This window comes from Myotis daubentonii, chromosome 1 (genome assembly GCF_963259705.1).
Source record: "Myotis daubentonii chromosome 1, mMyoDau2.1, whole genome shotgun sequence".
Taxonomy (NCBI): Eukaryota; Metazoa; Chordata; class Mammalia; order Chiroptera; family Vespertilionidae; genus Myotis; species Myotis daubentonii.
Window position 1 is genome coordinate 9,111,673 of NC_081840.1, and position 283,803 is coordinate 9,395,475.

Here is a 283,803-nt window from a genome sequence, read left to right on the forward strand (position 1 = left end):
GCAAACCTGGTGATTTCAGCCCCCAGACAATGACTAAGTTTCCCTTCAGCCAAGCAGACAGCCTCAACGCTGAAATTTGGGTAATTAATGTAATTCGGGTAATTAATTGGCCTGATTCGGTCTCATTTGGACTATACAGGTCTTGCTAACATTTGAGATACGATTAGAGGTTGTAATATGTTTCCCTGTTGACGCGCCCACTTGCGGGAAACTCCTTCTGAGTTTACCTGGCGGGATGTGAATGACTTCATCTGGTTTCTAGAGTAAAACACAGTGTCTACATGTTCAGCCCTGTGCTGTGCGGGGAAGAGTAGATGGTAGACAGGAAGCCACGAGACTGGCTTGTGGTAATCCCAAGGCAATTTATATAGGGGGCAGGCAGTCAGGCTAGATGATCTCCCAAACCCCAGCTGTATTAGTCAGTGAGAGCTGCCATAACAAAGAACCACAGGACGGGCGACTTAAACAACAGAAATGCATTGTCTCCTAGTCCTGGAGACCAGAAGTCCAAGATGAAGGTGTTGGTATGGCTTCTTCTGAGGTCTCTTTCCTTGACTTGTAGACGGCTGCCTTCTTGTGTCCTCACATGTTCTTCCCGCTGTGTGTGTCTGTGTCTTAGTCCCCTCTCTTGTAGGGACACCAGTCGTTTTGGATGAGGGCCCTAACCCAAATGAGGTCATTTTCACTTAATCACCTCTTTAATATATTTTATTGATTTTTTTTTTACAGAGAGGAAGGGAGAGGGATAGATTGTTAGAAACATCGATGAGAGAGAAACATCGATCAGCTGCCTCCTGCACACCTCCTACTGGGGATATGCCCACAACCAAGGTACATGCCCTTAACCGGAATCGAACCCGGGACCCCCCCCCCCAGTCCGCAGGCTGACGCTCTATCCACTGAGCCAAACCGGTTAGGGCTTAATCACCTCTTTAAAGATCCCATCTCCAAATACGGTCACATTCTGAAATACAGAGGGTTGTGGGGACACAGTTCAGCCCATGAGTCCATCCAATCCCAAGATTCAGAGGTTCTGAATCCCCTCTGCTGCTAACCCCCCATGAACCTGGGCATGACATTCTCTCTGGGCCTCAGTTTTCCCATCTACTCTGCCCCCCACAATTGGGAGGCGCAGTCAGTTAATGTACAAGAAAGTGCTTTGCCAGCTGCCCAGCAGTGGTCCTAGGAGGGACAGCACCATCGCTGGAAGGTGTTTTGGAGATCTGTGGCGCATGCTTTGGGTTGTCACCATAGTTGGGGGACCCCATGGCATTGAGTGGGCAGGAACCGGGGAGAAGTCCTGCTTTGGGAGGGACGGTCCCACACCATCAGCAGTCCTCTGTCACTCATGACTTTCCCAACATCCTCCATGCTTTCAATTAGGTGGAAAAAAATGACCCAACATCATCCAAACCTCGCACCGAATTCTGTTTTACATATAGACTCAAAATACTGCCTTTTGCAACATTTAAATGTATGCTTTTTACCAAGGTACTGCCAGGCAAATCGAGGGAAGGTTGTACCTTATTTTGTTTGGAACCTTATATAGTAAAATTACTTACCGCCCAGCTGGCATGGCTCAGTGGTTGAGCGTTGACCTATGAACCAGGAGGTCACAGTTCAATTCCTGGTCAGGGCACATGCCTGGGTTGTGGGCTTGATCCCCCCATGCAGGAGGGAGCCAATCAATGATTCTCTCTCATCATTGATGTTTCTATCTCTGTCTCCCTCTCCCCTCCTTTTCAAAATCAATAAAAAATATATTAAAAAAATAAAAATATTCACCAGTGTAGAAAACTTAGGTTTTCTACAACACACATTTCGAAAACAGGTCTCTTCTGCAACACTGTTCACAGCAGCACTTTCGTCATCGATACAACATACACCAGTTTGCACATGTAGCTGTCTCTCTATTCTAGTCAGAGGTGCAGGTGTCTGCCTCGTGTCTCCTCGCACAGCCAGAGTATCATATATTATCTTGAAATGAGTAATTGGGTGGCTATACTACCTCTGAATTTCATTTAAAGATATTAAAGGGAGTGATAAATATTTGGAAGTGGGGCTAAAACATAGGGGTTGAGAAATTCTGTAAGGCACCATTTGAGTGCCACCTTTTGCTGGGCTGGTTAGCAGTGGCAGTTTGGGGATGTCCTCTCAGCCTCCTGGCACGGTGGCCCCTGACACAGCTCAGGGGGGTCCGATGGCTGTGGCACACCCTTAGGAGGAAGGGAGCTTCTTGGCTTTTGTCACTTCTCCTGCCTCTCACATCAGCCGTGGGCCACAACTCATTACTTTACCAGTGGTTCTCAACCTTCCTAATGCCACGACCCTTTAATACAGTTCCTTATGTGGTGGTGACCCCAAACCATAAAATTATTTTCGTTGCTACTTCATAACTGTAATTTTGCTACTGTTATGAATCGTAATATAAATATCTGATATGCTATATGTGTTTTCCGATGGTCGGGACCCACAGGTTGAGAACTGCTGCTTTAGACAATAGTGATGGCTGAGACCTCTGGACTGCTGCCTGGCACAGGGAGCCGGTAGGTGTAGGGGGGCATGGCTGAAAGAACAACCCCTCTGAGCCAGGCCACATGTGCCAAGCAGATGGCAACAGCCCAAGAAGCTGGTCACCGGAGGCCCAGGCTGGGACAGAACTGGGTACTGGGCTGTCACTTGCGATGTCACGGTGCGGGGTGGGGCCTCAGTGCAGTGTGCACCCTGGGGCAGGCCCACTTGCTGCCTTGCCACTTGTTTGTGTTCAGGTTTATTCCAAGCCTGGGTACCAGCTCCTCCCCAGGCTTGGGGCCTCGGGCTTAATTAGTAGCTCAACATAAATGAGGTCTGTCCCCCCTGGGACGGCCACCCTCCCCCAGGCGCTGCCGCAGAGCAGGCAGATCTTGCCCAACCTCCCTTCCTGGCCCGGGTGACGTTTTCCTGGCCTCATGCTCCAGGTGACACGGAACGCCCACTGGAGAGGGGCCTCCCGGGCACGATGCCGGAAGCGGTCCTGTGGGCATCCCGAGGCAGCTCTGCGGGGCCTGTATCTCCGTGACCATCCATCGTCCACTCCTTCCTCCTCCAGGTCGGGTTCCGCAGGCCTCCAGCTGAGGATCCCCAAACACAAAGCCATGCTCCTCCTTGCCACCCACCCACCCACAGCAGCTCCTCAGCATCTGCAGGGAGAGTCCTCCACGTGTGGACCACCTGCACAGTCCATGTCAATGCAGGTTCCCAGGTCCCCCTGGGCCTACAGAATCACAATTTCTTGAGGTATGGCCCTGGAATCAGTGTCTTCATTCCAGCTCCTTCAATGGTTCTGTGCCCTTTACACTTGGGAACCTCTGATAAAGGCCAAATGTCTTTACAGCCTCCATGGCCTTCACAGCTGGGCTCTGGTCTACCTATCCAGCCTCATTTTTCACAACCAGACTCACATTGAACTTGTCATTGTTCACACGCATTTCCCAGTGCCGTTCCTCTACGCTGCTCTTCCTCCTGCCTTGAAGAACTCTCCCTCCATTCTCCCTTGCAAGCTCCTACACATCTTCTAAGATAAGATCAAACAGCAACCCCTCTGGAAGCCTCCTCCTGATAAACTATTTGTTTCCAATGCAGAACATCATACTGCAGTTACAGCGCTTCTGCTGTAACCCTGTTCTGGCTCCTTCCCTTTAACCCCACTGGCAACCCTACTCCCCACCCCACATTGTCAGCCCCTGGAGGCAGGGGAAGTGTCTTCTGGATCTTTAAAACCCCTCCCCCCTGGCAAGGAACACCATTCCTGGTCCATCGTGGGTGCTCAGCAACTCTGTATGTAACTTTAAGTGGTCTCTTGGACTAATTTCCCATCTCTTCTTAATTGGGCTTCTGCCTCGGGCTGCTGGGCTTCATTTAAACCGTGGTCATTAGAAAGCAGTTCCTTTGTTTCCTCTGCGTGGCTCATATTTAGCCAAAGAGATTTATTTCTCCAATAAACCCTGCTCTCCAGACAGCCACATGCATCTGCTGCTCCTGCTGGGAAATGAGCGGGCGTGGCAGGGTGCCCCGGAACCCCTGTGCTGGCGATGCAGGAACAAGGACGTGGGTGGGGGGTTGGGGTGGGGGGTGGGGGGTGGGGACAACTTGCAGGCCACTGCAGGCTCTTGCTCAAGGTCGCTTCCCCGGCTTTTGTCTCCTGTGTTGGCAGGGTTCAATGAGATGCTTGAGAGGGAAGCAAACCTCCAAATTCTTTCCTGTGATCTATTGACTGCTTTAATTTTTAGTATGAACAACAGTCGATCGCAGGTTTGAGTGCTGTGAAAGGGTGGCTAAGACATCAGGGAATGGAGAGATGGCGGGTGTGGTTGTTAGCAAGCACAGTAGATTCCAAACTCCGGAAACACAGGCTGGGGCATTTCTGGTGGCTCAAGACTGCTAGGGGGTTTCTGCCTGACATTGTGAATTTGGTACAAATTCAGTCTTAAGAGGCGAGGTTGAAACCCACCTGCTGTCTCCGGCAGAGACCTCTTCCCTTCTTTTTTCCTGGTGGAGAATTGTGTCTCTCTAAGGATTCCTGTTGCTGAACTGTTTTCATAGACGCACAGCAGCTGACCTGGTGAAGAGGCTGTTGTAGTCTCTGCCAATCTTCGGTAGAAGTAAGAGCCTTTGAGGAGGGAAGGATGGCCAACACTAAATGGACAGATGGCGGCCGAGCTGGACACCAGCAGTAAGGTCTTGTTCCTTGAATTCTGCCACTTTTGGTGGAAAAGGAACTTGAAGGTCATCTTGTTTGTCCACCTCCTACTCTGCAGGCTTGCGTTTCCTTTGTGACATTCTCAGCAAATGATGATCATCTAGCCCTAGTACAATTGCTCCCAGCACCGGAGAACTCATTACCTTCCCAGGCAGCCCACTCCATTTTCAGATTGCTCCGCTAGCCAGCTTTCTCGTAGGTCAAGCTGACCTCCCCATCTTGGCAACTAGGGGATGGCCCTGCTTGTGCCTGCTTGTGTCATGCAGAGAGAGTCTTCAAAGATTTGAGGCTTTTCCTGGTTCAGGCTAACCATTCCTGGTTCCCGTACACTGTCTCTGTGGGGGATGGGACCCACACCTTTTCCACATCATGGGGGTATTCTGATAATGAACCATTTGGGGAGAGCTCCCCAGTGGCACAGTTCACTTACTTCTCCCCAAGATGGGCACGCAATGGCCACCCACAGCCATCTACACTGAAGTGATGCCTGTCACTACCTCGCTAACTTGGCATAATGCTGGGCACGTAGGGGGACTCAATATAATATTTATTGGGTGGATACTAGGATAGGTGGATAAATGATGGGTTAACAGGTGGGTGGTTGAAAAAAATAAATAGATCAATGGATGAATGAAATGATGGCTCAATAAGTAGAGGAAGCCAACTTGGAAATATTTAGACCAATCAATCAATGCTATGGAACCTCTTCTATACCAGTATTGTGCTGGGTAGTGGGAAACAGTGCTGGAGCAAAAATGTGTTTATAAAAAAGTATAGTTATAATCTTCATGCTAATGTGGAAACAAGCTGGACTCAAGTCCATGAAAATAGTTTCTCTCCTCTCTCAATATGATGTTTGTTGGCATCTGTTATATAGCAAGTCACCAGCAGCATAAACTTGGTTCTTAGAAATTTCATCTTGTGGTTGAGGATTAAAAGAAGTTAGAGCAAGAAGAGAGATTAGTGATTAATTGGTCAAACCCACTCTTTTATACTGAGGGCCTGGAGTTGAAATGTCTTATCAAAGTCACACAAGGAGGTGGTACCATAGCCAATTCTGAAAGCCCTGTCTTTTCACCCCCAGTCCAGAACCTCTCTCCAATATGCTCTCTTTGCTCAGAGATTGTTTTAATCCTCATTTCTTGTGTATTTACTGCTTTGCATTAACCTTGCAAACTCGGTGGCTTTGGATTTCATAGACATCATTCACTCACTCACTCTGCATCCAGCCACACTTGGGGAATATTTTTTGTACATCAAGCCCTATGCTAGGCTTTTGGGGTAGATGAATGAGATATGGCCCCTACCATGGAACAATGTAGCAGAGGAGAAAGACCCACAAACAAACAACAGACAGTGTACTCAAGCTATAAAATGGGCAAGAGTGCCTAGAGGAGGGAATGGGTCTTGAAGGATCAGTGGGAATTTGCCGATGGCTAAGTAGAGGAAGGCATTTGAAAGAGAGAAAAGCCGTTCAGGTAAGAAGCTTGAAAAGACCCAGCATCAGCCACAGCTCAGGGTGGGAGAAGCAGTGTGGAATGCAATCCACCTTTGGACCAGGGCCACGGCTCTCAGGGTCCCCCAGGGCCCAAGGGCAGTGTAGGATGGCTTTAGCTGTTCCATGATGATTTGTTCTTGTGTCCTGATAAAATGCTGCTCAGCGAGAGCCAAAAAATGAGTCCATCTGAGGGAAAGTTCCTTGAAAAGCTCATTATCACATAGTAGTTAGGGGGAGTGAACCACAGGTCTTCTGCCTAGTTGTGGGAAATGCAATGTTGTGCAGAGATTATTTAGATTGTTTGGCGTTGACTTTGACCGTTAGTGTTGAGGATAAGCAATGCTTGGTGTGTATACTATAAATAACTGTGAAGACCGTCCCCTGGGTTTTTCTGTAAGGTCCACCACAGTCTCCATGGGAAGCCTGAATCGAGGTGGAGAGCATGTATGATTCAAACGTAAAGACGGGCCACGTCTGACCTGTGATCCCCTCTCAGTGTCTGTTGTGCACTTGGGTTGCAGAGACATCAAGGAAAGCTTGTAAGCTACCTAACAGAGCACTTAAAAATCGAATACATATGAAATGCAATCCCACTGTCAGAAGCCTTGATGGAGGTGGGAGGGAGCCAGAGAAGTAATTTGTGTAATAAACCCTGTGAATTCCCATTCCTTTTTTTTTTCCAGACAGGCTAAAAATAGAAGCCCCGAATAAATATTATATCAGAGGTAGAAAAGAGAAAATGATTTGGAATGAATTGCTTGATGGCCGAAACGGACAATACAGAAATTAGAATCAGAGGTTCCATGGGGGATATCGCCATGTTTCCTAGGGAGCCGTGTTGGATTTGACAAAACTTCCCAAAGGGGTAGCTGGGGAGAGAAATGTTGCTGTGTCCCCTAGAAACAAATCGAAGTACACATGGTAAAGGCCCACGGAAGTATGAATTTAGTCCCTACTTGGATAATGTCTCCTGGATATTCCTGGTCTGACCTCTCTATGATCATTGATGACCATGACTGAAAGTGTCTCTGGGTTCCTCTCCCATCATGCATCTACTCTTCTGATGACCACCAATGACCTCCTTGTTGGTTCTGCCAATGAACACGTGTCTTATTTTATCTCCTGCTGCATATGGTACTGTTATGGACCCCTCCACCCTTGAAATGAGCCCCTCTTAGCTTTCAGGATACCTGCGCCCCATGCTTTTGTTCACTTCTCATCCCCATGTCCTCAGCCTCCTTCGCTGGCTCGTTCTTTCCCCTTGTCCTTGAATGTTGATGTCCCTCAAGGCTGACCTTCACTCTCTTGTCTTCTCACTCCACATACTCGGAGCAATTTTGGGAGCCCCACATTTCTGCCTTCACCCAATCTGTCTTAGCTCCACGTTTTCAAGTTCTTTCTAGAACTGTGCTGTCCAACATAGTCGTCACGAGCCACACATGGCTATTTAAATTAAAAATCTTAAAATAAAATGTAACATTTGGTTCTTCATTTACATAAGCCACACTTTAAGGGCTTGAGAGCTGGGCGTGGCTACGTGTTGGACAGTGCAGCTGGAGAATACGGCCATCATTGCAGAAGGTTCTATTGAACAGTGCCATTCTAGATATGGCTGCCTGAGTATTCCACTAGCATCTCATCAGGCCTCAAACAGATTATCAGAAGGATAGTGGTGTGCCTGGCAAGGGTGACAAAGAGAAATAAGGGAGAGAAAAAAAGGAACCTTTCAGGCATAAGTAACATAAAACCCATTGCTTTTTAGATAGAGTAGAAGGGAGGGAAGGAGAAGGAGAGACAGAGAGAGAGAGAGAGTGAGAGAGAGAGAGAAACATCAGTGTGAGAGAGACATATCAATTGGTTGTCTTCCATACATGCCTCAACCGGGGCCCTTGACTGGAAATTCAATCTAAGAGCCTTTGGTGTGCGGGCCAACTCTCTAACCTCTGAGCAACACTGGCCAGGGCTGTAATGAGCATCTTAAGTGTGGAGTGAGTGCAGCCCCACTAATTCCATTAAAAAATGGTGACTTGATGTAGAAAGCCTTATAAACCCCACTTATGTCTAAGTAGTTGCCACACCTGGAGGGGCTCCCCTGGGGCTCCCCTGTTTTCTTTAGGTCACGTGGTACTGGGAAAAATTGGTTAGCACATGTTGAAATTCCCTCTTTGCACAAATGCACAGATACATTTTTCTTTGAAGCTGCTCAAGATATTTTTCAAAACCAAAACATCCGAAATGTGTCCGCTGTGGGAAGCCCTCCTGACAACTGTTGATGAAACTCTGAGAAGTGGTGGAAGAGGGGACTGCTACTGTTATGGGTTAAATTGTATTCCCCAAAAAGATATGTTGAAGTCCAAACCCTCAGAACTTGTGAATGAGACCTAATTTGCAAATTAGGTGTTTGCAGATGTCATCAAGTTCAGATGCAGTCATGCCAACGGGGGTGGGGCCCTCATCCCACTGGTGTCTTTAGAAGGAGAGATCCTTTGGACCCAGAGACAGACCCAGAGAGAGAACATGGATGACAGAGGCAGAGATGGCAGTGGTGCAGCCAAAAAACACCAAGGGTTGCCTGCAACCATCCAGAAGCTAGAAAGAGGCAGGAAGGACTCTTCCTAGACCCTTCTGATGGCACATGTTCCTACTAGCAGCTTGATCTTGGACTTCTGGCCTCCGAAGCCATGAGAGAATCAGTTTGTGTTGTTTCAAGCGCCCAGTTTGCGGTACTTTGTATGGTAGCCCAAGAAAACTCATATCGCCACGTGGGCGGTAAAGTCTTCTCTCAGACAGAGCAAGACCCAATTCCCTTCCCTCCCTGGCTCTGCAGAGAAACACAGGTCCTAAATCGTCAGAGTGACTCAAAGTGACTTCACAGATACCCTGCTCTGCTGCTACGGCTGCCTGCCAGAGTCACCATGTTACTTTTCTGACCTCAACACTGAAGAACCTCCAACCTTCCGAGTCAAGTCTCACCAACCAGACAACACAACTTAGAAAAGGGCTATTTGGATAGAGAAACAATATAGGAGTTGATTTTTCTGGACATGAATTAACTCCTGAGCCCTCCCCCCAAATCTGCATGTTCTGGTAGAAGCGCATTGACTCCCAAGACTTGCTTCTGAAATACAATGCACACTGAAGCTCTGTGAACCTCAGGCTCCTCATCTGTCAAATGGGTCTACAATTCCTGCCCTACCAATTTCTTAGGGTTGTTTGGAGATCCAGTGAGAGAGAATGTGAGCACATCAGTCTGAAATAGAAATTGCCTACAGATCTAAGGTGCTGGTGTTACCAGGGTGGCCACAGAACCCATTGCGGAGGGAAGGAGAGAGAGGCTACTGGGATCTGATACCAGCGTGTTTCTCAGGCGGAGCTCGGAATGAAGGGATCTGCTCAGGATCAACCAGTACAGCCAGAGACCCAGAACTAGAACCGGTGTCTCTAAAACAGAACGCTCTGCCCTATTCCTGTCTTCTCACTGCAATACCGCCCCCCACTCCCCCCCAACCGGCCCTACACATGTCTTCTCTAAATTACATTTATAATTTAGGAAATTTCTGCTTCTACTTCTCCCTCTCTCAATGCCTGTCCCTTTCTCTGTCCTTCCCTTCCCCCACCCTCTCTCTTGCTTTCAAACCCCATCTTTCCTTTGAAAAGTCTCAAGCAGAATGAGTGCAGTGTTCTCAGACAAGCCTGCACATAAAGAGCTTACTATGCACTTCAACAGAAATTATCTCCTTTGAAGAATCTCTACTTTAATCTCCTCCACGGCAGGTTTCTGTGGCATTAGAGCAAAATGACACGGTACCCTTCAAACTAAAAGCCTTCTTAAGTAGCACTGAGAAAATCTTGCAAGTGCCTCTCTTTACCGTCTTCATAATTGGAGGCTTAATTAATTGGGCGAATTTAAATAAATTTTTTAATAGCATTTGGCTATTAGGACGGATCAAATATTCCAGAATAATTGTCTCAATGTTTGGAGGGGGGCAATTATCATCTCTAATATTGTTGTGATTTAGAAAAGACATCTTGGCTGAGTTAAAACATTTTCCTATACAATGCATGTCTCGGTGGGTTTGTAACCAGCATACGCATGAGCCAACAGCCCTTCGTGGTAGATATGGTCACAGCAGGTACCCCAACCTAGGAGAGCATCTCTTTCATCTGAGGCCTCTTGTAATGCAATGACAAGCTTGATTGTCTCTGGGGGACCTGTTTCAAGACCTGATTACAGGTATCAGGCAGAGACAATTGGATCAGATCATGTCATATTATCTCCATGGAGATAATAACCATCATCTCAGGCTGGAAACCCTCCGTCCTTTACAAACGGTGGGACTTCAGAAAAGTGTGAGGGTCACTGGGGAAGAGAGAAGTAATTCCTGCCCTTGCCTGTGCCATCCATGTAGGAAAATGAGTGTGAACAACCTTGAACTCAAATTGCAAAGCTCTATAGAAATAGGAAGGGCTGTTCTCAGTGCAGTATCTGAGAGAGAACGGAATGGAGTGAGGGACATCCTTGCAATATTGCTTTTTTGAGTCAAACTTCAAATGAGCCCCCAGCTCAAGCCTTTGTCAGGAGCTGGCCTTGACATTCGGATCCAGTGGGACCTTTCCATCCTCCTGACATGCCCTCCCCCTTTGATTGACACCACCCACAAAGAAAGTGAGGGTCTCCCCCAGCAAACCTAGTCCTTCCATCTTCCCCGGGGGTCTGCTGCTCCCATGGCATCTCTGGTCTTGCTCGCTGAAGACAAAGCCTTAGAGGACCAGGTGAGGCGTAGCGTGCCCTTACCTCTGGCACCGTTGGCACTTGGCACTCTGTCGCTACTCCAGCCATGAATGGAAACTCACCTGCACCCAAGCCACTCCCACCAACTGCACTGTGATTTCTCAGGGACGGTGGTGGCTCCTCTTCTCCATCTCCACCTTGCACCAGGAAGGTCAGGACTAAACAAAGCTCAGCCCCCTGGGCACACACTTCACTCTTGTCAAATGGATGCTCTTTTTTAAGGGCCAAGGAGACAAAGGGGATCGTGCCTGGCTCTGGGAGGGAGGACGCTCTGGGCTTGGGCACGACCTTCCCTGGAAGGATGAATGGAAGGAGCACTCCTCATGGTGCTCTGCCCACCAATGGAAGCCCTCCCTCTCTTTTGTTGGCACCCTGATTCTTGGAGCTGGTGGGTGAGAAGCGAGGGGGACACGGTGACCCTGGGGAGGTTTGGGGTGACTATTCCACAGGCAGCCCTTCAGAAGGAGAGTGAGCATCTTCACTCCTGCATCCACCTGCACCCTTCCAGGTTCAGTTACCCTTCCAGCAAAAGGGAGAACCCTTCCCCTCTATGGGCAGCTCTGGTCCAGTCTTCTCTGCCCCCACCTCCACCCCGTGCAGTTCTAGACTGTGAGTTACTATTACTAAATTCATCAAGTCAAGACAAGGCATATGTGCCCTGGATGGCTTGGCTCAGTGGTTAGAGTGTTGGCCTGCTGACCAAAGGGCCGCGAGTTTGATTCCGTCAAGGACACATACCTGTATCTTGGTTGCAGGTTCTCCAGCCCCAATAGGTGTGTGTGGGAGGCAAGCAGTTGATGTGTCTTTCTCACATCAATGTTTCTCTCTCTCTTCCCCCTACTCTTCCCTTCCTTCTACTCTCTCTGAAATCAATGGAAAAAATGTCCTCGGTGAGGATTTAAAAAAAAGATAAAGCATATGAGTCACGCTGGAACCTGTTCAAGGGATCAGGCATTGAACCTGAACTTAAGGATCCAGGAAATAGGTTTCCCTTGGGCTCCTCCCTCAGAGCGCATCCCCATTCTTCCAGATTCCCAAGACAGAAGTCTGGGTGGTCCTGACTCCGCCCTCTTCTCCCACTGACCTCGGCCTCTTCAGTCAGCAACTCCAGTCAACTCGTCTCTGAAATTTCTCCTGAGCCCATGCCCTGGGGTCTGTCCCCACTCTCAGAGCTCAGTCCACCCCTGGCTTCCTTTGTCTCATTGTTGTTCCTAGCCGGCCCTCTTCAATCCATCTTTCCATGCAGGCTCCACAGTGGTTTCTTTAAAAGCAAATCTGACCATGTCTCACCCCCTGCAGACTCCCTGAGGAGCCTGTGATTGTCTCCAGGAAAAGCCCAAACCTGGTTGCCACGTGGCTGGCTCCTCCAGGAGCACTCGACCCCCCCACCTCCCCACCCCCCACATTGCCTTCTGCCATGGAGCTGTCGTTCCTCAATCAGGGGTCACCTCGTTGCTTCTCTGTGTAGCATTTCTGAAAGTCAGACATGTCTAACACTGACATATAGGCTTAGTGTTTTGTTTTTTCCCCTGAGAAAGTGTTAGTAAATCATTGGTACGTCATATAATCAATCACATATATGATCAGAGGAATAGCAGTGGCAGAGGCAACAATCCGTTTGGCGATTCCGGCAGGAAATGGAGGGAGATGTACTCTGGATTTCGGACTTCACTGGAGCCCCCTAAAGCAGATGGGAAGATTCAAATGGGCATTGTGGCAAGATCTTTCTGGAAGGCCTGTGAAGAAGGGATTGGAAAACAATGAGAAGGTAAGGGGATAGGAGGGAGAAATCTGTAGGAGGCGCTTCACAGATGGATGTTAAAATGATGACCAGTTTATGAATAGTTAGTGCAGGACAAGGGTGGGCAACCTTTTTCCACATGGGCCAGAGAGTACCGATAAGTATTCTGGGCTCTTCAGGCCTTTCTCTCTCTGTCATGATTACGCAACTTGGCCAGTACAACTGTGTGAAAGCAGCCGGAGACAATTTCTAAATGAAAGGGTATGGCTGTGTTCTAATAGAACTTTATCAAAATAGATGGTGTTCCTATAAGTAACAAATGTGTTCTAATAAAACTTTATTTATAAGCAATATGGCCTGTGGGTTGTGCTTTGCCGGCCCTGGTTATAGCAGAGTGGTACCCAGCATTTTCTTCACCAGAATTCTGAGCAGCTCGGATCCAGGGTTTGTGCAGTGACTCTCAGTCAGGGTCCTCAACTGACATTTTGAAGATAAAGGGACTGTTAATAAAGGTCTGAGTGGCGTAAAGGAGCTGACAAGGAATGTTGAGCCTCCCCGGGGACCCACAGCAGCACGAAGCCATCACCATCCCAGGGCCTGAAGGGGTGAGGGGAGGAAGTGGTGTTTCTGGAGCCCAAGTAAGAGCCATGGCCTTGGGACACGAGCACCAAGTGAGGACGAGAGGAAGGAGGGGCACAGGCACTCTGACCTGTCTCCACCGTTTGTTTTCTCCAGAGTTGGTATGTGCCCTGTCGCCCATCCTCACCCCTGGTTTGGCTCATCCTTCTGCCTCCAGATATGGATGGATCTCAGACTAAGGAATGTCTTCGAGATTTTCCCAAAAGGCTGTTCCATAATCCTGCTTGAGTCATCAATGCAATGGTCAGTCCTTTCTACCCAACAAGCATTTCCCCAACCTAAACCTCACTTCCAACTGGTATTTACTAGTATATCCTCCTGCTATAACGTTCATGGATGCCAGACACGGTTTTAGAGACCATGGATAATTTGGTAGGTAAGGTAATAAAGACCCCAGGAACTCAAAACGTAGTAGAAGAGATCGACTTGCTAACTAGCCAGACAGGGACTCAAACATGCTACACGAGAAGCATGAACCAAGGGCCTGATGAACACAGAGGAAGGGGCGCCCTGTTCTGACGGGTCGAAAGGAAGGCTTTGCAGAGGGGGTGACATTTGAATAGGACCTTGAAGGATGGAGTAGGGTTTCCCCAGGAAGAGGAAACAGTTGTGTGTTCGAGAAGAGCAAGGGGCTGGGTGAGGGAGAGCTGGAGCCGCCTGAGTGAGGGCCTGGTGGACCGTAGCTGGGATGAGATGAGAAAGGCAAGTGGGGCTAGACCGTGAAGGGCTTTACATCCCCTGCCAAGACCACCGAGTCTGATTCTGAAGGCACAGAGGCCTGGACAGAGGCAAATAACCATTGATCTCTAGACCTGGAACACTAAGCTCTCATTTGAGAAAATTTAAAAATATTTATCTCGCCGAAACCGGTTTGGCTCAGTGGATAGAGCGTCGGCCTGTGGACTGAAAGGTCCCAGGTTCGATTCCGGTCAAGGGCATGTACCTGGGTTGCGGGCATATCCCCAGTAGGAGATGTGCAGGAGGCAGCTGATCGATGTTTCTCTCTCATCGATGTTTCTAACTCTCTATCTCTCTCCCTTCCTCTCTGTAAAAATCAATAAAATATATTTAAAAAAAAAAAAAAATATTTATCTAAAACTTGGTCCTCTTGACTCCTCTGCTCGGACATGTACCTCGGCTTCAGCTCCGGCTTTATCTCAGAAACAGGCCCTCCCCGCACCAGCCCCCTGTTCTGTTCAGCTGCCTTTTCAACTAAAACTGTTGCTCCAAACAGTTAACTGTGAATTTTGGGTCTCATTGATCTATGTCTGCTTATTACCAACTGCAGTTGGAAGATTTGCATGATGAAAAGTGGGAAGATGAAATTGTCTTCTCCTTGGAGAAATAATCTGTGCACCTGCCTTTCAGATATTATTCCAAGTTCATGCTTCGTGAGAAAAGTTACAAATTGCTCCCTGGAACGGAGCTAATGTACCATCCGCAAGCGACCTGCCCTGCGTCTGGGCCTGCTCTTACCTGGAGCACGCCCTTGGTGTGGCCTTGGGAAAACAAACGAAGAATCATGGATCAAGGTCACTGTTAGGACATTCGTTCATGCACCTATTAACCGCTTATTAACAACAAATTAAGCGCTCAGCACCAGGTAACATGTCCGAGGAAATATACTCAAGTGTATTGAAAAACACATCTTCCCCCGCTAGAATGCAAGCTCCGTGGGCAGGGACTTTGCTTATCGGAGTCACAGCTCTATGGCCAGTCCCTGTAACAGTACCCTGCATATAGTGTCGGGGGTCCCCAGTATTTACCAAATGATTGAATAAAGGAGTGAAAGCATTAGGTTGCAATGGAAAGAAACCTGGGTTTGAATCCTAGCATCTGGTTAGGAGCAAACCAGTTTCTTTATCTGTAACAAAGACTTGCTTTACCTATTAAAAGTGAAGGGTTTGAGCCTAATACTATTGAGAGCGTGCAATTCCGTGCCATGTCCTCATGTATCGTTATCTTTCCAAATGGGAGAAACTAATCTAACAAAATATCATAAACGTCGTGCTTTCTAAAATGTCACCATCCACCCTGTGGGCCCAGATAGTACTAATTGATGCTAGAAACAGGGAAATTGGGAATCCAATAGAACAGACAGTAAACTGTAGAATGAGTAATTGCTTTTTTTTTTTTTTTTTCATTGTTGGCATGGTTTTCAAGAGCCAGAGGGAGAACAGAAGCCCTACCAGCTCTCGCTCTGCCACAGATGTCCTGTGCCAGTCGACGGACTTTCTCGAGGCTCCTCATATCACAATCAGCAGAGCCCTGGGCTCACCATGCTTTCTCCCCTTTGCCTTTTGGTCAGGTGAATCCTGACCATGGTCAGCAAGCCTGCTCTTCCTGGCAGTGGAACAGTTCGGGTAACAGGCCCACACACGTCAGCCCGGCATTTGCCCACTGACAACGGCTCCGTGCTGCCCCGTAGCATCGCTCAAAGCCCATCTGAAACAGACGCACCTGGACGCACATACTAATGTGTCCTCCCAGCCCCAGCCCCGCGGGAGACTTGGAAAGATAAGTGGAACCAAGCTGGGCTGTAATGAGAAGGGGCTTTTCCTGAGCACGAGCCAGAGGCCAGCAGAATCTCAATCCATCAACCCGAATGCCAGGTGAGTTTCAGATTCAGGGGCAGAGCCTGGAGGCCACGTCCCGCGGTCTTGCAAGCGTTTCAACAGGAAGGGTTTCTCCCAGGCTTGGTCGCAAATGTAGGCGTGCGACCTGAGATGTTTCACAATGTCATGTTTAGATGAAAGTACCGTCTTCCTTCCCCCGACAATCCTCTTTCATGCCTGGAGTGTTCAACGGAGAGAGTGGCCACTCTTTAAGATTATTAGAGGCCCTGAGTCCCTAAAATTTCTCTGAAACTTACAGAAGTAGTAGATATGCTTGCCCTCCTCCTCCTCCTCCTCCTCATCATCATTATCAGGTGTGCCTTTGACTACGATTTATCGTCACAAGGGGTTTTGCTATTTTGTCACTTGACGCTTGCAATACCTCTATTGAGGTACATGAGGCAGAGACTCCCACGGTTATGCATAAGGAAACAGACTTAGATGGGTTAAGTGACTAGCTGAGGGTCATCCGTAAACACGTTTTGGAACCAAAGACTTTATAAAAATTTTTATTTATTGATGAGAGAGAGAGAGAGAGAGAGAGAGAGAGAGAGAGAGAGTTGTTGTTTCACGTATTTACGCATTCATTGGTTCCTGTATGTACCCTGACCAGAGATCAAACCCACAACCTTGGTGTATTGTGATGACATTCCAACCAACTGACCTACCTGGCCGGGGCCCAAAGACTCTTATGGCTGAGACTGACTCAAAGTCCGTCTAGTGCCAGGTACTTCTTGCACAGTGTCCTAGAGAGACAGCTGCTTGCCTGTCTAGCCAGATACTTCCAGCAATGAGGCTACTCCTTCACGGGACAACTGCTCCATCCCACTGTTTGTTCTTTCTATCACAGAACCCACATCTTGCTCCCTGTAGCTTACATCCAGTGCTCTGATCCTCTTTGGCGACATGGAAGGGGTTGTTGAGTCCTTCTGTATGACCATCTTTCATAGGTTTGAGGAGAATTTCTATACCTTTTACTTCCAGGTCTTCTTCTTCAAGCCAAATAATTCCCCCAAATTTTGAGATTCCAACACTGTCATTGTTACCCTCCTTTGAATATGTTTTAAGTTGTTAGCACTCCTTTTACAACAGGACCTTGAGAACTTAATGCGATATTCTGCCCGTGGCCTGAGCAACAGAACTGGTCCTATCACCACTTGGATTAGCACCTGTGCTTGTATTAATGCCACCAGGCCCTGCTTAAATTCTTTTCTCTAGCTTTTGCCTAGAACAGTGGTCGGCAAACTGCGGCTCGCGAGCCACGTGCAGCTCTTTGGCCCCTTGAGTGTGGCCACGAAGTTTCAATCGCACTGTACGTGCGCGCCCGCACGTGGTATTTTGTGGAAGAGCCACACTCAAGGGGCCGCAGTTTGCCGACCACTAACCTAGAATAACGGGCTATAAGGCAGGGAAGGCTTGATAAAAAGGATCCTGCAATAATGAGACACACACAAGGCAGGTGAGTTTTGATAGGAGGAAATCAAGAAAGCACGGAATGCCACGGTGGAGAGGTTACACTGGGGACAGTATGGTGAGGACCTTGGGGGCTGGGGCTGCTAAAAAGGGCAATCGGAGCTAGACTAAGAAAAGAGGGCCCTGGATCAGCCACGCGGCGGCCTCTTGCTCTGCACTCCCTTGCAAGGCCCCAAGTTCAGAAACCGCATTGGTTGACTAAGCTGTTTCAATCCCTCATTTTGTGGTTGCCAAGGTGACTGAGGACCTGTACAGCGGAGATTGCTAGTGGTCCCAACCCTGTCCTCCCTGCCATTAGCTACCGAGTCTCTGTTGGCCAGGTGGCCGCATACTAGAGATGATACCTCCCAGCCCTCCTGGCAGAGAAGTGTGACCGTGTGATGTTCTCACCAGTGGGTTGTGAGCCACTTGCTGGTCTGGGCCTCAGAAAACTGTTCAGGGATCCTCCATCCCTTCCCCTCCCTTCCCCTCCCCTCCCCTCCCCTCCCCTCCCCTCCCCTCCCCTCCCCTCCCCTCCCCACCCCCACCATCTGGGATACAGGATGCGGCAGGGGCCCGACTTCAGTAGAACCTAGGGCCATGGTGCTCACACTTGAGCTCCTCAGAATCGCCCAGGGAGCGTGTTAAGTCGCAGGTGGCTGCCCCCCCCCCCCCGCCCCCCCCCACAGGGCTTCTGGAGGAGACCTGAGGATTGCAGGTCTGAGTGCTGCTGCTGCTGCTGGGTGCCTGTGGACCACACCTGAAGGCAGCGGTTCTCAACCTGTGGGTCGCGACCCCTTTGGGAGGTCAAACGACCCTTTCACAGGGGTCGCCTAAAACCATCGGAAAACACATATATAATTACATATTGTTTTTGTGACTAATCACTATGCTTTAATTATGTTCAATTTGTAACAATGAAAATACACCCTGCATATCAGATATTTACATGACGATTCATAACAGTAGCAAAATCACAGTTATGAAGTAGCAATGAAAATAATTTTATGGTTGGGGGTCACCACAACATGAGGACCTGTATTAAAGGGTCGCGGCACTAGGAAGGTTGAGAACCACTGCCTTAAGGATTTCTGCCTTGAGGGTTGTGCCCGAGTTAGGGGTGGGAGGTGGAGACAGCCAGACTGGACCTCAGGCCTGGGGACATGGAAGCCCCTCTGAGAAACCCCTGAACCTGGCAGAGTGGGGCTCCGAGGGCCGAGGCCTGGGCGCCTTGTCAGGTTGGCATGGGATGCTGGGAGCTGTGGAGAGATGCTGTGTGCACCCCTGAGCCCATGAAGCAGGATCTGCTAATGACTCGAGATTTTGTGCCTTTTAATTATTTGAAGCTCGGCTCTGCTCATTTGATGGGACGAAGGGGAATCTCACCTTGGAGTTGGGGTGCTGGCCACCCTGATCTGGAGTGGGGAGCTGCTGGTCCTCGGTCCGCCCAGCAGAACCTCAGCACCCGGGGTGTCTCATGCTCGGCCGATCCCCATGCTGGCTGGCTGGGGGGCCGTCGGGAGCCGCCGGGAGCGGGGGCCCATGGAACGCCTCCTCTGTCCCCGGGCATCGAGCCAGCTGTTCTCTGCACTTCCTCCTGTTTTGATCCAGTCATTTGTTTTATTCATATCTGCATTCACCTCAAAAGGATTTTAAGGTAAATTTGTTTTTCAACCCTCACAAAAACCCCGTGAGTAAGGATTAGTATTTCCATTTTAGAGACCTTGAACTGCCGTGTAGAGAGGGAACGCGGCACAGCCAGTGGGCCCAGCGCGGGGCAGCGCTGGGATTGGGAAGGGGGTCCTTTGGACCCCAATTCGTGGCCTCCTTTTCTCCCTAACAGACTTTTTAGAGAAAACTCTGCAGCATTTGTTCCATATGAAAGGGCGCACGTAACGTGCACGCAGGTGACAGTGGGGGCAGTGAATGCCCCTGGGAACCCGCCCTCTCGGGCCCTCCGCGGGCCACACTTCAGGGACCTGCCAGGAACCAAGCTGAGCTGGGAGCTTTAGAGTTTTGTCCCATGACTCCCACATCCCCAGGCGGCGGGCATGTCCTCCTCAGCACACGGGTGGAGAAACTGAGGCCAAGGAAGGCGTGGCGACTGAAGTTCCCAGAGCCCGGGGCGCCCACCCCTGGCCCTGTCACAGCCTCTGAGGACACTTGAAGATGTGGGTCCCTGAGCTCTACCCCTGACCTTGCAGATCAGCATTTTCAGAGCTGGGGCCCAGGGGGATATTTTTTCAAAACTCTCCAGGTGACTGATGGAGCTGGCCCACAGACCCAGGTCAGGGGCTAGAACTTTCCAGCACTTCGCCACCCCGAGTGGCTGGGGGGCAGGGGGCGAAACTGCAGAACTACAGGCGAACCTTCCTCCTGGACTTGACCCACGCATGATTCTCAGCGACCTGCAGCCCCTGGGAGGGCCTCGGGGACCCTCCTGACACGAACATGTAAACCCTTCCCCCAGGAGGGCCACACCATCTCGAAGGTTGTCATGGTCACATGGGACCAAGGTTAGTCAGTAAATGAGTACTGAGGGTTTCCCGTATTTGGCGTTTATAGGATAAAATGAGCCTATCGCTGGAGAGTCCTGAGGACTCGAATTCAGCATCCTGCTGAGAAATCTGCCCGCCTCCTGGCTCCTGGCAGCAGAGCTGGTGGGGGTCCTGCGACGTTGGCGGCGGCACTGCCAGCGCCCCATCCGCAAGGCCTCCAGTTGGCTGTGGTGCTTTTCGGCTTCACCGGGACCCAGGGAGCTGGGGCAGCGGTTTGGTTAGCCCTGCAGGGTGCAGCGACGCCTCTTTACATCGGCCGCCTGGGGGGGGGGGGGTGTGTAAGTTTCCAATAACCGGACGTTAGGATTCGCTTGCAAACCATCCACACCCCCGTTGCAAAGGCAGATTTGAACACGTACCTCTGACCCCCTCACATTGGCCCGGATGGCAGCATTGCCCGTGTCACACAGTCCTTCTCCATCGGTAACTGGGACGGGTCGGGGCAGGTGGGCCGTGGGATCTTTTACCCAGTGGGTCACCGGGAACAAAGTTTGAGCACCATGAGCCTGAAGGCATCAGCTCTCAGAGCTGGGAGGGACCTGGGCCCCAAAGTCAGGGGCACCTGAGTGTGGCCACCCAGGTGACCCACGGTCTCTCCACCAACCTGGAGCCAAGAGGCAGCTTCTCTAGTTTCTAGAAGGAAGGGTAGGCACGTGGGCAGTGGCTGCCGGCCCGATAACGTGATCTCTCCTTTACAGCAGCCCAAGAGCGTAGCTTGTGCGTGTTAATATTGGATTATTCCTCTTCGTAGTTAGCTGCCTCCTCACTTCACTGTTTCCATGGCGACGCTTCTCAAACACCACTTCATACTCTGCATACACAATGTAAACAATCTGCAGTTGAACATTTCCCAATTTAGGGGTTTGAAGCCAGAGCCAGCAGGCCTGCCATTAGGGATAAAAGCGAGACTCCAATCCCAGGAAGCTGCCAGAGGGGAGGCTGGGGGGACGCGGTCTGAGGGATGCCAGAGCCAGGTCAGAGGGACTGGGGGTCAGAAGGCCACTCACTAAGTACTCTGCCCCTTCGTTAGCGGGCATTTAGCATAGGAGGGGCTCTGGGTGACTTATGGAACTGGCAGGGACTCCTCCATCACTTAGAGACGAGGAAACTAGGGCTCTGGATGGTGAAGTGGCTTTCCTATTGTCACCGTGTGTGACAGAGTCAAGGCCAGAACTGGGACATGTGCAGAGATTGCACGTGCTCACCCAGCACATGGTCCCTCAGCACCCCGTGCTCATGGCAGACCTTGTGGGTCCACCCTGGTACTCTTTCCCATTGGCCTAGACTCGCGTTTCTTAATTTCAGCACCAGGCTCTGGGACATCACTGCCAGTTGAGCAGAAAGACACATGAGATGATGTTCAGTTGTTCTTCTGGCATAACCAGCACCAGGTCCAGTATGCAAAGGGAATGGCATTGGTATGGATCTCTCACAGGTGCCCTGAGCCCGGAGGTCAAAGAAGTAGGAAGATAGAGCATGAGGCAAGCAGCTCATTGGGCATCCTCTGTGTGCCAGACACCGACTGAGGTTGGTACTCCCATATGCATGGTCTGGTCTCACCTGTGAAACTCATCAACTCCCATTCAACCAGAGCCAAGGCTGGGCTCAGTCTGCATGACAACCAAACAGAGGGGCAGAGCCCGGTGGAGGACGTTAGAGAGAAACTCAGCGTGGACACAGCCAGAGGCGTAAGACAAAGCAAGTTCATGAGGAGCTCTGAGGCATGCGTGGGGCAACCAGGACCAGCAGACAAACCCAAAGGCCAGCAGTGAGGCCAGAACTGGGAGGCCAACCTGGGCTGGGTGCTGAGCGGATGAGAGAGGGAAACCAGGGCTGCACATGGGCCCCGGGAGTGCATCCTGCAGTGAGAGTGTCCATGGCTCCCCTTCGTGCGCTTTGGGGCACGTGATACACGAGAGAGGTTCCTGTAGGCGCTCAGGGCTCGGTGGACAGCGACCGACCTTTAAGCCAAGATCATCCCTGTGTTCACAGCCAGGAAACAGAGGCTCCAAGAAATTAAATGACAGTCTCAGGGCCACCAAACCTGTGAGCTGGAAGTTCAAGTCTGTAGACGCCAGCCCGGCTCTCGGCTCTGCATCGCTGCCTCTCGGCAGGTGGCAGGTTTTCCTCCCCTGCTTCCCAGTTGGAGAGAAATAGGTGGAGGGGCAGCATGGAGGCCCGGTGTCTGCGGAGAAGGACGGCTGATGGACAGAAGTGGGGAGAGGTGGAGGGAGCAGAGGGACCCCAGGGAGACAGGCACCCAGTGAGGGTGTGTTCTTTTCTCCACGGGTCTAGTGCCGGGTGACACTTACTGTCCAGAGCCCCCTGATTTGGGGTTTCTTGTGGCGACAGTCTGTGTGCCTCTTGTCTCGAGAATTGCCTCTTCTAGGCTTGCTAGCCGCAGGAATGTTACCTGAGGCGGCACAGACCGGTACCCGGCCTCCTCCTCGGGGAAAGGCCCTGGTGCATCCAGGCAGGGTGCCCAGAGGAAAGAGACAGCCCTGACGGGCATCTGAGGGCCTCAGTGTCTCTACTGGAGCGGTTTCTCTGCTAAAGGAAACGGGAGGACCCGAATAGACACTCCTCCAAAGAGGACCTGCAGCTGTCCAACAGACCCGTGCAAAGATGCCCAACGTCACTAATCACCAGGGAAAAGCCAATCTAAACCACAGTGAGATGCCACCTCATAGCTGGCAAAATGGCACCGTCAACAACTCAACGGATAACAAGTGCTGGCGAGGGTGTGGACAAAAGGGAACCCTCTTGCACTGCTGATGGGATTGCAAATGGGTGCAGCCACTGTGGAAAGCAGTATGGAGATGCCTCAAAAATTTAAAAATGGGGCTGCCATAAGACCCAGCAGTTCCACTTCTGAGTATTTTATCAAAACAAAACAAAAACACCAGTTCTAAAAGATATGCACCCTGTGTCCATGGCAGCCTTATTTATAATAGCCCAAATATGGAAGCAGCCTGGGTGTCCATCAATAGATGAATGGGTAAAGAAGCTGTGATGCACAGACACACACCAGGATAGCACTGAATAAAAAATAACAAAATCTTGCCAATAACAAAATCTTGTGACACCATGGATGGACCTAACGGGTATTAGGTTAAGTAAAAGAAGCCAGAAAGAGAGAGACAAATCCCATATAATGCTGCTTATATGTGGAACCCAAAAGCAACACCAAATGAATAGATCAGACGAAACAGAGATAAAGAGAACAAGCCGATGGTTGCCGGAGGGAAGGGGTGGGGGTGGGGGATGGGTAAAATCTTGAAAAAGTATTACCCTTGACTACTTGAAAAACAAAACAAAACAAAGCACGGAGTACATAGACTGGTGGCCTAGGCACAACAGGAACGCTTTCCTTGTAGGCCGTAGCTCTGGAGGATGAGGTCTGAGAGCCGGGTGGCCGAACCCTGGTGAGGGCCTCGTCAGGGTGCAGACTGCGGGCTCCTCGTTGCACCCTCACGTGGTGGACCACAGGGAGGAAGCGAGCTCGCTTGTGACTCTTATCAGGGCACCAATCCCACGCATGAGGGTTCTACCCTCATGACCTCATTTAACTCTTCTCAGAGCCTTACCTCCTAATACAATGAGGGCAGGGTTTCAACATCTACACTTGAGGGGTGGGAACACAAACTGTGCAAAAAAAATTTTTTAAAGGAAGGCAGAAAAATTTTAAAAAACAAAAAACAGGGACTCAGCCTGCTGTTTGGGGGAAAGTGCACTAAAGGCATGGGTTTTTTTTTTTGGTGGTTTTTTTTTTTTTTTTTTTTTTTTATCAAAGGAGCTGTTTTTATTTCGTCTTTACGCACACATAGTAATGTGCATGTTTTCCACGCAGTGAAAGCATGCAGGGAGGATTGTTGGTGTTTTTTTTTAATAGAAAAACCTCAGACTTTTGCTTTCAACTTCTTAGCAACCCCAGCAGCCTTTGATTTCTGAGCAAATGATCCCACGATTGCTGTGTCTTCAGCAATGAGCCAAATGTCTTGGGAAGTTGAAGAGAAGCTCAGATAGCTCGATGGCGTTCAGGGCAGTGGGACAGGGAACAGAAATGGCAGGAGAGTGGACAGGAGACGGGGAAACCAGAGAGGCCGGTAGCACCCCCATCGTGGGCAGGCCACGGCCTCCCTCATTTCTTCCCTGGTTCTGCTGTGAATGCTTCTAAAAATCATCACACGGGCCCTAGCTGGTTTGGCTCAGTGGATAGAGCGTGGGCTGCGGACTGAAGGGTCCGGGGTTCGATTCCGGTCAAGGGCACATGCCCAGGTTGTGGGCTCGATCCCCCGTAGGGAGCGTGCAGGAGGCAGCTGATCCATGATTCTCTCTCATCATTGATGTTTCCATCTCTTCCTCTCTGAACTCAATAAAAATGTATTTTTTTAAAATCATCACGCAGTTCTTAGTTATAGAACTTTGCAGGTTGATGCTCTGTGGCAGGGAGAAAATGACTGCTGTCACGACAAGGCTCATCTCTTACAGGTCTGGGGGCTCCATTCATTAACTTGTTGCCCAAGGGCACAAAGTGTCCTGACTGTGTGTCTCCTTAAGGCCAGACACTTCCTCTCTCCCTCAGAGACACCAGGGCTCCACCTTGGACTGCCTCCGTGCAAACCAGAGAGTGACGCTGAGACATGGGTGCAGGAGCCCCTCCCCAGTTTATGAGGTGACCTAGAGAAGGTGGAACGGCCAGGCGAGACGTCCCGGGCTACAGAGGCAGCCTATGGAGGGTGAATTCAGAAGCAGGGTTATGAAGCTGACCAGGCTGGCTGGCTGCTCACTGTCTTTTGATCACTGGCCTTTGAAACAGAATCCTAATCATAAGTTTATACATTATTATTTACCAGCGGCCCGAGAGATTAGAATTCTCTCGGCTTGAACGCCCCTACTGTTCCCAGGCTCGGCCCGCGTGCGTGCGTGCGGGGCGGTTTCAGCAGCTGGTGGAGGGCAGGACGGTGCTGTGTGCTGATCACAAAAGCTCTTCTCTTTCTTTCCTTGGTTATCTGCTGAAGTATCTGCGTTTTCCTACCCAAAATATCTCCACCCTGCAGGTACGAATTTGCGGGAGCGTTGGCTTTCAGAACCTGGTTAAAAGCGGGGAGAGAGAAAGGAGAGCAAGGCCCCAAAGCTAAGCAGCGACATTCACCAGAAATCCTTTAAATTAATTTCAAACACTGAGTCATACAGACCCATCAACATTGCATAACAGCCATTAAAGCATTAGTGTGACTTTGGGGGACACTTTATTATGCAACTCAGTGGCAAATTTCCTCTGGGGCCTTTTTTTTTTTTTTTTTTTTTAATTCCCAAAAAGAGTTGCAGTTCGCCAATTTATTTTCAAATGGGCCGAGTCTGGGTGGATCCAGGCCTCCTATTCAGCCTTTTGCCTCAGCGCAAGGACGGTGCGCCATGTGAGTTTGGTATCTACATGAGAGCCGCGCTTGGTATTTTAAAAACACTCTCAATTGTACGCAAAGGCAGAGGCAACTGTACATTCATTTAGCAAGTGTTCACCTGCGTGTGCAGGAGGCTGGGCTCTGCACCTGGAACGGAGCTCTGAGCTCCAGTCTCGCTTTGTCCTTTCTGAGCCCCAGTTTCCTCATCTATGAAAGGAAGGCTCATTCTTGAGGCAGGACAGGTAAGAGCAGGGATCCTGGACCCAGACGGCCTAGCTTTGAATCCCTGCTTTGTCGCTTATTTGCTGTGTGGCGTTGGGCAAGTTACTTAACCACTCAGAGCCTGTGAACTGATGGTTATATTGGTACTTAGCTGACAGAGTTGTTGGGAGGATTAAATGGGTCAATAGTTATAAAGTGCTTTGAACACTGGCTGGCCCAGATCGAGGATAGATAAATATGATCTGTAGTTATGATTGCTCTTGTTGAGGCCCTGGCAAGACTCAGCAGGCCATTTCCCGGCTCTCTGGGCACAGGGCTGGCCCTCATTTCCAGTCTCCCGTGCGGCCATGGTCACGTGGCTGAGTTCTGACCCATGGAATGTGGATGGAAGTGAAGTGACCATGTCCAGGTCTGAGCCATGAAAACCTTCCATCTGAGGTGCTCCATGTCTGCCCCCCTCTGTAGTTCCAGCGCAGATGAGCTTGGCATCCCCGAAGCCAGGTGCTGAAGATGGCACAGCTATGAGATGGAGGCAAATGAAAAATTACCTTCACGAAGCCAGTGAGACCTGGGAGCAGCTAGAGCTACTACAGCAAGGCCCTGGGCTAGTACAGAGTTGGATAGGGACTAAGACATCTTTCCCGAGGGGCTGAGTCAGGCTGTGATTGTTCACCTGCTTGGCTCTGAGCTTCTGATATCTGGGTCACTGAACCCAAGGACGCCCTGTTCTCAGGCTGGAGACACGAGCTTGTATGTCTAGCAGGTGCTGGCCGGGGGTCTGGCGAGTCCCGCAGACAGCTGCCCAAGCTGGCCACGCCCGCTGTCGGGACATTGGGGCCACATTTCTGCCCAGATGCCACAGGGAGCTGCTCAGATTCCCCAAGCAGTTACCCATGTTCACAGGATGGCATGTAGTCCTCAGGCCTTGGTCCTTGGCCGTCTCCCCAGTTGTGGCTGCCCCTTGAATGGGAATTGGCAGGAATGTGTGTGTAGGAGCCATCAAAATGGGCAACATGAAACTTCCCCTCAGCAAAACTCAAAACATAATCCATGCCTCGATGCAGCCCAGGGTGCAGGGGAGGCTCACCTTCCGGCACTGGCTCCTGGTGTGGGTGGTTTGCTGAGCGTGCACCTGGGTGGGAGACGCGTGTCCCAGCAGTCTCGGCCGCATTTACCATTCCCCTTGTGCCAGGCTCACGCCCCCTTTGATGGCAATCTCTCTCCTCCAACACCCTATCTGCCCTTTCTCCCAGCACTTGTCGTTTTTCTCCTGATATGATGGTCATTTCTACCCATGGCTCCAGAGCCTGCCAAAGATGCAGGGCGGCTGGGGCTTTTGAAAGGAATAAAGAAATGTGAAAACATTAGAAAGAAATAAAGAAACGTGAAAACAAAGTAGAACGCTTTCACAGAAAAACAAAAGCGCAGGCTGCTGTAGCCTTTGGCTGTGCGTACACCGATCATAAAGGCAAACCTAGCTTTTGTGCCATGTCGTGGCTCACAGCATGAAACAGTGGAAAATGAGCAAGGGTGGAAATGGGAGGCACCTTTGAGCCATGTCCTTTGCCAAATAGCCCTTTGTACTGTCCCCGTGGTCAGCTCAACCTGCCTTTATTCTTGAAGTGCAATAGCTGAATGAGTAGAGGGGCAGTGGGATGCTAATTCTGCCTCTGTCTACTCCGCAGGGCTACTATGGGAATGAAAAGACGCATAAGGATGAAAACACTGCTCATGACAGATGCCAGTGGGAGAAACACGCTGGGCCAAGCTACATTTGCCAAAGGGCCAGGTATGCTTGTCTCCTTTTTCCCTGAGGATTTATTGAGCACCTACCAAGTCCAGGTAGTTAGTATCGTAGCTGTGGTTCTTGTCCGCATAGGACTTAGAATCTGGTGGAAACTATACATAAGCAAATTATAATTATAACACAGCATGATGAATTCTGATAGCAGAACAAGGCACCATAAAAACACAAAAGACGGGGCCCTTCACTCAGACGTCAATAGTCCTGGAAGGCTTCTCAGAGGAAATGATAGCTCCTCTAAGACTGGAAGCAAAAGGAAGATTTAGGTATCTTAGTCCGTTCTGGCTGCTGTAACAAAAACACCACAAATGGGGTGGCTTATAAAAAACAACAACAAATTTATTTCTCACAGTTCTGGAGGCTGGGGAGTCTAAGATCAAGGTGCTGGAAGATTTGGGGTGTGGTGAGACCCCTCTCTCACTGTGTCCTCACGTGAGAGAGCTCTCTGGGGCCTCTTTTAGCAGCAGGGCACTCATCCCATTCATGAGGCTCCACCCTCATGACCTAATCACCTTGCAAATGCCCCACCTCCTAACACCATCACCTGGGCAACAGATTTCAACCAATGAATGGGGAAAGGGAGGGTCACAAACATTCAGTCCATACCACCAGGCACAAGGGGGCTTGGAGGTGGGAAGGGATGCTCCAGGAAAATGAAACAAGGCTTACCTCTGAAGAACAAGACAACTGAAGGGAAAGGAAGGTCATGATGAAAGATTGGGGTAGGAAGGGCCAAGATGGTCTGGAGCAGTGTTTCGCCAACCTGGCTGCAGCTTGGAGAAAATGCTAATGCCCAGTTCCCACCCCAGTTGGTTTAAAAGCTCCCAGGGGGAACATGCCACCTGCAGGATCTTGTACACCAAGCTAAAGAGCTGCAAGTCCATCTTGAGAGCCACGGGGAGTCTCTGCAGGTTATGGAAGGAATGGGCATAACTGGATTTTTGTTTCTTCAGGAAGATTACTCCAGCTGCTGGGTGGCCGAAGGAAAGGGCTGAAAAGGCTGGGGTTAGGGTACTGGTTAAGAAGGTTACTGCGGGGTCCAGGTGAGGAACAGAGCCCAAGGTGCCAATGGTGATGGCAGGAAGTGGGCCAATCTGAGGTCCAGGTGATGATGGACTAGAAGGGCGGGATGATGAGGTTAAGACCCTGGTTCCTGACTTGGACAATCCTCTGAAAAGGCTCCAGCTCCAGCTCTGGCTCCAGACTTGAGTCAATACCAGAGAGCAAGTAATTTCAGCCCGAGAATTGATTAGCTCTCTGGGAAGAGGGGTAGAGAGTGAGAAGAAAAGATGGTCTAGGACAGAGGCCCAGGGGGCCCGGGGAAGAGCTGGTCAGAGAAGGGAGAGGGATGCCATAAGCGTGCACCATCACGAAAGCTAAGGATGCGGCTTTTGTAAGAAGGGTGCATCCCAGAGCATCAGATTCTGCGGAGTTGTACCCACAGGCCACTGCTGACCTTGACAGTGAAGATGAGTGGAAACTTGGGGTGGTGCTGAAGTGATGGTGAGAGCTGGCGCCACCTAACAGGGGCAGCGCTTCTTTATCTTTTTCACATTGTAGCCAGAATGTGTTTACTTATTCATTCCATAAGTACTTTCTTTATTAAGCGCTGGGCACTGTGTTCAGAGCTGTGGATAAGACAAGTCCTTGACGCAGAAGACAAGCGAGGAGACAGATACTCTCATTCATGTCAGAAAGCCGCGTGATGTGAGTGCGATCACAGAGATGCACGCCAGGGGCTTTGAAAAAAGCAGGATCAACTGTGCGAGGGCGGAGGAAAGGGGCAGGCAGGAAAGGTCCTGGACAGCAAGGAAGAGGAACAAGGCTTGCACGGGCATGGCTGTCAGTGGCTGTCCACTGCCGAGTTCAGGTCTCAACTAGCAGGGGAGGAACAGCATTTCCAGACCTTCTAGCGGTTGGAAGGGACCATGTGACTGAATTTGGGCAACGAGCGGTGAGGAGTGATGAACACATCACTTCCAGGCCAGAGCACTCATTTGCCAGTGCAAGATCCTCTGGAGGTCTCTTAAACCCCGGCAGGGTGAGCAGCAATGTTCAAGACTGTGGCTGCTTCTAGGTCTCTGAGTAACTACCTTCAAGACACACTTCTCTTGATAGACAAGGATAAGGGAGAAAATACTATTTTCCCTCCACCCACCCATCTTAGGTTCATTGTCTAGGGCAGTGGTTCCCAGCCTTTTTTGGCCATGCCCCACCTAAGCATCTCTAAAATCCTGATACCGCCCTCTGACATATAATTCTTATTATTCAAAAAGTGAACTCCTATTCACATGGAGGAGCCCTAAAAGGCCATTCGCTTGGTCTGAACAAGCTTCCAAAGAACATGGCATCCATGAAAGAGAAAAATAAAAGAACGAAAGGACAGTTGTAGTACTGAGGAAGAAATTGCTAAAAAATAATAAAATGAAGTGCTACGAAAAAACAGCCAATAAAGTTTCAAAACACATAATAGAGAACTGAAATGCATAAATATGTCACAATATATATTTATATACTGTAGATGAGGCCCCTGGAACCATAAGAAATGCAAAAAATTCACTGTTCATAACTCATTCTCGAATTGCCCCCCTTAAAAATCAAATTGCCACCCTGACCGGTTTGGCTCAGTGGATAGAGCGTCGGCCTGTGGACTCAAGGGTCCCAGGTTCGATTCTGATCAAGGGCATGTATGTACCTTGGTTGCGGGCACATCCCCAGTGGGGAGTGTGCAGGAGGCAGCTGATCAATGTTTCTCTCTCATTGATGTTTCTAACTCTCTATCCCTCTCCCTTCCTCTCTGTAAAAAATCAATAAAATATATTTTTAAAAAATCAATTTGCCCCCTCCTGTGGGACGTGTGCCCCATGTTGGGAACCACTGGTCTAGTGCCCAGTAAATTAGACCAGCAACAGACAGGCTAACAAGAGAAAATCAGAAGTTTATTAACACGTGCAACGTGCATACACATAGGAGCACCCAGTGATGAGTAGCTCAAAGAGGTGGTTAGAACTTGGGCTGATAAAGCATCTTAAAGTCAACACATTTTTAGAGAACTGACAACAAAGGAAAAAGACTTTGGACTTTTAGGGGTAGCCAATTGTGGAAGGCAAATATTTGGGGAAACTATTGGTAGATGAGGGCTAGTTTCAGCAAGGTTTGTTAGATTCCTCTGGTGCTGTCTCTGGGCCGATACGGATCCAGAGTTGTCACCAGTGATTGACTTATGTCCTCCCCGGTGGAGGCATCTCTACAAATTCATGTCCTGCTTTTAGGCAAATAGAGGAAGAGCAGAGAGCTTTTCTTGAAACTGTTTCTTCTCATTTGCCTTCAGCTCAAAATAATCCTTATACCAAAGTGGCATATTTGGAGGTGGCATATTCAGCTACCCCGGAGCAAACTTTTGCTGTTTTGCTGTCACTATAGCATAACCTAGCCCAGTGTGGTCCCTGGACCACTAGCGTCAGCTCCACCTGGGAACTTGTTAGAAATACCGATTCTCAGGCCCCACCCCGGACTTACTAAAGCTAAAACCCTGGGGGCTCAGCCTTCTGAGTTTAAAGAACACCCCCCACCCCAGGGAATTTTGATTCTCGCTCAAGTTTGAGAACTGCTGCCCTGGCAGGTGCAGGCTGATCTGGTTGTCTGGAAGGCCGAGAAGGAGGAATTAGAGTTCATAGAGAAGGTCATCCCAGTAAACTTGGAAACATGGATTAAGAAGACTTAATCCATGGTGAGGCATTCATATCAGAGAAAATCGTTTTTATGTTGTTATTATTTGCTTTTTCTTTTTTAGAGAGAGAGAAAAGGAGAGGAATAGAGACATCAATAATGACAGAGAATCATTGATTGGCTGCCTCCTGCACGCCCCACACTAGGGATCGAGCCCACAACCTGGGCATGTGCCCTGATCAGAATCAAACCATGACTTCCTGATTCATAGGTCGACACTCAACCACTGAGCTATGCTGGCCGGGCAAGAAAATATATATTTTTAAAATATATTTTTTTATTGATTTCAGAGAGGAAAGGAGAGGGAGAGAGAGATAGAAACATCAATGACAAGAGAGAATCATTGATTGGCTGCCTCCTGCACATCCTCCACTGGGGATTGAGCCCACAACCCAGCATGTGCCCCTGACTGGAATCAAACCCGGGACCTTGCAGTCCGTAGGCCAATGCTCTATCCACTGAGCCAAACCAGCTAGGGCAAGAAAATATTTTTTAACAAAAAATTATTGTACCCATCCCCGAGATGGCGAAAACGGGCTGTGTGAGCAGTCTCCTCCTCTGTTGCAGCAGAAGAAAATGCTGCTGCAGAAGAAATACTCCGAACCCAGTGCCACAGAAGCCAGACCCCGGGCCTAAGAGAAGCCCAGGACCTGCTTGCCATGTGTCCCGACGGCCTTGCTGACTTAGAAAACACTCCTGACCGTTTTGAATCCGAAAAGCACAGACACCCCAATTCTCCCCTCTGCCGGGTGAGCCATGAGAGCTTCGGCAGAGGCTGGGTGGTCATGGGCACTGTTTAAATGAAGCAAAAAGTACAATTTCAAAGCAATTGCTTCTTAAACTGTCAAATAAAAGGAATCCATCTGTGCATGTGAAATTATTCCAAGGGCTCTAGCTATTAGCTGAAAGCGGGTGAGAGATGTCAACGAAAAGAAATGTCCCAGAAAGAGCTAGCGAATGTTTAAAGCCAGGCGCCCGAGGACTCCTTTGGCCTGTTTCGGATGAAAACACGTCTATTTTCACCAGCCCTACGTGAGCTCCATGGAAAAGGTTTTCAGAAAAATTTAAATCCTAGTAACCAGATGCCACTCTGTTCATTGGAGTTGCTTTAAGCAGTATGACTCTGACCCTCACGCTGTCTTACGGGTAGGCTAACTGCATATGACCACTTTAACTTTTTCCTTTGCCTTAAATTTGATGCCAAGAGGCCTTGGCTGGCTTTCTGAGTGATATATTTCACACTGTTCTATTGGCCTTCTATTTGCTGTTGATAAATGCATCCTTGCACAGCCTCGTCCACGAGAAGGATATTCGGCAAAAGTATGAGAAGTGTCTTGTCCGTCCCTGGCGGGCATGCTTGGTTCAGGGCACCCACGCGGAGGGTGCGCCTCGGTGGTAAGGCATCGCTACAGTCAACACAGAGCCCCGGGCTGTTCTCTGCGAGGCCAACGCCAGCCAGCCTTTTCCATTGCATTTCCTCTAGGGGTTTGCGCTGCAATTAGACGTGTTCATGCCTTCAGTATCTTTGTAGGCACGGAAACTGGGCTGCTGAAAATAAATAATTAGTGAGCCTTCTGCCTCCCCTGGCCCTTCAGGTACCTCTTACCCGTGCCACTCTGCCAGGCTTACCCGGGCAAAAGGATCCTGCTTGCTCAGCCCACGAGGAGCCACGCAGACGGTGATGGGCTAGAGACGCCGGGACAGACTCAGAAGGGCCATGCTTCTGGCACGTGAATGCGGGGCTTGTTAAACAGGCACATTCTGACTCAGCTGGCTGGAACCTCAGAGCCTGAATTTCTTGCAAGCTCCCCGGCAAGGCCCATGCTGCCGCGGCCCACACTGTGGGCAAGGAAGGGAGAAGCACACTCTGCAAAACCGTGACTTCTAGAACAGACGCTACTCAACAGGCATTGATCGAAGGGCCTGGCTCCATTTTGATTTAGGATTCCTTAAAAGCAGGGACTGGCTCTTACACTTTTTTTTTTTTGGTTGTTTTGTTTTGTTCTCTAGCTGGCACTTGGCACAGGTCCCGCACACGGTGGGTGTGTATTTATTTAATTAAACAGCTGGCCTCGTTCCAAAAGGGATTTCAAGCGGACTTAACCGCCAGCAGGCTCTAGCCAGGTGCCTGATGCACTGGCCAGCACTGGCCAGCGAAGGAAGTCAGTCCCCGGGGTGGTCTCCAAGCCCCCGGGCTGAGGCTCTTCCCCCAAACGTCCCCATCACCGACTAGTACCTGGGTTACACCTCGGCTGCTGCTCTTCTGAAATTCTCCCTCCTGCCCCATTTTTAAATCGGTTTACACTAGAGAGCCAGTCAGAGGAGGAAAACAAAACAAAACAAAACCCAGAAAGCCCTGCGGAGCAGCAGGCTCAGCACATCAAAAGCTCCGCTCTATGCAGAACTCTCAGGTTGCCCTCTGCCTGGTCTGCAGGTCGGCCCTGCGCCCCCACTGCCGGCTCCCCGCCCCCAGAGCCCCTCAGGAGTCGTCCCAGCGGGCACAGGAGCTCGTGGGCTTGCTGCAAGCCTGGTTGTTAGCTCTGCTTGAGTAATTAATCTTCTCGAGCATCTCTTGCACCCCCGGGAGGGGGGTGTCGAGTCACCCCGGAGGTCGCGGGAGCTCGGACAAGAGCGACTGCTCTATGGAAACCCTTGTTCCAAGAGTCCCTGCGGAGCCATAACCTGTTCCTCTGGGCAGCAGCCTCCCAGGGCTCTAGAGGCAGGGCTCGGTGCGGCTCCATGGGGAGGGGGTGGGGGGGAGGAAAAGGGAGGAGGAGGGTGATGATATTGGTCAGTAGTTGAGCCTCCCCAGGGAAGGGAGGAGCGCGCGGACGAGTGCGCCCTGGAGGAGGAGTACACGTGCTGCTAGGGGGGTGAGAGGCGGGCGGGAGGGAGGAGAAGGGAGGCGTGAGCTGCAGGCGGGAGGCGCCACGGCCTCGAGACGCAGGCGCCAGCAGCCGGAGAGAAAGTTCCCGTGGAGAGCTCGCCCCGGGGAGGGCCGGCGTCGAGGCCGCTCGCAGCGAGGGTCGCAGGTCCCGCGCGCCCGGCCTGCCTGCCTGCCTCCTGCGCGCCCTGGGCCACCCGGCTCGGCTCCTCGGGAAGCTGCCGCTGCCAAACTTGGAGGAGGCGGAGGAGGAGGATGCTGCGAGCGCGAGCGGCGGCGCGGGGCGCGGGGGCGCACTGAGTGCTCCCCGGGGGCGGCCCCAGGTGAGGCTGCCAGAGCTGCGGCCCCGCGAGCCCGCCGAGCCCGAGCGGCCAGGTAGCGGCTCCAGCGCCGGGACTGCGCCAGCCCTGCCAGCCAGGGCCGCCAGCGCCACCGCGCCCGCGGCGCCTTCTCGCCACAGAGCCATGGTGCGCGGTGCGCGCACGCCGCGAGCGGGACTCTGAGCTCCGCCGCGCCGCGCGCCCCCACCTCCGCTCCCTGGGCTTCCCCGCCGACCTTCCCCGCGGGCCATGAAGCTGGGGTCCGGAGACCCTCGCCTCTGAGCGGCGCGGCGCCCGCTCCGACCCCTGCGCCGCTGGACCCCAGATAGCGCTCCGGCGGCTGAGCCTCCCCATCTCCCGGCACCGGCACCCAGGCGCTCCGGGATGGCGCTTCCAGGCCCCCTCCGGCCGCGCAAAGTTCGCAGGAGGCGAGAGATGCTGCTGCAGCAGATTGGCTTCGTGTGCGCGGTGCTGGCGCTGGCGTGCTGCGCGCCCGGCCTCTTCGGCAGCCCGGGTAGGTGCCGGTGCGGGCCGACCCGGGAGTTGGGGGGCTTGGGCTGGGAAGCCGCGGGCAGCTCCGAGATGTCTCCCCCCCTCCTTCCCCGTCAGGTGGGTCCCAAGGGCTCATTCAGTCCCCTCCCCGCGGGGCAGGGAGCGCACCCCCCGGGAGGGCTGGTGTGGACGCTCTGAGCCCCGGCGCCGATTCCCCCGAGCCGCGCGCCGCCCCTGGGGGCTCGGGACGCGGCTGCAGGCTGCGTTACTAGGACGGAAGCCAGCGCCGCGGCCCCTGGGTGCCGGAGTCAGTCTCCCGAGGGTGCGGGGGAGGGGCAGCGCAGCAGGGGGTCCAGACGTGGATTCCCTCGACCTGAGGGGTCCGCCTCCCTAGTCGGCGGAGCGGAGAAGGTTGTGCTCCGCGTCCCTGGAAAACCCACCTTCGGAGGCCGGCCGTGAACTCCGTCTTCCCTCCCCGGGAGGTTGCTGCCATGTTTCAGCATCGTTCTCTCAACTCCCCTTATCCCCAGGGTGGGAGCGCTGGCGTCTGGGGCACAGCCCACACTCCTTCACCCAAGAGGAGGCCCAGGGAGTGGAGAGTCGCCTAGGATATGCAAAGCCGAGGCGGAGAGCAGGAGAAACTTAAAAAAAAAAAAAATCTGGTGGGGGTGGTGGTGGTGGGCACGCGAGCCCTGTGGAGTCTTCAGAAGACGTTCACTTGGCCGGCATTGCCATTTTGAATGGGATGCTGTGGACCTTGTGTTTTTGTTTTTCACATTTTAAAAATACGAAAAACGCAGGTGATTTAGCAACTTGGACATGAGATAAAGAGGCAGTACCTTCTGAAGCAGTGGGAAAGGTTTATAGTGAGTGACAGGTAAAATTTAGCTGGAACTTGATTAAACTTAAAGAAAAACAACAACAGAAGAATACTGCCTTTCAAAACCCGTACTTGGTGACTGAGGATGTAAGGTTAAAACAGTGGCCATTTCCAACAGAAAACCTGAATGGTTATTTGCACATTTTAATATCTGGTGCTTTGCAATGGGGCAAGGCGATGCGTTTTTTCCCTCAATTACACACCAGAAATAACAAAACACCGAGAGGCTCTTAGACGTCAGCATTAGAAAAGGGTTATCACCCAGCTGAGGCCATGTGCGCATCAGGAGAGGTAAGTAAGTGAATGCTTTAAAGGTCCCGTAGTGAGAATCGCCCGTGTTTGCTGGATCAGGAATTGCCTTTAGGAGTTTAACTGCGTTCAGTCCCTGCCATCCACGCCTGTGATCTCACGTGTTCCTCCGTGTGGCCCTTGGACCAACAGGGTCAGCATCACCTGGGAGCTGGTCAGTTTCCAGACCCACCGAGTCAGAATCTGCATTTTAACGTGGTCCCCAAGTCATTTGCACGTTCAAGGGTGAGAAGCCCTGGGCCAGACCCTGTCGATCTTCTCCGCCTGCTCGCTGGCTAACTGTCCATCCGTAGGCCCTGCAGAGCTGGGACACCTGAGCATCGTCACCAGCGGAGAACTTCCTGGTCACTTTTCTAAACCCTTTGCTGCCCTTGCGAGGGGCGGGGAACGGAGAGATCTTGGCCAAAGTCAGAGCACATGCTGACGCACCTGGGAGTGGAAACAAGGAACTCCATCTAGGAAACAGATGGCTGTAGGTGATACCTCTTGTGCTTCCAATCACTGTACCACTCCGTACAGGTGGCTCTAAGTAGTCAAATAGGGCTGTTGCGGCGAGATTACAGAGAGGTGAGGTCATGGCGAGAATGCAGGTGCCACCTTGACCTAATGGTGTCTGTGACTTCACTTCCCATCCAGGACACAAGACAGCTGCCAGCAAGCAGGTTCTACCAGACACGTGGAGAAACAGAAAGCTGATGGCACCGCTGAATGGGACTCAGACAGCTAAGAACTGCACAGATCCTGGTAAGAAATAGCTTCTTCACCCTCCTCCGGTCCCCCCTCCCCACTCCCGGCATTTGGCTGGGCCTGGAGATGGGGCCTTATGTGGACGCTGATAGCCAGAGGTGAGAAAGGTGTTTTATGCACCTGGGTGGAAGGCTAGCGGTAAGGCATTTAAAGGTAATGTACACATGTTAATCAATTGTGCTGCTAAGCAACTCAAGTACTTTCTTTATCCAACAACTGAAAAAGGTCACATTCAAGAGTTTTAAATTTTCATTTTCTCACAAAGCTCGGAAGGCTCAGAGTTCCCCACTCTCTTGATTTTGTTGGCCTGCCCGCCCCCCTTTTCTTGTTGTGCCCACTTGCTGGAGCCCTAGGGGCAGCAAGCCCGGCTGCTCTGACAGATGGCACGTGGGGAAGACCTGTCGGCCAGGGCAGCTGCAGGGGTAGGACGTGCGGTCCTGGGCCCCTTCTCTGGAGTGGCAGTTCCTGGGGTGTCATCCCAGCTCAGGGATGAGTCCCGCCTGCCCTGGAGGCAGTTTCCGTTTCCTTCTGAGACGGGGTTGGAGGCTGTGGGGACCCAGGGAGGACAACCTGTCCTTGTCCTTCCGCAGGCAGGCTTTGCTAGAAGCGGGGAGGCTCCGGGAGAGGACAGTGCTCCCGGCAGGCAGCGGGCGAAGGGAGACCGCCCAGGCTCTGCAGGGCATCCTGGGCTGTGTCTCTGGCGCCGGCACGGCGTGGTCTCTGACAGAAGGACCAGGGGGTGATGTATTTGGAAGCTTGGAGAACAGTGAGGCTTTAGTATAGGTGGATACCGCTTGGCTTTTCCACGGACTTGTTGGTGAGTCACATGATCTGATAAGGCCTCTGCTTTCTCGCCTGTGAAGTGGGCTTGCCTGCTCCGGGGTTGTTGGGAGAATCCGGCAAGGCTCTGGGTGGGGCTGTGTGTGAGAGGAAGTGGAGCCCCAGGGCAAAGGAGCAGGTTGGAAGGGCATCGTCCTGCGGCTCATTTTCACAGGCAGGTCTTACCGGCGATTCACAGGTCAGGGAAGAGCACACGAGTTGCTTAAGTCACGGAACGTGTAGTGTGAAGCTGCCTCAGAGCCTAGGCCTGTGCGATTAGCATGTTTGGTTGGTTCCATGTGCATAGGGAGGCTGGGGCCTTTCCTCAAAGCCTGCTTTCTACACCATCTACTTCCCTTCTCCCAGGATTCTTCTGAGAAGTATGGGTGGGCACGGAGGAGGTGAGCGCAGGCTTGCGGAGAAGCAACTAGAATTCCCTTTGAACTTTGAACTCTCACCTGTCCTGGTGACTCAGCAGCAGCGGTACCCGCCCTGTCATTTAACCGCCCCCAGTGCACCTTTCATCAGCCAGAAGTGGGGGGTGTGTGTGCCCAACTGACATGGGCGCATGTATAAGGCCGTCCTCGCACTCCAGCGACCTGAGATGCTAATTAGCACCAGCCACGCGGGGAACGCAGGGCTTTTCTGGGCAAAGAATTGGGGTTGGTGCCCTAGCTGGTTTGGCTCAGTGGGTAGAGCGTGGGCTGTGGACAGAAGGGTCCCAGGTTCAATTCCGGTCAAGGGCACATGTCCGGATTGTGGGCTTGATCCCCAGTGTGGGGGTGTGCAGGAGGCAGCCAATCAATGATTCGCTCTCATCATTGATGTTTCTAACTCTCCCTCTCCCTCCCTCTCTGAAATCAATACAAATATGTAAAAAAAAAAAAAAAAAAAAGAATTGGGGTTGGTGCAGTTTTGACTGGTTTCTAGCTCATGGTGCCCTGGTCTTGGACTGGGCACACTGGCTTAGACAAGCTCCCCTTTCTTAGCGTCTCCTACGCCTGATTGTTTCCCGAATCTTCAGTGAATTCTCTGATGAAAAATGATCCCACTAGCCTGGCCGGTGTGGCTCAGTGGTTGAGCGTTGACCTAGGAACCAGGAGGTCATGGTTGGATTCCCAGTCAGGGCACATGCCCGGGTTGTGCAGGAGGCAGCTGGTCAGTGATTCTCTGTCATCACTGATGTTTCTTTCTCTCCCTTCCTCTCTGAAATCAATAAAAGTATATATTTTTAAAAAATGACCCCACTAACTATGGAGCAGGCAGTCCTGCCCGGCAGAGGACCCGGACTTGTGCCCCTTTCGGAGAGGAAATGGAGGAGAATCAGCAGTCTTTTTTGCAATAATTGACATTTGCATTGTGCTTGTGTTGGCTGTTTCTGGAATAGGGCCCTGCACACAGAAGGGACTCAGTAAATATTGGTAAAATGACGGAATGAAAGTGTATTTTGAATATTAAGCACTTTAATCCTTAGAGTGTTTCTGCAAAGATGAGGAAGAAGAGGCTCAGAAGGTTAGTGACTTTCCAAGATCTCTCGGCAGGCGGGAGCATCCCTGGTGTTCTGGCTCCAGATCCCATTCTCCTTTCCCCCTCCACTGCATTGCATCTGCCCCCGGCCCCACTGCACATGCCCCAGCTCTCCTCCCAGCCCAGGTAGGCTGAGGCCTGGCTTCCCTGCCAGCCCCTGGTCTCTGGGCCGGGGGAAGATCCAACCTCCTTCCCAGTTCACAATCATGTATGTAGCACGCGCCTGCTGCTGTGTGTCCAGCCTGTGGGGCACTGGGTGGGGAGTATAAGCAAGTGTGAGAGGCAGCTCTTATCCTCAAGTAGCTCACGCTGTGGGGAGAGGGCCTGAGCTCTGGTGTTTCCTCCTCTTCTTAGAAGGGCACTAATCCCATCATGGGGCCCCCACCCACCTTCATGACCTCATCTAACCCTAATTACCTCCAGCTACCATCACATTAGGGGATCAGGGCTTCAACATAGGAATTTGGGGAAGACCCAGACCTTCAGTCCAGTTCAGGAACCAAAGAGTTGCCACTCATCTCACAGGGGTGGCACCTGGCGTGTTGGAGGACAGCTTCTCACACCTGGCCTGCAGGTGAGAAACACCTGTGGGCTCTGAAAAATACAGATGCCTGGCCCTGGCCCCAATTCGTGACATCAGAACCAGAGATGGACCCGTTCTGTGGCCAATTTTGAGAGCTGCTGGGAAACTGGCTCATCCCCCCCAGGTCCTCCACGGTGGGCTTCCCCTTGTCATCACAGCATCCCAGGCCTGCCCTGGCCAACCCAAGTCGCCTCCAGTCACTGCCTCTCTTGGTTTAGCTCTTTGCAGGCAAGAATCCTATCCATTGTTTTATCGTTGGTTGGCTTCCCCCAAGTGGAACATAGGAGGTGAGAGCCTTGTTTGCTTTCTACAACCACAGTATGTGCGTCAGTTTTTCCTTCTGTAAAAGGCGGTGATCATTAAATCCACCTCCTGGAGTTGTCAGAATTAAATGAGTTCCCTTCCACCAAGTGATACACACCCATGCTCAGACTTCAGCCTCCCTTTCTGTGACTCTCTTCCCGGCTTACTCCAGAGATGACACCATGTCTGTGTACATAGGTGCTGGACAAACTACTGTCAATCACCTGCCAGAGGACAAGTTAACTACGAGGTAAACGTCCTGCCAAACGCTGTTTCTTCTCTTCTGGAAACACATGTCTTGTTTTGATTTGATTTTTTTAAAAATCTTTTGAGGATTTGGGATGCGGGAGGGTGGCAGACCTTGTAGAACTTGCCTCTGAAAGGAATTTGTCCCTTGGCTGGGGTTATGTTACATGTTGGCGTTTAGCTGGGGTGGGTGGGCCTGGCTTCCCCCATTCTTACAGCTTTCCCCCCACGTCTGAGACTGGGTCAGCGATCCCTCCTCCCCTGGGTCACCTGTTCATCTGGGTCTCCATCCTCTGCCCCATGTTTAAAAGCAGCAGCGACAGAGGGTGGCTTGGTTCCCCTGTTGTCGTTGGGGTGGCGGTGGGGGTCTGTTTTATCTTGTTTGGTTTTCCACTTGTCTGTTGGGATGCCTGGTGGCTGTGTGTCTTAGCTCGGGCTGCCGTGGACGATACCATGGCCTAGATGCATTAACAACAGTATTTTGTTTATGCAAAAACAATGCATTTCCTCACAGTTCTGGAGGCTGGAAGTCCGAGGTCAGGGCTCCAGCGTTTCCGGGTTCTGGTAGGGACCGTCTTCCTGGCTTGCAGACTGTGCCTTTTGCTGTGTCCTCATGGAGGCGAGACCCAGCGCGAGGTCTCTGGAGTCTCTTCGGGAGCTGCGAAGAGTCCATCAGAAGGCTGCTGATGCCATCCGACCGGGGCGCCTCCCTCGGGACCCATACACCCACATTACCTTCCAAAGGCCCCATCTTTAATACATTGCTTTGGGGTTAGGGCTTCAACATGAGAATTTGGGGGGCCAGGGGCAGGGGCACACAAACATTTGGTCTATCACAGTGTCCATAGAAGGGAGGCTGGGAAAAGAGGCCTGAGGGCCCAGTGGACATGGCTCAGTGGTTGAGCGTTGATCTATGAACCAGGAGATGACGGTTCGATTCCCGGTCAGGGCACATACCTGGATTGCGGGCTCGATCCCCAGCAGGGGGGGTGTGCAGGAGGCAGCTGATCAATGATTCTCTCATCATTGATGTTTCTAGTCTCTCCCTCTCCCTCTCTGAAGTCAATAAAAATATATGTACCAAAAAATAAATAAATAAAGAGGGCTGAGGGAGGGGTGCCCGAGAGAGAACTGAAGACGAAGATGGTTCCTAGCATTTCAGGAGACCAGCGGAGTAGGAGGCAGGTGCTAGACGGAGGATCTTGCCTGGTCAACCTGGTTCTGATCCATCCTGACTTTGCATCCTGCACCAGGGCTGATGTGAAGCCACCTGGTGGGTCTGGTGGGGGTGGAGCCTGTGTTGGGACTGGGCTAGGAGGAGGCGATGAGATCCTGGCACAGGTACCCGCTGCAGCAGCGGATCCCTGTAGGCGCCCCTGCTTGGGGAGCGGAGGTGCAGAAAGGAGGAGGAGGGGACCTAGAGCTGCAAACAGTACATCCGGGCCTGTGGGCGTGGAGGTGAGGCTGAGCCAAGGTCTGTGGGAACGCACCTTCAGCAGCTTGGGAGACAAGCCCCACGCCCCAAGCGGCAGAGTTATGTAACCGCAAATCCTGAGCTGGAAAGGCAAGGATTGAACTCACTGCTGCTCTATAGGGGTGGGCGGGGGGAGGGGCAGGGAGATCACAGTTCGGTTACTATCCCAGCCGGTAGATGGCAGACGCAGGATCCAGCCTGGGGAGGGGGATCCCTGGCAGGACGACCTCCCGGGATCCGGGGGGCTTCTTAGGAAAGTGCCACCACCCCCTTTGTGATGGTGATAGACTGGCCAAGCCCCCCTGGTCACACACGGAGGCTGATGAATGCAGCCCATCATGGGTGGGGTCACTGCTTTTGGGGTGGGCATGCTGTGCGTTGGGTCAGGTGGTTTGACCAAAAGGTCTGGTTTCTAGTTCCGGTTCCGCCAAGATACCGCCTGACGTTTGGGGAATCCCTCCCCCTCTTTCTCCCTGTTGCTCCCAACAAAAACGAGATGGCGCTGGGTGCGCCCACAATGTCCAGGAGCCAGAAAAAGCGCCTGCCCCGGCAAGCACGGCTCTTCTTGGAGATGGCAGCTGGGTGTGCTGCAGGCAGAGGTGTCAGCTGGCTGTGTGACCTTGAGCAAGGTCATGATCCCTCTAAGCTTCAGGTCTTCTCTTTTTTAAAATATATATTTTATTGATTTTTTACAGAGAGGAAGGGAGAGAGATAGAGAGTTAGAAACATCGATGAGAGAGAAACATCGATCAGCTGCCTCCTGCACATCTCCTACTGGGGATATGCCCGCAACCCAGGTACATGCCCTTGACCGGAATCGAACCTGGGACCTTTCAGTCTGCAGACCGATGCTCTATCCACTGAGCCAAACCGGCTTCGGCTAGGTCTTCTCTTTTATGAAGTGAGCAAGACAGCAGTTCCTGCCTGCCCGTCGGGCTGCTGCCAGCCTTAGCCCACACGGCAGCTAGAAGTAGCTAAGGTGGACCGAGCCCACGGTGGCTGCCATCCTGGCTAACACCAGTGCACTACATACTGGGGCTGTTCTGAGGGCTTCCCATGAATTCACTCACTTCTCACTAATACACCTTTAGGTAGATGTGATTCGTGTCCTCATGTTACAGGCAAGGAAAAGAAGACCAAAGAGATGAAGCAGGTAGTTCAAGGTCAGCCAGCCAAACCAGAAGCAGGGCCAGGTGTGGGTGTGTGTCTTTTAAAAAATTAATAGACTTTATTTTTCTTACAGCAGTTTTAGGTTTACAGAAAGATTGAGCAGAAAATTCAGAGTTCCCGTATTCCTCCCTGGCCCCAGTTCCCTCTGCCCTTCACATCTTGTTAGTGTGGCAACAGCTGTTGCAATTGATGACCCGATAATTGACACATTATTATTAACTAAAGTCCATAGATTCCATCGGTTCACTCTTTGTATTGTACATTCTATCCGTTTCGGTAGATGTATAACAACATGTATCCACCGTGGCAGTAGTATGCAGAGTAGTTCCTGTGCCCTAACCGTGGCAGTGGAGACATTGAATTGGAATGTGAGCCTGTGCCCTTACATAATTACTAATAAATGGTGTAGAAAAGACAGATTAGAGACGAGGACGGCCACTGCGTCTCCCGGCTCCCGTCACTGCCTGGGCGCCCCTCTGAGAAACGGGATGTCTGTCTGTCCGTCGCAGCAGCAAACATCTGTGTGGGCCTGCGTCTTGGTATGTTTCTGATTTGTTTGCAATCAAAAGTTATTTTTTCCCCCTTATCCAAACTATCGGGCCATCTGCTAGCAATCCCTCCTCCTTCCCGGCCATCTGCTACCCCTGACTTCAGATTCTCTGCTCGTGACGAGATGCGGGCCTCGCGCAGCCCAGAAAGCACCCACCGGCTTCCTCGTGAACTCCGAGGGCCGCTCCTCCCCGTGTTAAAAATGGAAATTATGAAGCGTTGCCATGTGTCGCCTGGGGCTGCAGGAATCCAGCCGTTGGACTCACCAGAAACGTCAAATGCTTGGCAAAGCTTTTATTTTATTAAACAGCAGTGAAGAGGTCATTGGGGCATAACATTTTACTTTAAAAAAAAATAAGAAAGAAAATGTGTTGGAAGAATTTGCAGTGTCTCCTGAAAGGACAGTGGCCGTCCCCCGTGGGGCAAGGACAGGAAGTCACTGCCCAGGGGGTCGTCCCGCCGCCGATGGTCTGCGAGCCTACAGCCCCCTTTGCTGATGCGGCTGCAGCCCTGGAGCTCGAGGTAATGGCCCGAGACACGCAACGCAACCGAGTGCTGCCTCGAGCGTCTGCGCACCCGCGCTGTGCGAGGCACCGAAGCTGGAGGGGACACAGGCAAGGGTGTATATAGCAGACAGAGCGGCCTGTGGCAGGGACCTCTGGAGCGGCAGCGACGTTCAACCCTGCACCACAAGAGTGTTTAAAACATGCAGCACCTGACTGATCAGCCAGGGGCACTGACCTCTTTCCCTTAGATCAGTGGTTCTCAACCTTCTGGCCCTTTAAATACAGTTCCTCATGTTGTGACCCAACCATAAAATTATTTTCGTTGCTACTTCATGACTGTAAGGTTGCTACTGTTATGAATCGTCATGTAAATATCTGATAGGCAGGATGGTCTTAGGCGACCCCTGTGAAAGGGTCGTTCGACCGCCAAAGGGGTCGCGACCCACAGGTTGAGAACTGCTGCCTTAGATCAGTGGTTCTCAACCTTGGCTGCACATTAGAATCACCTGGGAATCTTTTTAAAATCCTGATTTCTGGGCCTCATCCTCCGGAAATTCTGTTTCTTTGTGATGGGGTGGGGCCACAACATTAGTAACAAAGAAACAGAATTTCCAGAGGATGAGGCCCAGACATCAGGATTTTAAAAAGATTCCCGGGTGATTCTAATGTGCGGCCAAGTTTGAGAACCGCTGCCTTAGATGGAGAAATAAAAAAATGACAACAGCCAACGCAACAATAGCCATTTGGTGTGAATGAATCAAAATTATACATTTTTTTGGGGGGGGGTCAGATCAGCAAAAAAAATCTATTTTTTTGCATGCCACAGAGTTTTGGTAACTAGTTTATGTGCCGTGAGATGAAAGAGGTTGGACACCGCTGCTCTGGAGGAAAGAGCTTGGTGGTTCGGGGCAAGGGTGCCCGCCCCGGAGGAGATGCCGGGGAGGGGGCACAGGAAAGACGTTCGGAGCAGCCGCCCAGCACAGGGCGCCGGAACGTGCCCTCTGAGCCACCGGAGCAGCACCTCCCCACCTGGGCAGTGCCTACTGGCAGCCACCGCGTCTCGCTCATTGGCTGTCGGAGGGGCGAGAACACAAACACCTCCTGAGATGGCCAGGCACAATGTACGTAATTAGGCTTTGGGGATTTAGCACGGAGGGTGGGGCTGAATCAGATGACTTTGCTGTTTTTTAAGTCGAAGGAGCGGGTCTGGGACATGGGGGATGCTGACCCAGGATGAAGTTGGAAAACTGGCTCACAGTGGTCCCGCGAAGCCACAGGCGGGGCCGTCACCCCAATTCACAGGAGACGCTGGGCACAGCGATGGCTCAGGGCAGATGGCAGCTGTCCTGATGGAGGTATGTGCCGGCCTTTCCCCACTGGCCTGTCAGCTCCCGGGGGGGCAGGGCTGTGTCCCAGGCGTATACTCAGCTTGTAACAAATGGTGACTGGATGGATAGGTCCCTCATTCCACCTGTCAGGGAGCCGTGTCCCACAATAGCAGCTCCTGTGTCCCTGGCTGTCCAGTCTAGCCTGTTGATGCCTTGGGACAGATCAGGACACCCAGCCAGGAGGAAGCAGGGGTGAAGAGCTCCAGGGGTTAAGAATATGGACTCTGGAGCCAAGCTGCCTGCCCGGGCTCCGGTCCTGCCTCTCCCTTAATTCCCTGACGCTGAACTAGTTACGTTACCTTCTGACAGCAGGGCAAGGGCAGGGGCAGGGTTTGTTTTGTTCACTGGTGTCTCTAAGCTCTAGAACAGTGAGTGGTGTGTGTGCCTGCACGTGTGTGCATGAGCCCATACAGTCCCTTCCTCACGGGGCTGTGAGCGCTACATCTGCTCATCTGTGTCAAGTGCTTACCAGAGTGCCCGGCACAGAGCAAGCGCTCTACGCATTTTTTTTTTTTTTGCTGCTGCTGAAATGGTCTCTGAAAGAACTTGAACCGTAACGTTAGAGGGTACATTCTTGGGTCTGACCTCTGCTGAAGGATTGAGGGTGAGCTTTGCTAAGTGCAGGACTTGCTTTATGTTGAGTTAAAGTTAAAAAGGAATATCTGGTCTTACGTTTGCTTGTTATCAATTCTTTGAGGACAAGAAGTTGTTGACTTTTTGCATGACTGATGCTGAGAGTGTCCAGACCATGCAGGCGGGGGGCAGGGGCTGGGGGGGGGGGAGAGAGAGAGAGAAAGACAAAATGTTCTACATCTGCTCTTTCTGTTGGTCATGTGGGACCTGGTGAATGAGATCTTGAATTCGGAGGCCAGAGTTTGTGTTCTGGCCCCGACACAGTCTGTGCAATTTTTCGCAAGTCACTCTGCCTATCGCAGCCTTAGTTTTCTACCTGTGAAATGGGCCCAATGATGGTGCTGTTTATCACACAGGCTTTTAAGGGTTCAGTGCAAAGTGCTGTGCAAAATATTATTGTTGTTGTTCGCGTAACTGTAGTGGATGCTTAACCCCTTGAAGAACACGCCTTCCTTGTGAAACAGAGAAAATCAGTTATCTGGGGCTTTTCAGAATTGATCATAAAACCACAAATGGGATTGGGCAGAGGCATTGTGCGTGGCTCGCGTGCGGCAAAGGGCCTGTTGGCGGTGTCTCTGGCTAGAACAGAGAGATGAAAGTCCTCCAGCGGTTCTCAGCCTTCCTGACGCCGCGACCCTTTCATACAGCTCCTCATGCGGTGACCCCCAACCATAAAGTTATTTTCGTTGCTACTTCATCACTGTGATGTTGCGAGTTATGAATCGTCATGTAAATATCTGATAGGCAGGATGCATTTTCAGTGTTCGCGACCCACAGGTTGAGAACCGCTGAGACCGTCTTTCCTGGGGCCTCCCCATCAGTTTACTTCATTGCACACTATCGACATCCGACGTTGACTCCGCTGCACATGCCACGTTCAGGGACCAACCTTTTAGCGGGGCTGGCCCCACACCGGCTGGCTCGGCCCTGTGCCTGAGTTTTATTTTTAATGAAGTAAGCACACGCGTGTGAACAAACGACCCTGGTCAGGAGGCCGCCTGGGAGCCGTGTCTCTGCGCTCGGGGAGGAAGGCATTCTTGGGTTTATGGCTTGGTTTCTGGACGACGGCTGGTTGAGCAGCCCTGTCTGCTGGGCGTGTAGGGAAACGCAAACTGGATGTGGATGGAGCCTGCCTCCAGGGAGCCCCCGTTCCGGTCAAGAGGATCTAAATCTACAGAGCGAACCTGTCATCCAGGGGAGAGGGCGACGTGCTGTAATCCCGGGCGTAAGAACAGAAGGGGACCGAGAAGTGCTCAAGGTCAGCGTCACAGTGGAGGGGCCCCCGAGGCGGGGCAAGTGCGACTTCCAGGGGAAAATAATGGAGCGGACACGTGGGCAGCCCTCGCACTGCCTCCGGAGCCTGTGCCAGTCCCGTGAGCGGAGGGTAGAGGCATTGCGGTTGTGATTACGTCCCATCGGCACAGGATGCGAGTCAGGCACAGAGGGGTTGAGGGGCTTGCCCTGGTTCTCCTGGCTGGGGCTGGGCAGAGCAGGGATTTGAGCTGGGGCAGCCTGGCCCCGGAGCCTGTGCTCTTTGGGGGAAGAAGATGGAGGGTCCCCGGCCGCTGGGTGAGCGTGGGCACAGGTGGGTGGGTAAGGCAGGCGGGTCATCCTGTCGTGAGTGTGTGTGGGCCCGAGAGCCTTCACCCCAGAGGCTTTGGGACTTTACCCCGAAGGGTGGAGGTCGTGGCTGGTCGCCGGGCAGGTCTGCGTCTGAGGAAGGTGACTGCTGGCAGCGCGGGGGTCACTTCAGTTGAGATACGTGAAAAGTTTTAGCATAAACTCTATAAGGCCACCACAAAGTGAGCACAGAACCATTGGGGATTATCGATGTAGCCCAAAGTGACAGTCGTGTGCGAGATGTCGAGGGATAGATCGAGAGGGGCAGCTGCAGGTGTCGGCAGGTGTCGGATGTGCGAGCTGAGGTGGGAGGCTCGGCTCTGCTCACAGGTGCAGGTAAACCGTCCACATTATCCAAGAGGGGCGTACCGGGAGCACCCCTTCTTTCCTTTAGATTCAGACCCTCTGCGGGGACCTTCATCCAGGAAAGCCTGCACCAGGCACAGGGGTTGGCTTCTACCCTATATTTCATTCTCCAAAGTGCACATCCAACATCCTCCTGGGGCATCCGCAGGTGGGACACTGGAGGGACGTCGGGACCAGGGAGAAACCCCGGCCCCAGAGAGCCTGCAGGTTGGAGGGAGGGGCAGGTGGACTCGGGGTCCCCCGGGTGACCGGGATGGCACACTGTGGCCCAGCATGCGGGCGGCGTCGCGGAGCATGCAGCATCGGAGCTGCTTGGGTATTTGCTGGACTGATGGGGCGCGTGAGGCATTCCTGGCAGCGGATTTGGTGATGGCAGGAGCAGGGTGGAAAGAGCGAGCCTGGCCGGATCATGGGCGAGGCCGGTGTTTTCAGCTGGCGGAGGTCGGGGCCGCGGGCAGGCTCTGCCGCTGCATCGCGCCGGGCGCCAGGCGCCCCCCTCCAGGGCCGGGCCTCCATCAGGCTCGTGTGGGACTTGAGGCGCAGGAGCGATTGCTCTCCCCTCTCCGGGAGCTGCTTACCTTTCCGCCCACACAGGAGGCCTGTGGCCCCGGCGGGGCAGGGAGCTGAGGGGATGACAGACGAGTTTTTGTCCTGTGGTGGGGGGAGGGCACTGTGTTCCTGGTGCCCCCTCTGCACGTTGCCCGGCATGTTGAGACGCCCTGTTTATTGCACTTGCTCTCAGCAGGGCCCAACCCCACAGGATTGTGCAGAGGCTTTGGCCATCAGCAGCGCGTGGGCATTCTAACAAAACCCTGGGGAAGAGTTATGAAATGTGGAGCGTTGCTCGTGCAGACAGAAGCAAGTCTGTGGGCCTCTCTCTGGGGGCAGCCGGCACCCTGCGCCTCCTCCTGCTTCTCGCTCTGTGTCTCCCCCCCCCCCCCCCCGCAATGGGTATACGAGGGGGTGGCTGAGTCCTCATCCTGAGAGAGGATTTATGTCGCCACCTGGGCACCTTCTTTGGAGATGAGCATCGAGACGGGTGGCAAGTCATGCTCCCCGGAGATGGCAGGTGCCCTGGCCTGGCCCGGGGTGCGGGCAGAGCGGCGGGCGGCACTTGGCAATGTAGGACACAATCCACAAGACGTGGATGGCAGCCAGAAGTGGGAGTCCCTGCCGGAGAGGCTGGCCTGCGGCCTGAAGAAACCAGTGCCAGAAAGAGGTGGAAACTCCCAGGGGCCCCGCAGGAGCGCCGATAAAGGCGATTAATGGAGCAGATAGAATGGCTTCTGAGCAAAGATTAGAGACGCTCAGTTGCTCTGGCTTCTCAGCTGAGCCTCTGTGAAGGGGGCTGTGTGGGGACGGGGTACCTGAGACGGGTCTGCACTGACTCACCTGGTTGCCAAGGTGGCACCGGCAGAGCCCTCAGGCCCCGGAGAGAAAGAGCCAGGGGCAGGTCCCCTCCCCTACGTGCCTCTTAAAGGAAACCCTGGCTTCTCAAACAGCCTCCGCAGGACAATGGAGCGACATCCCCTCACCTGGGATATTCCCATTAGGCCCGGCCACGCAAGGGAGGGTCTGAAGCCAGAGGCCCTGTGCCCGCAGCCTAGGACCGGCTGGGCTGTTGCAGCTTTTCTCTGATTTCTAGATAAGTCTTCCGTGGGCTTCGGAGGCAGCGAGCCCCTGAAAGAATTGCTCTCAGATGGCTTTGATCGTTTAAGCCGCACTTGTTTTCCCTGAGCTGGCGAAAACCCCAATGTAGTGTAGGGTGACAAGTAGCTAATGACTTGCGGGCTTCAGCGTCAGGAGGAGGAATGAAAGAAGGGGAGGAGGGGGCTGTATCTGATTTGCAGACCGCAGGCAGGCGCTGGGAGGGTGTTCACAAGGCTCACACAGTCAAGTCAGGAGGGGCCCGAGAGATCATGGGGGAAGGTCCGCGTGTTGTCGGAGCTCCCAGCTGTGCGTCTCAATCTCCAGGGCCCCGGGTCACCCGGGAGCGGGTTAAATGCAGCTGCGGTGGGGCCGGGGGAGGGGCCTGGGCTCTACATCTCCCACCAGCTCCTGGTGGCCTCTTCTCATTTCTCTGCAGACCACACGTTGAGAGGTGAGAGTATAGAGTCTGCCTGACCTGGTTTGGGTCCCAGCCCTGCCAAGGGGCTGTGTGGCCTTGGGGAAGTGACTGTCTCTTTGAGCCTCAGGGGGTCATAGGACTCAGCTGGCAGGAGTCTTGGCAGAATGAAATGAGGCCTGTGAGCTGCTTTGCTTAGTGCTGTGACGGTGACATAACCGGAGCTCGTGTGTTTACGGCGAGATCAGGCGTCCCCAGGCTGCTCTGAGGAGGACTGGGCCGCCAGGTGGCCGGCCCCTCTCCCCATCTCCTGCTCGGAAAAGCTTCCAGGGTCAAATGAGTTTGGGAAACACTCAAGTCTGCCTCTAGTGGACACAGATTGGGCCACAACAGCATGGTCAAGGTTTTGAGGTCGGCTGCAGTAAAAGTAAAGAAATATTTACACTTAAGAACCATTTTATTGTGGAAAAATACACATAAAGTTTTCTGTTTTAACCCTTTAAAAGTTAAACGCCACTGCAGTTCTGTGGCATTAAGTACACTCACATTGTTATGCAACCACCACCACCATCCATCTCCAGCATTCTCTTCATCTTGTTACAATGAAGCCCTGTACCCATTACACAATAATGTCCTATTCTCCCCTCCGCACGACCCCTAGTGATCTCCATTCTGCTTTCTGTCTTTGTTACTTTGACTACGCTAGGTCCCTCACCCGTGCACAAATATTCTATATATATGTATATAGACTAGAGGCGTGGTACATGAAATTGGTGCATGGGGGGGTGGTGTTCTCCTCAACCCAGCCTGCATGCACCCTCTCCAATCTGGGACCCCTAGGGATCAGGCCTAAACCGGCAGTCAGACATCCCTCTCACAATTCTGGACTGCTGGCTCTTAATCGCTCACCTGCCTGCCTGTCTGGTCGCCCCTAACTGCCCCCCCGGCTGTCAGCCAGGTTATCTCCAACTGCCCCCTCCTTGCCAGCCTGGTCGCTCCTAACTGCCCCCCCCCCCACTGGCCTGGTCACCCCTTACTGCCCCCCCTGCTGGCCTGGTTGCCCTCAACTGCCCCCCCCGCCAGCCTAGTCGCCTCCAACTGCACCCCCCGCCCCCCCCGGACTGGTCACCTCTTACTGCCCCCCCACCGACTTGGTCGCCCCATGCAGCCTGCTGTTCAGTTGTTTGCTCATCCCTCATTAACTTCCTGCCGGCCTGGTTGTAGTCGGCCATCTCTGAGGGCATGAGGGTTAATTTGCATATTACCTCTTTATTATAGGATAAAAGGCTAATATGCAAAGTGTCCCCTCGAGAGTTCAACAGGGAGAACGGGAGTTGATTATTCACTGTGACGTGTGCTGACCACCAGGGGGCAGCGCGGAACATGGCGGGTAACCAGTGGCAATGGTGGGGCACTGCGGGAGTGAGGGAAGGAGGAGGTGGGGAGGCGGGGGAGCCTGATAGGCCCTTATCACCAGCCAGGCCTTAGGGACCTAGTATCAGTAGAATCACACAATATTTGTTCTTTTGTGACTGGCTTATTTCACTCAGCATAATGTCTTCTAGGTTCATCCATGTTGGAGCATGTGCCAGAACTTCACTCCTTTTTAAGGCTGAGTAATATTCCACCGTGTGGATAGACCACAACATCTTTGTCCATTTATCTATTGATGGACACTTATTTCCACCTTTTAACTATGGTGGATGATGTTGCTATGAATATGCGAGGGCAAGTATCTGAGCTTTCAGCATTCTTAAACCTAGTGTTTCCCAAATATTGGGGGTGGATGTGTGGATGGAGAAATGCCGAACAGTCCAACCCACTATCCCCAGTGCTGTATGGCACAGTACTTGGTGGGACGCTCGGGTCTGTAGCTGAGGTTTCAACCCTCATCGTGCTTTAGACTTGCCCAGAGAGCTTTACAAAAAACACCCATGCCCAGGCCCCACCTGGACTACTATCTCAGAATCTCTAAGGTCAGGACCTGGGCCGAGGTATTCCGAAAGCTCCCAGGTGATGCTAGTGAGCGGCCAGGGTCGGAGACTTGCAGACCGTCACCCAGCGGCAGTGCCAGGCCAGGACGGGAACTGCGGCCGTCATGTGCTGCAGCCCCTCCCCCAGCCTCCCCCACCCAATCAGACTCCTACTCTGGAACTCCTGCCAGCCTGTGGGGCACAGGGTGGGAGAATGGAGTACCTGGAGCAAGAGGGGGACCTTGTGACTGGCAGCCCCTTGGCCTTGGGTTTCCCTACCTCCAGCCCACGCTGACAAGTGTGCTGTTGCCCATCTCTGCGAGGGAGGCTGGCAAAGTTCCTGTCCTCCAGGGTGGGGCCTGGGCAGGAGGCAGACCACCTCACCGTAGGGCAGGGTCAGTGCAGGCTGGATGGAGCGTTCCTGAGTGGGAGGACAGTGTGTGTGTGCAGGGGGCAGTCTGAGCACCGTGTTCAGATATTTCTCATCCAGGGAGATCCGTTGATCCTTCTCGTCGCTTGATTGAGAGGTGGACTTTCTGGCCTTCATGCTGTCAGTCAGCGGCCGGGGCTGAGGAACGCTGCCCCTCCCAGCCAGGGGTTTGCCTGGGCAGGGCTTGACCTCAGCAGCCACTGTGTAGTGGTCTGCTGCCCCTGTTTAATTCCCAGGGTCTGGCCGTCTTGACTGCCCAATCTCACTTTGGATGCGTAATTGTGTGGAGGAAAGACTTAGAGGCATTTAAATGATTATTTTTTAAATCATAGTGTGGGCCTGGGAAAACAAGCCCAAACTCTGTTTTTACTCCAAGGTGAGTGTTCTGCGTTCCCAGGAGTGTGTGTGATCCTGGGGCCGTAGGGTGCTTGGTAGGGTTTGTGCGGGTGCACCTGTTCATTCACCTCATTTTCTGTTTTCACGTCTTAGGAGTTGTCTTTTGGACACAATCCATGTCTTAAATGGTAGTGCCCAGTGGTCTCTTTCCAGGAGTAGTTGGCAGACAAAGTGAGAAGCAGTCTGCAGACTTCAGAGTCGCTGTCACTCTCCATGGGATCGAATAATCATTACTTGGAGCCTAGCTGCTCCTCGAGGCCAGATACTCCAGCCAGCTTCTCCCACCCCGCAGGCTGCTTGGTTTCCCCACTCAACCTCTTCTGCCGCCTCTGGGTCAAAGTCTGCTCAGCCTCTCTGCGCTCTCGTTTATTTACTCATTTGTTTATTTATCCAGGCAACTCAAGAGCTCAGATGTGGGCCAAGAGGAGATGCATCGAACTAAGGCTCACCCTCACATGCAGGGCGGGAGGGAAGAGGAAATATGAATCCAGAAATTAGCAAGGCATAATGAGGAAAGTCACCCTGTTTTCTCTACTCCATAGACTCATCCACTCCCTGAATCAACATTGCCAAACTGCCCGCCAGGTGCAGAATCCCACAGGCAGGAGGACCGACTCCACTGTGAAGTATCCTAACCTTTAATCCGACAGGAAAGTGAACCGTGAAATGCTAATAATTAAAATACTCTCTGGGGGTTGAGGGACATTGCAATCGACATACCTTCAGAGCCATGTCAGGGCTCAGGGAAGCAGCCATGCTTCCTCAGGGCCTTCATGGAGGAATTGGTGCAGGTATGGACAGCCTTGACCCTGCAGATCAGGGCGCCACATGGCCCTGGGCCCTGAGGCAGGACTTCCTGTGACCACTCAGGTTACTGTCTGCATTTACCCACCTCCAGACCGTCCTGAGAGGTGGGGACGTGACTTGCCTTTTAGGGTATTCTGTCCATTGACATTGGACATGGACATGTGACTTGCCTTGGCCAATGGCGTGGGGGCAGGCGTGACTTGCACTGAGAGCAGAAGCGTTAAAAGCTGATGCATTTGTGCCAGCTCTGGTTCTTGCCCCTTTCCTGTGAGGATGGCTTCTCTTTCTGCCTGGCTTCTAGAATGGGAAGTCGGGAGAAGCACCCATGACTGCCAGGATGTGAGGAGAATAAGGAATACATGTGTGTACGCCACTGATGTTTTGGGGGTAGTTTTGGAGGTTGTGTTATGCACCACAGCAAACAGCCGGTGGGAGCTGACGGGCCCCACCGGGTGGGAGCAGGGGAGCAGTGTGGTTTGTGCGTGTGCAGTATCAAGTGAGGGGGAGACTTGAGGAAGAGAGGGGGCCCTGGAGTCAGATGACAGCAGGCTGTTGTCCAGCTCACGTTTGCATTCTCACTGGGAGTTGGGGAGGCTCTTGAGACAAGGATTGATTTGCTAGGGGGTGTGCTTTGGGAAGGTGACTCCAGCCTCAGGCCGAGGATGGAACTGGTAAGGGACAGGAGGGCAGCAACAGCGGAGTGGAGAGAGGGTCCGATTTCAGAGACTGGGATGTGCTCAGATCAAAGGACGGGCAGCTGCCCGAAGGTGAGGGAGGGAGAGAGGCCCACCGGCCAGGGTCTTGCCGGGGAGGAACCTGTGTCTTGCTGGGCCCTTCCCAGGCAGGAGGACCAGGATGACCTGGTGCGCGCTGTCTGGCCAGCTCCCCTGTGTCCCAGCTCTGCCTGCTTCCGAAGGGCCGTGATTTGCTGTGTGAAGACGTGCCATCTGGGGAGACATGCCAGGCGTTGGGTGCATTTCGAGTTCCTTCCGGCTTGGACACGTCCTAGAATTCTGCTGCTGCCCAAACTGTTGTGCTGTTACAGGGTGAATGGAAGGTGTGATGGGGCCTGACCGGGGAGGCAGACAGAATGCCTGGGGGAAGGGGTCCAGGAGGGGTGCGTTGTGCTCCAGGGCGGAATTCAGGGGGACCCCACCCATGGATGAGCGTAATAGCATCGCTCATTCATTGGTCACTCATTCAACAAGGTGGTTAAGGATGCATTTCTGGGGCTGGTCTGCTTGGGTTGAATCCTGGCCCTGCCCCTCACCAGCACCCTCCTGTGCCCCAGAAGGTGATGACAATGGGGAGGCCAGTGGTCTTAGTGAGCATTCAGTGCACTAACATAAGCACGGCCCTTGGAACAGGGTTTGGTACATGATAAAGGCCGCTGTGGGGGTCTTTACTGAACACCTGCTGGGCGCCAGGCACCGGGATGCAGCAGGAGCCCGAGGTCCCTGCCCCAGGGCGGCGGGGGAGCTTGCTTTAGTGGAGGAGGCAAAACACAGATTTGCAAGTAAGCAGATGCATCTTGTCAGGTGGTAAATATCATGAGGAAAAATAAACTGGACAGTGACCGGGCTGGTTTGGGGACCGAACATAGGGTGTTCGGGGGGGTCTCTTAGTGGACAGGGCCTGGATGGGGTGAGGATGGACGTGCCACAGCAGGGGTGGGGGGCTTTATTCTGCCAAGGGCCATTTGGATATTTATAACACTGTTCGCGGGCCATACAAAATTTAAACTTGAAATTAGTCTGCTATGGGAGAGAGCGCGGAACCACGAGGGAAGGGGTGGGGAGGGAGGTAATCAACCAAAGACCTTGTCTGCATATATGCATAACCCATGGACACAGAGAGTGGGGTGGTGAAGGCCTGGGGCAGGCGGCGGGGGCAGGCAGGAGGGGGTCAATGGGGATAATACTTTCAACAGTAAAGATTTTAAAAAATTAGCCTGCTATAGTTGGCCAGACATTTAATGAACTCACTCTTAACACCTTGGCAGAGCCAGACCACATGATGTCACCGGCCTTCTACAGCCTGCGGCCGGAGGTTCCCACCCCTAGCTGGAGGAAAGGGGCGGGTAGGGAGCTGTGTTTCTAGACAAGGAAACAGGAAGTGCAAAGGCCCCGGGGAAGCTGTTTCTGGACCAGCAAGGAAGCTGGTGTGGCCAGAACGGCATGAACTCACTGAAATATTTCCGTTTCTTTTTAAGGGAATTGAAGCGTTCTGCTTCTATTCCACGTTCAGGTTTCAGAGCAGTGGTTCTCAACCTTCCTAATGCCGAGACCCTTTAATACAGTTCCTCATGTTGTGACCCAACCATAAAATTATTTTCGTTGCTACTTCATAACTGTAATTTTGCTGCTGTTATGAATCGTCATGTAAATATCTGATATGCAGGATGTATTTTCATTGTTACAAATCGAACATAATTAAAGCATAGTGATTAATCACAAAAACAATATGTAATTATATCTGTGTTTTCCGATGGTCTTAGGCGACCCCTGTGAAAGGGTCGTTCGACCGCCAAAGGGGTCGCGACCCACAGGTTGAGAAGCGCTGTTTTAGAGCAAACAGTGGGGTAGAAAACAGCGCAGGAATAGGAAGGTCTGTCATTCTCAAACCTCACATTGTTTTTGGAGCCTCTGTTTTCCCATCTGTCAAATGGGAATGGGCTTCCATACCTCCCAGGATGGCTGTGGGGATCCCTGAGGTCACCAGTCCTCTGTCTCTGCACACAGGGGCTGTTCAGGAAACATCCATCACTAGGAGCCGCGGGAGAGAGGGATCTGAGGGCACGGGTGCAAGTGTCTCTCCAACATAACATGTTGGGCCGAAGCCTGAGGTCATAGGGAGCGAGGGATCATTATTGTAGCCCTCCACGTTAAGAACTAGATGGACCTTATAGTCAAGTCCTCATTTGTGTCGTCGTAACAGCTGCTTGCGGTGGTCATTTTACTTGTGAAAGGGGAGAGCGACCGTGACGTCTGCGGGTGGGCGGTGGAGCGAGGCTGTGGTCCTCCCCTGGCCACGCATTCGCGTCACCTGGGGAGATGCATGCGGAACCTCCTGGTGCCGAGGCCGTACCCCCGACGAATGCAGCAGCATCGTGGGTGTGGGCCGTCGGCAGTGGGTTTGCAGGCTCTCCCGGTGATTCCCAGGTGCAGCCGCAGTTAAAAACCAGGGAGCGGGGTGGGGCGGGGGTGTGCCTCTCTTGCTCTGGAAGATTCTGCAGGGAGACTTGGGAGCGTGTATGCAAGATCCATGATCACTCCTCTGTGATCGGGCCAGGGGAAGGGACGGGAGGGGGTGTGGTGGTTCTGGGGTGAGAACGACCTCTCGAGCCAGGGCTCCACTCAGCTTCTTCCTGTGCCATCCCCGCTGCCAGTGTGGTTCATTTATGCAGCTGGGCATAACTTTATTTCTTAACTATGTTCTTATTGATTTCAGAGAGCGGAAGGGAGAGGGAGAGAGGGATAGAAACATCAGTGATGAGAGAGCATCATCAATCAGCTGACTCCTGCACGCCCACCCCCTGTTGAGGATGGAGTCTGCAACCTGTGCATGTGCCCCGACCGACCGGGAATCGAACCGTGACCTCCTGGTTCATAGGTTGACACTCAACCACTGAGCCACATGGCTGGGCCATAACTTTCTTTTTAACCTTCTTAAAAATGGTCATAAAAATGTGTGTGTGTGTTTTTTTTTTTTTTTTTACAACTGACTATATTTTTACTAAAAAAAAATCTACAGACTCGTCAGTGGGTTCTGATATCAATCTCCTATTTCTTCCTCCTGGGGAGTTAGACGTAACCCGTAGCCAGTGTGCGGACGGCCCTTGATGTGATGCACTCTTGGTCCCATTCAGTGTCCCACACTGGGCTCCTGCCACCTGGTTTATGCTGGGATGGACCAGAGCTTCCGAGGAGCCACCGCACTGGGATCCCAGTGTCTCTCTTTGTGGCATCAGCCCCCCACTCAGGCAGGAGGCAGGATCGGGAACTCTGAGGCTGCAATGTGACCTGGCAGGGTGATTCTCATGGTTTACATTTTCCCTTATTGCTTTGGCTGCCGGGAAGCTCCAAAATATTTATGCTCATTTTGGAAAAAAAAAAAAAGTCATTATTCACTCCTTCTTTATCATCTTTCCACAGTGTGACTTGGCTTTCAGCTTTTCGCTCTGGTGTCAAACGTCTTTGGAAGTATGTTGGGTTATAAAAATAATTTGAAGTAAAATTATTTTAAGGGCTGGGCATCCAGGGCCTCACCCTCTGCCTTGCTATCGGATTGGGAAAGAGTTGCTCTCATCGTATTCAGAGGAGTAGCTGGGACGGTAGAGCGTCTCTTGCAGCCCGACCTCCTCGCTGATGAGGCGCCAGACCAGGGAGAGGAAAGACTCACTCGCTTGTCAGACTCTATGTCGGAAGGAGCTGGGCGCCCAGCATGGGATGCGCGGGGGTTTGAATCCCGGCTTCGGCATTTGCTGGGTGCGTGGACTCGGGGGTTTGATCTCCGGGAGCCTCGCTCCCTTGTTTACGAGATGCAGAGCGGCCCAGCTTTGCAGGTTTGCTGCGTGGGTTGCGTGAGCTAAGGTGTTAAAAGCACTTGGCAGGGTGCCTGGCACTGAAACACTGCCAGTGGCATTTTTACCACGAGTACCGCTCTGAGTCAGGGGTCAGCAGACTCTTTCTGTGCGGGGCCAGTCAATGTGTTGGGCTCTGAGGGCCAGCGGTGTCTGTGGCAGCTGCGGAGCCCCCTGCCGTTGCAGGCGTAACCTGTGCCATGAACCCAGCTTTTGGGTTTGGGTTTTTTTTTTCTAAGTTTCCCACTAAGGCAGCGTTTCATCTCGAGATCTGAAACAGGATCGGCGTGCCCATGTGTCCGCTCAGGGCCTCACCTCTGATGTGCGTGGGAAAAGCCTTTTGAAGAGCAGTGTTCTGAGGGCCTCCTCCGGTGAAGGCTTGTTGGGGCCCAGGGCACCAAGGGGAGGAGCCGGGGTCCTGTGAATTGAGGGCATCGTGACAGCACATGTCATAGTATTTGCTGGAGATTGAGCTGCGGCCCGTGGCTCAGGATCTGGAGTTCCCAGCACTCAGGGCTGCAGCGAATTCTGCTGCTGGCTCCCAAAACAGAGGGAGAGGAGGGGAACGCCCCCAGTTCCAGGTAAGAAGGGTGATGTGCCCGTGTGGCTCAGTTGGTTGAGCAGTGTCCCCTGCACTGAAAGGTTGCTGGTTCGATTCCCCATCAGGGCACATGCCTGTGTTGTGGGTTTGGTCCCAGCAACCAATCAATGTTTATCTCCCTCTCTCTCTCCCTTCCTCACTCTCTAAAATCAATTAAAAAGAAAAAAAGAAGAAAGCTGATACAATGATTGCTGTGAATCCCAGCCCCCGGACTTTCAATGTCCTAAATAATAAAAGCAATTGGAAGATGTTTCCTAGGATATAGAAATCATTCACTTTTATTTTGTTTTTTAAACCTTTTATTTTGAGATCATTATAAAGTTAGGCTCAGTTGTGAGAAATAGTACAGGGAGACTCCACGGACGCTTTATCTTGCTTTTCCCCCAAATGGAACTGTTTTGAGAGACTGTAGTACACTGTCAGAATCAGGATAGTGCTATCGATAGAATCAAGACGCAGAGTGTCTCCATCAAGGGCATTTTAAAATCCAAACGTTTATTGAATCGTGGGGCCTTCCAACAGGGTGTCCTGCCAGCCCGCGATCCCATCGTTCTAATGATCGTTTTTTCAAACACTCTCTGTGGCCGAGGTTCCTGTTTCCCGTAGCAGAACGCCTCCTTTCTGAATTATGGATAAAGGGGCTGCGTAATTGATTGCCTTCCTAAGAGGCACTTCTTGTGGGTTTGAGGACCTGCCACTGCCCTGGTCCCAGGGGACAGACACTCCCCACTCAGCCCGGCAGACATTTGACCAAAAGGAATCATTTAGGGCTGATCCCCCAGGGGAAGTGTGTCCAAGCTCAGAATAATGCATGTGTGAACCACAGCTACAAGCTTCTGCATGCACTGGGCCTTGTGAAAGCCTCTTTATGTAGGAAGTGTAGCTACAGTGACTTTTCCACAGAGCTGCTAACTGTGGTGGGTGAGAGCCCATCAGAGCCCATCAGATCCCGCCACCCCAGAAGTACAACCTCCGGTAAGATAAATGGGTCCCCACAGCCCATCCTCGCAGGTATTCTGAGCACAACTTGCAGGAAAGGTGGACTCCACATAGAATCGATAATACTCGGGTGTCAGGATTCAGTTAACCTTGTTGTCAGGATCAGGCACCAGAACCCACCCAAGCCACTGGCCAGACTCGGGACCGTTTGGGGCTGGGGCCTTGGCGCTATCCCTAAGGACGCAGGATACAGGCTCTGTCCCTCGTCCCCCCGGTGGCAGGGCCTCTGACGTCAGCCTGTCCACTCGTCTCAAATGCCGTTGCGTCCAGCGACGAGCGTCCACGTCCATCACCCATATGCCAACTACCAAGTTCACGGGTTACCAGTGAACCCCACTCAGTACGCAGATTAGCGGAGTCCCGGATGTTGGTGGGAAACAAAGACAGCTGAAAAGTTCGGAATTCGGCCAGGCGTCATGCTAACTCATCAGCCCTGGGGTGGGAATTCCTGATGAGGGCAACTGACCACCCAGAGTTTAGCTGAACACACACACACACACACACACACACACACACACACTCACTGTCTGTGCCTGAAGCTCAGAGTAAGTCATGGCACCCTAAAAGTGGTCAGGACAGGCTGGGCTCAGGGTGCCGTCTCTCACACAAGCTGGGGGACTCTGGGATGTTTTGTTTTTAACTGCTCTGTTTCCCCGTCCACGAAATGGGGATAATAAGACCTGCCCAGAGGGTAGCTGTGAAAGCTCATTAAATGTGAGCTACTACTGTTACCTGGAAAAGAAAAGAAAAGAAAAAAAAATGCTGCTCCGCGTCCTTCTGCTTCTGTATGAGCGAGACGTGTGCCCATCGAAATCATCCTTCAGGGCCCCTCTCCTACGGGGAAGTTGCCGGCTCGGTATTGGTTGGAGTGACGTGGGTAAGAATGGCAAGTGTTGGGATTAAAGAAAGGAGGAAGGGAGCTCGCATTTGAGCTCTTGCATTCGATCAGCAGGTGGCAATGGACAAGAGCCCTGACCCCCAGGGAGAAGTGGAGGCTCTTCCAGGGACGAGAAACCTTGAACAAGGGGGCGAGGGTGAAATATAAACACGTGCAAGAGGCCGTAGAGCATGTCTTGGGGGTCTGACCTACCAGCAGAAAGCGACCCCAAAGCAGGGATGTTAAGTTATAGCTTGAGACACACTAGACAGGTCGGAGTTACTTAGGCGGAGAGAGATGGAAGGGGTGAATGGCAGGTACGAAGGCCCCGGGGCAGGGAGGGGGGGTGTGTTCCTGCGACACAGACATATCTGGAGTGTTTGGAGGGAGTGACGGGGTAAGATGAGGCCACAGGCTGCAGAGACTTTGTTGAGCAGGACCTTAGGCCAGGGCTGGCATTTGGATGCAGATGGAGGCTCTCTCTGACCTTCTAGGGCTCTGCATTGCCACTGGCATCGGCTCTGGGTTCAGAAGATGCTCGTCAGGCGTGTGGCATTCATTTTGCCGGCGAGGACTTGAGCTGTCGACATAAGGAAAGGCCAAACCTGGAGAGCAGTGGTTCTCCACCTTCTGGCCCTTTAAATACAGTTCCTCCTGTGGTGACCCAACCATAAAATGATTTTCGTGGCTCCTTCATCACTGTCATGCTGCTACTGTTGTGAATCGTCATGTAAATATCTGATATGCAGGATGGTCTTAGGCGACCCCTGTGAAAGGGATGTGCAACCGCCAAAGGGGTCGCAACCCACAGGTTGAGAACCGCTGCTGTAGAGCCTTTTTGTGAGTGTATTTGAGCCAAACTGACGACAGTTGCCGGGAAGCAAAACCTCATGGATTGAGAACGTGCTCCGGAGACTGGCAGTTGGCAGTTTATTTTATACATTAGACTAAAAGGAGGAGACGAAGGACAACAGGAGATCCTCATTGGTGGTAGATGAAGCGGGCGGCAGAAAGGAAAGCAGGGCAATCTCTGAGGTGGACTGCATTGCTGGTTACAGGGTAGTGACCAGTGAGCATCCACAGCACACGGGGGTTTGCGGGGAACAGGGTGACAGTGGGTCCTGGGATCTGCCCTGGTGCTGGCGGTATCTGAAGGGTCTGGAAAAGAGCATCACCCTGACATTTCAAAGGTATGTTATCGTAGATGCACAAAGACAGCAGACAGGTACAGACTGACCTTGGCAAGGAAGCTGCAGGCCTAGGAGGTGGCCACCTGCCGGGACTTGCTTTTTAGTGGGAGTTTGTATGTTCAGACCATCCTGTGTGGTTACTCCCGGTCTCTGTGTTTGGAAGGCCCCACGCAGGGCTTCCCTGAGTTTGTCCGGTTGAGTAGGTGGTCCCTTTTCTGTCCACAGGCCCTGGGAGGCTAAGTACTTTGGAAACAAACCTACAAGCAGCCCCAAGACTCATTCATTCCCTGGGCCTTGTTTCTCCATCTGCCCGGAGGGGAGGATACAGCTGGGGCCTGAGGTCCATTCCAGCTAAATCCGAGTGAGTGAGCATTTCAAGGGGCCTTGCTCGGGGGTGAGACCAAGGTGCCTCCTTGAGAACATGCAAGGAAGGACTGGGGGTTGCGGGCTAAGTTAAAAATGAAATCCACACCTAAGGAATGCCATCGGCCACCTGTGGAAATAAGTCCATTTGACTGCTGTACCAGAAGGCCATGGACTGGTGACTAGAGACAGCAGAAGTTTAGTTCTCATGGTCCTGGAGGCTGGAGGTCAGAGGTCAGGTGCCAGCATGGTCGGGTTCTGGTGAGGGCCCTCCTCTGGGTGGCAGGTTGCGGACTTCTCATTGTGTCCTCACGTGGCAGAAGGAGGGCAAGAGAGCTCTCTGGGGTCCCTTTTATGAGGCTGCCAATCCACCTGGGGGGACTTCACCCTCATGACCTAATCACCTCCCAGAGGCCCCACTTCCTAGCACCGTCACCTTAGAGTTTCTGCTCTGAATTTTGGGGGGGAAACACAGGCATTCAGCCCATAACAGTCCCGTGGTCTGAGGATGAAGTTCTGGAGCAGGGGTCCTCAAACTTTTTAAACGGGGGGGGGGGGGCAGTTCACTGTCCCTCAGACTGTTGGAGGGCTGGACTATAGTTTAAAAAAAAACTATGAACAAATTCCTATGCACACTGCACATATCTTATTTTGAAGTAAAAAAACAAAAATGGGAACAAATACAATATTTGTATTTGCATGTGGCCCGCGGGCCGTAGTTTGAGGACCCCTGTTCTGGAGGGTTTGGGGAAGCCCAGCTTCTGCTGAGGATTTCCTGGGGGGTGCCTTTAAGAGGACCCTGAAGAGTAACGGTGGTTCAGTTGATTTTTAAAAATGTGCAAGTCATGTGACCCTTCCATGCCTTAGTTCCTCTAAGTGTAAAGGGACAACGATGATACCACCCGGGCTGTCGTGAGGACTAAAGGAATTAATAGATGCACCTCACACAGCACAGTGCCAGGAAGGTAGGACATGCTCAGTGAATGCCTGACGACGCTTCTGTGGGCCCCAGGGACACCGGGTGAAGTCTGTGCTCTGAGATCTGGCTCCTGCTCCCCTCTCTGGCTCCTCTGCTACCCGTCACCTGCCTGATACCCAGCTGTATCACACATAGCTCTCGGCTACACATCCCTGAAGACCTGTCCCTAAGCTGAAACCCTTCACGCCCTGCTCCGTACAGAAAAAGCACGTTCCGTGCTGAATGAGTTGGAGGTGCTCTGCTGGGAGTATCATTTCATGGAGGTGGCCTGATGTTATTTCAGGTTTCCAAGGTAACCAACTGGAGGAGGGACATTTGCTTGTGTTGGGGCTGAGTGGAGTTGTTCCCTTTGTATTTCACTCGGATTTCTAGCTTTGAGGAGGAGTGGTTGGATACGTGTGTTCTCCCTTCAGTATTAGAACCACATCTCTCAGTTTCTTGAGACACACTCAGACGATTTCAACAGTGAAGGTTAAGTTGGAACTATGGCCTTTCTTCAAGGATAAGGTTGGGATCATCTCTGGTAGGCCTTGGCACAGTTCATTTCTAGGAAGAAATTCTAAGTCAGTAAAGACCCAGGCAGAAAGCTCGGTGGCAAGCAGGAATCGGATAGCCTGGTGGGAAATAGGAAATTGGTGAGCTTGATTACATGCCACTTGGGAAATGTAACTGTGAAGAATACATGCTACATTTCAGGACTTTGAAGAGATGTCCGTACATCCATGTTCATAGCAGCAGCATTCACAATAGCCAAAGCAACCTAAGTGTGCATTGATAGGAGGAGATAAGATGTGTCTAGCCCAGGGGTGGGCAAACTTTTTGACTCGAGGGCCACAATGGGTTCTTAAACTGGACCGGAGGGCCGGAACAAAAGCATGGATGGAGTGTTTGTGTGAACTAATATAAATTCAAAGTAAGCATCATTACATAAAAGGGTACCGTCTTTTTTTTCAATAGTTTTATTCATTTCAAACGGGCCGTAGTTTGCCCACGGCTGGTCTAGCCATACAGTGGACTATTATTCAGCTTTAAAAAGGAAGGCAATTCGGGCACATGCTACGACATGGATGAACTTTGAGGACATTATGTCAAGTGAAATAAGCCAGTCACCAAAGGACACGTATGATCCTACTTATATGGGGGACCTAGAGCAGTCAGAGTCATAAAGACAGAAGTAGAACGGTGGTTACTAGGGACTGGGAGGAGGAGGGAATGGGGAATTATTGTTTAATGGGTACAGTTTGATTTTAACAAGATGAAAAGAGCTCTGTGGATGGATGGTGGTGATGGTTGCACAACAACGTGAATGTACTTCATGCCACTGCACTGTACACTTAAAAATGGTGAACATAGTATATTTCATGTTGTGTACTTTACCACTGATTTTTTAAAAAAATTTTAAAGAATGTGTGTTGCGTTTCAAGATTCTGACAAATAAAAGGCAGTGTGTTTCACCCTGCCTTAGACGGCTTTCGGTGGAATGACAGGAATGGAGGTGAAGTCCTACAGATAGCGCTTCGTAAAGCACAAAGCTGAGTCTGAGCCAGTGTTCGATCTGAGAAAGGTAACGTCTGAGAAAGTGCTCCTGGAAGGCCTGCCATTTGAGGCAAAAAGTGTGGAGTGGAGAGAGAAATTCGAGTTCTTTCTACTCAAAGATTCCCATTTTCCTAAAATAACTTGTTTCAGTTCTGCCTATAGGAGACATCCGGTGGGAGTAGTATAGGGAACTAGAAAAGAAAGAGATAGGATGTTCAAATAAGCCAGTTAATTGTATTCAACTGGGAGGGGTCTTTTTCCTCCCTGTCAAGAGCAAATGATGGTGACCCATTTTGAAACATGCTTGTTTCTGATTACGTTGGCCCTTGGCAATGATGGAGTGCTTGTGGGTTTGACCCTTGGCAATGATAGCATGCTTATGGGCTGCACGGTTGGAGAGCCCATGCTGAAGCCCCATGGCGTAGAACAGTATGCTATTTGCCAATCCACATTGTTCAGTGGGTGCCAGGAGACTGGCGTGCAGGGGGGTGAGTGGCTTGGTGGGCTTCCCCGTGACCACCGCTCAGCTCTCTTTACTCATCTTAGTGTGGTGAGCTCCAGGCTCAAATGCCCGGTGGCCTCTGAGCACCTCCTCTGGGACATCCAGGCACCTCCAACTCAATATAATCAGTGCAGATTCTTGATGTCCTCGTGTACCCTCCCCCTGCCTGCCCCAGCTCGTCATGGTGACATCGCCAGCTATCCAGGTGCACAAGCCAGAAGCTATCAATGCCCTTCTTCCCTGCACCCCACCGTCTGCCCCTTCTACCTCCAAAACCTATCCCAAGCCTGTCTACTCTCCCCATCTCCTTATCGCCTCCCCAGTCCCAGCCGCCATCCTTTCTAGCACAGTTAGGGGGGTAATCTAGCTCATCTAGTCTAGCCCTGGGAGCTAGTCTAGTCTGGCCTCAGCCTGGCCTCGGGAGACGTCTGCTCTGCTCTGGTCTGGTCTAGCCTAGCGGGCTTTTCTCGAGACTGGTGCAAGGGCATCTTACTGAGCTCCCTGCTTCCCTCTCCCCCACAGTCCACGTTCCATACAGCCTGGATGATTTGTTAGGACCTTCTAAGAAAGGTCAAGTAATTTATTACCACACATGCAGCAATGTGCATAAAACATAAACGTCAAGTGTAACAAATCATTATACAGGGAACACTCCTGTAAAGATCACTCAGGTCAAGGAATAGAGCATTGCCAACCCCCCCCCCCGCCCCCGCCCCCACGCCCGGAAGCTCCCAGCAAGCTTCCTGCCAGCCACCCCTTTTTCTCCAGGAACCACCATCAGGACCTAGATGTAATCACTGCCTTGCATTTCTTAACCTAGGAAAAAGCCAGTTTAATTTCGCCTCTGAGACACCTTTATATTAATGGGGTTATATGAAAACACACACACACACACACACACACACACACACGTATGTACATGTTTTCTCTCAGCAGTAGTTTGGCCCACGTGCTCCTTGTGGCTGTAGTTCATCGTCATCATGATTATTTCCCAACGTGGGGCACATGCCCCACAGGGGGGCAATTTGATTTTTAAGGGGGGCAATTCCAGAATGAGTTATGAACAGTGGATTTTTGGCATTTCTTATGAATCTAGGGGCCTCATATAGAGTACCAACACTAATAAAAGAGAAAAATGGTAATTGGTGTACGACGATACCCTTTTCATTGGCTAATCAGGGCTATATGCAAATTAACTGCCAACTAAGATTGGCAGTTAACTGCCAACAAGATGGCGGTTAATTTGCATATGTAGGCACAATGCAGGGAGGCGAAAGGGAAAGCAGGAAGAAGCCCCCTGCCACTGACAGTGATCAGAAACCCAGGGGGGAGCTAAGAGCTGGGGGGCAGGGCAAAGGCGGCCCTGGGGCCGCCTTTGCCCTGCCCCCCAGCCATGATCGGAGAATCAGGTGCCTTTTCCGCCCTGGCCAGTGATAGCAGGAAGTAGGGGTGGAGCCAGCGATGGGAGCTGGGCAGGGTCGAAGCTGGCAGTCCCAGGAGCTAGGGGTCCCTTGCCTGGGCCTAAAGCGAAGCCCACGATCGCGGGGCCACTGCAGCTGTGGGTCCCCGCTGCCCGGGCGGGACGCCTCAGCCAGAGGCGTCAGGCCTGGGCAAGGGGCCGATCCTGCGATTGGAGGGTGATGGGGGTCAATGCCTGAGGGCTCCCAGTATGTGAGAGGGGGCAGGCTGGGCTGAGGGACACTCCCCCCCACACACACCCAGTGCACGAATTTCGTGCACCAGGCCCCTAGTATAAATATATAGTGTGACATACTTTTACATTTCAATGATCTGTTACATGTTTTGAAACTTTATTTGCTATTTTTTCATATCACTTCATACTATTATTTTTTTAACAATTTCTTAGTGATTTCTTCCTCAGTACTTCAGCTGTCCTTTTGTTCTTTTATTTTTCTCGTTCATGGATGCCATGTTCTTTGGAAGCTTGCTTAGACCAAGTTAATGGCCTTTTAGGGTTCCTCCATGCGAATAGGAGTTCACTTTTTGAATAATAAGAATTATATGTCACTGGGGGCATCAGGATTTTAGAGATGCTTAGGTGGGATGTGGCCAAAAAAGGTTGGGAACCACTGCCATAGTGGGTACTATACAATTTATATATCCAGGTGCAGTAGTTGGTATGTGGGTGGTTTCCTTGCGGGGCTAATACAGTAGTGCTCCTGCTACACATCCTTGTTCATGCTGCCTCGTACACCTGCTACCCTGTTTCCAGGGCAACGCCTGAAAGTAGAACTGCAGGACCACCCCGCTAAGCAGGCCTCCAGGGCATCCGTATCCATTTACATTAACCTCTGGTGGTATTGTGAGTTCTAGTTGCCCCTTGTCCTCAGCAACACTTAGCATTGGTGGCCTTTGGAATGATAGTCTTGGGGGCGGGGCAGTGGTATCTCATTGGGGTTGCAGCTCCCTGACTTCTAATGAGATGGAGCACCTTTTCATCAGTCCAATGGCTGCTGGATACCCTCCGTATGACGTTTATATCTTTTCCTCATTTTTCTGCCTTACTGATTTGTAGAAGTTGTTCATCTGTGTTGGATAAGAGTTCTTGTGTTTTGTTTTGTTTTTGCTAATGTCTCCCAGTCTGTGGCTTGCCTTTTTTCTCCGAAGAATATCTTCTCAGAAGACTCATTTTGATGTAGTCAAGTGCAACGGTCTCTATAGTTAGTTTTCCCTGTGTTGGGTTCAAGGTGAATTTCGCCTCTCTCCAGGTCACAAAGATATTCTCCTACTTCATCTTCTGAAAACTCTGGCTTTTCATTTCACATCAGATTCTGTAATTCTCCTGGTATTGGTTTCCCAGTGTTGTAAGGGAGGAGCCCACTGTCACTTTTTCTGGTGGACAAACCCGATGTCCCGTGAATGGTGGGCGGCCTTTAAAAAAAGTAAATCCCGTCATGCCACCCGCTCCTGTAACCAGTCACAGTGACCCGCAGACGGCTCCCAAGCCCCTTACCTCCGTCTGCCCCTGCGATAGCGCCGTGGTGGCTTTAGTTCTGGTTCTCAGCCGTGCCGGGCTCCTTTCTGCCTCAGCTCCTTTGCACTGGCTGGCCTCTTTTTCTGGAACATTATTTCCCCAGAATTCTGTCTGGGTATTTTTTGTGTCTAATATTAATGCCAGCCTCAGCGAGCCTTCTTTGATTACCTAACAGATCGCTCCCCTCCTTACTCTTCCTCCTGTATTAAAAGCATTGGTCACTCTATCTTAAGTTTTTTCTTTAATGCATCTCTCCCATGTCGAATATAAATGCTTTGAAAGTGGAAATTCTTTGGCTTGCCCTCCGCTGTGTCCCTGGCTAACCGTCGATGCTCACTCGCTGTTGGGTGATGGAGTCAATCCATCGGAACTGTGTGACATGGGAAACTGAAAAACAGCCACCCAGTTCCTCCAGGGACTTCTGGGAGCTTTGAAAAGGTGGTTGACGTGTGCTGTGAGGATGTTCCTTAGTTGGCAAACACGTGGTGCTGGCATGTACTAGACATTTTTAATTGCCTACAAAATAGGAACTCATTCAATTTTTCTAAAATTTCCTTTGAAGTGGGTTGCCCCGTTTTGCAGATGAGGAAGATGAAGAAGGGACACATTAAATCGCCGAGGTCACCCAGCGGCGATGTTGAGCTGGGATGCACATCCAGAAAGAATTCATCTGACGCAGTGACACTGGGATAGTGGGAGGGATCTCTCTCTCTCTCTCTCTCTCAATTGGCAGGTGTGCCTGGCGAGCAGCAGAGTTCACTATAGCATCTTCCAGGGTGTTCCACGGGATCATAGGGCCTGCCCTGGTCCTTTGGTGAAGGAATTGGGAGGTGTGTGTATCTGTGTCCTTGGGGGAGTCACGCCCACGCTCACGTGGTCGGGAGAGAGCCTGCGGCTGGGACGTTCTGTTGAAGTCCGTTCCCAGCGTTCCGACAGCCCCCTTCACTGTAACTATTAACTGTCTATTGGTGTTCCAGGGAACACATTTTAGGAAATAACACTATAGTATAATAACTAAAACTGCTTATGTAGATTTAAAAAGTAAGGGGAAATGAGATAAACACAACTATTCTTAAAGTTTTGGTGTATTTCCTTCCAGTAATTCTGTTGTACTTGAGTTTTTAAAAAAAAACATAGCTGGTTATGTTGAAGAGTTTTCTATCCTTTCTTTTTTCGACTTAGCATTTGATTCATAAATAAACTTCGTTTCATCGTCTTTGAAAAGTTTCCTTTTTATAATTGCACTATATCCTGAAAAGTGACTTACCTAAGCTAACCTGTGTAGTTGTTAGATTTCTGGTTTGAGTGGTTTATGTTGTTATCCTAAATAATGTTGAGAGAAATGTCTTTCGGGAAAAAGCTTTTTAAGAAAATATTGGCAACTGTTTCCTTAAAATGCTTTCTGAAAATGGAATGACTCGGGCACGGTACACACATCTTTAAGGCTTTCATCTATCAAACTGCTTTCCAAAAGATTCGTGCCAGTTTGCCACCGACGGGCTATAAAATTATTTCTTGTTTCTAAACAAACATTGGTGACCCATTTTTAATTAGGAAGTTCTCCTCCGAGATGCATCATTGGTGCTGTGGATTTTTTTTGTCTCCTAACCTTGTTTCCCAGGAATGGAAGCAAGGCTGTTGTTCGAGAACCATTCTCCCTCATTTCAAGTTTTGTAGCTTCTCTTTTCTGACAAGTAAATAGCAGGTGATTTGTTCCTGGGCTGTCTGGGGACTGTGTGGTTATACAACATGCGGATCGTGTTGTTTGAACAGACTAAGGGGAGGCCTGGCCAGGTACTGAGGAGACTCAGTGTGGCTGCTTGGGTGGGGTACCTACGAGCCGGGCCCTTGGTGTGGGGGAGCAGCCCTTCCTGGCCGAACCCAGGCCAGCGTTTGAGACCCTCCCCAACAAAGGGTCTATGTATAATCCCTTCTCCTGCTCACACTCTAGCTGGTAGAGAAGACGAGTTTATTTGTCCTAAGTCATCCACATTTTAATAAATCTTTTTAAAAATATATATATATTTTATTGATTTCAGTGAGGAAGGGAGGGAAAGAGAGAAAGAGAGAGAAAGAGAGAGAGAGAGAGAGAGAGAGAGAGAGAGAGAGAGAGACATCCATGATGAGAGAGGAAGTGGGAGAGAGATAGAAACATTAATGATGTGAGAGAATCATTGATTGGCTGCCTCCTGCACTCCCCGAACTTGGGATCGAGCCCGCAACCTGGACATGTACCCCGACTGGGAATCAAACCGTGACCTCATGGTTCATAGCTGGGTGCTCAACCACTGAGCCACACCAGCTGGGCTTAATAACATCTTGAAGACACCCTCCTCCCCCAAACCCCAAGCTTTCAAAGTCCGAACAGGAAAATCTTAAGGGATTTCAGGCCCTTGAACTGGTTAGTGGAGAAGATATTTTGGATAGCAATGCCTACCCAGAGCTTACCCTGCTACAGCTTTCTGTGGCCACCCTGACACACTTACTCCCCTCCGCTTACCGGTGCGGGGGTGCCCCGTTGGTCAGGTGAGGAAGCGGCTTCTGGAGCAGTTGGGCGCTCACTCCTGGCCTGTCCATCACCACTAGGTTGGCACATCTTCCCAGGACGGCTGTCCTTTCATCCACATGTGCGGAGCCAGCACACTGCCCACCCTCTGTCCGGTTCGAGTCGTTTGCCAGGATGACCCAGCTAGTCCGTGGCAAGTGGGCCCCTGGGCCCCGTCTTCCCCTTTGCACCCCAGGCTTCCACGTCACCACGAGCCTGTCGGCATTTCTCCGGCACCAGCATCTTTGGTGCCCAGCCAGGCTGCCCGGCGTGATCCCTGCATTTCAGAGGACATTCTGGGTGTGAAAGCAATTAGAATAAAGCAGTCAGGCCTTTTCAGTACACATTTGAAGGGGAAGGGAACACTTTAATCTTACGAAAAGCGATGGCGTTGCCATGCGCCCGGCCTCGGCGATCAGGTGGGAGGCGTGAGGATGGAAAAAGCCACAAGTGTTCACGGCCAATATGTGCCCGGGGCTGGGCAGCGTTTCAGAAGGCTCTCCTACACCTGGCATCGTTCCCGCACGCTCTTCGTCTCGGGGCTGCTGCCTGATTATGTAATAGAACATTTTTTGCTGAAGATAGCATTTGAAACTGCAGACACGTGCCCTGCGCTGGCTAAGAAGTCCTTCTAAAACCCCGCAACAGTGGCTGCAGGCGTCCGCCTTGGAAAATGCCGCCGGGGGGGAGAGCAGAGTTGGGGGGGGGGGGGGTTGGGGAGGTAAAAATGGGGGCTGTTTTATTCGTTTTCTTCAAACTGTAAGATCTCCACCACATGCATTTCTGGTTGCTAAGCTGCTTGAAACGGAAGGTTGAAATGGACAGAAGAATGGAGACATCCCCCGACTGGATTTGCTCAGTCAACAGATTCAACAGCTTTGATCTTTGTCAGCAATAAAATCAGTCTCTGCCCTCATAATGCCACCGTCTACGTGTCGGGGGAAGAGAAATACTAAATATTGCATTTGGTGGGAAAACAAAGCAGGTGGTGATGATGGAGGTGCAGAGTGGAGACTCAGAGTGAGTCCACTCTGAGGGGGGGCCTGGGGTGTGGTCGGAGGATGAGCTTGGCGTTGATGGTGTGGAATTTGAGGTCTCCCTGGGCCCGCCAGGCAGGAGCAAGTGCCCAGCTGGTGGCTGGAACTGGAGCCTAGAGAGATGGGGGCTGGACATAGGACCTTAGGGATTTGTGGGGACGTCAGAGCAGGTGTGGTTCCGGGCCGGGGAACTTGGGCGTGAGGCCTGGCACTTTCTATCCTGGCCTTTTTGGACTAAAATAGAAACCCCCGGCCTGGGCTTCCCTGTCTAACCCCAGCCTGAGGCAGGCGCTCTGGTGTCTGACCTCCGGGGCCTCTCATTCACTAGGTTCTCTGCAGCTCAGGCTTCTCCAACCGTCTCAGTTCTGCTCCTCCAGGCCCTGGGAGAGAGAGCTTTCAAGTTCCCTTTTCCAAATGCCTGCCTGGGGGCACCCGGGCACCTCCTCTCGCCAGGCTGGGTTCCCCCCTCCCCCCCACCCCCTTCCCCCCGCCTCTTGATGCCTGTGCTTCTCCCTGTCGTACTTCAGTCCTTCCTCTCCTCTGGGCCTCTGCCCTCAGCTCCCCCACCGTCCACCTCTGCCTGCTCAGAGCAGACTTGGGGGCCGGTAGACGAACCAGTTGAACAGCTGTAGGTTGAGCTGACCCCGCTGAAATTTCCTAGCAACTCATCGAGCCAGTCAGTACATTCACACAGCCACTGACACAAGTGGGCACCCGTAAAAGGGATTTGGGGAGTCATTGCTGAGGTGGCTTCTAGCTTCAGAGCTTCCACAGAAGTGGAGACTTTGGCTTAACAATAAGGAAACCATTCCAAAGTCCTTGAGCCCTGTCTCTGGTACCTCCCCCCACTGGCCCCCACCCCCACCCCAAATGCAGTCTGTGCTGGGTCAGCACGATTTGCTCAGAAAATTTTGCAAAACGAGTCTGTGAAGAGAAGAACCAGCTCCAGGGATCATCTACAGTGCTTTTGCTACTTGTTCAGCAACTATTGGACACCTACTGTATGCCCAGAGCTGAGCCAGGAGGCGGCCATCTGCAAGGAATGCGTGAGAAGAGGCCGTCGGCCTGGCTGGAGTTCTCTTAGCTTGTGTCCTCCCTGTGTTTGCCCAGCCCAGTTCATGAAACCTGGAGAGTGTTGGTGGATTTTAAAAACGAATAAAGGGGGAGAGAGAAGGAAATCCAAGGAGGGAAAAATCCCCTCCATTTTTCAGTCATCTGCTGTCTCCCTCTTTCGTGGGTGCTGTTCTGTGATGTGAGGACGGTGGATCAGGCAGACTGCTCAGCTCGGCCTGTGCCTGCAGGACAAGCCTGTTCCATCGAGTCACAGAGGTAACGGTGACAGGACCGAGGGGCGAGGGGTTTCCTCTGTGCAGACATCTGTGATCTGGGAGCGAACCTGTTCCTGCACGCTGTCCGGAGGCTGGCCTGTGTGCCATGCTCAGTTGGCCGCCAGCGCGCCTCCGGCGTTAAGGCTCAGGATGACCTGTGTTAACAGGGTGGGAGCTGTGCCTGCGGGTTTGCTGTCCCCATGGCCACGGCACTGCCCTTCTGAAAGCTCTCACTGTCCACATCCCCCCTCCGAGTACCGTCCCAGAACTCCTCATGCCCTTGGGATGAAGGGTGACTGCCCAGCCTGGTGTCTGGAGCCGCTGGCTCCCTGGCCCCGGCTGCCCTGGCTCCATCCTGCGCCTGCGTGGGTTTGTGCCACCTGCACCACGTGGTGTTCCCTGACAGCGCCTCCCGCTGCTTCCTCGCTGCCTCCCCACTAACTGGCTCCTCTCTGCGCGGTGTCTCCCGCCTCCTCTCTCTGGTGACCTGAGCCCATTCTCCAACACCAACTTCAACAGCGCCTCCCTTCAGCACTCGTGACTCCCTCAGGCAGTATTTCTTTTTGTTTCCCCCTTACTGCTTTCTGACACAATTAGATTATAATGATCAGTGTCATGTGATTCGCTTATGGTGATCAGCTCTCTCTCCAGGCATGCTGTGCGCCTCAGCTCACCGCCCAGCACCCGCCGGTGGCTGCCAGGTGAGGATCCCAAACCCTCGCAGAACGGACTGAGCCCGTGGCGCTCATCGTTACCTCCTTGGACGACTTCTGTCTTCTCTGGGCAGAGGGGGGTGGGGGAGGATCACTGCCCCTGGGGAGGAGAAAAGGAAGAGGCGGAGAAAGCAGGGCCACCGTGTCACCTCAGCCCCGTGCTGGTGCCCAGAAGGTGAGGAGGGAGCACTCGTGTGGCGAGGGCCCCTCTGATGGGAGGAGCGTCCATCCGGTATCCTTCTAGTGGGGGAGGTGATGTGGTTCCACTGCAAAGAGAACTGGGAGGCTTAGAGGCCCCTCAGGCAGTGAGGGAAAGGCAGGGATCAAACCCAAGACAATATTGAAGGACCCGCCTCAGTCTGGCCATGGATCTATCCACCGTCTATCCCTTGGAAGGTGGCATCAAATCACAGAGCTGATCTCCATGACCCGGAGCTGACCTGTGCAGGTCTCCCGCGCCCAAGGCTGCTCTGTGGGGCGGGCACCGGGCACCTGGCACCCCGTCGCAGAGAGCTCGGGCATTCCCAAAATCTCCCTTCCAGCAATCCCAGCTCCCCCTTCTCTTCCTGAGCGCTCAGCAACACTGGCTCTTGTCATATTTTCTCGTTGTGCTCAGCATTTGAGAGCCACGTCTGAATTTTAATTCATGCGCTCAATATTCCGAGCTTAAAAAGAAAAAAAATAGGACATTTCAATATCCTATTATACAAAGTTAGGGAACCTTTAAACCTTGGGTGCCATAGTCTGCAATTGGCTGGCCTGCCCTATATTTGTTAATAGATCTTTAATTCTCTTTAAACATTTGTTCCTATCTTTTGTTTTTATTAAATTTTGAAAATGCACATGTGTTTCTGAGCCCTCTGGGTAATGAAATGTCAACAGATTATAGAATTCATTTCTTTCATTGCCTGCTGGCCTGCAGAGTTACAACAATAACCTAAATCCAATTAGAAACGCGGTGATGACCCCTCTTACCCCAGAGCTTCTAATAATAGGACCAGGGAAACGTGAGAAATTAAACCAATGATTAGTTCCCCCTCAAATATTTACAACTTTTCCTGCACATTCTTTTCTGGGGCTTGGGCTTGGGGGGATGAAGTGTAACTCAACCTTTTACTCAAATCGGGGAGCTGAGCACCTCGAGAATAAGGTGCACTGAGGGTTTGATCAAGAGAGAGATGCTGCTTCGCACCCACTAGGATGGCCATGATTAAAAAAAAAAAAAAAAAAGGGAAACAAGTTTTGGGAAGAATGTGGAGAAATCGGAACCTTTGCATGTTGCTGGTGGGAATGTAAATGGCTGCAGCTGCTGTGGAAAACAGTTTGGAGGTTCCTCAATAAATTAAACATAGAAATCCATGTGACTCGGCAGTTCTGCGCCTAGGTCTCTACCCAATATAACTGAGAACAGGTGCTCAGACAAAACCGCGTGCACGGGCGCTCACAGCCGCCTTATTCAAAGAGCCCAGAGGTGGGAACAGCACCGATGCCCACGAGCTGATGTAAACAAAACCCATTGCGTGGCACACCCATGCAGCGGACGGGCTGGTACAGGCTGCCCTGGAGGAACCTGCAGATGTTATGCCAGGGGGAGAGAAGGCAGACACAGAAGGCCTCTCATTGTGTGATTCCATTGATAGGAAATGTCCAGAAAAGGCAGATCCACAGAGACAGGAAGTCCGTTGGGGGGGGGGGGGGGTGGCGCAGGGGGAGAAGGGAGATGGAGGAGCAACTGGTTAATGGCAGAGAGTTTTATTTCGGGGTGAAGAAGATGCTTTGCAGTTAAATGGACCGGGGATTGGCGGGGGGGTTGCACCACATTGTGAACGCACTAAATGCCACTGCGTGTGGACCTCAAAATGGTCATGTTCGGTGCCTGCCCCCTCCCCTGTAGAAAAGGGAGACACTTTAGATTCTCGTGACACACTGTTGTTCTACTTACCACGAGGCCAAGTGGGTGGGCGATCTGACAGGGCAGCGGGGCGCCGTGGGTGAGCGAGCGGGCTCTGGAAGGAGGTGGGGGTGGGTTCAAACCCTGCCTGGCCCCTGCTGTGTGATGTCGGGGGAGTTAGTCCACCTCCCTGAGGCTTGCTTCCCGCGTCTGGGCAAGGGAGTTGCAGTCGTGCTGGCCTCCGGGGCTGCAGAGACCAGGCTCTTTAGATCAGCCATGAAGGGTTCAGGCTGGCAGCCCGGGGCTTGCCGCTTCCCCGAACTCCAGTTTCCTCTTCTGCAAAACTGAGAGCCCTGCCTGGCACAGCCTTGTCACGCGGGCGATGCCCGAACAACGCCCAGGTCTCTGCAGTCTCAGGCCACAGAGGCTGTGGGGGACACTTAGAAGGTGCCTGTCTTTTCCTTTCCTCTGCCATCTGTCTGTCCCACTCTGCGCACAGGAGGCTGGGCTGGGGCTGACCCAGGCCCCGAAGCCCTTTGCCCGGTGGTGGGGAAGCCCTTTGCCCCGTGGGGGGCGGGCCGTCCCTGTCCAGCTCCACTGAGAGGCAGCGGGTGGCCCCGCCAGGGCCTGCGTGTTCCGCGCGTGGATTATCCTCCCGCGCCAGGATCAGCCCGTCACAGCAGCTTTAGCTCAGGTGCCGGGAGAGCGTGGAGGTTTAGGATTAGAATCAGAATCCCGGTTCTCAGCTGCCTCCCGGAGGACCTGTAACAATGTCTGGAGACGTTGTTGGTTGTCCCAGCCCCAGGGGAGGGTTATACTGGCGTCTGGCGAGTGGGGCCCGAGGCTGCTGCTGATCACCCTGCTACACCCCGGACGGCCCCCCGGATGGAGGACAGGCTGCCCGGATGTCAGCAGTGCCAGGGCGGAGGGAAGCCGCGGGAAGGACAGGTGCTCACCGCGGGAAACGCTGCACCAGGGCACCACTCCTGCCTGCCATGCGCATCTCCCTCATTGTCTCAACAGCCAAGTAGGCATTGCCCCACGTCATGGATGAAACAGGAAGACCCCAGAGGGATGAGCGAGTGGTCCAGGGCCCACAACTGCCAGGGGGCCGAGCTGGGGTGTGAGCGTGGGTCTGTTCACTCCAGAACCTGTTTCCTCAACTGCCCGTCAGTAAGACAAGGAGATAGCACATGTCTAGGCTGCCTCAGGAAGACCAAGATAGGTGAGGAATGTTTTCAGATAAACCACATCACCAGGCGCCTCTTCTTGCTGGAGTCGCATGGCGTGTGTGTGTGTGTGTGTGTGTGTGTGTGTGTGTGTGTTGGGGGGTGGGCGGGGCAGGCCTTGACACGGGCAAGTGCAACCCAGCCTGCTGGGGACCAAGACCCCAAGGGGGAACTGTGTGCCCAGGCTGAGGAGGGGCCGTCTGAGCGGAGTATGCAGATAAGGAAGGTGCAGTGGCCTGTGGAGGAAAGACGGGAAGGGTGTTCTCAGTGGGTGGAACAGCATGAACAAAGGGGTTGTCAGACGGCGTGGAGCTGCGGCAGAAGCTGAACGCCGAGCCGACATGACGTGTGGACTGTGTGCCGTGCGGAAGGGCCCGGAGCTTGTCCTGAGGGTGAGATGGGGAGCGACAGGTCAGGTGTGTCCGGATCAGGCCTCGGGCTGCCGTGTGGGAGGCGGGGCTGGAGGGGCAGTGGGCCGGGCTGTCAGACAGGGGACTTTGGGCAGTGGAGTTGGGCTGAAATGGGGTGTGGAGAGGGAAGCGGATTGGAGGCAGGGGGTGAAGTTTGGCTTCTGGGAGAGACAGGGAGGGCCTTGGGTCACTGGGGGCTTCTAGCTTGGGTGACGGGCAGTGCTGGGATCCTAACTGGGGATGGGGCGGGAGGTTTGTATTTGAACCGCTGTGGGATGAGCAGCCCCCCCACCCCCACCCCCCGCCCATCACCCCCTTCCCCCCAAGCAGGGGGATTTGGCCAGCACCAGGTGGGGCCTGGCCTCGGGCTGGGGGCGGGGAGGGGGGCGATGATGTGCTAGCAGACGGGCTGCCTTCACGCGCCTTGTCTGTGACATTCAAACGTGCTGCGAGCAGCAGTCCCCTCTTTTCCGCGGCTCTGCTGAATTCTGGTCTCTCCACTCCCTTGCTGAGTGACGTTTAGTTGTTGGGGGCGATCGGGAACAATGCTGCCGTGGACTTCCGGGTATCTTCTTGGAGCTTTGGGGGCACGTGCTCTGTTCTGGGTGGGTGTGAGGAGAATTGCTGGGTCCTGGGGGTGTGCCTGGCCGCTTTCGTAGACTCGGCCGCAGAGTTCTCCCAAGTGCATCCCCGGACGCCCCCACCAGAGCGTACGGAGCTCCCTTTACGTCAGCTCCCGACCAGCGCTTCTCGCCTGGGACCTTGTGGTTTTCATGTGCATTTCCCAGAAGATGATGGCCCTGAGCACCGCTTCACGTGTCTATTCCGATGCCCTGTTCTTCCCCCCGTGGTGTGTCTGAATCTTGTCCAATCTTCCGTTTGCTCCTTTTTCTGATTGGGACCCAAGTCCTTTCGCAGGTGTGTGCCCTGGGAGGATCTTCGCACCCCCCTGCACGTCGTTTTCACTCTCTGGTGTCTCTTCTATGGAAGTTTTTCATTCCAGTAAATGGAAGTTAATAAAGACAGCAACGAAGTCTTTATGAAAAGTGGAGCCAAGTGATACCTTAGAGGAGGCACCATGCGGAGGTGGGTATGACTTTTAAGGGAATTAAAACCCCTCTGTATGTCTTTGGGGTTTTTATGTATGAAAAGTACTTAGACAGACGTCCTCACCCCAAGGAGCATCTAACGCTGAAGGAGGATGCGACGCTGTAATGGAGCGAGCCTGCCCTGAGAGCGTGAGAAGCTCTGAGTTGCCACGGTGCATGGGTTAGGGGGGCTTCCTGGAGGAGGTGGCATTTGAACTCAGCCTCGAAGGAGGGACAGGACTTAAAGGGAGAAGAGAATTCCAAACTCAGCCAGCATTTCGAGAAAGAGCACGGTGTGAGGGTACACGATGTGTCAGGGGCTTTGAAAAAAAGGGGGGTGGGGTGGTGCTCTCAGAGACTCCGCTCCACTCAGAACCCAAAGGCAGAGGCCAGGCCCAGCCCCGCCCCCTCCCTGGGGGGCAGCGGCATGCGCACCTCACCTGTCGCCCGCCAGCCCGTGGTGAGGTTCAGTTGAAAACAGCGCTGGGAGGGTATGCAGGAAGTAAGGGGCTGGGGGCCGTGTCGACAGGGGCGTGGCCCAGACGGCCACTGAGCCACACAATGCAGCCTGATCATCAAAGACGGCTCTATTGCATTTGTACACTACTTTTGAGTTCTTCAATTATTTAGTATTTTGCTTTTATTAATCCTTTAGGCTAGTAATTCCCAACCGTGCCTGCACGTCAGAATCATCTGGGGAGCTTTAAGAGTTTGTAGTAACTGCCCAGGCCCCCCTCTTTTCCCAAAAATGATGATGTATCATTTGGGGTGTGGCCTGGGCACTAGGATTCCCAGGCTGAGAGCTTGTTGTAGGTGGACATGTGTATTCTTTAATTCACCACCTTTCAGAAATCTGTCGGAAATCCAACATAATGTGATTTAAAAATGCATGGAACTTATTAAGAGAAAATGTGCCTCATTGTGTCCATTCATATCTTGTCTGGTATTGGAAGCATATTGGTCAACTTCGTAGCTGAAAACCTGCACTGGTTTTCTGACGAGTCCTCTAAACCCCCTTCGTGCCTCAGGGCCTTTGCACCTGCTGTCCCTTCTCTCTGGAACACTTTTCCTAGGTTTAGACAGGGTGGGATCCTTGGGATCATTCAGGGCCCGAAGCCTTCCTCAACTTGTATGATTAAGCATCTAAGCTAAAAAGATGCATCTATTTTAGGATTTGCTCTAGGTTATTACAGAGGGAGGGTGAAACGAAGTAGCTTACAAAATAGCAATGTACGATTCTACCTTGGGGGTCCTATAACTCTATCAGTTTGCAAATATATAGGCCAGAATCTTTGTGATTGTCTTATATTTGAAAAATCTCTATTGTGAACGTAGTTTCTACAACCCGAAACACTAAATTTTACAAGGTGGGGAGTTATATTTTTTCAGTGTTTCTGGTTCAGTGGTTTAAATATTCTAGCTATCACCTCACATCTGCCAGAATGACTACCATCAATCAATCAACAGGCATCGAGTGCTGGCAAGGATGTGGGGAAAAGGGAACCCTTGTGCACTGCTGGTGGGAATGCAGGTTGGTACAGCCACTGTGGAAAGCAGTATGGAGGCTTCTCAAAAAATTCAGTAGGGGAGTGGATAAAGCAGCTATGGTGCATTGACACAATGGCACACTATTTGGCGGTAAAAAAAAAAAAAAAAAAAGCAGGAAACATCCTTTGTGACAGCATGGAAGGAGCTGGAGAGCATTGTGCTAAGTGAAGTAAGCCAGTCAGAGAGAGACCAGTACCATGTGATTTCACTCATGTGTGGACTCTAATGAACGAAAGAAACTAACAAAACAGAAACACACTCATAGAGAACAGACTGGCAGCTGTCAGAGGGGTTGGAGCTGCAGGGCTGGGTGAAAAAGGTGACGGGATTAAGCAAAAATACCTCAAAACCTCATAGACACAGACAACTGTATGGTGATCGCCAGAGGGAATGGGGGTGGGGAGGTAGAGGAGGGTATGGGGGTATATGGTGAATGGAGACATGGGCACCTTCCCATGCTCCAACTCCCCCTCCCACCCTGTACGTGGACTGTGAGACCTTGGGAACCTGGCCAGCCACCCAGTCTGAGGTCACAGAGAAGCTGCTAGATGTGAGCTGGATTATAAACAGCTCGTGTTTGGGTCTTACACGGCTTTCCCGCGTCCCCCTGCCCGTTTTCCTCTGTGTTCTGGGCTCCATAAAACCTTGTGTTGGGAAAGTCCGGGTGGCGGCAAACAATAGCACCGGCCAGCCACCCCCAGTGCAGACTGTACGCAGGCCAGATGGGACTTTCTAGGGTCTCAACACTTTGCATAACGGGGGGATAAGGGTGACAGAAGAGACTTGACTTTGGGTGGTGAACACACAATACAATATACAGATGATATATTTATTAAAAAATTTATTTTTTCTATTGATTTCAGAGAAGAAGGGAGAGGGAGGGAGAGAGAGAGAGAAACATCAGTGATGAGAGAGAATCATTGATTGGCTGCCTCTGGCACGTCCCACACCAAGGGACCGAGCCTGCAACCCAGGCAGGTGCCCTTGGCTGGAATCGAACACGGGACCTTTCAGTCTGCAGGCCAACGCTCTATTCACTTGCCGGGAGCCGGTCCACCCTTGCTGTTTCAAGGGACCTGGCATATATGGCATACAGTTCTTAATATGTTTGCTCACCTTCTTGGCGCTGTGTTTTAACCAAGGTCACCTCTCCTAGAAAGGTTGAATCCCCAGGTAGGGATTTTCCCCTGAAGTTAGGGAGGGAATAAAACCCCTCAACTAAGTGCCAGGCGGGTAATTAATCCCTTTAACTACGAACAATCATGCTTAAACTACATAATCTTTTCTCCCTGGAATGGAGATAAGAAACGCCCTAACCTTTGTAATAGAGATTGATAGGATTGAATCAACTGGTATAAATACAGTTGTAACAAGACAGAAAGACTCAAAACTTAGAACACAGAATTCAGAAGACAGAAGAACACAGAACTCAGAACACAGAACTAAGGACACAGGGCTTGGAAGACAGGACCAAGAGAGACAGAGCCTAGGCACAGAACCTACACAGAACGTTCTCTAGAGACAGAAGAACTTCGCTGGCGAGAGCATGCCGGAGGATCCTGGACAGGGACTGGCCTCGGAGCTTTGAGGCAAAGCCTGGCGAGAGAGCATGGCAGGGGATCCTGGACTGAACCTGACTGCAGAGACTGGCAGGAGAACCTGACTGGAACCTGGACACTGAACCTGACTGGAGAGCCTGGACAGAACCTGGCTGGAGAACCTAGCGAGGGAACATGGCTACAGAACCTCGCTGGAGATCCGAAGCAGAACCTCTCTGGAGATCCAGACCAGAACTTGGCTGGAGATCCTGGCTAGAGATCCTGGCTAGGCTGCTGATCAACTGAACACTGTCTCCGTGTCATTCCTTCTTCGCCGACTCCGTCTACGCCTTTGGGAACCCCTGGACCCGCTGGGGTTGGACCCCGGCATTCACTGAGCCAAACCAGCCGGGGCCAGATGATATGTTATAGAATTGTACATCCGAAACATATATACTTTTATTTACCAATGTCAACCCCATAAATTCAACAAAAAATAAGAATTAAAAAATACTCTAGTTTGCAAAAAAAGATCATATATAAAAAAAATAAGAGCTTCCGGCCCTGAAGTCAGCATGGCTCTATGACCTATAAGCTCTACCTTAGCCAAAGTAGTTAACCTCTCTGGGCCTCAGTTTCCTCATCTGTTAAGTGGGGAGAATCCAGTCCCTGCCTCATCGGTATGGTGAGGATTAAATGCATTCATATATGTAAAGTGCTTAGAACTTCGCCTGGCCCCTAAGAGGCGCTCGACATGTGTTAGCTGCTATGTTTGCTACCACTAGGGCGCCAGGTTAGGCTCTTTAAGTGCGATACCTCCACCTGCCAGACAAGCCTGTGAGGTAGGGTGGAAGCAGACACTGAGAGAGGTAAGGTGTACCTTGCCATTGACGTCAGAGTAGGAGTGGGGACACAGGTTCAAGCTACCACCTCAGGAGGCCATACGTTGACCACCTGTCCCTGTAGAGAAGTTGGTCAGTCCTGTACATTAGTCCTGGAGCGATTCTTGGACAGTCCTGGGCTCCAAAGTGTCCAGTAAGTGGGGGTGGAGTCATGAGGGGAGGGGGGGGGTATTGGGGACTTTCTTGATACTGTGACTCCAGGGGTCCAGCCTTGGGCGCCCTGCCCTCCAGTGGCCGACATGGGAAGTGCGTCTCTACTAGGCCACAGACCCTCCTGGTGCGTGGTATGTAGGGCAATGGATTCAGAGTCAGAAAACCTGTATCTCGGCCGCTTCTCTTCACGCGATTGCACTGAGGCCATTGGCTAATCTCAGCTGTGGTTTCCTCACCCACCCCCCACCGTAGACCGGCCCCTTCCGGCCGTGCCTGGACTGCTGCAGTAGCCCCTCTCCCCAACCGTCGTTTATGTCGCCTCCTAGGCATCTTGCTAAGCAGAGGACATGCTCTTGTTGTTTTCACACGGAAAGACCCCAGGGGTCCTCAGGGCTGGGGGAGAGGCCTAACGTTCTTAAAGGCCTGGCCTGAGCTGGAGGCTCGATGGAAGACTCTGTCTGGTCCCACCCTGCTCTCCAGCCTCACTTGGGGCTCTTCCCTCCTGCACACCCCTCTCCTGCACACCCCTCTCCTGCATGCCCTCATGCAGACCCTGGAAGGCACGGAGAGAAATGGGACGCAGCTGTGGCATTGACAAGCTGGGGAAGGCAGCCACGCAGGTGCCCAGACGCAAGACAGACCAGCCTGGTGTGGGAGGGTTCGCCCGCGCCAGCCTCCATCTGGTGGCCCTCCCTTCTCTGTCGCCAGACGCTCGGCCATGTCGCCTCCAGGGGCAGCTGGATTGCCCTCTCCTGGAGCATCACCTGTCAGCAGGAACTGCTCCGTCTTCTCCTCTGCTGCCATGCTGACCCCGCCCCCCACCCCTGCTGCACAGGCCATGCCCGTGCCCATGCCCCTGTGTGTTTCCCACTTGGCCTCCCCGCTGGACTGGGCACTTCCTGGGGTAGAGCCTGCATCAGCTATGGGAGTCGCTCCCCGCCCCAGCAGGGCCCCCGCACGCGCTTGCAGTGGAATGAGGGGTCAGGCCAAAGGTGAGGCCCGCATCCCAGGCAGCAGGCGTCCCGTGCCTGTCCCGGCAGGTGCGCCTTCTTTGTCCCCCCCTTGCGCAGATCCTCGGGGTGTCCCAGCGCCACCCCCGGACCCCACGCACGACTGCGGAGAACAGGCCCCCGCGGAGAGGGGAGCGGCTCCGACACGTAAGCCAGGGGTAGTCCGGAGCAGCGGTCGCCAACCTCTCCGACCTCACGGACCACCTGTGGCCCGCGGGCCCCCGGTTGGCGACCGCTGGTCTGGAGCAAGCCCTTTAGTGACTCCGGCTGACGGCTGACTCAAATGAGATATGAGCCGAGTAAACGCCGAGCAGAATGAATTTTTAATTACCGCTCAGCACTGTGAGTGTTTCTTTCCCCCTCGCCTGTGTCGTCCCCCCCTCCGCCGCCCCCCCAATCCCCCCACCTCGGGCATGAAATACACTCTGCCGCTCCTCACAAGAGCCAGCGGGCAGGCCTTTGGGGCGATGCTGGGAATTATCCGCCTGAGAAAGGAAGATGACAGGCCTCTTTGGGCAGAGGTTGTGGCCTCTTTTTTGGGAATTAAATGTACTTGACATTTCAGGGCTGCGTTTATCAGACCGAAGGGGGCGCGCACAGGAGAGCTAGTCACCGTTCAGAGCTAGGCTCTCTTAGGGGAGCTTAATGGAGAGGGGGTTTCAGGCCCGAGTTTCAGGCCCGTGCTGGGCCCGTGCTGGGCAGGGGTGATGGAAAGCTGCCCGGCATGAGAAGTCTGCCTTCGATCGGACAGCTGGGGTCCGGTATGAGGACTTTCTGCCCCTCAGCTCAGCAGACAGGTTATAGGGGGATGGTTACTCCGGGGCCCAATGGCAGGGTGCAGGGCGCTCTGGGAGCTGGCTCCTCGCTGCCTCCACCCCCACTCCCATCTGCTAAGAGGAGAGTGATCGTCAGGGGACTGAGCTTGGTGAGACACGCTGCGGGCTGGTGCTCATGCTGGCTGTGCGACTTCAGGTGAGTTACTTAACCTCTCTGCGCCCCACTCCCTCACCTGCTGTGTCGTGGGATCATGTGAGCAGCACAGCACTGCAGCCATAAGGTGGTCCTGAGCAGTGGAGGAAGCGCCCTCGTAGAACCGTGCCTAGCGGGCAGCGAGTGCCTGCTAAGTGCGGCCACTGCTCCTTCGCGGGAGATGCCGTCTGGCTGACCCTGCCCAGCGTGGATCATGCCTCATCTCCTAGCATCTCAGCTAAGACACTGTGCGCCCGGCTCCCGAGAGCTGTGTCCTAGAGCACCCGGGAGGGGTCTGCCCAGGGGCTCCCATCCCCCGAAGAGCGGAAAGAACCCCAGCCCGAGGTCAAGGTCACAGCCCCATGTAGATACACAGCCAGGGCTTCTGATGGGCAGCTGACGGCTGCTTGGGAACCGCATGGGCCCTTGTCACAGGTTCCAGGAGAGCTGGTCCCCTGTGCTGTGGGTGGGGCTGAGCTTAAGGACAGTGTGTGCCCCTCCCATGTCCCTTCCTCTCTGCCCTCTGTGCTCGTCTTAAAATCAATGTCCCAGCTCCCAGGGTGTGTGAGGAGGGGGCAGGGGGCTGGGCATCTGCCTCTGCGACAGGGCAGCACAGGTGAGCCGTGATGGAGGGGGAAGGCCTTCCAGGTGACCAGGCTCTGGGCGCTGAGATCCCATGTCCCCAGTGGCTTCGAGGCAGCTCCTGTACCCTCGGGCAAGTCAGCTGACCTCTTCATGCCTCCGTTTCTCAGCTGTAAAATGGGATCAAACCTACCTCCCGAGGTCAGAGGTCCCTGTGCAGATGACCCGCGTAAAAAGCACGTGACTTCCCTTTCTTTCACGATTTCCCCGAGCGCCTACGATGGCGGGCACCTGGGGTGCAGCTGTGCCGCTCAGCAAGACAGACCTGCCTGTGGAGACTCCTGTCTTGGGGGCGGGGGTAGCTTTTAGTGGAGTGCCTGGCACATGATAAGCTCTCAGATGATGCATGGTGCCTGCTGTTAGTCAGAATTTGTATTATTTAAAGCCAACCTCACTCTTCTCCCACCCCCTCCACCAAAGCATTTATATGCACACCCGCACCCCACCCCACCCCACCCCACCAAGGAGTTAAATCAGCAAAAGGTAAAGAAGAGTGTGGCCCACAGCACGCGCCCATCCCACGGAAGGGGCTGGCCTGGTTCCCATGAATCTGTGTTTGGTGTGTAAGCAGGTTATCTGAACAGAGCAGGGCTTCTGCGCAGCGTGGTTTGCCCGAACCAGGCCGGGCTGCTGGCCTGAGACGCTGCTCTGGAAGCCCCTTCCCTCTTTGTGTTGAAATTTCAGGCGGCCCCCCCTGAGATTTGGGGTGGGAGTGGGGTTCTAGGGCTGTAAAAACCCGTCTAGAAGGCATCTGTGAGCACACAGGCGTTCAACCCTGACCTCCGAGAGGCTCCTGGGGCAGCCCTGCTCTCACCCGGCCCCTGCGGGAATCCGTCTTCAGCCCTGGAGACCCGCTTCCACAGCAGCCTGCCGCCGCCCTGCAGGGTCAGGGGCGGACACAGGACAGTGGCGTCCTGGGGGCGGCGGGTGGGGGAGCAGTGGGCATGGTGCGCCTGCCGGGACAGGGATGGGACGCCAGAGAGGAGAAGTTTTACCCTTGATGTTCAAAATCGCTGGCCAGTGGTGACCGTGAGTAAACCAATTTTACTGTTGTTGTTTTTAATTGCGGGAAATACGCATAACATAAAATTCACCGTTGTAACGCCGTTGAAGTGCATTCACATGGCTGTGCAACCATCGCCGCCACCCATCTCCAGAACTCTTCAACGCCCCAAACCTAAACCGCACACCCATTAGACACTAACCCCCCACAGCGCCCCGCAGCCCCCGTTCTGGTTTCTGTCTCTAGGAGTTTGGCTCGTCTAGGGAACCTGTGTAAGTGGAATCGCAGGGTATTGGTCTTCTTGTGACAAGCTATTTCACCTCGCACGGTGTCCTCAGGGTCATCCATGTTGTGGCATGTGTCAATATTTCATTCCTTTTTTTAAGTTTGAAGACCTTTTACACACACACACACACACACACACACAGACTAGAGGCCCGGTGCATGAAATTCATGCACAGGTAGAGTCCCTAGTGGCTGCCGGCTGGGGGAAGGGGGCGTACCAAAGAGGAGAAAGGGCATCCTTGCCCATCTGCCCGTCTGGGGTGTCCACACCAGTTCCAGGTGATGGTTCTGGAACTCACATGCTGACCCCGGCCCACATTGTGCAGCTCCTGGGGGCAAAGCCACTCCCTGTGCCCAGCTGGTGCTCCTGCCCCGGGGCCGCCCTGCCGCCTTAGCAACCTCCAGGCTCCTGTGTGGTCCCTGGGCCCCTGCACGCTGCTGCTCAGATCCCTCCTCACCCCTGGGCTGCTGCCTTGCTGCATCCTCTGCAGTTGGCTGGCTTTCGGGTCGTGCCTGGTTTCTGCACTCCCTCTTCTGCTCAGCTGGTCTGGTGCCAGCTGGTCCCTCGCAGAGGGATTGGGTGCTTTCTCTTCTCCCAGCACCTTGCAGAGACCTCACATCGATTCTCTCCCTGCTCCTCTCTCTTCCTCCCTTCTCTCTCCTCCTTCCTCCCTCCTCCCAGATCGCCCAGCTCCCAGGTCTCCCTGCTCCTCTTGAGCCCCTGACTCCCCAGCCTGCGGTGCCCCCACTGCAGTTTCTCCTCCCACCTGGGGGAGCGTATTTCTCCACTCGCCCACCCACCTCACCTTCCCTGAACAGAGGGCACAGCGACTGCCGAACAGGACCTGTTCCCGGCCTCCCACTCGGTTTCGTCAGCCTGTCAGTCTTCATTACATTTAAGATATTTTTTTTAAAAATATATTTTATTGATTTTTTTACAGAGAGGAAGGGAGAGGGATAGAGAGTTAGAAACATCCATGAGAGAGAAACATCGATCAGCTGCCTCCTGCACACCCCCCACTGGGGATGTGCCCGCAACCAAGGTACATGCCCCCGACCCGAACTGAACCCGGGACCCCTAGGTCCGCAGGCCGACGCTGTATCCACTGAGCCAAACCAGTCAGGGCCATTTAAGATATTTTTAACACTCCACGCTTTTGCCGTCATTTCACCCTGCCCTCCCCCCCCCCATTAAAATGTGGCTCTCCAGTTAATCTGTACCCTAAGATCTGACAAAATATTTCTTTCATGTTTTCTGAAACTGTCTCCCTTCACCACCATGACTCTGAAATAAGCACGGTCATAAAGGTGATAGAACGTCCTCTGTAGCCGTTCTTGGTCCTCTGCCCTGGGCTGTGCTGGGCTGTGCTGGGGCCGCCCTGCAGGCTCCGTGAGCCTCCCTGGGCCCGGCTGCATCACCGCACTGTCCCAGACAAGCCTGCCAGTGCTTTTTACAAAAGTGACAGACACCCAGTCTGCTGGGGAGATGACAGTATGTTAGGAACCCTGAGTTGACTGTGACCAGAGGTGTATCGAATTGGGTGGGATGCCAGCTAGCATAGCAGGCCCTCATAGCTCAGCATCTTAGCACAGTGAAGGTCTGCTTTTCGCTGTGTGACACTCCAGGGTGCGCTCCTGGCTGGGGGAGCTTTCCCACGTGGTCATTCAGGGACCAGGCTCTTTCTGTTGATGGCTCGTCTCTCTAGGGCTCTGAGCCTTGCACACTCGTCCGGTGGATGGGGAAGGAGAGGGTTGGAATAAATGTACCCGACGCTTAACGGGCTGCCCCATAGTGCTGCCCCAGGGAGAGCTGGTCTCATGCTCCCCCCTAAAGGCTAGTGGGCCTGGGGGGATGGTCCCTGGCTGGACAGTACTCTGAGCAACAAGTCCTCCTTGGAGGAGAGGGCCAAGTCTTGGGAGGGCAGCTAGCCATGGGAGGGAGTGCAGAGAGAAGAGGGAGCAGAAACTCGCCGTTTCCATCAAGCTCTGAGTGTCACTAAAAAAAAGCACCAAGTCTTCCATCAGGTTTGACCTGTAGACTTTGTATGTGTCCCAGTCCAACCCTTGTGCCCTGGGATCAGGAGCTGAGGGCCTGGTGTGGATCATTGCCACTTCCACTGTGGTTTCCCCAAAGTTTGTCTTGGCACCCATCACCACCTCCCATCACCACCACCCATCACCACCACCCATCACCACCACCCATCACCACCACCCATCACCACCTCCCATCACCACCACCCATCACCACCACCCATCACCACCACCCATCACCACCTCCCATCACCACCACCCATCACCACCACCCATCACCACCACCCATCACCACCACCCATCACCACCACACGCTACTGGGAGTAAGCTCCATGTAGAGTCCATCTGTCTGATTCACCACTGTCCACACTCCTTCATCCCAAGTTCCTGAAATAGTATGTGGTACCTGCAGGTGTAGGTGGTTGTTGTGGCCATCTTGGAAAGCATAGCATCTCCTGTTCTTCTGCAGTGACCTTGCCGCTCCCCCATCAAGTCCCCTCCCCCTTCATCTTTCCTCCCCCAACAAGTTCCCTCCTCAATCAAATTCCCTCCCCCATCAAGTCCTCTCCCCCATCATCTCCCCTCCTCCATCAAGTCCCTTCCCCCATCATCTCCCCTCCCCCTTCATCTCTCCTCCTCCATCAAGTCCCTTCCCCCATCATCTCCCCTCCCCCTTCATCTCTCCTCCTCCATCAAGTCCCTTCCCCCATCATCTCCCCTCCCCCTTCATCTCTCCTCCTCCATCAAGTCCCTTCCCCTATCATCTCCCCTCCCCCTTCATCTCTCCTCCTCCATCAAGTCCCTTCCCCCATCATCTCCCCTCCCCCTTCATCTCTCCTCCTCCATCAAGTCCCTTCCCCCATCATCTCCCCTCCCCCTTCATCTCTCCTCCTCCATCAAGTCCCTTCCCCCATCATCTCCCCTCCCCCTTCATCTCTCCTCCTCCATCAAGTCCCTTCCCCCATCATCTCCCCTCCTCCATCATCTCCCCTCCTCCATCAAGTCCCTTCCCCCATCATCTCCCCTCCCCCTTCATCTCCCCTCCTCCATCAAGTCCCTTCCCCCATCATCTCCCCTCCCCCTTCATCTCTCCTCCTCCATCAAGTCCCTTCCCCCATCATCTCCCCTCCCCCTTCATCTCTCCTCCTCCATCAAGTCCCTTCCCCCATCATCTCCCCTCCCCCTTCATCTCCCCTCCTCCATCAAGTCCCTTCCCCCATCATCTCCCCTCCCCCTTCATCTCTCCTCCTCCATCAAGTCCCTTCCCCCATCATCTCCCCTCCCCCTTCATCTCTCCTCCTCCATCAAGTCCCTTCCCCCATCATCTCCCCTCCCCCTTCATCTCTCCTCCTCCATCAAGTCCCTTCCCCCATCATCTCCCCTCCTCCATCATCTCCCCTCCTCCATCAAGTCCCTTCCCCCATCATCTCCCCTCCCCCTTCATCTCCCCTCCTCCATCAAGTCCCTTCCCCCATCATCTCCCCTCCCCCTTCATCTCTCCTCCTCCATCAAGTCCCTTCCCCCATCATCTCCCCTCCCCCTTCATCTCCCCTCCTCCATCAAGTCCCTTCCCCCATCATCTCCCCTCCCCCTTCATCTCTCCTCCTCCATCAAGTCCCTTCCCCCATCATCTCCCCTCCCCCTTCATCTCTCCTCCTCCATCAAGTCCCTTCCCCCATCATCTCCCCTCCCCCTTCATCTCTCCTCCTCCATCAAGTCCCTTCCCCCATCATCTCCCCTCCCCCTTCATCTCTCCTCCTCCATCAAGTCCCTTCCCCCATCATCTCCCCTCCTCCATCATCTCCCCTCCTCCATCAAGTCCCTTCCCCCATCATCTCCCCTCCCCCTTCATCTCCCCTCCTCCATCAAGTCCCTTCCCCCATCATCTCCCCTCCCCCTTCATCTCTCCTCCTCCATCAAGTCCCTTCCCCCATCATCTCCCCTCCCCCTTCATCTCTCCTCCTCCATCAAGTCCCTTCCCCCATCATCTCCCCTCCTCCATCATCTCCCCTCCTCCATCAAGTCCCTTCCCCCATCATCTCCCCTCCCCCTTCATCTCCCCTCCTCCATCAAGTCCCTTCCCCCATCATCTCCCCTCCCCTGGAAACTAGGCTGGTCAGTCTGCTGACTTTTCCACCAGTAGAATGTGGCAGAAGAGACCTTTTGGACGTTTGAGACCATAAGAAGCCTTGCAGCTTTCATCTGCATCTCGCGGGACTCTCCCTCTCAGAACCCTGCTGCCATGTTCTGAGAGGCCCAAGCGACATCGGAGACGTTCCACTTGGCAGCCATGTGAGTGCGCCCTTGTGGGCATCTGTCCCAATCAGCCCTCAAATGACAATAACTTCAGTCGACATCTGACTGCAACTGCATGAGGGACCCCACAGGAGAACAACTCTGGTGACCCCAGCTCCACATTCTCTCTGCTGCCCACTCTTGCCATGGAGCCCCCAGCCCAGGCTGAACCATCGCCACCAGCCCTGGCTGCATATGGACGCTCCAGGAGGCACCTTTCTCCGGCAGCTCTTTCCTCCTCCCCAGTGCCCTAATGATTTTATTGACCCTTCTCGTTCACCATTGTCAGATTAAAAGGCTAATATACAAATTGTCCCCTCGTGAGTTCGACCGACTGGGAGTTTGACCGCTTGCTGTGATGTGCGATGACCACCAGGGGGTGGTGCAGAACAATGGAAGGCCCCAGCCGGCAGCCGGCGGGGAAGGAAGGCCCCGATTGGCCCTGATCGCTGGCCAGGCCTGGGGACACTACCCATGTATGTATGAATTTCGTGCACCAGGCCTCTAGTTGTAGTATAATTTTCTAGAGATGAGGCGGGATTTCTGGATTTAGAGATTAGTCTGTAGAAAACGAGCATGTCTTGATCTGAAAAATACAGTGAGTGGTTTTAAGATCATTGAAAGAAAACACAAAAGTAGGTTCTCTTCTTTTTCTCCTAAGTCCCTGGGTTTTGTCAGCCTTGGTTGACTTTATCCTGACGTCCGCTCTGCCTGCCACGGGCCTTCTAGAAGCCCAGGCACTGATGGCTCTGTTTGCAGCCATCACACCACCTTGGTGTATGTGTCGGGGTGACAGCCCCCCTCTCTGGGTGGTGACTGGAAGAGGCCTTGTGCGGATGAATGCTCCAACAGCGGGACGTACAGGTTGGTTGATTGCTTTGTGTGCCCTGCTGTCTCGCCAGAGTTCACATTCAGAACCACCCACGGAAACGGGCCTTGGGATGGGAGGTGGGCACCCCGACCCCTCAGTGACGGAATTGCCAAGCCCTCTGAGTTGGTGCAAAAAGTAGGAGGGAGAGATGATCAGTGAGGACTGACTTCCCTTTTCCGTCCTTCATGGAACCTGACTTGCTGAGCAGCGCCCCGTCTGGAACGGGGGTGCTTGGCGGTCCCCGGAGTTTGTGACCTTGTCCTTCACCTGATTACCAAGCGGCTCCTGCAGCGCTCGGGGACAGCGGGCTCGCCCCGTGTGGACGCCCACGCTGGGGAACAGGGCTGGGCCAGGCGTGAAGGAAGCGGGCATGGTTTCTGTCTGCTCCCAAGCTCTTGCCAGGAACAATGCTGTGACCCCAGTCCTCCCTTACTTCAATTCTCATCCTCTCCCTCCTTATAAATTAGAATGTTTTCCTTCATTTGGGGACGTCATATCCGTTTGTAATGTTTTTAAATGCAGAATGCAAACTTCGGCGAGTAGTTAAAAATGGAAATCCAGATGGGAAATTACTGTAATTGTAACATTATTATTATTATTTTTACTGTAATCCTACCTAAATTTTTGTTCAAAAACAATCATTAAGGACACTCGGATCAGGTGATGTTATTTCAGTAGAAATTCAGATTATTTTTCAGATAACTTTTAAAACTACTCTGAGCCATAAATAGCCCCTTAATACACACACCGTGTAAGTCATCAGCGATGCCTTTTCCACATTCTCTGTGAATGCTGCTACGTTTTAAATGGTGGGTAGAGTGGGAAAGGAAGTAAGTTATACTCCATCATTCCAGGCTCTTCTGCTTCTGGACAAATTTCCTGGCCTCTTCCACTCAAAAGAATCAAGGTTCAGTTAAGAGATACCGTGAGACCTGAGCTGTGGGGTAACTCCCCACTGAAATGCCAGACAGCATGAGTGACAAGGGGGTGGGGGCAGAAAAAACAAAGGGTGCGGGTAGGTGGGGACAGTGAGTGGCCTGCAGGGTGGGGAAGGTGGCCAAGTTCTGAACTTGACCCCAGATAGGGCTATAAATTGCCCTGTTTTCTTTGTAAGGGGTGAGAAGATGTGGGTTCATCTTTTAGTACAGGGGTCCTCAAACTACGGCCCGCGGGCCACATGCAAATACAAATATTGTATTTGTTCCCGTTTTTTTTTTTTTTTTTTTTTTACTTCAAAATAAGATATGTGCAGTGTGCATAGGAATTTGTTCATAGTTTTTTTTTAAACTATAGTCCGGCCCTCCAACGGTCTGAGGGACAGTGAACTGGCCCCCTGTTTAAAAAGTTTGAGGACCCCTGTTTTGGTATCACTCTCCCAGCCAGCCGTTCCTGACTCTGGGGGTGAGGGGTCTGTTAGGGCGTGGGGGTGGGGTTAAAGGTTAATCCTGGCTGTACCACATTGGCATGAGTGGAAGCCACCCTTCCCAACCCCACTGCCCGAACAACGCAGTGGTGCAAAGGTCGGTGATCCTCAGAGCAGGGTCTGTGGCTTAACTGGGGAACCTAGTGGGCCCCCAGCCAAGCCAGGGCCAATGAAAACAAAGAAAAAAAACCCTGCCTGGTTCTCATGGGCAAACAGTGTACCTACGACTAGCTCCCCAAACTTCATTTGCAGAAAGGGTTTCTGTTACCTGAGCTAGCTATTTAGGCTTGCTTTGCTAATATTTTAAATTCATTTCAGAGAGGAAGGGAGAGGGAGCAAGAGATAGAAACATCAGTGATAAGAGAATCACTGATTGGCTGCCTCTGTCCGTCCCCGACTGGGGATCGAGCCCACAACCCCGGGCATGTGCCCTGACTAGGAATTGAATGGTGACCTCCTGGTTCATAGGTTGATGCTCAACCACTGAGCCACGCTGGCCGGGCTGCTAAGACTTTTTATTTGTAACCTAAAAAGTCGTGAGTTTCTGGAATTGGAGGGCCCGAGTCAGGATTCTGTAAGAAGCGGCTCTGACGTACATGGGTGGAGCGTTGGAATTTTCTGGACTTGGAGGAGGCGTGCCTAAGGAGTAACCTTCTGTTCGCTGTGTTGAGAGGGTCCCGGGGTTCCGTTGCTGCTGGTCTTGCTTGTAATTCACGAGCGAATCGCTGATGCCGCGGCTCACTGCCTGGCTTCTGTAGGGGGTGGTCGCACCACGGGTAGGCGCAGCCACCGCTGCGTGTTGGCTTTTTCACGCGCCCGTAGGTAGCCTGAGACTCGTGTATGTTTCCATTTGAGTAAGTGATACTCCTGCCATCCTCACCCCCTTCCCAGGAGTGGGGACCGATGAGGTTGGGCGGGCCCAGGTGCTCTGCCAGGTGTGAAAAGATAAACAGAAAAATGAACGGTGTGGGAACCCGGCTCCTGGACAGAGACCAGGGTGCCGAAACCCCACGGAGGGGAATGGGGACCAGCCCTAGGAATGTGACTTTCTGTGTCATCCTACAACCTCATGTTGTATTTAAAAATACACCCGCCGCGGCTTTGTTGTAACAGTCAATTTACCTCTAGGGCGTCTGCAGCCCTTGACCTGCGGTGGGGCAGGGAGTGTACAGAGCGTGCCCGGTTTCGTATTCCACGCCTTCACTTCTCCCGTCTTCGGTGGTCGGGATTTTTCTTGTGTGTGCATCTGTTGAGTGGGGATGCCATGTCGACAGACCTGGTGGGGGCATTCGAGTCCCTTCCTGAATCTGCTGTCACCCTCTGCTCATGGTGCTCCCCGCCCTACCACACACCCTCTTTTTTTGTTGTTGTTAATCCTCACCGGAGGATTTTTTTCCATTGCTTTTTTTTAGAGAGTGTGGAAGGGAGGGAGAGAGGGGGCAGAGAGAGAAAGAAACATCAATGTGAGAGAGACACATCTATTGGTTGCCTCCCCCATGTGCCCTGATGGGGCTGGGTGGGACCTGTAATCCAGGTACCTGCCCTTGGCTGTGAATGGAACCTGAGGATTTTTGGTTCCCGAGCCGACTCTCTATCCACTGAACCACACTGGCCAGGGCCCACACACACTCTTTTTAGAAATTTTAAAAAAGAAAATCTCCACCTGAGGATGTGTTTGTATTGGTCTCTTAGAGAGGAAGGGAGAGTGAGAGAGTAACACTGATGTGAGAGAGAAACATTGATAGGTTGCCCCCCATACGCACCCCAACTGGAGATCGAACCTGCAACCTTACGGGACAACGCTCCGACCAACTGAGCCACCTGGCCAGGGCCCGCACACCCTCCTTTTACCAGGATAGAGGTGAGAATCAGAGACTCACTCTAATGCGTGGGGTCTCAGGGCTCCAACTGCAGAGCTTCTAACGTGGACGAGCCTCTGGTTCCTGCCTTTAAGGCACTCACGGCGTTTTCTCTCGGCCTGGTGAGGACTGGGAAGACAGCAGACATGCTCCTGACCCTGAGTTGTGACGGCTGTAGAGTCTTCTATAGAGAAGCATCAGGAAACGGTGAACACTGCGCACCTTCTCGTGGTAATTCACCCAGCCACTTCCATTGCTCTGAGGCTGTGGGATGGTGTGAAATCCATTCCAGTGGCGAATCCGCAACGTGCCCTGGGAACGCAGAGGCATCGTTCTCAGAATCCCAGGGAGAAAGCCTCCCTCTGTGCCCGGCTCCTCTGCCCCTCCTGGCGGCTCCCGGCTGGGCGGCTTGGCGAGGATCCCTGAGTCACCATGTGGAGCGGCCATCTGTGCGGCTGCTTGAGCCATCTCGGCCTGGAACTATTTGGGTGCCCGAGTGTGTCTTGAAAACAAGCCTGCGATGAGCCCAATGCAGCTCCCTGACGCCCAGCCCAGGGCTCTCTCCGGTTCCAGAAGGAGGGGAGATTGTGCGTGAGAGCAGCTGCCCAAGTGTCCAGCAGGAGGCGACGGTCTGCGCTCAGGGGGGGATTTAAATTGGCAGGGGGGATGGGGGGACGAGGGCGGGGGCAGGCAGGAGCAAGGCGTGGGGGTTGGAATGGCTGGAGGTTGTGTGCGGGACAGTGGTCCGGCCGGGATGCGGGCCCTGGGAGACGGCCGCCAGCGCGCCTGGGACGGTCCCCGCAGGGCCCTGTTTTAGGGGAACGAGGCCGTCGCTGAACGTTCTGTCTGCGATTACCTAACGGTGAACGTCAGGATTTAATAAAAGTAAGAGCCCATCTGGCAGTGAGGCTTTTGCTACCTATAGTATGCTTCTCACCCTAAAGATAGAAGCAAGTGACATATTGATATTTAGAGTTCCTAGAATAAGTAGGATTTGGCTCCAACGCGGTCCTGAGGCAGAAAACTTGACGCAGGTCAGCAGGAGCCCAGCCCCACCCCTCACAGCTGCTCTTTGAGACCCAGCCGTGCACCCCAAGCAGGGCCAACCCTGCCAACCCTGAGTAGGAGCCCCCGTCACCCCTCCTCCGTCACAGCCTCGGCACCTGGGCCCCCGCCGGGCTCCGGGCTGGGCCAGGAGGAGGACAGGCCACTGCTCTTACCCCTTTTGCATCCACACATCCAATCTCGGCCTCGTTTCTGTTTTTTTAAAACATCCCTGGCGTTGGCATCTTCAGTTGGTATAAACATTCACATGGGCCATTGTGGCTGGTACATTGGTCATTGGAAGCCAGTTGGCAACAGGGGACAGCAGGGGCCACCGAGAGCCTCTAAGGAGTGGCCTGGCACACCCGCAGCAGGGCTAAGGGCTAAGAGGTGAGGCTGGCAGCAGGCATTGCACGGGGTGCTGGGGAAGTGGGCGTGTAGGAACCGTTTGGGAAGAAAAACTGATAGGACTGTTGGAGATGGAAGAAAGGAGGGGGAGGAATCCAGCCTGGGCCCGCCTCCGAGGCCCCCTCTTACTGGCATCTCCTCCTCCCGGCAGCTTCCCATGTCCTAGGAAGAAGCCTGTTGGCCTCAGCCCCTTGCTTCCCAGGCCCCCGAGCAGCCCGGGGCTGCTGGGATAGGTCCCCTCACATCCGTCTCTGCACCTGGCGGTCTCAAACATCCCCCTGCCATGCTGGCTCAGGTGGGATGGGGTCATTGCTGCGGTGGCTGGGGCACGCTGGGCCGAGCAAGGTGCAGAGAGTCCCCATCGAGAGAGACGGCTGTGCCAGGTGGAGCTGCACAGAAGGGACACTTGTCTTTCCCACAGGGCGGCCCTCTGTCACTCAGGGCCTCTTCTTTCCCGCGATGAGATCCTCCCGGGCAAGGACCGTGCGGCCCGCCTGGTGGCTGTACAGTGTTTGAGGGTGATCAGGTGGCCGCCGTCAGGGGGCTGCCAGCGGGACGCGGGATCTTAATGAACGATCGTAACAACCCGACCCGGCGGAGCCTCGTTAGAGGACGTTGAAATGCCAGCGCACCCGCAAAATCCCCGGCGAGAACCCTGTTCATTTATTCCGGCTCAATCGATCTTAAAATGCGTCTTCGGTAGGAAACACAGTTACCGAGACCCAGGTTCTGGGAAAAGGACGTGTTGTTAATGTCACGCCCACGGAGTTAAAAACGTCCCTCCGTGGGGTCCAGATGGCCGTCAACTTGCTGATGCCGCTGGGCCTCACCTTGATCCTGACACCTGCTAGGCAGGAGGAACACAAACAGATCTGATGTTTCTTTTCTCCAAGAAGAAGGGTGAGGACAGATATATCTCGGAGACACGAGGAAAAGGCAGTCGGATTTTCACAGAATTTGGGTGGAAAATAACCTGATGCTGCTGTTACTTTTCATACGCAAGGTGTCAGCTGAGGAAGGGTCGGTATTTTCACGGTGTGGAATCTTCGGAGCACCCTTAGCCACCGCCATCCACCTTCACGTTCTCACGGGGAGAGCTTTGATCGCGTTCGTTGATTGATCGCAGTGCAGTGTATTCGTGGCAGAGGTGGTTGGAGAAGGGAGCTGAACGCGGCCTAAAGAAAGCTTTGCAGAAAGGGGAATGTGCCTCCTTTGGACGCCGGCGGTCAGGGAGGAGCGAAGAGTGGGTGGGGCACGGTTTTCAATAAAGGACCAATATGTGGGAACAGGTGGCGTCCTGCTAATGATCTGTAATTATGGTGCCTCGATGAGTGGGGGGAAATCAGATGTTAGCTCAGAGCTGGGGGACACACACCTGCCTATCTACCCACCACCCCACCCAGAGGACGGGTAAACCAGGGGGAGGAGACTCAGTGGGGCTTGGGTAGGAAGCTCTGGCCACAGCCACCTCCTTGGGGCCATTCCCCAAAGAAGGTGGGGGCTCTTTATACTCGTGGTTTTGAACCCCCTGTTCATCAGGACCATCCCTGCCTCCCGGGGGTACATTGAACTGATGCCACTGAGCACATCTTCATTTGTAGCACGAGAGACCACGTCCTGAGTAGCTGCAACGATGAGAAGTTGATCAGTTGGTTCCCTCTGGCACAGCGGTTCTCAACCTGTGGGTCGCGACCCCTTTGGCGGTCGAACGACCCTTTCACAGGGGTCACCTAAGACCATCCTGCATATCAGATATTTACATGACGATTCATCACAGCAGCAACATGACAGTCATGAAGTAGCAACGGAAATAATGTGATGGTTGGGTCACAACATGAGGAACTGTATTTAAAGGGCCAGAAGGTCGAGAGCCACTGCTCTGGCAGGAAAGCACCCTGAGGACAGGAGTGCTTTCTTTGCCGTTGCTGGTTTGTTTCCGCCCGCACTGGCGTGTAGCCGGAGACGCAGACGTCGCAAATGCCAGAGAGTAAGAGCTTTTGTCAGTCCTCTCGATGCCTGGTGTACACAGTGCGTTTGAAGAGTTACCGGCTGAGGGAAGGAGACAGATCTCCAGTCCCATTGGCGCGTTAGCCGGTCCCCGCCGGAGCAGACATGGGGAACTGGGACCGTGAGCCTTCGTGGAGAGGGTTGTTTGGAAAGCATCGCCGCTTCACGGGGAGGGAGGCACTCCCACGTGGTGCCCAGGACCCGGGTCCTTGCTTCCCCGGGACCAGGAGGAAACAGTGGAGAGAAGAGACACAGCCTCGCCTCACGGTCTCAAAAGGGAAAGTCAGAGTTATGAGCCAGCAGTGCCTGCAAATGAGGCAGCAAGAATTTCTTGCTCCCTCCCACGTGCCTGGCGTGGTGCTAGGAGCTGTCGGCGCCAATGGGAAAATGAAGTACCGTCCTCAGGGAGCTTGAGCTCCAGGCCTGCGAACAGATGGCCCCAGGCAGCTGTGCAGGTTGTGCATGGCACGGCCCTGGGGGGCGCCACTCAAATCATAGACTGTGGACTGGACTCTGAATTATAACAGCATTTCAACACATGGGAGCAACACGTCTTGGGGAAAGGCCACCTTTTTCTAATTCTAGACACCCCGGGGGCTAGAATGGCCAGAAAGGGGAGGTGGAAGGAAAAACAGTTGCAGTATGATGTGACAGTGGCCGGAGTGGATCTGTGTGCCAAGACAGGAGGACTTAGCAGAGGACACCCCGTGTACCTGAGCGTCATGGAAAGCCTCACAGAGGGCGGTTCTTGGGAAGACCATCCCCCTGAGTGGTTTACATAGTGATAGTTCTATAGTGGCAAAGAGATTGTGTTCAATACCCAGGCTGCCTGCGTTCAGATCCCAGATGTGCCCTGTACTGTGTGACCTTGGGCAAGTTACCTAACCTCTCTGTGTCCTATGTGAGTTGCTGCTGACCCCTCAGTTCCCCAGGACTTGTGGCCGGGCAGGTGGTTCTGTAGGGATGAAGCATGGGGAGCAGAGAGGCATCTTGGTCCTGCCCGTGTGGCCTGATAGACTCACGCCCCTCCCCTGCTAATGATCTGTAACTATGGTACCTCAATAAATGGGGAAAAAATCAGATGTTGACTCAGAGTTGGGGGACACTCCCACCTTTCCTGGGTGCAAACCGAAGTTCAGATACACCCGCTTATAACAAAGCTCATTCTGTTTTCCTCTAAACACAATGCCCATAACAACATACACAGTTTTGGGGGTGACCGGGGAGAGGTCAATGGGGGGAAAAGGAGACCTATGTAATACTCTATGTAATACTTTAAACAATAAAGAATTTTAAAAAAATATGCAAATGCATCTAGGCCCATTGCCTGATTTCCTTGACCAGGGGCTGATAAAAGCGATGGGTTCCAGACATTTAAGCTCTTCATAGTTTGCTGATTGTGTTCGGTCGTCATTTAACTGTACTCTTGGTTCAAGGTACAAGGGCAAAGCTGTTGAACGAGATAAATGTTTGCTGCAGTAAGTAAACCGTATGCCATAAGCAAGACATAAAATGGTTACCCTGGCGTCTGAAAATACCCGTGTGAGGTAGGCAGGGTTATTGAGTGTGAAATGTGGTCACAACTTAGCTTCGTGTGGCCACCCGCCTCCTACCTGTGATGGTCCTGACATATATTGAGTTACATATCGTGAGTCTAAACCTTTTCCTTCCCTGAGTGTGCATCCTGGAGACGGCCATGAAGGACATCCAGCCCCTCACCTCACCACCCACAGGGCGGTCCGCACACAGGGCGGTCCACACCCACAGGGCGGTCCGCACCCAGGGCGGTCCACACCCAGGGCGATCCACGCACAGAGCGGTCCACACGCAGTGATCAGACCACAGAGGCGGATGCTTCAAAATACGAGAGGCGTGTGCCTGACAGTGTCATTTCCTTGAAGGTTGGTTGGGATGCCGATCACAGCAGTAACAGGGCAGCCCCCGTCTCAGCAGCTTCCCCAGTAGAAGGTGATCTTTCACTCCCACACAGTCCAGCGTGAGTGGTGGGCAGGGAGCCGTCCAGGCGGTGACGCAGGGACCCAGGCTCCCTCCATCCCGGCTCTGCCATCTCCACCAGGCCCCTGTGGAAGGGGAGAGAGCGCCTGCTTCTGAAGCACTTTGGACGGAAGTGGCTCCCAGCCCCGTGGTCTGGCTGACAACGTCCTGGCGGGGGGGGGGGGGGGGGGCAGTTCTCCGGGGCGGCGGCACCTCCACCCTGTGGAAGGGGAGCCCCCTCTGTCCCCAGGCGGTCATGAGCGCTAGCCTCCTCCCCACCCCACGCCCTGGTATTAGTTCAAAGCAACTGACTCTGTCAGGCTCGAAGAGCACTAATTGGGGTTTGAGGTCCTGGAAAGGGGACCTCAGAAATCAGGGAGAATTGCCCGCTTACTCCTCTAGACAGAGTTGGGGCCAGTCTCCTCTCATCTGTTTCTTCTTCCACAGCCTTCTCGCAGACTCTGCTAAAAATCTCCATTTGGGCTCTCGCACCCCACCCCCTCCACATATGCTCCGCGCCTACGTTCCCCTCCCCCCTTGTCTTCAGCCAGACCCCTCGCTCTCGCCACGCTGCTGCCCCCAGCATCACGAGGTAAAGCCGGTGGGGCTAACTTGTACTCACACGGAGTCGACGGACGGCTCTTTCTTTCTGGGACGTAATTGCAGTTTTAAAGAAGATGTTTGAACAAGCTTCGCTCTGGGCTTCCCAGAGCCTCAGTTCAGTGACTTTGTTGGAAGAGAGTCATGTGAATTTAAACACAGATTAAAAAAAGAAACAGAAAAAAACCATGCATATTTGTCCTTATGTGTGGGTCCTATGCATATCTGAGCACACAGTGTAGTGATGAGGTGTTGACCGCCTGTGTACAAACCCCAACTTTCCCACTTGCTGTGTGACTGTGGGCAAGTTACCTAACCTCTCTGTGCTTCAAACACAGCTAATGCAGAAATGTCTGTAATATCTCCGGAGTGGTGTGTGCCCAGCCAAAAAGATCATGTAGACCAGTTAACCCTTCAACTGGGAGTTACATCCTGTTCAGGGAAATGACAGGCTTTAACCCCTAGAGTGCCAGGGAGCACAATTGCGCTCCTCCTGTCTTTCGCCAAAAGTGCCAGGAGCACTATCAAAGCTTCGAAATGGCATCCAGTTCTAAATCTGCTTTTATTAGTGATTATGATATTGCTAAATATGTCAGTGTAGTAAAGGTTTCCTTAAGTTTTTGAATATGTAACTTCATTTACTTGCGATTCATAATTTTTTTCCTAAACTGCTGTAAAATCAGCAAAAATGCCTTGGCGATTTTAGCATAGTTCCTGGGATATTGGTTGACACTCAAAGGGTTAAGAACAGGGCTTAGGCCCTAACTGGTTTGGCTCAGTGGATAGAGCATCGGCCTGTGGACTGAAGGGTCCCAGGTTCGATTCCAGTCGGGGGCATGTACCTTGGTTGCGGGCACATCCCCAGTGGGAGGTGTGCGGGAGGCAGCTGGTCGATGTTTCTGGCTCTCTATCCCTCTCCCTTCCTCTCTGTAAAAAATCAATAAAATATATTAAAAAAAAAAAAAAAAGAACAGGGCTTAGGAGCTGTTTGCATTTGCAATACGGGGCAACATATGAACCCGAGTGGAAGCTTTTCTATCCGCCCCTGAGTGGTCAAGATGAGGAGCCAGGAGCTGTTTTAGCACAGGCCTCCCCTCAGCAGTGTCTTGCATTAAGACTGATAACAGCATTCAAACCAGTTTGCAGGGTGATTGGATACAACCAAGGCAGCAGGATTGATATATATATATATATATATATATATATATATATATATATATATATATATATATATATACTAGAGGCCCAGTGCATGAAATTTGTGCATGGGGGTGGGTGTCCCTCAGCCCGGCCTGCACCCTCTCCAATCTGGGACCCCTTGGGGGATGTCCGACTGCCGGTTCGGGCCTAAACCGGCAGTTGGACATCCCTCTCACAATCTGGAACCACTGGCTTCTAACTGCTCACCTGCCTGCTTGCCTGATTGCCCCTAACCACTTCTGCCTGCCAGCCTGATTGCCCCCTAACTGCTCCCCTGCCAGCCTGATCGTCCCCAACTGCCCTCCCCTGCCCTCTCCTGCCAGCCCGATTGCCTCCAACTGCCCTCCCCTGCCAGCCTGATCACCCACAACAGCCCTTCCCTGCTGGGACCCGCCTCCTCCATGCCGTGTGGAGCCAGGGGACCCCCAGGCCTCACTGCACGGAGCGGCCTCTGGGCCCCACCTCCCCTGTGCATGTGGCCATCTTGTGGCGGCCATCTTGTGACAACGTCACGTGTGAGGGTGCGAGGCCATCGAGGCTTTTATTAGTATAGGTATGTTGAGGTGGGGTGTGGTGGGCTTGTTCCTAGTGTGGATGCAGACAGAAGTGATTGCCAGTGAACCAGTGTTGACAAGGGATGCTCATATGGTATATGTATGCCTGTTGCTGTGGCAGGGGCTGGGAGGGGAGAGAGAACAAGAGAGAAAGAGAGAGAGGGTGAGAGAGATTTGTTTCAAATTCACAAGGGCGTATGAGTCAGGATGGGAGAAGGAGGTGACCTGGGATTCGAATCTATTCTTGTATTCCATGTGGTTAGAGCGAGTCTTCTGGGTTTACTTATTGAAGGAAGTAGCTTACTTCATTATTTACCTGATTGTCCCAGAATAGCAAGCAATTAGTGCCTGTGTTGGAAACTGCAGCTAACGCTCCCTGTGCACGTGTGTGAGTTCATGCACCTTGGACGCATCGAGGTGGGCTGGCTGTTTTCAGATGATGGCCGTGAGCAGCGGGCCAAGATGGAAAGACTCCAGGCATTGGAGCCAGCCCCAGCTGGCTTGGGACGAGTTCTTGGCTGCCTGCTTACCGGCGGGATGGCCTCAGGCAAGTCACTTACCTTTCTGAGCCTCAGTTTTTTTCATCTGCCAAATGGGGATTAGGAGACTTCCCGTCAGGTGGTAATTAGGATCAAGGAAGATAATGACTTACAAATGTTGGTTCCTTTATTTCTCTACACAGGGTGTCTCAGAAACATGCACACACACTTGAACAGCTGATAGCTCAATTGACGTTACTCTCTTTTCAGCCAGACTAAGCTTTGAACAAAGGAAATTCATCCTGAAATGCTACTGGGAGTTTGAAAATGCAATTGAAGTACAAACACTGCCTTTATAATTATTCAAAGTGTATATACATTTTGGGGGGTATAGTGTCCCTCCCAAAATATACACACTTTAACAGCTGATAAAACTCACTTAATTTTCACTCCTTTTTAGGTTTAACTGATTTGAAATAACTGGTGAAGCCAGACTAAGCTTTGAACAAAGAAAATTTATCCCCTAGACTTTTTTATGGGACACATAAAAGCTAAAGTTTACGGTGCAAAACTGACAACAGTTGACGCATTGAGAGCGCACAAATAGCGAACGAAATGATTCTTTAGCAGGACTTTTTTTTCTTAATTGATTTTTTACAGAGAGAAAGGGAGAGGGATAGAGAGTTAGAAACATCGATCAATTGCCTCCTGCACACTCCCTACTGGGGATGTGCCCGCAACCAAGGTACATGCCCTTGACTGGAATCAAACCTGGGACCCTTGAGTCCACAGGCCGACACTCTATCCACTGAGCCAAACCGGTCAGGGCCGAAATGATTCTTGACATTTGCGATGCCGTTGCTTCGCATTATCAGCAGTGCCTGGAGCAGAGTGGGCATAGGTTTGAAAACAGGTGTTGACCAAATCAGTTATTCATTTCTGCAGATTCTTTTACATTTTGAAAATGAACTGTGTGTCAATAAAACTGATGTTATAATCCTTCAAAGTGTGTATACAATTTCTGGGGCCACCCTATATTTGTCTCACCCCTTCCCTTGTTCTGAAGCAGGTTAACCTTGACTTGTCCTCCCAACAGGAAGTCTCCCCATGGGAACATTTAGTGAGAGCAGAAATATTTATGGAGCATTTTCCTCACGGTGAGACCCTGGGGAGCTTTGGTTCCGGTGTGTGAATTATAAGCCACCATCCTCAGGATGGAGGGGAATATCCCAGGGGCTGGAGTGTTCTGAGATAAGCTACCCGGAAGGGAAACTGGCCTGAGGACATCTGGCTCAGTCTTGGGGTGCAGGGGATGAGCCGAGTGTGAGTGGGCTCTGGCTGGGGTTTCTGGGCACAGGGGTAGGGATGCCTGTATCCCCTTCTAGGCATCCCTACCTCACGCCCTATCCCCATCCCCAGGTTAGGGCAACCACTCGCCTGACTCATAACAGCAGGGGTTCGTTTTATAAGGGCAGCTTTCGAAGGTAAGAGTCCACAGACACCCACAAGTGTGGTGTCATCGGCTGCACGGAATAGCAAACGTGTTCTGAGCCCTCGCTGTGTGCTGGGCCGTCTCCCACACCTTTGCACAGACCCTCGGGCACCAGCCTCTGGAGGATTCTGAAAGGAAGGGACTAACAGGAGGCCTGTCTTACGGATAGGAAACCCCGGCACAGCCAGTTAAGAACCTTGCCCTTAGCAAGCGGCGGAGGCCCACTTGCCCACATGGCCTCTGCCTGGCGGTGGAGGGCACCGGTCCTTGGAGGTGCCGTATGGTCCCTGAGAAAGCAGGATGCCCAGAAGCAATTGTGAATTTAGGAATTGGGTTACAAAACTATAAATGCAGCCAAAAACAAGGGTCTATACCAGCCGTGGGCAAACTACGGCCCGCGGGCCGGATGCGGCCCGTTTGAAATGAATAAAACTATTGAAAAAAAAGACCGTACCCTTTTATGTAATGATATTTACTTTGAATTTATATTAGTTCACACAAACACTCCATCCATGCTTTTGTTCCAGCCCTCCGGTCCAGTTTAAGAACCCATTGTGGCCCTCGAGTCAAAAAGTTTGCCCACCCCTGGTCTACACACTCCTGACGCTTTCACACGTGGGAGGCGTGTTCATTTCGTGTTCACTCAGTGCACGTGGGTTGGAGCATCTCTTAGGCCAGGGGTGGGGAGCCTCTTTTCTGCCAAGGGCCACGTGGATATTTATAGCATCAATCGAGGGCCATACAGAATTATCCGCTGAAAAGTCAGTCTGCTGTATTTGGTGCAGCATTTAATTCACTCGCCCCTAGTGCCTTGGCGGGGCCAGACCAGATGATTTCGAGGGTCTTACACACCTGCGGGCAGGATGTTCCCCACCCCTGTCTTAGGCAAACTCTGAGTTCTGCCCTCAGACGGAGAATTGCCTCTCTGGCCCGGTCCTTTCACATACAGAGAAGGAGACCAGGTCTCAGACAGTGGAAGTGACTCGCCACAGGTCACCCATTCAACAGGTGTCAGGGCTGGGACTCAGACCCCAGTGCATGGACTCCCTGTACGGTGCTCTTTCCATTCTGCCCTGCTCCCCCATTAATCAGCTTCTCTGTGCACATGTTTCATGGAAACTCACAGTTGAGTTGAATACAGAGCCTCTGTTGGGTCTCAGGCCCAGGGTCCCAAGCTGCCCACCCACCTCCCCTCCCTAGCTGTGGAATCGGGGTGAGACTCCTCAGCAGAGCTCCGTGGCCCGATTACTCTCTCCGCCCAGGGAGCTGCTGCTAACAGCCAACATTTTCCATGCCCAGCGTGAGGCCTGCCCCTTTCCCAGTCATCTCTGGGACCAGGTAATTCCCTTCCTTCATTTAGGCTCTTACCCGAACACATTTATAGCCGGTGTCCCGGGAGCCCGCTGGAGCTGCCTCGGTTGTTTGTATGAGGCAGAAGCCGGTCCCTGAAGCTCATGGGTTTTCTGAGCACTCGGTCGGTCGGTGGTGAAGGAGGAGGAGGAGCAGAGGGGAGGAGAAATCCATTCAGCCTGCTGTTGCTTTTCAGAGAATTGCCTCTAGCTCAGACTGCTTGGTGCCCTGGGGTTATGCGCTTCCATTCTGGCACCAGCAATTATTGAGCACCTACTGTGTTTAAGGGGCACTGTCTAGAGCAGTGATGGCGAACCTTTTGAGCTCGGCGTGTCAGCATTTTGAAAAACCCTCACTTAACTCTGGTGCCGTGTCACATATAGAAATTTTTTGATATTTGCAACCATAGGAAAACAAAGACTTATATTTTTGATATTTATTTTATGTATTTAAATGCCATTTAACAAAGAAAAATCTACCAAAAAAATGAGTTCGCATGTCACCTCTGACACGCGTGTCATAGGTTCGCCATCACTGACTGGTCTAGAGATAAATGAGGTAGATGCAGATGCGCTTAGACAAGGCCATTTGTCAAACAGCCCTCGAAGGTGGGCACTTTGTCCCGTGATTCCACGGGCAAGGCCTCTGCCCTCCAGGGCTCCATCCTAACAGCAGCCAGATGACTGAGGACTTGGGTGGCAGGTCACAAGAGCCGGCCTGACAGGCCTGAGCAAGTGATGGGAAACGGTTCGCTCCTGAACTGGGTGGTCCAGGGTGGGCGGTAGGTATGGCTGCCTCCAGGGGTCGCCAGTGGCATCAGAATCGGCTCAGCTCTCTTTCATGCTGGCTTCCTTCCCTGGCCGTCTCTGTCTACACAGAGACCCGGAAAGTCAGGGGTTGCATGTGACCGCATTTGGGCTTAGCAGAAAGAAACGCCTCCTTCCTCCAAAGTCCTGGGGCCATTCACTGTCTCTGAACCAACCCTGAGGCCCTGGGGAGGAACCAGCCCCACTCAAACCATACAGACCAGAACAGGGGAGGGTGTTGCCCGAGGAGGGCCAGGGTTCTAGGGTGCTGGTAGGACATACAACAGGTGTCACCTTCATCAACTGCCTGGCACCCAAGTGGCCAGCTCTGGGGTAATCCAGCTCTGACAGACTGGCCTGCATTTGGGCCAGACGCCTCTGTCCTCTGGGGCACAGGGTGTATGGACACAAGTCTTCTGACCCGTGTCATCACCTGTCATCACGTGTCATCACAGTGCCCTTGTTACCCCAGCCAGAGACCTCATGCTCCTCCCCCCTCCCTCCCCTCAGTCTTCCATCCTAGGGCTCAGGTGGCCACAGCACTCATGCCTCTGTCCCTCCCTTATCACACCTTAGCCCAGGTCCCTGAATGCCATTAACAAGAAATGCCACAGGGAGAGGTTTCAGTAGAGCTTTAGTGGAATCCGAGAGAGGGAACAATTACGTCTAATTCAGAAAGGCCTCCCTCTCCCCACCATCCGGAACGACATTTCTGAAACAGGCATCGGCAAGCGACAGCCCTTGGGCCAGGTCCAGCTCACCGCCTGTGTGTAGATGGCCCGTGAGCGAAACGTAGTTTCTAGGTGTTTAAACGGTCGGGGTAAACTTAGAAAGAAGAATAGTTGGTGACACATGAAGATGATGTGGAATCTGTATTTCGGTGAACACGAATAAAGTTTTATTGGCACCCGCCACGCCCATTTGTTTATGTTACATATGGCTGCTTTCACGCCGCAGGGCGGAGTCCAGGAGCTGCGACGCAGACCATATGGCCTGCAAAACCTAAAATACTTACTCTCTGGCTCTTCACAGAAATAAGTTTGCCAATTGTTGGTTTAAAATGCGCTGCTCCTGTCATTCCTGAGCTCGTACATCTTCCAGGGCTCCCCGGGGTCACTGGGACACGGCACTGAGGGTCCTCCTGTCTGGTTCCATCAGTATCTCTTTCCATTGTCCCCTCCCCTGGCTCCTGGACAGCACAGAATTCCCAGTCTCCTGGCGCCCTCCCACCTTCCTGCCTCAGCATCCAGTTCTCCCTTTGCTAGAAAGCCTCTCTCCTCCTTCCTGGGGAGAAGCCAGGAAATCCTTCGGAGCCCAGCTGTCTCGTCTCCTGCTCTTCCCCCAGTCATCCTCTCTGCGTTAGACGTAATTGTTCCCTCTCTCGGATTCCGCTGGAGCTCACAGAGACCTCTCCCTGTGGTATTTGTCTTGTCACAGTCACCACCCGCTACACATCTGTCTCCCCCTCCCCGCTAGATTGCAAACTTGGCCTGATTTATCCGGATTCCTTCGCAGCTTAAATCCTCCCGGCGGGTGGCGCTTGTCGGAAGGAATGAAAGTGGGGGCTGCTGCTGTTGCAGGGATAGAGCTGCGTGTTTAGAGGAACACACCGTGGGGTGTGGGGCGGCGGGCCAGGCGGCTGGCAGGAGGGAACTAGGAGGCCGAGCCAGACCGAGCAAGGAGGGGTTGCCTTTGCGCATGTTCCTGGCTAAGACGAACATGTGTCCTTGTGGAAGGACGTGGATTTGGGTTGAGTTCATGGGACTTTAAGGAGACAGTGGGGTACAGGGAAGGGGGAGAATCAGAGAGCTTTCTGGCATGTTCCTAGCCACCCACTTTGGGTAGAGAATTCTGTGGGCGGGGAGGATCTGTGTTGAACAGCAGGTGGGTCGGTAGCGACATCGGGTGTGAGCGGAGAGAGTGGGCAGGACTGAACTCCCAGGAGGCAGGCGAGGCCGGTGACAGGGTTCCGTGGACAAGGACGGCAGCCGCCGTTTATCTCACCTGACTCCCGGCCCAGCATCTCTCACCCCGTGTGTCATTTTGGGGGAAGGGAGGCCGTCCTGTGCCCTGTAGGATGCTTAGCTGCATCCCGGGCCCTGCCCACCGGAGGCCAGGAACACCCCTGCCCCTGTGACAGCCAGAACGTCTCCAGAGGTCACCTGGGCCGGAGGGGCACATGCCCCGATGAGAACCACTCCCACCCCCACCCCCCGCCGTGACAGCGTCGCACACTTCCTGTGGTGGGAGACTGGTTTCTGCATTTGACCTGTACTCTCGTAACCCACTAGAAGGCTGCATGCCTGGACAAGTGGTCGTGGACTTGGTTGTCACGTGTCTAATTGTATAAAAAGTGTTTAAATGCTTTGTCTCACTCTCTCCTATCACACTGTCCCCGACCACATGCTAAGCACAGCTCTAGACCCTGAAAAATCAGAGAGCATTCTGTGCTCGGGGGGAAGTCGCCGTGCGCTCCGGGATCTGTGTCACGTCCAGGCCCTGGGTCCGATGTCTGTGGGTCGCCTTGCGCAGTGACTTTCCCTCTGTGTGTGCCTACCCACGTGGGGGGGCGGGGCGGGCGGTGTTGGAGCCACTGAGGCAAGGGGCAAGGTGATGACTCGCCGTACTTCCCCGCTGGTCTCCTTAGGAGTTGTTTCACCCCCTGGCCATTCCCCAAAACTGCTGGCTGTGGGGCCAGAGGTCAGAGGTCAGGCTCGGGCTGGCACCTTGCTCTGCCAGGCTGTCCCTGGACGCAGGCCAGAGTCCAGGATGGCGTCTTTCCATGTGGGGGTCAACCTCGGAAGTTCGAGGCGCTTACCTTCCGTCCTGTGGCCCAGAATGGGCTCGTAAACGATGGTGGATGCCGGAGTTTAAATCCTAAGCCTTAAACTCTTGAGACGGAGAGAAATCCCCAGCACCTTTCTGGGAGACATAATGCTTGGTGTGTGTGTGTGGTGGGCATGTGGGGTTAGCATTGAGAAGGGCCAGTGATTTCTATGGTGTTGCCATTTTAACCTAAATACAAGGTGTAGTGCACGTGGTGGAGGATCCGGAGTATTGGCAGGTAAGTCGAGGGGAGCGAGGCTGGCGGGACAGGGAAGCATGCAACTGAGCTGAGAAGCACAGTGGCCGGGGTCTCGCCGGTGACCTCCCGCTCCCCTTCCTGGGAGGCAGTGGGCTGGCTGTCCGAGGTACAGGCAGCGGCGGGAGCTGAGGCCAAAGGAACTCGCTGGGCTCCCAGTCCCGTGTGCGTGGTCCGAGTCTCTGCTGCCTCACGGGTCTTCATTTTGTTGATGTTTTTGAAGAGGGAGGGAGGGTGGTCCTGAGAAGAGGTCTAAGCGGAGAAAAGGCCACAGGTGCAGGTTCCGTGAGCTCATGTGCTTCCTCTTCCATTTTGCTCTGTGACTTGATGAAATCTCCTGTTTGTAACAGCTAGTAACCCCCGCAAACCTCACAAGGCTTGGTGGAAACGAAGGAGCGAAGTAACTTTCCACCAGCTCCCGGAGGAAAGCCAAGAATAAAATCCAGGCCCTAGTGGCTCTTTGTCGGAAATGTTTTTAACAGAAGCAGAGGGTGAGGATTAGCAGAGAACTTAAACAGAATTAGGCAGACCTTTTGTCCTGATCGAAGGAAAGAGGAATTGTGTGTCCAAATTACAACTGTCAGCCACTCTCCTCCCTGCATTTGGCGTCCCGTGGCCTTCTCTGTGTGTCCGCCTCTGTCCTCATAGGACCCTCATCCACTATGACCCCATTTTAGCGTGTGCAGAGACCTCGTGTATGGCCTGAGTTGTGGCCCCTCAAAATCCAAATGTTTGAAGCCCTAACCCGCAAAGTAATGGTATTTGGATATAACACTTTTAGGGAGATAATTAAGGTTAAATTGTCAGAGGTCACAGGGTGACCCCTAACCTGATAGGACTGGTGTCTTTATACGAAGAGGAAGGGACCCCAGAAGAGGGACCGGGAGGACACAGCAAGAAGGTGTCCATCTGCAAGCCCCGAGAGAGGCCTCCCCTGCTGCCGTCTCGATTTTGGACTGCCAGCTTGCAGAACTGTGAGAAGATAACTGTCTGTTGTTAAGCCCTCCGCCTCCCCCAAGTCTGTAGTATTTTGTTACGGCAGCCCTAGCCGTCTAATATACCTCGTTACTAAATAAGGCCCTGCTCTGAGATTCCTGGTGGACATGAATTTGGGGGGGACACCATGGAACCCATCATGAGGGCATATTTAGCTTTCTGTGGCTGGTCTTGAGTTAGAAGTGGACACGAACAGTGGGGAAGCTGCGCCGCATGGACCACGTCCTGACCCTCTGGGCCAGCCGTTGTTGGGCTCTCTGGATAGGCCATGGGCCAGAGTTCTGTTGTCCTGTGTGGTCTGGCCGTTGCCCGTTTGGATGTTCAGGCTCTCGTCATTCTGCTGCTAACCAGCTGTGATGTTGACTAAAGCCCTTGAGCTCTCTGCACTTCAGTGTTCTTCCTCCCCTTTAACGTGGGAGGCTAAGCGGTTCTCCGTGGGTGGGACCAGGATGCCCTGCGTCAGGGCAGGGAGAGGGGTGGGGACGGCAAGGATGGCGTCGGGCATGTTGCCCCGGGGATTTTGCTAAGCCCATGTTCCTCCTCGGTAGAGAGCCATCGGACCACGTGGCTCCTGGGGCCTCTTCCAGCCTTCGACTCCACAGTGGTTGCTCCTGGAGAGACCGATCCTTCTGCTGGGTCTTCCAGTCCTACTTTTGTTTTCCCTGTTACTTCATCTCTTTTGGAATGTGCTGAACGAGAGAGAGAGAGAGAGAGATAGAGATAGAGATAGAGAGAGAGAGAGAGAGAGAGAGAGAGAGAGAGAGGATTTTAAACTCCTTTTCATGCTGATTAAACCAACGACTTAATCTCATTGTTTTGACTCTTGCCTGGGACAGGAGGGTGGTGGTAAAAAACCTAGACATTCCCATTGTTGCCCATGAAAGGTGCAAAGTTCTTAAGTTATTTCACATCACAGAATGGCAGAAATTTTTTTGCTCTTGGTTTCTGGCCCTTGGGTGGCTCCTACGACACGTAAGTGAAAATGATAGAAATGTGAAGTTATTTAAATTACTTCCCAGCCTTCCAGTCTAGCTTTCATAGTTTCAGAATAAATGTCAGGGTTTAGAATGCGGGGTTATTTTTAACCAGGGTAGACAGCAAAGAGAGAATGGCATGTTTTGAGGCAATTTTATTCCTTTTTGAAGAATTCAATCACAGTTTATATCCCCCGAAGAGCATCCGCTGATTGAAAGGTCTGCGAAAGCTGGGCGTCTGATGGGAGGGCGTCTCCGTCAGGCTCTTCCACTGGGAAGGGTGGTGGTTCAGCACCGAGTAGTGAGGTGGTGGGTACACACCCCTGCATGTCTCAGAACCCATAGACGTGCACACCGCAAGGAATGAACTTTATGTGTGTAAGAGAGCTGGGTGGATGAATGGACAGATGGTCCTTCATTCATTCATGCATGCCTATGTTCATCCCTGTCCAAATGGGACGTGGTCAGTTTGATGAATGTTTCAAGGACGTCAAGGAAGACGAGTGACAGGTTCCCGTGGGTCCATGGGTGGGTCCTGGGCTCTCAGCGGAATTGGCCTAGAAGATGCCATGTGGCCCAGCTGATTTGGTTCAGTGGATAGAGCGTCAGCCTGTCGACTGAAGGGTCCCGGGTTCAATTCCCGTCAAGGGCACATGCCCGGGGTTGCAGGCTTGATCCCCGGTGGGGGGCGTGCAGGAGGCAGCCGATCAATGACTCTCTCTCATCATTGATGTTTCCATCTCTTTCTCCCTCTCCCTTCCTCTCTGAAATCAATAAAAATATATATTTTTAAAAAGATGCAATGTGCATTTTTCTTTTCAAGAGCGTGACTTCCTGTCATGCCCTGAGCTTCCGGAAGTGCAGAGCCTGCCCCTTGGATAAAGAGGTCCTTGTGCGCCTGTTGTGGGTAAAATGCTCAGGTGACAGAGGCCTGGCATTGGGTGGGCTCCCACCCTGGGTTCTCCTCTCCCCTGTGCCAAACCTTGCCTCCTTAGCCTCTCAGAGCCTCTATTTCTCCATCAATAAAAGGGGAATAATGATCTTCTCAGATGGACAGGACACATTGAAGGGCTTGGAAGTTTAGTAACGCAGCCCTCAAACCTTGACGTGGGTGCCACTCTGTCCATGGGCTTGCCGCCTGCCCACCTCCCCACGTCAGTGACCCCTGGCTTGGTCGCCCCTCACCAGCACAGCAAGCTTCTCATTGCCTCTTGACCGTTTGTTTGTTTATCCGTCTCCCCCACCAACCCCTCAAGGCCACATCTGCAAGGCCCAGTGCCTCGCCCAGTGCCTGGCACAAGAAACATATAGGAACGTGCACTGTTTCAGAACCAGGGTGTTTGCCATCCTGACAACCTGCTGCTTTCTGAACGCCTTGGCTTCTGTGAAAGTGAGATCACCCCCGAGATGAGGAGCTGCCGGCCGGCCGGAGGATGTCCCGGACGCACCGGGACCTCACCCGCCTGTTCCCAGCGCGAGTGCAGCGCCTGCTGCGCGGGAACAAAGTAACGCGCGCCTGGGCGACGAGCAGCCACGGTGGCCAAAGTACAGACCCTCGAAAGGGCGGTGCTAACTCAGGGTTCCTGGGGCAGAATGGTGTCACCACGTAACTTAGTGTGTCCACCGAAGGTCAGGAGCGCCCGAGTGGTCTCGCGGATACAGTGTTAGAGGGCTCGGTAGCTGGTGCTGGGAGGCGGATGGCAGATGCTTTTGCCCAGGGATCTGTGGTTCTCCCCCGCCCCCACCCCCTCGCTGTTCAGGAAGACAAGGGGTAGGAAAGACCCCGCTCCTACTCCGTGGCCCTGCACACAGTGGGGAAAAGGGGAGGCAGGTTGACAGCGGGGAGGGAGACACCTGGGAGTGAGGAGAGGGGTGTGTCCAGAACCAGGAGTGATGGAGAAGCCAGTTCTGGGCACTAAGGTCCAAAGGAAAGAATCCTGGGGCGGGGGGAGGGGACGGGGTGGGGGTGGGGATGAGGAAGGGGGAATTGGCCGCTGAGTGGTTTGTAGCTTTTCTTCCCCTCCTCCCCCTGCTCCCCACCTTCACCCCATGAGAGGGGCAGTGCTGGGATCATCCCTGGCTCCCCGGCTGGGCTCCACCTGCAGACACGCCTCTTCTCCCCCACCCCTCACCCGGGATTTCTGCGGCTTATGGGCTTAGGCGTGACCTCAAACGCCTCCTGTGCGCACCCTGTTGATTCCTCTTTGTCTCTGGTGGGGATTTGAGCAGCCGGCAGGCTCGGCGCCTCTAGACATGCAAGCATCTCGCCCTTGAACATGGATGGGGCTTTGGATCTCAGCAAACCCCCGGAGAAGAGAAAAAAAGGTTTCTCAGGAAGCTGGGATTTAAACCCCATCAACACTGAGGTGGTAATGCAGCCCGTCTTTCCTCGCCCACTCTCTTCCCCACTAAACTGGCTTTACCTTCTCTTTGGGGATCATTGCCCTTTCAAGGGAGGAGTCTGTGAGTCAAGGTCCTTACAGCCTGACTGGCTAAGTGTTGTGCAGACGTTCCCTCTTGTTTAATCCCTGCAGCAGCCTGGCCCGTGTAGGTGAGGGAATTGCCCTGAGGTGTTAAGTAACTTGCCAAGGTCATGACAGAAATAAGGAGCAGAGGCACTTCCTGAACCCTAAGTCACCTGCTTCTAGGGACCGTGTGCTGAGCCCTGCACAGGCGTCTGCAGGGGAGTTGTTGCTATTGGTGACAAGGAAGGGGGAGACAGAGTTCTGGCCGTGCATGCCCCATGGCCTGCACCCCCAGCACCAGTTTCCAGGGGGTTTGACCCCCTGAACTGGGAGTGCACTGGTCCCAGTTCCCAGCTGCCGCCTGGGGAGGGCAGGGTGGCCACCTGCCTGCTTGCAGCCTTTGATAGCCGGTAATGGTGACTGTTTCATTACCTCAAGTGGCCGCAGGCCGTGGCTGCAGAAATAAAGGGACAGAGAGATTAAGTGACTCAGCCAGCGTCCCACATGCTTGAGGGTAGTTGAGCCAGGACTCTATCCAGGTCTCCTGCCTGCCAGTGCAGGGCGGTTTCCAGTCGTGTTCGACCAGCCCCGGACCAGGGAGGGGAACACAGGGACCCCTGTGAGTCCTGGCTCAGGTGGCCAGGGGCCTTGAGCCGGTCGCTTTCCGCTCTGAGCCTCATCGGGAAAGCAGGGACGTTTTTGGCTGCAGCGCCTGCCTCACGGGGTCAGGATGTGTCCCGAAGACTTGGGTGGGCACAGAGGGCGAGGGGTCATTGGCAGCTGGCAGCGCTGCTGGTTACTCGCTGTCTTTGCTGGCAAATGAGGGCCTGAGTGGCATTTGCTCCCCTCCGCAGCCTGCAGCGTGCGCGTGGGGCTGCAGGGCCGGGCGCTGTGGCTGAAGCAGAATTCTGTTCCCAGCAAGGACAAAGCCATTTATAATCCATGCTCCCTCCCTGCCGGAGGCCAGAAGATAATGTCCTCGAAGCAACAAGGCGGCAGCATTACTTTATTCTAATTTTCAAAGCATTCCCAGGACTGGATAAATCACCAGCGCTCAGAACACTGGTTTGGAGAGTCAGGGGCGATCTCGAATTTTCATGGCAGAAATGTCTGTCGATCCCAGACAGTTAGTTACATCATTTCTCCTGGAAACAGTGCTCCCTCCCTGAGCCGGCAGACCTTGGAGCGGATCCATGCCCTTGACCTGACAGAGCAATTCTGTTGCATAAATTTGGTTACAGGAAAAAAAAAAAAAAACCCACACACAAAACACCAGAAGGGAAAGAATCTATATTTCATTAAATTGCGGCTTGTTGTACAGTGGGAGCGTTTTCTGGGTGTGTGGGGAGCAGATGTTTTTTGTGTCTTATTGGGAGAATCTAATCTTAAAAACCAGAAAAGTTTCCATATAAAGGAGAAACCATCACTTTCAGAGCTTGAGGCCAAATGACGTTTACAGAGAAGGGATTTTTTTTTTTTCCTGGGAGTTTATTTAATAAGCATTTATCAAGCACCCGCCATGAACCAGGCCATTCTAGTTTATTTATGGGATTTCTGAAGGTAATGCAAGCATTCTAATAGGACGAGCTGATACGTATTGTTAGTGGTGTTAGTATTTTACCATTATTTATTCAATTGATTTTTAAGGCCCATTGAGGACCTACTGTGTGCAGCCTGGCCGAGGCACAGAGAATGCAGTGCAGGGCAGTGTGGATCCCTGATTTCTAGAAGCTTCCGGTCGAGCTGATGTGAGGAGGAAAGATGTTGGGGTGTGGGGTGTCTGACGGGGGACCCGCAGACATGAAGTACTTATCCATTGGTCATCTCGAATTCGGGGTGCAGAGGAATGATTCCTTCATTACCCAGGAGTGTTCCCGGGGCCTGAAAGGCAGACCTGGTGCTCAGACACCTTGTGAAGGGTCATGGGGTGTCAGGGATGGTACCTGAATCCCAAGTGTTTGCTTTCCGGCACAGAGGGCTCCGCACCTTGCAGGCTGCCCACCACCCCAGGTGATGAGAGTGGCAGTGTCCACCCGGCAGGGACATGCTTGGGGCCAGAGGAGGGCCGACGCGTGGTGTGCGATGACCCAAGATGCTAGTGGAAGCACCCCTGGCACCTGAGTGGACCTGCGGGGGCCCAGGGACCAGGGACCAGGACCAGTGCTCTCAGCCCTCCCCTCTCCCTTGCGCCACCTCGGCCTGGGTCCTGCTCTGAGACCCGCCCCTGAGCCTCAGCACTAACGCTGCCGTGTCCTCTTGTCTTCCAGCCATCCACGAGTTCCCCACAGACCTGTTCTCCAACACGGAGCGACAGCATGGAGCCGTCCTGCTGCACATCCTCGGTGTAAGTGGCCCTCACGGGGCGGGTGCTCCTGTTGGGGGGGCAGGTGGAGCCTGTCCGCAGAGCACGGCTGAGCCACGGCATGTCCAGGGTCATGTGCAGTCCTTGTCAGAGCCCGTGAGGGGGGCAGATGCTGGACCCCAAAGAAACAAAGTCCGGGATGTTAGGTGACGTGCTCCGTGTCACCCAGTGCGTGGCCCGAGCGAAGACAAGAATCTGGGTCACCGGTGCCTCATTTTCTGCTTCTCTAAAATGGGCGTGAAGCGTCTTTCCCAGGCGCGTGCCTGCGAGTGAATGTAGGCCGAGTGCAGCGGGCCTTGCCTGGCGCCTAATACGTGCTCTGCACGTGCTTGCCGCCACGACCCCCCCAAATCTACCACCTTGCAGGGCTGTAGCGTAAAACTCCGGTGCACATCTCAAACCTCCCCTGTACTCAGATGGGCCTTGGTGCCCGATGGTGGCCGTGAAGCAGCCACTCGAAAAGGAATCGTGGGTTCAAACCCACGTTACGGGTGAAAGTCGCTTGTCTCGGGTAGGGGTAGGCGAGCCACAGCCTGTGGCCACCGCCCGTGTTTGTACATAAAGTGTTATTGGAACACGGCCGTTCCCATGCATTTCTGTGTTACCAGTGGCTGCTTCTGCCTCTGTGGCAGAGCCGAGGAGCTGTGACAGAGCCTCCATGTCCAGGGAGCCACCGGTAGTTAACTCCGGGTCCCTGGGCAGAAAGGCCTGCCAGCCCCATTGTGGTAGGAAGGTGGCCACCGGATCAGACACAGCACAGTTTCCTCTTGATTAGGTCCCCGACCGCTCAGCACCATCTGCTTATATATTTAAACCCAACCAGATATGAGTCTTTGCAAGAGATAATTAAGAAAGTAAAAGCTGGGATTCTCACATGGGTAGCAGCCTGCAGTGGGTAATGAATGAGTGAAGTTTTAATTAACAGGATGCGCCGTTAATGGAAATGAAGGTTAGAATGAAGACCGTCGGCAGATTTTGAATGACAGGCCTGTATATGATTTCTGTAATAGAGTTATTATCTTCCTAGTTTCTCTGTTGTTGTTTTTTCATGCACTTCCCCCTTCTTCACTAAGAGAGTGTGAATTCAGCCCTTCGTTTTGTTGCTCTGCCGCACGCTTGGCATTGTCGAGACAAAACCTGGAACCGCAGAGCCCCTCGGGAATTTTACGGGAACCCTTTAGAGCAGGGATTGCCAGACTGTGGCTGGAGGGCTCATTCCAGCCCACCTCCTGTTTTTATAAATAAAGTTTTACTGGAACACAGGCACACCCATTCCATGGCTGTTTTACAACAATAAACACCTCGAAGCCTAAAGTACTTGCTGTCTGGCCCTTTAAGAAAGGGTTTACTGACCCCTTGTTTGGAGGAAGAGAAGGCCCCAGCTGTAGAGCCAGCTTCAAGTGAGGGGAGCAGTAGCCCCTCCTTGGCCCCCCTTTCTCTCCGGTGTTTCCGAGATCTCAGGGGAGCGAGAGGCTCCGGCCTCACGGAAAACCCTCTGCCTGGGAGACAGTGTTGGGGGGGATTTCTGGGGGTGTCAGTTCAAGTCAAGATCCTGAGATTTGTAGTGGGGTCTCTGCCAGCTCACTCTTCCTTCATCTGCACCCCCAGTATTTGTTTCATTTTGCTTCCTCCCAAAGATAGTCAAGTTCAGGGACGGCCACACGTGGACGGCAGTGGACACCTGCCCCGGATGCCTTGGCCACAGCTGCCGTGTCCCCGTTTATTTTATCGGTCGTAGTCAGTAACTGAGGTTGTCGGAGTGTCACGCTGTTGTGGGTGGAGCAGCCCGGCTGGCCCCCCTTTGCGCACAGGGCACTCACATGGCATTTTCTTCTCAGAGAGAAGTGGCTCCCCCCAGTGCTGAGGGTAAAGTCTCATCTCTTTTCTGTGGGTCCTCATCCTTGCCTCTCCCTCCAGCCTCCCCTCCTCCATGTCCCACCTCACTCTCACTGTGTTCTCCCTGCGCCAGGGACCTTGCAGTTCCTCACATGCATCGAGTGCGCGCCTGCCTCAGGACCTTTGCACGTCCTCTTCCCTGGCAGTAAGAGATACTGTATTTGCCGATTTGTTTGTCCCCCATGAAGCTAAGTGACAAGAGGCAGAGGCTTTTATTGATGTCCTCACTGTGCATCCCTGATGCTGAGCACAGTGCCTGGCACCGAGGTGAGCTCAGTAGAGCTGCGTTGGGTGGACAGGGCAGGTGAGCGGTGCTGGATGGAAAGCCATTCTGAAGCGACTGATCTGTTCTCACTCTGTCATTAAAAAGATGCAGACACTGAGACCTAGAGACGTAACTTGCCACGTAACTCACATGGCAAATAAGTGTGAGCATCGGCATTAGAATCCAGACTCTCTGTCCCATGAACCTCTCATTGTCAATGACTTGTGCCAACATCAGGTGGCACCCGGGAAATGCCAGATCTCAAGAAACGGTGCCTTCACTAAAACTAGAGGAAAATCAGGATTATTATTTTTAAATTCTTAAAATGGTGATTTTAAAACATTTTGATTGATTTCAGAGAGGAAGGGAGAGGGGGAGAGAGAATAGAAACATCAATGATGAGGATCGAGCCCGCAACCTGGGCATGTGCCCTGACGGGAATCAAACCATGACCTGCTGGTTCATAGATCAGTGCTCAACCACTGAGCCTTCCCAGCCAGGCTCAAAATGATGATTATAAATGCTTTTCCTCAAAGGTTAGGTGTTGCCTTTCAAGGGCATACTCTGCTGGGAGAGCTGCTGCTTTAAGGCGAGAGGACAGAGCACAAGGCCAGGTGGCCTGGGGTTTAGTCCCCTCTGCTGCCCAGCAGGCAGTTCTCTCTGGGCCTCAGTTTCCTGTTTTGTCAGTGCGGGGATTGAGGGAGTGGAGTCAGTCTGTGTGGTGCCGGAACTTTCCTCTAGGCCTGCCTGTGTGCCCCGCCTCTGCCCGCAGGCTGGTTTGGGTGTGATGGAGGCCCGGCCGTGCCTTCTCGGTGGCAGGTGCCCTCGCTGACTCTCTCTGTCCCACTTCCACCGCAGGCTCTCTACATGTTCTACGCCCTGGCCATCGTGTGCGACGACTTCTTCGTTCCGTCTCTGGAAAAGATCTGCGAGGTGCGTGGGAGAGACTTTGGACCTGCGGTGAAGTCTGGGAGGGGCTGGGGGTGATTGTGGCACGTCGGTGCCTGGCCGAGAGGGACTGGGAGCGCCTGGCAGTGCAGCCTGGCAGGCCGGTCACTCGGTGTCGCCATGGCGAAGTCTCACTCTGAAACACCCAGATTAGAGTTTGCGGGTAGCCAGCGTCCTTTCCCAGACTTGGCAGGAGAACGTGCTCCCAGCGCGTAACCGCTACCCAGCATGTCTGGCTCCAAGGTAGGCAGGCCCGCTGGCTGCCGCAGTTATGCCAAACCTGGTTAGTTAGGGAGCATTTGCCATAACCAGGTGTCAGAGGCTTGTACCAGGTGGGGATCTGTGTCCCAGGGGAGTAGGCAGAGCTGCAAGGGCAGGGCATACCCTCTGTCCCAACGTTGGCAGGGTGACATTTCCTCCTTTTAATTATTTCGTTAAGTTTCCACTTCCTTCTTCCTAGCCACATACAAGACCCCAGTCTGTTTCTATCCTGCCTTAGTCTTGGCTTCCAGTCAAGGAAGGAAAAGCACCTACTGTGTGCAGACTGCTCAGGGCTTTGCCACACTTTACCCGCGTGAAATCTCCCAGCTGTTTGAGGCCATATTGGGGTGACATTTGCAGCTGGGGACATGGATTGTTAGCGGCAGGCACTTCGGTGCTGAGCAAAGATTAGGACTGGCTACTTGACCTGGGTCCCCTAAATAATGTGTGACCCGGATAAGTATGCAAAGGCTTTGTCTCACCTCCCCTGCCCCCCTCCGAGGGAGCCACTGCTCACCTCCAGATGGGGGGTGGGGGGTGGGATTCTGGGTTGAGGGCCCTGTAGAGCGGCTGAGGGCCTGTGCTCTGGTCCAGGGAGGAGACGCTGCCAGGGGAGGAGCTGACTCCACGCTCTCCCTGGCTGCCCAGGTGTCCAGTCAGTGCGTCCCCTGCCCCCACGTCACAGCCTGAGGGTCTGCGGTCATTTCTGTTTCAGAAACTCCATCTGAGTGAAGATGTGGCTGGAGCCACCTTCATGGCTGCGGGAAGCTCAACACCTGAGCTGTTTGCTTCTGTCATTGGTAAGAAATCCCACCAGCCAGAGACACAGGATCTGGAGAGAGCCCTGGTTTGGTGCCCTGACAAGTCAAGGCATTTGTCAGCTCTGGGCCTCAGTTTTTCTCATCTGTGAAATGGGAGAGCTGGAGAGACAGGGAGTACATTAGTGGTTCCCTGGGGTGGAACCACTAATGGGTGGAGCAGGGGTGCTAACGGGTATAGGGTTTCCTTTTGGGGTGACGAAAACGTTCCCAAATTAGGTTGTGGTGATGGCTGCACAATTCTGTGACTGTACTGCAAAACACTGAATTGATACTTTAAACGGGTGAATTTTATGGCATGTGAATGATGTCTTAAATAAGCTGCTCGAGAAAATGGAAGAATTAGAGTAGCTGACCTTTCAGGGCATCGCGGGTGTTCTGTTTGGTAGTGAGAACAACTCCCCCAGTTTGGGAGGGGGCGTAGTCAGGGGGACACAGGCCTTGCAGCCAGCCTGGGTGTGCGGACGGGGCAGGCCTGGCCTTGCAGGCGAGGATTTGTGCCTTTCCCTTGCAGGCGTGTTCATCACCCACGGAGACGTCGGGGTCGGGACCATCGTGGGCTCTGCCGTGTTCAACATCCTGTGTATCATCGGCGTTTGCGGATTATTCGCGGGGCAGGTCAGTGGTTTCTCTCCCCTCGGGAGGTGACGTGAGGGACAGCAGTGGGGAGACCTGAGGCCCAGCCTTGGCCATGGCCCTGACCCCCGAGGCTGTGAGCGAGCCTGTCTCCTCCTGCCCTGAGCTGGATTCGGGAAGTGTTTGGGGTCCTGGGCCTCCCGGCAGGGAGCACGGAACTGGCCTGTCCTTAATACCCACCCGCATCTTCCTGGTGCTCAGGCCATGGGAGGCAGGTGGGGGTGGTGCCGTTAGACTTGACCTCAGAGCATTGAGCTCATGGGTAGGCCCTGCTTGGCCGAGGGAGGCCGAGGAGGGTAGCCAGTTACCACCGGGAGGTTCCAGCAATGGGACGAGCCAGTGCCTCTGGCCTCCGCCTCCACATAGGGCTTTGCCGTGCAGCGTGAGACGTTGCTACTTGGGAGGAGCAGGGCCAGCTTTCCCGTCACTTACGAGCATTCATTCCATGGTTCCATTCAGTCGCCAGAATCTAATGGAGAGCACAGCGCAGCCAGGCGCGTTTGTTTCGGGTGGCACAGTTAGGAGGAGCTCCGTGGGCGTGTCCCTGTGGGGCCTGGGGGGGACCCCCCCCAGCAGCTGTACCCGCTCCCTCCCCCATCTCTCCAGCCAATAGCCGCTGACAGCCCTTTGCGCGCAGGTGGTCCAGCTGACGTGGTGGGCCGTGTGCCGAGACTCCGTGTACTACACCCTCTCTGTCATCGTGCTCATCGCTGTGAGTGCCCCTCCCCCTGAGGTCGCAGGACCTCCCCCCCGTCTTTGTCCCTGGCCCTGTGACCAGAGAACCCCCAGCACCCAGTCACTGCAGTCACTTTGACTAGTCACCTTGCCTGTGCCGACTTGTCCCCAGAATCTCGTCCCTGACTGACCCCTCGCATCTGGAGCAAATCCAGGGACCACCTTGAGGGCAAAAAGGCCTCAACAGAGCCAAGCACGTTGCATGGTCCACGCAGTTCCCCTCATGCGTCTCCTCTGAGGCCCTGGGACCCTCATGCAGAGCCCGTTTTCTAAGGAGCCGAGTTCCTGGGGTTACACTCACTGCAGAGCAGAGCAGAGAGGCAGCTGAGAGCTGTCGGAGTTGGCAGCGGGGTGGGCGGCCAGGGGTGGGGGTGAGGGGGCAGAGGAGATGAAACGGATCCCTGGGGCTTGCTGGTGTGTGTGAGGGTATCCCTGTGTCCCCCCGCTCCCTCAGGGGCTGAGGTCAAATCATGGCACATGACTGTGAAGCACATGACACACAGTCAGGCTACTGCCAAAGAGTGTGTCACCCACAGGGAAGCAATTTCAATCCAAAAGGAGTTTTCAAGGGCCGGTTGTATTCAAAGAGGGCAGATGGTGTGGTACGCCCAGTTCTTAGGGCATGCGCCCCAGAGCAGTGATGGCGAACCTTTTGAGCTCGGCGTGTCAGCATTTTGAAAAACCCTAACTTAACTCTGGTGCCGTGTCACATATAGAAATTTTTTGATCTTTGCAACCACAGTAAAACAAAGATGTATATTTTTGATATTTATTTTATATATTTAAATGCCATTTAACAAAGAAAAATCAACCAAAAAAATGAGGTCGTGTGTCACCTCTGACACAGGTGTCATAAGTTCGCCATCACTGGGCTAGAGTGACAGTTCCCAACCTTACAAGATCCAGCGCCTACTGTGTGTGACAGTCCTATCCCTTCTGTTAGTGATCTGTCACTGTGTGCGAAGTTCCCCCCAAACTCAGTGGCCTAAAGCAACAAGCGCTTATTCCTCCCGTTTCTGTGGATTGAATTCTGGAGTGGAGTCTCCTGGCTCAGGCTCCCTCACAGGTGTCGTCAGGGGTATAGTCACCTCAAAGCCCTCTCCCCCCAAACCCGTGTGAGAATCCACTCTCAGAGCCGTGTTGCCCCGGGCAGCCCAGGGCTTTCAGAGTGAGGAAGGGAGGAGCCAGGATGGAAGCCACAGAGTTTGTGACCTGATCCCGGGAGTGACCGCCTGTGATCACTGTTTCTTAGGGGCAAGTCCTAGGTCCAGGCCCTGTACACAGGGGAGCGTGAGGTCAGGCGGTGGGATCCTTGGGGCTACCTGAGAGGCCTGAGGGCATTTTCACACCCCGGAAAATGAGTTGTAGATAAAATAATTTACCTGGATGTAATGAACAAAAACCAGCCGTGGCCAGTGTGGGTCAGTTGCTTGAGCGTCATCCCGTGCGCCAAAAAGTTGCTGGTTCGGTCAACGCACATGCCCGGGTGAGGGTGCAGTCCCCAGTCGGGAGGTAGGCCACAGATCAATATAACTCGCTCACGTTGACGTTTCTCTCCCCCTCCTTTCCTCTCTCTCTAAAATCAATATATATATATATTTTAAGCCATAACGCCTAAACTATACAGGACAAGTAAATGTAATTTATAACAAAAGAACACATTTTTCAGTGTATAAAGGTTTTGGCAGGAACCTGCTAGAACACCCGATGATGTAATCTGCTTCCCCCCCACCCCCCGCCCCCATGGACAGCAGCCTGACAGCTGTCAGCTCAGACCTAGGCCCGTGTGCTGGGGTGGCCCTTAAATCCCTGAGTGGTGCCGACATCAATGATGTGATTTCCCAAAATTATGAACGACTCCCAATAAAATCCTAAACGAGCCAAGTACAATTTCCCCCCATGGCATGACAGTTACCGCACTAGAAAATTAAGTGTTTACCTAAACCATGTAAAAAACAACTGTTCTAGGCTCCCGTTTTTTTATTTGTTTTTGTCATTTACCTGAATATTTAGCAGGACGCTTAACACTTGTGCCCAATGTGAGAAAACTCCAGTAGAACCGTTTCCTGCGTCCCAGGCCTCTGAAAGCCAGGGGCCCTCCATGGGGTTGTAAAATCTAAAAATAGCTCCATGAGTGTCCCGAAATTTCCCCAGGTTGAGTGCCACTTTCTCAGAGCCTTGAGTTTGGGGAGCCTCCCGGTGATGCCCCGCCAGGACGACCCTCTCAGAAGCGGCACCCCAAAGCAGCTCCTGTGTGTGCCGCCCACATGACGGCCAGGAGCGGGGTGCAGTGGGCCCAGGTTCAGACAGAAGCCCCTGGCCTCTGCTGGCGCCCCTGTGGGAACCTCTGTGTCTCCAGGATCCGATTGGTGGGGGTAGCCCCTCCACCTACCTGTCCCCAGTGGGCTCGGCTGGGGTGCTCACAGGCCACTGGTCACTATTTCTCTCCCACATTGATGTCCCTCTCTCTCCCTCTCCCTTCCAGTGATAGATCACTAATAGCATCCTCCTCTGGACCACATGGCAAAGGTGCAGGGTGGGGTTGACGGGCAATGTCAGTGCCGGATTAGGTAACCATGGAGTCCCCCACCCTTGCCCCCTGCCTCCCTTCAAACGGTACAAGTGGGTCTTATGCCCCCAGAAGTTCCCAAGGGTTTACTCTTTATTTTTCAGAAAATAACACCCCTTCTCTCCTATACACGCAGGCACCATAGGTAGGTAAGTAAATAAGCAGGCAGATAAGTAGGCAGGTAGGATGGATGGATGGATGGATGGATGGATGGATGGATGGATGGATGGATGTCTTCAGTTTTGAAGATTCGTGATTGCAGCAGCTGTGTTCCGTTAGTGAGGGCTGGCCCCTGCCAGGTTGGCCCCAGCCGCTACTTGGACCATGACGAAGCGCAGGCCATTTCTCTGAGAGGCCCCTGCTCTGCGGGCGGGGCTGCAGGTTGCTGCGCCTGCTGCCCTGGGTTTCCCCTAAGGCCAGGTCACCTTCTGCCGTCGGGGAGCCCAGAATGGAGAGAGGGGCCCAGCTTCCTGTGGAAACGCAGAGGTGTGGCTGCTCTGGGTGCTGACAGGCCTGTGTTTGTTTTTTGCTTTTCTGTTGTTTTTTGAGTAAATATGTCCCCCTCCCTTTCTTTCTTTTGCCTTCCAGTTCATATATGATGAAGAAATTGTGTGGTAAGTTTTTAAAGTTTGTTTCTCCTCCTATTTTGTTAGCGTCCTTATTAGGTTCATTGAATCTTCTTCAAAATTATTTTTACAAGCAATAAAAGCTGCCCAGGTCAGAAGCATCTCAGGCTTATGAACTTGGTAAAAATAAAAAGGGGTATGATTCTAAGTCAGCGGTTAGCAACATTACAGTTATGAAGTAGCAACGAAAATAATTTTATGGTTGGGTCACAACATTGAAGAACTGTATTTAAAGGGCCAGAAGGTTGAGAACCACTGTCTAAGTAATCATGCCTTTATTTGTCCTTTCAAAGTGACCAACATGGTTTCCCTCACTATTCCCATCCTACCAGACACCAAGATACAGGATAAAGCTAAAATGATTCAAACAGTGCGGTATTTTGCACAGGGAGACGCATAGGCCAGTATGGAATATGGAACCGAGAACCCAGCAGTAGACCCGTTTCTGGGCTGGGGGATATGGTAGGTGACATGCGTGACAAGGCATTGAGTTGGGGAGGGGGTCTCAGCTGCTGCTGGGACCACCAGGAGTCCATGCAGAACAAGATACCATCAGCTCTGTCCCTCACCCCTTATGGAAGGATAAATTCCAGGTGAGCGAAAGTCCTCACTGTAAAAAGCAGCATTAAAATAACATAGAATAAAACATAGGGACTCACCTTCATGACCTTGAGGGCGGGAATGATTCCTTAACTAAGCTACATACAGCGCAAACTTTAAAGAAAAGGTTGTTGTTTGCGCTCTCTAGAGCGTGACTGTATCTTACATTCGTATAAGCCGTAAAAATGTCTTCTGCATGACAGTCAGAATCTGCATCCTGTGTGTGACTATTTGCGGGGTATCTTCAGGAGGCCTGTTGTGAGGGGGTGCGTGCTGTGGGCCCAGGGAAGCCTGGTGCTGGCCCCCCCTGGCCCCTAACCTGCCCTGTGACCCAGGAACCTCCCCGATCTCCTTTTCCTCACCTGTGGATGGAGTTGGGGGTGGGGGTCAGTTCACCTCCAAGTCCCTTTGGGGCTCTGCTGGTCCTTGGGCTCCTGTCAGACAAGGAATAGCTCCCAAAGCGATGCTAACCCATGCCGGGCACATATGTCAGATGGTCGGACACACTAAAGCTGTGTGGCTCCTCGAAGGCTTGTGGTCAGAGCTACAGAAACCCCACCGTGCCCGGAGTTGGGCACTGCACATGCGAGACAGCGGTATTTCCATGTCTCGGAACGACCCTGCCCTACTGTGCGCCCAGGAGGTCCTATGCCCCCTCTTAAGGCAGCTCTTGGGACCCCTTTCCGCCTGCACCCACAGCTTCTCTGCTCCGTGGCCAGAATCTTGGGTGATCATGGGGCCTCTTCGTGTCAAGTCTCGGTGACTCCTGGCTTCTCCCCTCCGAGGTCCTGGGATGTGGTGGCCCTGGCCCTCCTTGTTCTGGTAGCAGGGGGACTCCAGCTGAGCCCTGCAGCCCCCTGGAGTTGAGAGGACCCCACTCTCAGCCTTCTCTCTCTGTCACCCAGACAGCTTTAGTGTGCGGGACAGCCGGGCTGGGGCACACACCTGCATGCCTGGGTCCCGGGTGCTGGGCCAGGCGCTGGGCACGGGGAAGGACACTGGCTTCACCCTCTGCACGGTCTCGCCCAGCCTCCAGCGCGGGCCTTTCTCGCTCTAACCACGGCCTCCTTTCTCTCTTTGAGGTGGGAAGGCCTGGTGCTCATCATCTTGTACGGGTTTTACATTCTGATCATGAAGTAAGTGCCCTTTCTCTTCTCCTTCTGGGCTATCTGACGCCTTGTTTCACATCTAGCCTCTGGCCAGCCCCAGTTCTCTGGGGGACACCCCACTGGGGAGGCCGGAACGGGAGGGAGATGTGCAGACACTGCTTTGGGGTGCTGTCCACACCAGGCCAGGGGAGTCAGGGCTGGTGGGTAGAAGACAAAGCCACTCCCAAACAGGTAGCAAACGAGGACCTCCCCCCACCCCACTCCATGCCCAGGGTGACCACTATTTTCTTTTTGCTATCTATATAAATCTGGTAAGTCAATTCCACTCTTTTCAAAAGAGCTAGGCAGCCTCGCTTCTGCTCAAAGCTTCGTAAAATGGCGCTTCTCAGGGCCGCTGCCTCATGCGACTGCAGGGGGCGCCACTCACAGTGTGGAGGATGCAGACACAGGGTCCGGGATTGCGGCCCCATGCGAGCTGCCCAGGTCAGGAGCATCTCAGAGCTCCCTACCAGGAATATTATCCGGCCGTTAAAAAGGAGGGGTTCTGCCAGATGCCCCACCGAGGGCGGACCTTGCAAACAGGCGGAGTGAGAGGAGCCCGTCACAAAGGGACAGATAGTGTCTGAGGCCGCTTGCATGAGGTACTTAGGAGAGTCACACTCATAGAGTCAGAAAGCGAGTTAGCCATTCCTAGGTGCTCGGAGGAGGGGTGATTAGTCACGAATGGGTCAGTGGGCGAGGAGTTCTGTTTGGGGTGCTGAAAAAGTTATAGAAATAGTGGTGACGATTTCCCATTCTAACTGTAACTAATGCCACTGAATTGAGTGCCTCAAAATGGAAAATAATTAAAGTAGCACATTTTATGTTGTATATGTTTTTCCCCATTTAAAAAAAAAAAAAGAAGAAAAAGAAAAAACTGCCCATGAGGTGAGCCATATTCAGGTTTTGTTTTTGTTTTTGTTTTTATTTTAAATATATTTTACTGATTTTTTGCAGAGAGGAAGAGAGAGAGATAGTTAGAAACATCGATGAGAGAGAAACATAGATCAGCCGCCTCCTGCACATCCCCCACTGGGGAAGTGCCCACAACCCAGGTACATGCCCTTGACCGGAATCGAACCCGGGACCCTTCAGTCCGCAGGCCGACGCTCTATCCACTGAGCCAAACCGGTTTCGGCCATATTCAGGTTTTATCTTCTTGTTTATATCTCTGCAGTTGGTTAAAAAAAACAGCACTGAGTTTTATGAGGCTGTGAATCAAAATGGTTTATAAAAATGGGTGATGAGCAGTCAGACTGCAGGAGAATTGCCCCTCAAAGATGCCCTCTCTGAGTGCCTTTCAGCGAGGGGGGCCGCCTGGGTGTAGGCCGGGGTGCTGCTGTCAGTGACACGGGGGAGACCCAAAGACTCAGCCGTGGGAGAGAGGACAGGCCTATCACGCCTCCTTCGAGCCGGTCCCCGAGGCTGAGCCGAGCTCTGTGCTCCGGGCAGGCCTGTGCCCCGCAGGGAGTAGGCATCCGGCATTTCCTTGGGCTGAAGGTTTTTCACGCCCCCAGGAAGCCCCCACACACACATGTCAGTGGGAGCAGGGCCGTCAGACTGCCCATTGTTCTCCAGTTCCTGTTAGGAATGCTGTCAATGCGGGTGCAAAGCTTTGGCTCCCCAGGTCCCTCGTGGGGCAGTCCAGGGCCACCTGACTGTGTGCGCAGGGGTGTGAGGGGCGGGGGGTGCCCAGCCCTCTCCCCTGCCAGGTCTCTCCCGCAGCTCTGACCTCCTCCTGCCTCACCTTCCAGGTACAACGTGAAGATACAGGCCTTCTTCACAATCAAACAAAAGGCCATTGCCAATGGCAACACGGTCAGCAGCGAGCTGGAGGACGGTAATGATTACTGTGGTAGTAGCTCTGATGACCCTTCCATGCCATTGCTGGGGCCAGGTAAGGCTGAGCAGACAGGAGTGGCCATGTCGTGAAACCACTGTCCCTTCCCTTCCTACACACATACCCTCCCTCTAAATCCTCACTCTCTCACCTGTGGTCACAGGACCCTAAGGGAGGGGGGTCCGTGATGGAGATGTTGCTGATTGGCATTTGCTTAACGGAAGAACATGTCCACAGTCACACCCGTGGGATTTCCCCGGGGCCACTGTAGGAAGACCCAAGGCCTGCCTGGCTTGTCCGAGATGCAGGGACTCACACCTCTAGCCCATGTCGAAGGCCAGGGACAGGAAGCCGAGGACTTGGGGTGACAGAGCAGGCCTGGTTCTAGAGGACTGTTCTGGAGAGACCTCTGGCCGGTTGCCCAGAGGAACAGCTAGGCCAGGGCAGGCAGGCACAGCGCTGAGCAGCAATTCCCAGACCGTCCCCGAGAGCCTTCCCCGGGGCCCTTCCCAGGGGCTGCAGCCCGGCCTCCAGCTTCTCTTTGGCCCCCTGGTCTGGATGTTCTGGGCTCTGGGGCTGGCCCTTGTCCTCTCTTGTCGGTTCTCTAACTGTCTACTGACCACTTGCTGCTTTAAAAACTTTATCTTAATCCAGCCAGTTACCAGGTGGGGCAGCTGCCAGGAAGGGGCGGGAATTCACTCCCTTCCTCACCCAAGGCCAGTGGTAAGCCTGAGCGGGTTCTTATGGAAAAGCAGGAACTTAGGCCGTACCCTCGAGTTCCAGCCACGGAGCTGGTGAAGCTCAGAGGCGGGCCTGGCCACCTGAGGGCTCTCTTCCCTTCTGCCCGTGGCCCTGAGCAGGTCAGCCCTCTCTCAGGCGACTCTAATTCAGTGGTGGGACCAGGTGGTCTGGAGGAGCCTGTCTGCCTGCGTCTGGGACGTGGGGCCAAAATCTATACCCCTCGGCCCCTCCGAAGTCTTCCCCCTGGGGTGAGTTAGGTTCCTGCTGGGCACCTCCTGTGGGCACCTCGGGCAAGGCCGCTCTGTCCACCACCACTCCTGAGGGCTGACTCTCTCCAGCGGAAGGAGGAAGCCTCCTGGGCTGGGGGTGCAGGTGTGGCCAAGGCCACAGCCTGGCTGCCAGAGGCCCACCTGTGAGTCACAGAGAAAGGCGGCCTGCAGAGCCGGGCTGTGCCCAGGCCTGGTTCTCCGTGCCCTGCCCCAGGGGAGAGCCATTTGCAGGGCAACCCCTCAGCAGGGGAGGAACCCTGAGGCTGCTGTTTTTGGATTTAGCTCCATAGACAGTGGCGGCCAGGTCCCCACACAGCCCCCCAGGACAGGCCGATTCCTGTCCGGGACATAGTGTTCCCGGGGCCTCTGACCCTTCACGGCAGAGAGAGAGATTCCAAGTGGTGAGTCAGCGCAGGCCGGCGGGAAACGCCCGCTTCCTCAGTGCCCGCCTGAGAGCTACCCACTGCCCGTGTGGCCCATCCCCAGGGCCCTGGGTTTTCTCAAACGTGTACAAATTTTTCACGTCGCATTTCATTGCTGCTCAAGAAAGCAGAGCCCAGGCCAGCAAGCGAAGGGCCCCGGGACTGAGGTGGGGAGGCCCCGTGTCCTGCCCCTGCTGGGGTCCAGCCTGTCTCGCTGGTCTCGGGGGGTCCTGCACGCAGCCTGCCAGCCAGTGCCACCTTGACCGCTGGCTGGGCTCCCTGTGGGCCTGCCCGGGCTGCCCCGGCCCTGGACTCCGCTTGGGCTTAGAGCAGGGAAGGAGGGGGTGCTATCCAGCCTTGGCTGAACTGCCGGAACCACTCTGCAGCCACCCTGGGCTTGGAAACACTTGGTGGGCAGCACCAGGTCAAGGTACCCAGGGCGTCAGGTGTCGCACTCTATAGGCTCCCTCACTGGGAGCCCAGCTGTCCCCCAAGGCGGTGCCCAGGACAGGGCTGGTTCTGCGGTTCTCCCGGCTTCCGCAGGGTCTGGAGCAGGGGGGATGGGGCTTCCCTGCCGCACAGAGGGGCGGTGGGCACACGGGCTCCTACTCCTCAGAGTGGGATGGGGTCATGGGATTCAGCCAGGAGAGGGCCGTCCCGAAGGCCAGAGGCCCCGAGCATTGAGACCCCCGTGGCAGCAGCCCCTCTACTAACCCTCCCTTCAGTAACCCCCGCACCTGAGCCACCATCGAGAACGCTGCCCCAGACCCTCGGCATCCTCCGCGCGCTCCTCGCCTCTGGCAATCCCTGTCGGCCTTTGTCTCCTTACCTCTTCTCTTCTAAATTGTAAGTAATCCGCTCGCACCCAAGCGATAACACGTGCGGTAAGAAAACACTCACCGGCCCAGCGCACGCCCCGCCGGAGGTCAGTGTCCGCTTCCGACACATGCATGGCCCTCCGGCTCTGTTTCTAACCCACACGCCTCCTGTCTGCTGAGCCTTGCTGCTGTCGGGTGAGGGTGCGTGTCTCGTGTGCATTCGTTCCTGTTTGTGCCATCAGCTCTCTCCTGTGGGCTCACCCTGACCACTCCTGCTTACCCCATCACCGGGAAGGACACTCCTGGGGACCCTGTCAGCGGGGAGCTGGTGACCATGCAGAGGGGCAGGCATATCTGCTTTCACGGCCCCTGGGAGGGAAGCCGCCTGTTCTGTGGTCCTGTCACCAGGGTCCTCGGGGCTCTGGAGTTAGATGTCAAATCCCCCAGGACTCCGGCCCTGAGCGTGTTCAGGGAGGCGGCGGGGAGAGGTGTGAGGCCTGGGGAGATTGGTTCTTCAGCCTCATGAGGAGAGAAGCATAGGGTCAGAGACACCGGCCCCCCGGCTGGAGGGTGACAGGTTCACTAGAGACGCTGGGCTCGGCCAGCAGCCCTCCGTGTGCCCTCAGCAGGCAGGCCGCCCTCCCGGGTCTCAGTGGCCTCGTCCAGGGCCCGCGCTTTGCCCTGGCTGCCTGCCTCAAGGGGAATAAAGTTAGAAGCATCCTTCTGTGCTGGGTGGAGGTGGTGCCTCAAAGACAGAGCAGGTGGCCTCGTGAGAAGTTCAGAGCCAGTGCTCTCCGGTGCTTTCCAGACTTTTCCATCCCAGGGGTTTCTTGGAGCCTCTGTAATCAGGAGAGAGCAAGGTCCCATCACAGTCATGGCAGGGGGGGGCGGAGGCGGGGGCTGCCCAGGGAGGCTCAGAGGAGGGACGGGAAGACCCTTGCATTAGCCACATTGGGTCCCAGAAGAGAGGGGGCACATGATCCGATCGGGAGCGATTTTAAGGCAGGAGAGAGGGGGCGTCGATGGCAGGGGCACTGGAGGTGGAGGGCCTGCCCGGGAGAGGCCTGTAATGGGGGGACCACGGGCTGTGTCTCATGCTTCAAGTTGGCAGGTGGGTCAGCGCCACTGGCCACCTGACTAGTGGGAGGAGCTGAAGCTGCTGGGACTCTGCCCGAGAAAGAAGTCTGCACCGGGAGGGGCGGGGCAGGCAGGCAGCTGCCCCAGCACTTAGGGGGTGTCCCCGGGGGACCTCGGCATTAATCATGGCCTTGTGCTCAATGCAGTGAAGGAGGAGCCACGGTACAGCAAAAACCCGGTGGTGATGGTGGACGAGGTCATGAGCTCCAGCCCTCCCAAGTTCAGCTTCCCGGAGGCGGGCTTGCGTGTCATGATCACCAATAAGTTTGGGCCCAGGACCCGACTGCGGATGGCCAGCAGGATCATAATCAACGAGGTGAGCCTGCCTAAGAGCACCGTGAGGGCGGGGGGCCTTAGAGGAGGCCCCGGCTTGTGATGGCACTCCCTAGTGTCAGGCCCCAGCGCGTCCTCGGCCAGGCGGGCGTGTAGCGCCGTACCTGTGTGAGGAAGGAAGCCCCCGATGGCACCGCAGGAGCAAACGCCCTGATCAGGAGTGAGGGTAAGGCAGGCAGCAATCAGACACCACGTCGCGATGTGTTACTAAGTGTTTGTCAAGCACTAGAGTGAAACTAACAGGAGAAAGGCCCGTCTGAAGTCGGGCTTGTTGCTTGAAGATGTTCTCGAGGGAAGAGAGAGAGAGAGAGAGAGAGAGAGAGAGAGAGAGAGAGATCTGAATACACAGCTGTTCTGTATGCATAGAACAGCTCTAGAGAGAAACTGAGGCACGGGTGGGCAGCAGCTAACTTGGGGACTTCTTTTTTCCTGTCTTCAGGTGGCTTAGGAGCGTCCATCGGAGGAGCCGGCACAGTCACTGTGCTCAGTGCCATGGGCTGGGTTGTCAGGTTGGCACTAAGGAGAGGAGGCCAGGCCTCTGGCCATACCCGAAAGGCTTGCTAGTATTGGTCCAAAAGGAAGTGAGCGAACTTCAGTGGATTCCAAGGTCCTTGGGTCATTCACAGGCAAACCCGTCCAGGGCTGTGTTCTAGAAACCTCCGCGGGCTGTGTGCATGTTGAGGAGCCGTCTAACACGGTCACGTCTTGTTTGTCTTGCCCCCGGCCCCCCCCCCCCCCCCCCCGTCCGCACAGAGGCAGAGACTGATCAACTCAGCGAACGGTGTGAGCAGAAAGCCACTTCAAAACGGGAGGCAAGAAAACATCAAAAACGGGAACATTCCCATGGAAAACCCAGAGGACCCCCCGGGGGAGCAGCAGCCCCAGCCCCCACCCCCGCCGCCACCCCCGGAGGCAGAGCCGGTGGAGGCTGCCTTCCTGTCCCCGTTCTCCGTGCCCGGTGAGTTCCCAGGGTGCGAGGCCCTCGGCCGTGCTGTCCGGGGTTCTGCCAGGACACTCCTGCCCCCAGCTCTGCCACGGGCTTCCTGTTGAACACGGAGGCTCTGTGTGGGACCCAGGGCTTCCTGGGGTTTCTGGATTGGAGCCTCCAGGGCCTGCTGGTCACACCTACCCAGGGCTCTTCCTGAAACTCAGGGCCTGGGGTGAGGTCTGGGACTCAGCATTTCCAAGCCCTCTCTGTGTGTCCGGGGACTGGCCAGGTCAGGAACGCTGCTCCCGGCCGGCACCTCCCAGCCTCCTCACCCCTGAAGGCCACATCCAGAGTGTGACAGGTGTCTCCTCACTCAGGTTGCAGAGGGCCCAGCTCAGGGGTTTGGGCCCCTAAGACCTCCCTCTGCTGACCAGCGGCTGAGGGGATGGATGTGAATCTCGGCCCTCACCTCACACCCCCAGCACGTCAGCACACCTGCTGGGACCTGTGTGAGCACAGGGCATGCACAGCCAGCTGGTCTGGTGGGCGGATGGTCACACTGTAGTCGGTGGGAGCTTGGTCCCTGGGTCTGGACACTGAGAGAAAGGGGGGTGATCTTCTCTACACCCCAGGAACGTATGTGAGGTTATCCATTTGGACCCACGAGCAGGATCCTGGGGCGGGGATGGGGGCTGCCCCACCTCTTGTATTTTAACTTTCGCATTCATAAGAGGACCACCGCTCTGGGCACCCCACACAACCTGAGCCATCACATGGCCAGCACCGTCCTCTCCCAAGTCCACATGCACAGGGACTCTGGGCCGCGGTCACAGAAGGGCTTTCGATTCCTCGGAGCTGGAGCCCAGGTGCCAGGGAGGGCCAGGCGGGGCTACAGCCACCATCCAGGACTGAGCCGTGCTGGTCCGGTGGGACTGAGGTCCTACCATTCTTAGGCTCTGCCCTCCAGCCCCAGGAGGTGGGTGGCAGGTCCCCATTTTACAGACAGATGGGGCCTCAGCCACCACCTCCATGGGCCACTTCATCTGAACCCTGTTCCTGAGACTGCTGCCATCCAGGGCTCTGCAGGGACCCAGCGAAGGGACATGCCCATGGCAGCTCTGATTCTGTAAAGTGAGGTGGCCACCTGTGAGGCCCACTCGTCTCCGTTTCCTTGAAACCTCGAGTTTGGTGGGTTGGTTGGGTTGGACCCAGGGCCAGCCTTCCCCTCCCCTTGGCCCAGGATTTGGTGCTCCTCCCCAAAGCGGTTATGGGAAATCAGATCTGGTTCCCTAAGGGGACCCTGGGCGGGTTACCTCCTGGAGTGGGTGCTTAGAACGCTGCTATCTTACAAGGGCTGGTACAGGAGCTCCCAGGGCCTCTGCCTCCCTGAGGCCTTCCGGGGGCCAGGGCTCCTGTTGCCATTGGTCCGCCTTCCCCTCAGGCCAGAGGTTCCAGGGCATTCCTGGGCCCGGCTCATGACTGGGCTGCGAGTTCCTGCCCAGTGTGTGTCCCTGCGGAAAGCTCCCTTTGTGCCCCTGCGGATGTGTTTCCAGGGGTTGCCCTTGGAAACCAGGAGTCACTTCCTCTTCCTCTTCCCCTCCTGGCCGTGAGAAGCAGGGGTGGGGATAGGACAGACAGCGGTGTGGCTGCTGCTTTGGGTGCACTTCCATTTAGTCCTCGCAGCTGCCTCGTGAGGGAGGCATTATCATTATCCCCATTTTACAGAGGGAAACTGAGGCTCGGTGGGGCTGTGAGAGTTCCCGAGTCACACTGCCATTCTGTGGGCAGCCTCTCTCCCACCTGAGCCTCCCGAGCTGTGAATGCTGGCACGGACTGGCCCACGGCGGTCACAGAGGGGGCATTCGAATGGCCTTAGTGGTCACATAGGGGGCGGGCAATGGCCTTAGATATATATGTACCCCGGACCTACAATATATTCAGCCCACTTCAGGGAGAACCTGGGGTGAATGTGTGTTTTTCAAAAGTTCAGGCCCTTGGAGGTTCTTGAAGAGCAACAGGAGGTAAAACTCACTGAGGGCTTACTGTGGACCAGGCCGGCCTCCCAGGTGTCCGTCCACTCACCGCGTCCTCATGACGACCACAGTGATGGCGAACCTATGACACGCGTGTCAGAGGTGACACACGATCTCATTTTTCGTTGGTTTTTCTTTGTTAAATGGCACTTAAATATATAAGATAAATATCAAAAATATAAGTATTTGTTTTACTATGGTTGCAAATATCAAAAAATTCCTATATGTGACAATGCATCAGAGTTAAGTTAGGGTTTTTCAAAATGCTGACACGCCAAGCTCAAAAGGTTCGCCATCACTGAGCTAGCAGGGGCGGAGCTGGGATTTGCACACTGACATTCTGACCCCCAGCGTGCCAACGGGACAACACGTCACCAACCAGTGGATGCTCTCGGCTCCTTTCCTTCAGAGCCGAAGTGCTTGCCTCCGTCCTGGCTTGTACACCTTGTGTCTGCGGTGAGTGAGCCATGTTGAACTGCATTGAATTATGGGCCCTTGGGACCGCACGTGTGCTTGTCAGGCCTTGGATGGCAGCTCTAAGTCTTGTCTTCCTTTGTGATAATAAAACTCAGCACAGGAAATCAGAAATTTCCGGAGTTTTAGGGCTTCTTCCTCTCGCCCCACCGCCGTGTTCCTCAGTTCCCCAAAGCACCTGGCTGGGAGGAGGGAGGTCCGTTTCGTGTCTCTAAACCCCGGGAGGGGGTACTGCACAAACGGAACTCTAGAAAACTCCACGCACTGGGTCCTGCCTCTCAGCCCCTCAGCACATCGGGGGAAACGGGAGAAACTGCAGGTGCTGTGGGCTCATTTCCACGTGAAACGCCACACGCAGTTCCTGTCTGTTCCAGGCCCCCGGAGACACCCAGCACTTTATAGTGGAAATGACCTTGTTTTTGCCTCGGTCTCGGGAGCCATCGGAGTAATTGCACATTTGGTAGATTGGCTCCTAAGTCAAGGTCAGGGTCTCAAAGGCGCGACCTTGTGAATCGGTCACTGAGCCTCGCTGAAGTGCCAGCTTACAGCCCAATTAGAACAGCCACTGGCTGAGCGTTTTTATTGGTGAATAGCAGCTTCATTGAGATATAATTCACCTCCCATAAAGTCATATCTTTAAAGTATACAATTGAGGGGTTTTCACAAAGTTGTGTATTCACGAAGTTGTGCAACCATCACCACAGTCAATTTCAGAACCACAATCATTCCACCCCCAAAAGAAAGCCCCTACCCATTAGCAATTATTCCCAATCCCATCTCCTGGCAACCACTAAGCTACTTTAGATTTGTCAATTCTGGACATTTCATATAAATGGAATCATTCAACATAGGCCTTTCATGACTGGCTGCTACCTAGCATGATGTTTGCAAGGTTTATCCGTGTTGTAGCATGTATCAGTGCTTCGTTCCTTTGTATGGCTGAATAATATATCTATTCATCAGCTCATGGAAATTTGAGTTCTTTCCACTTTCTGGCTATGAGTGGTTTCTAAAAACAGCGTATAGAGCAGCGGTTCTCAACCTGTGGGTCGCGACCCCTTTGGCAGTCAAATGACCCTTTCACAGGGGTCGCCTAAGACCATCCTGCATATCAGATATTTACATGACGATTCATAACAGTAGCAACATTAAAGTTATGAAGTAGCAACAAAAATAATTTTATGGTTGGGTCACAACATGAGGAACTGTATTTAAAGGGCCAGAAGGTTGAGAACCACTGTAATAGAGCATAGTGGAGAAAGAGGCTCAATATATATATATATATATATTTACATATAAATGAAAACAATTTTCCTTTGAGTTCCTTGTGGTTAGCAACAGTCTCTGAAGACTAGGATTAAAGGGGGTCTTGGACATTTTTAGACCATTTATTTTCCAAAGTGGGAAACTGAGGCCCAAAGTGGGGCGGGGGCTTGCCCAAAGGGCAGGCTCAACTAGACAGAACCAGGTACCTAGGGCCACCTGCCCTGGAATCCACTCCATGGCGCCCCCGCAGCCAGGCCAGAGCAGTGCAGGCTGGGAGGTGGGAGGTGAAGGGCCCCGGACTCCCATGCAGTGGACATGAGCTGGGTCCTGAGGCCTCCTGACCTGCCAACAACAGGAGCCCACACAAGCTGCCTCGAGCTAAAGAGGAACCTTTTTAAAAATACGGTTATAGGGGCGCGTGACGTCCCAAGAGCAGGGAAGCAGTTGGACTCGCTCGGGGCTGACTCGAGGCCTCAGTGGTGTCGAGCCTCTTCCTGGCTCTTCATCTCTCCATCCGTGCCTGTCTCATCTGTTCCTTGGCTGCAGACTGACTGCAAATTCATGTTTGGTCCAGATGGCAGACTGGGGCCTCCACTGGCCCCAGACCGATGCATGACGCTTCCCGCCTCCTAACATCTCCCTGGTATTACATCTGAGGTCCAGAGTCCCGAGAGAGAAAATGCCATCAACCCAGACGTCAGGTGTCCACCCTGGGCATGCAGCTGTGCTGGCCAGCATGGCTCTGGTGGCCCCTGGGAGAGTGGTTCTGAGGGAAGAGGGGCTGAGCACACACACGCCTCTAGCATTATGAGAAGATGAAGGATGTAGCCCATCTCCGATGCAGGAAAGTGGAAATACAGAGGCATAGGTGCCTTACACAGTCGTGGGAAGGGCACTGTAATTTCGGCACCGGCGTGGCACTGCCACCATGCCAGAACTGGGGGGCAGGGAGCCACAATGCATCAGAACTGTTGAGTTCAAAAGCTCAGCACCAGAGCTGTGAGCCAGGACCAGGAGGCCCCTGCCACAGCTGTGTCTTGACTCCCATAGCAACACGAACTGGACACTGGGATGCTGGTCAGGCCTCCGGGATTGTCTAGTGCTTGGGCACGGATGCCCTGACTTAAGAGGAATGCATCTGAAGCGGCCGAAAGGTAGTCTGCTCCTACCTCAATTCTCCTCTTCAAATCGGGGAATCTGCTATGAATCCTGAACTTCAGCTGCAAGGGATTCTGGGAGATGCCTCTGCAGACACTAGTGAAGGAGTTGGAATGAGGCTGCTGAAGGCCAGCTCAGCATGTCCACTTCCATGTTGTCGTGCAGCCTGGAGAAAAGCAATACCATTCTGCTCTCAGTTAGGTCTTAACAGATGACTTACCTTAGAGCAAACCTGGTCAGGGACCCATGTGGCTTCCGTCCCATAGTGAGGCAGAGGAGGGTCAGCCCCAGTTTGTAGCTTGGCAGACACATCCTCCATCAAGCGTTGCACTCCGCACCTTATGTTCAGTACTTAGGGTCTGACACAGCCCTGCTGAATGGTTGGCGTGGTCCCCACTTCAGGAATGAGGAAGCGGGGGCTCAGGAAGCCACAGACAGGTGAGCAGGTGCCACGGGCAGGGCTGGTACCCAGGCCTACCTGACACCAAAGTGCTGTCCTCTGCCTGCTCGCAATGCTGACGTTGGCAAGAGGGCCCTCTGCGGAGTTGGACGCCCGCTCTGGGACTCAGGGGGCGGCAGGAAGGAAGGGGGAGGGAGGAGGCCAGCTGCTGGGTCTGTGTGGTTTGCAAACCCAGGGACCCAGCAGCTCCACCCTGCCATCGCCAGTTTGCTGAGTGTTTAAGGCAGAGAGCCTGCCAGTGGGATGGAGGAACAGCAAGTGTTCTTGCCTCTTGGTGCAGCCACGTGGGAAACAGTCTGGCAGTTCTTCAAAGAGTTAAACATAGTCACTGCATGACACAGCAGTTCCCCCCCCGCCCCTAGTTATCTATCCAAGAGAAATGAAATGCACACACAAAAACTTATACATGAGTGTTCATAGCAGCCAAAAAGTAGAAACAACCCAGATATTCAGCAAGTGATAAATGGATAAACGAAACAGGGTATATCCATAAAGTGGATGATTCTTCATCCATAAAAGGGAAGGCAGGACTGATATATGCTGCAGCATGGGTGCACTTTGCAGACATATGGTATTTGAAAGAAGCCAGACACAATGGAATGTCCAAAATAGGCAAGTCTATCGACACAGGTAGATTAGTGGTTGCCGGAGCCTGAGTGAGGAGAGGGCATGGGGAAGGAAGCTTAATGGGCATGGGGGTTTTCCTGGAGGGTGATGAAAGTCTTCAGAATTACATAGTGGTGATAATTACACAGCTTTCTAATTTGCTAAAAACCATGTCTGTTTAAGCAGGTAAATTTGATGATATGTTAATTATATTGTTTTTATTTTTATTTTTTAAATATATTTTATTGGGTCAGCTTTAGCTCAAGCGGTTACTTCGGTTTCTGCCCGTTGCGGACACATAACCCTACCTTAAATATATTTTACTGATTTTTTTACAGAGAGGAAGGGAGAGGGATAGTTAGAAACATCGATGAGAGAGAAACATCGATCAGCTGCCTCCTGCACACCCCCCACTGGGGAGGTGCCCACAACCAAGGTACATGCCCTTGACCGGAATCGAACCTGGGACCCTTCAGTCTGCAGGCCGACACTCTATCCACTGAGCCAAACCGGTTAGGACTATATTGTTTTTAAATGGAGTTCATCTAGGCTGGTGATTCTCAAAAAGTGGTTCTAAGACAATAGCATTACCAGGACCTGGGATCCTATTAGAAATTGCAAATTCTTGCCTCCCCACCGCCCAATTTCACCTGCCAAATCATTAGATCTGGGGCTCTAACAAGCTCTCCAGGGGTGTTCCGATTTATATTCAGGTTTGAGAACCACTGGTCTGGAGCTATGCTCTCTAGATCACTCCTATGTCCAGGGTCCGTGAGTATCTACTTGACAACGTCCAGTGACACATACATCCCCACACGCCTTAAGTTAACCACGCCCTTCATTGGACTGTCTAGTTAGTTGACTGTCCAAGTTAATTTGTTTGAAGTTTTTCACAAGCAGCTGCATCTGTTCATAATTTATCCTTCACAATGATTAGTCATCTGTTTTGCTACAGTTCATTTTAAAGATTTTTTTACATAATTAAATTGTCATTTTCCACTTCAAAAGAGAAATCTGAAAGCTTAGTGAAAGAACAATAGCAGCCCTTTATCCTCTTGCTTATGTTTGCATGTTTCTCAGAGCCCATGATAGGAGCATTTCTCAGATGTCTCTGACATTCTACTTGAAGGAATGGATGGGGGGCCGGAGGGGCTCCTGGTGGTGTTGGGGCGATGTCCCTTGGTGTAAACCTTGTTCCATCCCTGCAGTAGCCCCAGACCCTGTAATCATTGAAACCATGAATTAGTTCAGACTCTCTTAATGCTCGAGAAACCGATTCAGGCAGGTGTAAGCCAGAGAGCTCCCAACTTTGTTCTTCTTTCAAGATGGGTTTGGCTATTCCAGTTCCCTTGCATTTTCATAATAATACTAGAATCAGCTTATCAATTTCTGCAAAAAAAAAAATCAGCTGGAATTTTAATAGGGGTTACATTGAATCTGTAGATCAGTTTGGGAAATATTTCCACCTTAACATTAAGTCTTTCGATCCCTGTACAGTACGTCTTTCCATGTTTGATAATTTTCAGCATAGAAATCACGTACTTCTCTTGTTGCATTGATTCATAAACATTTTTTTCTCTTTGATGCTATGGTAAATTATCTCCTTAATTTCATTTTTGGATTGTTCATTGCTATTGTATAGAAGTATACCTGAATTTTGTACATTGATCTTGTATCTTGCAACTTGGCTGAACTTCTTTTTAGTTGTAATTATTTTGTGTGTATATTACTTGAAATTTTCTTTTATAAGATCATGCCAGCTACAAATAGGGATACTTTTCCTTCTTTCTTTCTAATCTGAATTACTTTTACTTTTTTTTCTTGCCTAGTTTCCTCAGCTAAACCTTCCACACAATGTTGACCTGGTCTTTCAGTTTTTCATCATTAAGTATGATGTAAACTGTGCGTTCATTGTAGATGCCCTTTACCGAGTTGAGGAAATTATTTTCTATTTCTAGATCATTGAGTATTTCGTGATGAAAAGGCGTTAGATTTTGTCAAATGCCTTTTTTTTTTTTTGCCTCAATGGACATGATTGCAGTTTTGTCCTTTATTCTATTGCCCTGGTATATATTGGATGGGTTAAATTTCATATGCTGAACCAAGCTTGTATTCCTGTGATAAGTCCCTCTTAGTCCAGGTGTATAATAATTTTTATATGTTATTTGATTCAGTTTACCAGGATTTTGTTAAGGATTTTTGCATCTGTAATCATAAGGGAGATTGGTCTTGCAGTTTTCTCTTCTCTTGGTGTCTGGCTTTGATATCAGTGTAACAGTGGCTTCATGGAGAGCACTTGGAAATGTTCTCTCTCCTTCTATCTTTTGGAAGAATATTTGAAGGACTCATGCTGATTCTCCTTTAAACATTTGGTAGAAATCAACATGAAGCCATCTGGTCCTGGCTTTACTTTAAAGGAAGTTTTTTTTATTACTATGTCAATCTCTTATTATAAATCTACCCAGCTCTTCTATCTTTTTTAGTCAGTTTGGGTAAGTTTCTGTCTTTGTAGAATTTTGTTTGTTGTACCTACGTTATCTAATTTCTTGGGCACAATTGTTCATCATATTCCTTAATAATTCATTTTATTTCTGTGAGGTTCATGGTGATGACCCTCTTTCATTCCTGATTTTAATCATTTGAGTCTTTTCTCTTTTTTTGCTTGGTCATTTTAGCTAAAGTTTTGTCAATTGTGTTGATCTTTTTAAACAACCAACTTCTAGTGTCATTGATTCTTTCATTTTTTAATTTTCTTTTTCACTTATTTCCACTTCAATCTTAATTATTTCCTTCTTTCTGTTTTCTTTGGATTCAGTTGCTCTACCGTTTTTGTTTCTTGAGGAAGAAATTGGGTCGCTGGTTTAAGATCTTTAATATAGTCATTTGTAGCTATAAAGTTCTAAGTACTACTTTAACTACATCCCAAAGGTTTTGGTATGTGGTGTTTTCATTTTCACTCATCTCAAAGTATTTTCTAATTTCCCTTGTGATTTCTTCTTTGACCCTTTGGTTATTAAGGGGTGTGTTATTTAATTTCCACACATTTGTGAATCTTCCAATTTCTCTTCTGTTACTGATTTCTAATTTCTTTCCATTGTGGAATGATTGTAGAACATACTAGGCATGATTTAAATCCTTTTAAATTTATTGATGCTTGTTTTATGATGTAACATCATTTAATCTGGAGAGGGTTCCATGTGAATTTGAGATGAGTGTGTATTCCTGAAAGTATATATTAATGTTTTCCATCAGATTTGGAAAGTTTTTTAATATGAGTTCTTCAAATGTTCTTCCTTCCCCTTATTCTCTCTCCTCTCTGCCTGGCACCCTCATTATGCCTGTGTTGTCATGTTTGATGGTGTGTCATAGGTCTCTGAGACACAGTTCATTTCTTTTTATTCTTTTTCTTTCTGTTCCTGAGACAAGATAATCTCATTGACCTACTTCAAGGCTAATGATATTTTTCTTCTTCCTACTCAAATCTACTGTTGGGCCTCTCTCATGAATTTTTCATTTTAGTTATTGTGCTTTTCAATTCCAGAATCTTTTTTTTTTTGGCTCTTTTTCATACTCTTTACTTTTTTATTCTGATATTCTATGGTGATAAATTATTCTCATACTTTCCTTTCATTTTTAGGCATTTAAAAAACTTCTTTGTGCATATTTTAAAATGTCTGATTTAAAGTCTTTGTCTAGTAAATCCAATGTCTTGAATTCCTCAGAGATAGTTCTTTATGACTGCTGTTTTTCCTGTGTATGGGCTGTACTTTCTTGTTTCTTTGCATGTCTCCTAAATTGTTGTTCTTATTGTTGTTGGAAACGGGGCATTTAAAATAATATAATTGGACAACTCTAGAAAACATACTCTTCTTCCTTCAAGTCTGCTTATTGTTACTATTTATTGTTGTCTTTTGTATGGTGACTTTGCTCAAATAATCCTGTAAGGCCTGTATTTTTTGTTGCGTGTGGCCACTGAAATACCTGCTAGGTTAGCCCAGGGTCATCTAATGATTGCGCAGGGATTTCCTTAGGTGTCTGGATCCAGTGAGTCTCCCAGTCGTCTCTGATGGGTTCTGTGTATTTGAGGGCAGATCTTCAACACTCAAGCAGGCCGTTTACAACCCCACCGCGGCCTTTACTTCTTGCTTGCTCAGAGCCTTGACGTTAGGTCGGGGTGAAAGCTCAGAGCACTCTCCAGCTTTTCCTGAGCATTCGAATAATCCTGGGCACAGCCCTACACGTGCTTGTGGGTTTCAGATTCCCAGAAATCCGTAGGAGCTTTGCGAAGCCTCTATAGATCCCACATGCCCCAGCTTTTCCTTGTACGATTTTCGGTTCGCGTATTGTCTGTCCCACCACCCTCAGAAGCGTCATGCTCAGCAATGGCCTCCAGTTGTTTCCAACAAGTGCCCGAAGGAAAAGGCTATTCCCGTTGGCTGAGCTCCGGTTCAGGTAAAAGGACACCCTTGGAAGCAGGATCTTCCAAGATTGCACCAGGCAGGTCAAGTAATGCCTGTTCTCTGGGAATGGACTCAGAAGGAGCTCCACCCTTCTCCTGCACCCTCCAGTGGGGCGCCAGGCTCCTGTCTACAAGGCTTCTGCAGGGCTGGTGAGAGGGAATGGAAACCGGGCAAGTAAAAGCTCCACAGAGCTCACTGTTCTTGCTGAGATCCAGTCAATATTCTTAAGGAGACACTCCCTGGATTGCTACAAGCCTTTGGTTAGTTTCCAGAGTTCTGAAAAGGGTCGACTGTGACCATTTTGGCTGGTGTTCTCACTGCCTCTGTGGAGCAGAGAATTTTCCTAGGTCCCCCCTCCTCATTTCAAGTGGCATCACCCTCGCGCTGGTTTTGAGCCTGCATGTGCACACCGTACCCAGTGGCTTGTTAAACACACTACGCTCGTACTTGCGGTGTATGGAGGCTGCTTTTCCTTGGGTGAATCGTTTGAGGATTCCCTTGGTAGGAGCCAGTGAGGTCATACCCGCCAGCCAGGACACCCACAATTTCGTCTTGCACCTGCCGCGGGCTGAGTATGTGCTCTTGGAGCAAAGGAGCTGAAATGTCCAGAGTACCTACTGTGTGCCAGGCTGGGCTCTCCCTTTGCTGCGTGTTTCATGTACATGGGAGTGTGTTCTGTACATTGTATCATGTCCTTCCTGCAACAACCAAGAAAGAGATCAATGTTCCCATTGAACAGATGAAGAAACTACTGAATACAAAGAACTTAGGGCTGTGCCTGGTGCACAGAGCAAGTATTCTATGCATTGATTGTTGCGTTGTTGTTACTGCAGCTGTTATTTTCAGAGGAGGAAGTAGAGTTGATGAGATTTCTCCAGGCCATTTGAATGCCAACCCAGGTCTTTCTGATTCCAAAGCCCATCCCAATTCCACATCCCCGTTCCCGCTACCCTGGGCAAGTCTGTTCCCACTCTGGGTCTCACTTTCCTTACTCTGAGGGATGTGGACTGACTGAAGTTATTCGATCCACAAATACTTCCTGAATTGTGTTGCTGAGATCACTCTTGGGGTGACCTGATGGAGGTATGTGATTCTGGGAGATCAGTTGTTCAGCGTCACTTTGGTAGCATTCTTTTGTTTGACTTGAAAAAATAGACGGACGGGTAGACGGACAGGCGTGTAACCCCCGCGTGTGCTTCTGTCTCCTCCCTGCTTGCTCCGTCCCACCCCCCTGCAGAGGCAAGAGGGGACAAAGCCAAGTGGGTATTCACCTGGCCGCTCATCTTCCTCCTGGGCGTCACCATCCCCAACTGCAGCAAGCCCCGCTGGGAGAAGTTCTTCATGGTCACCTTCCTCACGGCCACGCTGTGGATCGCCGTCTTCTCCTACCTAATGGTGTGGCTGGTGAGTGGCGGGAGCCGGGTGGACCGGACGGACAGCCCCTGCCCAGCACCTGCTAGAGCGGGGGGAGAACAAACTCAGGCACGGCTGTGCCACCTTGGGCAAGCTGCCACCCTCCCTGACCTTGGCTATTTCTCAGTGAGAAGGGGTAATGGCAGAGGTGCATGCTGCTGAGCTATGCACCAGGGATGCCCAGACAGATACAGTGTGGCACTTGCATGCAATGCAGGCACGGGGGGATGGAGATGAGCCTTTGCACCTGGCAGGATGGGCAGATAATATGGCGGGGGTGGCGTGGACTGGAAGTCAAGGACTGGGCCTGATCCCTTGAAGATGTCACTGTGAAGCGCTCTAGAGGGCTCATCACTAGGCCCCCATCCTTTCTGGGGTCCTGGGGAAATGTGAGGGAGACTGGAGTCAGTGGGAGCTGAATACAGGCAGCCCTTCTATGCCCCTTGCCAAGGAATGTTCCTGTCCCCCTTCTGCGTTCAGGCACATGTATAAACTTATATAAACTCTTTTAGTCCTCATAACGACCGTTTTTATTATGCCCATTTTACAGGTGAGGAAACTGAGGCATAGAGATTGAATAATTTGCCCAGTTAGTTACACAATTAGCATCTAATACACAATTAGTTACATCATTCGTGAGTTCTAGGTTGGGATCCGAGCCCTGGTTTATTGTTCTCCTGAGTTTATGATCTCAACCCACTATCCTGAACTGCCTCTCAGTTTATTGCTGGGATTTTCAGTGCCATTTGGGCTGAAGTTTTGCAGGTGGAGAGGCCCCGGCATAGCTCCTGGGCAGCTCCCTGGCCACGCATCACAGCTCTCAGTACAAACCTTCATTGCCTGGGCTGGGCCAAGAAGGACCCCCTGTAGGATCCTTCCTTTCTTTTCCCTCCTCCATCTCTTCCTCCTCCTTCTCCTCCCTTTTCCCCTCCCCTTCCTCCTCCTTCTGCCTGGGGAGGCCAGGAGCGCACAGAGCAGATGTGGTACAGGATGGCTGCATTTCTGTTGTGAAGCTTACTGACACAGTTCACTCTCCTCCTCACACCCGATGCCGGCTGCAGGAAGGGCGAGCCAGTCTTGGTTTCGGGGCGGAAGGGCCACTGCTCCCTTAACCCGAGGGGAGCAGTGTGGTGGGGAAAGGTGGGCTGAGGGGATCACATGGCAGCAGATTTGAACCTTACTTGTGCCAATTAGGTTCCGTGAGACTTAGGGAGGTGGCCAGCTTCTCTGAACCATGGCCCCCCTCCAAAACGGGGAAGACCCTCGCTGTCTGACAAGGTGACTGGGGGAGGAGAAGGCTCTGTGCAGGCGCCATGCTCTGAGCTGGCAGCAGAGAAAACTGCTCGTAACCGTGGATATCAGCTGTTTGCACCATGAGACACAGCCAACACGGCTGCTCCATGCTTGGTCAGATGCAGGCAAAATAGGTGCTGGTGTGTGTGTGCACCTGTGTGCATGTGTGCGTGCGTGTGTGTGCACGCACATACCTGTGTGCATGTGTGCTAATATGTATGTGTGCTTGTGCTCATGTGTGCACCTGTGTATGTGTCAGCCCATCGTTACATTTGATTTTTTAAAATCCAGTGATATCTCTTACTAAAATGCATTCCCCAAACAACATTGCAGTAAAACAAACAAAAAAGCATTTCATGATATTTGAGTGGGTATGAGAATTAGGGAAGATGAAATTAACAAATGTGTGAAATTTTCTCTTCTCTAATTACTGAAAATAACAGTGTTATTAAATCAGTTCTGCTAATTAGCAGTGAGTTTGGACACTTAGTAACTCTACCACCCCCACTTTTTAAATTAAATCTTTATTGTTGAAAGTATTACATATGTCCTCCTTTCTCCCCCATTGACCCCTTCTAGCCTGCCCCACCCCCACGCCTTAAAGCAGAGTCTTAGCAAATGGCCTGGCAGGAGTCCGAGGACCCTCCTTGCTCAGGCGTCTCCCTGTGGCTATGAACTCCAGCTGAACCCCGTTTAGGGGAATTTCTACTACAGACAGTAGTGGAGTGCCAGGGATTAGCCTAATTGTTTTTTTATCCTCACCTGAGGATATATATTTTTTATTGATATTTTTTCTTTTTTTGAGAGAGAGAGAAACACCAATGTGAGTGAGAAACCTCCATCGGTTGCCTCCCAAACACACCCCAACCAGAGATCAAACCTGCAACGTGGGTACGTGCCCTGACCGAGAATCAAACCCATGACCTTTTGGTGTACAGATGATGCTCCAACCAACTGAGCCATCCGGCCGGGGCCGCATGTTAGCCTAATTTCCACCCAAACAAGACATGCCAGCCCTTTGGGGGAAACAAATTATTGACCGTGTCAAAATGCAGGGACATTCGAAATGGACCATCCCGGCTGGCACCCTGGCACAGCTGGGGAGACTGAGGACAAGAGAAGACTGAGCATCTGGAAGGATAGGAGGTCCCCGGGCTGCGTCCAGGGCAAAGTGACAGTTGGTAGCATCTTTGCTCCTGAACACCTGGACAGAGTGCACACGCATGCACACACACACACACACGCACGCGCGCGCACGCACACCCGTCCTTCCTTAGTCCTTCCATCCTTCAAGTTCTCAGCCAGGTAGTAAGATGATGGGACAAAGAAATGGAGGCGTCCCAGGGATGCAAAGCTGACCCCGGCCCCTGTGTGTATGATGTCTGGTATGACCTTAAAAACACACCAGCCACAGCCTGCCGTGCTTGCGAAGACCGTCATGGCCACGCGGTTAAGCACTGGTGGGCCAGCCCTCCTCAGCCTGTCTCTTCTTGCACAGCCCGAGCGGGCCGGTCAGTGTGTGCTCTGCCCTGCGCTCCGAGGAGAGGACGTCCTGCCACCCTGGTGACGGTCCCCAAAATGCATATTACTCCTATAGTGGGGGCGGGGGGCGGGAAGAACACGGATAAGATGCTTTTGAAACAAAACCCTATTCCGGGTTTTTTCGTCGGTCACAGCAGGACTGTGTTCAAGTGAAAAGCACTCAGGATAAGCAATGCTCCCCCTTCTGCAGGTGACTATTATCGGGTACACGTTTGGGATCCCCGACGTCATCATGGGCATCACTTTCCTGGCGGCGGGCACGAGCGTTCCAGACTGCATGGCCAGCTTAATCGTGGCGAGACAAGGTACCCATCGCGTCTCAGCCCCCCGTGCCATCGGCATCACCGTGCGGCCCCTCACCCCCGCCCCCATGACAGTTCACAGCTCTTAGGACGTGCAGTTCAGCTCAGCCGTGGAGGAAACTGTGACGTCTGGAAAGCACGTGTCGGGCTCCACCCGTGGGGAGAATGCTCCCGGGATGAACTCCAGGCCTCGAGGCACATCTGTGTGCGTGCAGTGTTCTGTGAAAATGAACTTGTTCTGAAATCCCTAATGTGAGATTGCACAGGGCTGAAGCCCAGACTTCTTTTTTAAAAAAATTTTTTTTAATTGATTTCAGCAAGAGGAAGGGAGAGGGAGAGATAGAAACATCAATGATGAGGAAGAATCATTGATCAGCTGCCTCCTGCACGCCCCCTACTGGGGATCAAGCCCACAACCCGGGCATGTGCCGTGACTGGGAATCAAACCGTGACCTCCTGGTTCATAGGTCGATGCTCAACCACTGAGCCAGGCCTGCCGGGGTAAAAGCCCAGACTTCTTCTAGCAAACGAGGTAGTAAGGAGGAATGTTCTGGTCCCAGGAAGGAAGGGTGGGGGTGTCCTATACCTCCAGCTGTTTTCCTCTGCTTCTTCGAAGTTCTAGAACTTGTACAGTGTTTTGGTTCGTGTGGTCCTTTTTCTTGGGGCTTACCCAGCCGCGTGGGTTGAGCCAGGTGAGCAGGACCAGCGTGCTCTTTTCGGGCAGGGCCAAAGCGCCAGCCTTTGTTTACCGCTGCTTTCCAGCTCGGACCCCCACAGGTCTCCCTCCGTGGATGAAAGTTTGCAAGTATGGGGGGCGGGAGTGTGAATATGGAGGGAAATCTCAGAGCAGACAGGGGAGGAGAGAGGCGCCCAGCGGGGAGGTTGGCCCTGGAGAGAGGGAAAGTGGGTCTTGCGTTCCTCACATTGGGAAGCGAGCGCTGCCAGAGATTCTCCAAGGGCAGCCTGTGCAGCACGGGCAGCCGGCCAAGCCTGAGAGGCCTCGCCCTCTCCTCCCACCCTCGTTACACCTCCCACCTGGCCAGCTGGTGCTTCCTCCTCGCTGGGGGCTGCGAGGGAGCGTCTGTCCCAGGCCCCTGTCTTTGGCTTGTAGATCACCATCGTCAGGTCCCCGTGACGTTCTCCCTGCACTGTCTGTGCCCACGTTTCCCCTTTTTCTAAGGAACCAGTCATATTGGATTAGGGCCCACCCTCGTGACCTCACCTTGGTTATCTCTGCAAAGACCCTGTCTATGAACCATTCCCATTCTGAGGCCCTAGGGGTGAGGACGCCAACGTATGAACCGTGGGGGGTCACCATTCAGCCCATCCCAGGCCCCTGTGGGCTTCTGGAGGGAGTGGGCTTTGGATCTCAGAAAAAGGGTTTAGAAACGTGGGGTCTGTGAAGCAGGCATTCCTGTTAGGGGCCGGCTCTGATAGAGCAGGTAAGGGGAAGAACGGGGATTTCCCATGACCTGCTCCTGGCGAATGACACGTGGCCATTGCCCCCTCCAGGCCTTGGCGACATGGCGGTCTCTAACACCATAGGGAGCAACGTGTTCGACATCCTCGTGGGACTCGGCATACCGTGGGGTCTGCAGACCATGGTTATCAACTACGGATCCACGGTAAGTTCCTCGCGCCTCCTTAGCAAGCGAGCCAGACGCCAGGCACGTGCGTGTCACGGGAATGATGGTGCCGTGGGCCTTTCCCAGCCGGGGGCTCTGGGAGCCACACTCCCCGCTTCTCCTTGGCACCCCCGCGCCCACTTTCCACAAAGGCTTCCAGAGCAGCCTGAGGGGTGCCTGCAGGGGAAGCCCCGTGAGCCCAGCTCTCCTCGGTGCTTCTGCCCCGTATCTCAGCCCCTGCCGGGCCTGTCCCCTCCTGGTCCTTTCCTCAGACAAGCAGAGTCCAGACTTGAACCCACAGTTAGCTGGTGGTCCACGGCCGCCTGCTCACCTGGAACAGGCCTTCCAGGTGGGGGAGGGAGGGAGCGGGGCTTGCAGATGGACGGGCCCTGAGCAGCCCGGACAGTCAGGCCTGTGCTTGTTTCTCTGCAGGTGAAGATCAACAGCCGGGGCCTGGTCTACTCCGTGGTGTTGTTGCTGGGCTCCGTGGCACTCACCGTGAGTTTTTACATTAAAAAAAAAAAAAAAAGCCTCGTGCTTCATTGCATCGGATCTACCCGGTCACTATGTGTCTCTGAAACCCCTCTTTCTTCCCCCCTGGCAGTGAGGGGCAAAGCTAAGGAAACAGAAATTCAGATACCCCAGACACAATCCGTGCCAATAATGTTGGAAACTGCCCTGGTCGGTGTGCTCAGTGGTTAGAGTGTCGGCCCATGCACGGGGCGTGATCCCTGGTCAAGGGCACGTACCTGGGTTGCAGATTCCATCCCCGGCCCCACTCAGGGCTTGTGCAGGAGGCAACCAGTCGATGTGTCTCTCACATCGATGTTTCTCTCGCTCTCCCTCCTTTGCTCTCTTCCCCCTCTAAAAAGTCAAAAGAAAAAAAATATCCTCCGATGAGAATTGACAAAACAAAAATGAGAAGAATGTTGGCACCCACCACTGCACTCTTCCCTGGACAGCTAAGAAGTCACCAGAGGAAAAGAAGTCGGTCTCTCCCTAGGAGAGACGGCCTCCCCCAGCTCGTCGGAGCTGGCAGATGGGGGCATGTGGCCAGGCCTGGGGACTGGCACGCAGTAAAACTCGGGTTTCTATACTCCATGTGCCCAGGACTGTGCTCAGCTCATTACTTCTGCTGATTTGTCAGTCCAACAAACACTGGGTGAAAAGAGCAAGGCTCAGGGGGCGAGTGACTTGCCCAAGGTCACGCGGTTAGGAAGTGGCAAAGCGTGGAGCCCGTCGTGGTGCGTGTCTGTAGGGCCCGTGACGTTGCTCTGATGCGGTGACTATGATCCCACTGTGAGGAGCCTCGATTCAGGGGTCAGAGAGAAGGTAGTGGAGAGTCTGGGAAGAATTCAGAATGAGGGTGTGTTCTAAACGGTCCCTCAAACACACACACACACACACACACACACACACACACACACACACGTAGGAGAAGGTGGTCCAAGCTGAAGTTTGCCAGACTGTAGGCCAACAGCAGCCTTGGGAGTTTCGCTGAAGAGGGCCGAGGCTACCAAGTTCTGAAGCAAAGGGAGGACCTGGCGGAAGACCCTAGCTGATGCTAGAGAAGGTCTGGGGTGGGGAGGGCCTGTTCCCCGAGGGCAGCTGGCAAGTGTCTCCCCCAGGGCTGGGCCAGGGTCTCGCCTGGCCATGCACAAGTCTGAAGCCTGCAGGGCTTGCGCTGATCAAAGCAAGGCTATGCCTGGCAGCACCCCTCTGCTCCAGCCCACGCTGTGGGGGAAGTTGTGGGGTTCTGGTTTGTGTGTCGTTTCCCAGTACAAAGGCCTTTTGTATGTATCTCTCTGCCCCGAGCCCAACCCTCGCCCTCTCTCCCGCCAGGTCCTGGGCATCCATCTCAACAAATGGAGACTGGACTGGAAGCTGGGCGTCTACGTGCTGGTCCTCTACGCCATCTTCCTGTGCTTCTCCATCATGATCGAGTTTAACGTCTTCACCTTTGTCAACCTGCCGATGTGCCGGGAAGACGACTAAAGCCGAGCTCTGCCGCTGGGAGCTGTTCTGGACACCGGCCTAGCGTCCTCCCCTCGCTCCCTCCCCCCACGAGTCCCCTGCGCCGGCAGCCACCGGCTGTCTTTTCTTACACTGGAAGGAAGAGCCATCATGGTCTTTGGCCACGGGCCGGCTGCGGGGCGTCCTCCTCTTCCTGGGAGTCAGCCCTGCCCTCCAGAAGGCGAGATGCAGGGGCCGCTATTTGAGCATCTTTGCCACCCTGAGCTGCAGTCACAGGATGTGGCGCGTGTCCCATCTCTCGCGGGCACTTAGGTCAGAAGGACTTCTGGGTGCAGCTTGTCCTCCTGTTTCGCGGCATCCTGAGAAATGAGGTGGTCGGTGACGGTGAAGTCTCCGGGGGCAAGTGCAAAATGGGACTGTTGTCCTCAAGTGTCTCCTCTGGGCCAGAGGGGGGCATTGCTTAGGCAGCTATTGCTGCAAAGAGAGGAAGAGCCACGGACTTCTGCTGGAGCAGGGGCCTCCCCCTGCCAGGGGTGCGGGGCTGTGATGGCAGACACCCCACCCCTTTTTCTAGACCAATCGGAAGAATGGAAACCGTTTTTTTCAGGTTTGTTTATTGTTGTTTTTACAGCAGAAGCGAGAAAACAAGAATGCAATATTCTTCTCCTTGTATTGATGCATTCAGAGAATGAGCAATGAAATATTAAACATGAAATGTCCTACAGACCATCATACTTGAAAAATATCATTCCATACAAAATGGGGACCAAAAAGGTAACACTCACGGAAAACGGGTCCTGTGTGTGTGGTGTTGCATGGATGCTGATACGCTAGGTGTGGCGCTTGGGAAGGAGGGAGAGACTGACATCGAAACGGGTGCTGATTCAGACGCGGTGGAGCTCGTAGTTCACAGCCATACATTCCAGACCTTCCGTGGGACGCGGCGCGCTGTCACTTTGGGTTTGTCATTTCTTTGTTAATGCCCGACTCTCAAAACCATCCTGTTGAAAAACCCAATTGTTTGTATGCCCAGCAAATCTCATAGCCCACTGAGCTGGAAGGAGTGTGCCAGCGCTCGGCTCACAACCAGAAGAGAGAGTTCCCGGAACCGGGACTTGGAGTGTTTGAAGCTAAGTTTCTTGAACCTTACAGTTTGTTACCCGTGAACGGCCAAGGGCGGGAGGCTGATTCAAAGATAGAAAAATATTAATTTCCGATTGCTTCCGAGCTCTCAAATATATATTAAAAAGGTTTATGAACACAAACCATTTGTGGTTTCTAAAATGAAGGCACAATTCATTTTGTATAGAGGTATTTTTATTTTTGTAATGTTTCTATCGCAGATGTCTGTCGGATTCGATGCACTTTCAACATTAAGCTATTTTGCACGGAAGACTGAGTGGGAATCACCCGTGGTGGTGAGGGGAAGGGAGGTGTTTAGTGGTGATTCACGTTGGTGATGGGGCGAAATCCAGTAGCTGATTCCTTCCGGAGACACAGCAGTTGTGACCCGAGGTGGGGCTTGGGGCTGCGCTCTTTCAGGCCTCTCGAATTTCAGCTGGAGGAAGTGTTCAAGCGTGTGTCCCTTAAGTGAGCGTGAGCCTACGCTGGGCCTGAACTCCGTCTCCAGGCTTCCCACCTGGATTTATAGCAGTGTTAGCAGCTACACCACACGAAGGCTTCTCTTTTTGCTGTTTTACCTAGATATGGGGTTCCGTGGTCTTCAAGTTGAAGATAAAGGTGATTTTCCTAAGAAATTAGCTAAGTGGGAGGCCGGGGAGGCAATAGGTCATCACTATTAACTTAAGGTGCAAGGGGTGTCGGGGCCCCAGGGAGACTCTGTCCTCTTAGCATAGCTGGCCTGGTCCCTCCGTCTTTACAGACTCATTGGGTTTCAAAGCACATCTGTCTCTCTCTTTAGTCTCAACCCCCTTCCCTTCCCCTCTCTCCCCATGACATAAGTAGGGATTATTCTTCCTTTTAAGAGAAAATTAGTCTTGGAGAAGTGACTCCAGGTCAATGGCCAGTAAGTAGCAGAGCAGGGTCTGACCTCCAGATTGCCACCCACTGTGGCTCAGCCAGTCTAGCAGGGTGGCCATCCGTGGGGGTGCGGGGGGGCAGGCTGTGCAGGTGTGAGTATGTTTTTGCCCTGGTGGTTGGTTTTTATCATTTGAGTTAAAACTCCATCAGATATTTGCTTGATTCCTGGGTGCCCCAGCTCATATCCTAGTATCTACCCCTGTCCAACGTCCCTACATTTTTCCTGATATAGGAAAATAGTTTCGGCTGCAAGGCGCAGGCCACATGGCTCCGGAATGGTATCCCTGCTGGTGTCCCTAGTCTGAATGCGTGTTTCGTTTTCAGGAAACACATCCTAAGGACCGGCCTTTAGCTCAGCAGAACCCTCTGAGATTATAAAGTACGTGCAGTTACCGTTTGAGACTAAAAATAATGTGTTTAATATGCAGAGCACTCCTGGTTAACTCTCTTTTGATTTTAATGTGCCAATGTCACTTCCTTAAAGGGTTGATGCACATATTGTGCTTAGGAAACTATATATCCACTGTAGGTAAAAATGTCTCTTAAAAATATTTCTCCATCACACGTTTAAAGGATTGCTTGATTAATTAGGCCTTCATTTTAAAATAATGCTTTTATCACCATGCAGGAATACTCCCTTTTCTCCCCAAAGCTAATTAGCACAGGGTAATTACACTGCTACAAAAATAGGCAATTAAAAAGAATTAATTTAGCTCTTGTAATTGGGCGGGGGGGGGGGGGGTCAGAAAAGAAAAACAAACGATTGCACTTAGATAGGAGATGTCTGTAGAAGCAGGAGCAGGCGTTCCTTCTGATGTCTGGTTTGGAATTCGCCCTAACCAGCCTGAGCGAGGTCCGGGCGGAAGGTGTGTGGTATCTTGAGAACCTGGCCCTGAAGGAAAGTTCTGGGTCAGCTTCAGTGAGAGACTAATGGGTAAGGGCGTTGGGCGGGGGTCAGGGGGGCAGACTCCTCCCACCCTTCCCGTAAGCCGCCATCAGCTGGCCTCTGTGCTTCCTGCCCATGTGTCCGTCCGTCTGTCTGTCCCTCCGTGAGCACAGACCTTGCTGCCCTGGTGAGTTTCCATCTGCTCCCCCCACCACCTGTGAGGGCAGTTTCTCGCTCTGCCCGTCAGTCCCCTGCCCTTACAGACCCGAGCAGCTAAGCCAGCCCGCTGTGCACATCACTCTAGAGCAGCCGTGTAGACCCCGACCAGAGACCCCCCCTGGGCTGCGGGGCTCCAGGGCCTCTTCCCCTGGATGAGGATTTGAAAGCCCTGTAGCATCCGCAGAAGCCCAGCACGCGGGGACACCGGAGTCACCCCCAGGCCGGGACCAGGGGGGAGGGGTCCTTCTTTCCTCCGGGTCGTTCTCTTTCCTGAGTCCTAGGGCCCCGCCCTGTCCTTAGGGTGGGGTGCACACAGGTGAGATGGACTGGGAGAGGGTGAGTTCCCTCCCTCCTGCCTCAGGTATGAAATGGACCAGTGGGTTACGGTGCTGGCCAGTGCGAGGTCTGCTGCCATGTTTGGGGACTTTCCCCCAGGAGTCAGGGGCGCTAGCAGAGCCCTGCAGCTGGTGCTGGTGCCCCTCAGTGGGTGGTGCCCTCCCAGCCCCGATCCTGAGGGCACTTAGGGTCTCTCCCCTCCCACCCACCTCTCGTTCCCTCTCGCCATGACCCTCCCCGGCTGGAGGGGGCGGCCGGGCTGTGTACTAGTATGTGACGGGCTCCAGCAATTGCCTGTTGCTTGAAGACGCCAAGAACTTGCCTGTTGGGGTGAAAATCGTCAGGGGATTGTTCCCATGTGCCGTGATGTAAATATTCCCAGTCCCTCCAGTGCAAGCGTGTCAAACTCAAAGGCTAACACGGGCCGAATGAACAAGGTTTAAGTGTATGTGGCCACAAGAAAACAAAAGCTTCAATTTTCATAGCAACGTAGGTTTATTTTGATAAAGACATGCTGAATACAAAGGGCTGAAATAAATGAGTATCTTTAACAAAATAATAGAACATTTTTTTTTTATTGCTTAAAGTATTACAAAGGGTATTACATATGTATCCATTTTATCCCCCCGCCCTAGACAGTCCCCTAGCCTCCCCTATCACCCAGTGTCTTATGTCCATTGGTTATGCTTATATGCATGCATACAAGTCCTTTAGTTGATCTCTTACCCCCCTACTTCCTGCCCCCCAACCCTCCCTGGCCTTCCCGCTGCAGTTTGACAATCTGTTTGAGGCAGCTCTGCCTCTGTAATAATAGAACATTTTAATAAAAGTATTTTTTCTTGAACATTAACAGACACTGAATAACTGCACGAATTAATAAGCGTAACACAAATAAAACTATTTTTCTTGTTCTCTGAAAGCAAAATATTTCCAGTTGTGCACACCAAACAAGTCAGACCAAGACCAATGACGTGGCCATCGGCTGCTAAAATATTCACTGCTAGTATTAGTGGAGAGAAATGGTGCGCCTTATGTGCCTTACGCAATAAGGGAAATGAATGCAACATGATTATAGTAATCAGTCATTAGTGATAATTGTAGTTCGTTATTAATTATGTATAACAGGATATTGTAAAAATTAAGTTACGAAATTTTTATTAAAACGTCTCTTCCATACCATTATATTATCTGGGCTGCAAAAATATGTGTTGGGGGCCACATATGGCCCGCGGGCCGCAAGTTTGACACGCTTGTTCTAGTGCCTCCAAACATGGTTTCCATGCCTGCCTTCCTCCCTTTCAGGCAGTTAGCAGATGCGTCCAGGGCATCTGAAATGGCCCAAATCTTAGGAGCTTCATTGCCACATTGTGCCCATAGAAACTTCCAGAATTTTCTGAAAATGCTCTCTGGGTGGTTCTTGGGTGGCAGGAAGTCATCATCTCTCACCCCAATGCCCTGCCTCCCTGGCCCCTTCCTCTCTCCCTCCCTCTCCCTGTGGATTCACCCAGAGCGCTGGGTCCCCCACCACATGTGAGCACCTACCCTCTCTGGCTTTGCACTCTGCATGCCCCTCAAGGCTCCCTCAGCTCCTCAAAGCAGGGAGAGGGCCCCTCCAGCCCTGGGTAAATCCTCCTGTCAGTCACATGGGTCTCCAGGGGCCCAGCCCTCAGGGCAAAGGACACAGATTCTGCAGCTCACTTTGAGCCCCGCCTCTTGCCAACCTGGTGGGTCGGGGACCCCTGGGTTGTGCTGTAGAGAAGGCTCCCCAGAGGGCATGGTCTGCAGGGGTACAGATTTTCAAAGGGCATTTAGGTGGTTGTACAGTGGGGCCTTGACTTACGAGTGTCCCGACTACAAGCCGTCTCTCGGCCGATTTTTTGCTTTGAGTTGCGAGCTAAAATTCGGGTTACGGGCCAGCTTCAGATACCCCACCGCTAGTTGGCGCAGCGAACGGCACAGTGGACGCCACAACATCAGCCCAGCATCACGTGTCTCACTCGCTCACTTTGTGATTTGACATACGAGTCATTTGAGTTACGAGCTCCATCACGGAACGAATTAAACTCGTAAGTCAAGGCCCCACTGTATTTGCTTCTTAATACGGAAAACTAAATTGGGGCGCTGATTTTGCAATAACTTCAGGCCTGGTGGCCGAGAGAAGGCCCAGCCTGTCTCCACTGTCGGGCCTTGGGGAGCTGGTGCTGTGTGAAGTCAGGAGAAGGGGCGCTTTTCTCCTCCTGGGCCTCCCAGGCGGAGCTGGTTTCTCTGTCACCACAGGGAACCCAGAGGAGTGGCCTTAGAGCAGCGGTTCTCAACCTGTGGGTCGCGACCCCTTTGGCGGTTGAACGACCCTTTCACAGGGGTCACCTAAGACCATCCTGCATATCAGATATTTACATGACGATTCATAACAGTAGCAACATTACAGTTATGAAGTAGCAACGAAAATAATTTCATGGTTGGGGGTCACAACCTGAGGAACTGTATTTAAAGGGCCAGAAGGTTGAGAACCACTGCCTTAGAGCTTTGAACTTTTATGGGGGTTTAGAGAATTCTAGCTTTTCAATGACAAATGGCTCCAGGTTCCATTCACCTCGGCTAAATCCGTGCACACTATAGGGCTAGGGACTGGCTTTGCATCATCTTTTGTCCAAGTATCTCTAGGCTTCTCGTCACCTCTTAGTGTCTAGCAGCTGAGGTCCTGGAGCCTTCACCCTCTTTGTGGCAGGGCCTGAGAAATCCTCTTTCTGGCCTAGGAGAATGCCCGCTGCCTGAAGCCCTGGCGCAGACGGGGGTGGGGGTGTGGTGTGGGGGGTGGGGGTGCGACGAGAGTGGAAGACACTCCCTGTTCCCAGGGGAGGGAAGTCCAGCCGTGCCTGTGCGGCCTTTCCTTCGGTAGATCGGTAGGTCTGGGTTGGCTGCTTCTTGGTTAAAAGCCTGATGGCAAATACAGGCATAATGCACACTTCTTCCCACCGTTGCCAGAATTCAAACAGTTGCTTTTTATGCAATGTGTGGGTTGAGACTTTTCCACAGTCAAGGCCAACGAAACCCTTAATCCCGGAGAAAGTTTGTGCCCTGCCCACCCCACCGCTGGAGAACAACTTTTTGAAGCCATCGAGAGAGAGTGTGTGCAACTAGAGCTTTTGCTTCTGGTTGCTCGGTTTGGAATAAAGGGAGTGTCCCCGGGAACAGGCCCCTGCCCGCTCCCACTTGGGATTCCCAGGTGTCCAGACGGACACGCAAGCCCCTTCAACAGGGGAGCGAGGCCTTTCCTCCACTGAAGGTGGCTGGGGTGAGCAAGGCAGCTGTTTTTCCACATCAGATATTCTGATGGGTTTTTTTTCTGGCTACAGCGGTACCACTGCCCTCACCCCCAGGGGTGCCCTCCTGAGCTGTAGGCCACTTCCTGGAGCTTCCCCCACGTGGCTTGGACTAAGCATTTGGGGGGCCCAGTGGAGAGAGCTGTGACTGAGCGTCTGTGGCCGGCTCTTGGGGAGTTTCCTTGGGGAACGGCTCGTCTGGACGGCTGGTGTCCAGTTCAGAGCACACGCTCCCTGGCAGGCTCCTCCTGCGTGTGTCTCCCGTCCAGCAGCTGCCAGCGGGAGTGGATGCTCGGCGTCTGAACACAAAGAGAGCTTTGATTACCTAGAGAGGGAAGAGGGCCTCCAGCCAGATGGGGCCAGGCCCAGGAGCAGAGGCAGGAGCTGCCAAAGAGAAGGCCGGGTGAGGAGAGGCCCGCACATCCCAGATGCCCAGGAGGTGGGCTGGGCACCGTTTCTGCAGAGCCAGCGTGTGACCTTCCTACGGCCCGGCCATGACCTACCCAATAGCAGGCAGATAGCGGCAGAGGGCTCTGTGTCCAGAAAGAACCCCTAAAAAAACAGCCCAAACCAAGAACTTGCAGGGGTGGGGGCTCTTAGACATCACTTGAGTTCCCCGAAAGACATCTCAGTATGCTGGGGTGAGTGCTACCGTCTTTGTTCACTCTCATCTCGGACAGAGCAGGAGCAATGCGCTGAAAAGTTGTAAATAATCCATTTATCCCGCTATTTATTTTTCAGTAACTGTGACCTCCTGCACTGTGAATGCTCTGTGACATGAGCTTCTTAGTTTAATAAAACTGTCATTCAATGGGAATGAATTGATAGTATTGGTTACTAAACACTGGCATGAGTCTGTTTTCATTGTGAAGATAAACCTAGAGTAAACATGAACTAAATCTTTATCAGAAACCTAGCAGTCAGTATTGTAACGCAATATATCGCCATCTGCACACCGTCAATAAAGCAAATGAGCACACGTTGTCTTTCCCTATGTAGAGCTTCCGTTCGCGTTTTGCTAGGCATACATATTTGTGGGGTTTTTTGAAAGGATTTTTTACACTGGAATAATAGCCATTTGAAACCATTTATATTTGCAGACTGAGAAAATATAAACTTCAAAAGGATGAGGGTTGGAGCTTTTTAATGATAATGATTGGTAATGAATAAAACAAAGCAGAAATCTCATAACTTAGCCAGTGCAAATGGGTCCAGAATGACCCAACCCTTGACTACCTCATCAGGCCCCCGGTGGTCACACAAAAGGGTCCTGGGCCAAGCTGTCGCCATCTTGAAATTCTTTTTTTTTTTTAATATATTTTTATTGATTTCAGAGAGGGAGAGGGAAATAGAAACATCAATGATGAGAGAGAATTATTGATTGGCTGCCTCTTGCACACCCCACACTGGGGATTGAGCCTGCTACCTGGGCATGTGCCCTAGCCGAGAATTGAACCGTGACCTCCTGGTTCATAGGTTGATGCTCACCCACTGAGCCATGCCAGCCGGGCACCATCTCAGAATTCTTGATGTTTTGCATGTTTTCATGTTCACACTGAGCCCTGAAATGTGGCTGCTCCTGCTCACCAGAATAAGGTTATGCCATCAGCTCTTAGGCCTTGAGAAATGGAGATTGGGGGAGAGGTTCTGGTTAATTCCTTTGTTCTTCAAGTTTCCTGAGCCTCAGCTGCCTTGGGTGTCATTCCAGACTTTAACATGCACATGAATCACCGGGGCATTTTGTTAAAAAAGCAGATTCTGGCTCAGTGTGAGTGGGATGGGGCCAAAAGTGCTACATTTCTAGCACGTTCCCAGGTGATTTGAATGCTCCTGGTTCACACTGAGTAGTGAGATCAGTCCTCCTCAGAGTGTGCCCTGGGCACCTGCGCAGGCTCACCAACATCAATCTGCACCAGGATGAGCATAGAAACTGAGAGAATATAAGTCCTTAAGGCAACATGATGAGTAATTTTATGCCGGAACCTTTTTATTGCATGTTCCTAGTCATTTTTATTATACTTATAAAAACATCAGTCCGCAGTCAATTAGAATTTTTTAAATATTTGGAAAACATCTTTCCCACAGGTTCTACTTTAGATGAGTAAGTCCGTAACCCCTTTCATCTAACTCTTTCCTGTTTAAGTCAAGCCACCATGTGTGAAGGCTTTGTCTTGGTAATTCCGATCCAGTAAGCTTTGTGGGTCCTGAAGCCGCGAGGTCTTGGTTCTGAGCGTCTCAATCCATCAGGCACCTCCTGGCTTACGATGTCAGCGAAACACATGACGGGCATAGTCCCCATTTCACAGATGGGAAAAATGAGGCACAGAGAGCATACGTGCGGTGTGCAGGGTACCTCGGTTATTCACGGTGAGAGCCAGCTTTAGAAACCAGGACTCCTTCCATTTCCCTGGGGCTGCCCGGACCAGACAAGGTAGCAGGTGTGAGGCACCCCATGCCAGGGCCAGCTTCATGGGCACACTACCTATGTAGTCACGGAGCCCATGCTGAGAGGGCCCCACACTTAGAAGGGTCCTGCACTTGGCTTCACACTCTGCAGAAGCTGTCTTGAAATTTGCGTCCTTTTTGAGCAAGGGGTCGCACGTGTTCATTTCACACGGGGCCACACACATCACATAGCCAGCCCTGCCCTAGGCCAGGCTCCCTGTGAGGACCACCCATGCAGGGTCACCATCTGAGGCTTCTGTGGACGAGACTCCCAGGGAGGGAGGGAGATCTCACCTCCCTCTCTGATCCTCAACATCACCTTGTTCAAGGCAGTATTAATTGTGGCCCGCTGAGTTGGACTCAAACTTCCCAAAACATTTCTCTGGGCACCCCTGTCACAGAAAAGGCACAGGATGGAAGGCACCGAAGAGCCCACGGAGCTGGGCATAGGGTCTACTCTTATAACAACAAAAGAACAGAAGTAGGTCAAAGAAGGGAGACAGGCATTTGTCACCAGCCTTCTATTCAACAGACACTGCTAGCCACCTTCTCTGTCACCTCCAGCTGTGAGGTCAGTGTGCCTCCACCCATCCTCCAGAAGAGGAAACTTGGGCCCAGAGAGGCTGAGAAACTTGCCCCGGGTCACACAGTGGACAAGAGTGCAGCTGAGAGGGGAACTGCGCTTTGTGATTCTGAAGCAGCCAGAGCGGCCGCGCCCCGCCCGCACCTCCCCCCCCCCTCCCCCCCCCCCCCCCCCCCCCCCGCACCCAGTCACCCTCACAGCGGCTCATTAAGGAAGTGAGTCCACGTTTGGGAATGTTCTTACCTGAGGTGCCAGGAGCCTCTTGCTGAGGGCACACCTGTCTTCGGATCCTGCGCTGAGCTGTCGTCAGAAGCCCAGGCTGGGACTGTGGCTAAGAAGACCAACGTGGGATCAGACTTCTTCACACTGACCCACCTGGGCCCACCCACCCAGGCCTTCCCACGCAGAAGGCCTGAGGACACCACGCTTGATTTTTAGAGGAAGTAAATGTCCCCGAAAGGGAGAAGTGAGAGAAATAAATCACAGCTTCACCCTTAAGTAGTTATGGACAGTCTTCTCCGCCAAGCACACTCTACAAGAAAGTGTAAGTACAGTCCTTGCCCTCGAGACAAAAGACCAACGAAGAGGATTCGCAATTACCTCTCAATGGCGGCCACTGGCGACCCAGTCTCTTTATTGCTGCTCTGTCTTCCTCAGCATATGGCTTCTGCCTCATAGCCCAGAAAGGCTGCCTGCCTTCACCTGGACTGCAGTCTCATGAGATCGTAAGTCAGACCCAACCGGTTAAGCTGCTCCTGAATTTCTGACCCATAGAAACTGTGTAAGAGAAAAAACAAAAAAGCTTATTGTTGTTTAAAGCTATTAAATTCTAGGGTAATTTGTTACACATCGACGGATAACTAATATGTATACAGGTGTTAGCCTGTTGGCCCATTTGTTCAACTGTCCTAAACCCCAAACTTGGACACACACGATGAATCAGACATGATGAAAGATTGCCTACTAGAACATGAGGAGTTCCTGGGGTGGGGGTGGGATGGGGGGGGGTGGTTGGAGCAAAATCATGTGGTATGTGTCCTTGCCCTTGGAGCCCTTTCTGACCATCATGCACAGTAGGGTCACAGTACCTGGCACATAGTGGGAACTCTGCTTCCCAGAGAACAGCTTCAACCTCCTGGCTTGCCTTCTGGTAGATGAGCCAACTTGGAGATGATGAGCTGCTAATGCTCAATTATCTGGCCTCTTGTCAAAAATGTGGATTTGTTTCCCAGAGGTCACTGTTTCAAAGTCTCTTTCCATTCTCTCACTCCAAGTGCTGCCAAGAGAAAGGACGTGATAACCAGGCAAGTGAATCTTTCCTAGGCCAGCTGCCTTCCCCCTGCCTGCAGCCAATGTTAAGGGCTGAGTCCTTCACCACCCACCAAGGGCTCCCTCCTCCTTTAGGCCTCCCTGACCATCCTTCATTGGGGTGGAGGGAAGACAGAAAATGATCTTGAAAATGACTCTCTCATGCCGAATCTTTATGTCAGAGCATCTTGAATTTTACCTATAACTCATGACCTTGTTTTCTTAAATTATAAAATGTGCAATATTCTACTATATATTCCACATAGCCAATTAATTCTCACTGGGTGCTTTTTGACTTTTGCAAAACACTTGTATCTGTAACAAACCTATGGTTGCAACTGATGAACAATAAGAATGTTGTAAATGGACATATATTTGTTTACACTAATGAGTGTAACCAATGTGAAACAACAAACATGTAAGTCAAAACTTGACTCATTCATGGATGACATGAATGACTTCTCAGAATAACCAGACAATAGCCTTTGAAAACTGGAAGAATATTTGCTTTATCTTTTGTGCTTTTTGTAGCATAATGACTAGAGATATGACATGCTTTTAAAAACAGCTTTTTTGAAGTATAATTGATATACAATAATTGTGCATGTTTAAAGTCCACGATCTGATTAGTCTTGATAAATGGGTAAATGTCCATGAAACCACCACCACCATCAAGATAATGACTATATCAATCAACCCCGAACGTTTCCTCACGTATGGCCTTGTTTTTCTGGTCATTTCTATACAGTTGTAGTGGACACGGTCGGTTATCCACCTGACATCCATTCTCTTCTTCCTTCCCAACAGAACCTTAATTTTGATGAGGTCTCATCCTCTCCCCAACATGACCAGGAAAGGTCACCTCCACGCCCAGGACCCCGTGTGGGTCCTAATTAACCTAAGCCCATCGGTGCATGATATTCTCCTGGAGACTGGGCCAGGCATGTGACCTCGGTGGGCCAACCACACTGCAAGGACTTCTGTCCCAGGCTTAGGAGGGAGGCTTTTCCCCTTTCTTACAGGATGGACCCAGAGACCATGATTCCAGCTGCCACTGGAAGTTGTCTTGAAACTGTAGAAGAACTCTCGTGAGGATGAGGAGGTCAGAGCAGAGAGAGGGACCAACCTGAGTGATGGATGGCAGGTGAGCCCTGATTGTTCTGCGCCTGGGCCTGCAGCTTCTCAGGTGGCTCCCACTGAACCCTGCCTCCTAGTTGTCACACCTTTGTTTAATCCCTTCCTCTTGAGTGTGGGCAGGATCTGTGACTGGCTTCTGACAGAATAGGGCGAGGGCAAGGGGTGTCACTTCTATGACTAGGTTATGTAAGGTTGTGACATCCATCTTGCAGTGGACTCTCTATTGCCTTCTCAGCTTGCACACTCTGATGAAGCAGTGGCCATGTGGGAGATTTCCACACGGCCAGGCATTGACAATGACCTCCAGCCAGTAGCTGGCAAGGAACTGAATCCTACCAACCACCATGTGAGTCTGGAAACAGATCCTTCCCTGTAGCTACGTTTTCAGATACAACCCTAGCCCTGGCCAACACCTTGACTGCAGCCTATGAGAGACCCCGAAGCAGAGGCAACCATCAAAATTGTGCCAAGACACCCAACTCCCAGAGACAGTGAGATAATAAATGTATTGTTTTAAGACACTAAGTTTTGGGGTAATTTGTTACACAGCCATAGCTAACTGAAGCGCTAGTTTTTGAGTTATACAAGACAATCCAGTTTCTTTGTACTCAATCCACCCAGAGTCCGGGTTTTCTGTCACCTAAATCCAAGAGCATCTTGCGATGGCAAGTCTCATCCCACCATAACCTCCCAGGGCCTCACTGGTGTCATCACTTGGTAGACAATGAATTCAGGGCATTCTTGACCCTAATTTTAGCCCATCTTCTGATGGCACAAAGCCAGCACAATACTCACAATGGAACAGAACTCAGGGAAAAGCCTTTCTCTTTGGTTCCAAGTTGTTTTCATTTAGCTGACAAGTGCTTATTAAGTGCCTGCTGTTTGCAAAGCCCTCCACTGGATATTGGCAGCGGGCGGGGGGAGAGGAAAAAATTAAAAGGACAGTGTATTCCCTGCTCCCAAGGAGCCTGCACTCATAAGGATAATTGAAGCGTGAGGACCGTGTAGTCAAGTGTCTGAAATATGTGACAAGTGCAGGTTAAGAGGGCACTTCAGTTGGGAGCAGACAAGCGCCAGAGACAGGCCTTTGAGTCAGATGAACCGATGCAGCTGGTTGTCTGGGCAGGACAGAGGTTCCCTGAGAAAGATCTTAGAAGCTTCCAGGTTCTGCTGCAGGGATGGGTGGGGCTGGTTGAGAGAAAGTGGGACCCCAGGCAAGAAGCTGACTGATAATCCAGATTGAGGAAGGGCTTTGAAAGCTTTTTGGGGTGTCTCCTCAGTTCATGAGCGCTCTCTCTCTCTCTCTCTCTCTCTCTCTCTCTCTCTCTCTCTCTCTCTCTGAGATTGCCAGCTGGTATAGACGTTTTGTTCCCTGCTGACGCCTGAGAATACTGGCTGATTTTACAACAAGAAAGCCCCACCCCCCCCACCCCCACCCCTGCCTCTTCGTAAGGATTTCTCCAAAGTAACAGGGAGAAATCTTCAAAACGGTGTGGGGGCTTAGTGAGGGTCAGAGAAAAGGGAAGAAGTCACAGAAAGAACTGGGTTCTGTGCCTACTTTTGTAAAACAAAATATGGCACGCAGCAACCATTTATTCTAGTTCACAATTATGCCATCAGGAATTCAGGCAGGGCCTGTCCGGTGGTTCTCCTGTTCCATGTGACAGGCACAGAGGTCCCTGCATGGTGTATAACTAGCAAACGGGCTGGGCCTGAGCGGGATTTGAGCCCAATTTGACTCCACAGCTTTGCCCTCCTGCTGTCCCCCCAGCCTTTCATTATATCCCAGGAGGCTGACCCATACCCATAGGGACTCCTCACCCACAGGGACTGACCAATGGGCTCCCAAGCTTTCTGCTTCCAGCTAGCTTTGTGATGGGGGCGGGGGGGGGGGGGGGGCGGGCACTGCATGAGACTGGAGGGAGGGAGGAGACCAGAGTATTTATTTTCCTGGCCGCCTCCCTCCAGACCACTGTGACTGGCTGTGCCCCTTGATGCAGGTCCCTGCCCTGCTCCTCTCCCCTGGTGGCCTTTCCATAGGACAGGACTCTGGTTCTGGGTCTGGTAACCTCCCCTCGCCTCATCTTTGGGCAGATCTGAGGTTTAACAGCACCCTGCCTTATACTTCCCTACCTACACACTTATTAACCCCTCCTCACATTATCCTGATCAGAGTGCCATTTGTTTTCTGTGAGATCTGACTAGAACAGTAGGGGCCTCAGTCATAGGACAAGTAACAGCTAATCCTTATTGAGCACTTACTATATGCCAGGCCCTGTTCTGAACACCTCACCTTCATTGCTCATGCAGCACTCACAGCAGCCCGATGAGGTAGGCGCTGTGACCACCCCATCTCGCAGATGAGGAAACTGAGCACAGAGAGGTGCGGCAGCTTGCCTAAGGTTACGCAGCCTCGAAGTGATAGAGCTGGGATTTGAACCCTGGCAGCCTGACCCAAGCCCCTGCTCTCACCAACTAGTCTATGTAGTAGGGGAACTTCTGTCGAAAGAACATGCTCTGTTTCCTCAAAGGGTCTTATCCAACTCGGAGCAGGATTGGGGAGGTTTGGAAAAGTGAGACTGTGCTGTGTGACTTTTTTCTTCACTATTTGCCCCTAGAAATTCCAGGGAAACTGGGAGTTGACCTCCTAAAAGTGAGGTTTCTCTGAAAATTCCCACCCTCCTCCTCAGGACTGAGTCTATTTGCACTCACCTGTGTGGAGGGGGGAGGAGGCTGAGGAACTTGTGGAGGTGAGAACCCCCACCCCCCACACACAAGGGCCCTAGAGATCCGAACCAGCCCCTTATGTTTTGAGACCATAAGTTGAAGGCTTTACTCTTCTTTCCTTTGGTCCTGCTACAATTAGACATCCTCTGGACCCACCACGGAATGGAATATGGAGGGAGGGGCTGCAATCATGGAGCTGGGAGCCTTGGGTGGCAACTAATAGAAACCTGACTCAGACTGTGTTTGAGTTTTTGAAAAAAGAAAGAAAGAAAGGAAAAAGGATCGTATTGGTTCTGGTAACTAAGATGTCTAATGGTGCAGCCAGCTTAGAGCATATCCAAATCTTGGCCATAAGGGATGTCAGTAGGGCACAGTCTCTCTCTGCATTGCTTTCCTCCATCTTGGCTTTCTTCTTGAGGGCAATTTTACCACATGGTGGCCCAGGTGGCTGTTGGGCCGCCCCACGTTTATACTCTCCCAGCTGAAAGCCAGAGTGGAGTAGGGGAAAGACTGCTGGCCTTCCCTGACGGTGCTAACAAAAAGTCTGGGGAAGGATCTGATTGGCCCCAACTTGGGTCACATGCTCACCCAGGAACCAATCACTGTGCCTGGTAAGTGTAAAAGCTCTGATTGGCCAGACTAGAATCATCTTCTCCCTCTAAAATGGGAGTAGTGGGTTATCATCTCCAGCTGAACCCAACTGGGGAGGAGCGGCTCCTTAAAGGGAAACCAGGTACCAAAAAAAGGTGAGGCTAGAGGGAAGGAGCTTGCAGGCCCAAACAGCAGCAAATGTTCACTTCTCAGCAGGAGTCCTTAGATCCATGTCCAGGGAGAGAAGTGAGGGGTGTGAAAAGGGGATCCAGGGATGGGGCTGAGGGCAAGCTTGGTAGAGGCCACAACTAAGAGGGCCTGGTCAGATTTCTGGAATCTTGGCAACCTCCTCTTTGGTCGGTTACAAGTATGGGGAAGGAAGAATCTTCCCTCTACTCTCCTAGGTTCTCCAGGCAGGTCTAATAATTAAATCCACATGAAGCAGATTAACAAGAGAAAATTGCCGAATTTTTTTTACATAGGTATGCATGGGAACCCCACCTACAGAGAGTCAGAGACCCCACATACATGAGAGGTTGAAAGTCAGGAAAGTCAAATGACATATATATGACATTCGAGCTAAGGATGGCCTTGTGGCCTCAGCGGGGAAGGTCATTGCATGATGATAAGAAGAGCAGATGTTCAGTAATTAGTTGTTTGCCTTGCCTTAAAAATAGGTCAAAAAAGTTATCTCAGAGTAATCACTTATTATGAGCAAGGCCTCCAATTTAAGTTCTTCTAGGTAGTTTGGGGAGGGGGGGCGGTGCTGGAATAAGTTTCTCTTGAGCCCTCATAATAACCTGCATACTACAGAGGCACATTTTGGGGCGACTCATTCTGAACCCCTACACTAGCAACAGGGCCAGGGTGGGGCTTCATCTGGTGTCCTCACCTGAGGAATTCCATCTTCACAGAGCAGGTGAGCAGGGGGCCTGTGGAAGGGTCTGATTGGCCCAACTTGGGTCACATGCTCACCCTTGTGCCTCTGTGGGCACAAGGCGAGAGCCTCGGGGCTGGTCCCATGGAACCCAGGGAGCTGAAGGAAACCTCTTTTGGGGGAAGATGTGGAAAAGTGGGATTACTGACAGCTCACATCAGCCTAGAAGGGCCTGAGGGACTGTTCTAGATGCTATAATTGGATAGATCTTTTCCCTGGGGCCCAGGGAGGCCTGGGAGTGGTCTTGATAGGCTTGTTTTAGCAACAGCAAAGGACTACTAATGGCACTCTTGGGGCGGGGGGTGCCTTCTGGCCACCCCACTTGTACTTGTGACTTGTACAAGCTGAGGCACTAGGAGGTGACTTGTCCCAGGCTACCCAGCTGGAAGGCCTGGGGTTAGATTTGAATACAAGTTTGTCATCGAAGCCTGTGTTTTCAATCAGGGAGCTACAGTGCTGTCCGGGGAGATGTGGAGAAGCTGTTCCCACCCAATGAGGAGACAGTTTAGCCTCCAGAGGAGAGGAAAGGTCAGTGGGTCATGGCCATGAACTAATGGGGGCTGTGTGGGAATCTGAGCAGGGGAGGAAGTGGAGTGGCTGGAGCAGTCAGGGTGGCCTCCAGGAGGCTGTATTTTTTTTAAAATAATAGTTTAAGATGTAATTCACATAACATACAATTCACCCACTTAAAGTGTACAATTCAATCTTTTCAGTGTAGCCACAAAGTTATGCAACCATCACCACAATCAACGTTAGAACATTTTCTCCCCGGGAAGAAACCCTGTAACCATTAGCAGCCAACCCCCACCCTCCCCTCTCCTCCAGCCTCTGGCAACCACCAATGGACCGTCTCTACGGATTCGTCTATTCTGAACATTTCATGTAAATAGTACCCTACAATATGTGGTTCTCTGTGACTGGCTTCTTTCCCTTAGCGTAATGTTTTCCCGGCTCATCCATGCTGTAGCATGTATCATATGCCATCCCGTTTTACGTCCTAATAATATTCCATTGTATGGGTCTGTCAGCAGCGGAAATACAACACCAGGGGTTAGACCAGTGGAGTCACACCGGACCTTGGCTCAACAACCTGGGTGCTTGAGTTCTGGCTAGGAAAGAATTCAGAGACAAGACGCAAACTATAAGAGAAAGTTTATTTAGAAAGTCACAGAGGTAGGGGAAGTGAGCCGTAGCAGAAATGGGCTCAGGAAACAAGTTACAGAGGCAAAAGATGGGCCCTTGGAGCTTAGGAGAAAGAGAAGCAAGAAAAATGCACCCAGGGGGAGGGGGTGGGGTGGGGGAAGGGCACAGGCATGCTCCATAGAGAGAGCCTTACAGGGCCCTTGCCCTGAGGTCTCAGGAGAGAATCTCAATAGAATATTCAGCTTTCCAGCTGTGCCCTTTCAGGGTTGAGGCCTCACTAATTGGTCCGCCCCAGGGCCGGGGGGGGGGGGGGGGGGGGGGGGGGGTCATTAGTCACTGCAGCTGGTCCTGATGTCAGCCATGGCATCTCCCGCCTGGTTTTGATGCTTTTCTGGGCCTGGAGAGCTGAAACACAGCTGAGGCCTACATGTCATCTCCAAGGTTACTGGGTAAGGGAGTGGTGGTTCTAGGGCAGTGGTTCTCAACCTTGGCCGCACATGAGAATCACCTGGGAATCTTTTTAAAATCCTGATTTCTGGGCCTCATCCTCCGGGAATTCTGTTTCTTTGTTACTCATGTTGTGGCCCCACCTCATCCCAAAGAAACAGAATTTCCGGAGGATGGGGCCCAGAAATCAGGATTTTAAAAAGATTCCCAGGTGATTCTCACGTGCGGCCAAGGTTGAGAACCACTGCTCTAGGGCTTGGAGTTTTGCCCATGCTAGGCACCCAGGGCTACCTGCCCCGTTGACCCTCTGCACCTGGCCTGTCGGTCCTCCGCTGCTCGTGCCTGTCTAACCGCCTGCTACAGATAGGCCGCGTCTTGTTCCTCGGTTCATTAACTGATGGACACTGGGTTTGTTTCCACTTGGAGGCTGTTATGAATAACACTGCTACGGACACTCATGCACACGTGTTTGTGTGAACATGTATTTTCATTTCTGTAGGGTAGATACCTAGGAGTGGAATTGCTGGGTCATATATTTTGCCTTTTGAGGAGCTGCCAGACTTTCCCAAAGCGGCGGCACCCTTTCACACTCCTACTTGGGGCTGCGCGTTTAATGCATTTCTCTCCCACTCCTGCCAGGCTGACGTGAATGTCAGGAAAGACAGGGAGGCGCCCGTGAGAGGAGACCAGCAGGGCAGAGGCATGGCGGCCTCATGAGGCTTTTACCAGAGCCTCGGTCCTGTCTGCACTCCAGCTCACCGTGTGGTCGCAGGCAAGTCATCTCCTCTCTTTCCCTCTCAGTTTCCTTATTTATCAGAGGAAGGTGTTGACCAGTGGGTCTCAACTAGGACGGTTTTGATCCCCCCGCCCTCCCCCAGGGACATCTCAAATGTCTGGAGAAAGTTTTGCTTATGATAAGGAGAAAGTGAAGCTACCGGTATCTAGTGGGTAGAGACCATGAATGCTGCTAAATATCCGACCATGCAGGCGACAGGGCCATCAACAAAGCATTAACCGGCCCCAGGAGTGACAAGGCCGAGACACCTTGCATTAGACTGCGGCGACTTCATAGTGTCCAGCTCTGCTCACTGTGAAACGACGCTCTGAGGGCATTTCTGAGAGTCCAGGCACTTAGCATAGAGGCCTCACGCTCCCACGGGAGTAGCTGTGCATGTTGTATATTTCCAAGCTGATTAGCTTTCACCCTCTGCGCCCATCTAGGTGTGGTACCCGACAGATAAATTAGGTCCCTGGCTTGGCGGGGGTGGGGGGGGGGGTGGGGGGGGGCGCTGACTGCCTTGTAAGATAGTGAGCTCATCGTCAGGGGAGGCATCCAAGAAGAGGAAGCGTGGCCACCTGTCAGGGGTGTGGAGGAGGCGCTCTGTGTCTGTTCTGGGGCTGGCCCTGGGCGACTGGGGGCTCCTTGTCCCGCGAGTGCCCAGCGCAGAGCTCCTGGCCTCCCCACCTGCCAGTCCGCGGCCGTGGCGGGCAGGAGCCCGGAGCGCCCTCCTCCCCACGCGACTCTTCGCCAAGTTGGAGCGGTTTCTCTGAGTTTCCCTCCCGGCTCTCCGGGAGCCTCCCGGGCCACGGCGGCAGCCCCAGCCCCGCCGAGGCAGCACCCGCGGTGGGGCGCCCGCGCCCGGCGCCTCCGCCCGGCACCGCCCGCGCCAGGCCCGGCCCCGGGGGCGCGGCCGCCGGTTTCCGTGTGCCCCGGGAGGGCTCCGGGCCGCGAGCCGCCGCCGAAAGGCTTTTGACAAAACCCCCTTGACCACCAAGGCCAGCCTCTTCCTGCGAGCCCCGCTCGCTCGGAGACAGGAAGTAGCCGGGAGCGGGCGCCCAGAGCCCAGAGCGCGGCGGCTTCCCCTCGGCGCGCGGCTGCGGCGGCGCCCGCCGGCCCTTCCCGAGGGCGGCGCTGGGGCATGCGGGCGCCCGGGCCACCGCGGCCCCCGCCGCCCGGCGCCTGAGCCTCCGCTGCGGTCCGCGAGCTGCCGGCGGCATGAGCCGACGCGCCGGGGCGCTGGCGCGCGAGGACCCTGCGGGGTAAGTCCGGGGCCGAGCCCCCTCCTGCCGGGGTGTTCCCCGTCCCCCGTCCCCCGTCCCCCGTCCTCCGGCTGCGTCCTGCCGTCCCACCCGCATCCCCGTCCCCCGGAGCGCTCGGAGCTCCGGAGGAGCCTCGGGGTGTCCGGCTGAGACCCCAGCCCTGGCTACGGCCAAGGCCGAACCTCCGTCCAGCGCGGAAGGGGGCGGCCCTGGTGAGTCCGGGGACCCGGAGACTTGGCCAAACTTTCCAGCCCAGGCGGCGCTCGCCGGAACCCAGCTGGTGCTCCACGCGGCGCGGGTGCCCGAAGGGCGTCTGTCTCTACCTGTCAGAGCCGGGCGGGCGGGGGGCGGGGGGGGGGGGCGTGTGGACGTGGCCCGCCAGCCGCCTGTCCCTCCTGAACTTTGGATGCAAACACCCGCGGCTCCGCCTGCTCGCCAGGCGTGCACAGGCGCCAGTGCCGGCAGGACTTGGGGTGGGGGACCGGGGTCCCCGTTACTTGTAACTTCGGGAGCCCGCAGCCCCCAAATGGCCAGCCCGCCTGGACTGAGGACCCACCGGGATCCCCTCCCCCGCCCCTCCGTGGCGTCCGGGGACCCGTGACCTTCGGACCGGCCTTTGCCAAGCCGGGTGCTTGGGGAGGGAGCAGGGCGCGCGTGGGCTGAGCGTGTCCTAAGGCATCTCCGAAGGGAGGGAGCAACTTGGAATGCGTGGAGCCGAACCGGTATGGGAACCAGGTCTCTGGGGACTAGTTTCACCACCTCGAAACCTGGGGCTTTGGGACAGCGCCCTGGGCGCGCTCCGCGGAGGTTCCCTGGCCTCACTCAGCCCAGCGGGCGCCCAGGAAAGCCAGGGGGGCGGGGGGGGGGGGCGCGGGGAGGAGGCTTCGGTTCGCAGGCAGATTCCTGGGAAAGACTCTTAGAACCTTTCTGGGTGCCAAGGTTGATGGGCGAGCGCCATTCCCAGGTTTTTTGGTTTAAAAGTTTTGGCCTACTTCTGTGATGGACACCCAGACGCTGCCTGGCCTAGCTCGGTGATCTCAGCTCCCAGGGCCTCAGTTGTCCGCTGTAAAACAGGAGGCTTGGGCCCATCTTATGCAGTCCCCAGTGGAGGGGGGCGGGTTGAGGGGGGCAGCTGGAGGTGATTGGCTCCCACTCTGGTGGGTGGGGTGGCTTGGATGGGCCCTCAAATTCATCTAGATCTGAATGCCTTCCTCCTCCTGCCTCCCCCCTCCCCACTCCCACCCCCATTTGTCCCCACCCCCCAACCCCCCATGGTATGCCTGTCCGCTTTCCCTTGGAAGTGACTTCTGGAAAGACAAATGCCATCCAGTGGGAGGAACTGGGAGTTCCCTTGGGGAAGGCTCCCCCAACCCCCACCCACCCAGGGGCAAGTATCTGGTACACCCAATATTTCTGGGTGGAGCTGGTAAGGAGTTTCCCTGGGAGGAAAGGGAGGTGAGAGGCCAGAGCCCTGAGCTCTCCAACTTCCCATTTTCCTCTCAGGGGTGACTTAGCCTGACCCACTTCCTCTTGCCTCTCTTTGTTCATTAGTGGGCCCCGTTACTTAACCTCTCTGAGTCTCAGTTAACTCATCTACAAAAATGAGTAATAACTACCCCTTACAGTTGTCTTTGAGGATTCAATGAGATAATGCATAAAAGAGCTTTGTGCCTTGGCCTTCGTTATTATTTGTCGAGTGCAACCCCTCTGTTTGCCAGCTGTGTAACCTTGGACAAGAGACCTGGCCTTCGCCGCATCTGTATGTTGGGGATGATCACACCCAGTCATAGGATTGTTATGAGGATTGGATGAGCTAAGGGTTAACACACGAACTGAGCTGGGGACCCCGGACCAGGGACCCGGCAGGGTGTGGGGGTGCCGCGGGGGTGGAGGAGGCTCCAGGATCTTGTCAGGCCTTCTTAGAACAGTGCCGGGCACATCCTACGGGTCAGATGAATATCGGTTTGTCGCTGAAAATGTTGCTTTATTTAAGAGGACCTTTTGAGTTAGAAAGGTTCCTAGATCCTATCTCCTTTAGCCTTGCACCAGGTATAGCAAGCATGTCAAACTCAAAGGCTAACACGGGCCAAATAAACCTAGGCATGCGGCTCACGGGCCGCGAGTTTGACATGCTTGAGGTATAAGAATCCCTTTGACATTTCTGAAAGGCCTGGTGACAGAGCTTGCCCCACTCCACAGGCAGCTTACCTGAGAAAGGAATTCCTGAACTTGAGTTGCAGTCTGCCTCCTTCTAACATCTACCATTGGAGTCCCTGCTCTCCCCTCAGGAGCCCAATCCTTCTTGTCTCTCAGGTACCGGAAGGCAGCTTTCAGGTGCAGCCCCTGCAGCCCCTGCTCCCCGGGCCACCCGCACACCTTCCGGGTCCCGGGTCCTCAGCTGAGCACAGCTTTCCACCTGGCTTCCCAAAGCCCCCTCCTTCTCGATGGTGGGAAATGGATGCTCCAACAGCTGGGGAACGTCTCCCACCCTCAACCCCCAGGGACTCGGATGGTATCCCTTGGGTGTTGGCCCCCTGGAATAGGAGGGTGAGGGTCTTGGCAAGCAAGCTCTACTTCTGGTTGAAAATGTCAACTGGGGACAAAGAAAATGCAGACAGGATGCCCAGTGCCACGGGCACAGACACTTTCTCCCTCCGTTCAGGGTTCTGCTGATTCATGCAAGGTTCATTCCACAGACAGTGTCTGCATGAGGTGTGGGCGGGGCCCAGCATTTAACCAAGACCCTGCCCCCTTGCCGCTGACATTCCCAGGAAAAGAAGCAGAAAGTCAAGATGAGGGGCGTGGGGAACCCAGAGGGGCTGTTCTGAAGCAGGTGGCAGGGACGTCCGCTCCAAGGAGGTGGCATCTGTGAGAGGCCTGAAGGAAGGAGGGAGAGTGAGGCCAGACCTGGGGGATGTGCTTGGCCTGTTAGGAACTGTGGGAGGAGTGGTGTGGGTGATGAGGACAGATGAAGGCTGGTCAAGAGGGGGAAAGGCTTTGGGGACCAAGTGAGCCAGGCCCATGGATGGGGTTTGCACAGAGGGGTGACCTGATTTAGTGTGGGCTGTACTGAGGACAAGACTGTGGGAGGCCCCTGTGGGGTGTGGTGGCCAGGACAGAGGCTGGAGGCAGGGACGGAGTGGGAGTGGAAATGTGGACGCTGGAGCACAGGCCGTGCTGATGGATGGGAGGGGAGGTGGGAGAGGCCGAGGCATCCAGGATGCCTCTGTGATGGGAGGCAGGGTGGGTGTTGAGGGGGCGGGGCGGGGGACAGCTCAAGGGCTGGGTGCTGAATTTTGTGCAGGGATCGCTGAGGGTGTGAGTGCTTAGAGCCCACACTCTCATGTGCTTGATAAATTGAGGGCCTGCTTAAGATTTCATTTGTAAAAGGATTCCGCGCTCAGAAAAAAATGTGCTCATCACAGACCTAATCCAATCCCCAAATGTAACAACCAGGAAATGCGGACCCCAAAAGAGGAAGTGCCTTACCCAAGGTCTTAGGAGCCCAGGGTGGAGCTGGGCCTAGAACTCTGGGCTCCTGAACCCGGGGTCTGCCAGGGGCTGCCCCAGCAACAGGGACCAGTGATGAATTCAGGGACCCAGCTCCCAGCTCCAGCTCTGCCCACTGACCTTGGCCTCTTTGCTTTCGGGGGCTAATGCTCCCCGGTGCTCCTGGCTGGTGCTCAACTGGGAGACCCACCCCCTTCCACACCCTAAAAGAAACTCTGGCCCGCAGGCTCACAGTCCAGACCTGCACTCTGGGCCCTGTAAAGCCTCCATGTACCTCCTCCCCCACCTGCCCCCCATTAGGAAGTCACCTTTAGAGCAAAGTGAGGGGCCAGGAGTCACCTCATTCTAGGCAAGTCGGCTTAGAGACAGTCAGTGCTGTTCTGACGGCCAACTCTAGAAGTTTTGGTTGCTATAACTATTACCCCAAACCTGCTATTCATCCTGCAACCCAGGGGTGTCCAAAACATGGGCATTTTCTTTGAGGTGGAGCTAAAGGTGGAAATCACAACTTTAATGACTTTTCTAAACTGTTGATCTCCCCTCCATTCCTCTCCCTCCCCATGCATGACCCCTTCTGCTGGCATGGTTTTGTCTGATAGAGACAGATGACAGCTACTCCAGGCCCAATGAGGAAAGAAGCATGCCCCCGCCCAGCCCCCTAATCACGCTTAGGTGCCACAATCTCGTATTAAGAACAGACCCCTAGAGGAACCCCTGTCCTCCCTACCCACTCAGTCCTGCGTGAAACCAATGTGCCGCTTCCCCGTTCTGCCCTCCGACATGCAGAATTGCCCACAGGCTCCCCAGCTTTGCACACGGTGCTGCCACCTCCTCCAGGAAGCTGTCCACCCCCCAGTTCACAGAGATTTCTCCTCTTTGAATCCTCAAAAACCTTTTCACGTGGACTACTTACTTGCCTAGCAACTTTAGAGAAGCCAAACCCCTTTTAATATCATGTCTTCCTACTTAGATTAGAAACTTCCAAATTAAAGGGACCAGATCTTTCAGTTCCATATCTTCCTGTCCTGCATACAGTTGGCACTCAGTAAATGTCGGAGGAGGAGGATATGCTGAATGGCATTTTCAAAGTCGCCTCGGCGCCTTCTCTTTTATGTCTGGATGCACCTGAACCCTTGAAATCATTGGCAAGGCAGCCCGGACCCCGGGGTGGGGCCCGGAAGGGTGGGGCCTAGGGTTGGGCGGTGAAGTGCCCCCACCCCAAGTCTGGCTGGCTTCCGGGGAATCGAGTGGAGACCCTGTGTAGCCCCCACTCCCAGTTATGTTTCCCTCACCCCCTCAGTCCGCTGAGCTCTCTCACTTTGGGAGAGAGGCTGGGAGCAGGTGAAGCCGGCTCTTGGATGGACACTGCGTCCTCAGATGAAAGAACGGAGTTCGCTGGGTGTACTGGTTCTGGGGGAGCCCTGCTGGGTCGGCAGATCCCCGATGCAGGTCTGTGGTCCACTGAGAACTTAGGACAGCGGTTCTCAACCTGTGGGTCACCGATTTTGTGATTAATCACTAGGCTTTCATTATGTTCCATTTGTAACAATGAAAATACATCCTGCATATCAGATATTTACATGACGATTCATAACAGTAGCAAGATTACAGTTATGAAGTAGCAACGAAAATAATTTTCTGGTTGGGGGTCACCACAACATGAGGAACTGTGTTTAAGGGTTGCGGCATTAGGAAGGTTGAGAACCACTGGATTAGGAAGATGTTGGTGTGTGTAAGTGTGGTGTGCATATCAGCCAAGGTTATCAAGCTATCTTTTCTTGGGCAGAACTGTGCTTTATTCTGAGATTAGGTCTTTTATGAAAGGATTGGGTGAGTTGATGGTGGTTGTTGGTTTTTAACGTCTTTTTAGCAAAATAAAAGGCTGCTGCAGGAAAGTCTGGCGCACACTGCCCTGGTTGCTCCCCTGGAGTTCATCCATCTCGGCCCCCTTCCCCGCACCACCCTGTCCCTGGCAGCGGGAGTCGGCCTAATTGAATGGCTCTGTGCTGATGGGAAGATGCCTAGGGACTCGCATGCCGCAGGACGCCAGGGAGTCGGAGGACCTCTGTGGGGTCCCCGCTGCTGATTCGGGATCGCGCTCTGGGAAGCAGGTGCCTTCCTCTCTGGGCCTCAGTTTCTCTGTTAAAATGAACTCAGTGATGTCTGAGGCCCCGCTGGGCCTGACAGCCAGTGCTTCCCCGAAAGACCGGCCAGCGAGCAGGGGGAGCTGGTACCCTAGAGCAGCCGTGGAGTTCTGGGATGGAAGTGCCGGGCGCAGAGGGGACAGCCGTCTCCTTCAGCCCATGGAACAGTCTGGAACATACGGGTACGCTTTCACGAGAGACGGAGACCCGAAAGGAGACCGGGCCATCACCCTGGCCCGTGCCTGGAAGGGAATGGTTGTTTTCACTGCTGAGGGGGTAGTTTTGAACAACTAGTTCTGAAGACAGTGCGTTGTCTGGGGAAAGGCCCTGCCTTCCTGGTGGGAGGGGCCGGCGGATGGCAGGTGGGAAGGGGATGTTGGCGTGGCTCTCGGAGTGGGATGGATCTGGCTGTTTTGCGTGGGAGCCAGGGAGACGCAGAGGCGGTCCCAGCAGCCTCGTGTCTCAGGGCTCCCGGCTGGAAGGCTGTCCCTGTCGGGGCTGCAGAAACAAGTTGAACGGGAGGCTGCCAGGGAGGCTGAGGCTGCGGAAAGTGCTCCTTGCCAGATGGCCCAGGCCCCCGCAGCACGCCCGGTGCTGCCCCAAGAGGGCCAGCCGGTCCCTGCGCAAGTGGGGGCCCCGATGACACGGTGTGCCTCTGCTGCCCCCCCATACACGCACACACATAAACACATGCATGCACACACGCACACATACATGCACACACATACATGTATACACATGTGCACATATATACGTGCACACACACACACACACACACTCTCTCTCTCTCTCCAGTGAAACCAGTCCCTTCCCTTTGCCTTGAAGGAGTTGAAGGAGGTGGGTGAGCACAGCCAGATCCATCCCACTCTGAGAGCCACGCCAACATCCCCTTCCCACCTGCCATCCCTCTGCCCCTGGCCCTGCGTCCACAGGGCAGGGAGGAGGGCCTTACCGACTCCATACCTGTGTGGCCTCAGCCTCGGGGCCTCTGATAGAAGACTCTGGAAGCTGCAGTCGTGGCCTCAGCCTCCGGCTCGCCCCACCTGCCATAAGCCCCTGTGCAGCCTCAGACGCACCCCCATCCACATGGGTGGCGCTTGGAGGAGGTTCCCCCATGGCTGAGACAACTCTGTGGCCAGGAGCTGCCAAAATGACACAGAACCCCTCGCCCCCATCTGGCCAGTCATTCCCGGGCGCCCCTACCCCAGCCGTACGCGTATGCGTTTGAACAACAAGCCGCCCGCCCTAGAGTGTCAGTTCCCTTTTAGAAGAACCGGCGCAGGGAGCGGTTGTGGTCAAGCCCTGTCCCCGCCGCCTGTGCACAGAGGCAGCGGCACACTCAGGCCACATCCTGTGGGGCAACTGCACCCCCTAAGGACCCGGCCCTGCACCCTCCGCCCGGGCCAGGCAGCATGAGAGTCTCCCGGACCTGCTCCCCCCACACGCAGGGCTCGGGAGAAGGCCCGGTGGGTGCCTCCGAGCGGGTGTGTGCGGGGCTGCCTGCAGGGCTTCCTGCGGACACTCCCCCCCCCCCCCCCCCCGCCCCAAGGAGGCCCCATTGCATCACTGACCCTGGGGTCCTGGTCAAAGCCAAGGACCTTTTGCTCCTTAGGTAAGAGATGGGACTTCAGATGCCAAGCAGCAGCCTGACATCCAATAGGAGGCGTCAGGGTGAGCCAAGGGCCTGTTTTCTGGAAGACAGAAGGTGGGGGGAGGGTCAGCCCCCAAGAAAGAGAGCGAACCCCAGTGGTAGCAGAGAAACTCCGGCACAGGCTAAATTGTTCCCGGGTCAGCCACCTCCAGAACCAAAGAAATAAAGGACTTTGCTTCTGAAATTTACAACCTGGCCGTCTCTGGCTAGGGGAGCAAGCTGTCAGGGAGGAATTCACTGGGGACCTCTGTCCCCAGCCTCCCTGTCCCTGGCTGCCTCTCTCAGTCAGTGTCAGAGACTGGTCCCCCACATTTCTCTAGGGACACTGCGATTCAAGGCCGCGCTTAGCTCCACCCGTGGTGACAGTTATTATGCTCCCTTTTCTCTGGTCCTGACATTTTCGACAGCCTTCATCTAAAATATATCCAGAGACTCTTTTCTCAACTAATGTCTTTCTCAGCCATCCTCACCCATCCATCTATACAGCTACCTACCCATCTATCCAAATACCTTCCTTCCTTTCTTCTTTCCTCCCTCCCTCCCTCCCTCCCTCCCTCCCTCCCTCCCTCCCTCCCTCCCTCCCTCCTTTCCTTCCTTTCTTCCTTCTTCCCTTCCTCCTTTCCTCCCTCCCTTCCTCCCTCCTTTCCTCCCTCCCTCCCTCCCTTCCTTCTTTCCTTCCTTCTTTCTTTCTTTCCTCCCCTCCCCTCTCCCTCCATCTCTCCATCCACCACCTACCCAATCCACCCAACCACCCACCCACCCACCCACCCATCCACTGAACATCTGTTGAGCATGCAGGAGTTTCCGGTTTACTAGGGGAAAGAAGAGAGACGTGCACGTAGTTGCAGTGCAGGGCGCTGTATGAACACGTGCCGAGGCGCCTTTGCACTGAGCTGTGCTCATCAGGAAAGACTCCCCCCCCCCAGAGGTGGCATCGATGGGGTCTTGAAGGATGAGCAGGATGTAACGGCTGACACCGGGCATAGGCAGAGGAAGGTGTCCCAGACAGGAGAAAGGCCCAAAGCGGGAAAGTGGGGGAGCAGCTGGGAGTCCCCAACAGCGGCTTTGGGGACAGGGAGGAAGGGTCCCACTCGGCTACCCGTGGGAACGTTTGGACTTCTCCCACGGTGGCGAAGGCCATGGGTCTGCTCTCCCACTTAGCGCTGGGCAACCCTGGGCCAGTCAGAGCACCTGTACCTGCCAGGACACCTGCTTCCTCCTCTTCCTCCTTTGCCAAGTGGAGCCATGATCCCTGCCTCACAGGGTTGTTGCCATGGTTACATGAGAGGCTGTTCTTTGCTCTCTGGGCTGTGAGACCCAGTGGAGGCTGATACCAGCATGTATATGGGATGTGTGTGTGTGCCCGTGTGTTGTTCATTTTAAAAAAGATAACATTACATGCCTGATGTTCACATACATACCCACAAAGCAGTGGCATTTAAGGGATCAAACAAGGTTACTGTCTTTGTCCAATACATGTTTACTTCATTTCAAGCTTTATGTGCACAGCTGTGCTCTGTGTATATGTGAATTTGCGTTCCTCTTTTTTTTTTTTTACTGTTATTTCCTATACACATTTTTCCATGGCATGCTGTGGACATGTTACCTACCTCCCATCATATTAGGATCATTTTCATGGCTGCGGTTGGCATAGATATATGCCGACATCTTTCCAAGTCCTTGGTTTTAAAAGAAGCTCCTGAAAACTTATGCGGGTCTAGGGTTTGACACTATTTCCTTGAGATCCATCGCCATCCCAGGGAGTTTGAGTTCAAGGGTGAAGCAGAGCCTGCTGATTGGTCCTGCGATTCAGCTGGGTGTACATTTTAGCTGAAGCAGCCACTTCCCAGTTTCCTCGCAGCAGGGCCTGGCCATGTGGTGAAGTTCAAGACAGTGAAATGCAAGTGGGGAGTGCAGGTTCCTTGGAGGTGTCCTTAAAGAGAAGGGGCACGCTTTTCCTTCCTCTGTCCTGTTGGGTGGAATGCAGACGTGGTGGAATCGCAGCAGCCATCTGGGACTCTGAGGGGAACTTGAGCACCGAAGCTATGCAGGGTGGAGCAACAATATAGTAAGGGTTCAAGACATGTCGGAGCATCATCCCAGCCCTGGACTCCTATTCAGGCTTTTATATGAGAGAGGAGTACATACCTATCTTATTTATCACTGTTATGTTGGATTTTCTGTCACTTACAAACTTAGTCCTGACACAGAAAGTTTTCTCTCTTGTCACTTAGCACCCGATTATATGCCGGAAATAGTAAAGCTGCTTTTCGGGGTCACCTGCAAGTCTGTTCCTAGACGAGGTCGAAGAGCAGGAGACAGAGGCGGGTTTGCATTGACGGAGGCTCTTACTCCAAGGACTAGGCTACAAACTTTTTTTTTTTTTTTTTTTCACATATTGGGTGTTTGTGAGTTTTAGATTTCATTAGAAGCTTCCGACTAGTTACTTTGGTTTGAGTTCTGACTCCCAAACGCTATGTATGCTTTGACGGGGCTGAATAGTGCTAGGCACGGCCACCGTGTCCCTTCCCTCGGCCTCAGTTTCCTCTTCTCTGCTTCAGGTGGAGAACTCTCCTGGGTTAACTCTCCCTGTGCTCCTTCTGAGGCTGGCTCTCCCACCACACCAGCACAGGCAGGCCGGGACCCAACCTGCACAGGCCTGTGTGCTTGCCGGCTGCCATCATTCATTCATTCATTCATTCACTCATTCACTCACTCATTCACTCATTCACTCACTCATTACTTCTTTATTGAGCACCTGCTGGGTGTCAGGCTGTGTTTGAGCTGACCACTGGCCACTGGTCACCTTGAGTGGCCCTGGGCATGGGCCCTATGCATGGCCAGGGATTGAGCAGGTGGGCCTGTCTCGAGAGGCTGATCAAGTGCCCCTTGAAGTGGTTTGAAAGCCAATCGGGGGTCTTCCCCGGCTCTAGCATTGTCAGGCGTCAGAGCTCTTTGATGCTCTGGAAACCCCTAGCCCAGGCCCTGCTCACAGGTGAATCTGAGGCTCAGAGAGGGGAAGGGGTTGCCCTGAAGTCTCAAGCTTGGACCTAGGCCCTTCCAAGATTGTGCAGACACCCAGGCCCGCTCCCTTGCGTGAGGCCCTGGAGATGGGGAGAGGGGGTGCACAGCACATCAGCCTCCACCCGCCACCTCTCCCTCCAGCCTCTGGAAAGTGCTGAGCTCTCTCCTCTGGCAGGGACTAAGCACAGATGCCCCATTTTTGCCTCCTGCAAGAAGCCTTCCAGGCTGTCAGGCCTCCAGGGCTGCTGCATCAGCTGTGCAGGTGGTTCACTGCACGAAGCACCTGGCTGAGAGTGAAGTAAGCGGGGACTGGCTCTTCATCCTCTTGCCCAGCTGAGTGCGGTGTCAGGTGTGTGTGGGTGGGTGGGTGGGGGGCGGGGAGGGGGTGACCCACCTCCACAGGGAGCAAGCAGCACCTTTTCTAATCGACACGGAGGTGCCACATAGGCTGCCAGGGACCCCAGCCAGCAGAAGACCCAGCAGCACCCTCATAGCTTCCCTGCTTTGAGAATGTTCTCCTTCTGTGACCCCGCTAGGCTGTCTGCTCCTGAGGGCAGAGGGAGGGACTCCAGGGAGAGGGAGCTGCCTTTGCCAGATCCTGCTGCAGTGGCACAGAGCGATCCACGCAGAGGACGCTCGTGCAGCATCTGTGGGAGCCGAGCTGAGCGGGGCTGGGAGTTTCCCAGGTGAACGTGGGGCGGGGGTGAGCCAGCGTGGCCGTGCCGGGGGCTGCGGGCTCGTGTGCCTGACGCTCTGTGTGGATGGAGGGTGGGCTGTGCAGGAGGGGACCAGACAGCCGAGGCTCTTAGGCTGTAGCCGGAAGGCCGTGAAGATTGAGACAGATGTGTTCCTCCATTTTTTAAAAATGCATTTTTATTGCTTTCGGAGAGGAAGGGAGAGGGAGAGAGAGATAGAAACGTCAATGATGAGAGAGAATCATTGATCGGCTGTCTCTGGCACACCCCTTACTGGGGATGGAGCCTGCAACCCAGGCACGTGCCCTTGACTAGAATCCAACCCAGGACCCTTCTGTCCACAGGCCGACACTCTGTCCCCTGAGCCAGACCAGGCAGGGCTGTTCCCTCATTTTTTGAGTTGAGTTATGTATTAGTCTCCTAGGGCCGCTGTCACCAAGCTACACAAACTGGGAGGCTCACACAGCGGAGGAAGTCCCAGGGCGAGGCAGCTGAGGGCCACGGGCCCTCTGAGACTCTGGGTGAGTCCTTCCTCGCCTCCTCCAAGCTCTGGTGGCCCTGGGCGGTCCTTGGGGTCCCTTGTCTGGCAGCTGTGCCGCTCCAGTCTCTGCCTCCATGGCCACATAGTGTCTTCGCCCTGCGTGTCTGTGTTTCTTCCTTTCTTCAAAGGACACCAGTCATAGTGGATGACCTCATCTTAACTACTTACACCTGCAGTGACCCTGTTTCCAAATGAGGCCGCCTTCTGAGGTCTTCAACATGTCTTTCGGGAAGACACAACACACCCACAAACGAAGATGCACATGGGGTGAAATTCACGCTTCTGAGCGTACATTTCTGCCCATTTTGGCAAACGTAGACAGTCCCGTAACCACCACCACAATCAAGATACAGGGCAGTTCCGTCCCCCTCCAAAACTCCCCTGCGCCCTTCTCTCGTCAGCCCTGTCCAGGCCCCCTAAACCCTGGCAGTCACTCCTTTCTCCATCCTTGCGTTCTGCCTTTTGGAGAAAGCCCGGTGAAAGCCGCCTATGAGCCTGGCTCCTCTCACTTCGCTTAATGCTTCAGGGACCCGTTCCTCCTGTGCGTGTCATGGTGGGGCTCCTGTATTGCTGAGAGAATGTCCTCCGTGGACGCATCACCGTTTGCTTAGCCATCAGCCACTGCGGCGCATCTGGGTTGTCTCCAGTTTGGGGCAATTACAAACAAAGCCGCTGCGAACATTTGCGTCGAGGGTATAGGGTTTTGCGTGGGGAACCACCTGGGCTGGCTTGCATTCAGGTTGCTGTGGGAGGAAGGGCATGGGGTCGGGGGTGGGGGGGTGGGGGGCGGGGCATATGGGGAGACTGGAAGGAGGCCAGCAGTGATGGTGGCCTGGCCTAGGCTCTCGGCAGCAGGGACAGGGAGAAGCAGCCCCACGGAGGTGTATCTAGGAGGTAGAGTGGACAGACCTGGTGCTAATGGGGTGTGCGCCCGGGGCCAAGAAGGCCACTTTTATTGCCTCCCGCTCGCCCGTCCTCCCTCTCCCCAGGGGAGGATGGCTGCTGTGGCTCAGCATGGCTCTCTGGACGTGTGGATGTTGAAAGGTGAAAGAGATCAGCGTAGGGGTTATGGGGGCAGGCGCTGGATCGAACTGTCAGAGTTCACATTCCACTCTGTGCCTCAGTTTTCTCATCTGTAAAATGGGGGTGCCCACAATGCCTAATTCATAGTGCTGTTGATGTGTTCCATGAGTTAATCCATGTAAGGAGCTTGAACAGAGTTCGACTCACTAGGTGTTTAAGGAATGTAGTGCTTGGTCTTCTGAATGGCTCTTACTCCATACCCCTGAGTCCACTCCACTCACCCCTTTGGCCACAAGCCACCCCGTGGGGCTGTGGGGGGCATCCTCATGTGCACGCCCCTCCTTTGCCAGGCCTGTCCTGACTTGCTGGGAGACCTGGAGCTGGCTCCCTGACCTGATCATTGCTTCCTCCGTTCATACAGAGCCCCACTGTGTGCTGGGCTCAGTGCGAGGAAGCGTGTGGCGCAACAGCCCCCACACAGTAGGCTCTTCATAAAAACTTAAGGTTGTGTGACCTGCTCATGACACAATGAGGGGAAGCCCAGGTGAGCGGCTCTCGGGACACCCCTGGGTTTCAGGGCTGGCAGAAGCTCCCCCAAAGCTGCCGCAGATATCTTCTGCTGTTTTCCCCGCCAAATATAAACTCTGCCTCCGACAGGAATTGGCCAGCGTGGCAGCCAGGCAGCCTCAGCAGCTAAACTAGTCGCCTGGCCTGGACCACGGGGAGTGTGCGATGGGTTCAAGTTCAAATGGCACAGCAGCTCCCAGTGTCGGAGGAGAGCCCTGCTCTGAGACCAGGGTCTGTCCAGGTTGGCCACGAGGGGTGCCAGCCTCATGAAGGGACATTTGCAGTCCGTCCTCATGACACACAGGTTCAGAATCTGTCAACTCGCCTACTTGCCAAAATGCATTTGTTACCCCCAAACTGTAGTGCCTGGGGAGTCACTTGCAGACGTGGCCGATGAGGAAAAATGTGAATCTCCTGACAGGCACGCCCCCACCTGAGGCCACATGAGGGGACGCCCAGCCTTCCTGGCCCAATGCTCACACTTCAGACAAGTGTCCCTGTCGGGGTCTAGCTCGCGCCACGTGTTTCACACTTGGAGGCCTTTTGCGGATGGTTTTGCTGTTTAAAAGGTCTACCACGTCTAGTGCTGAAGTGCTGTCCAGTGTTTGTAACAGCGAGAAGGCTGCGCGGGGCCTCACGGAGGACGCGTGTGTTAGATAAGCTGCGGTCAGGCCCGAGTTACCTGTGCTGTCGGTCTTGAGTTCAGTATTAATGAATCGATGACACATGCTAAATAAGGTGTCTTTGAACAGAAACACATGCAAAAAGAGGTGGTGTGTTGATCCGTTGACAAAAATGTGATCAGAGGTTGGCAGGAACCCACCCCTGTGCCTTCCCTGGCGCGATGGTTCGGAATCTGCTAATTCAGTGCTCACGGGGACTTCATGGAACACAACTGCCCCCAAAGAATGAGAGTGGCTGCATCTCCATCATGGCAGTAAACGACCCCAGATCTCTGCCTGGCGCTATCTACGCGCCCCCCATCAGCAGTTCATCCCTCCGGGTGAAGAAGTACCCGTCTTATGTAAGGTCTTTCTTTAAAATGCACACGTCCTTGCGATACGCACTGTCCCTCTGCTCTCTCAGCCCAGTCCCCGCTCACCTCCAGTGAAATTCAAGGAAAGGACAGTTCCCAGGAAAAGGTGTGATTTCATATCCGGTGATTCTGATAGAAGAATCTAATAGAAGAATCGATCGAGGCCAATGTAAAGTGGGGATTGTTGGCATTCAGAGATTGGACACTTACAGTGACAGCAAGTATGTCTCGCAGGCTGACTTCAGGCCCCTTGACTAAGAGCTTTATCTGTTAATAGTCACAGCCTGTGAGGCTGGGGTTCCAGGGCCCGATGTACAGGCGAGGAAACTGAGGCACGATAAGCAACTTGATCGAGGCTCCCCGCCATCAGCGACAAAGCCAGGACCTGAATCCAGGTTTGTCCGAGCCTGGGACCTCTGTCCTGATCCCCAGAACTCCCTGCAGCCCTGTGTTGCACCCCAAGGTTGCAGGGCCCTGCTGCACCCCGCTATCCTGGTGTGCCTGCATCCTGGGAGGGCGCTGCTGGGACCTCCCCCACCCTCCGAGTGTCCCTGAGGGGATGACCTCCCAGCCCCACCCTGAGTTGGCCGGATGGACCAGGTGAGTAAGCCCAGCACCACCCACCAGCCTCTCCGAGCCCCAGCTGCCCCTGCAGCCACTGGGTGTGGGGACGGTGCCTGTCAGGCGTGGGCACTGCTCCTCACAGCTCCTTGTTCTCTGCCCCCCCAGCGCCCTGAGGACCCCCAACGTCCACCAGCCAGTGTCCTCGCCTCCTCCAGCCTCCTGCCCTTGGGAACCTCCTACCAGTGGCTTCCCTCAAACTGGGGCCCAAGTGGTGCCCCCAGGGCAGGGGGCGCCCATGTTAACAAGGAACAAAAACCTACAAGAGATGCGCCCTGAGGGTGGGATTTCGGGCCCATTTTGTTTTAGCGGCATCAGGACTACGTGTGCACATGACAGCTCCTCCCCCCACAGAGGAAATGTGGTCACCACACTGCTAGGTGGGTTGCAGGGTGACTCAGTGTCACCAGGGGTGGAAGGAATGTAACACTGCTGTCGTTTCCTGCAAGGCGCAGGCGGGGGCCGAGTCCACAGCCTGCCCAGGGGAGGCCGCTGTCAGGCATCGCTGCATTCGGCCCCTGGGCTGGCTCGGTGCCAGACCCCCCTCCAGCTTAGAAATGGGGGTTCACTTGGTCAGAACACATCTCCCGCACACTGGTCATGTGTCACCCTTCCAGCAAGCTCTGCAGCAGGGGGTGTGAGTATCCTTCTGCTCATTTCCTTACTGAGGGATCGAGGCTCAGAGAGGGAGGGACACTTGCCCAAGGACACCCAGCAAGCCTGTGGCGGAGGCTAGAACAGACTCCGGCTCCCTTCCCAGGGCCACGCCTTTTCTGCCCTCTCCCAGCCATCCAGGAGGAATGCCGTCTGCAGTGACCGTTCATGGAGCCGTCGTGAGCTCTGTGGGCCACGCTGCCCTCGCGACAACCCTCTGGGCTCGATACTGTCCTCGGCCTCATTTCGCAGACACTGAAATCAGGAGCAGAGTGGGATTCGGTCAGGCCCCAGACCCCCAGGGTGAGGAAAAGAGAAATCCGAGCGGAGATCCAGCAGGAGGGGTGAGTCATGTCCCCCGTGGGACACGTCTCCCCTCTCAGCCCAGTGTCAGGTGGGGAGGAGAGGCCTGTGATCTCCTTCCCGTTTCCCCAGGGGATGGGGAACCACTGAGTCAGCAGCAGGCAGGGCCTGAGGCCGGAGTCACAGTGGGACGTGTCTTGTGGGTCGCCACAGGAAGTGGGTGCTCCTGGAGGGAGGGAGGCCAGAAGGGGCCAGGGACGTGCCTCCCCGGAGCCGTCCGAGCCTCCTGTTTTCTGAGCCTGGTCCATCCCTGGGCAAGGACTCCCGCAGCCCTGCAGGGACAAGCCTGGGGAGGGTTGGGGTGGGGTCCTGTGCAGAAGCCAGACCCGAGAAGGGCCTTGACCTGCCGCCAGCCACATGGGGCCGCTCCTGAGAGAAGGGGCCCTTAAGCCCCGGGACAGATGGCCAAGCGAATCTCCTTTCCTGAAGAACTCTCTGAAGAGGGGGATGGCTAATACAGATAACACGCAGCATGCGTACAGTTTCCTTCGTCATCCTGTTCTCTCTTTCTAGTTAAAAACAAGTCCCGCACGTAGCACATGACTTCACACACTGAAAAGATGTAGTGGAGATACGGCCACTCTCATTCCAGTGCCTTAGCTAGTAGCCCTGTGCAGCTGTTTTATAAATTAAATGGATTAAAATGAAGTCACAGTCACGCTAGCCTTCTTTCAGGTGCTCACAGCCACAGGCAGCGAGTGGTGACCACACTGGAGGGTGCAGACGGGAAACATTTCCACCTTCGCGCACAGCACTTTCAATGGAGCAGCTAGATCAGCGGTTCTCAACCTGTGGGTCGCGACCCCTTTGGGGGTCGAACGACCCTGTCACAGGGGTCGCCTAAGACCATTGGAAAACACATACATAATTACATATTGTTTTTGTGATTAATTACTATGCTTTAATTATGTTCAATTTATAACAATGAAAATACATCCTGCATATCAGATATTTACATTACGATTCATAACAGTAGCAAAATTACAGCTATGAAGTAGCAACAAAAATAATTTTATGGTTGAGGGTCACCACAACATGAGGAACTGTATTAAAGAGTCGCAGCATTAGGAAGGTTGAGAACCACTGAGCTAGATGATGAAATGCGAAGGCCCTACCAGCTGAAAACTAGTTGTTGGAATCCGCGGGGTCTAGGTTCCCACCTCTCCTCACACCCAATGCCATCTGATCTGCTCAGCTACTTGGCCCTGTGGGTAGCAGGATGCTGTTTCCCATTTTTTCCCAGATGAGGACACTGAGGTTCAGAGAAGGTTGATGGGCCACAGGCAAGGGGAGTGCTGGACCAGGTTGCTCCCTAGGATAGAGGCCCACCCCCTTGGCTAGTCCATGTGGCCGAGGGATAGCCCCGCGGGGCCTACTGTGAGCTTGTCCAGTTCCAGCACTTTCTGCTTTGTTGTGTGTGAGGGAGAGACCCAGATCGAGCTGATCTTCAGGAAGGCTGTGCCCCAGGTATCCATTCTTCCATGTTGATTGTTTCCCCTGAAATGTTCCCCCATTGCTTCCTGGTCTTCACAATAGTACACACTCCGTGTAAAATTTTGGAATGTACAGAAACATGTGAAGGAGGAAAGAGTCTCCTAATCTCAGGATGAGCACCTCCCACCAGCAGAGCAGGGCGCCCGGTGCCTCGACGGAGCCCCCCAGTCCTCGCCGGAGCCCATCTTCATAATTCTCATTCCAGGGTCCCTGCATCCTCCTGCCTTCGAGAACCTTCACGTACGCTTGTTGGCCATTTGGACGTCCTCTGTGTGAAGTGCCGGTTCAAGCCCCTTGCCCATTTTTGTATTCGTTCCATCTTTTCCTTCTCGGTGTGTAGAAGCTCTGTATACACTGGTTCTGAGCCCCTGGTTGGTTGTGAGGGTTACAGGTATCTTCTCCCATTTGGGGCTGGACTTCCATCCCCCTTCGTGGTGTCTTAATGAACAGAAAGTCTTCATTTTAATGCCGTCCAATTCTGCAGTCTTCTTTTAAGGGTGTGTGTGCGCGTGCGCGCGCACTATTAAGAAGACTCTTGTCCACCAGCTTATGAAGACATTCCTTATTTTCTTCCAAAAGATCTTCTGTTTTGTTTTTCACACTGAGCTCAGGACAGTCTTCCTGGAACTGGTTTTTGCAGATGCTGTGAAGAGGAGTCAAGTTTCTTTTCTCCCCTGTGGATACCCCGTTGTCTCAGCACATTTTGTTGCAAAGCCTGTCCGTTCTTCAGTGCTCTGCTGTGGCCACACATAAATCAAGTGACTGTGTATGTGTGGGTATGTTTCTGGACGAGTCTGGTCCGCTGACCTACTTCTCTGTCTTCATCAGGGTAGCTGTAGAATAGGACTTGGTATCCAGCAGAGCAAACCCTACCCCCTTTGTCACACGCGTCTTTGATATCTTGGTCCTTTGCATCTCTCTGTGCCTTTTCACAGAACACCTTTGGGTCTGAGCTGGGATGGCACCGATCCTGTAGATCAGTTTGTGTAGAGTTCGCGTCTCGACAGTATTACGTCTTCCACCCTGTGGGCAAGATCTACCCTCCCATCTCTTGATTCTCCTGTTGTATGCTTGTAAAGTTTAACCTTACATCACAAGCAGGCACCTGGAGGGATTTGGCAGAGGAGTTAAGGTCACGGGACTGTACACTCACAGACTGCCAGGGTTCAAATCCCAGCTCTGTCACTTCCTAATTTCACAGCTTTAGTGAGCTGCTTAGCTTCTCTGTGTCTCAGCTTCCCCTTCTATAACATGGGAATGATAACCAGAATTATACGGTTGTTTTAAAGGATTAACTTGAAGTTAATGTATGTAAAAGCAGTTAGAGCAACGCCTGGCCCTCCCTCAGAAATCTCTGGAAACATTACTACTTTATTTTTTAAGTAGGTGATACATTCACAGACGCACAATAAAAGTATAATTAAAAAAAATGCATTCAGTGAAAAGGTCTTCCCACCTTCGTGCCCTGTGGACTCCTTCTCACACCTAGCCCGCTAGTTATTAATTTCTTGTGCCTTCTTTTGGGGTTTCTTTAGGCAAATACCAGTAATTTCTCTTTTTTTCCCCAACAGGGGAGCACAGGCTACCTACTGTTCTATGTTTTTGTCATTTAACCACCAACCCTAGAGACCTTTGCATATCAGTACACAGAAACCTTCCTCATTCTTTTCTCTTTTTTTAAAAAAAAAAACCCTACACTTGCATAGTCTCCATTCATTTACCTGGTCCCTTTATGGTGTGCATTTAGATTGTTTCCAGTCATTTCCCCGTTTCAGACAAGGCTCTAATGAATCCAGTGAGTATCTTTGTCTCTGCATCATTTGGACATGTGCAACTCTACCTGGACAGATCTGTGATCCTGGGTTTGCATTAGATTAAATGTCTAAACATGCTTCCTTTGTAGGCCAGAAATGGCTGAATGTTTCCAATTTTATATAGCACTGATATTTCCTGACCCACTCGATCATTAACAAAATTATATTGAACACACGTTCTCTACTGAGCCTGGGCACAGCAGTGCAAGCGACCGTCACTGGGAGGCAGAGTTAGGGGAGGAGCCGGACATGTGACAAGCGGAGTTGCTCACCATTTGTTTCCAGTTTGGGGCGACTGTCAATCCCACTGCCGTGAACACCCTTGTCCGTCAAATGTTATCTGCATTTTTTAAAATATATTTTTATTGGTTTCAGAGAGGAAGGGGGAGGGGGAGAGAGATAGAAACATCAATGATAAGAGAGCATTGATCGGCTGCTTCTTGCACACCCCACACTGGGGATCAAGCCTGCAACCCGGGCATGTGTCCTGACCGGGAATTGAAACGTGACCTCCTGGTTCATAGGTCGACACTCAACCACTGAGCCACGCCAGCTGGGCGATCTGCATTTTTAAATATGCCTGTGAGATCGATTCCAGAAGGGAGATGACCTCCCATGTGCAGTCTTAGCCCAAACAAGAAAGCGCAGTTCCACACCTGCCGCCCCCTTAACGAGAACCGTTCTTGTTCAAAGTCCCACATTGGTGGTTGCTGTTTCTATTATTATTATGTGCAGCTTTAAAATTTTATACACAAAGAGATCACATGCTGCAGGCAGGTAGCTGTCCTCAATGACCCATTCCTGGACGCCCACTCAGGCCAGCTTAATGAGCCCGTGTCCTTCCCGTACGAACGAGAACCCGGCTGGATTTTCTCCGATGGCTGCAGTAGAGTTGCTGGTGACCCACCCTCTTGCTCTCTCTGAAGCAACGTGGCAAAAGGCCAAATTGTTTTAATTCTTCGTTTTTTAACATACTTTTATTGATCCCAGAGAAGAAGGGACAGGGAGAGAGAGATAGAAACATCAATGATAGAGAATCGGCTGCCTCCTGCACACCTCACACTGGGGATTGAGTCTGCAACCCGGGGATGTATCCTGACCAGGAATCAAACAGTGACCTCCTGGTTCATAGGTTGATGCTCAATCATTGAGCCACACCAGCTGGGCTTAATTCTCTTTTTGAGTAAGTGATGGAGTCCTGTGGCTCAAACTCAAAAGGTACAAAGGGGGTGGGGTGAAGTGCCTCCCTCCACCTCTGCCCGTCAGCCTCTCAGTCCCTCACTCCCCAGCGGCACCACGTGGTCACCCTCCCTGTCTCCTTGCAGAGGTGGCCTCAGCCCATCTCACTGTCCATGTGTCACCTAGACACACGGGGCCTGCCCAGTGCCCTTGCTGACCTGGGTTCTTGTGTCCCTGCTGCCTCCAGCTTCAGCCCCAGTCAGGAAACTAGCCCCCCAAATCCTGTCTCCTCCAGTAACCATGTCTATGTGTAGTGAACTTTCTAAGGATTGTTTTTTTTTGGGGGGGGGGCGGGCAGAGAAAGAGAGAAATGTCCGCTGCTCTTTCACTATGTGTAACTATTATTGTCATTATTATTATGATGATGATGAGTCTCGAGTGGTGTTTGGTCCATAGTATATGCTCAATAAATACTTAGTGGATGAATGGTGGGATGATAACATGATGGGGTGTTTGCTCTATGCCGGGCGCTATCCTGAACTCTTTACAGCAATCCTATAAGGTAGTAACACGTACATTATACTTAATATAAGTATGAAATATAATACTTATACTACTTACAAGTATTATATTTTATACTGATATTAAATGTAAGGAAATTGAGGCAAAGAGAGGTTTAATCACTTGCCAAGGCAACCAAGCTGGGATTCTAACCTGGGCTGCCTGGTTCCCGAGCCCATGTTTAAACTACTGTCAACACAGCCCTGGCCAGCACTCAGTGCCTCATCGCACACAGCACTGGGGACAGGGGTCTAGCCCAGGCTGGTGTCGGGTGGGGGTCAGCAGCATGGCAGGCTGAGTCTGGTTAGGCTGGTTCAAGGGGCCAGAGGAGGTCACAGAGGGAGGGTGGAGCAACCAGGGTCCCAGGAGGTAGGGTGTCTAGGGCTCCCAAGAGCACAGAGCAGCCAGGGCCAGAAGGCAGGCGAGGGAAGCCGTGAGGCAGTGACGAGCAGCTGAGGAAGGGGTTTTGGGGGGACAGGCCTGGCATAATGGGAGCAGCCACCAGGAGGGCCCGCAGCACTGAAGCTGGTGCCCCCACAGGCTCCACCAGGCCTCATCTGGGCAGGCACAACCCCCAGGGGACAGCCATGCACCCAGCAGTCCTCCTGGAAGGCAGGCTGGGCCCCGGGCCGGGCCTGACACACGCCGAGCAGCAGGGCCTGCAGCACACACAGGTGCGGAAACTTTGAAGACCTTCGGCTGCTAGACCCCTTGATGTGGTCTGTGACGTGCAAGTGAGACAGCCTGACCGGCTCTCAGCACTTCCTGGGTCCGGAAGACCTGCCGGGCTGGCTTCCCCGAGAAGCTGCGGGCAGAGGCCCAGTAGCTGAGCCCCAGGCTCCTCGAGGCTGACAGGCTGAGGGTCAGGGGCCTGAAGCTGCCCCTGTGCCCCCCTCATCATAGAAGGCCTTTGGTTTCTGGGCGAGGGAAACCCAGGGATCTTGGTCACACAGGGTGTTCCGAGCACTGGCCTGGGATCCGCCAAGGCCCCGTGTCAGTATTTAGCCCGTGGACCTGGGCTGGGGGTGTTTGCCACGCGATTGCCACTATGTGTGTGAGAGAGGCTGATTCTGAGCCCAGCTGCATCTCTCCCACCCCACATGGCCGCCACGATCAGCCGGGAGCTGTGGTTTCGGTCCTGAGTCCACCCAAGGCTGGGCCAGAGGTGAAGCAGGCGGCAGCTGCGGCTCAGCTTCCACACGTCCAGGCAGAAGCATCTGGCAGAGAGGAAGCCACAGAGGAGCTGGGCTGGCCGCCCGCCTTCTCCCGGCTGTTGCTGGGGCAGAGCCAGCCTGGCTTAGTAGAGAAGCCCTTAGGTGGCGTCTAGCCAGGGGTCGGTGAGTCACAGAGTCATGGAATTCATTGTGCTGGAAGCGCCGTCGTCCCTGATCTGGGCCACGGTCAGTAAAGGCACCGCTCGGAGCCGGGGCAGACGCCACTGAGAGACCCTGACATTCTCTCTCTGACCCGCCTCCCATAACCATCTAGGCAGCTGCTGCCAATCACCTGGGTTCATATGGAAAGTCAACCGACCTGCCGCCTCAGATCCTGTCCAACCGTCTCATTTTTCTGAAGAGGCCGCTCACTGAACCTAGAGAGGGGGAGTGAGTTGCCCAAGGCCACTTAGTGAAGGACAGACCAGACCAAGGTCTCCCGAGACGGAGCTCGGTGCCTTTGTGTCACACCCGTTCTGTGAGTGCAGCATTTGCCGTGTCACTACTCAGCTCACAAACTCTTACCTCCCTTCATTTCCACCATGTGATCCCCTCGAGTCCAACAACTGCGAATGGGGATGGTAGAGAGGATTCCAGGTGGGGGACCATTCGAGGCCGAGGGCAGCCTTAATCCCACTGGTGCTGTAGCTGGTAGGCTCCCAGAGCCCTACTGTATCTACTCAGGAATGTTGCAAGCTGCTTGTTAAACCATTGACAGCTTCCTATCGGTCATGGTGGGAGTATTGACACCATGGAAATTGGCAAACACTACACATCAGGACTTAGTATGTTGGGTCCTAGACAAGTGCTTTACTGGCTCCCCGCTGATCCAAACCAAATGTCCCCACTGGTCTTTGGGTGTGCTTGCCCTCCAGATGTTCTCAGGTCCTCCTCCCTCACCAACCGGAATTCCTTCCCTGCGGCCTAGAGTCTTGACTTCCTCCACGAACTGTCCCCGAGCCTCCATCTCATCTAGTAGTTAGCACTGGCTACGCGTCAGTTGTGGCTGGATCCTTTCCTTACACTTCCATTGGATCCTCACACGGCCTTTTAGGTAGGGGTACAAGCTCCCTGCTGACAGAGGGGGACACCTGAGGCACGGAGGGGTGGAGCGGCCAGCCTCTGTCATCACACCAGGGCCTGTCGGGAGTTCTCCAGCCCCCGATGCCTGCCGCGCTGTTGTGCATCCCCGCCAGTATCTTCACCTGCAATCGGGAACGCCAGGGCCTCGTTCCCTCTGGCACCGGCTGCTCCTCCTGGCCCAAGTCCCGTGGCTGCCACCGGGCAGAAAAATGACCCGTGACTTGCCCTGGCTCTGCTCGGCTGACCTCTGTGGCAGCTCTCCTAGGATTTCTCAACAAGTCCCTGGGGCCTGTTTCTTTGGGTGGCCTCATCCTGATTACTTCCCACACTGGCCCCCCCCAAGCTCCGGACTGAGTTGAGAACCCCAAGGAAAAATAGCCGGAGTCCTCACCAAGAAATGGATGACCTTGGTGCCTGAGAACCCCACGCCGTATCTGCTCGGCTGTGACGGGCTCTGGGACCTGGGGGCAGGTGTGTGCACGTGGGCGTTTCATTTGCTGTTTAATTAAATATTTCCAGCGCAGCGAAGGCTAGGGAAAAGCCTAACAACACCCTGAGTGCCCATACGTCAGCTTTGTTAAATCCTATCTTTGGCCATGTTGCCTCCGATCTTTTCAAAACCGGCAAATCGTTACAGCACTGGCTGAGGCCTCCTTCACACCCCTCCCCATCGCGGTTTCTCCCCCCTCCCCCCCTCCCAGAGCGGCCACCATCCTGACTTTGGTGTGCGTACGCACCCACAATCAAGACACAGAACTGTTTTGTGTGTTTTCATACCTCATCTGCATGGTTTTGTTCCTTCTGTGATTTGCTCCTGGCACTTAACATTAGGCGTTGGGGTTTGTTTGATTTAAAAGTTTTTTCATTTGGCGTGACTCCGGACTCCAAGAAGAGTTTCAGGAATAGACCCATGAATCCCCGTGTGGACACTCTTACCCAGATCCACCAATTATATTAACACTAGGGGCCCGGTGCATGAAATTCGTGCACTGGGTGTGTGTGTGGGGGGGGGGGGGGGAGTGTCCCTCAGCCCAGCCTGCCCCCTCTCACATACTGGGAGCCCTCAGGCGTTGATCCCCATCACCTTCCAATCGCAGGATCAGCCCCTTGCCCAGGCCTGACGCCTCTGACAGAGGCGTAGACTCCCATCACCCTCCGATCGCCTGATTGGCCCCTTGCCCAGGCCTGACGCCTCCGCCAGAGGTGTCAGGCTTGGACAGGGGACCCCCTTCTCCCCCCGATCACTGGCTCTGACCCCCGCCCAGGCCTGAGGCCTCTGGCCCAGGAATCATGCCTGGGCAGGGGACCCCCATCTCCCTCTGATCGCTTGCTCCACCCCCCGCCCAAGCCTGACACCTCTGACCCAGGCTTCAGGCCTGGGCAAGGGGACCATCATATCCCCCCAATCCCTGGCTCCGCCCCCCACCCAGGCCTGATGCCTCGGCCAGAGGAGTTGACCCTCATCACCCTCCGATCACCAATCACCGGATCAACCCCTTGACCAGGCCTGAGGCCTCCGGCAGAGGTGTCAGGCCTGGGTAGGGGACCCCCAGCTCCCCGCGTTGCAGGCTCCACCCCTGCCCAGGCCTAACGCCTCTGGCCTAGGCGTCCGGCCCAGGCAGCGGGGACCCGCAGCTGCAGCGGCCCCGTGATCGTGGGCTCCGCTTTAGGCCCAGGCAAGGGACCCCTAGCTCCCGGGACTGCCAGCTTCGACCGTGTCCAGCTCCCATCGCTGGCTCCACCCCTACTTCCTGCTATCACTGGTCAGGGCGGCAAAGGCGCCTGATTCTCCGATCATGGCTGGGGGGCAGGGCAAAGGCGGCCCCAGGGCCGCCTTTGCCCTGCCCCCCAGCTCTTAACTCCCCCCTGGGTTTCTGATCACTGTCAGTGGCAGGGGGCTTCTTCCTGCTTTCCCTTTCGCCTCCCTGCATTGTGCCTACATATGCAAATTAACGGCCATCTTGTTGGCAGTTAACTGCTAATCCTAGTTGGCAGTTAATTTGCATATAGCCCTGATTAGCCAATGAAAAGGGTATCGTCGTACGCCAATTACCATTTTTCTCTTTTATTAGATAGGATTTTCTCACACCTGCTAGTTCTTTTTCTCTCTCTCGTTCATGTTTTCCTGAACCTTGTGAGGGGAAGAAGCAGGCTTTGTGTCCCTTGACTCCTATTTGTTTCCGTGGGGATTTCCCAAACTCAAGGACATTCTCCTACTAACCTCAGCACAGGGGTCAAAATCAGGAAATCAGGGTGTGCTATAGACAGGATTTTGGGATTTCATGGTGAGGCAGTGGTTTCTACCCCCTAGCAGCCGGGTGCCAGTCCAGGGTGGATGAGTCCCAGCCTGTTCCCCATTCTCTGTGAATGGACATTGGTTGTTCCGCCCTCTCAGTGTGACCGCTGCTGCAGTGACCATCCTCACTGTTACCTTATGCTCTCGAGTGCATCCTGGGAGGGGGGCTGCTGGGGCCTGGGCTCCGGGGTCCCCATCTCGTAGACTTTGACATTGTCTTCGGAGGAGTAGGTGCAACCATTTTCATTCTTGGGGGTGCTTTACCCCCGTGGTGCTCTGATGGCTTTTAGGGGGCTGACTGATGGATTCTCACCTCCCTCGGGCCAGTTCTCATGCTGTTGCCATAGCAACAGGTGTTCCTGGGAGAAAAGGCATGACCATACACAAGGTTACCCCAGCTAGAATAACCCCCTCTTGTGTGCTGGATGCTGCTCGATGCACCTTCCATGCGGCAGGCATTACCAGCTCCATTGTGCAGATGAGAAACTGAGGCCTGGGAAGGTTAAACACCCGGCCGAAGGTCACAATGGCTGGGATGTGGCCGGGGTTGGGGTGAGGCTCGTTCTTTATCTTCGGGCTGGCAGATTGTGTGAAATAAGCCCCGAGTCTCTGACTGCATTTGCAGCGAGAGGACGTCAGCTGAGAGGTCAAGGCCTCTTCCTGTGACATCCCCCACTCCCGCTCCTGCCCCATCTTCTCGGTCCCTTCCCCTCTGTGCAGGGGGATTGGTGAGCAGCAGTGAGCATGGAGGGGAAGGGAGAGGATAAGGGGTGGGGGTGACAGTGAGCGACTGTCCCCCTCATCCGGGAGGGAGGGCCGAGGCATGGCGTGGCCTCAGGCTCCTGGGTCAGAGTCAGGAAACACTCCTCCCTGGGCCTCTGGACGGTCCTGTCCCAGCTCGAGAAAGAGGTGCCACTTCCAACTGGAGAGAGGGGCTTTGTCTGGTACTCACACACCTGCTCAGAGGGATCGGGCCACACCTGAGCACGGACCACTGCAGCCACGCCTGCCCCTGCTGGCCTGGGAGCCCTGAGAGCCTGGGGACCAGGCCTCTCCCTTGGTCTCATGGTGGCTGGAGGCCGGCCAGCTGAGGTCGGGGTGGTGGATGGGACGGAGGTGGCCTTTTCCCGGTCCTCCCCTTCCATCCCACACTCCCCGGGGTTCTGCCAAGTCTGCACAAGGGGCCTCAGTTCTCGTCCCAGCGAGGCGTGGTAGGAACTTCCTGAGCGGCTTCCCTGGGGCAGAGGTGGCCCCGAGCCAAGCCGCATCCTGGTAGCTGGGAGACCTCCTGCCTTCCTTTCACACATGCAGCGTCCAGGGGGCCCCACCCGGGGCTGCCACACTCGTGGCTCCACCTCTGTGCTCAGCAGCCCCCTTAGATGCCTCTCCACCCAGAGCAGATATTTCTCTTCTCACTCACGTTGCATAAGCCTGTGACGGGGACACAGGGAGCTGGGGACACACCATGCCAGTTTACTCCTTCTTCCGGGAGCTGGTGAGAAAATCTCCCCCATGAACCGGACGCTGAGTCCGCCCTGGTCCCTGCAGCCCTGGACCGGGGGTCCCCGAGTGTCTGACCACTCGGCAGCTGGGCGGGGCAGCCTGGGTGTCAGAGGCTGTCAGCACTGCACGTTCGAGATAAGTGCTCTGTTCCCAGGAGCAGAAGGAAAACTAGTCCTGGAATGATTTCTCTTTCCGGTGGAATTGCTCTCAAGTTTCTGAGGCTCATTGTTTTTGCACCAATGGTGCCATTAATCAGCCGAGATCCCTGGGGGCTGCCTCTGCAGGGCCCTGAGCAGGGTGTGGCTGCTGAGAAGGGAGGCGTGGGTGTCGGGGTCACTGGTTCTGCCGGCAGATGACATATCCAGGGCCGTGTGGGCTCCGCGATGGTCCCTGGTAGTTAGCGCTGACGTGGCCAGGCTGTTGTAGTACAGTAATCACCGCACTGAAATAGAGCCGGACCGGTGCCAGCTCCGGGGATCCCCAGCTGTGCCATCCTGCCAGAGCCTGACAGCCACCGTCATGGCCATGGGCACCGTGCAGACACAGGTGTGCCCCCAGCCAGCTCAAGTCACCCAAGGCCGAAGCCAGCAGGTGCAGCTGCCCGGCCCCGTTACCCGTCTGGCCAGGTCAGAGCAGGTGCCCCTGTCACTCTGTCTCCTCAGGGCTTCCCTGCTCCTGTGACCCAAGCGAGACCCAAACCTTCCCCACCTCAGCTGTTCCTTCTCTAACTTCTCCACTTGCTGTAGCCTTTGACACTTACAGATCCTCTCCACCCTCAGGTCCCATAGCTGCCAAGTCACCTCTTAGGGGCCCTGCACAGGCCTTTGTTACGGCTGCACCAGCCCCGGGAGAGGAGGACGCCAGGAGGTGTGGACAATTCCTGGAGAGCCGTATCTTAAGAGCCGTTGGCCTCTCCGGTGATTTAGTCAGAGCCCCCACGGATGGCCTCTATGGCACGCGTCACCGCAAGGTTTCTGGGACAGCCAGCACCAGCTGGGCTCGCTGTGTCAAAGGGACCCTCCCAGACTGTTCCTGTGCCAAAACAAACTGACATCTTTTTTCATGTCAAGCCATGTGGTTCCCAGGCACTTGAACTTGTGGGTTATCTCTGGGGCCAGATGTTATCGTGGGTATGAGCTGAGTGCAACACGCAGATGCGTACCTCAGTCACTCTATCCAACACGCTAGGTCCTAAAATCAAGGCTACCAGGTGGGAGAATTGTAGCAAGAAGAGGAAAAGGAGAATTTGAACTAGAAAAACAATAGTTGACATTGACTATGATTGTGTGTGCTGTGCAAAGTACTTGAGAGGCATCTTAGCGAATCTGCACGAACACTCTACTAGCAGGACTATTATTATTAGTCTTTTTTTAAATGCTAAAGCTAAAGCCCAGAGAGGTAAAGTAACTGGACAGAGATCGCACAGCCTGGATTCAAACCTAGGGCTTCTAGCAACAGCAGGCAGGCCTCTTCTGAACGGGCCTTCAAGGGCTGGGCAAACTTTATCCCTAATAGTTTACTATAAAAAAAATTTAAATAGAAGAAGAGTTGAAAGAATTTTGCAGTAAACACTCATATACTACCCTCTTACCCTTAATGTTTTCGTAAATTTGTTTTATTACATATCCCTATCCATCTACCTTTTTCTTGTTCTTTTTTTTTTTTTTTTTTTGCATTTCAAAGAAAGTTTTGGGCACTCCCTGAATATTTTACAATGCATATCATTAGAGTCCAGTATTTATCTAGGGTTCTCTTTTATTGTTTTGATGTAAAATTTACACATACTGAGTGTACCACTTGAACTTCATATACAGTATGAATATTTTTGCCTCTGGCTCCTTTCACTCAGCATAAAGCAGGGGTCCTCAAACAACGGCCCGCGGGCCACATGCGGCCCGCCGAAAACATTTATCCGGCCCGCCGGGTGGTTTTGCCGCCGCTGCCTGTCCTGCTTAGCAGCCGACTCGTCCCGGGCCCGCAGTGCGCATGTGTGGAATGTCTGAGGGACAGTGAGTGAACTGGCCCCCTGTTTAAAAAGTTTGAGGACCTCTGGCATACAGCTTTTGAGGGTCATCCATGTGGTGTGTGTACTAGTATCTGTAGTTCCGTATTTATTGCTGTTCCACTCCTCCATGCCCCAGCATCTGTTTGTCCATTCTCCCATCGATGGGCCCCTGGACCAGTCTGGGGCTATTACAAGTAAAGCTGCTGAGAGCGCTTGGCTTCAGGTCTTTTGTCTGTTTGTTTTTTGTAAATCCTCACCCGAGGATGTTTTCCCATTGGTTTTTATGGGGAGTGGGAGAGAGAGGGAAAGACAGTAAGAAACATCGATGTGAGAGAAATACATCGATTGGTTGCCTCCTGCACGAGCCCCGACCAAGGCCCAGGCCGGGGAGGAGCCTGCAACCAAGGTACGTGCCCTTGACCAGAATTGAACCAGGACCCTTTGGTCTGCAGGCCAGTGCTCTATCCACTGAGCCAAACCAGCTAGGGCGTCTTCGGGTCTTTTAGCGGACATTTGCTTTCCTTTTTTCTTGGGTATACACATAGGCATGGAATTGGCTGGGCCAGAGGGCAAGCGTATGTTAAGGTTTATAAAAACCCGCCTTTTCCCAAAGTGGTTGTGCCAGTGTGCATTCTCCCCAGCAGTGTACGAGAGTCCTCATTACATCCACCCTCCACCAAGTGATGGTGGCAGGCTTTGTAATGTTAGCCATGCTGGTGGTTGGGTCGTGGTATCTCATTGTGGTTTCAATTTGCATTTCCCTTATGACTAATGAGGTGAGCCCTCTTTCACCTGCTTTTTGGCCATTTGTATGTCTTCTTCTTTGAGGGCTCTTCCAATCTTTTGCTCATTTTATAAATTAACTAGAGGCCCGGTGCACGAATTTGTGCATGGGTGGGGTCCGGCCTGCCCGCCCCAATTTGGCCGATCAGGCTGGGCCAGCTGGGGGGAGGGGATGTGGGAGGTTGGCTGGCTGGCCCCACCCTCTGGTCAAACTCCTGGTCGAACTCCCAGTCGAGGGGACAATTTGCATATTAGCCTTTTATTATATAGGATTTGCTTGTTCTCTGTTGCATGCATGCTTTGCAAATATTTTCTCCCCGCCTGTGGTTTGAGTATTCATTTTCTGAATGAGGTGTTCTGATGGGCACAAGTTTAAATTGTGATGCATCTGATTTATCCGTCTTTTCTTGTATGGTTCTTGCTTTCTGGGTCCAATGCAATAAACCGTTGCCCGCCCATTGGAGAGAATGTTGGAGGGGGCCGTAGAGAACCTGTAGGAGCCCCAGGTGGGGACGTGCCTCTTTCGCTGGGTGATGAAGAACAGCCCTTTGTAGGGGAGTCTACAGGGAGGTGCTGTTCAGAAAGAAATATCTTCAGTATGAGGAGACCGGACTGACTCCTTAGGCAGTGGGCACCATGGACGGCTTCAGAGCAGGGGAGGACGTGATCACAAGAGAGGGATGGCACAGTCCCGGGATGCTAGAGCCTGGGGCAGAGTTTCTTCTTGGTCACCTTGAAAGCAGGGCGTGTCCCCTGCCAGGGAGCTGGAGGCAGGGGTGCAGGTTCATCTCTGTGGCTCCTCGAAGACTCTCCGGGGACCCAGAAGCCACCCAGTCCCCACTAGGACTTAATGGGCCCATTTCTTGCCAAAGAAGCCTGGGGGTTGGCGTGGGCCAGTTGCTAGAAGGCAGCTCAGGGAAGGTGTCCACATACATGGGTTTATTTATTTTGTTAATCCTCACCTGAGGATATGTTTCCATTGTTTAGAGAGAGTGGAAGGAAGGAGGAGAGACACAGAGAAACATCAATGTGAGAGAGACACATCAATTGGTTGCCTCCTGCACACACCTGACCAAGGATGGGGTTCAAGCCTGCCCTTGGCTGGAATCCAACCCGGGATCCTTCAGTCCGAGGGCCAACGCTCTATCCACTGAGCCAAACCAGTTAGGGCTCCATGTCCATGGGTTTAGAGCCAACTCTCCCAGAATCCTTACAAGGACCCCTGCCCTTCCCCACACTGATCTCGCCCCCTCCCTAGCTCCTGCCACCTCCCTGGCTTCCTTGCAGTTTTTTCTAGACCAGATAACATAAGCCCTGTGTCTGGAGTCTCTTCCCCTCGCCAGCACTGGTCATCATCTGACATAGCCTAGGTCCCTCATTGTCCTTGTCTATCGCCACCCCTCCCCTGCCCCAGGAAGTGGCTCCATCCTGGCTCATCCCTCCCCCGGCCTCTCCCCACAGCAAATGCCAACCCTGATCACTGGTGCCCCTGGGCAACAGCACAGGAACTCACAGGGCAAAGAGCCACGTCTTCCTGGCTCTATAACTAGGTTTTGGTATGTGTGTGTTTTTTTAATCATTTTGTTCTCTGCTCTAACCCAGCGCATAGACCAACATCTGGCACTAGCAGGCCCTCAGAAAATATTCGTAGTGTGAATGAATGCGAGGCAAACCCCTCATTTCTTCCAGGGGTCACCCAGGGCCACTCAGCCAATGGAGGCGTCTTCCAGGCCACCCCCTGCCCATTGCACAGATGAGGAGATTGAGACCCTGAGAGGGACCGGACCTGCCTAGTTTGTGGCAGAGCAGAAAGGAGCCTTTAGCTTTCGCCCCGGCTGCTGTTAGAGTCCTCATTGCTCCCAAGGGAGGAGATTTGAGGATGATCATCAAGCCTTTTGGTGCCAGAAGATATTTTTGGTTTTCAAGGGGGCGAGGGAGGAGGGTTAGAGGAAACTAATGGGCCTGAAGTGCTTGTTTTCTGGGTAATTCTGGCTCCTCTGTTTCAACTTCTCTCCCAGAGGAGATGCTGCAACCACACTTTAGGGCTTGGGAAGAGGTTACATCAACAGCAGCTGGGCCGCCCCGGCCTTGAGCTCGGAATGAGACCCACCAGGCCCCAATGTCACAGCCTGTGGACACCCTGGGGCTGCCCTGCTGCCCCCACGCCCCCAGTCCCGTGGTGCCCGCTACTGCCTGGGACACTCCTGCCGTCCTGGCAACCTGGCACCGTCTTCTGTGTGGACCCAGAGGGAAATCCATAAATAGCCACACGCGCACACGCACACACAGATCCAGGAGAGGGAGGGCCTCTCGGAGGCTTTGGGGGTGGGGCGTCAGAGGAGGAACTGTAGCACAGTGATGTTGACATGTCCCGCATCACCTCACATCTCCCTGCTCAGGTCTCTGCAAAACCCACCTGCTTAACACAGCACAGCTCTGCTGGACGGTTTAATCCACTTCCCGGGTCTCCTCACCCTCCCCCCCCCCCCCATCACCAGGACCCCACCCTCCTCTTTAGGAAATGCTGTTCCCTCATCAGGACTTCTGGGTCCTGCTGCCCTCTGGCCCCTCCCACGCCCCAGGAAATGGCTCCATCCTGGCTCATCCCTCCCCCAGGGCCTCTCCCAACAGCAAATGCCAACCCTGATCACGGGTGACCCTGGGCAGCACCACAGGGACACACAGGGAAAAGAGCCACAGCCTCCTGGCTTCATAACTGACTACCCCCTTTGGCCTGATTAAGGCCTCACCCCTGCAGACTGAGTTCCTCCCTCAGGTGGGATGCACACGGCCCACGCAGCCCACCTGACTCCGGGTTGGAGGCACTCAGATGCCATCCCTCCTTTTCTAGAATCACAGTGCGTGTGTGGGCGGGGGTGGGGGGGGGCGTGGGGGAGTGCTCCAGGCGGGGTCCTCTGCTTTGGTTTTGCTGTTTCTTAAGCCCGAGACTCTCCTCCGCCACCCCCCCCTCCCCCCGCCCTGGCCTGTTAAGTCCTCCTGGTGGGGGCAGGGATGCTGACTGGGAGGGGCCACAGGAGACACTCCTGGAAGTGTCTGTATCAGCGCATCCAACAGGTAGAACACAAGCCTCGTAGGTAGTCGTAGATCTTCTAGTAGCCACATGTCAAAAGAAATGAGTGGAATTAATTTTACTAATGTTTTATTTAACCCAGTATATCTAAACAATTATCATTTCCGAGTGTAATCAATGCAAGTTATTATTAACTAGGGGCCCGGTGCACGAAATTCGTGCACTGGGTGTGTGTGTGTGTGGGGGTGGGGGAGTATCCCTCAGCCCAGCCTGCCCCCTCTCACATACTGGGAGCCCTCAGGCATTGACCCCCATCACCCTCCAATCGCAGGATCGGCCCCTTGCCCAGGCCTGACGCCTCTGACAGAGGCGTTAGGCTTGGGCAGGGGACCCTCATTTCCCCCCATCACTGGTTCAGCCCCCAGTCCAGGCCTGACGCCTCCGCCAGAGGTGTCAGGCTTGGACAGGGGACCCCCATCTCCCCCTGATCACTGGCTCTAGCCCCCGCCCAGGCCTGAGGCCTCTGGCCCAGGAATCATGCCTGGGCAGGGGACCCCCATCTCCCTCTGATCGCTTGCTCCACCCCCCGCCCAAGCCTGACGCCTCTGACCCAGGCTTCAGGCCTGGGCAAGGGGACCATCATATCCCCCCAACCCCCGGCTCCGCCCCCCACCCAGGCCTGATGCCTCGGCCAGAGGAGTTGACCCTCATCACCCTCCGATCACCAATCACCGGATCGGCCCCTTGACCAGGCCTGAGGCCTCTGGCAGAGGTGTCAGGCCTGGGTAGGGGACCCCCAGCTCCCCGTGGTTGCAGGCTCCGCCCCTGCCCAGGCCTGCCTCTGGCTGAGGCGTCTGGCCTGGGCAGTGGGGACCCGCAGCTGCCGCCTTTGCCCTGCCCCCCAGCTCTTAGCTCCCCCCTGGGTTTCTGATCACTGTCAGTGGCAGGGGGCTTCTTCCTGCTTTCCCTTTCGCCTCCCTGCATTGTGCCTACATATGCAAATTAACCGCCATCTTGTTGGCAGTTAACTGCCAATCTTAGTTGGCAGTTAATTTGCATATAGCCCTGATTAGCCAATGAAAAGGGTATCGTCGTACACCAATTACCATTTTTCTCTTTTATTAGATAGGATGAGCTATTTACAGTCTTTTTTTTTTTATACCAATAGTGTTCAAAGCCCTGTGTGCAGGTCTCAGCTCAGACCACCCACTTTTCTTTTTTCAGTAACTGTGTGCACTCAATATGAATTTGTATGAGTTTCAGGTGTGCAGCATCGTGGTTAGACAATCATGTACTTTACAGCGTTCCCCCCAATATTTCCAGCACCCACCTGGCACCATACAGTTATTTCAGTATCATTGACTGTGTTCCCTCTGCTGTACTTCATGTCCCGGTGACTATTTTGAAACTACCAATCTGTACTCCTCAATCCCTGCATCTTTTCACCCAGTGCCCTAAACTCCTGGTCCCCGAACTACCCTTTTTTAAAATATATTTTTGTATTGATTTCAGAGAGGAAGGGAGAGATAGAAACATCAATGATGAGAAAGAATCATTGATCAGCTGCCTCCAGCACGCCCCACACTGGGGATTAAGCTTGCAGCCCGGGCATGTCCCCTGACCGGGAATCGAACCACGACCCCCTGGTTCATAGGTTGACGTGCAACCACTGAGCCACACGGGCTGAGCTTGACCACCCATTTTTCAGAGCTCAGTTCCCACATGTAGCTACGGTATCGGACAGCGCAGTTTTCTGCCTTGATCTGGGTTGTAGCCGGCAGGCATAGACACTGTAAGAATTTGTCTCACTGTATGCTAGAGACTGGTGCATTTCACTGTGAGTAAGCTACATGTTCACTAAAAAGGTTCTTAAAATCCTGTTCAGAGTTCTGGTTGAATGCACCCTCTGGCTCATCCCTCCCCCAGGCCTCTGAACCCACCCTGGGCTGGGATTAGCTACTTCCCTCACATTGTGTTTCTGTGAGGTTCACTCCAGTGCTGTCCTACAGCTGGTTGTTTCTATCTATGTTTCACCCATCCTATATAATAAAAGCCTAATATGCAAATCGACTGATGGGCGGAATGACCTTTCTGAATGACCAGTGGGCGGGGGCGGGGCCTTGGGGCCACGAGGCAGCCAGGGCTGCGAAGGCCTACCCTTGCATGAATTTTGTGCATCCGGCCCCTAAAGCACTGAAAGGTGAAGAGTTCATTCATTTTTAACTCCCTCGGGGGCCACTGGCTTCCTGGATGCTAAGTCAGCCAGCAGGTTGCATTGAGCCCCCACTGGTTCTAAACCCCTCTCCGTGAGGCCGCAGAATCGGCTGACCATTTGATTCTGTTTTCAGTCCTAGTCCAGAGGTTGATAAAAGAGAGGAAGAGGAGGAGGAGGATGGCATGGGGCCTTGTCCGCCAGTCACCCCGAAGAACTGCCTTGCTCCCCGGGGCATCAGCGTGCTGGAGAAACTCGTCAAAACGTGCCCGGTGTGGCTGCAGCTGGGCCTGGGCCGGGCCGAGGCGGCCAGGATCCTGCACCGAGAGGCGGCCGGGGTGAGTCGGGGGTCTCTTCATCTCGTGGTCAGTGGAGCAGGTACAGTTACAGGGAGCTGCGCGTTAGCTTTCCTTGCTTATGTTTATCAGCTTCCCAACCAGGGTGATTTTTCCAGAGCTCAGGAGTGAGTGGGGACTGGTGGGAGGGCTGGTTTCTGTTTGGAGAGCAGGTGTCCCCGCTGGAGCGCAGGGCAGGTGTGGCTGGGTGGGCCCTCTGGGCATTTGGGCACCGGAGGCAGGACTGACACTTTGAGAACTGAGGTAGGTGTCTGGGGACTAGAGAGAACCAGAACCGGACAGACCTGAGAAATCATTTTACACCCCGTATTTACACATGAAAATAGGGGCTGTGTGATGGGGCCACAAGATTTCTTTGGAATCAGGCTCTGTGAGTTGGGCAAATGCTCACATTTGCTGAGTCTCACTTTCCCCCTTTGAAATGGAGCCGTGAATAGCACTTTCCTCCCAGTAGGGTAAGCCCCACACGGGGAGAGGGGCCGGTGGGCAGGAAGGGTGAGTCAGCGCTCACCCAATGCCACCCCCACCCACCCCACGCAGTTTCTCTTACGTGGCCCTTCCCTTCTAAAAAAGAGGTATAGTTAATTTGTTCAATTATAAAAGGGATATGCGTGTTCACTGCAAAAAAAAAAAAAAAAAAGAAACTGGACAAAAGTGATAAAATAAGAAGTATCTTATAAAGTTCTTTGCCACCAGTTTTTTTTCAACTAACCTAGTTCCTACATGTCTTTTTGCTTGTATTGTTTTTAACGACGTGAAATTCAGTTAACATAAAAGTAGCCATTTCCAAATGCACAATTTAACACATTCACAATGTTGTGTAGCCACCACCTCTATCTAGTTCCAAAACATTGCATCACCCCAAGATGAACCCCTTAGCCCTTAAGCAGCCAGTCACTCCCCAGTCCTCCCTCCCCAGGCCCCGGCAACCACCAGTCTGCTCCCAGAAGTCACTTTTGCTAGAAGTGCATGTGTTGCTCTCCAGCCCTTTTCCAGTGAGAGTCCCACATCGATGACAGCTCGTGTTCACTAAGTACTTCCTGTTCCAGGCAGTCGTCTAAGTTCTTCCCGTGAATCAGCTCCGTTTATCCTCGCAGCGGCCCTCTGGGGCAGGAAGGACTATTCTGCCCATTTTACAGTTGAGGTAACTGAGATACAAAGTTGAGTGACTTCCCCCAGGTGACACAGGGAGTGAGGCCCACGCTGGAACTTGAACCCCGGCAATCTGGGTGCTCCTGTGCTGTATTGTACACACATGTTTTATGTGACGCAGACAGAATCGTATCTTTCAGCCATTGGGCACTTTTGCGGTCCTCACCTTCCGTGTCGTCTATGATGCTGCACTGTGTCCGGGGACTAGACCACGCTCATTAATTCATGGGCTGAGTGGTCAGTGGACTCCTTCTCACTTTGGACGAGATAAAATCCATCGGGTTGGCAGTGGTACCTGAAAATAGGAATGACTGCTACGTATCGGGCCTCCAGCAAAGTCCCAGAGTTGGAGCAGATGCGCCTTCTGTTCCCTGCTCTGCCCTTCCACCCCACTCTGCCCCAGGAGCTGCTGTATCTTCCAGCAGAAGCAAAGCCCTAAGCTCATGCTCTGCATAAAAGACTGGCCAACTGTACCCAACGCTGCTCTTCGCCTCATCTTATTCATCCTCACAGATCTGTCTCTGGTATCAGTGTCCCCATCCCCAGGGAGGGAAATGGAGGCTCAGAGACTTGGGCTCCCTTGCCTGAGCCCACAGCTAGAAGAGCAAGCCTGCAGGACATGGCCTTCAGGGATGCTGGGAAGACCCTTTGCTGCATAATGTCACCCCCACCGAACTGTCCACCCCCCCCCCAAGTGCAATGCCTTCAGTGTTTTTAAAGATGCAGATACTGTGTGGGTGGTCCTCAGGCTGTGAGTGCTCATAGGGTCTTCCAAGACCACCTGGACCCACTCCTCCTGGCACCAGTGAGAGACAGCGCTTCACCCAGCCTGAGGCCAGTGGCCAGGAGAGTGGAGATCCAGGCCCTTTTTGCCCAAATATCTATGTGACCTTGACCATGTCCACCCCGTTCACCACTCCCCTTCTCCCCTCCCTGCAGCCTGCTTCTCTCTGATAAGGTGGGAACATATCGGCCTGATTTTTATTTTGTGTGTGTGTGTGTATCGAGAAACAAGGCAATCAAAAAGCCACCTTTATTCATCCTACACCCAAATGTGTGTTTGTTTTCTTTTTAGAAGTGTTAGATGTGTAGAAAGGTTGCTAAGGGCGTGCAGAGGGTTCCCTTATAGATCCCTCACCCGGTTTCTCTTGTTGACGTCTAACATTATTAGGGCACATTGATCACAATGAATGAACCAAGACTGATACATCTGTGTCAACGAAAGCCCACAGTTTATTCAGATCCCCTTAGCTTTTGCCTAATGTCCTTGTTCTGCGCCAGGATCCCTTCCAGGGCACCATGTCCTCGCCGTGTCTCCATGTCATCATGTCGCATGGCTGTGACAGTTTCTCAGACTTGGTTTTTGATGACCTTGACGGTTTTGAGGAGCACTGGCCGGACATTTTGTAGAATGCCCCTCAGCTGCAAGTCCTCCAATGGTTAGACTGGGGTTATTCTCATCACATCATCTCAAGGGCACATTGTAGCAACATGACTCGTCACTGTTGATGTTGGCCTTGGTCACCCGGCTAAGACCATTATTGGTCACTTCCTCCACGGTAAGGTTGCTCCTCTCCCCCTTCCATACTGTCCTCTTCAGAAGGAAGTCGCTGTAGGAAAAAGTCACACTCCACCTCTTTGATTAGCCACATAAATTATTTGCAATTCTTCTGCATAAGACATGTGTCTCTTCTTCCCCGTTTACTTATTTATTCCGTCATTGACTTATACCAATATGGACTCTGGATATTTATTTTATGCTGGGGGTTACAATCCAATACTACTTTATTTTGTTGCTCAAATTACTCCAGCGTTGGCCACTGGGAGCCTCTCGTTGGCTCCTGTGTCCCTTGGACTTGCTCCCTTGTGTATGGGCTTTGTTTGTTTGCTCATTAGTTTTTTGGAGCCCTCCCTTACTTTCCGTCACTACCAGATGCTCCAGGCTTATCTTGTATTTTCTTGTGTGTTCTTGTTAATCCTCACCCCAGGATATTTTTTCCATTGATTTTCTTTTCTTTTCTTTTTTATTTTTTTATTGAGAGAATGGAAGGGAGGGGGAGAGATAGAGAGAAACATCAATGTAAGAGAGACACATTGATTGGTTGCCTCCCACACGTGCCTGGACCAGGGCCAGGGATTGAGCCTGCGACCCAGGTATGTGTCCTTGACCAGAATTGAACCTGGGACCCTTTAGTCCTCAGGCCAATGTTCTATCCACGGAGCCAAACCAGCCAGGGCTCCCCCTGCAGGGGTCGTGCAGGAGGCAGCCGATCAATGACCCTCCCTCCTCAAATACGTTTCTATCCCTCTCTCTCCCTTTCTCTCTGAAACCAATAAAAATATATTTTTTAAAAACCACCACATCTCAGCCTCAGCCGTAGAAATGCTGATTCTTTGGCTTGGAATGGGGCTCAGGCATCAGTGGGCTTTAAAAGCTCCCCAGGTGGTTCTGTTGTGCAGCCAGGATTGAGAAAGCCCACTCCATGCTATGATACAGCTCCGGCGTCAGCCATGGGAAGGTGGGCCCATGCGTCCAGAGTGGGCTCCGGCCACGGGATCACCGGCCTCCACAGGCACGGCAGCCCCTGCACCCGTGGCCTCGGGGGGACTAGCCACTCCGTTCCTGCCCTGGTGGGCCTGATTGGAAAATCTCCCCGAGCAACTGGAAAACAGTCCTAAAATAACGAAAGTGGAAACGCAGACAGCTCGGGATGGCCCAGGCCGAAGCGGCGAGTGAACACAAAACCATTTAGAGTCGCGAGTGTTGGGTCTTCATACGTTTGTGTGGAGAGGAGGAGGGGCGCAGTGGCTGCAGACTTCTCTCCCTAAGCGTCCCTGTGCCAGCTGTTACTGAAGTCAGCTGGTTCCTCTAACCCCCATTGGCAAAGGTAGACAGGGAGGGGCTTCCGGGACCCGCTGACCCTGCCTCTGGCACTGCAGTCATTTACCTGTGAAACTAAACTCACCTTTGCGAAAGCCTCTTGGGGTCTGGGAAGGACCCCAGGTCACTATGCTGGGACAGGACCTGGGGTGGGGAGTATCCGACCCATGGGCCTTATCGCAAAATCCTCGTAGAGGGAAGAGAGGAGTCTGAGGCTGCATGTTTATCTACCCCATGGCTATGTCACTACCTTCTGTTGCTTAACAAACTGCTCCCAAAATTCAGTGACTTAAAACAGTCACCTTTGGATTTGCTCACAATTCTGTGGGTCAGCAGTTGGGGCGGAGTTCTGCTGAGCGGTTCTTCTGCCGATCTCTCCCGGGGTCAGCATGCAGCCACATCGTCTGGCAGTGTGACGAGCGGGCTGGCCTGAGATGACCTCACTCACATGTCCAGCGGTTGTGCCTGCTGTCGGCTGGGCCAGCAGACTCCAGCAGGCTCACTCAGGTGTCTTCACCTGGCTGTGGTCCGAAGGGTGAGCGTGGAAACTGACATTCCTCTGAGGCCCGGGCTCAGAACGCCACAGCGTCACTCCTGCTGCATTCTTTTGGTCCAAGCAAGGCCCAGGGCCACCCTGCCAGGTCTGGGGAAATAAACTTGCCCTCTGGATGAGAGAAGCTGCAAAGAATTTGTGGCCATTTTTAATCTGCCACTTCATGAATGGTCTTTGAGTCCTTTTTCTATCTCTTTGTTTGGATAAAGATTCATCATCATCATCATCTTATAAATAATTATTTATCAAGTGAGATGATGCCTATAAAAATGCCTATAAAAATCTTAGCATGTGGTTTAGTGCTTGGTGAATGCTAGCAGTTTATCTGAATAAGTATTATAATTTAAGTGCACACTCTGTGCCAGGCATTTCACATACACGATCAGCACTCCTCACAGCAACCCTGAAAGACAGGCATGATTACTTTCATGGGCAGATGCGGAAACTGAGGCCCAGAGAAGTAAAAGGGACTCACCCACAGACCCATAGCTAGTAAGTGGCAGGGCTGGGATTCTAGTCGCACTGCACCTCCCAACAGCTACCTGCAGGGGGTAGAGAAAGAGAAGCAAGGGGGGCTGGGAGAATTTGCACACGGAACCCCCAAGGGTGTTGGAGGAAGAGCTCTGGGTGGCCCACCCAGCACGTTTGCCCGCTCTGTGGGAAGCATCTCCTTAGAGGATGAGCAGTGGGCACTCGGTGAAGGTGGGGCCCCGGGGGAGCTCACACAGGTGGTCTCCCTCCTCGCAGTGACCGTGGCTGCACTCCCCGGGTATAAGCCCAGGAGACTCGCCGGAGCTTAGAGTGCTTTGCAGGGGTCACTGCTCTGCCTCGTCTCCTGGTTTGCTGCACAGGGACACAGTTTCGATGCCGCGGTTACTTCCCAGAAGCGGCCCTGTGACTAGCTGTGCAGCGAAACCTCCCTGAAGGGGAAGGAGGAACAGGCCGTCTTATTCCAAAGGACAGTGGCCAGGGCAGACCACCGCCTGGGGTTCTGCCCACAGCGGGCACCTGTGAGGGCCCCTCCCCACCTGCCCCCACTAACTCGCAGCCTCTTATACCCGCAGCCCCCTTCCCCCAGTGCCTACCTTGGCTCTTCAGAGGAGAACCCCAGGCCTTGGCCACGGCAGAGGAGGTGCTATGTGAGGCTGTAGCCATACGGACAGAGGTGGGCGTTCGGGTTCAGAGCTGAGGGGCTTTTCAGAGACCAGCCTGGGGAGCTTTCCACCCTTCACACCACCCCCGAGGAAGTAGATCACACAGGTGGTGGCAAGAGATAAGCGAGATGCTCACGGTGACACCTGGGCCTGCATCCTGTGTCTGCACTTCCTGTCCACATGGCCTTGGGTTTCTTTGATCTGTCTGTGCCCCACATCTTCATCCATCAGAGGGAACAGTAACAGTACCAACGCCATAGGCCTGCGGTGAGAACTGGGTGATGCCCGGTGTCAGGTGCCTGGGCCGGAGTGCGGGCCTTAGCCGCTCTTTTAACTTGTGGCTCCATACCGTCGACTGGACCGCTCTCTCCAGGAAACCCCTCCTTCTTCTTTGCTCTTCTTTGCGCAATAAACGTGTGTGGTTCTAGATGGAGCCTGGGACTGGGAGCCTGAAGGACAAAGCCCAGCAGCGGGGTGGGGGGTGGGGTCGTCTGTGGAGACCCCCTTGTCCTGCGGGGCATGTTCCTGTGCAGTATCTCAGTTACTTCTCCCAGCCCTGAGGGCTCTGACTTCCTTCCTTGCTTCTGTGGGTGGTCTTCGGTGTTAGTAACCCCGTTTGCAGACCAGAACACTGAGGCTCAGGGAAGCCACGGAATTTCCCAGGCCCCCAGAACTCGTAGCTGGCTGCTCCCTGGCTGGTCGCTGACAAGCCCTCATGCAAGCCCCCAGGCCTCTCCTGGTGGATCTGGGCCCATCAGCCTCCCTGCACACCAATGTGTCACCAAGCGGGGGCTCCTCTGAGCTTCAGGGTCCAGAGGTCTATTGGGGGAGGGGGGGGGCTGCAGTTCCAACCCCCTTTGAAACTCAGGGCCCACCGGGAGTCATCTGTTAGCGTAAACTCAGGTGCGGTAACGAGGGGCTATTTGTGAACTACAGCCGACACTCCTGTCCTATCACTCAGGAAACTCCAGGGGCTTCTGAAGCTTTGCCAGGAGGGGGGGACAAAGGCCAGATGTGTTTTCGTAAATCACCCCCACGCTCACTCGTTCTCACACACACACCCTCTCGCCCGCTCCCTCCCTCACTGCTGGTTCCCACTTGGTCCTCTGAGGAAGAGGCAGCGTGACCTCTTCTCTCTGAAAGACCGCGTGCTGCCGGGGTCAGCTCAGAGCAAGGCCAGGCGTGCTGGGAGCCGAGCATCGTCCCGGCATCTGGGAGTAAGCCGCCTGCCTGCTGGGTCCCCTGGGGAGGGCTCCCTCCAGGGCGGGCCCCTTTGCAGGCAGCATCCCGCCTGCTCCTCATTTCTGCCCCCGGAAGCCTCCCTCCCATCCTCCTCTGTCCGCTCTGAGTTCTCATGCCCTCTGCATGCTCCAGGAGAGGGGCTGGTAAACGCATTGCCAACCCCCTTCAGTGACTAAGGGGTTCTTGGTGTCACTGCTCCCCAGGGGACGGGCACCCGCAGGGAGAGCACATCCTTCAGGCAAGGGCACCCTCTGGGCTGGGCGGAGGGTAGTGCGGTGCTCGGGATCCAGAAGCTAAGGCCTGAGCTCAGATCCAGGGCCAGCACTTACTCACCTGTGGCCTTGGGCATGATTAATTCCCCAGGTTTCCTTCCCTGTCCAGTGGGGATAATAATAGCACCCACCCCCGTGGCGTTAGTAAGAGAATTAACTGAGACCATGGGAAATAAGGAACTGGCGATAGGGCTTGGGGCGGAGGAGGGAGGCAATATGAGTTAGCTGTTACTATCAATAGTAACGATCTATAATAATAAAAGCGTAACATGCTAATTAGACCGGATGTCCTTCCGGAGGAAGCCCGGGTCCCAGGTGCCAGAGGGAAGCCAGTGCCGGCACCTGGGGGAAGGAAGACCTACTCTTGCACGAATTTTGTGCACCGGGCCTCTAGTATTATTGTAATGATTCATTAACAGTTATAGCAACATTGTATGAATAACAAAGAAATATGATCATAATAATAGTAACAGTAACCATGGCAGAGAATTTGGAGCATCACTAGGGGCTGGTAGGACAGTGGGCCTCGGTGAGGAAAGGGGGGGAAGGGCCATCTCAGTGGTCCTCCAGAGCCCCTCATGTGTGGGTCACATCTCAGAGCTGTTTCAGCCCCCCTCCCCAGGGCCTCCCACCCACCTTCCCTCTGCAACTTTGGTGGGACTCCTGGTCTTCCCAGCTCTAGCCCGGGTGCGTGGGGCCTGACAGAGGGAAGCTTAGACCCGCGTGGGTTGTGGAGGGAGGGATGGGGGCTCAGTGACCAAGTCCTTTCTCAGGGAAGGAAGGAATGACCTTCCTTGGCCGAGGACACCCAGCCCCCCTCCTTGGGGAAGGCTGTGCCCCTGGAGGCTGGGGACATTCTAGAAGGTGTCAATCATCGCCTGGAAGGAGGGCTGAGCTCGGGTGGGCCGGCAGAGGCTTAAAAGGACATTTGAAACCACAGAGTTTGTGAATGAAGCGGGACCCCTCCCCAGGATGGCCGTGGGAAGTGCAGCCCCTTCATTGAGCAGAAGCGCCGGAGAAGCAGAAGGGGGGGGGGGGGGCGCTGTAAACACCAGCTCTGGTTTACATTCTGGTGACGCTCAGTTACTAGAGAGAGAGAGAGAGAGGCATCCCCCAGGCTGAGAGGCAGCGTCTCATTTGACCCCAGCAAACCCCCAGGAGGAGAGAGGACAGGGCCCACCCGGTGCGCCAGGCCCAGGCAGGCAGGTACTCAGTCATCACAGCAGCCAGAGGAGAGGGGTCCCGTCAGGACCCGCGAGTGCCTCTGTTTCTTCATCTGTAAAATGGGGAGAACAACACAGCTCACGTCAGAGGGCTATTGATAGGAAGGAGCCAGTGAATGTATGCAAAGTATTGATAACAGTTCCTGTCGCAGAGACAGCTCTATGGTAATTATTAGCTATTTTTATTTCTCTGGGGAAAGTAGTGTGAATTGACCCATATCTGTGACCGCTTCCATCGGCCTCCCCAGGGTGTACATGCTGTGTGACTTGTGAGGACAAGTTGAAATCCAACCTGACTCCCGAACGTTAGAACTTTTCTAAGTGTGAACCCTGGACCACCACCCGGGTCAGACTCAGCTGATTCCGGACACACACCCCCCAACCAAACCAGCCTCTCTGAGGTGGGACATGGGACGCTGCAGGGTCCACACCCCTTGCCTCACTCTGTCTACAGCACAGAATTCTTTGGGAAACGTCGAGTTAGTTGAACCCCCCTCTGTGGGCAAATGAGAAATTGAGACGCAGGAGCCAGGGGACATGGGCTGGGTGACACGTGGCTCGTTGGCCAGAATCCCCCATTCTCCTGAGAGATGCTTGACTGTCCACCCTGCCTCCTTGTTTCTGGAACATTCCAGATGACTTCCGTCTCTCTGTTGTCCTTCGAACCTCCCCTCACACGTTGGATTCACGCAGCCCCCTTCTCTGTTGCAGACATTCCTGGTGCGCAGGGACAGCTGCTCGAAGCGCCTGGTGCTCTGTGTCCACTTCCCTTCCCTGAACGCGGGCTCGTCCGAGGTGCTCGAGTACACCGTCAAAGAAGAAAAATCGAGTGAGTACCCGTCCTTCCGCTCTGGCCTCCGACCACAGCAGCAGATGCTGCAACCCTAACCACAGAGCCCCCCCCCCCCCCCCCCGCAGGCCGGAGGGGTGTAGAATTAGAATCGGGGGAAGCTCTCAGCGCTGACGGGATTGGCAGGTCAGTGTCAGTTTCCGCTCATTGTGTCGCTGCTTGCTGGCTGGCTTCCTGGAGGCCGCTGTGGAGTTTCCTCCTGTTAGCTCAGGCTGGAGAGAGGCAAGAAATGGAGCAGGGACATCTGGGGCCCTGGGGCCTAGTGACAGCCCAGCACACACTCATGATCTCGGACAAGTCACTGAACCTCTCTGGGCCTCTGTTTTCTTGTCTGTCAAATGGGCACGGTATTCGCCTCCTGCCTGTGCCGCAGGGCCTTCATGAGGGTCAAGTGGGCAGGCGCTTCGAAAGACAAAACGCCTGTGTGTGCACAGGGCTGCCAGGGGCGGGCTTGCACCTCAGTGGGAAAATGTTTTGGGACCCCCAATCCAGGGTGGGTTTGTTCCGAGACACAGTGAGAGCGTTTGGGCTTCCCCCTCCTCTCATGGGCCACGCCCTGTATTAAGGGCCCAAAAGCCTGTTAGAAGAATCTGAAGAATATGCCAAGTACCAGCTTAGATCCTCTTATAACTGGATCCAGGGTGTGTGGGCAGCTTTTTACTCTTAGTTAGCAATAGTGACAAAAGTTAAAGAAAATAAAATAGCCCTAGCTGGTTTGGCTCAGTGAATAAAGCATCGGGCTGCCAGTTGAAGGGTCACAGGTTCGATTCCGGTCAAGGGCGCATACCTTGGTTGCCAGCTCAATCCCTGGCCCCAATCAGGGTGTGTGCAGGATGCAGCCAATCAATGTGTCTCTCTCACATTGATGTTTCTCTCTTTCCGTCTCTCCCTCCTCCTCCACTCTCTCTAAAAATCAATGGGAAAATATCCTTGGGTGAGGATTAACCAAAAATAAATAATAATAATATATAAAATATGTATTAAGTAGTATTATATGAGTATTATAGGTATATAATATACTTAAATAGTATATACTTAAGTAATTTATGTTTATATAACTAAGTATTATCTAAATATTTTAAAATATTTATTAAATACTAGGGGCCCGGTGCACGAAATTCATGCACTGGGTGTGGGGGCGGGGGGAGTGTCCCTCAGCCCAGCCTGCCCCCTCTCACATACTGGGAGCCCTCAGGCGTTGACCCCCATCACCCTCCAATCACAGGATGGGCCCCTTGCCCAGGCCTGACGCCTCTGGCCTAGGCGTCGGGCCCGGGCAGCGGGGACCTGCAGTGGCAGCGGGGGGCGCCGCGATTGCGCGGGCTCCGCCCCTGCCCCTGCAGGATGCCTCTGGCTGAGGCGTTCAGCCCGGGCAGCGGGGACCCACAGCTGCAGCGGCCCCTCGATCGTGGGCTCCGCTTTAGGCCCAGGTAAGGGGCCCCTAGCTCCTGGGACTGCCAGCTTTGACCATGCCCAGCTCCCATCGCTGGCTCCACCCCTACTTCCTGCTATCACTGGCCAGGGCGGCAAAGGCGCCTGATTCTCCGATCATGGCTGGGGGGCAGGGCAAAGGCGGCCCCAGGGCCGCCTTTGCCCTGCCCCCCAGCTCTTAGCTCCCCCCTGGGTTTCCAATCACTGTCAGTGGCAGGGGGCTTCTTCCTGCTTTCCCTTTCGCCTCCCTGCATTGTGCCTACATATGCAAATTAACCGCCATCTTGTTGGCAGTTAACTGCCAATCTTAGTTGGCAGTTAATTTGCATATAGCCCTGATTAGCCAATGAAAAGGGTATCGTTGTACGCCAATTACCATTTTTCTCTTTTATTAGTGTTGATTGTGGGATGCTTGTTTCCTAAGAGGCACTTATGCCCGACACTGGGACCATGCCAAGATGAATAAGAGAGCCCTGGCTTCCAGGGTCTCCCAGCCTAATAGAGGGTGGGGCGTGGTGGGTGATACAGACAGACACCCGCACCTGCTGTGCAGTGTGACAGGTGTGACTGCAAGGGGACCCCGGGCTGAGGGGCACAGAGGCCACAAATATCGAATGAATTCAAAGAGTCCGGAGGATTTGGCTAGAAATAAATGATAGAGATTCAGTCAACAGGCCAGGCAAAAACCCAGAAATGTTCCAAAGAAGAAAGAAAAGTTGAGAATTCTTACAATATAAAGCACATTCTTGAACATTATCGGCCTTGCATTCTTAGCCCTAGGACCGCTCCAGGGCCATGACCGATGTCAGGTGACCTGGAGGATGGGAGCCAGGAGGTCTGGTCATGTCCAGTGGTCAGGATGATGTCATGTGGTCTGGCTGCACGAGCCCTTCGGGAGATCATCAGAAGGTTATCGGGAGGTCTGGTATGTGTGCAGATGTATGGCCAGGCTTCGGTGCAGGACGGGGAAGTTCAAAACGTTTACGTTCCAGGCTCGTTAGAACAAGAGTAGAATCGCTTCCTCATACCTCAGCCTGCTCGATTCTGGTAATTTAGCAGCTGGCCTACAGTGACTGCATTTATTTCTTCAGCCGGTTCCTCACAGACCGTGGTGGGAAGGATTTGGGAGGGTGCCAGCAGGAGGGGGCCCAGACTGGGTCCTGAGAGTGAGTGTACGAGACAAAGGCTAATTTCCTAGCTCGGGATTTGGAGGAGAAAGTGAAGGAAGAGGCTGGTTCCCGCTCTTGGGGTCCTTTCTATGGAGACCAGGACTCACGAAGAATGGGTAAAACAGAACTCACTCGTTCGTGTGCTCAACAGATTGTTATTAAGCATCTACTCTGTGTCAGGCACTGTCCTACCACTGGGGACACAGCGGGAAACAACACCCAGTCCCTGCCTCTCAGAGCTTAGGTTGGGGTGGAAGGAGGAGACAACAAGGAAACCATATTGGGTGGCTGTCAGTCAGATGGAGTCAGATGGAGCCAGAGCTATGCAGAAGGTGGAGGTGGGAAGATCAGCCAGCTGCTGGGATAATGATAAAAAGGTGTAATGGCTTAAGCATAGAAGAGGCTAGTTTCCCGCTCATGTGCACGATTCCTGGTCCGCGGGTAAGGCTCAGGGATCCTGGCTGGTGGAGGCCCTGCCACCTTCTGCACTCAGCTTCCAGTTTCCCATGGTTGACTCCACCCCATAGGCTGGAAGGGGAAACCGCCTGGAGGAGGCTTGTGGGCGGGTTTACCAAGTCCTGGAAGTGTTACCTGTGCTTGTATCCCATTGGCTAGAACCAGTCATGTGACCATACCTAACTGCAAGGGAGCCTGGGAAATGTGGTCCAGACGTGTGTCCAGGCAGAAGCAGAGGGCCTGGATTTTGGTGAACTGCTAGAGTCTAAGGTTACAGAGTGTGTAAGGTTGTTAATTTATATAGCAAACCTTAGTGACCCAACATCCTGCAGCGTCCAGCAGGAAAGAAAGTGTAGGAATCTCAAAGAGGAAAGAAACAATGTCATAGTCTCCCCAGATCAAATTCTAGCACCCTCTACCGACTGCAGGAGGGGTGAAGTTGTTTGGGACAACTACTGCTCTCCAAGAACCCTTTCTCTGACGGTCTCAGCAGGTGCCTCCGGGGCTGCAGACACCCTGGGTGCTCTCTTGAGGTCATGGGAGAGGGACAGACATGAGCCTATCTGCTTGTGGACTTGTGTAGTCCTGCCTCTTGATGAGAGTAACTGGGCTTTGGGAACTGACCTAGACACTAGTTAGCTACTACAATCCTTTAGAAACCCAAGGGCCAAATGCACGTTAAATTTTAACACCGACCTCAGGAAAGTAGCTGGAAGTGGGGAGTAGTGATGTGCTGAGCCTGTTACACGCCACGTGCTCTAGAAGTTCAAGGGCGGAGCATGGTTCAAGGTCAGGCTGATCGGGAAGGCTTCTCGGAGGAAGAGGGAATGGGGCTGGACCGATGGAGAGTCTGGAAGTTCTGCTCTTCTCCTTTGCCCCGCTGCTTCTTTCCCATCTCTCTGCCCCAGCCTCCAGGGCAATCCCTTCTAGGTGCCTCCAACCCAATCCACCCCCCAGCTGCCCCGGCCTCTTGGAGCTTCGTCAGAAAGCATGCACAAGCCTGCCCAATGGGACCAGGACACCGTGTCTGGTGGCATGTCTCATTTCTGACCGGGAATCGAACCATGACCTCCTGATGCATAGGTCGATGCTCAACCGCTGAGCCATGGCCAGCCAGGCTCATTTTCCGTTTTTAAACTTTTAAAAAGTTCAGTACCCAGCTTTGCTGAAAAGACTCTCAACACCCAAACCAAAAATCCTTTATGTAACATAACTCTTCTAATCTTGATTCGTGTCCATTCACTGTAACCACACAGATGTTGCCTATAAGTTTGTACGTGTTTTGTTTTGCTCTTTCTTTATGTTACTTCACTGCTCCCCATACGTCTGATCCCTGAGGTCTCCCCTGCCCCAAACCCAGACAATAGCAGGAGAGCAGCAGGTAATGGGCATCTTTGCCATGTTGCTTCGCTGAGCCTACCCTTTTCCTTGTCTTCCTGTTCCGTGGTTTCCTCCCTAGCATCGTGCTGGAGCACAGCCTGTGGAAACAGCGCCGCCTGTGTTGGAACCCAGAGCTGCTTTTACTACCTGTGTGACTTTGAGCACCAGGCTCCTCCAATGGGAGTGATAGCGGTGCCTCCCCCGGAGGGTGCAGGAAGGAGTTAGTGTGTCTGAAGTGCCTAGGGCCCTAGCCAGTTTGGCTCAGTGGATAGAGCGTTGGCCTGAAGACTGAAAGGTCCCAGGTTTGATTCTGGTCAGGGGCACATGCCCGGGTGGCGGGCTTGATCCCCAGTAGGGGGCATGCAGGAGGCAGCCAATCAATGATTCTCTCTCATCATTGATGTTTCTATCTCTCTCCCTCTCCCTTCCTCTCTGAAATCAATAAAAATATTTTTTTAAATAAATAAATAAAGTGCTTAGGACAGGGAGCCTCTCTCCACTTGGTAGATGGGATGCTGCCTGATTCATGAATCGCTCAATAAAGCCAATTAGATCTTTAAAAAAAAAAAAAGATAATAAAGTGCTTAGGATAGTACGGGGAACAATAAAAGTTAGTGTTTGGTGTCGTTGTTGTTGTTAATCCTCCTGCAGGATTAAGCCAAAAGGAGGAGTGGAATGAGCCTACTACACACGTGGTTCCAGGGCTCTGGGTAAGTCCCAGTGTGTACTCAGGGACCGCTTTGTGGTCCGTCTTGGGAGGTGGGAGCCATTAGCCTCCCGAGTCCTCCTGCGGCTCTGGTGGCTGCAGTGAGGGGCAGCCTGAGGAGGAAGTGGGCAGGGAAAGGCCCAGGGCCTAGAACTGGGGCCTTTTGTTGGGATTCCCCACTCAAAGCTGAGGCCAAGGAAGGAGACAAGGGGATCCCCCAAAAGTAGGTGGTCAGTGTCATCTGTGGCCCCGCTCTGTTTGCTCTGAGGGAGAATGACTCCCCTGGACCACCTCTATGAGTCTGTGTGCTTGGATTGCCTCTGGTCCCTTGTTCAGAGTTTCTTTGCAAAACCCTGAAGCAGTCAGCTCAGACTAGTTACGCCGCAATAACAAACACCCTAAACTACAGTGGCTTGCGCGCAGGTATGTATACACAGAGAGTAGCATGAGTTCTGTTTTTCTCTCATGTTACATGTCAGCTGAGGCTCTTTATAAAAAAATCTTCATTCTGCAACTGGGGCTGAAAGAGCAGCCCAGGCATGTGCCCTGACTGGGAATCAAACCTTCACCCCCTGGTTCATAGGTCAGTGTTCAACTACTGAGCCACACTGGCCGGGCGGGGGCACCTTTTAAACCAAGGAGGGGGAAATGCTAGCTGAATCCTCCTGCAGCAGAGATCTGTATGTATGGGCCGGTCAAGAGTGTCACCCAGAATGATTTTGAAGTCCGCACGGGAACATTGCTTTGGTGCTCTTGGGTTTGACCCCTTCACCAGCTGACCCATTATCCTAGAGAGATATTTACACCTGCATTTGCACCAAAATGTGTTAAGTAAGTCCAAAAAAAATAAAGGTCAGGAACGTTTATTAAAGTCGGGCTGGAATGGAGAAGCAGCTCTTGCTGTGTTAGCAGGGGCGGGATTGCCTCACGGTGGGTTTGGCGCTCTTGGCAATGCCAGCCTCTTTGGAGAGCATGAGCTTTGGAAAGGCAGGCAGTTCCAGGTCTGTCTCTGCCTCGTTCTCTGTCACCTGACTGCCCGGCTTCCCCCGTGGCCTGGGCCTTAGGGTTAGAAAACCTGGATTTGTATTCGGTTCTGCTGCTTGACCGAAGCAAGTGGTTTGACTTCAGGGCCTCACTGTCATCCACCACAAATGGGTTAATGATGCCTCCAAAGGAACCGTTACGAGAAACTGATAAGAAATCATGTGAACATATTGAAAACCTGGCAGACATGCAGGAGCGAGCTGAATACTGCGGCACGCGTGCATTTGTGAATATGTGTAGCCAGCATCCGTGGAGCCCTGGGCTGGGATAAGACCAGGTTCTACTCTTAAAAGGCTCACTTGGGTCGTTGAGTAGATTGGGGCAAGAATGGAAGAAACGAGGGAAGTGCTTTTACAAGTGCTTTGTGGCTCTCATGGGTCCCTGTGTGGAGGCTCGGCTGGTCCTGGGAGGATTTCCCCACTTCTAGGACTTGTAAGGACATGTTTTAGGGGACTTAGCTTTGGGTTGGTTTATTTTTCCCAAAAGGAGAAGCCAATTGTTACCTCCCAGATCAACTTTGCTCGGGGAGTTTCCAGGCAGCTTCCCCAGGTTGAAGAGTGAGCAGCTTTAGGGTCAGTGTGAGCTTGGCAAAGCCAGGGGTAAGTGCCAATGAATTGGGTTCTAATATGGTTCCCGCGGTAGCTTGCTACATGACTTTAAGCAAGTCACTCAGTGTCTCTGGGCATCCTGACCTCACCCAGCAAGAGATGGATACAAAATGCCCTGGAAATGCAAAAAGTTAAAGATAAAGAGAACCTTAAAAGCAGCAAGAGAAAAGCAGTCAGCTACCTACAAGAGAGCTCGCATAAGACTATCAGCTGATTTCTCAACAGAAACTTTGCAGGCCAGAAGGGAGTGGCAAGAAATATTCAAAGTGATGAAAAGCAAGGACCTACTACCAAGATAACTGTACCCAGAAAAGCTATCATTTAAAATCAAAGGACATATTAAGAGCTTCACAGACAAGAAAAAAACTAAAGGAGTTCATCACCATCAGACCAGTATTTCATGAGATGTTAAAATGTTTTCTTTAAGAAGAAAGAAAAAAAAAAGATTAAAAAATATGAACAATAAAATGGCAATAAATACATATCTATCAACAATTGAATCTAAAAAAACAAAATAAATGAACAAGCAGAACAGAAACAGACTCATAGATATAGAGAATATTTTGATGGTTGCCAGATGGGAAGGGGGTCGGTGCGGGGGGAGGGGGGGGCGAGGGGCGGTGAAAATGGTGAAGGGATTAAGAAGTACAAATTGGTAGTTACAGAACAGTCATGGGGATGTAAAGTACAACACAGGGAACATAGTCAAGAATATCCTGAAAACTACGTATGCTGTCAGTTGGGTATGAGATTCACCACTTAGTGCGTTATGTAATATCTAATCACTGGGTGTACCCTGAAACTAATATAATAAAGAAATGCCTTGGAAGGATAAAGGCCCACACAGAGAGGTGCTGTTCTTCATTTACTTGACCCAGGCACCTGGATTATAAAGCCTCGCCACCGCCAAGGAAAATACAGGATGCTCAGTGCCCAGGGAGCCCACCCGGCCTCCTGGGAAGTCCTGTTATTATGCCTGTCCCGTCAACTTCTCCTTTCTGCCCAAACTACCTAAAGAAGCAGTCAGAGGTGAGGCCTTCTGGAAAGTTCTGTAGAAATGGACTGGTATCTTTGCAGCTCTTTGTGTCCATCTCTGTCCTTTGTGTCCTTATCTGTCGAGAATCAATGATTTGTCTGTGCTGCTTTGACCAGCAGTCCTGATCCTCTTACATACCTTTTGTTGTGCTTGCGGCTGTCTTGGCTTTGGTTTACACAGTGGAAACTTTTAGGGAACTTGCCGGGCAAAACTTCCCCTGCTGGGATGTTCCTTTAATGTAGTCATTGTTGCCAGCCCAGGCTGCCCTGAGCAGCCCCCAGGGCAGACCCAGTTCCCCAATAACTAGGCCTTACCCATGCCATTCTATCCAGCCTTCCCAGTTATTGGGGACCCACTGTGTACCAGGCACGGGTGGCTTCCATAGAATCCGTCCCTCTGGTCCTCACCACAGCCCTAGGAAGCAGGTGCCAGGACCCCCATTTTAGCTGAGGAAATGGTGCCCAAGGAGGGAACTGGGGTTGAACCGGGGCTGTTAACTCCACTTTCACCTGAGCCAGGTGGTTTCTTAGCCGGTCTTGCATGGCCCTTATGCACGTGGCTCTCCAAGTCAAAGGAGGTGGAGGATGCCAGAGAGGGAGGTAGAGCAGTGATCAAATACACGGAAGAACTCCAGGGTTACCCTAGCATCAGAGGCCTAAGCTAAGATTACACCCCAGGGCTCGATGTGCATTGCAAAGAACCAGAGCTGGACAGAGAGGTGGCAGACAGGGACTGGGTGGCTTCAACAGGTGAGGAGGGGTCTCGAGAGTCAGTGAGGTCACCTGAGCTTCAGGTCTCTTAATGATTCTGGCTCTCTTGTTGTTGTTGTTGTCATCAGTATTACAGGTGTCCCCCCATCCTCCCCTTTTTCCCACCACCACACAACCCCTGCCCCACCCCGGTCTTCCCCCATTATTGTCTGTGTCCATGGGTTATGCATATATGCGTATATGATCTTTGGTGAATCTCTTCCACTCCCCTCCCCACTGATCTCTGTTGTTCTGTTCCGTGCATCCATGCCTCTGGACCTATTCCGTTCATCAGTTTATTTGGTTGATTAAATTCCACATTTAGGTGAGATCATGTGATGCTTGTCTTTCTCTGACTGGCTTATTTCACTTAGCATAGTAGTCTCCAGGTCCTTCCATGCTGTCGAAAAGGGTGATGGTTCTTGCTCTTAAGGACCATCTCAAAGTGGACTTGTCTCTGAGCTGTGGCTTTGGTGGCATCCCGGAGCTGGCTCGTTTCAGCCCGGGCAGCAGGGCCTAGAGAACGGCAGCCTGTGTGCTGGGGGAGAGCATGGACCGCGGAGTCAGGCTTGCTCACGGTCACGTCCTGGCATCATTGCTCCCCAGCTCTGTGACGGATAGAAAGCCACTTAACCTGTCTGTCTCACAGCTCATAAGTGGCGGTTACTTACTTCTAGACCTCAGATCCAAGTTCCCAGACTCTGGGGTGGGACAAAGTTTGTAAGATCCTGACATTGACAGTGGGTTGTTTTCTGGGTTATTATGGAACCAAATTCTAGTTTTTCTTTTTTAAAAATATTTTTATTGATTTCAGAGAGCAAGGGAGAGGAAGAGAGAGATAGAAATATCTACACTAATAAAAGAGAAAAATGGTAATTGGCGTATGACGATACCCTTTTCATTGGCTAATCAGGGCTATATGCAAATTAACTGCCAACTATGATTGGCAGTTAACTGCCAACTAAGATTGGCAGTTGACTGCCAACTAAGATTGGCAGTTAACTACCAACAAGATGGCAGTTAATTTGCATATGTAGGCACAATGCAGGGAGGCGAAAGGGAAAGCAGGAAGGAAGCCCCCTGCCACTGACAATGATCGGAAACCCAGGAGGGAGCTAAGAGCTGGGGGGCAGGGCAAAGGCGGGCCACCTTTGCCCTGCCCCCCAGCCATGATCGGAGAATCAGGCGCCTTTGCCGCCCTGGCCAGTGATAGCAAGAAGTAGGGGTGGAGCCAGCGATGGGAGCTGGGCACGGTCGAAGCTGGCAGTCCCGGGAGCTAGGGGTCCCTTGCCTGGGCCTAAAGCGGAGCCCACGATCGCAGGGCCGCTGCAGCTGCGGGTCCCCGCTGCCCGGGCCGGACGCCTCAGCCAGAGTTGTTAGGCCTGGGCAGGGGTGGAGCCTGCAACCACGGGGAGCTGGGGGTCCCCTGCCCAGGCCTGACACCTCTGCCGGAGGCCTCAGGCCTGGTCAAGGGGCCAATCCGGGGATTGGTGATCGGAGGGTGATGAGGGTCAACTCCTCTGGCCGAGGCATCAGGCCTGGGCGGGGGGCGGAGCTGGGGATTGGGGGGATATGATGGTCCTCTTGCCCAGGCCTGAAGCCTGGGTCAGAGGCGTCAGGCTTGGGCGGGAGGTGGAGCAAGCGATCAGAGGGAGATGGGGGTCCCCTGCCCAGGCATGATTCCTGGGCCAGAGGCCTCAGGCCTGGGCGGGGGCCAGAGCCAGTGATCAGGGGGAGATGGGAGTCCCCTGTCCAAGCCTGACACCTCTGGCGGAGGCGTCAGGCCTGGGCAAGGGGCCGATCAGGCAATCGGAGGGTGATGGGGGGCTACGCCTCTGGCTGAGGCATCAGGCCTGGGCTGGGGGCAGAACCAGTGATGGGGGGAAATGAAGCGTCAGGCCTGGGCAAGGGGCCGATCCTGTGATTGGAGTGTGATGGGGGTCAACGCCTGAGGGCTCCCAGTATGTGAGAGGGGGCAGGCTGGGCTGAGGGACACTCCCCCCCCCCCCCCCACACACACCCAGTGCACGAATTTTGTGCACCGGGCCCCTAGTCCATGATAAGAGAGAATCATTGATTGGCTGCCTCCTACATGCCCCATACTGGGGATCGAGCCCACAACCCTGGGCATTTGCCCTGACCGGGAATCGAACCGTGATCTCCTGGTTCCTAGGTGGATGCTCAACCACAGAGTCCTGCAGGCTTGATGGGTCCTCCTCTGGCACTCAGAGCTGTTCTCACCATCAGGAGGTGCCCTGGGCTACCTCCCTTTCCTGTTTCTACTCCCAAGAGAGCAAAGTGCTTCTTCATGACAGTACAGGCAAAGGCACCTCCTCGCCCTGCAGTGTGAGCGGAGGGACTGGCTGTCAGTTCCCTGTGGGTAGTTCAGTGCCCCCATAGGACTGGCATGGCGGGTGGGGATGAATGGCAGGCCCCTGCTCGGCGTCTCCGCCTCCGCCCTCCCCAGGTTCTTCTCCCAACACCTCCCTGTCTCCTTGCGCTTTATTTAGTCTCTCCTGACACTTGGCAATTCACACGTCTGTCTAATGCCTCCCCTTCTGTTTGGCATCGGAACCTATAAATAGTTCCCAGGCAGAGTCCTGTCTGCTTGTGGCAGTTTATTCTGTCCTCCTGTTCCTGGACTCAGTCCTCAGCTCTGCATTGCTAAATATGGAAGCGGGGAGAGAGAGAGAGAGAGAGAGAGAGAGAGAGAGAGAGAGAGAGAGAGAGAGAGAGAGAAAGAGAGAGAGAGAGAGAGGCTTTCATGACAGCTGGGACAGCGTGGTGGCAGCTGCTGCAGATGTGACTGCCAACCTGGGGCCGGACCGGTGCTTGCAACAGCACCAAGGCCGTGAGGCATGTGGTGTGGTCCAGGCAGGTCCTGGGATGGTGGGAAGAAGGCAGGTCTGGCCCCTGCTCTCCGAGACCTTCATTCAGGGCCAGAGGTGGGCCTGTGTGCCAGAGATGGACTCTCGGGTGGGGTGAGCCCAGCGCCGGGGCCTGAGAGAGAATTCAGGAGTTCTTCCCGGGAGGACTTCTCTGAGGGGAGCACTGGGCCTGCCCAGTCACGGGGGAGAGGTGTGTGAAGATGGGAGGCGTCTCTTTTAGCCAAACAGTGAGGCAGGGACAGGATGAGAGCAACCCAGGGTGAGGCACAGGGACTCCCTCCCTTCATCCCATGCCCTGCCTGTCTCCTTTACCCCACACCCCACACCTCCTCTCCTGATCAAAGGCCACCCCCAGGCCATGACTGTGGATCTAGGGCCAGTTACTTAACCTCTCTGAGCCTCCATTTCCTTGCCTGTAGTTGAGGATAATGGATGATTTGAAATATAGAGACTGGTACACAGTAGACATGATAGATGGCAGATGGTATTATGATTACTACTAGAGGCCCGGTGCACAAAAATTTGTGCACTCGGGGGGGGGGGGGTCCCTCAGCCCGGCCTGTGCCCTCTCGCAGTCTGGGACCCCTCGGGGGATGACCACTTGCTGGCTTAGGCCTGCTCCCCGGGGGATTGGGCCTAAGATGGCAATCAGACATCCCTCTGGCAGCCCAGCAGCCCTGGGGGGATGTCCACTTGCCAGCAGGGAGCAGACCTAAGCTGCAGTCAGACATCCTTAGCGCTGCTGAGGAGGCAGGAGAGGCTCCCACCACCACCGCTGTACTGGCAGCCATCAGCCTGGCTTGTGGCTGAGCTGAGCTCCCCCATGTGAGAGCGCCCTGACCACCAGAGGGCAGCTCCGGCATTGAGCGTCTGCCCCCTGGTGGTCAGTGTGTGTCATAGTGACCAGTCATTCTCAGTCTTTCTGCTGTTAGGGTCAGTTTGCATATTACCCTTTTACTATATAGGATAGAGGCCTGGTGCACGGGTGGGGGCTGGCTGGTTTGCCCTGAAGGGTGTCCCGGATCAGGGTGGGGGTCCTGTTTGGGTGCCTGGCCAGCCTGGGTGAGGGGCTGATGGCTGTTAGCAGCTGGTCACACCCCCTTCAGGGTGGGGGTTCCCACTGGGGTGCCTGGCCAGCCTGGGTGAGGGGCTGATGGCTGTTAGCAGCTGGTCACACCCCCTTTAGGGTGGGGGTTCCCCACTGGGGTGCCTGGCCTGTCTGAGTGAGGGGCTGAGGGCCGTTTTCAGGCTGGCCGGGACTGAAGCTCCCAGCCTCTCCTTTTTTCCTTTTCCTTTTTATTCTGGGATTTATTTACCTTCTATAATTGAAACATTGTTGCTGTCACTGGCGCTCCCAGCTCTGAGGCTGCGGCTGGCTGAAAGCAGGTATCTGGGGTTTGTTTAGCTTCTATAATTGAAACATTGTTGCTTTCAGAGCTCAGAGCCGGGCCAGGGTAGGCGGTGAACCTTGACTTCCTCCATCACTGGAGCAAGCAAGCCTCATGTTCACTTCAGCTGTGTGGCTGCCGGCCGCCATCTTTGTTGGCAGTTAATTTGCATATCGCCCTGATTAGCCAATGGGAAGCATAGTGGAGGTATGGTTAATTACCCTTTTTGTCTTTTATTAGATAGGATTAGTGTTGTTATTAAAGCTTGACAACAATAACCCACCACTATTCATCAAGAGGCTCAAAGCCCATGCTGGGGAGCTGGGAGGAGGGGAATACAGCAGTCGGAATCTAGATTCTGGAGAGACCAGGGTCAAACTCTGAGAAGCGCCCAGACTCACACTCTCTCACTGCACGATGACACACCTTCTCTGTGCCTCAGTTTCCCCATCTGTGCAGTGGGGGAGGCTGGACCACAGGGGTCTCTCAGGCCCTTTGGTTCTGCTTTTGGTGGTTTCCCATCCACTGGGAGGGGCATTTGGGTGTGGTTGGGTCTCCAGTCTGAGCAAACTCAGAGTGTGGCACAGAACTCAGTAAAAAGCCATTGCTGCCTTTTTCATCCTGAGATTTTTAAGATGTAATCAAGAGGTGACTGTGCTTTATGCCAACCATGACCAGCAACGATGGCCATGACTCATGCCCAGGGCTGCTGTGGACGGCTGCACAGCCATGCTGCCCAGAGAGCCTGGGAGGTGAGCTGAGTGGAGGATGACACCCAGCTGGGGTTCCACTTGTCAGGTTGTGCGTTTCCGTGCCGGGCAGCCGTCCTCTGGACCAGGAGGCATTTCTCTGCTCCTTGGCCAAACCTGCAACAGGGCGCTGGCAGCACCTAGAAGAGGCTCCCTGCTTGGACCCCTGACCAGGGCGGCCAGGTCCTCCCTGTGCCTTTCCCACCTGCACAGGAGGCCCTGCAGCTGGTCCCGCCCTGGGGCCTGTGGTTGGTGGAAGAGACGGGCAGGGGGCGGGACTTCAGGGTTGGAGGTGGGGGGCCTTTACAGAAATAGGCTCCGCAGGCTGGTAGCACAGTGAGGGCTGCAGGGCCAGCCAGGGAGGCAGGGGCCCAGGTGCCCACCTGGCCTGTCCGTCAGTGACAGCCCGGGAGAGAGAGGGAGCTGATCCCAGCACATTTTCAAGTCGGCGTTCTCTCCCCGCTCCCTGAACCCTAACTCGCCCCCTGCCCTTTACTCCCCACCCCCACCCCAGCCCTTCCAGACCTCGGTTATCTTTTCACTCGGAGCCTCTGCGCAAGGAGGTGGAGGGGCCGGAGGGCCTCGGCCACCCTTACCCTCACCTGCAGGCAGAGGAAGCAGGTGGCAGAGTCCAGGGCTTTGATCTCAGGGCATGTGATGGGTGGAGCCGGCAGCTGCCCCTGGTCAGTCCTGTCCAGGCTTGGGCTTTGCCCAGAGCAGGAACAAGTCTGTGTGCCAGTCCTTGTGTGGCTGCCCAGAGAACACAGGAGACCTGCTGCCCGGCGTGGGGCCAGTGGGTTTCTCGTGTCTCCTGGCACCATCTGCCGTGGGCGGGAACCAGCGATGGCCGAACCCCAAACCTAGCAGCACCTCCTTCAGGCCCCTGGGTGGGGCGGCGGCACTGCAGCAGCATCGCCAAGCAGGTGGGAGCCGGAGGGGAGGCGGGGCTGGAACTACGGGGTCCCAGATTGGGCTCCGGAGAGTCTGCTGGTCTCCTCACTTCACTCCTGGGAACAGGGGAAGTAGTTTTCATCTGTTACAGAACGTGGGGCCTTTGGCGAGGCCTGATGGTAGTAGAGACAGTCCTCTTTCCATCCCAGCACAGACTGTCCGGGTGTAGTTCCCATGGCAACTATGGTGTTGCCGGGCAGCAGTGGGTCCTGGGAAGAAAAAGGCCACTGTGACCTTCCAAGCGGTCTGGCCCTGCCTGTCTCCTGTCTGCAGGTGCCCCTCCCTCCTGCTCCCAGCTGGGAACCACTCCCTGGCCTCCTGTCTGCGCTCCTGGCATCTCCTGGCAGGGACCCAGCTTGGTCAGCTAGTACCCCTTGTGCAGAGGTGATCGGAATCCAGTAGGCTCAGTCTTCCAGCCCAGGTTTTCAGGGGGGTGGGCTCGGCAGTGTCACATAAGGCTTTGGCTCAGGGCCACTTCCGGGGCCCACCAAATCCCCACCCCACCCCACCCCCCGCCAGCCAGGTGTGATGGCCTTTTCTCTCCAAAGGTGAGCCCTCTGACTGCCCACATGGGGTCCTTCCTGGGACCCTCTGGGGACCCTGCCCTCCTGGGGCAATTCTCACCCACCCAATGCTCACTCCGTAAATGGGCATGTTGAGGCCTTGTTACATGCCAGGTTTCCTCTTAGATGAAATCAATTCATGCCTCTCCCACCCCCACCAAGCAAATTTTCAATCATGAAAAGAGTGTGAGCAGGCCCAGCCGGCGTGGCTCAGTGGTTGAGCATCGATCTATGAGGTCACGGTTGGATTCCCGGCCAAGGGCACATGCCCAGGTTGCAGACTCAATCCCCAGTAGGGGGCGTGCAGGAGGCAGCCAATCAATGATTCTCTCTCATCATTGATGTTTCTATCTCTCTCTCTCCCTTCCTCCCTGAAATCAATAAAAATATATTTTTTAAAAAGCGAGTGAGCCAGCTGTTTGAATCTCTGGCCCTCAGGAAGGCGTTCAGGCAGTCCTGCGGCCAGGCTGTTGGCAAGTTCCCTGTCACCCTTCAAACTGCGAGGCTTCCTCTCACTTTCTACGTCCATTTCCCCTTTCTTTCTACAGACCATGAAAACGATAAATATTTGTCAGTGAGTGGTAACACAATGAAAATGTTTTAGCTAAAGAGTAACTCTGACCCAGTCCTTCCAAGGGGGCTCAAAACTGGAGATTGATTAACAACTGCCGTGTTTCATCTCTGCGGTTAACAAGGCCATCTGCTAACAGGAACGACTGGACTTCTGTTTCTCAGTCAGTGTTCACGTGGCCATCTTAGTGACCCTCGGCAAGGTGTAGCCTCATTCCACGTTTTGTGTACGGATCTGTTCCTCCTCGAAGCCGAGGGTCAGGCTCAGGTGAAGAAACGTTTGTCCTTCATTTCAGCGAAGGCAAGGCTGACCCATTCTCTGCGCAGCGTGAATGTGACGTGGAAAGGTTTTCATTTGTCACATTCACTCGCCTCAGTCCCTGGGAGTTTGTGGTCATTAAAACCAGGCCTGTCTCCAGTTTACCTTTGCACCATCCATGAAGAAAGTGTCTGTTAAGGGAATTAACAGTGTCAAGATTGCAGAGGGACTTTGGCCTTGATTATGGTAATAACTGGCTACAGGCCCATTAAGCAGTAATTATAACAATAGATGCTGCCAGCTACAAATAAGAGGTGACTGTTAATTATAACAGGTTGGAGATACCCCTGTCAATCAGTTATACAACACCAGTTGAGTGCTTACTATTTTGCAAACAAACTTGGACAGCATTTATTTTTTCATCCTTTTTTTTTTTTTAATCCTCACCTAAGGATATGTTTTATTGATTTGAGAGAGAGAAACTTCAATGTAAGAAATATCAATCAGCCCTAGCCGGTTTGGTTCAATGAATAGAGTGTTGACCTGTGAACTAAAGGGTCCTGGGTTCAATTCCGGTCAAGGGCACAATACCTTGGTTGCAAGCTTGATCCCTTGCCCTACTCAGGGCGCATGCAGGCAGCAACCAATTCATGTGTCTCTGTCACATCGACGTCTCTCTCTCTCTCTCCCCCTCCCTTCCACTCTCTCTAAAAATCAATGGGAAAATATCCTTGGGTGAGGATTAGAAAAAAAAGAAAGAAACATTGGTTGCCTCCCATATGTGCCCCAGCCAGGGATTGAACCCACAACCTAGGTATGTGCCCTGACTGGGAATCGAACCTGCAACCTTTTGGTGTATGGAATGACACTCTAACCGACCCAGCCACCCAGCCAGGGCCATTTTTTTTTCCCCATTCTTAAAAATAGATGTTTGAAAGACCTTAGTATGAAAAGGCAAATTACAGACTGGGAGAAAATATTTGCAAATCACACAACTGACAAAGGCCTTGTCCTAGAATAAAAACTCTCAAAACTCAACATTAAAGACAAGTAACCCAATTTAAAGTGGGGAAAGGATCTGAATAAACTTATCTCCAAAGACTGTACACAAATGGCCTGTTAGCACATGCAAAGACATTCAACATCACTAGTAATTAGGCAAATGCAAATCAAAACCACCGAGAGATATCACCTCCCGCCCACTAGGAAGGCTGCACTAGAAAAGACAAGTGTTGACAAGGATGTGGAGAAATTGGAACCCTCAGACATTGCTCGTGGAAACAAAGTGAAGTAGTAACTTTGAAAACAGTTTAGTAATTGGTAGGTTTTTTTTTGGGGGGGGGTGTTGCAAATTTAATTATTTTTTATTTTCAATTACAGTTTACATGCATCATTATATTAGTTTCAGGCGTACACCCCAGTGACCAGACATTGCATAACTTACTAAGTGATCACCCCAATAACTCCCACACCCATCCCGCACCACACCTAGTTATTAGAATATTATTGACTGTGTTCCCCATGCTGTGCTTTACACCCCAGGACTATTCTGTAACAACCTATTTGTACTTCTTAATCCCTTCACCTTTTTTACATTTCTCCCCAACACCCCTCCCATCCACCAACCAACAAAAAGTTCTCTGTATCTATGCATCTGTTTCTGTTCTGCTTGTTCATTTTGTTTTTTAAATTCAATTGATAGATATGTATTTGTTGACATTTTATTGTTCATATTTTTTCTCTTCTTCTTTTTAAAGAAGACTCTTTAACATTTCACGTAATACTGGGTTGGTAGTGATGAACTCCTTTACCTTTTTTTTTCTTTGGTCTGTTTTGGAAGCTTTATATGTCCATCAATTCTAAATGAGAGCTTCGCAGGATAGAGTAATCTTGGTTGTAGGGCCTTGCTTTTCACCACTTTGAATATTTCTTGCCACTCCCTTCTGGCCTGCAAAGATTCTTTTGAGAAATCAGCTGACAGTCCTACGGCCACTCCCTTGTAGGTAATGAACTACTTTCCTCTTGCTGCTTTTAAGGTCAATCTTTGTCTTTAACCTTTTACATTTTAATTGTGTTGTGTCTTGGTGTGGGCCTCTTTGGGTTCATCTTCTTTGGGACTCTTTGAGCTTCCTGGACTTATATGTCTGTTCCCTTCACCAAGTTAGGGAAGTTTTTCGTTATAATTTTTTCAAATAGGTTTTCAATGTCTTGCTCTCTCTCTCCTCCTTCCAGCACTCTCGTGATGTGAATGTTGGTTCACTTGAAGTTGTCCCAGAGGCTCCTTACACTATCCTCCTCCCCCCCTTTTTTGGGGCAGGGGGGGTTCTGTTTGGGTGTTTTTGCTTCCACATCTTCCAAATTGACTATTTGATTCTCGGCTTCACCTACTCTACTGCTGATTACCTGTAATTTATTTCAGTTAGTGTATCCTTCACTTCCAACTGGTTCTTTTCCATTTTTATGCTGTTGAGGTCCTCCAGTTTGGTCATTTTTTAAACATGTAATTACCAGATGACCCAGCAATGCCACTCCTAATATATAGTCAAGAGGCATGAAAACATATGTCCACATAAAAACTTGTATACAGATTTCATCCACTTTTTGACTACTTGTCAAAAAGTGGATTCAACTGTATGCTAGGTTAAATGCTTTCTATTAATTTGCCTCAACAACAACCTATGATGAAAATACTGTTGTTGTCACCATTTAAAGATGAGAAAATCGAAGGACAAAAGATAAATAAAATGACTAAGCCGAGGGCACCCACATCCAGGGTTTCCTTTTGGGATGGTGAACATGTTCTACAACTGATTGTGGTGATGGTTGCACAACTCTGTGAATATGGTAAGACCATTAATTGTGCACTTTAAATTGGTGAATTGTACAGTATGTGAATATCTCATTGAAGTGATTTTTAAAAACCTCAACATTAAAAAAATACCCAATTAGAAAATTGGCAAACGATATAGACATTTCACCAGAGGGTAGATATACAGATAACAAATAACCACATGAAAAGAAGGTCAACATCTTTGTTTCCAAAAATCCAAATCAGAGAAATGCAAATCAAAACCATCTTGAGATGTCACTCTACACCGACTGGAATGGCTACAATAAAGAACAGCGACAACAAATCGGCAGGCACGGGAGACGCTGGACCCCGCGTGCATTGCTGGCCACTCAGGAGAGCAGTCTGGTGGTTGGTTCCTTTGATGGACTTACCGTATGACCCAGCAATAGCACTCCTGGGCATAGACCCCAGAGAAAGGAAAGTCTATTTCCTTTTTAAATATATTTTTTATTACTGACGGTATTACAGATGTCGCCCAGAAAGCATATTCTCATGCAGACACTTGCACACAAATGTCCATAGGAGCTCTGTGCATAGTAACTCAAAACTGGAAACTCCCCAGATGTCCTTCAGCGGGTGACTAGTCAAGCAAAGAATGCTCCATCCCAACCATGGGCGCTGACTCGGCACTAAAGAGGAGCGGGCGATTGGTTCAGCCAGCGACCTGGATGGCCCTCGAGGAAATCATGCTGAGTGAAGAAAGCCAGTGTCAAGGCTGGATACTGTGTGACTCCACTTATAAGACATTCGTGAAATAACATCACCATAGAGGTGGAGAACAGATTGGTGGTTGCCGGGGGTCCGGCGTGAGCGGAGAGTGGCCGTGGCTCTGAGCGGGGAGCACAGGGAGCCCTGCAGTGATGGTGCAGTGACATATCTCGGTTGTGATGGTGATTCCAGACAGCTACACACGGGATACAATTCATAGCACGGTACCAGTACGCACACGCACACACACGTACACACATGTACACACACATGCACCCATGTAAAATTGGGTGAAGGGTGCCCAGGACCTCCCTGTACATCTCTGCAACTTCTTATGACTCTTCTAAGTATTTTCAAATAAAACACTTTGTAAATTAATAATTAAATAAGCATCGGAGAGCCGGCAACATGCACAACACCATGCCTGGGTCTGGGTAACCGTGAAGAACAGAAGATACACACGCAGCTCCTGTCCTTGGCAGTTCATTTGGACGATTGAGTGATTAAATGGAATTCCCCCCCCCCTTTTTTTAAAGATCTACTAGCTTTCCATTCTTTGTGGATATCTCTCTTTTTCTAAATATATTTTTATTGATTTCTGAGAGAAAGGGAGAGGGAGAGAGAGATAAAACTTCAATGATGAGAGAGAATCATTGATCAGCTGCCTCCTGCATGCCCCCCATTGGGGACCAAGCCCACAACCCAGGCATGTGCCATGACCAGGAACTGAGCCATGACCTCCTGGTTCATAGGTCGACACTCAGCCACTGAGCCACGCCGGTCAGGCTGTGCATATCTCATTTTGACACTGGGGTTGTGAATGCTGGGAGCCATTCCGGCGTGTGTGGGCCTGGCATCTGCACCCTGTCCCCACTCAGCCTTGATGGGGAGTCATAGGTGAAAGCTTTCCTTTCCTCTAAGTGGAGGCAGAGTTCAGTTGTTGTCGGCTGTGGTCACCTCGGGACACGCCAGATGCTGCTGGCTGGTACCCATTCTCTCCTCACCCTTTGAAAGAGAAATGGCCAGAGAGGGTCTGGCGTGTTCCCACCGGGGCTTCTGCTGAGGGACCCTGGGGCTGCACACAGTGGAGGGGTTGCTGCCCGTGCTTTTCAAAGGTGGCCGCCAGCCCTGGCATCTGTATTGGGAGGAGCCGCTGGCTGGGTCCCTGCGTGAGCTGCTGCCAAGGGCAGAGTGGGTGCTGGACGCGCCCAAGGCTCTTTAGAAGCAGGCTGGGGGGCAGGGGTGTGTGTTAGGGGTGACAGTGGGTGGATGGGGCCTGTCAGCTGTGCCCTGCAGGACTGTGAGCGGTTCTATAGCAGCAGGAGCTGAGAGGACGCCAGAAGCCAGTCGGCTCTAGAGACATGTTTACAGAGAACAGTAGGAAATTAGAGAAACAGGTGGAGAATCCTGGCAGTTTCTCTGCTTACAGAACTCATAGATGCTCATTACAAAAATCCCAGAAAATCTTACTGCGGGCAGTGAAATTGTCCACCCGGCGAGCATTTTTCTTGGTTTAATAATGGCTTTATTGAGCTGTATTCCTGTCATGCATCCTGTAGCATAAGTTTACCCATTTCAGGCGGCTCTGCTGGAAGCTGAGGGAGGCTCACCCTGGGGCCCAGCCTGGCCCTGGCGTGCAGGGGCTCCGGGGGGCCTCGGGGTGAGGGGAAGCAGTTCCCACCATCAGGACCGGGCAAACATGGGCAGCTGGCTGGGGCTGGAGCTGGGGCAGAAGAGGTCACAGGAAACAAACGAGAGCCTTGACCCTTGCTTGTGATTTTGAAACTCGACAGCCTTAACAGTAGGAAGGCGACTGGTGCTGTGTCGAGAACTGTGCTCTGTCCTCCGCTGACAAAAGTGAATGCGCGCTGGTCCCTGCCCTCGAGGACCTGGCCAGCACGCAGACGGTGGGAAAACGTCTGAAAGAAGTGCGGCTTTATGTCAAGCGCCAGCAGGCCCGAGAGGGGGTGCCTGCTTCGTCTCAAAGGTTTCATCTGTGCCGGCCAAGGTCAGACCAGGTCCCCACAGCGAAGGAAAGCTGCTCATTGTTGAGCACGGCCCGCGTAGGAGGCGGGGCTTTCTGCGTGCGTCACCACCACCCCCTGCCGTGAGGGGCTCCTGCTTCAGGGTCTCCTTTTACAGGTGGAAGGGTCTCTAGCTCTTGTGGCTGCAGGTGTCTGGGCACCCGGCTCCCGTGGCCAGCACTGCCGCGAGTAGGCGCCGTACCCAATGCCAGCACCAGATGGCGCCGTGGGCCGCCCTTCCCCTATCACTTCACAGAGGGCGCGGGCCCCAGGCAGTGTTTCTCAGACTCGTCCTTTGTAGCATCTTCAGAGCACCTCCCATGCTATCACCTACTGCGTGTTTTTCTTTAAACTTCCTTTTAACCTTCTTGTGTCTGTCCTAATGGGAAACCGTGACCTCTTTGCCGTAAATAGATGATGAATGTTAACGTTTTTTAAAAGGCATGTTAACTGTTTAGAACAGGGGTCCTCAAACTACGGCCCGCGGGCCACATGCAAATACAAATATTGTATTTGTTCCCGTTTTGTTTTTTTTACTTCAAAATAAGATATGTGCCGTGTGCATAGGAATTTGTTCATAGTTTTTTTTTTTTTTAAACTATAGTCCGGCCCTCCAGCGGTCTGAGGGACAGTGAACTGGCCCCCTGTTTAAAAAGTTTGAGGACCCCTGGTTTAGAACATGGGAAGAAGGCAAATATAAAACTAAAGCTATTACAACAGCCCGTGTTGGTCTATGTGAGGCCACCTGTAACCACCTCGCAGACCACCAGTGCAAGGAACGCTGTCCTAGGCTATGAAAACGGGCCGCCGGCCAGTGTCACCTGGATGCACGGGGGGTTCAGGGTCGGAGGGTGAAAGAACTGCAGTGCTGGGAGGGGAAGGGACCTACCCAGAGTCACCCTGTTGGTCCCAGGGTCAGAGCCCGGCCTGGGACCGGGACCTGCCTTCCCTCCATCACACAGCTGCTGGAAGGCCCTCAGGAAATTGGAACTGAGGGGTGATGCACACATGTTTCTCGGCCCTTCTGATGCCCTAGAAAGTGCAGTGGGGGGTCCCCAGCACAGGGAGCCCCTCTGTTGGGCAAATGAGCCCTGAGTGAGAGTCAGGAGTCGTGGGTGTGGAGGGCGCCAAGGGCTCTGGGGAGCATCCACTCAACGTCCCTGGGCCCTTGCCTGCCGTCCAAAGCAGGGTGTGGCATTGTGCCACACCCTCTGGTCACTGCACCCCCAGCTTCGGGCACTGGTGCCACATCCTGGCACCCAGTCTCTCCAAGGAGCCACACCCACCCTGGGGTGGGATCTTGGGCAAATGCCTTGGTCCCTCTCCCTTGTCAGAGCTGGAAAACGTCAGGGCCAGCCTCGCCCTTGGGATGCCATGCAGGCACGCAAGTGAGGTCCTACCAGGTCCTCTTGGGTGGAGGGCCAGGGGCCCCGGGTCAGCGCCCTGGACCGATGAACCTCCCGGAGGCCAACACAGAACTGGGCAGCTTTCTCCCGCTGTCCCCTCCGCCCTCAGAATCGCCAGGTTGAGGTGACCCTGATCAGTTAAACGTTTCACTCTGCTTCCATTCTGGAGGCTTCTGTGTTATTGTGCCCAAAATGATGTGTATTCGTTCAGGTAATCACCACCCCAAATCTCAGTGGATTAACACCATAGAATAGTGATTTTCAACCAGTGTGCTGCCAGAATTTTTAAGACATGCAATACCTGACTGTTTAGTCAGGGGCACCGACTTCTTTCCTCCCCTAGATTGACAAATCAAAAAATGACAACAGCCAATACAACAATAGCTGTGTGGTGTGAAGGAATCCATTGCATACCTTTGTTTTTCAGGCAAAACATACATACTTTCAGTGTGCCACAGAATTTCTGTAATTAGTGTATGTGCCGTGAGGTGAGAAAGGTTGAACATCGCTGCCACAGAAGTTCCTTTCTCACTTCTATGTGGTCCCGAGGGCAGCTGATGAACATGTGGCCGCAGCAGGCCAGGCCCTGCGATAACGAACTCGATAGACACCTCCCCCGCCCCCCCCCCGCCGCCCTCCCCCCCTCGCCCAGGGACCCTCCCTCCCTCTGACCAGGACACTCATCCGGGCCTCTGTCATCTCTCCTCAGTATTGTACCTGGAAGGCTCGGTTCTTGTGTTTGAGGACATCTTCAGACTGATCGCGTTCTACTGTGTCAGTAGGTGAGTACCCCTGGCCCCACGGGAGGGTGTCTGGTGGCAACAGATGGCCATGCAACGCTGGGTGGGGGCGGGGAGTCCCAGGGAAGCCCCCAGAGGGAAGGGTGCAGCCCACAGGATGCAGAGGAGGGGGACAGTCCCGGGCTTTTCCCTGGTAACCCTGGAGGGTGGTGCTTCCTTAGATCTGCCAGTAAGGACCCCTCCTCACCACCACCTGCTCCCCGGCTCACTGCCTGTCACCTTAGCATCCCCTGTTCCGGCCTCCAGGGCAGCTGGGGGTCCTGGGTGGACCTGGTGCACCCCGTTAGGGTTAGCAGAAGAACTTCCTGTAGGGGCGGCAGGAAGGGCTGGCACCCTCCGCGGGAGGGAGCCTGTGATTGTTGAGCAGCTGCAGGGTGGAGCGGGTGTCTGGTAACCACCCTCAGAGCTGCTCTATTTATTCAGAACTGGTTGCAGGTCAACAGGAATTTAAAAATACATTTGGGTGTCAGAAGCCGCTGGCTTAAGCTACCGTGTCTTGGCTAAAACTGGCTAGAGGCTGGGTAGGATGTCTCGGGATCCGGAGCTCCAGGCCCACTTCTCCCTCCTTCAAAGACGCCATCCTTGCCGGTGAAAACCGCACCCAGCCCAGAACACCACCTGCCACCTGCCACCTTCCAGGACCCTCCGGGGCCCCGATGGGCAGAAACGCTGGTGCTGGTGCTGACAGCTGCTAAGAGCTGCTGCGTGCCGAGCGCTTTCCTGGTACCCAGCACTGAGCTCCGACAACCGACGTCCTTGTCAATCTTGCAAACAGTGACACCAGGCAGTGCTCTTGTTAGTCCCATTTTAGAGGTGAGAAAACTAAGACTGAGAGAAGTAACTTGCTCAAGGTCACACAGCTGTTAAATGGCAGAGTGGAGATGCAAAATGGATAAAGCGCCCTGGCGGGGGTGCTCAGTGGTTAGAGCATGGGTCCATGCACCGATTCCCAGTCCTGGTTGCACGTACCTGGGTTGCAAATTGGATTCCCAGCCCCCCAGTCTGGCATGTGTGGGAGGCGACCAATAGATATCTCTTTTATATCAATGTTTCTCTCTTCTCTCTCTCTCTCTCTCTCTCTCTCTCTCTCTCTCCCCCCCTCCCCCCCTCCCTCCCTTCTACTTTCTCTAAAAATCAATGAAAAAATATCCTTGGCTGAGTATTAACAACAACAACAAAAATCTGTATATATGAAAGCCTAATATGCAAAGTGCCCCCTCTGGAGTTCCACCGACCGGGAGTTCGATCACTCGCTATGACTGTGCTGACCACCATGGGGCAGCGCAGAACGAAGGCAGGCCCCGGCCGGCAGCTGGCAGCCACTAGGGAACCCACCGGTGCATGAATTTCATGCACTGGGCCTCTAGTAATTAGATAAAGCTCCAAGGTCTGCTACGCACATCCTGCAATGATTCCGATGACCTAGCACAGTGGTCGGCAAACTGCGGCTTGCCAAACCGCGGCTCGCGAGCCACATGCGGCTCTTTGGCCCCTTGAGTGTGGCTCTTCCACAAAATACTGGCTCTTCCACAAAATACCGACTTCTGCGCATGGGCCACGAAGTTTCGATCGCACTGTACGTGCGTGCCCGCACGTGGTATTTTGTGGAAGAGCCACACTCAAGGGGCCAAAGAGCCGCGGTTTGCCGATCACGGACCTAGCGTGTCCCTCCAGGCCCACAAGGCAAAGCCTCAGAGGCCCTGGCCCTTTGTGAATGATGACGTGTCAGTCTCTGCGGGAGACCGGCCTTTCCTGTGCTGAGACGTTCTCACCTTAGTGGGAGGCTTGGCACATTCCAGGTGCTTTGATGAATGAATGAAAGAATGAATGATGGCAGTCGCAGAGCCCAGCACTTGAGCTGGTTACGTCATCTCTCTGAGTCTCAACTCCGTGTGGGAATAATGCTCATGAGAGAGATGCTGGAGGGGGAATGGGATAGAGACAGCACACTCCCTGACACCCAGTAGGTGCTCTGGTTCTGTTTTCAGGGACTGTTGGATGGGGGAACCCGAGGGCTGGGGCAGCCCCTAGAGGGAGGGGGTGGGAGCAGGGGCTGCAGGGGAGATGCCGGGGCTCTATCCTGGGCAGCAGGAGGTGAACACACTTGACCACGTCAGAAGCAGTTACTACATGGCAGGTCTCGGCTGAGCCCTAGCAAGCATGTCAAACTCGCAGCCGGCCACCAGGGCATGCGGCCCGCCAGCCGCGAGTTTGACACCCTTGCTACAGGGTCCAGGAGGTCTGGCCCTCTGCACACCCTGGGCAGGAGTCTGTAGCCGCGTGAAGAGGGGGCAGTGAACCGAAATGAGGAAGGAAGGGAGGAGCCCCTGGGCCTGCCCTCTCGAGGAGGTGTCCAGGCGCCAAGGGTTGTGACTAAGCTGCCATCTTCCTGCCACCTGGAGGAAGAGGCCGGCAGGGCCTCTCGGCCTTTGAAGAAAGAGCTGCGATCACTGCCTGGAGCTGGGGCCCCTGTCCCCTCAGCCAGGAGCCACCCGGTGAGCAGGGCGAGGCCCTGAGAGGTGTCCATGGCCTGCGCTCCCAGGAGGAGGAGGAGACACAGGCGCAGCCTCCGGGTCCTGGTTGGGGCCGTGCGGTCCCTATGCCCCAGCTCGTTGGATTCGCAAAACGACCCCGTTAGCAGGCATCGTGCCCCCGCTGTCACACGGGAAATGGAAACGACACTCCGCAGGGAATGCAGCTAGGGTTCGAGCTGGGCCCGTGGATTCTAAAGTTCAGGCTGGCTTTTATCTGTCTTTCTCTCTCTAAAAAAAGAAAAGTCACCAAAATGAATTCATGTTCTTCCCTCTATAGTGGTCGACTTTCAAAACCACAAGTCACCCAGGATGTGTGAGGAGATGGAGCTCAGGGTGCCGTGGGCATCTAGGGGGTTCAGATATTGTTCTCCTAGGCCGGGCCTGACATCTTAGAAGTGCTCCCCAGGTCACCCCCAAATTGTCCAGCACCTAGGGAGGTGCCCAGGCCCTCAGGGGGAGGAGAAATAGCCTGTGCCTAGGAGTGAGTGCGATAATGTACATGGTGTGTGGTGCTTTTCCACCTGGGACCACAGCCAGGGGGAGGCGTGGGAGAGAAGAGAAAGATGTGTTCTTTGTCCAGCTCCCTGGCACAGCTCCTGGAGTCCTGGGGTCTCCTGAGTGGTGGGGTGGCACCCGAGTGGTAGGGGACACGCCCCCTAGTGTTGGTGGATTGGTTGGTGATGTCAGAAGATACCCTGAGGGGTCGTCAAATCAATTGAGTGGATCATGACTGGCTCTTTTAAAAATATATATGTTTTTATTGATGAGAGAAACATTGATATGAGAAACATCGATTGTCCACCTCCCTCATGCCCCCTACTGGGGATCAAGCCCCCAATCTGGGCATGTGCCCTGACCTGCAAAGTTCAACCAACTGAGCCATACCGGCCAGGGCACAACTGGCTGTTTTTTTAATGAAAAATTAAACTAGACTAGAAAATACCAATGTGTGTCTCATGTGGCTGGACTAAGTCTCGTGCTACACTTCTTTTAGGGGTGTGTGTGTGTGTACACACTGTACCATGATGCCAGATGTGTTTCTTGTTGACAGGCATAATCCAAAAAGTTTGAAAAACATCAGCTAGAACAGAGGCCTCCGGGGAGGGGCCTTGGCGCCCCAGGAGGTGCACAAGCTGACCCGCCAGAGTGTGTTGGGGGGAAGGTTAGGACGCTTGTTCTAAAAATCTCATTTTGAAATTTTCTCTTCGTGAATGCTTTCCAGTGGTCTTAGTAGTTTATAAGGCAGCATAGACATGCATACATGCGGAGAGCTGCTTAACTTTTATTTTTATTGGCCCCCTTGCTTTGGGGGATGTGATTCCCACCCAAGGCGGTGTCCATCAGGATCCCCTCGAGAGCTGCTAAAAATGTGGGCTCCTGGCTCACCCCCAGACCTGACCCTGGGCACCCCTGGGTGTGGATCTGGAATATGCACTTTTAGTAGTTCCCCTAGGGGATTCAATGCCAAATTAATTATTTAACACAAAGGTATTAATGCCTACCCATAGGGTTGGAATTGGGATTTGGGGAGAAGGTGGCTAGAGCTGGAAAGTGGGGGGGTCAGGGTCAGGCTGTGATGGGCCTTGAATGCCAGGCTGAGATGTAGAATTGGGACCATCCATCCTGGGGCTCCTCCCCTTCTGGCCCCTTGAAACAGCCCTGGGCGAGAACTCAGGAGGCCCAGAGCTTAGCACACTCTGCCTTCAACCTGTTGTATGGCCTGAGCATATTCCTTTTACTCTCTGGGCCTCAGTTTCCCTATCTGCACAATAAAGGGGGAGAGTGTCTGAGTCCCTGCCAGGAGATCTCTGGGGAAATCCCTGAATACTTCCCCGTTCAGACCAAAGGCAGCAGATTGAGCTGTCTGACTATGCGTTGTCGGGGATGTCTGACTGCGCTCACCAAGGAAGCCTGGCTGTGTGTTCACTGGGGATGTCTGACTGTGCGCTCACTGGAGAAGCCTGACTGTGTGCTCACTGAGGGATGTCTGACTGTGCGCTCACTGAGGGATGTCTGACTGTGTGCTCACTGGAGAAGCCTGACTGTGTGCTCACTGAGGGATGTCTGACTGTGCGCTCACTGGAGAAGCCTGACTGTGTGTTCACTGGGGATGTCTGACTGTGCGCTCACTGGAGAAGCCTGACTGTGTGCTTGCTCGCTGCCCATCTCAGTGTGGAGCAGTGAGGGTCAGAGGGCAGAGAGGGGTGGGTCGCTGGCTTTACCCAGCATAGAGGCTTCCCTGGAAGCTCCCTGGGCTCCCAGGCAGGAAAAGTGGGGGAAGCTGTGCCCCCTCCCCACTCCCATGGGGGGTCTCCCACTTCTCAGGGTCCATCGTGCTGGTCCGGGGCCTGGACCTGCCTGGATGCTCCGTCAGCCTCGGGGCTGTGCCCTCCACCCCAGGGGTTTCCCGTCTGCGGGGCTGCTGGGGTTTCTCCTCTATGGGCTCTGGGTGCGGGGACTGTGGGGGTGGGAATGGACACACAGGTCCCTCCCGGACATGACCCTGACCCCTCTTGTTTCCACAGAGATTTACTGCCCTTCACGCTGAGGCTGCCGCAGGCCATCCTTGAGGCCAGCAGCTTCACAGACCTCAAGACCATCGCCAACCTGGGCCTGGGTAAGTCCGCCCCGAGGGCCGGGGGGGGGGGTGGCGGGGCTAGAGGAAACAGGGCCCAGGACTGCCCCTGCTGACCACTGTGCAGAGAGGTGACCCCTCCGCTGAGACCCAGGCTGGATCCTGAGTCCCAGCTCCCATGGGACCCGCGCTGCCCAGGCTGCTGAGCCCAACAGCAGGGAGAGCCTCCAGGCTTCATAGAGGCGCCTTTTAGCAGCTACCCAGGGGACCTGCGGGGCCGGGCTGGTCAGAGCTGCCGATGGTCGGGCGTGGCTCTGGGAGAGGCTGAACCAAATGCCAAGGTCCTTCTCAACGGTGGCCAGAGACGGGGGACCAGCCGCCGCCACAGCCCTAGTCCCAGCCCCATCCTTGTCAGAGGAAGAGCAGCACGAACATGACCGTGAACTAAAGTGTGTGCCCCCATCTGGCCTGCCCCCGCCTTACCCTTCTGACCTTCAGAAGGATGGAGAGGGAGAGAAGAAAGGAGGAGAAAAGACAAGCGTGTTTCTGACCCTGGCCCTTCCGCACAATAGTGAGATCTCACATCTACGGGCCCTTCCCATGGGCCAGGCTTTGCTGCGGCTCTGACCGGACCGCACCGAGCTGGCCCCCAGCCGCCTCTGCGGGCTCGGACTCCCGGGCAGAGAGACCTGGTCACATCAGTGAACCAGCAGCTAATCACTGGGCCTTCATCAAGACGGAGCCACACACAGGACGGCACAGCACGCAGCTGCGCTCGGCGCCTGGGGAGAGCGGCGCCCTGTTCCCAGAGCTGGGCCCGTGGGGGCAGCGGTGACCGAGCGGCCAGGACCCGGTCGTAGAGGAAGTTGGGGGGCACACGTGGGGTCAGAACATGCCGGTTCCCAGGCCAGGCTGCAGCCCGCCATCCAGAGGGGCCTCTGGGCAGCCGTGTGTGCGATGCCACAAGAAGCTCAGGGGCCCCATGAGGAAGTAGAGTCCTCCAGGTCGGGGGTTGTTGACCTCTCACGAGCGCTGACTGCGTCCTAACCTCTTGACCTGCACCGACCCCTCAGATCTTCGAGCAGCCCCAGAAAGTGGGTTCTGTTATTGTAACCCCCACTTCATGGCAGAGGAAACTGAGGCCCGGGAGCTTGAGCGGCGTGTCCGGCGTCACACCGTCGGCTCAGCTGCAGCACCGGCCCTCTCCCGGCCTGCCCCCAACTCTTCACCCGACTCTCCTGGGTCTGATGTACCCCGTTTAGAAACTCTAGGGCCAGTTCTCAGTTGCTATTGGGGATAAATACTGATCTCACCCCCAGATCATGGTCGTTTTGGCCTCTGGCCCTCCCAGAAGTTTGAATGTGGACCGGGTGACAGTTTTGAAATTCACACAGCCCCTGAGGCCTGCAGCGACATGAATGACACTCGCCTTGCGACACGCTCAGCACTGTCTTGGGTAACCCCGTGTCCCTTGTAGAGATAGGAAATCTAGTGTTAGCACAGAGCCGTGTCGGGGGCCTGGGAGGGAATGAACAAATTGGGAGGAGCACCCAGGGCTTTCCGACTCCCAGCCCAGCTCTCCACCGCCCCTCGGCGCCCCTCATGACCTTCTCGGTGTCTCCACCAGCAGTCAGTGGCCAGTGTGGGGCCAGTTGGCAGGGGAGGAAGACGGGAGGGTGACCTGTGACAGGAGGGGTGCTGTGCTGCAGCCCTTGGCCCCCCGTGGGGTTCAGGCAGGCCTCCCTGGGACACTCCTTTCTGGACTGGACAAGCCCTTCTGTCGAGGGGAGCTTGACCGCGGGTGCGATGCAGTGGGGGAGGGAGGTTGTCATCTGGGGAACCCGTGGCAGTTGAGACCCGTCTGTCAGCATTTAGGTCCCTGAGAAAGGGATTCATGTGAAACGCCTGGGGACTCGGCAGCTGAGGAAGCAGAGGGTTCTGATCAGACGTGGTGTCCCGAGGGCTGAAGGGTGTACAGCGAGGCTCATCAGAATAGATTTTCCTGGCTCTGTCCATCCCCGGGTCCTGTCCATCCCCGAGTTCTGTCCACCCCCGGGTCCCGTCCACTCCCAGGTTCGATCCATCCTGGGTTCTGTCCATCCCCTGCATGGATGGAGACCAGAGCTGGGAGGGCACACCCGGTCAGAGGCCTGGGCTCGGCTCTGAGATGCTCAGGCCTGAGCCAGGCCGCCCTAACCTGTGTTCTGTGACAACAAAGTGCAAAGAGCAGCGATTGCCGAGGGCCAGGGCACACAGGCCCCTCACATATTGTCCTAGGCAGGCACTCTTGTGGCGGAGAACTGAAACCCAGCCCAACTGGCGTAGCTCAGACAGGACTCAGTGAAGGGACGAGGACCTCCCAGCAGCGGCGAAGACGGTCAGCGGGCTCTGCGGGCACAGCTGCTCCCCACACGCAGCATCCTGCCCGTCAGCTCCCGGTTCCTGCCCACTTGCAATCGGAATAAGTTGTGGTTTTTTTGTTTGTTTGTTTTTAAATATATTTTATTGATTTTTTACAGAGAGGAAGGGAGAGAGATAGAGAGTTGGAAACATCAATGAGAGAGAAACATCGATCAGCTGCCTCCTGCACATCTCCTACTGGGGATATGCCCGCAACCCAGGTACATGCCCTCGACCGGAATCGAACCCGGGATCTTTCAGTCCGCAGGCCGACGCTCTATCCACTGAGCCAAACCGGTTTCGGCAAGAATAAGTTGTTTTTATCTTTTCAATTGCAGTTGGCATTCGATATCATTTTGTATTAGTTCCAGGTGTACAGAGTCACGGTTAGACAACCATGCCTTACAAAGCACCCCCCCCCTCATATTTCCAGTACCACCAGGCACCAGGCACAATTATTACAGTGTTACTGACTGTCTTCCCTAGGCTGTATTTTATATCCCTGTGACTATCTTGTAACTGCCAAGCTGTGCCTTTTAATCCCTTCACCTCTTTCACCCAGTCACCCGACTTCCCTCCCCTCCGCAACCACCAGTTCTCTCTCTGTATCCACGCGCCTGTTCCTATTAGGTTTGTTTGTTTGTTTTATTGCCTTTCTCTGACTGACTTATTTCACTTAGCATACTACCCTCTAGGTCAGCGGTTCTCAACCTGTGGGTCGCGACCCCTTTGGCGGTCAAACGACCCTTTCACAGAGGTCGCCTAAGACCATCCTGCATATCAGATATTTACATGACGATTCATAACAGTAGCAACATTACAGTTATGAAGTAGCCACGAAAATAATTTTATGGTTGGGTCACAACATGAGGAACTGTATTTCAAGGGCCAGAAGGTTGAGCACCACTGCTCTAGGTCCATCCATGCTATCACAAATGGCAAGATTTCATTCCTTTTTTATGACTGAGTGATATTCCGTTGTACAGATGTACCAAAACTTCTTGATCTGCTCGTCCGTCTATTGATGGGCACTTGGGTCGCTTCCAAATATTGGCTGTTGTAAATAATGTTGCAGTGAACATCGGGGTGCGTATCTTCTTTCCAATTCGTGTCTTGGGTTTCTTCTGAGATATTCCTGAAGTGGATCCTCTGGGTCAGTTCCGTTTTTAATTTTGTGAGGATCCTGCATATTGTTTTCCGCAGTGGCCACGCCGCTCTGCGTGGAATTAGTTCATGAGGTGCGTGTGTTTCCCATCCCTGCGGTGAGCAGTGTTCTTTTTCTGGCCTTCTACTCACTTTTCACGCAATGAGGGGAATGTAATAAATATCCAAACAGTTGCACAAGCCCTGCTGTTCAGGCGCGGGTGATGCTGTTTGTTTGCTTGAAAGGGAGCTATTGGTTTGCAGGCTCAGCACCGCACGATAGCCCAGGACACTCGCTCGTGAGCTGACGTAAGAAACTCTGAGCTTGGGCTGGGAAAAGCCACCATTTGAAAGGGCAGGCCAGGCGGTAAAGGAATAATCTTGAGGCTACACAACTAACACTGGGAGCCATTTAGCACTTACCTGTATGCGGTTGATCCTAAGTGCAAAGGAATCTGGAGAAAGCGGTGGTAACTGCGAGTTAGACTTGCCGGCGTTCTCTGACGTGTCTGCGGTATGTTTCATAGGTTTAAAATATGTTTAGAAAAGGCATAGGTTCTGTAGCTCTTCCGGGATGGCATGGAACTTGCTTTTTCCTTTATAGCACGTATGAGAATTTTCCTAGTTATTGAAAACTCATTGAACACTCAAGTTGGAATGACTGTGCAACCGCCCGTCTTTGGGGTTGGGACGCCACGGACATATTTCTTCTCTGAACCCCTGGACTTTGGAGCGGCTTCCCTGGCATCTGGAATACTTTGCTGCATTTACTCATGCCCTCTCTGCCCTGCCATGCCCGGGCTCCCCAAGAAGGAAACCTTTGTCACCTTTGTCCCCAGGGCCTACAGCCCAGCACCTGGCCTGGCCCCAGCCCCCCGCCCCCAAGGGTTATAGGAGTGGACACCTGGCAAGAGGTATCTCCATATAAGGCAGGGGAGGCCAAGGGCCAGCCAAAAGTCCCTCAGTCCAAGGGCAGCACAGAGGCAGTGGAGGCAGGGCCCTGAGCCAAGGCCTGGCATTTTGCCACTAGACGCAGATGCCACAGCTTTGCCAACCACTAGCTTGCATGCCCGTGTTCCGCTTTTCCTCTGGCCTCGATGTTCTGCAGGCTGCAAAGAAAGTGACCTACTTCCTTTTTTTTTTTTTTAGCATAAAACCCTGCACTGCCACTGCAATTCCTTAACAGACGTCCAGCCCCCAAACAGCAGCCCCTCAGTTCTCAGCTCCCCCACCCCTCAGAGTGGCATTGGCTCTGCCCTGCCGGGGTGCGGCCAGCAAGCTCTCTTAGGAGCAGGGGAGCAGTGCCTAGTCCCCCAGGCTCTGGGCCCATTTCCCTGAACCCCAATGTTTGCTCCATGCCTTCCAGAACCCAAATCCGGGCTGTAGGAAACGTGTGTCGTTTTGTTTTTTTAATCTGTGCAGGATGGACCCACCTTGCTCTCCTGAGACAGGCCGCCCAGCTGTTGGCCGCCCCACCTGTGGAGCTCCATGGCCCTCCTCGGTGCCTCCCTCCTCTCGTTTTCTCGTCTCTTCATTCTCTTGCCTTAAGACATCTTCCTATGGTTCAGGTCATCCCCCCTTCCCCATCAGAACTTACCTTGCCTATATCCCACACCTCAAAGCCCCTCTTCTCCCCTCTGGCTAAGCTAATCCACTGTGCAAGCTAAAGGGCTGAGCTCCTGCTCTGTGCCAAGCACCGCCTTGGTGCTGGAAATACTCAGATGGATGAAGCGTTGTGGCTGCCTTCTGGAAGCTCAGAGTCGGGGGAGGGGTGGGGGAGTCTGACAAAATCAGAGAATACAGCCCAGTGATGGCCACTTCAGTCAGAGTGTGTGCCAAGGCTGGGAGCATGCAGAGTGTGGGTCAGGATGACTTCACCCAACAGGGAGCCAGTTTGCAAAGCTCTGTGCACATCACAGCCGTTGGCACAGAGCTTTGACCCTAGTCTTGAGGGATGAGGGAGAGTTGGCCAGGTGGCGAGGGTGGGAAAAGCATCCAGGCAGAGTGAACAGCATCAGCCAAGACTGAAGGTGGGCAGCCCAGGAAGAAGTGGCAGAGAATGGGGTCAAGACTCGGCCGGTGGTGCTGGAAAAGGTGTACAGAGCCCAGCCAGTGTGGCTCAGTGGTTGGGCATTGACCCATGAACCAAGAGGTCACTGGTTCGATTCCCAGTCAGGGCACATGCCCGGGTTGCGGGCTTGATCCCCAGTAGGCAGCTGATCGGTGGTGTTTCTCTCGATGTTTTTTATCTCTCTATTTCTCTCACTTCCTCTCTCTCTAAAAATCAATAAAAATAAATTTTAAAAAGAAAAGGTGTACAGATTCAGATCCCACAGGCCTTGAGTGCCAGGCTAAAGGGCTGGCAGTGATTCTGAACAAACAGCCTACTATATGCCCAGCGTAGTGCCACAGGGGGAGAATGGATTGGGGGGGGCAGACTATGGCCATGATCTAGGTGAGAAATAATGGGGGTGCCCAGGCATGGGTGGGCAGTTCTGTTTATGGTCTGCCCCATGGCATCCACCTTCACCCAAAGGAGGGGCTTATGGGAGCTTGGAGGTGAGCATCAGGGGCCTCCACTCACGTAGGGGGGCTGCTGTCCAGTTCACCTCTGAGTCAGGCTGGCTGCCTGCCCAGGAAAACTTCCAAGGAGGCAGCTTTGCTGGGGCTGTGCAGACAGGGCACGGTCTTCCACTGCTCACTCCCCGAGGCCAGAATTGCTGTGTGCTCGGTGCCAGGCACCCAGGAGAGTGGGTGAGTCATGGAGATGTCAGGAGCTGCCTCCCAAAGTTACATGCAAAGGCCTAGGCAGCGTGAAGAACAGCTCGCTTAGGTGGTGTTGGTGGTGGGGAGGGCGCACCCCGGAGACACCTCCTCCCCCCCAGCACTGTCCTCAGATAGTGGCTGTGATGTGCACAGAGCTTTGCAAACTGGACAGAGTCCCACGAAGGCTTGTCACCCTTGCTACCGTGGAGACAGCTGGCCACAGCACTCGGGCTACCAGACACGGGGTCTCTGCCCAGGACGGAGCTGCATCCTGAGGCCCGGGGTCCTCCTGGTCACGGCCACGCCTCAGAGGGGATGCGCAGGCTCACGCATCTCAGGCACACGCACTGCCCTCAGCCTTTGTGTGATACCCACTTTCTTTCGGTGTCAGGAGCCCGTCGGGTGCTTACCACATCCCCAGTTCTGAGGTGCACGCCACCCCTCACTCACGCTGGCCGAGCAGCTGAGATGGGAAGTGTCGCAAGTTCCCAAGAAGGGAGGCCACACAGCACAGCAGCTGGGCTCACAGGCCTCAGACCTGCAGACCGGTCCCACACCCCAGCGCCTTCTCTCACCAGCCCGGTGACCGTGGCTGGTTCTTTTTTTTTCTTCTAAATATATTTTTATTGATTTCAGAGAGGAAGGGAGAGGGAGAAAGAGCAACATCAATGATGAGAGAGAATCATTGGTCGGCTGCCTCCTGCACGCCCCACACTGGGGATTGAGCTCAGGCATGTGCCCTAACCAGGAATCGAACTGTGACCTCCTGGTTCATAGGTCGACGCTCAACCATTGAGTCACACCAGCCCAGCTGGCTGTGGGCGGGTTCTTGACTCTCTCTGGGTCTCTTCTCCTCACGTGTAATGCGGGATGGATCAGGACTTACACCGAAGGTCTGGGGTCAGGATCGGTGAGAGAGGATCCGGGTAGAGCCAGTGGCCCTCACCACCAGGACTCAGGGTGGTCTGCCCTGTGACTGCTGGATGTTATTTTTGGTGGTTTTCTTCCTGATGGATCGTTCCCAGAAGTAAGGGGCTCCAGGGGATGTCCAGAGGCCTGGCCCATCTTTAACAAGGGAGTCCGCACTCTGAATCTCTAACATTAACAGGTAGACCCAGACCTGGGCCCCCTGGTCCAGGAGGAGCTGCCTGGGGCTCAGAGTGGCTGCAGGCCGACTGAATTGTTCTCAATCACCGTGCCTCTGCCCTTCGTGGAGGGCCCTGAGCTTCCATCAGAGTCTCCACGGGGCTTGGGACCCAGAAGTCAAGAACTCTGAGCTCGGTGACCCCCAATGCTCTTCAGTTTGGATGTCCCACGCTCCTCCCCAGAACACGCCTGGCGCTGACCAGCTACGCCCGGGTAGGGACAGGTGTGCCCTAGTGGCCACAGCCGTGGGCTGCGTCCTGAGGGCTAGGTCAGGAGATAGGCACGGGCCGGAACCCCACCCAGCAGGGCGGGAGCCCCGTTTGCTGACACCCCTCCCTCGGGGGATGGGCCGCTTCCTAGTGAGCATCCAGACCGACCAGACCAGGCGTTTTGCAGTGGCAGGTGCTCCCCACTCGGAAGGTCAGGCCTGAACTCACCAGCCACAGTCCATAGGTGTGTTCTCCCCACATGGAACAGGCCCCACGCAGCCACCCCCATTCTAGAGGTGACTAGACGGGGGCCTAGAAAGACCCAGCCACCTGCCCCGGAGTCCCCGGCCGGCCAGCTGCAGGAACTCTGGCTGTGGGCCCCTGCGTCCCCACACGGCCTGTCCCGGGGTCACGGTGCCCTCCATGGTGGGCCCTCACACGCCAGGGACGGAGCTGACGCTGCCCCTGTCACAGGGCGCCTGGCCCCACCCCAGCACCGCAGGGGAGGATCTCGCGGGGCTTCCCCTCTAGAGGCAGGAAGTGGTGGGAGAGGTTTGAAACAGTCCAAGAGGGGAAAACAACCCAGGGAGCAGAGAAGCAAACGCGGTACGGCCCTCCCAGCCCTCCCGTGCCCCGTCCCCACCCCACCCAGGGGCCCGGCTCCGGGACTGACCGCCTCTTCTCCTCTTGTTTCCACAGGCTTCTGGGACTCCTCGCTGAACCCCCGGCGAGCAGCTGGCAGCCCAGCAGAACCCCCAAGAGACCCAGCCCCCAGGGCGCCCCCAGCCTCCAGCCTCAGGTCCGCCTCCCATCAGGGAAACTGCGCGTGTGAAATTGAGCTCTCGGTAGGAAATGACCGCCTGTGGTTTGTGAACCCTATCTTCATCGAGGACTGTGGCAGCGCCCTGCCTGCCAACCTGTCACCCCTGAGAAGCTGCGCCCCTGGCCCGTTGCCTCCCACCTCTGACTCTACCTCACCCGCCTCCCGGTGGGCCCCTCGCCGCCCGGCGCCCCCGCCCCCAGCACCTCCTCTCCACCCCCTCAGTCCTGCCCGGCCTCTTCCACCCCCTGCCCCAGCCCCGGCCTGTCCTTTGCCCAGTTCTCCCTCATCTCCAGATGCCCTTCCTCCTGCATCCCCAGCATCTGTCCCCCACCTGGCACCCCACGCCCTAGGCCCCCCGGACTATCCAAGCCAGCTACCCATGACAGCCTGTGAGAGGCCCCCGTGCCCCCCCACAGGCCTGGGCCCCCTCAGGGAGGAAGAGATGAAGCCAGGGGCGGCCCCCAGCCCCTTGCAGCAGGCCCCCGCCCCTCCAGGGCCAGGGAAGAAAGGCGCCCCTGCTGCTCCTCCCCGACGCCGCCTCTCTGAGAAGGTCTCCCTGGAGGACCCGAACGTGGAGAAGATGGACAGGAGCACAACCGCACAGTGGGACCAGCCGGGTCTTTCCCGGACACCCCCACTCGACCTGCCTCCCCAGGGGACCTCAGACAGCCCTGGGGACAGGCCTCAGAGGACCACAGAGCAAGGACAGGAAGTAGTGGCCCAAGCCAGCCAGCTGGGCATCCTGCCAGAGTCGGCAAGGAAGAGCCGGCAACCCCCAGTCCCTCCTCCTAGGAAGAAGCGGATTTCCCGGCAACTGGCCTCCGTCCTCCCGAGCCCCCTGGAGAGCGCCGAGCTCTCCACAGACGGGGCAGCCCCTGAGAAACCCGCCCCTGGCCCACACGAAGAAGCCCCGCGCCCTGCCTCCCAAGCTGGGACCCAGAGCCCAGAAGCCCAGGCCAGCGCCTGGCGCCAGAGCGCCCCAGAGTTCAAAGGCTCCCTGGCCTCCCTCTCAGACAGTACGGGGGTGCACACCCCGGCCACCGATCAAGACTCGTACTCGACCAGCAGCACGGAGGAGGAGCCGGAGCAGTTCAGCAGCCCCAACGTGAAGAAGAAGCCGTCCATGATCCTGGGCAAGGCGCGGCACCGCCTGAGCCTCGCCAGCTTCACCAGCGTCTTCCAGGCCTTCCTCTCCAGTGACCGCAAGCTGTACAAGAAGGTGGTGGAGCTGGCCCAGGACAAGGCCTCGTACTTCGGCAACCTGGTGCAGGACTACAAAGTGTACAGCCTGGAGATGATGGCGCGCCAGGCCTCCAGCACCGAGATGCTGCAGGAGATCCGCACCATGATGACCCAGCTCAAGAGCTACCTGCTGCAGAGCACCGAGCTCAAGGCGCTGGGGGACCACACGCAGTACTCCGAGGAGGAGCTGGGTCAGTCCGGGCGGGGGCTGGGAGTGGGCGGGAGGGAGGGATCATCCCAGATAATCCACCGTCCCCACCCCTCTCCTCCCCAACTAACTGAACTAATCCCTCTGCTGTTCTGCCTCGTGCTTCCCAGCTCTGCTCATGCGCCCACATCAGAGGCTGGGCAGGACCCCAGGATGCTCCTGGTTTTATTAGGGGGACGGTCACAAGGAGTGATTAGAGGCCAAAGGAGTACGAACCTGTGACTGCTGAGGGCCAGAGGCGGTCACTGCAGGGGATGTGGCGGCTCTCGGGGATGAAGGAACCCGGAGGGCTGGGCTGAAGCCCTCTCTCATTTTGCCGATGAGGAAACAATAGCTGAGACCCTTCCCCCCGGGGACAGGGTAAAGCCAAAAAGACTTCCCAAGAATATTTCTCTACGGTCACCCAGGGCAGCTTGACATGGGCCTGGTGTCAGGTGGACATGGGTTCAGATCTTTGGTCAGCCCCCAGCCAGCTGTGTGGCCCACACCATCAGAGCGTGAGTTGGTCCGTCTGTAGAGTGGGGATATTGGCAGGTGGGTTGCAGAGCTGCTGTGAGAGAAAACCTGGCTGGCTCCCATTCTACTGGATCAGTGGTTCTCAACCTTCTGGCCCTTTAAATACAGTTCCTCATGTTGTGACCCAACCATAAAATTATTTTCGTGGCTACTTCATAACTGTAATGTTGCTACTGTTATGAATCGTCATGTAAATATCTGATAGGCAGGATGGTCTTAGGCGACCCCTGTGAAAGGGTCGTTCGACCGCCAAAGGGGTCGCGACCCACAGGTTGAGAACCGCTGTACTAGATGATCAGGGTGCCCCTTGGATAAGATGACATTTGGGCAGTGAAGGAATAAGCCATGTGGAGTGACTTCTCCATGCAAAAGGAATAGCAGGTGGAAGGCTCTGAGGCAGGAGCAGGCATGGCAGGTGGCAGAGCAGCAAGGAGACCATTGTGGCTGGAGAGGCATCCGCAGGGGAGTGAGCAAGGTGCTGAGTGAGAGAGGTCCCAGGGACAGATCACTCGGGCCTTGAAAGGCACAGGGAAGGCTGTGGTTTGTATTGTCCATGAGATGGAGCCGTTGGAGGGTTCTCAGCACAGTAATGTCATGGTCAAACATGCCATAACGGGATGGCGCTGGCTTCTGTGTTGAGAATGGACTGTCAGGGGTCAGAGCAAGAGGCTACCAGCGTAACTCAGGCAACAGATGATGGTAGCTCAAGTCAAGGTCAAACCTTGGTGGTGGTGAGAAGTCAGGTTCTGGATATACTAGATTCTTGAGACTGAAGACGAGTGGACTTGGGGATTGAAAGAGAGAATCAAGAATAAGTCCACCAGCCCTAACTGGTTTGGCTCAGTGGATAGAGCGTCGGCCTGCGGACTCAAGGGTCCCAGTTTCGATTCCAGTGAAGGGCATGTACCTTGGTTGCGGGCACATCCCCAGTAGGGAATGTGCAGGAGGCAGCTGATCGATGTTTCTCTCTCATCGATGTTTCTAACTCTCTATCCCTCTCCCTTCCTCTCTGTAAAAAATCAATAAAATATATTTAAAAAAGAATAAGTCCACCAAGCATTTGCTAGGTACCTGGGACCTCCAAGTACAGCTACACAGGTTGTACACTGTACAACTCCCATGTGAGCAGTGCCCTCCAAAGCTGTGTACTGCGGGCAGCCCTGTGGGAGTTTAATCTGTGCCGGGCCCTGTGAAAGGCATTAGGATGCAGTGTAGCAGTCGGAGGGCTCCGCGTGTGGCTTTCTGTGGCATGCACTTCACGGTCTCCTGTGTCAGAACGGCGGTTTTACCTGCTGGGGCTGTGAGTATGTTTTCCAGGGATCAGAAGATGGGCCTGGCCACACTGTTGGGCGACAAGGCCTGGGGCCAGGATCCCTGCCCCTGGGGTCCTCACCCTACTACTCTGTCCCACCCACAGAAGCGATTGTGGAGTCCGCCTTGTACAAGTGTGTGCTGAAGCCCCTGAAAGAAGCCATCAACTCGTGCCTTCATGAGATCCACAGCAAGGACGGCTCCCTGCAGCAGCTCAAGGAGAACCAGCTGGTGGTCCTGGCCACCACCACCACCGACCTGGGCGTGACCACCAGCGTGCCCGAGGTGCCCATGATGGAGAAGATCCTGCAGAAGTTCAGCAGCATGCACAAGGCCTACTCGCCCGAGAAGAAGATCTCCATCCTGCTCAAGACCTGCAAGCTCATCTACGACTCCATGGCCCTCGGCAACCCAGGTAGGCGGCCGGCCGGCCAGCAGGGCCTGGGCTGGGGCTCCCAGGGCTGCGATATTGTGTAGGTCTGCGACTCCTCCCCCACCAACGCCTCCAGTGCCTCTGGAAGGCACTGGAGAAGCCTTTACGGACTCAGAGGCCTGCTGGGGCAGACCTGGGCATGGTGGGGATGCAGTTCCTGAGCACCTTGCAGGGTTGCCTGGGTACCAGGAGGAGGGCCACGGTCGACTGGAGGCAGGCAGGGAGGCCAGCCCAGGCTGTGCTTTTGTGTGAATTACGAAAAGGTGCTGTATTAGCTTTCTAGGGCTGCTGTGACAAAGTACCACAAGCTGGATGGCTGCAGCAACAGAAGTTTATTCCCTCGCAGTTCTAGAGGCAGGAAGTTTGAGACCCAGGTGTCCGTAGGGCCATGCTCCCGGCGAAGGCTCCAGGGAAGGCTGTGTTCCAGGCCTCGCTCCCAGCCTCTGCTAGTTCTTGGCTTGTGGCAGCATCACTCCCATCTTCACATGGCATTTCGCCTGTGAGCATGCCTGTGTCCAGATGTCCCCATCGGTCATATTGGATTGGGGACCCACCCTGCTGCAGTACGACCTCATCTTAACTAATTCTATCTGCAACAACCCCATTCCCAAGTCAGGCCACATTCTGAGGGACTGAGGGTTATGATGTCAACACAGGGCCCTGGCCAGTTTGGCTCAGTGGATAGAGCATTGGTCCTCTGAATGAAGAGTCTTGGGTTCGATTCTGGTCAAGGGCACGTACCTTGGTTGCAGGCTTGATCCCCAGCCTCGGTCAGGGCTCATGGGAAAAAAAGATGTCATCGTATGAGTTTGGGAGGGACACAATTCACCCCATAGCGGCCACCTGATCAGCATGTATTCTTGTTCATGGGTCAGGTAGGCTGAGCGTGGCTGGGCTGGCTCCTGGGTCTGTGGTCAGAGAGGTTGTTTGGAGGCCGACTGGTCTAGGATGGCCCTGCTCAGATGCTGGGTGGTTGATTGGCTGGTCTGGCACGGGAGTGACTAGGCCACGCATTTCTCATGCTCCGGCAGGTTAGCCCGGGCTTGTGCCCATGGCCATAGGCGGTCCAAGAGAACAAGCAAAGCCTGTGAGGCTCTCAGGGCCTGAGCCTGGACTGGCATGATGCCACTCGGAAATATTTCATCGATGTGTTTAGTCACAAGACCAGCCCAGCCCTTCTTAATGGGAAGAGCTGCAGTCAGGAGCCTCAAGGGATGCAGATGTGGGGAAGGGAGTCAGTGGGTCATTTATAACCGGTTTCTCACGGCACCCCTACAGGGGAGAAGCACAGGGCCCGCATCAGGGAGCGCGCCGTAGTGAGCAGGCGCTGGCTGGACCTGGTCCCCCAGTCACCCCGTCAGCGGATGCCCTGCAGCAAGCAGCCCGGGTAACCGTCACTGGCAACATGGCCATGGGGAGTAGAAGGACTGTCACCTCTTCCTGATATCACTTAGGCCTGTGTGACCTTGAACGAGTTAACCCCTTAAGGCCCAGTTTCCTCACCTGGGGAAGCCGTTTTACAAATAGGGGAACTACGACTCCTGAGGCCTCAGAAGCCACACTCGCTCCCTGGTGATGCAGAAACAACAGATGTTCAGTGTGGACCACTGAGCATAGCTCCCAGCAGGCCCAGCCAATGGTGGCGATTTCAGGAGGAGGATTCTCCCCTTCTCCCTGGGAGGAGGGCAGGCCAGTCTGGCCAAAGGCCCACAGAAAATATGGTCCGTATGTGACTGGGGGGTGGAGCATGGTCCACTCACTCTAGAAAAGCTCCCTTCAGAGACCTTCCCTTTGGAACTTCTAATCTGGAGAATCTCCCCCCCCCCCACCCCCCCGGCCATGCTGGGGCTCAGGGCAAAGTCAGGGCCAAGACTGTCAGAGCGACTGCTTTGGGCCTGCAAAGGGCAATTCTATTCTCAGCGAGTCCCCGTTCACTCAGAAAGCTTGGGCGTCCTGGAATTCTTTTAAACACACAATCTCTCGACTAACTTCAAACACAATGATTTTACTGACAGTGAATTCACTTAGTGAAAACCAGAGAGCAGGGCATGGGGGAGGAATGGCTGCTTTTGAGAGAAGAAAGAAAGGCCTGCCTTTCTTTTTGTGAGAGGGCCTGCCTGGCACAGCGTGTGGGAGAGCAGAGCAGCGGGGCACTCAGGGTCCCCCGCCCTCGCGAAGACAGGCTGGGAGCTCCCCTGAGCCAGAAGCCAGCCCCAGTGGGAGTCTCTGAGCCTAGACATTCAGGCGGGGGGCCTGGCTCCATGGAAAGACTCCCCGCCAGGACCAGGTGGGTCCTGGGTGAGCACTGGACAGCGAGTCCTGCAGCTCCCAGTCTCACCCCTGCCCTGAGCAGGCCGAGGCTGCCCCGTCCCCTGGGAGCAAGCAGGTTCTGCTAAGAGCAGGGTCTTTGGGGTTCAAAGCTGGTTTGAACCCCAGCTTTGGTGCAGAAGGCAGGAGAGCATATAGAAAACACCTGGATGGCTTGGCCCCCAGGAGGTACTCACCTTCCGGAATCTTGATCTTCTCACTTACACAATGGGACTGAGGACGTCTCTCTCAGTGCTATTTTGAGGATCAGATGCAACCAAGTATGTGTGTGTGTCCGATGGACGTGAGGATGCAGGAATGGCTGCCTCCTCACCGTGTTCCCCAGAACGTGGAGGCTGAACCCGCTCAGTGGTTTCCAAACTGGGTTCCAGGAGGCACCCCCCGGGGCCACCAAAGGGGCACAGGCAAGTGGGGCCCTCCCTGGCTTCACCTGGATCATCCTGCCTGTCCCTGTTTCACACATGGGGTTCCACGTGGGATTCTGTGTGAAAGAACCAGTTCTGCTGCGAAATCTTTTTGGCTTTTTAAAAACCTTTCATTTGGAAATAATGTCAGACTTCAGAAACGTCAACAAGAGTGCATTCCCATGGAAATATCCACATATCGTCTGGGGATGGGCACTGTCCCGTTTGCTTTGTCATTTATGCTATCTCTGTGCACCTTTCATTTTCTTTCTGAATCGCCTGAGAGTAAGTCACAGACATCTTGGCTGTTTACCCCTAAGTACTTTTCTAAGAATAGGGAAATTCTCCCACGTAACCACAGCGAAGTTGTCTGCTTTGCAAATTTGCATTGGCACTATTTTTAGCTGAGCCGCCATCTGTATTCCTGGTTGGCGCTTGAGCTGCCAAGGTCCCCGTTAGCATTTCCTCCCCCAGCTCAGCATCCAGGGTCGCGCATCATGTTTAGTCTTCGTCATGGGGACCTCTCCACAGCCCTTCTTCGTCCTGGATGACACTGGTATTTTTAAGGAATAGAAGTGTCCTTCCCCATCCCCCACCTTTTTTTTTTTTTTTTTACTTTTTTTAGTATTTATGTTGAATTTACTCCTGGGCCACACGTTTCCGTTTCTTTAGTTTCTTCTGGGATGTTTTTCCTCCTGTGCAGCCTCCTCTGCTGGTTCAGGAACCGTCTTCCCTTTTCAGTAGGATCACCTCCATGTGCCGGGGAGGGCTCTTGTCGGGGTTCACCTGCCCAGGAGCTCTGTAAGGTTCTGTGCTGCAGCTTGGGAGCTTTGTTCACCTGGATGGGCTCAGAGACCAGAGAGTCTACATCGAAACCCCTCAGTCCGCACTCTGAAGCATGTGCAGCGAAAATTCAGCTCTTTTGGGGGCCCCGACGCTGTGTCCGGCCCCACTGCTTGGCCTGGGCACACTGCCAGCTCCACCATGGTAATGACGGAGTGGCACCCACTGCTTCCGTAAGGTGACCTCCTTCGGATACATGGTGGCTTTTCGGCAACGCACATCCTCGATGGCCTGGGGCCGTGGTCGGCAAACTGCGGCTCGCGAGCCACATGCGGCTTTTTGGCCCCTTGAGTGTGGCTCTTCCTAAGCCTTAGGAGCACCCTAATTAAGTTAATAACAATGTACCTACCTCTATAGTTTAAGTTTAAAAAATTTGGCTCTCAAAAGGAATTTCAATCGTTGTACTGTTGATATTTGGCTCTGTTGACTAATGAGTTTGCCGACCACTGGCCTGGGCCGTTTCACAGGTGTTCTTAAAGGGAACACAGAGATTTGAGCCTCTTGGTTTGCATGATTCTGTGGGGTTTTCTGGGTCAGGTGGAGAGTGAACCATTTTCAGGGGTCATCTCGGGCTGCTTTCGGAAAGAGGAAGACCAGTTTTTCTTTTTAATTAAAGTTCCCCATTTTGTCTTTGTCAGACGTTTCCTCGTGACCAGAGAGAGGCTGTCCATTTTCAGCCAGACCCCCACTGACTCTTTAATCCTCCTGACTTGGACATTCAGCACCTTAGGACCAGGCCCTTGACCCCGAGCATCTAATCCACACCTCCCTCCCGCCAGACGCTCCCAGCGCCTGGCTGCCCAAAATGGTCCCGCACCAGCAGCCCTGCATAGAGGCCCTGGAGCTGTTGGCCAGTGACCCCATGGAAGGCAGAATGCCAGCATGGGTCCTGCCTGCCTCCACCCCTGGCACATTCAGAGTGATCAGCCCTTCCTTCCCACCCTCCCTCCCACCCCACCCGCCTGCTCCAGCCCCTCCATCTCCAGGGAAGAAGCTGGCAGAGTAATCTGTGGTCCAGCTTGAGACAAAGATAAATATAGGGCCTGGCTGTTGACGAGACCTGTTGGAACAGTGGGCAGAGGGTTAAACCTGGAGGCACAATGCCAGGGCTGACCAGCAGACCCTGAACGGCGGATAAATGATTACTCTGACACATGATTTCTGTGAAAGAGAGGGCTAAGGGACAGCCTGGCTAAAGGAACCAGACAGCCTCCTTCTCCTGCCTCTTCAGGCTTTTATTATAACAGCAGTTTGGGATAAAGTTTATCTTTTAGATATAATCAGATGGATAAGTAATCTTGGGAGGACACATGTGTCTGCAGTTTCCTTTAAGCAAGGACACCTAAAGATTAAGCATAAAGATTCCGGTAAACACCCGAGAGTCTGCAGGTGCACAGACTTGTTTGGAAAGGTCAAGGAACAATTAGGGGTAGCCGCCTTTGGCCAAATTCCCTAAGTCGGAATTTCCTCCTTACAAACTCTCCAACTGAGTTTCCTGTGCTCCCCGCCAGCACAAGGCCTGAGGTCACTGGCCAGGCCATCTTTTCTAGAAACATAGTTGGTATTTATGCCCAGGATACAGATGGACCAGGATTCAAACCGAGCATGTTCTCACTCTGAAACACGTGTGCTTTTATTGCTATGCTGAGCAGCCAGCCTAGGAACAGATTTCAAGGTTCCTGATTCCTGACCAAGAGCTTCCTCCACCATTGCAGCAAGTGAGGGGCCCGAGTCAGGCAGAGGGGGTAGTTCAAGGACATAAAGGCTCTGGATAAACATGGCCTCCATCCTCAGCCAGGAGCAGCCCAGCTTCTTGTGGGTGTCACGTGGCTCAGTGAGACCAGGTGGGACGTCTAGAATCATGTACCCGTTAATTTGACAAAGAAGTGATTCCCACCTCTTCAGTGTCTAAGACCAGATAGCTGGCCTGCTATTCGGGAGGCAAAGATTCAAGCCAAAGAACTCCTCTCTAAGATGGGAGGGGGAGAAAGGTAGGAGGAATGCAGTGTTTGCAAGTGTGGGATTCTTTCTTTTCTTTTCTTTTCTTTTCTTTTCTTTTCTTTTCTTTTCTTTTCTTTTCTTTTCTTTTCTTTTCTTTTCTTTTCTTTTCTTTTCTTTTCTTTCTTTCTTTCTTTCTTTCTTTCTTTCTTTCTTTCTTTCTTTTTTGTTGTTGTTGTTGTTGCTAATCCTCATTAGAGGATATCTTTTCCAGTGCTTTTCAGAGAGTGGAAGGGAGGGAGGGAAAGGGAAAGAGAGAAAGAGAGAAATATCCATGTGCGAGAGACCTGGATGTGCTCAATGATCAGAGAATCTACATCTGGGATATCTTTTCCTTCTGTGCAACCTCCTCTGCTGGCTTAGGAACCATCTGCCATCTCTGAGCATACTTAATTTCTTTTCTGAATCATAGGAGAGTAAGTCACATACATCTTGGCTCTTTACCCCTAAGTACTGTTCCAAGAATAGGGAAAAGTACTCACCAGGGGCAGGGAGCTAACCTGCAACCCAGGTACATGCCCTTGACCGTGAATCAAACCCATGAGCCTTTGGTGCGTGGGCCAGCGCTCTAACCAGTTAGCAACACTGGCCAGGGCCGTGGGATTCTTTAGAAAAGAATACAAAGAACCTTCTTCTAACATAGATAAAGGGCAGGAAATATCCCAGAGGGCAGTGAAAACCGGCTGCCTTCTTCTGTCCCTTCAGCAGTCTGTCTCAACACCCTAGACTTCAGGGAATGGAACCCGGCTTCTGACCCTGGGGGACAGGGTACCCAACAGCCAGGTGGTTGACTATGGGAGCCCAAGGGGTGGTCTTGGAGTCCCAAAGTCCCTCAGGCCCTTTGCCCTCCACCTCCCTGGCAGAGACCACACAGGGAGCTCAGAATCTGCAACTCTTCAGAGTGGGACAGAGGCTGGGGGTTGGGAGGGGGAAGGAACCTCGATGGAGACCCTAAGACAGTGATGGCGAACCTATGACACACGTGTTAGAGGTGACATGCGAACTCATTTTTTTGGTTGATTTTTCTTTGTTAAATGGCATTTAAATATATAAAATCAATATCAAAAATATAAATCTTTGTTTTACTATGGTTGCAAATATCAAAAAATTTCTATATGTGACACGGCACAGAGTTAAGTTCGGGTTTTTCAAAATGCTGACACGCCGAGCTCCAAAGGTTCGCCATCACTGCTCTAAGAGCATGAAGCGACAGGCCTGTGACATTGACTGGGGTGGAGAGGACGGAGAGAGGTCAGGCTGTGGCTGTTTTTAAATCTGTGTTGAAAAAAATCAAAACTGATTTCTGATGACAAAAGTCACTCATGTTTGTTGTAGGAAGAAAGATGAGTATTTTGATGGATTTCTTGGTGGTGTTTTAGAAATAGATACAGATAGGGAAGTAGATAGGTAAGTAGGTAAGGAGGCACTTGTGGCTGTAACAGAAACACCCTGCAATCTCTAACTTGAGGGAAGTTTATTTCTCAGTCATGAAGTCCAGTCGAATGGAGGATGGTTAGGGGTGGGGGCATGGGCTCTGCTCCATAGAGTCACTCAGGGAGCCAGACCCAGGGAGGCTTTCTAAGTGCTCCTGGACATTGACATCCAGGAGAGAGAGACGCACAGGCCTGGTAGTGAAGCACAAGCTTGCTTTAAGACCCCACAACAGAAGTGGGGTTCAGACCCTCTAAGACAGAGGTTCTCAACCTGTGGGTCGCGACCCCTTTGGCGGTCGAACGACCCTTTCACAGGGGTCGCCTAAGACCATCCTGCATATCAGATATTTACATGACGATTCATAACAGTAGCAACATTACAGTTATGAAGTAACAACGACAATAATTTTGTGGTTGGGTCACAACATGAGGAACTGTATTTAAAGGGTCAGAAGGTTGAGAACCACTGCTCTAAGATGTCATGTTCTGAGGATTATTAGACACTAGAGGCCTCATGCACGAAAATTCATGCAAGAGTAGGCTTTCCTTCCCCCGGCTGCCGGCACCGGCTTCCCTCCGGCACCCAGGACCCAGGCTTCCCTCCTCCGGCTGCCCGCAGACACCCGGGACCCAGGCTGGCTTCCCTCTGGCCCCGGCTTTGTCAGGAAGGACGTCCAGAAGGACGTCTGGTCTAATTAGCAAATTACCCTTTTATTATTAGACATGTTACCCTCCTGTCTTGCCTAATAACCATGTCTGACATTCCTCACATGCCAGTAACCCAGCAGGTAATCACTTCCCACCTGTCTCCTTGAACCCTCACAACCAACCACGAGTTGTGGACACTCTTGCCCTCCTCATTTTAGAGCCGAGGAAACTGAGGCTCAGCGAGCTGAGGCAGCATGCTCAGGGTCCTGCCTGGGCAGGTGAGTGGCAGACCTAGAACTTGGATCCAGGTGCTGTGCTGAGCTGCTGCATTCTCCTACCTGTCCAGGGTGTCCGAGGTCAGAGGTGACCTCAGAGGAGATGGGCTCACGTCATGGGTGGCCTCAGGGCCTCCCAGGCAGGCAGGGACTTTTGGCTTCAGGTCTCTGAGCCCACACCTACTCGGCTGGCGGGCTTGCGGGCTGAGCTCTCCAAAGAGGAACCCTGGGAGCTGGAGTGATTTCTTCGGGGATGTGGCGTTGCTCAAAGCAGAACTGAGACCGAAGCCGCACCTGCACGCAGTGCAAACAGCCGGACAGGACAGCTTTGGGGGCTCCGTGGGGGTGAGGGACAGCTTCCCATCTCAGTCAGTCAGCCAGAGGAGCCACCGTCTGTATAAAACACCCCTAACAGAAGGCTCCCGCTGCCCGAGTAACGGTACAGCCTCCTGCTCTAGAGGCTGCCTGCTTCCTGCCAGCCTACGTTTTCATCAAATACTAGTAGGTCCATTTATCCAGCAGCTTAACAGACATGCATGGATGGTACAGATATTGACAGCAAAACAGTCCCTGTCTTTAGGATGGTCACAATTCAGGCAGAAAAACAGCACCAAACTAACGACATCCATGCAGAGAGATAAACGCGATTCATTCACGTATCAAATATACTTATTCAACACCTACTACAGGCACTGGCGAGGCGTTTCATATCAACAGTAAGCACCAGAAAGTCCCTGCCCGCACAGACCTTCCATTCCAGTGGGGAGAGGCAGGTGCGCAACACGGAAACAAACACCAAACACATCCTCGGATGCTGGAACACGCTACCTGGGGAAACCAGGAGGGGTCCAGGCAGTGCTGAAGGAGTTTGCTGCCTGGGGTGGGAGGTTGGGGTGGGGGTAAGGGCCTCTCTGATTCATTAACACAAATATCAGTGTATAATATTTGGTTTTGCATTCATTCCGTTTATTTCCGAGGCATGCGGCCCACTGGCCTTGAGTTTGACGTGCTTGACCTAGTTGGTGGGCATGGGGTCTTTGGCAAGACTTCCTAGAGAAAGGACGCGGCTGTAGGGGGGAACCGTGGAGGAGGGAAGGGCCAAAGCGGGTCCCTGCTGAGAGTCTTCTGCTGCCCCAGGATGGTCGCATCAGTCAGAGGCCAGTCAACAAATTGGGGGACCAGGGGGGGCGGGCAGTTATAAGATGGCAGACCCTTCCTCTAGATCGGGGGTCTGCACACTACGCCCCGCAGGCCCGCTCTGGCCCGCCACCTGGAACGGTCACATCCACTCGTTTACGCAGTGTCTGCGGCTGCGTTGGTTACAATGGCTGAGCTGAAGAGTCAGGGTAGAAACCATGTGGCCCGTGGAACTAAAATACTTACTATCTGGCCCTTTACAGCAAAAACACACACACACAATTGCCAACTCCTAGAAGAGAAATCCTTCTTTCAATCTAGCCACTCATCTGATGCTCACAAGGGCCCGAGTAACAGACTGAGTGAGTTTTATTATTATGCCCATTTTTCAGATGAGAAAACTGAGGCTCAGCATGCGTGGCCCCAGATGGCTCAGCTAGTTAAGTGGCAGAGTTGGGGGCCTGTTAACCCGGTGTGCCTCCGTGTGCGTGAGCCAGGTGAGCAGGCTTCAGCCCGTTTTCATCAGACTCTCCTCCTCTGACATCTCCCAGCCAGTGAAACACCACAAGGCTCGAACCAGCTCTTTGAAATGTGATCGGCTCCCCCGTACCTACAGGTGGGAAGCAGACATCATTGGGAAATGCAGGCTGCAGCCCAGCGGGGCTTCCGGAGGCGCAGTTAGAGGGGCGAGATATCTGATTCATGAAAGACAGATTCCCATCACAGGAGGGCTTTTTGCATCTGTGCCCCGGCACCCCAGGGCACTCGCTGCCTGGGGCCCCACCATGCACAGGGCTGAGACTGGGCCTGGGCTCCTGGCCTCACCGGAAGGAGAGAGCAGCCGTGACCACCCCTGGGCGTTCAGCGGGAGCTGGTGCCTGTAAAGGTTGCTTGAAGTTTGTGTTTATCTGCAAACAGCTCTCAGGGCCCAGAGCCCATGGGGCCGTTCCTCACGCTCACGGGGCAGAGAGGCCAGATTCTAGGCCCAGCTCCACCTCTGGCCAGCTGTGGGGCTTGGAGCAAATGTCTCGCATCTCTGAGCCTCAGTTTCCTCACAGTGAGGTCGGACTTGATGGACCCAGGACCATGATGTGTTAAGTCAGCTCGTGCCAGCCCAGGAGAGCTACTTGTGTACGTCTCTGTGCCCTCCTCGTCCATGTGGGTAGAAGCTGAAATGGAGCACTGTGGAGATATTGACGCTGTGGAAATTGGTAAACTCTACAAATCCGAACTCTTTTTTCTTCAGAGAACCAGCCGTGAAGCATTTCCCAGCACACCCCTGTCTAATGCCCATAGCAGATCCCAGTATCTTTGTCCATGGCCCCAGCCCTGGGCAGGACAGAGCAGTGACCCGTGTGAACACACGCGGGCCTCAGTTCAGCCCACTGCCCGGGTCCTATGTCCCAGGCTCTGTGGTAGTGACTGGATGCTGAGGCAGAGGCTCAGAGTGGTTAAGCAACTTGGGAGCGGGAGCCACCCAGCTGTGCTTGAGGGTGTGGGAGGGGACGAGAAATCAGTAAGGGAAGGGTAGGAAGGGTGCCCCGGGCACAGGGAATGGTGCATGTGAAGGCACAGAGGCATAAAAGTGCCCGTGGAGGTCAGAGACTGGCCCACAATTCAACCCAGTGGAGTGCTGTGTGGGGGTGATGGAGGCGGAATGTCATTCTGAGTTGGAAGTTGCAAAGCAGAGTGTAGAGTAAGCGCCGGGAGCTGAGGCAGTCCAGGAGGGCTTCGTGGAGGAGGTGGAACTTGAAGCTACGTGTTGACGTAGCAGGAACATGGGATTGTGCGTGTAATAAAGCTAGATTCAAGTCTTGGTTCACCACCTCCTAGCCATGTGACCTTAGACCAGAAGCTTAACTTCTCTGGGACTCACTTTCCTCATCTGTGAAGTCGGCATAATGACTCTAACACAGCTCAGAGTTGGTTTAGTTCACTGGTATAATGAGTTTGTAAAATACGCATTGCGTCTTCAAAGACACGCACACATGCTGGTGCTGTGTGGGAGACGGAGGCGCGGCCTTTGGAAGGAAAGGCGAGGGCTTGCCAGGTGGGTGAGTGGCGAAAACCAAGGGGCAGGAATGCAGGTGACTTGCTCTGAGGCCATCGACTAGGCCATGTGGCTGGAGGAGAGGAGGGTCAGTCACGTGGGACGGGTGTCTGTGGGCCGATTGCAGAAGGCCTTGAACGTCAGGGTAAGAGATCTGGACTTGATTTCCTAAGCAGTGGGGAGCCATTGATGGTTCTTGTGAAGAGACGTAGCATGATCGGAGCTGTAACTCGAGATGAGTTGGTAGACAGAGTAGATCATAGGACAGAGAGCCTGCTGGGGGGCAGCCTTAGAGAGTGGGGCTGGGGAAAGCAAAGGGTGAGCACAGCAGGCAGGCAGGAGGAAGACACCGCTGGCCACACGGGAGAGAGGGTCCCAGACGAAAAGGGGGACTCCCAGGCCTTGCATCTCAGCACTTGGGGGGGGGGGATGGGTCCCTTGATGGAAACGGGAGGCCTCAGTAAGGGCTGGTTTACAGGAAAAGATGATGCACACCCTGGCTTGGCCCCCGATGGGGAAGGACTCGTGGAGTCTCTGTAAAGGCTTATCTGAGTTGGTGCGACGTCACCAGCTCTGAGGCCTTGCTGGGAGCTCAGCAGTCATTCATCACCCATTCATTCATTCATTCATTCACCCATTCATTCCTCCAGCACCGTGCCATGCCCAGCACTGTGCCATGCTCTGTGCACTAGGGCAATAGAGAGTTGCTCATGGGTAGGTGGAGGGACAGATGCAGGAGTCCCCTGCAGCAGGTGGCTGACTACACCGTGGGGGGAATCGGAGATGTGCCCCAAAGCCTGCCTCTGATGCACCGGGTCAGCCAAGATTCTCAAGAAGAGAAGAAAGAGAAAGGGGCAAAGGATTCTCCAATCCCACAGAGCACAGAGCCACAGTCTGGAGGGCTTCCTCTCCCCACCCCCACCCCCACCCCCACCCCCATCTAAGTCCTCAAACCTGGGCCCAAGTTGGACCACCTTTTGGCTGAAAGTCACTGTCCCTCCAGCAGGGTTTCCCATCTTGGCACTGGAGACAGTTGGGGGCTGAGTAATTCTGTATGGCGGGGGGCTGTCCTTGCACCGTAAGATGTGTGGCAGCATCCCTGGCCTCGATGCCAGGGAGACCATCACTCTAGTGGTGACAACCAAAAGAGCGACTCCAGATATTGCCACACAGCCCCTCGGGGTAAGTCCCCCTGCTGGAGAACCACGGCTCAAAAGCAAATGACATTCCTGACTGTATCCCTCGGTGAGTTTTTCATAGAACACCCCAGAAGACGATGTTCTTGGAGCCGGAGTAGAAATTCCGTCAGCCCAAATCCACACGTGAGCGCCAGTGAATTCCAAAGGCACAGGCAGGCTTTGCCTCACATTTCTGCTGCCTGACTCTCCTTGTTCCTAACTCCTAACTCAATCAGGAAACGAGTCTCCTGGATGCCGGGATTCTCATCATTCCATTATCGCCATGAAAAATAACCTCCGGCACAGAACAGCCTTTCCCTGGGAACCGATCGGTCGTGTCCCGGCTCCTAGAGGTTTATGGGAAGGCTTTCTCCCGCCCGGGCCGATTCTGCGCCTGGAGGGCGCGGGAGCCTTGGAACCAATCTTCAGAGAGCCTCGCTGCACCGAGCTGCATCGCGAATGTTCTTTAGCGGGTGCTTCCCAGGGAGCAGGGTGGGAGCCCTCCGTGGAAAGCGGCCCATGGGATTCTCACCAAAACCCCCTGGGATATCATGTTCTCTGTGTCAGTTCACCGGTGACTGGAAACGCAGGCTCAGAGACGTAAAGCCGTGAGCCCAAGGTCGCACAGCTAGGTAGCGGTGTGCTGGGACTCGCTGCGGGTCTGCCTGCCTCTGCTGGTCAGAGCTGTGTTACCAGCCCCTTCAGCCTGTTCATTTTACAGGCAGGAAAACTGGGGCCACCGGAGAAAACGAAACATGGGTGTCGGTAAGAGCTCACCTTTCCATGGCACTTTACGGGTTCCAAATCACATCCGTATTATTTTCCTCATTTTGTCCTCTTGAAAACCTGAAAGACCATCGGGGCCGGTGTTGCTGGCCCCATGTTGCAGATGTAAAAACGGAGTGTGGCCAGGAAAAAAGAAGAAAAAAAACCTGAGCGTGGCCAGGAAGGCAGGCCACAGGCACACCTCTCTCTGGAAAGCAAACCAGGATGAGTGGAACTATGGAGACACCCGTGCCCACGCAGAGCCCACTGAGGTGGGGCTGGTTTGTGCTTCTCGGGGTGCGATCCCCAGAGGGGCTGGGATATTCAACACTGAGCTCCTGTCTTTTTTTGAAAGAAACTCCGTACCCATTAGTAGTCTCTCCCCATCTCCTCCGCCCCCCAGTGCCTGGCAACCACTAGTCTGCTTCTGTCTCCCTGGATTTGCTGATCCTGGACATTTCATATGAATGGAATCATACAAATACGTGCAACACATGGTCTTCGGGGATTGCTCCTTTCGCGTAGCATAATGATTTCAAGGCTCATCGGTGTCAGAGCATGTACCAGTAGTGTGTTCTTTTTATGGCCAGCGGGTGTCCCATTGTCTGGATCGACCACATTTTGTCTGTTCGCTTACCAGCCGATAAATATTTTTGCTGTTTTCTGCCTTTGGGCTTTTATGAATGATGTTGCTATGACCGTGTGAGTGCAAGTCTGTGTGTGAACATTTCTCTCGGGTGTGTAACCGGGAGTGGAATTACTGGGTCAAATGTTAAGATGAGTAATCGTTTAATTCAGTATTTAAAAAAATAAAAATTAGTGCACAAAAATCTGCGATGAACAAATCATCAACTTTTTTAAGCAAAGGCAGGGCGTTGTCTGTTTTGTGGCCCGTGTGACTGTACAACAGGAACAGTCATTTCCAATCAGCTGGTGACTTCCTGGGCTCCTGTGAGTTTGTGGGGGCTGACAATGGCATGCAAGAAGATGTTTAACCAGGGTTTGATATGCAGTCGTGTTTTTTCATTAACTTCTTCCACTTGGGTTCAAAATACGAGGGGATGTTTTGGTAAGTAGCTGTAGGAGCACGCATGTTCCTGTTGCCACAGGCCCACTGTGACCCAATAAAGCACTGACCGCTGACACGGTTTCACTTAATTCTCAAATCTCCACCTCGTTCTCCAACCTCTCTGCCCAGATTAGAGGAGGGCAGGAACGTCCCCGGGTTTGCAGCTACTGAATGGGAGAGCTGGGATTTGAACCTGGGCCTGCGGCCAGAGGCCTGCCTCTACACCACTCGCTGTCCCTCTCACGACTTCATAAGGTGTGTGGCCAAGGGAGAGTCACTTAAGCTCTCTGAGCCTCAGTCTCTTCTTCAGGAAGGTGGGCAAAATACCCACTCTGTGTGATTGCTGTGAGAAATGATGTGCGCATGCACAGTCAACTGGGAAATTTGCTTTCCTCCCAGGAGGTGCGTGCCTTGAGGCAACGAAATGAATCACTAATTGAAACCTGTCCTCACGTGTGCCATGGGAACCCACCAACCATGTCCCCCTAAAGCAGCGGTTCTCAACCTGTGGGTCGCGACCCCATTGGGGGTCGAACGAACGACCCTTTCACAGGGGTCGCCTAAGACCATCGGAAAACACATATATAATTACATATTGTTTTTGTGATTAATCACGATGCTTTAATTATGTTCAACTTGTAACAATGACAATACATCCTGCATATCAGATATTTACATTACGATTCATAACAGTAGCAAAATTACAGTTGTGAGTAGCAACGAAAATAATTTTATGGTTAGGGGTCACCACAACATGAGGAACTGTGTTAACGGGTCACGGCATTAGGAAGGTGGAGAACCACTGCCCTAAATGAAGCCACATGTGAACATTTCATTTTTGTCCTCAGGCTTAGAAAAATAACTTAGTTTCCCTGCCCCCCTAACCGCCCCCCCCCCCCCAAGAAACAGGTGTATTTTCTCAGGGACACTGAGAAGAATGTAGCTGATTGTGTTTCCCTTTTCACTTTGGCCACCAGGAAACTCAAAAGCCAGGTTGGTGGCTCCAAAGGAGCAGTTGTGTGACTTCTTGCTTCTGCGTGTCTTTGCTTTTTCCTCTGATGTGCAATTCCTCTTTTAATCTATGTTTGTCCTGATGTTTACATTTCTATTGTAGATTTTTACTGTTTTATCATGTATTTCCTGATGGGTCACCTAAACCTTTGGTAAAACATGCCACGTAGAACTACTTTTTGAGAGAACTGTAGATTGCCTGGTGTGTATTTGAACTGATTATTCATTTCCCCCAAGACACAGCGAGCAGCAGCCCTGGATGATCCTCTGGGGCCATGCCCAGGCCTGGTAGCTCTAGCTGAGTCTGGAGACCTTTGTCCGAGCCCTTTAGTGAGAGGAGGCAAGAAGGGAATTGGGGAGCCCAGTGGCCGTTCCTCACTGTGCAAAGCTGCCCCGCCAAGTGGTCCTGGTCCCCAGGGCACCTGTATTCAGGCTAAGAGACCAACGGGGAGCTCCAGGTAGAATCCTTGCCCTCCAGGTCCCACCTCTGATTTTTGTGTTGCCTTATGGTCAGTCTTCAGAGCCCACCTGGGAAGGCCCCCCTTCCAGCCGCTTCTCTTCCCCAAGGCCTCTGTTCCTGCGGAGAGGCTCGTGCCCTGGGAGCATCTCCCACAGAAGCAGGAGGGAGGAGTTGTCCCTTTTGGAGGCGTGTACATTTTAAAGGAAACCCTCTGCAAAGGGCGCCGCTTCAGCCCAAGGAATGAACGTCAGTCGAATGGTGGAATTGCTACCTGATAGCATTGATTGAGGGAGGGCTTTCTGTTTGCAGATGGAGGGAGATGTGTGGTTTCAGAGGGAAGGCAGGGGGTGGGGGGATGAGAGAGGGAGAGGGTAAGAGATCAACCAAAGGACTTGTAAGCATGCATATAAGCATAACCCATGGACACAGACAGTAGGGGGGTGAGGGCCTGTGCTGGGGGTGGGAACGGCTGGGGAGAGGTCAATAGGGGGGAAAGGAGACATATGTAATACTTTCAACAATAAAGAATTTTTTAAATACCTAAAAGGGGGGGTGGGCAGGGAGCCTTCCCAGAAGACATCAACGTCAGACAGGCAGGTGCTTCTGGGTGGGCCCGTGGAGACGCGTGGTGTGAACTTGACTGCCAGTCAGGCAGCAAGTGGCATTGAGGGGAAGAGCCGGAAAGAGGAAGGGCCTGGGTCTTGCCCGCCCCGGCGGAGGGCACCTTTCTCGGTTCCTTCTTCCCAAGCCCAGACTGTGTCACAGGCCACCCCCTGAAGTCTGATTCCAGGGTCACCCCCGTCCTGAGAGTCATAAGAAAGCGGGAAGGTTCCTCTTCCAGCAGTGACCACCCGCTACCCAGAAAACCACTGGCCCCTCCCCCTGGGCAGGGGGCCGCTCACAGGGAGAACCTCTCACTCACCGCCTTCTGCCTCCTTCCTCCTCCCAGGGAAGCCCTACGGGGCAGACGACTTCCTGCCCGTGCTCATGTACGTGCTGGCCCGCAGCAACCTCACGGAGATGCTTCTCAACGTGGAGTACATGATGGAGCTCATGGACCCCGCCCTGCAGCTGGGGGAGGGTGAGTCACTCTTGGGCGTTCCCTGGGCCCCAGGGGCCTATTGCTCACCCCCAACCCAGCCCTGGGGGGGTACACTGGGCAGTCCAGTGAGCACCTCCTAGATGTCAGACTCCACTGAGCTTTGGGGACACCGCACAGAGCCCGACACAGACTCTGTGCTGGTGGAGCTCACAGACTAGCAGGGGAACTGGGCCAGTCAAGGGACCATGTCACTGCTGCTTGACCTATGCTGAAATGGTGAGAAGCCTAGAGGGTATGGGAGCTTGTTTACTCAGGCTGTGCAGTCAGAGAAGGCTTCCTGGAGGAGGTCACACCTCAGCGGAGCATGAGAGATTGAATAGGAACCAGCCAGATAAAGAATGGGGAATGGCCCTAGCTGGTTTTGCTCAATGGTTAGAGGGCCAGCCCAAAGACTGAAGGGTCTCGGGTTTGATTTTGATAAAGGGCACATACCTCAGTTGCAGGCTCGATCCCCGGCCCTGGTCCAGGCACGTGCGGGAGGCAACCAATCAATGAGTTTCTCTCACGTGGATGTTTCTCTCTGTCTCTACCCCTCCCTTCCACTTTCTAAAGATCAATGGAAAAAATATCCTCTGGCAAGGATTAACAAGAAAATAGAAGGGGGAACAGCAGTTGCTAGTAGTGTAAAAGAGAAGGCTGCAGTGTCCATGGGACTTCTGAGCAGGGAACGATGGTCATTTCTCAGGCGGGGGTGGCCCTGTGGGCTCTCAGCCCCCTGCTCAGCCAGCCCTGGGCCAGGTCCTCAGTGGGCGGAGGTTAAGGCTATGAGTAAATGGCAGGGCTGTGGTCTGCTCCACCCCCCCTCAGTTTTCCTTCCCCTTTCTTCCTTCCCTCCCATTCCTCCCACCCACTCAGCCTCAGCCACGCCTCCACCAAGAATCCCAGAGGTGCAGCCTGCCCAGGTAGCAGCTCTGAGGGACCCCGAATTGTCCTCTAAGACATCCGCCTCGAAGGGTGAAACAAGGCTCTCAGGCCCCAAGTGGCCCCTTTGGGCTTTGTGGTTTTATGCTAAACCGACCCTCTTTGCATCTGTTTGCATTTTTAGCAACCATGGGTCTCTGAGCTACAGCTTCTGTGATTTCTTGGAAGGTCAGAGGAGCGTGGAAAGCATGACGTTTACTGTCACATGTGCCTTTGGTTTGTGCCCTGGGACCACTAGATCTATTTTTCTCTCCTCCATAGTTAAAACTTCCTGCAGTTGGAATGACCTGTCTCCCAGAGGGTGTAGGAATTCAGTAGAAGCAAGGCCTCTTCAGCAGTGATTATCAGCCACCCAGTACATCCATCCACCCATCCACCCACCCATCTATCCACCACTCACCCATCCACCCACCCACCTATCCACCTACTCACCCATCCACCCACCCATCTATCCACCCACCCATCTATCCATCCACCACCCATCCACCCACCCATCTATCCACCCACTCACCCATCCATCCCCCCATCCATCCACCCATCTATCTATCCATCAACCCATCTATCCTTCTACCCACCCATCCATCTATCTGCCTAGATAACTACCTACCCATTTACCCACACATCCATCCACCCATCTATCCACCCACTCACCCATCTACTCTCCCATCTATCCATGCACACACCCATCCACCCACCTGTCCATCCATCAACCCATCTATTCATCTACCCGCCCTTCTATCTATCTACCCAGATACCTACCTACCCATCTACCCACACACGCATCCACCCATCTATCCACCCATCCATCCATCCACCAACCCATCCATCCATCCACCCATCTATCCATCTACCCACCCATCCATCTATCTACCCAGATACCTACCCACCCATCTCCCCATCCATCCATTCATCCACCCACCCATTCATCTGTTCATCTAACAGTGGTTCTCAACCTTCCTAATGCCAAAACCCTTTAATACAGTTCCTCATGTTGTGGTGACCCCCAACCATAAAATTATTTTCGTTGCTACTTCATAACTGTAATTTTGCTACTGTTATGAATCGTAATGTAAATATCTGATATACAGAATGTATTTTCAGGGGTCGTGACCCACAGGTTGAGAACCGCTGATAGCAGCTACTCAATGAGCCCTTACTGTGTGCTTAGGGCCCCTGCCAGGCACTTGGGTTGCAGTGCAAGCAAGACTGGTGAGACTGGTAGTCTCAGGAAAATGCATGAATGCCTTTTTCTGTTCTGTCACATCTAGTGGATGTTGAGAAGACAGGAAGAAGGCTGGTGGGATAGGACGGTCGGGCAGGACAGGGCTCAGATGACCAAGGGAGTCGCTGAGCACAGAGAATCTTCTCGTTACTTTTTTTCTGTTTTCCAAATTTTCCACAGTTGAGCATGTGTTGCTCATCTTCCTGGGAACAAATCATTTACAAACCCTGTGAAAGGATTGACCCCCAAACCCACGGGGCTGTCACCGAGTCTTAGAGACAAAGGATGGTGTGAGGCCGGGAGGCTCTGTGGGTGGTCTCAGCACTGGCTCACTCTCCGGCAGTGACCAGCCCGCCCTGGCCACCAGGACTCCTAAATGGGCTCCAAGCCAGGCACAGGGGCTGAGCAGGGACAGGACAGGGACATCCTTGGCCCAACTACTCTCCCCTTATGGACCTGACCCCCACCCCCATCCTGCCATGGCCTCCTGGGTCCTCCTTCCTGTTCCTGAAGCTACGGCGTTCCGGTGGAAAAGGTGATATCCTTCAGGCAGGAACACTGGTCTGTTATGGGCGGCAGTGTGTTCCTGAGAAAAACGAAAGTACGAATAAATACAGAAAGGCCTTACATGCTTTATAGTTTCTGACCCAAGGCTGCCTCAATCCCCTGCAGCCTGCCCTCTTTCAGACTTAAGTAGCCAGAGACCCTCACCCCACTTCTGGCCCTGTGAGGGGATTTCGAAGGAATCCACGGGGTGTTTGCTGGAATAAAATTAAGTGAGACAGACCTAGCCAGGCTGCTACACTTGCCCCTCCCAGTAGCCCCCCACCACCACCACCAACACACACACACAGCAGCAGCATCAGACCCTGCCCGTGGGGGCCAGAGGACAGTGTCACACCATGCTGCACACACCAGGAGGTGGGATGGCTGGCATGGGTGCCTCCCTGCATCCGTGTTCCTAGGCCTTTAGCCAGGGCGGGAGGTCGCAGCACCCAGGCCAGGCCTCAACAGCTATTAGCCTCCTGTTGTGAGATGACTTGGGGATCCCCAGCTTGGGCAGGGGCTCCCACCCTTCAAGTCTGCCAGCTGTCATCCCCATCTGGAAGTATCTGGGCCCAAGGACGAGGAACAGACACTGTATTTCCCCGGCTTCACCCTCACGTCCTAGCTGGGCGGTGGTGCCCAGGGTGCTCCATCGCCAAAGCCCCCGAGCGCAGGTAAAGAGGGTGCCGACAGTCCCTGCCCTGGGTCCTCACGGAGCTCAGAGATGCCTGGACACAGGCGCCCTCGGGGAGTCCCCAGTCTTGAGCACTTCAGTTGCTAGAACCTCAGAGGAGAAGTAGCACAAGATGCAGTAAAACAAGCGGTTTGAGGGCTGGATTTCAGTCCCGGTTCTGCCTCTGATTGGCTGGAGACCTGGGGCGAGTGGTTTAGCCTCTCTGGCTCAGGAAAGTGAAGGCACTGGGCTGGATTTGGGGTTTTCCACTTGTCTGGGCAGTTTTGTGTTCTGCAGAGATAGCCGTGGGCAGAAGGAGCGGTGGAGCTGGGCTCTGCCTTCTCGTGTTTCACGGTTCATAGTAACACACGGTTCTGCGTTCAACAAAAAGCCCGCAAGCTGGGCTCTGGAGTCTGTGCACTGTGGGACCTTCGTGTTCCGCCAGCTGTTCCACCTGCTGTTCCACCTGCTGTAGTTTGGCAAAGGACAAGTGACGGGGTCCCATTTTCTCTGCAGCGAGCCTATCTATTGGGTGTGAGAGGTCAGGGTAGATCAGGCTGGGGAGATGAGAAGTCGAGAGGTCCTACGCCTTAGGCTGATGGGACCCCAGCCCCCTGAGAGCTCCTCCCTGCAGCTCCCACCATCCTGCCACCATGGGATGGACAGGAGACCCAGGTAGCTGCGGGGCACCTGGCTGGAGCCAGCTCAGACTCCAAACCGCTCCCAGAAGCAGCCGCATGGACTCATCCACCACGTCCACCCTCCACGCTGGCTGACAGCTGGCCATGCTCTTAATAGGGGCAGTGAGTTTACCCCTCAACAGGCAACACTTTCTCCCCAAAGAGAACCAACTCCAAACCTCACTGTGGTTGGCATCACCTGCCACCTAGTGGCCCTCGGTGGCACTGCATGGCCTCTGGTCAAAGGGAAATGGCCTGGAGGGTCTCCTGGACTGTGAAAAAAAAACAGGACATGAGCAAGAGGAGTGGCTGCAGGATTGGGGGTCCTTCCCCTTCTCCTGCGAGGGTGAGAACCCCAGAGCACCTCCCTCAGGTCACCTCCCCTCTGTGCATCACTCATTACTAAGCACTGTACGCACTAGTATATCATCTCATTTACTTTTCACGTGGATATTATGGGATGTGCAGCTGAGGAAACAGGTGTAGAGAGGACACTAACTCACCTGAGATCACAGGGCAGAGACCTAGATCCTGCTCTGCCTCCCGATCTGTGTTCCCCATTGGCCCACGGCACTCAGGTCCCAGCCAGGGAGACGCGATCACGGATGGGAAACAGGACCTTGGTGGCGCACCAACTAGAGGACAGGGACTCCCGGGCAGCAGGGCTGGAGGCACCAGGAAAGGCCTCCGGTCACGCGCAGACTTCCTGCTTCACTGAGAAAGGAGACCATGAGTGGCTCATGGCCCTTCTCGGACAAGGGACACCAGGCCAAGCTCTACACAGGCCTTGGCACACTTTTTTTAAATGTGTCTTTCCTACTATGACAGGGTGTGTGATCCTGTGGCCATAAACCCCTTTGTTACAACCTCCACCAAACCCAGCCAGGGCGTGGCCTTCTCTCATGTTGGCTGTAGAGTTTGTAGATAAATGTAGCTTCATCCGGTGGAAGTTAGGGATGCTTTACGCTGCAAATAACTCACGATGCACCTAATAATGGTTTAAATCGGAGTGAAGGGCTGTATGTCTCTTGCACCAAGAAGTCGTGGAGTATGCAACTGACCATGATGGCGGTTTTCAGCCTTGCCATCAGGAAAGCGTGGGCCCAGCTCTTTCCCTTGTTCTTAGGGTGTGAGCCTTTGTGTATGTGCCTCTCACTTCTGGTCACAAAACAGCTGCTATGCCTCAGGGCTTACGTCTGTGTTCCAGGCCGGAAGAAGGGAATGGGCAAAACCCAAAGGGACATATCAACTGAGTCTCCTCCTTTTTTATATCTTATACTAGAGGCCCAGTGCACAAAAATTTGTGCACTTGGGGGGGGGGGGGTCCGTCAGCCCGGCCTGTGCCCTCTCGCAGTCTGGGACCCCTCGGGAGATAACGACCTGCTGGCTTAGGCCTGCTCCCAGGTGGCAGAGGGCAGACCTAATCCCTAGGTGCAGCCCCTGGTCGGGCTCAGAGCAGGGCCGATTGGGGAGTTCGGGCGCTGCCCCCTGTCATGCACAGAGCAGGGCAGATTGGGAGGTTGCGATGCCACCCTCAGTCACACTCAGGGTAGGGCCGATTGGGGGGTTGGGGCACCGCCCCCTGTCACACTCAAGGCAGGGTTGATGGGGAGGTTGCGGCGCCACCCCCTGTCACGCACAGAGCAGGGCCAATCAGGGGGTTGGGGTGCTGCCCCCTGTCATGCACAGAGCAGAGCCCATCAGGGGGGTTGGGGCTCCGTACCCTGTCACGCACAGAGCAGGGCAGATCAGGGGGTTGGGGAGCTCCCCCCTGTCACGCACAGAGCAGGGTCAATCAGGGGGTTGAGGAGTTCCCCCCTGTCACTCACAGAGTAGGGCCGATAGGGGAGTTGGAGCACCGCCCCCTGTCACACACAGAGCAGGGCCGATCAGGGGGTTGGGGCGCCGCCACACTCACACTCAGGGCAGGGCCGATGGGGAGGTTATGGCTCTACCCCGTCACACACAGAGCAGGGCCTGTGGGTTTGTGGGGTTGGGGCGCCACACCCTGTCACACACAGAGCTGCAGGGCGATCAGGGGGTTGGGGAGCTCCCCCCTATCAGGCACAGAGCAGGGCCGATCAGGGGGTTGGGGCGCCTTCCCCTGTCACGAACAGAGCAGGGCGGATAGGGAGGTTGTGGCCCCACCCCCTGTCACACACAGAGCCTCAGGGCGACCAGGGGGTTTGGGCTCTGCCCCCTGTCACGCTGATCCCGGTGCCGGGAGGCCTTGCGGCTCTGCTGATCCCGGTGCTGGGAGGCATATTACCCTTTTACTATATAGAATAGAAACCTGGTGCATGGGTGGGGGCCGGCTGGTTTGCCCTGAAGGGTGTCCTGGATCAGGGTGGGGGTCCCCACTGGGGTGCCTGGCCAGCCTGGATGAGGGGATGATGGCTGTTTGCAACTGGTCACACACCCTTCAGGGTGGGGGTCCCCACTGGGGTGCCTGGCCAGTCTGGGTGAGGGGCTGAGAGCTGTTTTCAGGCTGGGACTGAAGCTCCTAACTGCTCCTTTTTTTCTTTTTTTCTTTTTTATTCTGGGCCAGCTTTAGCTCTGGCTCCAGCTCTGAGGCCTCAGCTGCTGAAAACAGGTATCTGGTTTGTTTGGGTTCTACAATCGAAACTCTGTATCAACTCCAGCTCTGAGATCCCAGTGGGCTGAAAGCTGGTTTCTGGGGTTTTGTTTAGCTTCTATATTTGTTACAAAGTTTCAAACTGTAAGCTCAGAGGACAGCAAGGCAGGCAGGGAACGTTGCAGTCCTCCGTCACTGAAGCAAGCAAGCCTCATGTTCAGTTTAAGCTGCCTGGCTGCCGGCCGCCATCTTGGTTGGCAGTTAATTTGCATATTCCCCTGATTAGCCAATGGGAAGGGTAGCGGTCATACGCTAATTACCATGTTTCTCTTTTATTAGATAGGATAATAAAAGGCTAATATGCAAATCAACCAAACAGCAGAACAACAGATTACTATGACACTCACTGACCACCAGGGGGCAGACACTCAATGAAGGAGCAACCCCCTGGTGGTTAGCCCACTCCCACAAGGGGAGCACCGCTCAGCCAGAAGCCCTGAGCCGGGCTCATGGCTGTCAAGTGCAGCAGCAGTGGCAGCACTAAGGATGTCTGACTGCTGGCTTAGGCCCGCTCCCCCCGGGCCTAAGCCTTTGGTTGGACATCCCCCGAGGGATCCCGGACTGCGAGAGAGTGCAGGCCGGGCTGAGAGACGCCCCCTGAGTTCACGAATTTCATGCACCAAGCCTCAAGTATATATATAAATTAATAGAAGCTACTTTTCTTTCTTTTGAATTGAATTTATTGGGGTAACATTGGTTAATAAAATTATATAAGCTTCAGGTGTACAAGTCTCTAATACATCATCTGTGTTGTGTGCTCACCAACCCAGAGTCTGCCCCACCCAGGGACTTCCACTTACATCTAAATAGCCAGAACGGGGTCTCCTGCCCTCTACCCCGAGTTGCAAGGGAGTCAGGGCAGTAAGCATTTTCTACTGATTGTTACTTCCCTCAGAAACGTAAAGGTCAGTTAGTAAGGAAGAACGAGAAGATGGAATTTGGGTGGGTCACTAGGAGAATCAGCCTCACGTCAAAAATCATTGTCCCGGTACCTAAAGGGCCAGGGGAGAGGCCAGGTAAGTGGGAGGGAACCCCACGAAAGTCCTCCTCCCTCTCTAAAGTGAGGGGCTCCCTTTGTGAGTGGGCCCAGGCGGCCCTAGTCAATCCGCACACCCTTGTCTCCGCAGGTTCCTACTATCTGACCACCACCTATGGGGCGCTGGAGCACATCAAAAACTACGACAAGATCACAGTGACCAGGCAGCTGAGCGTGGAGGTGCAGGACTCCATCCACCGCTGGGAGCGCCGGCGCACGCTCAACAAGGCCCGCGCCTCCCGCTCCTCCGTGCAGGTGACGCCTGGGACAGCGGATGGGAGGAGACCAGGTCAACAGACCATCTCCACTGCCGGGGGGGCAAGGGGAGACCAGGTCCCAGACACCATCCCCACTGCCATGGGAGGAGACTGTACCCACAACCATCCCCACTGCCATGGGGAGACCAAGCTAACACACCATCCCCACTGCCATGGGAGGAGACTGTACCCACAACCATCCCCACTGTCATGGGAGGAGACTGTACCCCCAATCATCCCCACTGCCATGGGAGGAGACTGTACCCACACACCATCCCCACTGTCATGGGAGGAGACTGTACCCACAACCATCCCCACTGTCATGGGAGGAGACTGTACCCACAACCATCCCCACTGCCATGGGAGGAGACTGTACCCACAACCATCCCCACTGCCATGGGAGGAGACTGTACCCACACACCATCCCCACTGTCATGGGAGGAGACTGTACCCACAACCATCCCCACTGCCATGGGAGGAGACTGTACCCACACACCATCCCCACTGTCATGGGAGGAGACTGTACCCACAACCATCCCCACTGTCATGGGAGGAGACTGTACCCACAACCATCCCCACTGCCATGGGAGGAGACTGTACCCACAACCATCCCCACTGCCATGGGAGGAGACTGTACCCACACACCATCCCCACTGTCATGGGAGGAGACTGTACCCACAACCATCCCCACTGTCATGGGAGGAGACTGTACCCACAACCATCCCCACTGCCATGGGAGGAGACTGTACCCACAACC

At 53.5% G+C, this 283,803-nt stretch overlaps 2 protein-coding genes across 10 annotated transcripts in view; both read left to right on the forward strand.

Moving 5' to 3' along the window:
* Positions 1-34,134: 34,134 nt before the first annotated feature.
* SLC24A4 (solute carrier family 24 member 4) lies at positions 34,135-153,986 on the forward strand. Of its 2 annotated transcripts, none has more exons than XM_059687969.1 (17): positions 34,135-34,911; positions 36,715-36,822; positions 116,794-116,870; positions 119,908-119,982; positions 120,974-121,058; positions 121,591-121,694; positions 122,350-122,424; positions 125,605-125,630; positions 127,325-127,378; positions 129,145-129,230; positions 132,764-132,933; positions 133,704-133,908; positions 145,573-145,739; positions 148,774-148,888; positions 150,398-150,510; positions 150,943-151,008; positions 152,353-153,986. In XM_059687969.1, exons 1-17 carry the CDS (start codon positions 34,782-34,784, stop codon positions 152,503-152,505), a joined length of 1,809 nt encoding a protein of 602 aa, XP_059543952.1. In that variant the 5' UTR covers positions 34,135-34,781; the 3' UTR covers positions 152,506-153,986. The 2 variants fall into 2 exon arrangements, with proteins under 2 accessions (XP_059543952.1, XP_059543943.1); XM_059687960.1 differs by having other exon boundaries at positions 34,137-34,911; positions 129,145-129,287.
* An 18,471-nt stretch (positions 153,987-172,457) lies between these two features.
* Positions 172,458-283,803, forward strand: part of RIN3 (Ras and Rab interactor 3) — a 113,859-nt gene continuing 2,513 nt past the window's right edge. Inside the window, exons 1-10 of one of the 8 annotated variants that reach the window (XM_059688031.1) lie at positions 172,458-172,646; positions 207,787-207,988; positions 217,195-217,312; positions 240,979-241,051; positions 246,129-246,220; positions 254,542-256,098; positions 258,049-258,357; positions 274,924-275,055; positions 275,932-275,978; positions 282,881-283,038. In XM_059688031.1, the coding sequence (XP_059544014.1) occupies positions 172,603-172,646; positions 207,787-207,988; positions 217,195-217,312; positions 240,979-241,051; positions 246,129-246,220; positions 254,542-256,098; positions 258,049-258,357; positions 274,924-275,055; positions 275,932-275,978; positions 282,881-282,895 (2,589 nt within the window). In that variant the 5' untranslated portion in view covers positions 172,458-172,602 and the 3' untranslated portion in view covers positions 282,896-283,038. Of the gene's footprint in view, positions 172,647-173,217; positions 173,369-207,786; positions 207,989-217,194; positions 217,313-231,620; positions 231,861-240,978; positions 241,052-246,128; positions 246,221-250,363; positions 250,636-251,143; positions 251,290-254,541; positions 256,099-258,048; positions 258,358-274,923; positions 275,056-275,931; positions 275,979-282,880; positions 283,045-283,803 lie in introns of those variants that run through there. The other 7 variants (XM_059687982.1, XM_059687993.1, XM_059688003.1 and 4 more) reach the window with 7 other exon arrangements.

Excerpts from the sequence above, each read along its gene's own strand:
- SLC24A4 (XM_059687960.1), top strand. The coding sequence starts at position 34,782 with ATGGCGCTTCCAGGCCCCCTCCGGCCGCGCAAAGTTCGCAGGAGGCGA. Across the intron at positions 148,889-150,397 it reads CTTAATCGTGGCGAGACAAG|GCCTTGGCGACATGGCGGTC; the intron begins GTACCCATCGCG and ends TGCCCCCTCCAG. Across the intron at positions 151,009-152,352 it reads TGGGCTCCGTGGCACTCACC|GTCCTGGGCATCCATCTCAA; the intron begins GTGAGTTTTTAC and ends CTCTCCCGCCAG.